The 288358-nt window shown below is 44.0% G+C and overlaps 3 protein-coding genes and 1 long non-coding RNA gene across 7 annotated transcripts in view; 2 read left to right on the top strand and 2 right to left on the bottom strand.

The window, feature by feature from the left end:
- The window catches only part of FBXO11 (F-box protein 11), an 83929-nt gene extending 23935 nt beyond the window's left edge, over positions 1–59994 (top strand). Inside the window, exons 2-23 of one of the 2 annotated variants that reach the window (XM_027072508.2) lie at positions 34780–34907; positions 35286–35367; positions 35789–35933; positions 37800–37929; positions 38640–38723; positions 38804–38936; positions 40485–40591; positions 40677–40788; positions 41106–41212; positions 41297–41434; positions 49229–49446; positions 50630–50715; positions 51573–51667; positions 52645–52767; positions 52856–52941; positions 53930–54006; positions 54097–54240; positions 56539–56649; positions 57318–57425; positions 57769–57877; positions 58490–58588; positions 58671–59994. In XM_027072508.2, coding sequence (XP_026928309.1) covers positions 34780–34907; positions 35286–35367; positions 35789–35933; positions 37800–37929; positions 38640–38723; positions 38804–38936; positions 40485–40591; positions 40677–40788; positions 41106–41212; positions 41297–41434; positions 49229–49446; positions 50630–50715; positions 51573–51667; positions 52645–52767; positions 52856–52941; positions 53930–54006; positions 54097–54240; positions 56539–56649; positions 57318–57425; positions 57769–57877; positions 58490–58588; positions 58671–58800 — 2552 coding nt within the window. In that variant the 3' untranslated portion in view covers positions 58801–59994. The remainder of the gene's footprint in view (positions 1–34779; positions 34908–35285; positions 35368–35788; positions 35934–37799; positions 37930–38639; positions 38724–38803; positions 38937–40484; positions 40592–40676; positions 40789–41105; positions 41213–41296; positions 41435–49228; positions 49447–50629; positions 50716–51572; positions 51668–52644; positions 52768–52855; positions 52942–53929; positions 54007–54096; positions 54241–56538; positions 56650–57317; positions 57426–57768; positions 57878–58489; positions 58589–58670) is intronic. The other variant, XM_053200566.1, reaches the window with a different exon arrangement.
- On the bottom strand, positions 59961–81285 carry MSH6 (mutS homolog 6). Of its 3 annotated transcripts, none has more exons than XM_027072506.2 (10): positions 80924–81283; positions 71135–71334; positions 68701–68870; positions 64901–67445; positions 62832–63100; positions 61625–61742; positions 61155–61244; positions 60546–60700; positions 60238–60437; positions 59961–60132 (listed from the first exon to the last, which is right to left on the bottom strand). In XM_027072506.2, the coding sequence occupies exons 1-10, from the start codon at positions 81175–81177 to the stop codon at positions 60051–60053; spliced, it is 4083 nt and encodes a 1360-aa protein (XP_026928307.1). In that variant the 5' UTR covers positions 81178–81283; the 3' UTR covers positions 59961–60050. The 3 variants fall into 3 exon arrangements, with proteins under 3 accessions (XP_026928307.1, XP_053056539.1, XP_053056540.1); XM_053200564.1 differs by lacking the exon at positions 80924–81283 and adding an exon at positions 79736–80079; XM_053200565.1 differs by lacking the exon at positions 59961–60132 and having other exon boundaries at positions 60260–60424; positions 80924–81285.
- Positions 81286–143535: 62250 nt separating this feature from the next.
- LOC128311192 (uncharacterized) lies at positions 143536–196019 on the bottom strand. The gene is made up of 3 exons (XR_008289302.1): positions 195951–196019; positions 147134–147186; positions 143536–143645 (listed from the first exon to the last, which is right to left on the bottom strand). It is a non-coding gene; the product is annotated as an uncharacterized LOC128311192 (long non-coding RNA).
- A 19148-nt stretch (positions 196020–215167) lies between these two features.
- Positions 215168–267599, top strand: KCNK12 (potassium two pore domain channel subfamily K member 12). Its single transcript, XM_027072509.2, has 2 exons — positions 215168–216199; positions 263683–267599. Exons 1-2 carry the CDS (start codon positions 215809–215811, stop codon positions 264582–264584), a joined length of 1293 nt encoding a protein of 430 aa, XP_026928310.1. The 5' UTR covers positions 215168–215808; the 3' UTR covers positions 264585–267599.
- The last annotated feature ends 20759 nt before the right edge of the window (positions 267600–288358 follow it).

Genomic DNA, 288358 nt, shown 5'->3' with positions numbered 1-288358 from the left:
GCAGCCTGAGTGAAGACACATGGCATCTGGCTTCCCCCAGAGCAAGTGATCCAAGAGTAACCAAACAGGAAGACATTGGTGCCTTTTATGACCTCTTCTTTGAGTGAAATTTCTATTCATTAGAGGCGAGTCACTAAGTCTAGCCAGTACTTAAGGGGAGGAGAATTAAGGCCTCACTCATGAAGGGAGAAGTATCAAAGGATTTGTGGACTTTCTAAAACTACACTGTATAATGCCAAATGTTAACAGAAGTATGGACTCTGCAGCCTTTCCAGAGCTCAACCTAGCAGTACTTAAGAATATGAACACCCTGTGGCCCAGTAATTTCCTTTCTGGATATGTATCTCAAGAGTTTCATAGGGGTTATGTACATGGGTGTTCACTGCAGTAGTATTTGTAGCATCAGAAGTTAGAGTCAACCAGGATGTCTCATATACTGGTTGGAGTGTAGATGGGTAAAATTTGTGAATGCACATTGTATTAGTTTCCTAGAGCTGCCATAACCAAGTATCACAAACTGTGTGGCTTAAACAACAGAAATTTATTCTCTTACAGTTGTGGAGGCTAGAAATCCAAAACCATTGTGTGAGCAGGGCCATGTTCCCTCTGAGACTTTGGATAGAATCATTCCTTGCCTATTCCTAGATCATGGTGGTGGCTATTAATCCTTGGATTGCAGCTATATCACTTCAATCTTTGGCGCAGTTGTCACATGGCATTCTCCCTGTGTCTCTTCTCATAGCGTTTTCTTCTTATAAGGGCATCAGTCATATTGGATTAAAGCCCACCCTAATGATCTCCTCTTAACTCGATTACATCTACAAAGATTATTTCCAAATAAGGTCACACAGGTAACAGTGGTTAGGACTTCAGCCTATCCTTAAGGGATATAATTCAATCCATATACATGTGGACTATTACTCAGAAATTAGGAGCAACTAATTAGATGTACACCTGCACATAGTATATAGCAGGAAATACAAGAAATAAAATGCTGGAGTAGTAAAAATAACATTTTTGTTTTATTTTAAGTTTATTTATTTTGAGAGAGCAAGCACATGTGCAAGCAGTGGAGGGGCAGAGGGAGAGAGAGAATCCCAAGCAGACTCTCTTCTACCACCACAGAGCCCGATGTGGGGCTGGATCCTATGACCATGAGATCATGACCTGAGCTAAAAGTGAGAGTTGGACGTTTAACAGACTGAGCCACCCGGGCACCCCAATAATAACATTCATATAAATGAAAAATCAATGTGTAGGAGAGTTCTCCAGAGAAACAAAACCAATAGGATGGAGATAATCTATCTGTATTTATATCTGTATATAATTAGGTTGAGAGATACTGAGAAAAAGGAACTGGCTCACATGATCATAGAGGCTGGGAAGTAAAAATCTGCAGTGTGGGCTGATAGGGTGTAGAGACCCAGGAAAGCTGATGGTGCAGATGAAGTCCAAAGACTGTGCTAGTGAATTTCTTCTTGCTTGGGGAAGCTTGCTTTCTTCTAATTAAACCTTCACCTGATTGAATGAGGCCCACCCGCATTATGGAGGGCATTCAGCTTACTCAGGAGTTTACCAGTTTAATGTTAATCTTGTCCAAAACACCCTCCAAGTTGACACATAAAATCAAATATCACAAGTCCACTCCATGTCAAACTGACACCCATAGACCTCTTCCTTAAACCATATTTAGAATACAAATAAAGACAATAACAAGGTCATACTTCTACCTAACATACAAATATCCTGTGTATAGCCAAAAACACCCTAAGCCTTTTCCCAGAGGAGGATGCAAAATCTGATGTTTAACTCTTCTCTTTGATATCCCGTAACTTAAATATTATGTTGTTTTTATGTGTGTTTTGTATATTATGATATAAATTCAGTATACCTTAAATGATGAGATAAGAAAGGGAAGAAAAACAAAAATATTTGTATATACAAACACACAGGCACACAAACATATTCATAATAAAATAAATACATGACAGTTACAGTCCTCTTTTCTGTCACATCACATGGTCATAGGTGGTATTCATAACTACTTTTGCCTACTACCTATTTTATATTACTTTTTCCTTCAGCAGTTAACTCAGCTGGTCATAGTTCTTTACTTGGTACAGTGACCCAAATCTTCCTTCCTGAAAGGTCTGAGCCGTTAGTAGTCTTGCCTGAATTGGGTTATAGTTTTCCATTGATTTTAATAACAGCATGATAACATGGAGAGATGTCCTTGGGGATCTCCTATACGCCAGATATACTCTCTTACCTCCATTGCAGAGTAGCAGTCCCATTTCCCCTTAGTCCCAACCATTCAAACAGCACAGTGACTTCCTGCTCTGACTGTTTATTCAGGGGCATGAGGTATCTAGAATGTCCAGGTGGCAGTTTTAACTTCCAGTTCAGTGAGATCATTGTTATGTCTCCTGATGGAAGCATTCCTTTCTTTGGAATTAAGACCTATACACCACTAGGAGGGCATAAGGTCATGGAGAGAAGAAACCAAAATTTTGCAGGTGGATCACTAGGAATAAATAGTGGTGCCACTTCTATTCCTACCCCTTGATTCCTGGATCTATGAATCCTGACTATGGGGGAAACATCACCATATATTGAATACTGATACACAGCCTCCTGGAGAGTCTTTCCCCATTCCTGCAAGGTGTTGCCAAAATGACAAAAAATCATTTCATTATTCTATCAAGCCAGTTGCTTCAGAATGCTAGGGCACATGATAAGAACATTGGATTCTGTGAGCATGGGTCCACTGCTGTAACTTGCATGAAGTTACTTCCCTTGATCAAAAGTGGCATCATATGCAATACCATGAACATGAGTAAGGCATTTGGTCAGTCTACGGTAGTTTTGGCAGAAGGTTTGCATTCAGGGAAGGCAAATCCATATCCAGGATAAGTTTCTATTACAGTAAGAACAAATGCTGCCCCTTTCATGATGAAAGCAGGTCGAATGTAATCAACCTGCTATCAGGCTGATCACACCAGGGAATGGTGCCCTTTAGGAGATTCCGTGTTGGTCTCTGCTGCTGGCAGATGGGTCACTTAGCAATGGCTGTAGCCAAGCTTGCCTTGGTGAGTTGAAGTCCATGTTGCTGAACCCATGCATAACCTTCCCCTCCACCCCAGCCACTTTGTTCATGAGCCCATTGGAGGGAACAGAGATGGCTGTTCCATTGGGAACAGAGATGGCTGAGAAGAGAGGCTGACTGGTATCCACAGAACAGGTCATCCTATCCACTTGATTATTCAGGTCCTCCTTGGTTGAGGTCACTCCTCCAGGGGCCTTGACATGAGACACATGATGTTTTCACCCATTCAGAAAGGTCTGTCCACATACTTCTTTCCCAGACTTCCCTGTCACCAGTTTTCCAGTTGTGTTCCTTCCAAGTCATCCCGTCTAGCCAAACCATCGACCACAGCCTGTGAATTGATATTTAATCACACGTCTGGCCATTTTTCCTTCCAAGCAAAAGGAACAACCTGGTGAACCGCTCAAAGGTCTGCCCACAAGGAGGATTCCCCTTACCTCCGTCTTTCAGGGATGCTCAGAAAGAAGCTGTAGTGCCGCAGCTGTCTGCTTTCAGGTGGTGCCTGCACGTCATGCAGAACCATCTGTGAGCTAAGCTTGAGTTCTTTCTCCGTCGTCTGATTGGAGGGAACTCCCCGTGAAGCTGTAGGTGCGGGCTGGGAGAGAGCCGATACTGTGGCAGGGGTAGCGACTGTGGGCATCTGGGCTGCCTCTTCATGGAACTTACTTGCGCCTTCAGGATGTGTTCGGGTCCCGTGTCATAATACCACCTCCATTTGATGATGGAATGCTGCAGTGTATGCCCATCTTTATGGCGTGGTGGGTCAGGTAACACCCAGGTCATGACCAGGAGCTCAGATCACATGGGAACTTGATTTCACCCATGGTTAAGTGTTAAGTCTCAGCGAGGGCCCAGTAGCAGGCCAAAAGCTGTTTCTTAAAAGGAGAGTAGTTATCTGCAGAGGATGACAGGGCTTCGCTCCAGATGCCTAAAGGCCTGTGCTGCGCTTGTCCTAAAGGAGCTTGCCAAAGTTTCCAAACGGCATCCTCATCTGCCCTCGACACTTTGTGCACCATTAGATCTTTTGGATCACAAAGCCTGTGTCAGAGCAGCTTACACAGCAGCTTGGACCTATTGCAGAGCCCTCTTCTGTTCTGAGCCCCACTCAAAATTAGCACCTTTTCGGATCACTGAGTAAATAGGCCAGAGTCACAGACCCAAATGATGAATAATGCAACAACTTATCATTCACCTTAGGAAGGATATCTCAACATGCCTCATACCACTGGACCCTTAGAAATTTCAAAGAAGTTAACGGTTCCTGAATTTTTGTCAGATTTATTTCACATCTCCTGCCGTGTAAACTGCACAGTAGGTCCAATCAAGGTGGTGATACCAGTGTGGTATCTTGTGAAAGGGAAAGGTGATCATGATCCCTCATCACACCATGTATATAAACTAACAGTTTATATACTGTTATAATAAAGATTAACATTAGATATTTTAGAATAGTTGTCTTTGTATAAACAAGAGAATGAAAATGGAAAATGAAATAACAAATTCAACAAGAATTTAAAATATGCAAATGGAATTGTTAAGTCTCCCAGAAAACTAGGATCAGAAGACCAAAAATATGGCATATGGGTAAGAAAAAGAGAAATAGTAGAAAAGAAAAGTAGAATGTTAGTCTGGGAGACCCAACTCTGAAATCGGAGGGGTTCCAGAAAAAGAAAATAGAGAGGAAGTAATTCAAACACATATTTCACGAAATTTTCTTCAAAATAAAAGGACATGAATTTTTAAATTAGAAGGGCCCATAACACATTCATGAGAGTGAATGACAAAAGGCCCTCATTGTGGTAGTACATGATGAAATTTCAGGACATCAGGGGATAAAGAGAAAAGCCTCAAAGCTTCTGGGAGAAAGAGGAGTCACATACCAGTGATCTGGAGTCAGAATATCCATGAACTTCTCAAAAACAAACCTGAAAGACACTTTAGCAATGTCTTCCCATTCGTGAGGAAAAACTTAGTTCTGCCTTTAGAGTTCATTACTTTTAAGCACACTGTCAATCAAGTGTATAGAAGAAGGTATAATAGTCTTAAAATCTGAGGAAATTATAAAGCCAAAAGTACAGACAAATGGACAAGTCTGACTACATAGTCACATTTCACACACTTAATAAAGATACAGAAAATAAGCCAATACAGTTGACAAGCTTGATTTTAAAAGATGTAGAACCCTGTATGCACACAAGCACATACATAAGTAGAACATATACACAATTTTCAAGTATACAAAATTTAAGTTAACAAAAGTTAATTTGTGTTGTCACAGGGGAAATTTTATCAGTTTCAGTCAGTGCCATTTAGAACATATTCTTGGACCTCAACTTAAATGAGAAATCAAGAATAATGAGTTTAAAAAAAACAATAATGAGTTTAAAAATTATATCTAAACAACTTTGGAGAACTAAGTATAGTACTTAATGAGATAAGAGAAAATATAGTAGACATTACAAAATACTAGAACTCTGACATAGACACTACATGTCAGAAGTTGGAGGTTGCAACTAATGTGAACAGACATTTGTGGTTTAAAAATATTGGTTTTTAAAAAGATTGAATATAAAGTAATTAAGTCTTCAACTCTTGGAATAGAAAGATAACAGAAGAATAAAACCAGAGACAAAAGGATAAAAATAAGTATAAAGGAGAAATTAATGAAATAAAAGACAAATAATTGGATCAATGTAAAGGCCAGTAGACAAACTACTATTAGGGGAAAAGATACAAATAAGTAATGCTAAGACAGAAAGAAATATAACCACAGATAGAACAAGAATTTTAAGAATCTTAAGGTAACTCCATGAATTCTTTGTCAGTAACTTTGAATCATAGATGATACAAACAATTTTTTGGAAAAATGTAATTTGCCAAAATTAACCTTAGAATAGATAACACTGATAAGTTAATCACCAGTAAATACTCAGAAAATAAGACAAATTTACACATACCAGCTTCCCAAAGGTACACCAAACCTCAAAATTTTATAGTTACGGAGAAGAGAAAAAGAAGAGTTCTCCATTGTACCAGACTAATCATTCAACAAGTATTTCTAGAGTGTTTAAACTATGTGCATTAGTGAAATAATACAAAAATATTTGATACCTAAAGTAAGCAAACAGTGCAAGAAGATATAACGTAATCTTATGAACAGGTATACAGAAATCTTAAAATATTAGCAAATTAAACCCAGCTTATATTAATGAAGGAAAACATCACAATCAAGTGGGGTTAATCCCAGAAATGCAAAGTTGTTTTAATACTAGAAAACCTCTTAATGTAACCTGTCACTTCCAACAAGTTAAAGGAGAAAAAAGTAGTCCCTGTACTCATTGAGCAGATATTTAGTATCCATCATAAACCAGGAGGTAGGCATTAATAGTTTAGCAGTGTACAAACCAGAGTCCTGTTTGCATGGAGCTTACAGTCTAGTGTAAGAAAAATTATAATGTTAGGTAATCTGATAAATGCTATGAAGAAACATAAATCAAGTAAAGGGAACAGAGTGATAAGTATTATTAATAAACATTTACATATTAAATATAAACCCTCAGTCTCCTGTTTTTTCCATCTCTTTTCTTTGTCAGCTTGCCATTTATGTTTCTCTGAACACTGTAAAATAATAAGATAATCAAATACTCCTATCCAGAAAATAAGATGACAACCACTAAAATTGGCCAGCAAGGTCTGTCTTGAAATAACTCAGTCATTATCAGTTGAAGTTTAAAAATTTGAGTCTAGGGGTAATAATACATATGTATGGAATATAAACATTTATAATATATAGCATACTTATATAATCTGTGTATTTATATAATTATATAATTGATAATAAAATGTATGGAATAAATATATATGGAAGTTGTGTTTCTTAGTAAAAACTTGAAATTCAGAGACTACTCATATATAGTTTTTTTTCTACATAGAATTTTTAATTTTCATAGAAGGAATAAAGGAAAAAACTGTTTTCCTAAGGTTATTAAGTATGGTAGCACAGTATCTTTAGCATAACACTAGAGATATGAAGAGCTGGGAGTTAAGTTTAATTTGAACACAGTGCTAAATGAAGCAAAAGTCATATAAATTGGGGCTCCTGGGTGTGTTAGTCGGTTGAGCGTCCAACTTCTACTCAGGTCATGATCTTGTGGTTTGTGAGTTCAAGCCCCACATCAGGCTCGCTGCTGTCAGGGAAGAGCGCACTTCAGATCCTCTGTCTTCCTCTCTCTGCCCCTCCCCAACTTGTGCTATCTCTCTGTCTTTCTCTCTCACTCAAAAATAAATATTAAAAAAAGTCATATAAATTAATTTCACATAGAAAGACCTGTTCCTAATCCCAGATAAACAGTCTCACAAATGCATCCCCATCAGTCATTATTAGGATGCACTGTGGAATATCTGTGGCTTTACAAAAAATGTTTATGTACTCCCAAAACAACCCAAAGTCATGGCTGTTTGTGTTCCATAGTAAGCACTGTATATGAAGGACAGTATTTATTTCAGAAAAATCTGAACTCTTTAATTGGATTTGGAAGATCTTCTTTGGATATAAGTTTGTTGGTTCTCTTTGTTTAATTCTTGCCAAAGAACTAAACTCTCAGGCCTTCACTTCATTAAAATAATACATTAGGAGCTTCTGCTAAAAGATGCTTATAGTAATTTTTATATTTGTGTATTTTAAGTAAGTTCAAAAGCAGAATTGTATAAGGTATTTTAGGTCTCTTTTGTCAGACTCTTAGTTTACTTCAAGATCCTTCCCTCTAGTAAAATAAGGGTTTATTTTTTCTAAGTTGCCTCTGAGACAACAGTCAAGAATTGGGCAGCTTCACAAAAGATGTGTGCACAAAAGGTCTTTGACTTTGCCTAGCCCAGAGGTTTCACATTTGCAGCCAGCAAACTGATCTGGCCAACAGAATGTTTTATTTGTTCTGCATAGTGCTCCTAAAAAATCACTTGGTTTCCAACATTTTTAAATGTGAAATTTCACATAATCTCAATTCCTGAGTTCGTTTAACATTTCAGATCATCTGATACCACTGGCTTGAATTTCTACATGGCTACAGTTGACCAGGGTTTAGCACTGGGTGAGGATTGCATGAACCATAAACTGTCCATTTCTCTGTATTCCCACCATTTCTTAATGTTTCACTTCACTCATTTTCTTCACCTGTGACTTACATAGGTATTTAAGTATGTGACCCTTGCTAACTTACTGGTTCATGTGGATAGCCTTTTTAAAATTTTTGTTATGGGGTTGGGCGGGGGGGGCTGATGGCTCAGTTGGTTGGGCATCCGACTTTGGCTCAGGTCATGATCTCACAGTTCACGAGTTCGAGCCCTGTGTCAGGCTCTGTGCAGACACCTCAGAGCCTGGAGCCTGCTTCAGATTCTTTGTCTCCCTCTCTCTCTGCCCCTTCCCTGCTCATGCTTTCTCTCTCTCTCTCTCTCTCTCAGAAATAAACTTTAAAAGAAATTTTTTTTGTTATGGGGCACCTGGGTGACCCAGTCAGTTATAAGCAACTGATTCTTCGACTCCTGTCATTATCTCAGGGATTGTGAGTTCAAGCCCATGTCAGTCTCTGTGCTAACGGCACAGACCCTGCTTGGGATTCTCTCTCTCCCTCTCTCTCTACCTCTCCCCCGCAATGTGTGCATTCTCTCTCAAATTAACTAAATAAACAAAAGAAAGATTGTTGCTTTTAATTATTATGGCATGGGAAACTAACACTGACTAGGATAAATTAAACGTTTTTAAAAGCCTCAATTTGGGCTAGCATTGCCATCTTTCTTTCCCTAAGCTGTAGTATGTCTTTAGGAGAATATACGGATATGCTTATCAATTCTTTATTCACTTACTCAAAGCATTTGATATGGATTCTCCTGGAGTCTGGTAGTTTCTGTAAGAAGAATGTTGTGACTTCATTGAGGTTTGTTAAGATCCTAATTTTGTTAAGTGATGATATGACTATTAGAAGTAATAATTTTTCAAATCTGTATCACTAAAAAACATTTATTTAACCTCGTTCTGTGTCATTAGGCTAGGCATTTAGTGTAGTTATTTATACTGCTTACTAAATATTTTTGGCTCTCCTCCATCTGGCATTTTCTGACCCCTCTGTCATTGGGCTATGTCAACAGTTCTGGCCAAAGAGTTGTGAATGGAAATGAGTGTGTAATTTCCAGGCCAGTCATTTAATTGCCAGTATGAGCTCTCTTTCCTTCTGCTGCTGCCACTAGCAGTGTTTCAGAGAGTGGCTGCTCCATAGTCTGAGTTCCAGAAGAGGATAATACGGAGCAGAGCTCTTCACCAACCAGTAATAGGTATAAAGTATGCAAGAAATAATTCTGTTATTTTAAGCTAGAAATTTTTGGAGTTGTTCATTACTGCAGTTTAACTTAGCATATCTGATGCTATATTGTAGCAGTGAAGAAAGAATTAACTTATTAATTAAAGCACTTAATTAAAGGTAGCTGTGCTAACCAAAATCTATAACCTGTAAGCTATTAGAAAATTGTTTTTAGTCTTTAGGGTAACTCTTTATTTATAAGTTGTGTCACCAAAGGCCTTAAGTCTTAGAAATTTCAACTTTGAGAGTACACATACAAGATACTAGCGATCGCTGTACATTTTGCAGAGTCAGCACTGTGTTAGGTGTGTAAAGTCTGAAGGTGATTAAGGCCTATCATGTTTAATCCTACTTGTTATCAAGGAGGTGTGTGTGTGTGTGTTTATTTTTTTTCTCAAGAATAGCATGGAGCTGAAAGTTTTTAAGCAAACTTTCAGGATAGATTATAGACTTTTGTGAGCTGACATAATTTTGTGATGGAATTTTAGAGCTGGAAGAACGCTTAGGTATCATGTAATACAACATTCTTATTTTATAGATGTTGAATGCTATAAAAGACTAAATGAAGAACATGTTCCAGTTACTTACTTTTACATTATTTTTAGGTCTTAAAATACCTTTTGAGAAATTCCAGCTAATCCCTTTGCCAGCTAATATTTTTCTTAGCACTCTTTGTTGACATTTGTATTCTTTTTGCTTACTCATTTTCCCTTCATTATATTTGATCCTCATAGTAATTCTAAGAGGTAGATAGTTTACTGCCATTTACAGTTCTGGAGACTGAGACTTAATTGAAGTGAAGTAATCTTCCCAAGATCATATGGCTAAGTAGCAGAGCTGGGATTTGAACAGGTTCTGTTGAATCTAATAATCCATGTTGTTTCCACTAATGTCTTAAATGTATTTAAGATTCTTATACAAATGTAGAGAATATTTTACTTTGTGTGACTATTAAAAATAGATTTGTCAGAGTGACAGGAAACCCAAGACAACAGTTGTCTAAAAAGATAGAAGTTTATTCCCCTCTCTTGTGATTAAAGTCTGGAGGTAAGCATGTAAGGTTAGTATGAAGGCTCTCCAGCATGACTTTATGGATCAATACTTACTTCTGTTTTGTTTACTCCACTATCCTTAAACACATGACTTCTGTTTTATGCTTCAAAATACCAGCTCGTGTTCCAGCATTCTATCTAGCAGGAAGCAGAAAGTGTAAAGAAGCACCCTTTTCCTTCCCTTTAGTACCTATTCCTGAAATTATATAGGACACTTCTAATATTCCATTGGCCAATACCAAGTCATATGGCCAACTCGTTTGTAAGGGAGGCTGAGAAATGTGGGCTGTGTTCTAGATGGTCATCTGCTCAGCTAAAAATCTAGGGTTTGTGACAGACATAGTTGACTAGATTTGAAGTAATAGCAGTTTCCCTCACAATGATGTAATCCGGTTTTGTTTCAAATTGTTTATTTATAGGTATTTATTGAGTACTTATGTACCAAACACTGTCATAAATATATATGATGGTAAACTGCATTAGTTCTTATGTTTATTTTTACAGGTTAGGAAAATTTTTTTCTAAATAGGTTAAAATAGTACCCAGATGTTTTCTTTGCACATATATAAGGAAAAAAAAACATATCCAGCTTTAGCTTTATATTTATGATCCAATAAAACGTGCTATATGTTTTCAAAGTGAGCCAGTACTTTTGAAAATTTTGTGCCACAACCCCAAAATACTGTATCTAATGAACACTGTGAAACTTTTGAAATAAAATTATAACTTTCACTTAGGTACTTTATAAATTAACATCTGTTTATAGACCCTTTATTTTGAACACTTTTCAAAAGTGAGACTCTTATGATCTGAATGTAGGTTTCACTTAAGTTTTCTGTAACTAGATTGTTTCAGAGCCATGTGAATGAGCTATTTAAGAATACTTATGGAAATTAGAGTATATTCTCATTTAATTCTGTTCCCTATTAGCCTTACAGCAGAACACCTATAAAATCAGCTAGTGATTATTCTTGACAAAAACATATAAATAGAATTATCATTTAATAATTAGTTTATTAGCTTTTTTTTGTACCAACACATCTGCGGCATTTTAAACTTGAAACAGTATCATATTGAGCTAGTTTAATGAGAGTGTTTTGGTTTTATTTTCTATATTGAAGTAGATTTGAAGTCAAGGGGAACATTGCATTTGAAGCTAATTTAAGTCTTTGTACTAATTGTTTTAGATTTATTGTAGTTATTAAACAGTATTGGTATGCCTAGTGCTATGATAATCACTGTTGAAGGAGGATCCAAAGAAAGAATTGTGCATGTGTGCATATTTTGAATTTGCAGTCACATTTTTATGGTTAAGAGTTTGCTCCCATAGATTAGGTTTGGATTCTTACTCTTCCCTTTTCTTCCCAGTTCTTGACATCACTCTGCTTTAATTGCTTCTGAATTTCTGATTATTACTTCTGTAGTCCTGTGGCTTTCAGCCCTGGTTGTATGTAATGAACAGTAGAGCTTTTTCAGAATTCAAAATGCTTTTGAATGTAGCTTAAATCTCACTCAAACTGGCTTAAACTGTAAGAAAATTTACCTCATATAGTAAGTTTTGTCTTAAGTTTTCCTCAAGGACCTAGGCTGGCTGCCTATCATAAAAAAATGCAACATCTATCCTTGTTTGTATCTACTAGGAAAAGAGAGAGGGACCTCTCCTATCCAGAAGCCAAAAAAGCAAACTACTTCTTGTGCCCCACTGGGCCAAATTGGCTTAGTCCTGTTCATCCTTGAAAAGTATGGAATTACCATAAATAGCCAGACTATGTATATGCAGTGGAATGGATATTATGAAGTAAAGCACAATGCCCATTTCATAGTAAGTGAATTGTGGATATATGTGTTTTTACAGGAGCTACAGCTGATTCAGTGTACCACTAATTTTGAGCACTACTACACTTCCCAGTTCAAAAAAAAAAAAAAAATAGGGAAGAAGAAAACGTAATTATTTTTCCTTTTTCCAATGGAACAAAGAATGGTTTTGATTTAACTTATTTGATTTCTGATGAAGAGGCTAAGTTTGGGTAGCGTTGGTTAAGGCTTCAGGATAAAGTAATTGTTAATTAAGGATTGGATTGGAAGATCTATATTCATAATTGTCATTTAAATTTATTAACCATGTGGAAATACAGCCAATTTCTAACGTGGTGGCTGTTGTTAGAGGTCCTTTGGCTGTGTACTATCTGGCAAATGAGTTTACCACTCAGAGTACAATGATAAAAAGTGTCTTAACTATTTGGAATAAAGCTGCCCAGCAATCTCATTTACCTTAACGCTGAGGCTAAAGCAATAAAGACTTTGAGCAGCATGACATAGTTCTAATACTCATGGTCCTTTATTCTCAGAAAAGTTTCCTAAGCTCCTTTTTAGTGCCTGTTTACCCTAACTATTAATTAAGATATGTCCAGCAAGCTATTATTTTAGATTATCCAAGAAAAGAGAAGTTTATAGTTAGTCTAATGGACAGCTTGGAAGAAGCGACAGCTGACAGCAAGAAAGGGAGAAAAAAAAAATCTGTAAACTGCAGGAGTAACACAAGAAACCCAGCAGTGTAGGACAATTTATTCTAGAATATAGCTTTATACTCATAAGTGGGTCCTCGGGGGGGGGGGGGGGTGGCGCCTGGATGGCTCAGTCAGTTAAGCGTTGACTTCAGCTCAGGTCATGATCTCAAAGTTTGTGAGTTCGAGCCCTGCGTCGGGCTCTGTGCTGACAGCTCAGAGCCTGGTGCCTGGTTCGGATTCTGTGTCTCCTTCTCTGTTTGCCCCTCCCCCACTTGTGCTCTGTCTCTCAAAAAATAAATAAATAATAAAAATAATAAAACAGCATGAATCTCCCCTCTACAATTCTATAATCAAGTGTTGCATTATTTTAAGGGTATTCTTCTAAAAACAAAATAAGGTAGGGGCACCTGGGTGGCTAGGTTGGTTAAGAGTCCGGCTCTTGAGGGGTGCCTGAGTGGCTCAGTCGGTTGAGCGTCTGACTTCAGCGCAGGTCATGATCTCACAGTTCGTGGGTTCAAGCCCCGTGTTGGGCTCTGTGCTGACAGCTTGGAACCTGGAGCCTGCTTTGGATTCTGTGTCTCTCTTTCTCTCTCTGCCCCTCCGCTGCTTGCACTCTGTCTCTCTCTCAAAAATAAATAAAACATTAAAAAAAAAAAAAGAGTCCGGCTCTTGATTTCAGCTCAGATCATGATCTTGTGTATGAGTTCGAGCACCGGATCGGGCTCTGCACTAGCACTGTGGAGCCTGCATGAGATTCTGTCTCTCTCCTCCTCTCTCTGCCCCTTGTGCACTCTCCCCCTCTCTAAATAAATAAACTTAAAAAAAAAAAAAAGATTAAGGTAATTTACTTGAGAAACATTTTCAATCAAGATTGATTAAAATTCTATTCTGAGGTGCCTAGATGGCTTAGTTGGTTAAGCATCTAACTTTGGCTCTGGTCATGATCTTACTGTTCACTAGTTCGTTCGATCCCTGCATTGGGCTCTGTGCTGAACGCTTGGAGCCTGGAGCCTGCTTGAGATTCTGTGTCTCTCTCTCTGCCCCTCCCCTGCTCATGCTCTGTCTCTTTCTCTCTCTCAAAAATAAATAAAAACATTTTTTAAAAATTAAAAAAATATTTCCTGGTGTTCGAAGGGTGTAAAACCCTCAGGTATCCTGAAAAAGTAACTATGAAAACATTTTCTTTGAGGGCTACAGATAAGAACGACATAGTAAAGCTTTAGCTATTTGTATACAAGAAATTGGACCAAAATCTTTCTTGAGATCTCATCCATTTGTGAATTTATGAAAATGTGCTGTTTTTCCTCTGTGTAAATCATCCAGAGGCTATTACTTTTGAATCTTGCCAAGTTTCCCCCCCTTCCCCTAACCCCAATCAGTGCAAATTAGTTTAATCCTAAACTAACCCAGACATCATCAGAATGAATCATTGATGTTGACACGAGTTGTTCCCCAAATCTCCAATTATTTTTATATTTTAATCTTTGAGCTCTGGATGATTTTGAGATGAGTGGATATATTTTGTTGTAGTATTCCTCCTTACACATCTTAGAATCAAGAAGGGGGGGGCGCCTGGGTGGCTCAGTCAGTTGAGGGTCCAACTTCGGCTCAGGTCATGATCTCACGGTCCGTGGGTTCGAGCCCTGCGTTGGGCTCTGTGCTGACAGCTCGGAGCCTGGAGCCTGTTTCACATTCTGTGTCTCCCTCTCTTTGACCCTTCCCCGTTCATGCTCTGTCTCTCTCTGTCTCAAAAATAAATAAATGTTAAAAAATAAATAAATAAATAAATAAGGGAAATACATTTCTGTAAAGGGTAGCTTTAAATAACCCATATTGCTAATAAATTCTGTTAGTGCCATTAATTGTTTACTCTGTAACTCCTTTGTAAGAAGTAAAACTTAGTAAAACCCAAAGTACTTCCAATTCAGGTTTTTGCATTAAGCAGTCTTGTGTTTTTCAAGAAGTATTCATGCTCTAGAACATTGTTATTGACATCAGTCTGTGGGATACCACATGAAAATCTGGATAATTTATAAATTTTAAAAAATATTTTTCAGTTCTAATATGAAAAGTTTTTTTCCTTTTATTTAATGATTTACATGACTCAAAGCATTAGTGAAAAAAAGTATTTTGGCGCCACCTGCTGTTTAATAGGATATTTCATCTACTCTGGTAAAACTTGAAGGTAGATTTGAGTATGTATATATTTTCTGTTTACTCCTGTAAAGCAGAAAAATAATGGAGTTATTTTTTAATCTGCTTGCGCTGCCTTGTGATTCCTATATTTCTGATGCTCAGACTGTTTCCTTGGTAATTTTGGAAATAAGCTTACTGAAAAATATTTCTGTACTCTTACCTCTGCCACTTTTGTATATTCATTCAGTGCCTCTGGGTTCCTGAAGACTTTTTCCTCTACCTTCCTTTGTCTTCCCATGAAAGCTTTGAGTAAGACAGACTCACTGGGCTTCTTACTTAACTTTTGCTTTCTTATGTCCTTTTCTGAAGACCTAGTTTTTCATCCTTCGTAGTCTTCCTGCATCTTATCCTCAAGCCGCACCTCTGTCTATTCTGTGAAATCGTCCCCTGTGATTCTGAGCTACATTTATTTTTACTGCTTTTCTATAGTTTCTTTTATATAAATACAGAAGTAGCATCTTATTTTATATTCATAGTCTCTAATTGTCAGACATGACCTAGTACTCTGGTATATTAAGAGGGAGAGAGTGAGTTTGTTCATTAGTTGTCATGTATGTCTCTTCTCTCCAAACAAGAGTCCTTTTCTCTGTTGACTGGGGCAATTTATATACTGATTTTGTAGTCCTTAGATAACAAATGTTTATGCACTTTTGGGTATAAAAACTTGAAAATCTGATGCCTTGATTTAAAAAACTGTGCAGGGGTACTTGGGTGATTCAGTTGGGTAAGCATCCGACCTCAGCTCAGGTCATGATCTCGCTGTCCCTGAGTTTGAGCCCTGCATTTGGCTCTGCTGACAAGTCAGAGCCTGGAGCCTGCTTCAGATCCTGTCTCCCTCTCTCTCTGCCCCCTCCACTGCTCACACTCTGTCTCTCTCCTCTCTCAAAAATAAATAAAACATTTAAAAAATTAATAAATAAAAAACTGTGTACATAGACTAAAGATAAATGAGTCCTAAGCAGTGAACTTTGAGTAAAGTTGATGAGTTTCTGTGCATAAGTAGCATGATGTCTGTTTTGGCTGATCAAATCTTATTCTGTTTCTCCATCAAATTTAAACATTGTTGATTTCTGCTGTGTTGATTTACTTACAGCATTCCTACCACTCACCTCAACCCAATAAAACTTTGAAACATGTATTTAAAGCTTAATTTTACATTTCCTCAACTAAGAATAATGTCTCTAGACTTCCTCTTTTGTAAGATGAGGATGGATACTCATAGTTCTTGCCTTTCACCACAAAGGTGGTTACAGCTGTACATTCTCATTATCAAGGTTAATAAATGTTTGCCATGTTGTTAGTGAAGTGTTTTTCAGTGATTTGTACATAAAATGACTTGAGGTTGAAAAATGAGTGTTTACTATGAATATGGAGATATTTTTCTCTGTAGCGCCAAGTATGTGCTAGTTTCTCTTTCTCTACTCCCTAATAGGCCACTCAAAAGAGATCATTCCTAACTATTCTGATGGATTCTTTTTTTTTACATTTCACCTGTTGCCTTTATCATGTTTTCAAGTTATTCCAAGCTTCTTACTATCTAACCTGTTAATTTCCCTATGAAATTTCTAGGAAATTTTCATTCCTGCAGCTCTTTGGAGTCCTCTTCTGATCTGTAGTTCCTTTGGGCCTGCTTCACAACCTTTATCTTGGAATTTCTTCCCTTTGTTGCTTTTCTGTGATAACTTGATTAATTTCTGGATCCCAGATCATCTTCTTTCTATATTTACTGCCTAGTTTTGTTGAACTATGTCATCAAGTAACTTCCTAAGGAAAGTTATATAGGAGACCAACTTTCTAAGTCTCAGCCTGTCTGGAAATTTCTTTATTCTCCCTTTATTCTTGTGTGGTGGTTTGATCAGACTTGACTTCCTTTTATTGATCAACAGTGAATGTCATTCCTTTCAGATTCACATACCATGATTGTCCTTTACTGTAATTGCATTTTTCAGAGTTCAAAGCTCATCTGAGGTTTTGAGAGGATTTGACAGCTCCCTCTTCAGTTGTAGCCTCTAACATGCTTTAGTAGGCAGTAGCTTCTTCTGCTTTGCTTCTGCAGTCAACACTCATTTATTTTTGTGTCTTCTAGAAATCCATTGAAATCTTTTGTGTACTGATGGCTTTATCCTGTTCTCTCTTTTGTAGCGGTTTGTATCTTTTTATTTCCTTACTAATAATGTAAGGAGCCTTGGGGATAAAATGAGTCTATCAATCCTGCCATTTTCCCCCAGGTTTTTTTATTTTTAAAAGTTTAGGGGCACCTGGGTGGCTCAGTTGGTTGGTTGAGTGTCTGACTTCGGTTCAGGTCATGATCTTGCGGTTTGTGAGTTCGAGCCCCGCGTCAGGCTCTGTGCTGACAGCTCAGAGCCTGGAGCCTGCTTTGGATTCTGTGTCTCCTTCTCTCTCTGCCCCTCCCCTGCTCATGCTCTGTCTCTCTGTCTCTCAGTAATAAACATTAAAAAAAAAAAAAAAGGTTAAAGTTGACCGGTACTAAGAAAGTAACTTGAACATTAGATCCCTATTGATATTATAGTGATTTTACTGTGGCAGAAAATTATTCCTGATTTCATGCTGTGTTTTCTAAATAATAGTAGTATGTATACATACAGCTTTCCATTGGATAATTGCAAAAACTTTATCAGAGAAGACTGACTGAATCACAATTTGGGTTTGTTTGTTTTTTCCTCTTTTTTACTACCATCACCTTAATCCAGGGTTTTCTGGTTTATTGCCAGTCTTTTTATTGTACCCTAGTTTCGTATATGCACATTGCTGCCTAAGCCACCTCTTAACAAAAGGTTTATTAAATGTTACAACTCTAATTGAAAATTTTCCTTTTTTTTTTTTTTTTTACCACACCATTTACCTTGGCTTTCAAAGACTTTTTGTGTGTGTGGCCCCATTGATTCTCAAAAATGTGACTCCTGACCCAGCAGAGGCAGCATCCCTTGGAACTTGTTGGCAGTATAAATCCTTACTCCCATTCTTCCCTTTCTGATTCAGAAACACCGAGGGTGGAGCTCAGCATTGTGTTTTAACAAGATCTCCACATGATTCTCATCTGTACTGAAGTTTGAAGACTGCTGATCTAAGTCCATCCCTCTCAGTTTGCAGGCAAAGAATTGAGGTATAGAGAGGTTAATTGGTTTGCCCAAAGTGATACAACTAGGTAGTTTTCTTTCTAATACTCTACATTTGATTTGACTTTTTATAAGTTGCAATTAGAAAGCAATACAAGAGGCACCTGGGTGGCTCCATTGGTTAAACATCTGACTTCAGCTCAGGTCCCAATATCACTGTTCATGAGTTCGAGCCCCGCATCGGGCTCTGTGCTGACAGTTCAGGGCCTGGAGACTGCTTCGGATTCTGTGTCTTCCTCTCTCTCTGGCCCTCCCCGATCCTACTCTGTCTCTCTCTTCCTCAAAAGTAAATAAACATTAAAAAAAAAAAAAAATTAGAAAGCAATCCAAAAATGGAAAAGTTGGGAAAGGCTTTATAGATAGAGAACACGGAACTTGACAGAACACTAAACTATATAACCTTATGTAAGTAGAGAGAAAAGAGACGGATATTGTAAGCAGAAAGAACACAGTGAATAAAGGCACATAGATGTAAGTACATATGTAAACATATCCTAGGAACAGAATAGTCTAAGTTGCACTAATACTAGCTCTGCTTCACAGGAGATGGAGATAATATATGTAAAATAATGATCACACTACCTGGCACATTGATAAAATGTTAACTGCACGTTATTAGTGCTGGTGGCTGGGTAGTGTCGATTATGTTGTTGATGTTGTTGTTTGGGAGGTGGTATGGAACAGAAGACTGTGTCTGAACCAAATCCCAGCCTTGCTGCTTACTAGCTGTTTGACTGGAAAGTTAATCTCTCTAAACCAACTATTTTTCAGCTTATATCTGTTATTATTAATAAGTTATCTTATTTGACACTGAATGACATAAAGCTAATGTCAAAAATCCTATCTTTCCTGAAAGGGTGAATTTTTGTCTTGAATTGAAAAAATTAACAAAAATGGCCAAGGAAAAATGGAAACTTTAATAAGAGCAGAGTAGTTAAATAAATTTAACAAGAGACTGTTGGAATAAATCATGGAACATTTATATTCTGTAGCCATTGATAGCCATGTTTCAGAAAAAATTTCATGACCTATAAACATACTTCATGTTCATGGTACAGTGAAAATTAAAAAGCAAGATATACAAAGCAGTATGTACAGTATTTCAATTATATCATTTGATAGGGAAAAAACTGGAATATTCTAAAGCATTAATGGGAATAAAATTCTGAGTGATGGGATTTTTCAGTAACTTTTTTCCCTTTTGTGTTTTTCTTTACATTTCCTAAGTGAACATATTTTTATAATAAAAAAAAAATGAGTGTAACAAATACTTCAATTGTGGCAGGATTGTTGGAATAATTTTATAGCCTCCCAGAATGATATTTTAAAGGGGATAATACTCATTTTTTTCTGTGGTCAGCCCATGGCATTTGTGGATTTCACATTATATTTTGTGCTATTTAAGAACTACTCTGAACACCCATCATAGGTAGTTTGTACTAGTAATTATTATTTCTACTTCAGCTTTTTTTTTTTTTGAAGACTGAATTGGATAATATTAAAAAGGCTTCTAACTGGAATATTTTGAGTGGACCTGGCTAACTTTCAGCATCCCATCTCATTTATGGATGTCTCTGCCAGGTACTGTGTTAAGTATTAATGTTTACAACATTTTATGAGGTAGGCACCATTATTTCCATTTTATGGATGCACTGAAAATCAGACAGAGTAAGGAATTTGTCCATGATTGTAGAGCTAGCGACTAAGCCAAGATTCTAAGCCAAATAAGTACCATTTTCCCAGTCTGTATTTTTAATCACTGTACTATACTGTATCCAAGTATTATTGATATTTATAATACAAAAAGATCTAAAGAGGTGCCCATTATGAAAATAAACGGTCTGACGTATATGTTTTGGTGTTTTTGTATAAAATGTTAACTTACTAACACTTAATAAAGACCTGAAATAGTATGATTTTTTTAAATCCTGTAAACATTTCCAAAAGAATATGTTTTATTTCATGATACTCTTCTGTATGATAAATACTCCTAGTAATAAGTATATCCAGTAATATTTATCAAGATTAACTTGTATGTATATATGTATTTTTACTTTTTTTAATGTTTTTATTTTCTTTTGGGAGAGAGAGAGAGACAGAGTGTGAGCAGGCGGGGGGCAGAGAGAGGGAGACACAGAATCTGACGCCAGCTCCTGGCTCTGAACTGTCAGCACAGAGCCTGATGCAGGGCTCGAACTCACAAACCGTGAGATCATGACCTGAGCCGAAGTCGGAATCTTGACCGAGTGAGCCACCCAGGTGCCCCAAGACTAATTTGTATTTAGATAGTACAGTGGTTAAGAGTATGGGGCTCTGGAGCTAGTCTGAGTTCAGATTCTGCCTCTGCTACTTAATATTGCATAAAACCTTGGGCAAAATGCTTAACCTTTCCTTTACTGGTTTCCTTCTCTGTAAACTAGGAATAAAATAATATGTTCCTCATAAGGGAGCCTAGGTGGCTCAGATGTTTAAGCGTCCAACTCTTGATTTCAGCTCAGGTCATGATCTCATGGTTCTGGGATCAAGCCTCCTGTCACGCTCTATGCTAAGAGCATGCGATCCCTGCTTGGGATTCACCTTCTCTCTTTCTCTGCCCCTCCTCCCCCATCTTGCTCGTGTGTGTGTGTGTGTGTGTGTGTGTGTGTGTGTGCGCGCGCGCGCGCGCGCGTGTGCACTCTCTTTCTCTCTCAAAATAAATAAACATTTAAAAAAGTAATATATGGAGTGTGTGAGTGGTTCAATTGATTGAATGTTTGACCCTTGATCTTGGTCAGGTCATGATCTCCTGGTTCGTGGGGTTGAGCCCCATGTTGGGGCTACTTGGGATAGCACAAGAGCCTCCTTGGGATTCTCTCTTTCCTTCTCTCTCTGCCTCTCCCCCATATGTACTCTCTATCTCTCTCTCAAAGTAAATAAATAAACTTAAATAATATGTTCCTCATAGAGTTGATACAGTGATTTAGTGACTTAGAACGGGGATACTGTGTTGTTTTTTTTTTTTTTAATTTTTTTAACGTTTCATTTATTTTTGAGACAGGGAGAGACAGAGCGTGAACAGGGGAGGGTCAGAGAGAGGGAGACACAGAATCTGAAATAGGCTCCAGGCTCTGAGCTGTCAGCACAGAGCCTGACGCAGGGCTCGAACTCACGGACCGCGAGATCATGACCTGAGCCGAAGTTGGCCGCCCAACTCACTGAGCCACCCAGGCGCCCCAGGGATACTGTGTTTTATTGCACATCACTTTATATTACAGATACTGCATTTTTTACAAATTGAAGGTTTCTGGCAACCCTGCATCAAGCAAGTCTATCAGTGCTATTTTTCTAACAGCATTTCGCTCTTTTTGTGTGTATGTGTCATGTTCTGATAATTCTTGCAGTATTTTGAACTTATTCATTATTTTGTGGTGGTCTGTGATCAGTGATTATGACTTCCTGAAAGCTCAGTTAATGGTTAGCATTTTTTAGCAATAAAACATTTTTTAACTTAAGTATGTATGTTATTTTTTTAGACATAATGCTATTGCACAACTAACAGACTACAATATAGTATAAACATAGCTGTTATATGCACTGTGAAACTAGAAATTTATTTGACTTGCTTTATTGTGGTAGTCACTTTATTGCAGTGGTCTGGAACCAAACCTGCAAATCTCTTGAGATATGCGTATATATGTATAAAATATCTGAAACAGTAGTGTTTGCCACATGTAAGTATTCAGTATTAGGTACACTAATAGTGGTAGTACTAGTAGCAGTAGTGGTACTGCTGTTACTACTATTAAAATAAACTTTTGAGGCATTCAAATTACATATATACATACATGCATACATATGCACATACATACATACATACATAAGATTGTACTTAGAGTCCATTGAGCTGAAACTTACTTTGCTTCCACTTACTAACTTTCTAACCTTCAGCATTTCCCTGAACTTTAATGTCAGTAAAACAGGCTGATAATATTCTTTCCTGTCAGGTAATCTCTTGATCTGTAAAACATTACTAGAAATCATATAGTTCTAGAAATTATGGTCTAACTTTAAAACTATGAAAGAAAGAGAACTGATGATGCTCTGCCTCCCCTCCCTTCCATGAGATCCATTTTCTTTCTTTCAGAAAAATGGTTTCTCAAGTGAGTTGACAACAAAGGTTAAGCATTTAATGCTTGTTAGGTTATAATAGTCTTACTCTTATTTCGATTTTCATACTTTACTCTCCTGGTCTTGGTATTCCTTCTCTATAAAACTAAAGTAATAAAAGGTATTTCTAAAAATTTCTAAATTTAATGTGAAAATAAAATTAGGGACAAGCTAAATTGTTTTCTTTTAAGCTGTGTGTATATGGTGATTAACATACTCTACTTCATATTTTCCTAACACCTTGTGTATGCCTTTAATATGGTGGTTATTATAGTGATTCAGTTGTTTGTATGTCTAGCTTCCTACTGAATCAAGCAGATCTTTATATTCATTGTGACTAACAAATAGTTGGAAATTAACAGGTTTTTAAAATTTGCTGACTTACATGAATCCTAGATTAGCCCATAATTAATGAGGTTTGTCTTAATTGCTGACTTGGTGCCATGGTCATTCTGATCTTAAATTAATGATTCACTTGATTCCCTGGTCATATCAGCTTCTACTTTAGATGTAATGTTGCTTTTGAATAATATCATTGTCTAAATCCACTTAAAGCTACTTAAAATTTATGAAAGTTGCTAACTTTAAAAAGATTCTTTTATTTTTCATCAAGCTAGCTAGAATTATGAACTCTTGTCAATTCTGGGACCCACAGATATTTTTTATATGTGGTATTGATAATTTTGACCTCAATAGATAACAATCCAGTGTACATTATATAGCTTTTTCTCAAGGATTGGATAGCACATTAGTATCAAGTATCTATATTATATCATAGTATGTAAATAAGGATAGCTAAATCTATGCTTTGTAACTCTGCTCCTACTATAGTATATTTGCAAAGTGATAAAATTCTCTCTTCAAATCACTCATTGAAACTTGAGTTTTGTTGAGAATCTCCACTTGTATGTCCCACAGTACCTCAAAACTCAAAACCCAAACCTGAACTCATCTTTTCCTCCCCATTCCATCCCTAGCTTGCCCACAAAGATCCCTGCCCTAGTACATGGCACCATCCATTGGATTGCCCAAATCAGTATTACTCCTGGCTGCATCCTCTTCTCTACCCGCCCCTCATATCCATTCACTCATTAAGTTTTATGAATTTACCTTGTGCATGTATCTCAAATCTATTCACTTCTTCCTTTTTTATTAACCATAGTTCAAGCCATGTTTATCTCTTCTCATTTGTATTTCTGCCATAGCATCCTAAACTGGTCTCCCACCACCATTACCATCCATTTCCAGTTGTTTTTACACTGTTTAAGTAATCTTCCTAAAATACAAATCAGAGCATGTTGCTTGCTGCTCTATTTAAAACCATTCAGTGGTGGGGCTCCTGGGTGGCTCAGTCGGTTAAGCATCTGACTGGCTCAGGTCATGATCTCATGGTTCATGAGTTTGAGCCTTGCCATCAAGCTTTGTGTTGACAGTGTGGAGTCTGCTTAGGTCGGTCTGTCTGTCTCTCTCTCAAAATAAATAAATAAACTTAAAAAAATATTCAGTAACAATCCTTGACCTTCAAGATAACATCTAAATTCTTTAAAGTGTTTATAGCACCCTTCATAATCCAGCCCCTACTACATGATACAGCCATATGGAGCAACTTGTAGTTCCTGGAGACCTGTGCTGGAGGTGAGCACCTTCAGGTCTTGACAAACACTATTCTTCCTGCTTGACTAATTCCCAATTGTCCTCAGTCTCATTTTGGAATTTTTTCAAGAAACCTTCACTGATACCCCAGTATCCTACTCCAACATCATCTAATATTGGATTAGATATTCTTGTATATTTCCATAGTACTTTCTGCTTATCCCTGTTAACAGCATGTGACATACTGTATTGTCATCACCTATTTAGTTGTCTGCGTCTCTCCTGAATTCCTGGAGGGCAGGTACAATATTGTTTTGGTTGCTGTGTTTCATTTCATTCTTTTTTTTTTTTTTTCCTTTTATGGTTTGCCAACAATGTTGGAGCTACTTTCTTCAGATGTATCTCTCTCTCTCTCTCTCTCAATTAAAATTTCATTTATTTTTTTGACTTATTTAGCCTGCAGACAAAAAGTTTATTTCTCCCACCATCCACCCTCTACCTCTAGCAACTGTCATTCTGTTGTCTGTATTTATGAACTTGGTGTTCAGGGCAGGGAGTTGGTTTTGTGTTTGGAGTTTTTTATTTTCTTTTAGATTCCACATGTAAGAGAGATCATATGGTAGTTGTCTTTTCTTCATCTGACTTACATCACTTAGCGTAATGCCTTCAGGATCCATCTGTGTTTCCACAAATGACAAGATTTCATCCTTTTTTATGACTGAATAATATTCTATTGTGTATATATACAATTTTTTCATCGATTCATCAATCAGTGGACACTTAGGTTGTTTCTGTATATTGGCCATTGTAAATAATGCTGCAGTGAATATGGGGTGGGAGGTGTATACATCTTTTCAAGTTAGTATTTTGTTTTCTTCAGGTAAATACCCAGAAGTGGATACCAAATGGATCATATGGTAGTTCTACTTTTAACTTTTTAAGGAAACTCTATACTTTTTTCTATAGTGGTTGTACCAGTTTACATTCCCACCAGAAGTGCGCAAGAGATCCTTTTGGGTTTTTTTTTTTTAAGTTTATTTATTTACTTTGAGAGAGTAAGCAAGTGTGAATGGGTGGGGAAGAGGCAGAGAGAGAATCCCAAGCAGGTTCTGCACTGACAGTGGTGCTTGAAGTCATGAACCCTTGACCTCATGACCTGAGCTGAAGTCAAGAGTCAGATGCTTAACCTCACTTGCTTAACTGACTGACACACCCAGGCACCCCAGAGATCCTTTTCTCTACATCGCCAACACTTGTTATTCTAGTCTTTTTGATAATAGCCATTCTAACACGTGTGAGGTGATATCCCTTTTGATTTGCATCCCCAATGATTATAAATGTTGACATCTTTTCATGTATCTGTTGGCCTTCTGTGGGTCTTTGGGAGAATGTCTATTCTAATTTACTGCCCATTTTTTAAATTGTATTGTTAGGGTTTCATTTTTGTTTTGCTGTTGAGTTGTAGGAATTCTCTATATATTTTGTATATTAGTTTATCAGATACATGATTTACAGATATTTTATTCCATTCAATAGGTTGTCTTTTCATTTTGTTGTTCCCTTTGCTGTGCAGAAGCTTTTTAGTTTTGAAGTAGTCCCATTTATTTATTTTTGCTTTTGTTGGTTTGCCTTGGGTGTCAAATTCAAAAAATCATTGCCAGGACCTGTGTCAAGGAGTTTATTGCCTATGTTATCTTCTAGGAATTTTACGGTTTGAAGTTTTTAATCCACTTTTGAGTTTATTTTTGTGTGTAGTGTAAGCTAGTAGTTCAGTTTCATTCTTTTGTATTTGGCTGTCCAGTGTTTCCAACATTGTTTATTGTGTCCTATCTGCATTGTATATTCTTGGCTCCTTTGTTGTAAATTAATTGACCTTATATGTGTGGGTGTATTTCTGGGCCCTCTATTCTGTTCCATTGATCTATGTGTCTTTTTATGCCAATGTAATACTGTTTTAATTACTATGTCTTTGTAATATATTTTGAAATCTGGGAGTGTGATGCCTCCAGCTTAGTTCTCCTCTTTCAAGATTGCTCTGGCTATTCAGGGTCTTTTATGGTTCCATACAAATTTTAGAATTGTTTGTTCTGTTTCTATGAAAAATACCATTGGGATTATGAAAGGGATTGTGTTGAATCTGTATATTGCTTTGAGTTAGTATGGACTTTTTAACAGTACTAATTTTTCCAATGCATGAGTACAGAATATCTTTCCATTTATTTGTTTCTTCAATTTCTTTCATTAATGTCTTCTAGTTTTTAGTATATAGGTCTTTTACCTCCTTAATTAAATTTATTCCTGGGTATTTTTTTGTTTTTGTGCATTTGTAAATGGGTTTTCTTTTTAATTTCTAATAGTTAATTCTTCATGTATGCAACAAATTTTTGTGTATTGACTTTGTATCCTGCAACTTTATTGAATTTATTCTAACAATTTCTTGATGTTTTTAGGGTCTTGTATATATACTATGTCACCTGTAAATAGTGACAGTTTTACTTCCTCCTTTCCAATTTGGATGCCTTTATTTGTCTTACCTGATTACTCTGGCTAGGATTTCCAATACTGTGTTGAATAAAGTGGCAAGAGTGAGCATATTGGTCTTGTTGTTCCTGGTTTTTAGAGGAAAAGCATTTAGCTTTTCACCATTGAGTATGTTAGCTGTGGGTTTATCTTATATGGCCTTTACTGAGGTATGTTCCCTATACCCACTTGGCTGAGAGTTTTTATCATAAATCGTTGTTGAATTTTGTCAGATGCCCTTTCTGCATCTATTGAGATGATCATATGATTTTTTTCTTTTATTTTGTTAACGTGGTGTATCACATTGACTGATGTGTAGCTGTTAGGCCTTCTTGCATCCCTGGAATAAATCCCACTTGATCATGGTGTCTGCTCCTTTTAATGTATTGTCGAATTCAGTTTGCTGATATTTCATTGAGGATTTTTATATTTATGTTCATCAGGGATATTGGCCAATAATTTTCTTGTGGCATCTTATCTGGTTTTGCTATCAAGATAATGTCTGCCTTGACTTTGGAAGAGTTTTGTCCTCTTCTATTTTTGAAAGAGGTTAGAAAAGTTGATATTAAATCTTTGAATGCTTGGTAGAACATAACAAGAACCCATCATAAAAGGAAGAAGACCCATCATATGCTGCCTTACAAGAGACTCATTTTCCAAAATAGATTATATGTTAGGCCACAAAAAAAGTCTTAATAAATTTAAGAGAATTGAAATCATATCAGGCATCTTTTCCAACCATAATGGTATGAAACTAGAAAATTAATTATATAAAGAAGACCAGAGAATTCACAAATTTGTGGAGATTAAATAGTATGCTACCGAACAACCAGTGGGTCAAAGAAGAAATCGAAAGAGAAATCAAAAAATACCTTGAGACAAAAAAAATGGAAATGTGACAGACAAATACGTGGCATGCAGCAGGAGCAGTTCAGAGCAAAGTTTGTGGCAATAAATGTCTATCTCAAGAAACAAGAAAGTCTGAGACAACTTTATATTTCAAGGAACTAGGAAGAGACAAAAAGCCCAAATTTAATACAAGGAAGAGAATAACAAAGATTAGAGCAGAAATTAATAGAGAGTCAAAAGACAATAGAGAAGATTAAGGAAACTAAGAATTGGTTCTTTGAAAAGATAACAAAATTGACAAACCTTTAGCTACACTCACCAAGACAAAAGGAAATAGGACACAAAATAAAAAATGAAAGAGGAAATATTACAACTGAGAGCACAGAAATACAAAAGATTGGGAGAGGTTTTTTTTGTTTGTTTTAGCATTGGAAGATTAGAATGAAGTTGTATGCCAACAAATTGGACAACCTAGAAGAAATGGATAAATTCCTAGAAATATACAACCTACCAAGACTGAATCATGATGAAGTAGGAAATTTGAACAGATGAATTACTAGTAGGGAGATTGACTCAGTAATCAAAAACCTCCCAGCAAACAAAAGCCCAGGACCAGACTGCTCCACTGGTAAATTCTACCAGACATTGAAAGAATTAATGGTTGCTCTGTCTCACCAGTAACTCATACGGTGCATGGCACATTCGTTCGTTCATTCTACATTTATTCAGCAAATATTTGTTGAACACACTTTATGTTCGGCAGTTTAGAATGAGTTGGTCTAAATTTTTTCTGTTGAAATGAAGCCTTGTTTGAGTTTTCAGTAAGTGTTGATAATATCAAAGAAGTGGCTTCTAAAGATTATTATTCAGTGGTCAAAGTGTAAATATTTTTTCTTTTACCAGTCTTAGATAATCCCTATAGTTCATGTTGTTTTGGAAATTCAGAAGTGTGTGTGTATGTGTGTAATTAATAACTGAATATGTGAATGGAATATGTAATAATGTCTTGAATAATTACATATTATGACTTTATTTCTGGACTCTCTACCTTAAAATATTTAAGAAAAATTTTTAAGTAAAATGCTTAAGTTTTAAGTAAAATATTTAAAAACATTTTAAATGAATTTTATCTTGATTTCAGTTTATTCAGTGGATTTTTTTAGTAGTTGGAAAAAGCTGTGGTAGTTCGCAACTGTGTTAGAAACAGTTGTCAAGTGTGGTTCTTTACAATGTGAGACTGGGAGCTGTTTCTAAACACACAGTTACTAGCACAGATTTGCTTAAGTTTCCAATCTGATCTGTGGCTATGGGTAAGTAACGTGGAATATGTATAATATTTGTGGGGGGTTGGAAACCACTGTAAATTAATTTCCATAAACTCTAACTTTAGGTTGGTGTATAACCTAGTGTATAGATTTTGAACCCCATCCAAGCACTAATACAGTTTTTTTGTAAACCTTTAAGATAGTTAAGTATGTAAAAATTAAGGTATTCTTCTAGTTTCAGAATGTATAGACTTAAGTCTCTTCTTTTGTTGGAATAAATCCTAATATAAATTTTCAATGTATTTAATATCAAAGATTTCAAAGATTATTTTTTAGCTAAAGAAAGAAATGTGCTTATTTTCCAGAAGGCTTTGCTTAAACCTTGGTTCCTATTCATAGTGAAGACTCTGGTATATTAATGTAGGGTTTACAGTAAAATCTAAAAATTATAAAATTAAATCTGTGTGTGTGTGTAAGCATCCCTTTAAATTGCACACTATTATCTTTTTGAGCACTGATAAGGTCTTAGTAAAATGTGTGGGTGTGTACACTATCCAATTTGGGTAGTCACTAGTCACATGTGACCGTTGAGCACTTGATATAAGGCATGTCTGAAAATAAATGTGGTAAAAATAAGTACTGATTTTCAAAGATTTGGTATGAAAAAAGAATGTAAAATATCTCAATTTTGTATTGGTTAAATGTTGAAATACATTTTAGATATCTGGTTAAATTATATTAGAATTAATTTCACTTTTTTTTTTCAAATACAGCTACTAGAATATGAAAAATTACATGTGTGGGGGTGCTTGGTTGGCTCAGTCAGAAGAGCACGTGACTCTTGATCTCAGGGTTGTGAGTTTGAGCCCCATGTTGGGTAAAAGAGATTACTAAAAAAATAAACTTTAAAAAAATTTACATATATGAATCACATTCTGTTTCTATTAGACCTCTCTGGTTGAGAACATTTCCTAACTGAAAATTATGTTTTCTGTAAATTATGGTTGAAATTGAGCATTTTTTGTATTGAGATTTTTTTTTTTTAGTTTTAGATTACAGCTTGGCATTTAAATATGGACATTCTAATACTAGGTGTAAAAGTGCAACTATAAAGTTAAAATTTTTTCAACAAAATATTATTTTGAGGGCTTGCTTTTAGACTTCGTTGTTGGAACAAAGCCATAAATAATATTTTATGATTTCTTGATTCTTGGATTGGAGCTAGTATGGCAGTTACCATTGATCGTTCACTTTATTCATTGTTTCATTTATTTATTTAACAAAATTTTTGTTTATTTGCTTCATATGTGCCAAATCTATCTTGGGAATACTTCATAATTTTAGGAGGGAACAAAAAATCATACATGTGCATGTATATAAGTTCATTGGAGTTGAAGGTAGAAAGACATGAAGCAGTTCCTGTCCAGATTTTTATTTTCTGTAAAGTAGTATCTAAGGTCATCATAGTTCACCACTAGGGATGGTTTTTGGGGAAAACTCCTTGAATTGAAGAGGTTCTCCATAGATGTGAATCAACATTTTTTTGAGTACCTACTGGACAACAAAGTAGATACTGAGAAAGAATATAAATGAGAGACCTGGCCATCAAAGCTTATATTTTTGTCAAGAAAATATGGAATATACCAAAAAAGTAAATAATAACATAAAGTAGCTATGATATTGCAAAGAATATATGGTACTTACACACTACTGCAGATAATTATACAGTACTACAGGAATTCAAAAAATGAAGAGAATACTAATGACTAGAGTTGTTTTGTTTTTTAATCTTTCTCCTTTGCTTCATATTGCAATAGTGGCCAAGTGATCTTTTCAGAATGACCCCTTTTTAAATACCTTTTAGAACAGTCAGTGGTAATTTATTATGAAAACTATATAGAAATTTAGCACAGATTCTTTACCTCAGCACAAATAAGAATCAATAACAGTTCTTTTAGAACTGAGCTTTGAGTGCTTTAGAACAAGACAGTGTTTACAGATAGGAAGTTGAGGTTACTATGGCATTACACAATTCAAATTATGTAGCTTTGTGTATCTGTTTGGTGTGAACTTCTGGGTGCAGCTGAGTTAACCAACACCTTTTCTTTCTGTTAGTACCTCTGAATTCCTTACTTTTTAGTCTTTAATATTTGCTGTGTTGATGGTGAGAAGGCAAGGATTCCAGGGCAGGATGGGTGAGTGAGTTAGGTATCTGTAATAATAAGATCTATAGATTTGAGGGGTTTTGTTTGTTTTTAGAGAGAAGGCATGAGTGGGAAAGAGGGGCAGAGGCGGGGAGAGAGGGAACCTCAAGCAGGCTCCACGCTTAGCCTGGAGCCCAATTCAGGGCTCAGTTCCCATGATCTTGGGATCATGACCTGAGCTGAAATCAGGAGTTGGACGCTCAACCATCTGAACCACCCAGGTGCCCCAAGATCTATCGATTTTAAACAGGAATAGGAGTGGGGTGAGAGAGAAGAAGGTTGTATAGGATGAAAAGTTTTAAGAATGTACTTTTTTGAGTGTTGTAGAAACTGATTGCTAGCAGCATTATAACCAGGGTGATAGAGATATTATCCCCACATGCATACCTACCACAAACATACAGAAATGTAACACAAAACAAGGACAGAAATGTAAATGCGTAGTTAAGCTCTAAAGAAGGAAAGAAGAAGCCAGAAATGAGAGAAGTCAAATCAAAGCAGTAAGTAGGAGTAGGTGCTACTGTATAAAATAGCACAGGGACTTTTTGGTTCTGGACTGTATGTCCTAAGGGATCTGGGTTGGAGTTTTAGTGCATATATGGGCATGGGAGATATGTGGTCTTAGGCATTTTCAAAATAGAGCTAGCACTAAAACCTAGGCATATGGCTTAGAACCTGAAACAACTTCCGTAATTGTACAAAAATCTAATTTTTTTTAATGTTTGTTTATCTTAGCCTGAGCGGGGGAGGAGTAGAGAGACAGGAAAACAGAGGATCTGAAGCAGGCTTCACACTGTCAGCAGTGAGCCCAGTGTGGGGCTCAAACCCATGAACTGTGAGATCATGATCTGAACCGAAGTCGGACACTCAACTGACTGAGCCACCCAGGAGCCCTGTCCTTGCTTTGTATTTTGTAATGACCGCATAATAGTCTATTGTATAGCTGTACCAAAGTTTATTTAACAGTTATTGATGAACATTTTGATTGTTATCCCGCAGTATCATAAACAACTGCAGTGAATATCTTGGTACATACTACTTTGCCCATATGTGTGAATATAGTTGCAGAATCAATTCGCAGAAATGGAATTCCTTATTAATAATAGCAATTGCCAAACTGCTCTCCTTAAAGCAATTAGGAATCTTTTTTCCCTCATGCTATCCTTTAATGATACTAGTATTTGATCACACTTTTTGATATTTGATAACTTGCCACGTAAAAAATCTCATTGTCAGGGCACCTGGGTGGCTCAATGGGTTAAGCATCCAGCTCTTGATTTCAGCTCATGTCATGATTTCATGGTTTGTGAGATGGAGCCCCATGATTCTTGGGATTCTCTCTCTCCCCCTCTCTCTGGCCATCCCCCTTGTGCGCTTGCACACGCGCTCTCTCTCTCTCTCTCTCTCTCTCTCTCTCTCTCGTGCATGCTCTCTCTTTCAAAATATATAAACATTTTTTTTAATCTCATTGTCATTTTTATTAGCATTTAAACTTAATTCTGTCTTGTCTATTCATGTCCTTGGCCTGATTTTCTATTGAATTGTTTCTTTTCCATATTGATTTGTAGGCATGCAGATAAAATAAGGAAATTACCCTTCTGTGACATGTATTGTAAAAATTTTTTTCCTAATAGGTTGCTTCTTGATTATGTTTGTGGTGTTAATTTTCCAAGCAGAATTTTAAAACTTTTTATATATTACTCAAATTGATTAGCTTTAAAAAAAATCAATATGTTTATTTGGGGGGAGGTGGGGAGAGAGAGAGAAAGAAAGAACAAGAACAAGTTGGGGAGGGGCAGAAAGAGAGAAGGAGACATAGAATCTGAAGCAGGCTCCAGGCTCTGAACTGACAAGCAGTGAGCCTAATACAGAGCTTGAACTCATGAAGGGTGGGGTCATAACCTGAGCTAAAGTTGGACGTTCAACTGATTGAGCCACTCAGGTGCCTCTATTAGCCTCTTTTTTTTTTTTTTTAAACAATTTGTACTTAAAAGTATAATACAAGGAAGGTTTTTTCCTTCTGAACCCCCACAAAAGTAAGTTGCCAGCCTGTTATCCTGCTACCTCCTAATACGTTAGGGTGTATGTTTCCTACAAACAAGGATATTCTCCTAAATCACTGTACTACAGCTATTAAAATCTGAAAGTTAACATTGACCCATTACTACCTTCTAATCTTTTAACTCCCATTCAAGTTTCACTAATTGTCATAATGGCAAATTTTTAGCAAAAGGATCCAGTTCAGAACCATGTTAGTTGCCATATCTCTTCCATATTCTTCAACCTGGAACAGTTCCTTAGACTTTGCTTGACTTTCATGACTTTGACAGTTTTGAAGATTATTCAAAACAAATTAGAACAAATTGAGCTTGTTTGAGGTTTCCTCAAATTAAATTTAGGATATATATCTTTATCATAGCAGTTGTGATCCTGTTGTATGCTATCAGGTGGCACACAGTTTCAGTTTGTCCTACTGATGATAGTCATGTTGATCACTTGATTAAGGCAGTGTCTGATGGGCATCTCTGCTATCGAGTTACTATTTTTCCCTTTCTACTTAATAAGTATTTGAGGGGAGGTACTCAAACGTGCCATTCCATATCAAACTTTAAAGTTAATTATTTATCTCTAGCAATATGAATTTATGGGTTGCTTTCTATTCATTGGATTATAATACTTTCACTGTCATTATGAATTTTGATGTTCCAACATAATTTTGCTAGTGAGTGATCATTTAAGCTGACCTCTGTGTCTTTTTGACACATCTTCATCATTCTTTGAGCATTTTCTTTTCTCTGCCACAAGATATTCCAGGCTTGTTTTAAAATTTCCAACGACCTAAAATCAGCCATTTCTCCAAGGAGCCCTTATCCTTTTTATAAAAAATGTTATCAGAAGCCAAGATCCAAATGTTAGTCATACTCATTGGTACTGGAGTGTCAACTGCTTTCTAGGTTCTGTCAGTGGACAGAGCTAGGAAATATATGCAGGTACATTTATCCACATCCAAACATTTACATATGTATTTATGTATTAGAAAACCATGAGTTCACATTGATAACCTCCAATTCCAGTCTTAACACCCAAGTTCTTATTCTAGTTTTCTTTTTATAATTTAACTCTCTTCTCTGACAGAAACCTGGCTTCCATTATTGTTTAATTATTTGATGAATCCCTCTGTTGTATGCAGCCAATCTTCCACTTCCACCATCCCTTTTCCTGTATGCCCTTCTCTCCTTGCTCTTGCTCTGACTCTCCATTTCAGGCCACCCCTTCTCCCACACAAGCTTCCTTACCCTGTTGAGCTCTAGCACCCTATGCCAGACCACCGTCTGCAAAATGTTGTTTTCATCCTACTTGATATGTGATACCCATCCTCCACTTAGCTGTCCCTCTGCATGGACACCCTCCTCATTCCACTTTGATTCTGACATCTCTTGCCACGCTACTCTTCTCACCCTACTTGGGCTATAATCATGTATTAGTAAGTCTTCCCATTCCTCATCAAGTGAACATGCTCCTCACCTTTTTTTTAAATGCCTTCCAGATTTTGTGTTCTACTTCTTCTCCGCTTTAACATTACAAAAAATAATTACCTTTGGTTTCTTTTAGTGATAGATTTTTTTGTACTTGAATACATGCTCTATTTTGGAATTTGTTTTGAAGTAAGAAATGAAGTAGAAGTCTAGCATTTCTTTCAGATATTTATCCATTTGGCTGGAATTTTATATAAAAGTTGTACCTACCCCTTCTCCCCCTATCAAATTTATGAAGCTTCTTAAAAGTATACTGCATCCATAGAGCTTTTTTTAAAAAATGGGTGTCATTTTTCATATTGCTTTTTTTTATAACAGATGATGATGTACCTGCAGATATGGTTGCTGAAGAATCAGGTCCTGGTGCACAAAATAGTCCATACCAACTTCGTAGAAAAACTCTGTTGCCAAAAAGAACAGCGTGTCCTACAAAGAGCAGTATGGAGGTAAATAAAAGTAACTCCTTTTCTTTTTGTAATGAAGGAATTGTTAAGAAATAAAACGGGAAATGTCACCATTTAAAAGAAATTTTTTTTAATGTGTATTTATTTTTGAGAGAGAGACAGCATGAGTGGGGGAGGGCCAGAGAGAGAGAGAGAGAGAGAGAGAGAGACAGAATCTGAAGGAGGCTGTAGGCTCCGAGCTGTCAGCACACAGCCTGACATGGGGCTCAAACTAAAACTGCGAGATCATGACCTGAGCCGAAGTCGGACGCTTAACCGACTGAGCCCCCCTGGTGCCCCTGAAATGTCACCGTTTTTTAGAAATAATGATTACGTATGGTAAAAATATTTGCTTAATTAGTTTTCCTTTTGTTTTTCAAGGGTGCCTCAACTTCAACTACAGAAAACTTTGGTCATCGTGCAAAACGTGCAAGAGTATCTGGAAAATCACAAGATCTATCTGGTATTTCCTTTGGGAAAACTAAGGGATAGAGTTAAATACTCTTTTTAATTTTGTTTGATAGCAAAAATTAAAATTTTATTAAATATAGATTAATGGCACATTTTGAATTGAAAAGGTGATACTATAGAATAAACATGAGAACCTGATCTCTTTTGACTGTAATTGTTGTATAAAAATACATTTTATGTGTTTAACCAGTTTCTGAAGTGGTACATAACAGCTAAAAGAAAGAATACTTAAGTTAGGACAGAAGAAGGTAAATGTGTATATTATCTATGAAAGTAAAATGCTTATAAAATGATTGTCATCAAACAATAAAAGCTATTCATTAGATAAAATGAAAATAATGCTCTTTACATAATGAGAAAGTTGTCACTACCGCAATAAATAGTTTAAATTCTGTTTGTTAATCTCTTTATAGCAGCACCTGCTGAACAGTATCTTCAGGAGAAACTGCCAGATGAAGTGGTTCTAAAAATCTTCTCTTACTTGCTGGAACAGGATCTTTGTAGAGCAGCTTGTGTGTGTAAACGCTTCAGTGAGCTTGCTAATGATCCAATTTTGTGGTAAGTGAAAATTTATTTCTTATTATCTTGAGATATATTATTTGCTGCCCTAAATGCTAAAGATGGTAGGGAAGTTGAAGTGTGAGGTGGTAGTTAAAATTAAACAGTTGGAACAACATTAGAATGCTTATAAATTCCATGTTATCTGTTTATCACAAATGTAGGTTGTTGGTCTAAGCGGTATTTATAAAACAAAAAATGAAGTAATTTCTGTGCTATTTATCAGTTAATAGCAACTGAGTGATTGTGGGAAATGTTGTTCATTTAAATTTAAGCTTTTTAGAAATAGAACTGTGTCTAATTTCAAATAGGTAATTTTTTAAGAAAAAGAAAACAGGTAATTCAATCTGATAGTTTAATGAGAGTGTAGATTTTGTTACATCACTTTTGGAAAACTGTTAACATCACTGAGTTTGACAGTTGTATTTATGAGCCTTAAAGTATGCAAGCCCTTTGACCAACGTAATTCACTTCTGGAAATTTTTTTTCCTTATGTACAAATTTTTCATAATGGCACAGTTAATAATAGGGAAAATTAGAAATCTAAATGTCTAGCAAGAAGAAATGGACTAATAATGTAACATCTACTTGGAGGATGATGATACAGGCAATTAATAGTGATTTTTACAAGAGTTGCTACTAACATGGTAAAATGCTATGTTCTAAAAAATTTTTTTAGAGAGCAGAATACAGAATTTTATATGCTATATAATCATAACTGTAATAAATGAAACTATCTGTAGATAAAAAGACTGCAAGAAAATACCAATTTTTACAGGAAGTGATTAAATAGTTACTATCAGTACATTTCAGAGATTTGTTGGCTCTTGATAATAACATGTAAAGATATACAAGAGTTAATTAGGTTCAGAGTATTTCACTGAAAGCCATCCTTTAATTATTTTTTTCAAAGTTTATTTATTTATTTTGAGAGAGCATGCACATGTGTGAGTGGAGGAGGGGCAGAGAGAGAGGAAGAGAGAGAATCCCAAGCAGGCCACACACTGTCAGCGTGGAGCCCAATGCCCGGCTTGATCTCACAAATGATGAGATCATGACCTGAGCCGAAACCAAGAGTTGGGTGCTTAACTGACTAAGCCACCCAGGCAACCTAAAAGCCATCCTTTTAAATAATAACCGTATGAGCCTTTTACAGTAAGGGTAACCTTTTTTCCCCTAAGCAAATTTTGAAGAATTGACACTTCTTATTTTGGGAGGTGTACTGTTTTTTATATGTAGTTACATATTGTTTTTTAATGTTTGTTTGTTTATTTATTTATTTTCTAAATTTTATTTATTTTTGAGACAGGAAGAGAGAGTATGAACAGGGGAGGGTCAGAGAGAGGGAGACACAGAATCCTTAGTAGGCTCCAGGTTTCTAAGCTGTCAGCACAGAGCCAGATGTGGGGCTCAAACTTGTGAACTGTGAAATCATGACCTGAGCTGAAGTCAGATGTTCAGCCAACTGAGCCACCCAGGTGTCCCTATATGTAGTTATATTATTTTAGCCAAAAACCATTTTACATTTAAAATTTTGGTTTTTTATATTCTTACATGTTTTAAAGCATCAGATAATTTTTCTAGTTTTTATTTTTTTTTTTTTTAATGTTTTTTTATTTATTTTTGAGACAGAGACAGAGCATGATTAGGGGAGGGGCAGAGAGAGAGGGAGACACAGAATCCGAAGCAGGCTCCAGGCTCTGAGCTGTCAGCACAGAGCCCAACGTGGGGCTCGAACTCACAGACTGTGAGATCATGACCTAAGCCAAAGTCGGTTGCTTAACCGACTGAGCCACCCAGGCGCCCCTTTCTAGTTGTTTTAAAGGACATTTTATGAAGAAATCTTTCATTCCTTTTCTCCTTCAGGAAACGATTATACATGGAAGTTTTCGAATATACTCGCCCTATGATGCATCCTGAACCTGGCAAATTCTACCAGATTAATCCAGAAGAATATGAACATCCAAATCCTTGGAAAGAGAGTTTCCAGCAGTTGGTATGAAGTATAAATGGAAAATACTGATTTATATTTGTAACTAAAAGTTTCTTTTTAAAAAATTTATTTAAACTTAAGAATAGGTTTTAAGGCAGTGAATATTTATCAGTCAACAAAATATTCAACAATTTTTTTAACTGCTGATGTATTTATTAATAATTTAAACAGTGGCAGTAAGCATCAGTAGCCCAAGAGCAGTTATACTTTATATGGATCTCTTTGAACTTTTTCTTAAATTATTAGTGTTCAGTAGTTGTTTTAAAGTTTCACATTTACCTTAATTTTCCTATGGTCTTTTATGAGTGGTTCTCAGGTGGGGATGGTTTTGCTCCACAGGAGACATTTGGCAATGTCTGGAGACCTTTTTGGTTGTCACACTGGAGAAGAGGATTCTACTGGTATCTAGTGGGTAGAGGCCAGGGATGCTGCTAAATATTTTAACAGTGATGCACAGGACAACCCCACAACAAAGAATTATCTGTCCCAAAATATCAGTAGTGCTGAGATTAGCAAATTTTGTCCTTTCTTACTGGATATTACTGAGTCATAAGCTGTTTCAGAATTTACATTGCACTATGCAACAGAAAATTCGAATAATTAAAACCTTTTTTATATTTAATAAAAAATATATAATACAAAATTAATTTAGAATATAATGTTTATATTAGTAATGTTTCTGGTTTTGTTTGGTTTGTTTTTTGACATTTTAGTATAAAGGTGCACATGTAAAGCCAGGATTTGCTGAACATTTCTACAGTAATCCTGCAAGATATAAAGGAAGAGAAAATATGTTGGTATGTTTGATTTGTATTTTTACAAGACTTAAGATGGTAATCTTTCAGTTCTGTACTGATGCTTTTGGGTTTTTTTGTAGTATTATGATACAATTGAAGATGCCCTTGGTGGGGTACAAGAAGCTCATTTTGATGGACTTATCTTTGTTCATTCTGGAATATACACTGATGAATGGATATATATTGAATCTCCAATCACCATGATTGGTGCAGGTATTTTGAGATGCATTGTCATTAAAAATTTAATATATTATTTACGTGATTTTTTTTTTTTTTTTAACACTAGTGACTTAAAATCCAGGGGAACCTTGGTAATACCTTAATGGTAAGAAAGAACAGGAATATTGCATATCACAGAAATGAAAACATGATAGTTCAGACATTATAGATGAATTTTTTTTTAAGATGTATATATTTCTTGATGTCTGTACTTTGTCCAACTGTCTTATTCATTAAAGAAAGAAAGATACTTGTTTTATCTTTTATTTGAAAATCAAGATGGTTAATGTTTTTATTGCTGTGTTTTTAATGAAACAGATATCCTTTATAAATTTTTTTTGTGCTATTGGTCAGGTTTCTAAGAATTAATGTAACAGTTGTTGAGCACTGATCAGTCATTTCAAGATTTCTTCTGCCTTTTTTAAGGACACTGTACCTGGACCATTTTAAGATAGCTAGCATTTATTACTTGTAACTGAAATTTTTATTTACTGCCCCTTGTGCTTCCCTGCTCCATTTCCATGATAGAGAATAGGGGGGGAAGGTATAATAAATTTTGCCTAGTGACTTGCAGTACTTTCCAAATCAAGGCCAGTTTGGAAATAAGTTTAAATTGGGAGGTTTCTCTCCTTCTCTACCTACTTATCATCCCCCTTCTTCTTTCTCCTCCTTAAGCTTCTTTTTCTGGTGCTGCCAGAGGTGATTTTATTTTCACAAGAAACCATTTTTTAATCTGTCATTGTATTTGATACTAAATACTATTAGTAGTTAAATATTATTAGGAGTATTGTTATATATGAATGAGTATAATAGTACTCAAATAATATCCACATTAAATATGATGGCCTGTAGAAAAGGCCAGTGAAACATAGTTACCTGATAAAATGAATATTCTTATATATTCAATACTAATGTTTTTTTAAAACTTCCCCCTCATATTATGCTAAGTGAAATAAATTAGACAAAGACAAATACCAAGTGATGTCACTTATATATGGAATCTAAAAAACAAAACAAATAACAGTACAAAGGAAATAGACTCATAAATACAGAGAACATATAGGTTGTTTATAGAGGGGAGGTAAGTGGACAGATAGATGAAAAAGGGGAAGGAAATTAAGAGGTACAAACTTCCTGTTATAAAATAAATGTCACAGGTTGAAAAGTATAGGATAGGAAACATAATCAGTAATATTATAATAATTTTGTGATGGTGACAGAGTAATTACACTTCCAAATGCTCATTACAGTGAGCATTTTGTAATGTATATAATTATCAAGTCACTGTATTGTACACCTGAAACTAGTATGTTAACTATACTTCAATTAAATTTTTTTATTAAAATTTTTCTTAAAAAATGAAAAAAAAATTCCTCCTCCAAAAAAAGTACCCAACTTAAAACAATAAAAAGGATTTTTTTATTATTAGTTTTATGGCAGAATATTTTTACTGATTAAAAAAATTTTTATTTCAATTTCATCTGATAAATCATGTGCTTTAAAAAAATAAAGGTAATGTGTTTTAAAATATCTTCTCCACAGCACCTGGAAAAGTAGCAGACAAAGTTATAATTGAAAACACTAGAGATTCAACCTTCGTCTTTATGGAAGGTTCTGAGGATGCTTATGTTGGATATATGACAATAAGGGTAAGGAATTTAAGATTTAGAATATGTATGTTGAAATCGTTTAAGGCAGTGGTTGTCTGTTTCAAGCAGAATTTCTCCTTTTCAGTTTAACCCTGATGACAAATCTGCTCAACACCATAATGCACACCACTGCTTAGAGATTACAGTAAATTGTAGCCCTATTATTGATCACTGTATCATCCGAAGTACATGTACAGGTTAGTGTTTCCATTATGTTTTATTATGAAATGAGTTACTGGGGTGCCAGGGTGGCTCAGTCAGTTGAGTGTCCCAACTCTTGATTTCGGCTCAAGTCATGATCCCAGGGCTGTGGGATCCAGCATTGGGCTCTTCACTGAGCATAGAGCCTGCCTTGGATATATATTCTCTCTCCCTCTCTCTCTCTCTCCCCCTCCCTCCCTCCCTTTTCCCCTCTCCCCTGCTCTTCCTCTATCTCTCTCCCTCTCTCTCTTAAAAAAAAAAAGTCACTGTATTGTTGTCCAGTAGATTTTTAAATAAATTTTTCTTCTTACAGTTGGCTCAGCAGTATGTGTTAGTGGCCAAGGAGCATGTCCCACTATCAAGCACTGTAACATCAGTGACTGTGAAAATGTTGGACTTTATATAACAGATCATGCACAGGTATTTTTTAATTTTGTGGGGTTTTTTCTTTTTTAAATTTTTTTTAAAGTTCTGCTAATGTCTATTTCTGATTAATTGTTGCAGGGAATATATGAGGATAATGAAATTTCCAATAATGCTTTAGCTGGGATTTGGGTTAAAAATCATGGAAACCCAATTATTAGACGGAATCATATCCATCATGGACGTGATGTTGGTGTGTTCACATTTGATCATGGCATGGTAAGAACATTTATTCTTAATAAAAAAAACCTGACTTCTTATCAGTTAAGCTATTTTTTTAAATATTTTTATTTTAGGGACACCTGTGGGGGCTCAGTCGATTGAGTGTCTTGACTCTTGAGTTCAGTGAAAGTCATGATCTTATAAGTCATGGGATCAAGCCCCACATCAGGCTCTATACTGACAGCATGGAGCCTGCTTGAGATTCTCTTCCTCTGTCTCTGCCCCTCCCTTGCTTGTACACACACACACACACACACATTCTCTCTCTCAAAATTTTAAAAAGAAATTTCAGCATCATATTTTAAAATCAATGTGCAGTAATCTGTAAATTCATGAATCTAATACTATGTGCATGTAGAGAAGATGGTGTCCTTAGGGAATTGATGAATCTTTGAGGGGAGTAAGATCTAATATAGTAGTTCTCAAATGTAAGTGTGCATAAAAATCACCCAGATATAATAAATAATATAAATGGGGATTAGGATATGCATTTTTAATAAGCACTATAAGTGAGTTGAATGCAGGTTGTTTTTAGACTACACTTGGAGAATTAATGGTTTCATCATTCCATTTTAGTGCTTTAAAATTTTTTTTAACTGGCAGAATTTTAATAAGAGATACAGTGATAATAAAATATCAGTTCTAAAACTGATGCAGCAGTTAATTAGTGTCTTGATGGATAATATTATATTTTAAATACTATTATGTCATTTTACACAGATTTTTAGAGGCACAACTTTTTGAGCTCTCTTAGACCACTAATTTAAAATAATGGTCTTTGGTGTCTATTCAGGTATGCTTTTCATTTAATGTCTAATTTTCATTGAGGCAATTTTTAAGTCCTAGTACAACATTGGCAACATTTTTTGTTAAGGAGTCTGAGATGGGAGAAGAGGTGATGATATGGTAGGCAAATCGGGTTACAGTGAAGTTGTATTGCTGTTGTATAGCATGAATCAAGCAACAGAGGAATGTTGGATTCACATATACAAATCATCAATTAGTGAAGGAAATTTTTTATTTTTATTGTTTGTTCCAAAGCCTTAATGTAGAACTGTTTTAAAACTGATCTAGACCAGGAGGGAGCACTCTTTTATGAAATTCTGATTAGATTTAAATGGTTTTAGACCATCCAGTGCATCATATTCCTGGGGTAACTGTAACCTGAGAAGAATAGTTCACTTAAAATGTAGGCTATAACTTGGGCCTTTAAATAAGAAAGCAGAGTGGGGGAAATAAAATAAATAAACAAGCAAACAAATAATAAAGAGTGGAGATGACCACTTGCCCCTCTCCAGCTGGAATAAAGAAATTGACATTTCACTGTAAATTGTACCTCTGTTTTCCAAAGAATAGGGAAATAGGAAGCATGGGAACTGGGGAGTCTGGGCAAAGGTATGGAGGATATCAAAACATAAGAATCTTGAAAATCTCCCCTTCTCCCCTGGCCTATATTGCCTATAGTTCCTAAATGGAACTCTCATTTTGTAATGGCACCACTATGCTAGTATTTCTCTGCTCGCGTTGCCTTTACACTTTGCCCCAGAGTTAACGTACAATTCTAGTATCACGTTTTTGCATTCCTCTGGTCTCATTGACAAGGGAGATTTGAGGTGCCAAGATAATTTTAATCTGAGTAAACTTCCTCATTTTTAAAAGACCTGTGGTGATGGTCACTTAACTAAAGTTCATCGTAATAATCTAGTCCTCATTGTACACCTATATTTGGGCTTACAAATTTTTTAACTTGTTTTTAAACAATTCTAGGCGATGCTACAGATAGATATTTTCATTAAGGATTGATGAAGAGATTTGTAACGTATTACACATTTGTAAGGGAAGGATGGAAATTAAAGCATAACATCTTTTGGTAGGATGTTCTTCCATTTCAGGTATTCTTTTGGCTTGTCTTCTTCATCGTCTTTGTGTTGACAGCCCATGATTGGTAGGATAACATCACTGTGAATAATCTTTCTAAAATTTGACTTTGTTATCTATAGAACTTCAAAGAACATTAGAATAAACATTTAAAACTAGTTTCTATACTGTCCACTTTCTTTAAATAGACATGACTTTAAATTCCTATACTCATAAGAATTAATCATAAAAGATTTTATACTCTTTTTATTTTAGAGAGTTGTTTTTGTAAAGATACTACATGCACTAGTATAAAGGATACCTCTAGGATTAAGTATGAACTCGTACAAAAAATGAGGGAATGAACACCTTACATTTCAACCTGTCACCATTCCGTCATTTATATTCTTATTTTTCTCTTGTAAAGATTTGTAACATTTGCATTCCTATAGTTATTGGTGTGTATTTATTCTATATTTGTTTACCTTTAGTCCTTTTATAACAGTTTGTCCATTGCTGAATTTTTTTGATTCATCCTTTGTATGGCTGGACTTTGTCATTTAGCCATTCATTATTTGTTTTTTGGGGTTTTTTTTAAGTTTATTTATTTATTTTTGAGAGAGAGAGACAGACACAGAATCCCAAGCATGCTCCACACTGCCAGTGCAGAGCCCAGTGCCGGGCTTGAACTCACAAATTGTGAGATCACTACCTGAGCCAAATCAAGAGTCAGATGCTTAACCAACTGAGCCACCCGCCACCCCTTTTATTTGTTTTTAAAAGAGGGGTTTACAAGTATTGTAGCCTGAATTCTTACCACTTGAGAACACCTACCCCATTACCTTTTAACTTGGCTAACTATACACAGTTTTGAGTGCACTTTTTTCCCCTCTGAATTTTATAGTCATTTTTATATTTCTAGCATCCAGTGTAGCTGGCAAGTCTGAGATCATTCTGGGTTTTTTTTGTTGTGGTTTTTTTTTTTTCTTTTTCTACTTCAGTATCCTTATGTAGGTTTTTGTTGATGTTGTGTTTTACTGGGTTTTTTTTTTTTTATTCCATGTGTTCCTTTCTTTAGAAACTTGGCTCTCTGTGTCCCTTACTATGTTTCTATAGTTCTTTTTTTCCTGTTTTGTTTCCAGTAGGGTTTTTAGCTCTAATTTTTAATGCATTTTGTTTTATGGAATTTTTCTAACGTACATAAAAGTAGAACAGTATAGTGAATGAATCTCCACATACCCGCTTTCCACTTCAACAGCTATCTCAATTCATGGCCAATTTTGTTTCATCTGTACTTAATCACTTTACTCTCTACTCTCTAGATTATTTTGAAGCAAATCTTGGACATCATCATATCATCTGTATACATTTCAGCACATATCTTCAAAAAATGAGGATTCTTTATTTTTCTTTCTTTCATATAACCATAGTACCAGTCTCATTCCTAAAAACAATTTTTCTGTCATTGTTCACAGTTCCCCAATTTTTTTAATATTAAATCCATTCCAGAGTATTGTTTTGTATAAAATGTAATTAGAATACCACAGCAATACCAAACTGCTATAAAATTTTTTGAGACATTTATTCTTAATTTATGAATTTGACACATGACAGGTGACAGAAATTTTGAAATTGCCCTCTCTCATTTTCCTTTACTTTGGATAATCTCCCTTAGATAGGAAGCATAATTTCATGCTTAGTGTGTTTCTTACTCACATTTACTTCTTGTGCCTGGGATATTTCTATGAAAATGATACGGAAATATCTCTTTCTTTTGCCATTAGATCTCATCACTGTAGTATTGGCTAGGCTCATTGGAACCTTCAGCTATTTGGGGAAAACTACCTTGCTAAAGGTAGAAGATAGCATTTGTTAGGTTTCAGCACCTACTCTTCCTTATCCAGATTTTGCAGTATTTGGCAAGTGTTCTGTAAATAGTAGTTTGCATTGCAGACATTTATTTCAATGAAGATAGCATGCTTTTTTTCCTCTATTTTTCATTCTTGTTTTCTTTGGAGAGTTTTAAGAGAAATTCTTGAATGCCTTTTACTTTGTCATATTTAATAAAGACTGTTGTATTTCCAAAAAATTTTAAATGAAAAAGTCTTTCGCCTTTTATTTTTATATCAGTGTTAAGTTTTTAACTTTATAGAAAGTTAATTTTCAAAAATTTATATTAATGTGTATGTCAAGGATTTAGAAACACTTGTGGTATCAAGTTAACAAGCCCTTATTTTATATATGGAAGAAGCTTGGGGTCCCTGGGTGGCTCAAGTCAGTTAAGCGTCCAGCTCTTGATTTCAGCTTGGGTCATGATTTCATGGTTCACATGTTCAAGCCTCGCATTGGGCTCTGCATTGACAGCATGGAGCCTGCTTGGAATTCTCTCTTCTCTCTCTGCCCCTACCCCCCTTTGTGCCATCTCTCTCAAAATAAATAAACTTAAAAATGTATATATGGAAGAAGCTCTTAGCAATCTGATATCTTTGAAATGATTTTTTGGGATTGTCCAACAAAACACCCTTGCTTTTGGAGTTTTGTACATATATGTTGGAGTTTTTGTGGTTTGCATCTTACAAGGCAAAGTAGAATTCTGTCTATATCCAACTTAACATTTCTGTATTATTAGGCTATTTTACACTAAAGGCGTCTCTTAAAACATGCATTCCATTAAAATGTATTTTAAAGCAGAATTACATTAACTGAACCCTTTAAGCCCATAAGAGATAGATTTCTTTGTAAAATTATTAAACTACAAGTCAGTCAATCATTGTTCTGTAATGAATGTAATCAAATGACGGTTGTAGCAATAGAGAGGCTTCTGGTTTTCAAAGCATGTAGTGGGGGGGTGGCTCCTGGAGCATGTGACTCTTGAGTGTAGGGTCGTGAGTTCAAGCCCCACATTAGGAGTAGAGTTTACTTAAAAAAAAAAAAAAGTATGAAAGAAAATAATGTTTTTTGCTGCTTTCTGTTCTTGAAAGCTATCCTCAAACAAAAAATACAGGTTACAAACACCGTCTTTGATAAAACCTAGGAGACATTTTAACCTTTAAATTGCAATGTTGTAAATGACTGCATGCCTATGACCAGGGCAGCCAGTCCAGTTTAGAGCAGATTATAAAACCTTATGTTCAGGAAGATAAATTGATAAATCTGATGTGAATATAAATATATTCAAGTGTTTAAAGAACTGATCACAGGTTTAGGATAGAATTATCACTAGAGACCTAAGCAAAGGAGAACAAGATAATTACTAACTTCAATAAAAAGTTGTATGGCAAAGAATACGTAGTTGTACTTTATGGCTCAGCTCTGAGTAGCACAGTAATCTTAACCAAAATTGTGATATAACTACATTGGAATGATACAGTGTGAATGTGTGTGATGGGAGATAGAAATAGAAAGAGCTAAATTGTTACCTTCTATAATAGGAAGTCAGTGGATAATCCCTAAAACTGCAAGCTGAAGATACAATACAAGTTGTTTTTTGGGTTTTTTTTTTAATGTTTATTTTGAGAGAGCGAGCGAGCACAAGTGGAAGGGGGCAGAGAGAAAGGGAGAGACAGAATCCCAAACATCTGTGCTGGTGGCGCGAAGCCTGCTTAGGATTCTGTCTCTCCCTCTCTCTCTGCCCCTCCCCTGCTTGTGTGCCCGCTTGCTCGCTCACTCACTCTCTCTCTCTCTCTCTCTCAATATAAATAAACTTTAAAAAAATAGATAAAAAGAAACAGCTAACGAATGGAAACGGGGGCCATTAGATCAGGGAAAATGAGGAGAGGAGGCTGCTGTTTGCCTTAATAAACTTGTGGATCTAGTTGACTATCTTAGGGGTGCCTGGGTGGCTTAGTGGGTTAAGTGTCCAACTCTTGGTTTCAGCTCAGGTCATTATCTCACAGTTTGTGAGTTCAGGCCCTACATCAGGCTCTGTGCTGATGGTGTGGAGCCCGCTTGGGATTCTCTCTCTGTCTCCCTCTCCTTTCTGTCCCTCTCCAACTCGTATGTGCTCGCACTCTCTCAAAGTAAGAAAATAAACTTAACAAAATAACAACAACAACAAATAAATTGCTTTAGTTGACTATCTTAACTATACAGAATCAAAACCTAAAGAAAACAGAAAGAACATCCCTGCATTTGAATCATGTTTAGTCAATACATAGCAAAATATACTTGCAGTACTGTATGTTTAGTATAGTCAGTAGATGACAGTGGGCTGTTACTGAAATCTTTATGGAAGCCCAATAAGCAGCACATTTCCTTGCCACATTCTGAACAAATTAAGAAATAAAGCCATGAGGTAGCAGGAGGGGGCTGAAATAGCATTTTATTAACCCTTAAAGAGCTAAGTTGGAGAATACAACCTAGAACAAGAACCACATGGATCTGGTTGTAATTGCACCCCAAAATTAAATAGGCTTACCCACTTAGTCCTAAGATTTGTTTGTGGAATAGTAGAAGGCATGCTCCCTCAGGGCAGCTCACTTCTGTGAGGAAAAGAGTGAAGCTGAATGAGCATACCCAGTTTATTCTTCCCTAAGTTTACCAATCAGAGAAGTCATTCAACTCCCAGCAGAAATAAACTAGGAGCCTAATTGAACTCCTTTCTCAATAATGAAAACATCAGAAATGTGGATTCATTCCAACCTAACATTAAGTCCATTTGGTCTGAACTCTTTAAATTTCTTGGTTTTTTCTTTGATGCTCAGTTTTGCCATAATAGTCTGTATATATATCCATTATACATCCATTTTTATTTGGTGTAAAATCAAAGAAGCTTTTCATATTTAAAGAAGTTATTTTTCAAAGTTACAGATAATTTGTACTTGTAGAAAATGAATCCAGAAACTACTTCTGAATGTTATTCTCAGAGGTGTGTCTTCTTAAAGAGTTAAATATATAGTAAACTATTCAGATTTACGTCCTGTTTTTAGCCTCTACTAGATTTTGCAAAAAGTTAATTAGTTCTTACTTGAGTGTTTAGTGTGTGTGAAGTCCTGTATAGCTGCACCAGAAATTAGTATATTCATTTCTATATAGGAGCTTATGATCAGTTAGAAATGGATATGGCCAATATGGAAGTAGTACAAAGCAGTACTTAGAGGTAGCATAAGAAAGTACTTAGTATTAAAGAGAATTTAAAGAATGGAGAACACCTTCAGTTTTTGAAGGGAGATAGACCAGGAGGTAAAGTGCCAGCTTAGGAATGTCTTATTTTTTTCTCTTAATTATTTACTCTTGATTGGATCTTAGAATTTAGGATATCAGTATTACAGTAACTTTGACTCTCATTACAAGTAAGTGAAGCATGTCCAAAAAATAAAAAAAAAAAAATAAGCATGTCTGTTACAGAAGATTTAAGAAATTAAGAGAAGCGTAAAGGATACAAAAAGTCATCATAATACTTCTCAGATAATCATGCCCTCATATTTTTGTTTTATTCTTCAAGTTTTTCTTGAAATAGAATTGAGATCATATTTAATATATACTATCTTAGATAGCATGTAGAGCATAAACATAAGTCTTCAGAAGGGTTTTATTGTCTCTGATTATGTCCTTAAGTCAACTTTTTAGAATTTGATTTCTTGGGGCATTTTTAACAAGGATTTATTTTATTTAATACGTAATAAGTCTTTGTTAAAGGATCTATATATTTATTGGGTAATGGTGTTTATTTGCATTTATTGAATAAATCTTTCCCTATTTTTTGTTCCTGGCTTTGAGTATACTCAGACCAATTAGAGAATTTGTAGTTCTGTTTTACTAAAATACTTAAATCTCTTCGTTTATCATTTGAAATTTAGTGTATATCTGTGTTTTATTCTTACTCAACATTTCTGATACTTAATTTAGAGGTATACATTAAAAACGTCAATTTTTTTAATGTCATTTCTTTTTGGAAGGTAGCCTTACCTACAGTTTAATTTCTGTGTTTTTCAGGGTTACTTTGAAAGTTGCAACATACACAGAAACAGAATAGCAGGCTTTGAAGTAAAAGCCTATGCTAACCCCACGGTGGTTCGATGTGAAATTCATCATGGGCAGACTGGAGGAATATATGTGCATGAGAAAGGAAGAGGACAATTCATAGAGAATAAAATCTATGCAAACAACTTTGCAGGTGTATGGATTACCTCAAATAGTGACCCAACAATAAGGTATTTATATGTAATTATGGATGGAAATTACTTTGTCACATTGTTTTGTGTTGTAAGAAAAGTCAGGATACTTAGCTTTAACTCTCAGTGTTTTTCCTAGACACCTGACTGCTGTAAAATAGATTTTCCTAGTAAATGTCTATGCATCTGAATGAGCATAACAATTGCTTTTATTTTAGGGTGTTCGTTTTTTAGTGATCTAAGCCATGCATTAATAATATTTTATGAACAATTGCAAATGCTGAGATTTTTATTTTAAATTTATCAAACTGCATTTATAAATGGGTACGTAGAGCCATGAACTTTCTCTTGGAACCTGAATGATCTTGTCTTCTCTTTTTGTCTTAGAGCAGGTAGCATAAATCAGGAAAGTAGCTATCTCAAAGATTCTTGGACAGAGTCCAAGAATAACAAAAAGTCAAAACTTTCCTTTAATAGTTCCTACCACTCCCTCTGGCCACAGTAAGGAAACAAACAGATACATTCTGAAAGGCATTGACTAAGACTGTAGAACAGAACTATTATAATTTGATCAGTGATAATTTATTTTTAATTGCCAAGTTTTATTTTCCACTGGCTTTATGAAAGTAGATTATGGGATTTCCATCTTGTTAATATTCAGCAAATGTTTCCAGATCAGCTAAAAAACAGTTCTTCTCATTGTGTTAGCTATTTTGAGGGGTGATTTTTAAGAATGTTATTTTGGGGGTGCCTGGGTGGCTTGGTCAGTTAATAAGCGTCCAACTTTTGATTTCGTCTCAGGTCATGATCTCAGGGTTCATGGGATCAAACCCCACATCAGCTCTGCACTGACAGAGCAGAGCCTGCTTGGGATTCTCTCCCTACACCCCCCCTTTCTCTCCCACCTCCCCCCCCCCCCCAACCCCTGCTCATGTGTACCCATGCTCTCTCAAAATAAATATTTTGGGGAAAAAAAGAATGTTATTTTGTCTCAAATACCAGGAGGCTCTTCTAAGCTTTAGGTCTTAGAAAGAACTGCAAGGGAATTTGAAATCATCTAATCTGAGTCCCTCATTTTACAGATTAGGAACTGAGGCCCTTAGAAGATAAATAATTTTTTAAGGTCACATGATTATGAGTGGCCTTACAATTTATTGTGTAAAACAAGTAAGCTTGTAGATGTTTGAATAGATGTTTATTTTTTATTATTTATTAATTATAGGGGAAATTCTATATTTAATGGAAATCAAGGGGGAGTTTACATCTTTGGTGATGGACGAGGCCTTATTGAAGGAAATGACATTTATGGTAAGCATGTGGTTTTGCTGTATACAGTCTTGGAGCTTGGCCTTTCTTGACATTAACACAGTGGACCACTTTGAAACCATCCAAACAGGATAATTGATCCAGTTTCTTTAAACTCTTAATAAAGATTATTTCTGATATCTATTTACTTAATAGACATTATTCACTTAACATTTACTGAGTACCCATTGTGTACCAATCACTATGCCAGATTATCAGTGATGAAAATATAAATATGACCTTAGTCTCAGAAGTATCTACAGTTTCCTTAGATTCACTTCATTAACTTTGGTACTAACTATAAAAGGAAAATACTCCTCATTAAAACTTTTTGAGATATTAACTCAGCAAACCATTATTAGGTGTCTGTATGCCAGACACTGATATGTTCCTGGGCTTTGTCTTTTGCTAATACTTAACATAAAGCTTACTTAGTTTCAGGCATTATTCTGAACACCTTACCTGAATTAAGTCATATAATATTCACATCAACCCTGTGAAGTAGACACTATTAAATATCCCCACTTACTGATCAGGAAACAAAGGTATGATGAGGTTAAGTATCTTACAGTCACACAGGAAGGTAGAATTCCTGGGATTCAAAATTTGGCAGCCTGATTTCTGAGTCTCTACTCTTAACCATTATACCCATACTGCCTACGGTTTTTCTTTTTATACTCCTGGTTCCCTTAGTTTTTTGTAATGTTCACGGACCACAAATATCTTTCTGAATATGACATATTCACAGCCTAATGCTTTTCCTAAAATTGTAAAAATGTTTAACTACTGTGTAATGCAAAACTCTTACTGTGTTGCACTAGGCTCCTTATGTTGACATTGTAACTTTTATTTTTAAATAGGCAATGCACTAGCAGGAATTCAGATTAGGACAAACAGTTGTCCAATTGTTCGACATAACAAAATTCATGATGGCCAGCATGGTGGGATTTATGTGGTAAGTTAATGAATATAGTTCTAGAATGCCATGCATTAAAACCAAGATAGAAGGGGTAGGCCACATTCAACTTGTAGAGTATGAATTTATTACTCTCTTTAATATTTATACAATAAGACTCTTGTTCTTTCTGCCAGTATATATGAATAACTTACTTTTATAGTGTGGGTAGTGTTCTGTAAAATTCAGTCAACTGACTGAATTTAGGCATAGAAGTATCTTCTTACTAATTTTTTAAAGTTTTATCTATTTAAGAAATCTCTGCCCGCCAGCGTGAGGTTCATGACCCTAAAAAAATCAAGAGTCGCACGCTCTTCTGAACGAGCCAGTCAGGTGCCCCTAGACTTGAATCTTTTTGAGTATTTTTTGAAAACCCATTTTCTCATTTGAATTTATGTTGAAACATAATTGAGCATCTTACAGAATTGTAAAAACATCTATTAGTCCTATGTTTTCTGTTACCATGGTGTCTGAAACTGTTACAACCGATTCAAGTGAGAAAATGCAGGAAGTTTTAGAAAGGTCCTTGTGTAATGCTAGGTGTGACTCTAATTTTTATTTTCAGTTCTAGAAATGTCCATATCTTAAATCTTCTCAAAAATTTTAGTAACCTAAGACCTTTTTTTGAATTATTTCATCAGTAATAAATTTGAAATAACTATTAACTTACTAAATGAAAGATAAGCTTTTTTGCTGAAGAAAATTGAATGCTACTACTCTTTCTGTAATAGATTTAAAAGTACAAAGCCGCATAACAGTATATAAACTTCTGGAGCTTAAATTCGTGTAGAGACTACATAAAAACAATGTAATCATTACCTCTTTAACCAGATTAAAAAATAAAAATTGAGATTTTTTTATGATAACTGTTTTTAAAGGGGGAATATAAACTATTTCTAGAAGATATATATGTATATATATATTGTAATGTTTCTAAAAGATATGTATTGTAATTTATTGTAATAAATTTCATTTAGCATGAGAAAGGACAAGGAGTAATAGAAGAGAATGAAGTTTATAGTAATACTCTGGCTGGGGTCTGGGTGACAACTGGCAGCACTCCAGTACTGAGAAGAAACAGGATACATAGTGGGAAGCAGGTAAAATTATTTTGGACTCTTATTTGGGAAACACATTATTTGGTAAACACTTTCTTGTCATTTGAAAAATAATTTTTTTAAATTTTAGGTTGGCGTTTATTTTTATGACAATGGACATGGAGTGCTAGAGGACAATGATATCTATAATCATATGTATTCAGGGGTTCAGATAAGGTAAACGTTTTCACATTTTGCTTTCGGGAAAAAGTTGGGTGGGAGTATGTGGGGCATGTAGAACTTTCCTTGTTATTTAATGCTCAATCTTTATTCCTCCATATATATATTCACTCTCTTATCACATGCTCAGCTTTGTCAGAATATAACTTCTCTTGAACGACCTGAAGATGGTAGCCAGTGGCACATATGCCTGCCATAAGTGCACATTTCCTCTGTTCTCCAGTGTAACGGTTGTAGTTGCCAGTGTACTCCATCATACTTGGAAAAGTGGAAGGCTGTATAAAAACACTGATGAGCTATCCCTGGCATGTTGTAGGCACTCGGTAGATGGGAGCTTCTTTTTTTATACTATTTCTGTAAAATTAATAGTTTTTTAAATCCCTCTTTCCTGTATTTTAACAGTTTTAAAAACTGTAATAGTACTTAAATTCAGCCCTTCATTTTATATATGAGGGGAGCATGCAGTAATAGTCGTTTAATCTAACTTCCCTCAGTTTAGTTTGTATATTATTAGGAGACTGTATAGTAGTAATATAATCTATAAGTAAGTGTATTCTATAGTAAATAGAATTAAGCAAAATTAAATCAGTGTCTTTACCAATAAATTTTCTCAGAGCATTTTGGAAGGATGCCATTGTTAATATTTATTCTTACTGTGATTAATATGAATTTTTCCACTGTTACCTCACATAACATGGATAAGAGAGTAAAGGCAATTTATTTTTTAACGTTTTTATTTATTTTTGAGACACACGCACACACACACACAATGTGAGTGGGGGAGGGGCAGAGAGAGGGGGACACACAGAATCCGAAGGAGGCTCCAGGCTCCAAGCTATCAGCACAGAGCCCAACACAAGGCTCAAACTCATGAACCACAAGATCAAGACCTGAGCCGAAGTCGAATGCTTTAACTGACTGAGCCACCCTGGTACCCTGGGAGTAGAAGCAATTTAAATGGCATTATTTTCTATTGTATCCATAGGACTGGAAGCAACCCCAAAATTAGACGTAACAAAATTTGGGGAGGACAGAATGGTGGAATTCTTGTTTATAATTCTGGTACGTTTAATCTTTCATCTTTTTCTCAATGCTAATTGCCTTTAAAATATACTTTTCCAAATAACATAACCTACATTTTTACACTTGTAGGTCTAGGCTGTATAGAAGACAATGAAATATTTGACAATGCAATGGCTGGAGTCTGGATTAAGACAGATAGTAATCCTACACTAAGAAGAAATAAAATCCATGATGGAAGAGATGGTGGCATCTGTATATTTAATGGGGGTCGAGGTATCGTTGTTAATTTTGCATTAGTAAAAAATCAAGTTTTTCATTATTCTTCTTCCATATCTTTAATGATTAGTGACATTACCAATTAATATGTTATAAATGAGTGAATCTCAAGTTTATTTATCAGGTCTTGAGATGGTTTAGGAGATTAGTGCCTAGAGGTAAAGGAGACAAATGTTAACGTAATTTTTCTTTTTTCTTTTGTAGCCATCTTGACTATGCCAGTTGTTAGGCTTTTTTAAGGTAGAATTTGTTTACATTCTCTCTCTGGACTTAGTATTTAGAATAGTTATAGGATTATAATAAACCTCAAAGTCCAGTTACATAACTAGATGAGAAATTAATTGGGTCTGTAAATAGATGAAAATGTCTGTAGTAAAGAAATATTGCTTTGTAACTGTTTACAACTGTGTTGGAGAATGGAATTAATGAAGCCCAGCGGGCATGCCTGGTTTTGTATACATAAAGGTCAGCTCATTTTGCATTGAGGCAAAAGTTCCACAGTCCCTGCCCCTTGCAAATGCATGTTGCTTATAGAGAGAGACTAGGGGAGAATGTCAAATGCAAATTTATCATCATTCCTGAAATGTCAGTAACCCAGCACTGTACATATCTTATACCGGATAGCTAGTTATTGCTACAACATACCAGTCAACAAAGTTTACTACTACAGCCAAGCAGTGATGATTCCATTAATGACAGAGACTCTGAAGGAGCTTAGAATTTAGTAATAAAGTAACATATCTGATAGGAGTATTTACAAGATATAACGAGGAAACACAATACAGTGGATGGTTTTATTTGTAAGGTGTTGAGAAAAGGTTCATGGAGTAAAATCACTCCTGAGCTGTGCCTTGAAAAATAAGTATTCACAGGTCAATGGGGTGGGGAGGTCATTCCAGGTGTAGAAAGCATACTTATTTCATTTTCATTTGTTCTGTTCATATTAACTGAATACTCATGTACTAACAACTGTGATACCGATGCTAAAGATACAATGCTAAATAAAAACAGTACTACATCCAGAAAGTTTATAGTCTAATGGCACATTAAAACAAAAGTCTCGAAGAAACAAAGTGGTTTAGTAAGGCAAAGAGGTACTGAAAGGTGAGCCTAGAAAAGAGGCAGAGCCCAAATCTTAAGAGACTTTGTACATGGAATTCAGACTGGATCTTAGCAAAAGCAAACTTACAGATAGGGACTTGAAGCAATTTAAGGTCAAGACTGAAATACCACAGATGGGTCAAATGTCTACAGAAATAAAAACCATGTTTCACGTCTTCAGGGAGCAGAGAAACACTAGTACACAACTAATAATTGTCTATACATAATTAGGTTTTATAGGAGTAATATAGCTTAATATTTTAGTGCTGTGTACTTTTACATATAGTAATTCATGTGATCCCCATTATAACCCTGTATGGTAGGTGCCATTATTCCTATTTTACAGATAAGGACATGGAGACAAAGAGTAGGTAAGTAATTTACCTACTCAGAGCTAGGAGGTGAAATCAGTGTTTGAAGACCAAAAGTCTAATAATTCCTCCGCTCACTATCGATCATTATGTTATGCTCCCAGAAGAGAGAATAATAAATTTGATGGAGAGAAACTAAAAATCTTCCAGAGGACGTGACATTAGGAAGAAAGAGAGTAGGACATTCTGGAATGAGGAAATAATACAAACCAAAGCATTAGAGATAAAAACGTATAGCATATTCAAAGCATAGGTAATGTAGGAAGACAGAATAGGTTGGGGAATATTTTGAAAGGCTTTAAATGGCAACTTAATTTTAAACTTTATTCTGAAAATACTTTTTAAGCAGAGAGGTATGTGATAAAGCTGTAGGTAACTGGGAAAAATAACAGCAAAAGAGACTGGAGTAAAAGAAATCGGTCAAATAATGATTATTATAGTAATGGCCAGAAATAATCAGGGCTTGAATGAAAACACTGAGGGTGCTGCAGAGGTTCCAGAAACATTTAAAAGGAATTAATTTTAATTCAGTATTTTAGTGAGAAAAACTATGTGCCAGCCACTGGGATGCAATGGTGAGTGAACTGCACATGGTTCCTGCTACCATGGGATTTCCAGTTATTTGTTAGTATGGTTACATGGCAATTTTCAGTTAAGTCTTATATTCCTTTGAATTACTAATAAACTTTATTTTCAGCTGAAAAGTTAGTCCTGTGAATTTTATACAATGCAATAAGAAACTAAAAGAATACTTAAATACCACCAAAACACCTAGTAAAACTTGTGTGCATTAGTCTTAATCTGAGGAAATATTTTATTATAGGTCTCCTTGAGGAAAATGACATTTTCAGGAATGCTCAAGCAGGTGTTCTCATCAGCACTAATAGTCATCCAGTCTTAAGGAAAAACAGAATATTTGATGGATTTGCTGCAGGTTTGTATTTTCTTTTGTTACCTGTAGCTTGTTTTCTATAAAGTGTTTGATTTTTAGTCTATTCTCTTTTGCTTAATAACTAAAGGTATAAATTGTATTACGAAAGTGGCTGAATGCCTATCAATTTATAATCGCTTATTAGAGTACCCAATCCAAGTTCTGCATTCTTCTACTCTAAGCCCAACTTTTAAGAAATGTCTCTCTTAATGTCCGGTAGTAATTATGAAACATTAATTGGGATAGAATGCAGGCTTGTACTACAGACAAATTCAAGCCCTCTGGCCTCACAAAGTATTACGCATATATTTCAACTTTTTGCCAATGAAGATGACAATTATTTTTATCCCAAATAACCATTCAGCTCCTTTTTTCTTCATGTGTATAACTAATGGCTACCTCACCATACTTCTGAGCGTTTACCCTCTTCTTAGTTTGCAAAGAAAGTAGTAAGTTATGAACCATCTGTAGCATTACTCACTTTGGCAAGGAGAGTGGACTAGTAACAGTGGAAAATAAGTGTTATTCTCAAGGACTCTAACATTTCATCTTATTCTTTAGATGTTGAGTTAATACACTTGTTAACTAGTTTTTATTTGCTGTAGTGCAGGTTTCTTTTAGGAAACTGTATAATGTGATGATGTATCTACTGTTTGTAAATTTTACTTCAGGTATTGAAATTACAAATCATGCAACTGCAACACTAGAAGGCAATCAGATTTTTAACAACCGGTTTGGAGGCTTATTTTTAGCATCTGGTGTTAATGTGACAATGAAAGGTATGTTGGAGTCTGCTCTGCCTATAAATATAGAAAATACGCCATGAAAAAATAATGGTATCAGAAGCCATTGGTATTTGACTGCTTTGTCAGTCTACCAAGGCCTATTTTCCTGTTTACCAAGACTGCAACTCACCTATTTTCTAAGTTTCAGGTTGTTCTAAACAGTTGGAATCTCTTACACAAGGAAAATCCTTTAAGGTGTTTTACTCAATTGGCTAGCCTTTAACTTTAAAGATCTTAAAAAGTGACTCTTCTTTAAAATAATTCTATTTTTATCTTAAGTCTTCTATATTTTGTCTTTGTCCTCTAGAATTTTACTTATTTTTTTCTTTTATTACAGACAACAAAATAATGAACAATCAAGATGCCATAGAAAAGGCTGTTAGTAGAGGCCAATGTTTATATAAAATATCAAGTTATACCAGCTATCCCATGCATGATTTCTACAGGTATATTTCTAAATTACTTGAGTCTTGCAAAGGGGGAGTTCATGGTTTTTCTTTTTCTGTGTGTGTGTGTGTTTTCTAAACTGGCAATACCTAACATTTTTAGATCTCTTTCTCTTAAGGCAGAGGAAATGGGGTATTTGCCAGTGGAAAGAAAATATAACTGTGAACTTTATATTTGTCCACATTGAGTTCTGTGGTCAGTCTACTTGAGGATTGTGTGTTGGGGACCATAAATATGAAAATATACTGCAGTAGCTATTCCTATCACTAGAAAGATGGAACACAATGCTTATATTGTTTGCCTAGGAGTTTCAAAGTAAAGCTGTCATTAAGTGTTCCATATACCCTAGTCACTGAGTGGTTTTTGACTCCCTTCTCCCCCAAGTTGATTCAATACAGACTTTGATAGGTTAAATTGCAAATCAATGGCTTTTCTTAGAGACACAGGAGATTCACTTATTACATTTAAGTCCTTTTGCAGAATTAATGTGGCATGGGGCCACAAAATGGTTTTGGTCCTCTTTTCTTGTAAACCAAAGGTCATAGGGTGAAATACCATGTTTTGAGGAAATCTCATGTTCAAGAAAAATAATGTAAGCTTTTGCTTTTTAGATGTCACACTTGTAACACCACAGATCGAAATGCCATATGTGTGAACTGCATTAAGAAGTGCCATCAGGGACATGATGTAGAATTTATTAGACATGATAGGTATGTAGCACACTTACTTGCTCTATTACCCACTTATTTTCCCCCTCACTTTCCTAATTTTTGGGTTTTCATTTTGCTTTAGGTTTTTCTGTGACTGTGGTGCTGGAACACTGTCTAATCCTTGTACATTAGCTGGTGAGCCTACACATGATACAGATACACTATATGACTCTGCTCCACCTATAGAATCTAATACATTGCAGCACAACTGAATTCCTTCCCTAAAGAAAAAGTCCTGCCATTCTAACATCATAACTTAAAACATTTTTTTTGGAAGAAGATTTAAAATATTTGCCCATGCTACAGGAAGAGACTGTATTAAAAATGGATACACGAGGTCAGTTGACACTATGAAGCTCAAGCTACCAAAAAGAAAGTGGCAATATATTGACTCAGGATCTCAAAGCTGGGTGTTTTAGCATTACTGTGTAAAGACTTTTGAAGGGACAGAAGTGAAGAAATAAGCTGCAATTTTGTACAGATACCAACTTCTGAAAAAAAGCTGGTGTTTTTACAACTAGCATTGAATGCAGTCCAATTTGCAGTAGTACTCTTCAATAGACAAGCAGCTTTGTTGCTGCCTTTATGGACATGGGTACCAATTGCTTTTGTAATATGGTAAAAATGTGAGCTAGCACTTCTGCGTTTCTTTTGATTTTTTTTAACATGTATTCAGATTGAGAAATATGATTTTAATGCTTTAATCTCATGTAGTTTGTTTTTAATTTCAAGCAAATCTTCTTGTACTTGAATGTGCCCTGTTTTGTTAGCACACCTAGACTTGCTGTAACTGTACTCATGTCCCAGTATGTACGTTCTTTCTATGAAAGAGAAAACACTAATCTTAAATTATATCCAGCAATGTTTCTGGTATCCTTTAAGAAAAGTTAAGACTATTATTTCCTTCCCTTCCCTGTGCAGCATTCAAAAATCACCCCTAGAAAAAGTGAGTGTTTTAATGAGACTTCCTAGGAAGGGATGCACTGTAAAACAAAAGTATTCTTGTAACTCAGTTTTGTGAAAGGTAAAAACTACTATGTTTTAAAGTACACTTTAGAAAGTCTCTTCAAAACAGTCCTGTATTTGAACTCTGTTCATAGTTTTTTTTTGAACAGTTTAGACAAACTGCTGGAAATTAAAAACAATTTCCTGCATTAAGCTGAGACAAGTATATATACAGCCCTATACAGTTTCATAGCTCCCCCTCCCCCATTTATGTGTATTGGTGACAGTGGGTATAAACAGCCTGAAAGTGTATGCATGTACCATAACATCTAGACTTAATATATTGTGGAGTATTCAATAACCATTATGTAGAAGGTAGATAAGAATTAAAAGGGTTTAATTTCCTAGAAAGAAAATGGAAAAATGGTCATTTTTAAAAAATAAAGTTTATTAGATCATAATGTTGTCTGAATTTACCACCTTTGTCAAAAAGTCAACTCAGAGCTTCCAATGTAGTCTATAATTCCTTAATCAAAGTCAGCAACTTAGGGACAGCTTCAGCATCTATAGTCGACCTTTCACTAGCCAGGCAAACTTCCCTTAAAATTAAAAAAAAAAAAAAAAATTGAGTTCACATCAACCATCCCCCTTTATGGTTTTAATAAGGTTGGCTGCATGGCAAAATTATATCCAAGTATAATTACCGAAATAATCGCAGTGATTGGGTCATCTTCTCAAATTCTCTTGCTTTTCTATGTCCCTTTTGAATAATCTCCTCTGGAAGATTAGCAAGCTTTGCTGCATTAAAGCCATAGCTTTTAGGACAAGCTCCCTTAATGAATTTATATAGGAAGGTAATAGTCTCCTGGCTGGGATCCTCACATTCATTTTCTACCATGCATGCCTAAAAAAGAAAAATATTTTATTACGTTATATTCATGTGCTAGTAATGGAAGTACCTGACTTGATTCCCTCAAAAATCTAACCTTTTGCATAAGCAATTTACACATACCATGTGTCCCAGGCGCACTGCAACGTTTTGAGAATAATCTTCCACTAATGAATGGTAATGGGTAGAAAACAATGTACGACACTTTATGTTCTCAGCAAGTTCTTTAACAACTGCATTTGCTATTGCTGTTCCATCAAATGTTGCAGTACCTCTTCCTATGAAAGTAAAATATGCATAAATTACATATCTGCCTAATACCCAAAAGGATCTACCTTACAATAGAAAAAAAAAAAAAGAACAGTAACATCAATTAGTGCATCCAAATAATAGGCCCTGTGTTTAGCTAAATAGGTCTGGTCTCATTTAGCAGCCCTTGGAGTGGGGTGCATTTCTTTAAAGCATACTGTTCAGGTACCAGTCATCTTCAGAAATGTCCTATTGGTTTCTCCTTAAATATCCATATTTTGATAGATTAATTACCAAAGGCTTGAGATCTCTTAATACTGAGAACTTTTTCACATTATCTCTTCAATCTCTTATCTCCAACTATGGTCTATGGCGCAAAGGTGAGTGCATTCTTTTAGAGAACTGTCAACCATCTTCAAGAAAAGTAATTCTTTGTACTCAAGTTTTAAAAATAGCCTTCAAATGGAAATTGTAATGTCTTACCTAATTCATCCACAAGCACCAGAGAATGTGCTGTTGCGTGTGTAAGGATACTGGCAGTTTCACTCAGTTCAACAAAAAATGTACTTTCACCTAAAACACACACATATGTGAAGGAGAGCTTTAGAATCCTAAAACAGTACATTCATCTTTAAGGTTCATATTCTTTGAATCCATGAGCTACCCAGGTTAAATCTTTTTACACAGATTACACATGCAATTCTTAAAACAATAGAATGATTTCAAATGTCTGAAAGCATTCCAGAAGAAAAACATCAAATTTAAATGACTCATATGCACGCAGATATATTTATCTGATATATCTGAAGGCAGATATATTTATCATTTAAAACATGGAAATGAATTGTCAAATTCATCAGATGTCTGATATATCTGAAGGCAGATATGTTTATCACTTAAAACACAGAATGAATTGTCAAATAATAAAGCCTTAGGTGGAAAAGAAAACTCACCTGACATTATTCTGTCTGAGGCACCAAGTCTAGTAAATACTCTATCAATAGGTGTGAGCCTGCATACTTCAGCAGGTATGTAACAACCCGTCTGGGCCATTACAGCTAACAGGCCAGCCTGTAAATGGAGGAAAAGGTCATTTCTAATTGGCATTAAAAACATAGATACATAGACAGATACAGATCTATATATATATCCAGAAGACAGCAATGCCAAGCTAATAAACATTATCTTTCATAAGAACAATTATGGTAGCAGTCAGGCACTCCTAAAAGGCAAAGCGAAGCCTAGAGAAGGTAAAAGGCTTAGGGCCTAACTGGCTTGAAAACCTCAGCCTGTGAGGTCTGAACCCACTACATCAGTGATTTTTAACCCTGGCTAGCTACACAGTAGAATCACCTGGGAGCTCTTTAAAATTGCTGATGCCTAGAAGCAATTCCAGACCAAATCAATCTGGGAGGATGGAACCCTCCTGCACTTTGTCAAGCTCACCCCATTTTCATTTTTTAAGATCACCTGGAGAGCTTGACAGAAATACAAAAAAATCAAAACCGATCAATTAGAACCGTACTGTCCCTTGCTAGTTAGGAAATTTGATGACCATAAGTATAAGATTATACAGGAGAGCAGGGGGTCAGCAAACATTTTCAGTTCAAGGGCCCAATGTCTCAGTGATATTTTTTTTCCTTTTTATAACCCTTTAAAAAATATAAATCATGGTTTAGCTCAGTGGCTGGCCAACCCCTTATGTATTTATTGTCTTCCCTAAAAGCAGTTTCCAACAGTTATTCGAGGTCATAAATTTTATTTGCTTTCCTATCTGAACAAGTCGGTCATGGTTTTTTATAAGGATTCCCACAAATGAGTTGAATTAAAGGACAAACCTGCAACATTTTCTTTCATTATGAATACACCTACCTTCAGAGGAAATGAATCCAGTCAAGTCAAAGTTTATAAAGACATAACTTGAAATCTCCCTTGCTTTTTTATTTTTCTAGCCTTTTTAAATATAGGCTTCCTATACATCAGACAGACATTTGATGAAGTGAATACAATTCTGTTTTATAATACATTTTTCCTTTGTTTCCTAGTATTCTAGTGACTGAACTCTGTTATTCATGTGCTATTTGGAAAAGGGCCTAAATATGTAATATATTCCTAAAGCGTACAAGTAACTTTGTTGTAAAACCTTAAAGGTCAGTTTACCTGTCTCATGAGTGTCGACTTGCCCCCCATATTAGGTCCAGTAACAAGCACACAATAAGCTTTGCCACTTTCCTCCTCCTCTTCCTCACAGCCTATTAGAATGTCATTAGGAATAAAGTCATCTCCAAAAAAAGTCTTCGTAATGCAGGGATGACGTGATCCTCTAAGGTCCAAGAAGGGGGGTGTGTCTTCTTCTGGAAACAGAATTACTGGACGACACATAGGGCCATCACCCCCTCGACTGTAGTTAGCCAGGCACAGTAAGACATCTGTTAAGGTAAAAGTGAGGCTTGATTTTTGAGGTCTGATAAACACAAAGACCCAACTAATTAATATAAAAAGCCTGCTGGGGATTCTGTGTCTCCCTCTCTGTCCCTTCCTCAGCTCACACCCTACCTTGTGTCTCTCAAAAGAATAAACGTTTAAAAAAAATTGTTTTTAAACAAAACACTTTCTCAGTGGAGGGTGGTATGTTCTACTTGCTTTTTAGACATAGTGTTTTTTCTTTTCTTTAAAAGGCACTCCAGAATACATAAAATGCTTTGTTAATGCATTCAATAACCTAAAATCAGTCATCAGCCTAAATGTTTTAGGGGTCTTCTATTATAGCATTTGTAATGAAAAGAGAACTCTCATTTTTGGCCCCAAATCCCACTTCTCGCCCAATCTCAAGAAGACTTAGTCCCCTAACATCCAGACCAGAGGAATGCCAGGGGAAGCTAAGAGATACAACTGGGAAATGCTATACTGACCTATTTTACTTGATCTAATACTGGCGCTAACACTTCTTAGAAGCAGAATGTTTTCACAATAGGCACAATGATATAAAACAATCTTTTTTTTTTCTTAAGTTCTTTTAAATGTTTATTTTTGAGAGAGACAGACAGAGGACAAGTGGGGTAGGGGCAGAAAAACAGAGGAAGACAGTTTCTAAAGCAGGCTCCAGGCTCTGAGCCATCAGCAGAGCCTGACACAGTGATCAAACCCATGAACCTAAGCCGAAGTCGATACTTAACCAACTGAGCCACCCAGGTGCCCCTAATATAAAACAACCAAGAATAAATTCACAATTTTGAACACCTGTGCCGAGGGATTTTTTTTTTTTTTTTTTTAATTACCCACTGAACTATTCAAAGCTGTATTGGTTTAAGGAATAAATGTGGCACAGGGGCGCCTGGGTGGCTCAGTTGGTTGAGCATCCGGCTCTTGATTTTGGCTCAGGTCGTGATCCCAGGATCGTGGGATCCAGTCCCTGAACGTGATGGGGCCTGCTTGGGATTCTCTCTCTCCATTGCCCCTCTCTACTGCTAGCATGCACTCTCTCTGTAAAATTTAAAAATAAAAAATGTGGAACAAAAAGGATGCCAATTCTTGACAGCCGTGTTCAGGTCAAAATAGTTCTGTTACAGATTTGGTTACTGTGTTTTTAAACCACAGGGAAAAAACCTAAACTGAAACACCAAGGGCTCCAAATAAGTTGGCCATGAAATTTATAGAAAAAGAATATTAAGCTTTTGAAAAGGTTACCAAATTACAAATCTATAAATCAGGGGCTCTGAGAAATCAACTGCAGGAAAGAAAGTGTGATAATTTGGGCTAAAAGAAAAAAGATCAAAATCTTGAAATATGCATGTAAAGAAAAGAGATGCACTGAAAATACAGAAAGGATGCAAAAGTTAAAATTAAGAAGTAATGGGCCAAGATTTTTTAAGCTTCTATTTTTTGTTAGACTAAATTAAAACAGTATCAAATACTAAAAAACTCCACTGTAAAGGAAATTTGATCTAAAACACATTGCCTCATTAAAAGTACTAAAAATATTTTATCTTTTGTTCAATTATTCAAGACTGAGTAAGGCCAAAAAGTGAACTTAAATTGCTATGGACAAACTAGTCATTTTGTCTAGTGAGGAGGCAAGCATACACACATCAAGACATATATACCTTGTTATCTATGTTCAGAGATACACCTCAGTGGCAACTCTCCAATGGATGTAAATCTTAATGTACAACTAGGACATAACGCATCACTAACCAAAGCTTTAGGAATAAACTTGTTCAAAGTCTTACCCAATACTGCGATGCACTCAACAGCAGACTGCCAGTCCTTGTAATTTTTATCAAAGTTATAGAAGAGTCGCCGCATGCAGTCTTTCAATGATACGTCTCTCCGCTCTTCAGCGTTTATCAGATTAGCCAACTTCTTCTCAATAGTTTTGGTCCAGTATCGTTTACAGCCCTTCTTGGTGGATTTCAACTCATATTCTTCTGGCAAATTACGAGTGATGAAATTCTCTGGAATTTCCAACTGGTAACGGTTCCTGCCAATCCCCCAGTAGACAATGGTCCTACAGCCAATTCGACTGCGCTGTTTCTCCAAGTATTCCAGGAGGCTCTGTTCATTTTCTCTTATGTCAGCAAGAGCTTGGTCATAATCAGGGTCAAATCCTGCTTTGGGAGTAATTAGTCCAGTCCTTCGAGCCTTTTCATGGTCAAAGGCTGTATCCCATCGGTTCAGTTCTATAGTCAAATCAGGAAAACGGCCCTCAGGATTTTTTGTCTGCAAAGTAATGACTTGCTTAAGGATTTTAGACTTAAAGTTGTCAGCAACTTCTTCCATAATCTCTATAATTTTACATATTACTTTGAATCCTTCTAGAGCAGAAAGAAAATCAATAATCTTTTTTTTGCTGTATGTAGTTTCTTCATACATTATAGCCCTGCTATCTGGGTGGTTCTGGCTCTTCAGGGGAGACCCAACATTATGAATTTTACTCAGCAGCCTCTCAAGGTCTGGAATCTTCTTTAGAAGGTCTGCAACATCAGAGATTTTGTCAGGCACAGCCATGAGGTCTTCTATAGCATCTAAGCGATCATTGATAGCATAAGGGCTACAGAGTGGGGCACAAAGCCACTGCTTTAGGAGCCGCTTACCAAAGGGAGTATGGCAAGTATCAATCTTTTCTAGCAGGGTCCCTTCAGTAGAACCATTTGTTCCATTCAGGAAAATCTCCAAGTTGCTTAATGTCACAGCATCTAGCACCATCCGTTGATTGGCTTTTGCAAAAACAGCACCAGGTCTTGTAGCACTAACCCTGTCAGAATCCAAGGGAATGTATTCTTCAAAATTAGCCATTGATAAAAGCTCTTGATCAATAAGGCATTTTTTGAGGTAGAAGACACAACCACCTAGAGCAGAGAGGGCCAATTCACTCTTCTCTCCTGGTGTTAACCCAAGAGAATCAGACTCTGAGGTCATACCTTTAAGCACCTGGGGTAACATCACCCCACTGTCCTCATTTAACTTTTCCTTAAAATATGCTTCTTCAAGGAGAGTTCTCAAAGTTTTGGCTGCATCCCAAAACTGGGAGCCTGGTATCAGACCTTCCTGAAGAGAGGAGGATAATGAACCCTTCAGAATCATCTTAGTTTCTGTTGAGAGATTTCCTTTCTCAAACAAGACTTGTACTGGAGGGTAGTGTGCCACTAGAGTCCTAAATCTAGAACAGTGGCGATCATCTGGAAACTGACCTATGAAAAACTTTCCCAGTGAGGTATCAACAAAGCATACTCCATACACTCGAGTGTGGCCAGAGGAATCCTCCTCTTTTTCTTTGAGGCTAAGAAGATACTTACTGTAGTTCTCAGAGGGGTCACCTTCCAGTACACTGTAGGTCTGTGTACCCTTGGTAATGACTCTACAGATCTCCCTCCTCACCACTCTGTCATACTTAGATATATGTGCCATCTTCCGGCATCGTGCCTCCATCATTTCCGGGGTCTCAGTCTGTTCCACTCGTGCTACTTTATAGCCCTTCTGAACCAGAGAATCAGAGTATCGGCCAAATGCAATTTCAGGGAAACCAGAATGAGCCCAGTTGCCTTTCATGAATACCAGCCCAAGTTCATTGACTCCAATAAGAGCATCCATGTGGTACAACTCATAAAACTTCCCCACCTTATAAAAAATAACAAGATCAAAGTTCTGAGACTTAATCTGCCACCACTTCCTCATCCCAGGAGTACAGGAATTAAGGAAATCCTCAGGCACATAGAGTGTGGATGCATCAAAATCGGGGTGATCAGGTCGCCTCCTGTGGAGATCTCGTCTCTTTTCCTCCTTAAGCCACTCTAAAGTTTCATGATACCAGAAAGTGGGGCGACTACTATCCTCACATCCTCCACCAGTGTGGGCTTGAGATTCAGAATTCTGAGGGGCAGAGAAAGCACTCAGAGTGCTCTTGGTTTCTGATGAAATGCCAGTTGATCGTTTGGTGGCCAAGGGCATTTCCTTCCTTGAACTTTTCCTTTTGAGAGCGCCATTTCCAGACACCATTTTCTTCCGTTTTGAAGCAACTTTGACAGGGCTGTCCAAGCCTTCACTGTCACTGTCCCCCACTCCACTGCTTATTTCATCACTGCTTCCTTCCTCCTTAGCATCTGGCTTGAATTCCACATCAGAGCCACCAACATCACTCTCAGAGTCTGATATGACCCTTCGTTTTTTTATCTGGCGGCTACTTCGCCTAGATCCTTGCACCTTAGGTGGCACTTCTTCTTCACTTTCAATTTCCTTATCTTCTTCACTCTTATCTGATGAGTAAGTTGCACCTACCTGGCAGGCAAGGAAAGAGTTTTTTAAATACAAAACAATCTGGAAAACTACAGTACTACTGTGAAGTATTTCTCAATACTTCCTATGTCAAGAGAAGAACCCATCTCCAAAAATGAGAAACTATTTTTTTCCTCAAAGAATATCAGTTTCAATAGTATCACATTACAGGATTAAGTGATTCTATCATGACAGTTCTATCTTCTATAATAGTGATGCAGCCCATTAGCATGACCGTACATCACAAATGCCCGTAAAGTGATGCCCCCAGGAACAGTCGGCTGTGGAAATAAACAACTTTAAATAACTCCATTATCTTTCTTCCAGGGTCACCTCTCCTCTTACAGATGGACATATTATGAAATTTGCCACTTTATAAATTCTTAAGTGTTAAGAAAGCAGTAAGCAATCTCTACTGGTTCTAGTCCTTGCCCTTCCACAAACCAGCTGTATCTTCTTGGGCACGGCACATTCACTTATCGTGGATCTCCCACATACGTGAAGTCACAGGAGGCTAAATGATTTCTGTATTACCATCCAGTTCTAAACCTTTGATGAATGTTATGATCCCTGCTCTCAACCTCAAACATAAGATTAAAAACACTTTTCCTCTCATTTCTCTTAAAATACCCATTAGATTAACTTGTTTATTCCCTATCTGTAATAGAATAAAACATAGAATCTCTTCAGCACACCGCTCACTAATTTCTTAAATTAGAGAATGACCATGTTTATTTTAAATGAACCAATTATTTCTTCCTTAACAGAATTTAATTCAGTCAAATAGTGACCACTAACATTTGAAACCCAGGTTGTATGTCAAGGTTATTTAACCTTTATTCTCATCCATACAAAATACAACAACAACAAAAAGGAATGAACACATAAAACCAGGCAATTAATTACCAGGGCTTGACCACACCCTCCTATAGAGGCTTACTACCAGATACCATGACCAATTTTGTCACCATGTCCTTACTGTCCTGAGCTCATTACTTGTTACCAAAAATGGTTCTACCTCTTACATGATGTGTCCTCCACCAGGCTTGAAGCTGTAAAACTTAAGCAAAATGACTGCTGAGATTCTAATCTAATTTAACCTACAGTCCTGAGGAAATACAGACGTATGTGTACAAATATTAAAGTGTATATATATGCAAACAACATATAAATAAGAGAACATCACTTTGCACATCCACCTCCTCCTTCCATCACTCTCCCAACAGAAGTAACAACTGACTGTTTAACAATGTCCCACCTCCATCTCTTCTTCTTCCTCTGGTTCTGAGGGCTCATCACACACTGCCAATTCAAGCCTCTCGATCTTGTCTTTATTCAAGGCTTCATCTGCACGTTGCATTGCTCTGAGTATTTCAGGCTTTGAACTATAAAAATGACCTCCTTTTTGTGCTTCTTTCGATTTTGAACCTAAAAAATTTACATTTAGATTTAATTTATATGTCTTAAGCAAATCTTATTCTTATAAATAGGACCTGTTGGTGGGGTAGTGGACTCAACCTACAACACCTGTCCTAATGAACAAGAATGATGAGAATCTAGTTTTTAATTTAATGACCCATTACTTCTGATTGATAATAGACCAGGAAAGCCTACAAGGAAGGAATTCTCAGGGAAAAAAATTACCAGTGAAACTTAAATTACCTATTTTACCTCCTTGAAGTTGCCTTAACTGTTGGGTCATCCAGGACCACTTCATCTCTCTTCTAATTTCTTGGGAAGTGGCCCTAAATAGATAAAGCCCACCTCCTCTTCAGGTGAGGCATGACATGTAAAAGGTGTTTGTGTTGAGACCCTTTTTTTATTACTTCAGGAAGGCCAAAACTACACCGTCAAATGGAGTTATGATACTAAGTTTATCCCTAAGTTAGATAGGATATATTAAAAACAAACCAAAAAACAAAACAAAACAAAAAATCCTCTACTGGTAAGGATACTAATATTTTGGAAGGGTACCCCAGTTCAGACTTTGAATGTTTTTTGTTTTAAAGTTAAACTGTCTTGTTTTCAAGCAAAACTCTTTCTTTACTCCTTGCATTTAAAGAGCTGTAATTTTAAATGACACTATCCACTGAGCAAAAGCTTAGATGCAGAAGATCACAAATCTAATGGCACAAACTAGGAATGTCTGTTTTCTTCTAACCAAATATAATTAGAAAACAAACCTGCATTTGTCTACATTTGAAAGCTCCAAACATGGCGTTATTTCCTTCTTTCTACTGAATACTAAAACTAATAGTACATGCTAAAGTGTCATGGAATTTGCAACTTAAATAAAGGTACAATTTTTCATTTTTCTATAGAGTTGCACCAACACTACGAAGTTAGGATAATCAAAATCCATTGGAGGGTGGCTCCTAACTTCCTCCAGTGCCTTGTTTGCAGCTGCACTCACCCCCCAGCTATCTAATGACATCATTCCCCGAAAAACCCTGATGCAAACTACTTTACAATCCTAAGACCAAAAAAAAAAAAGAAAAGAAAATTAAAAACCTACTTTTCCTCATCCACGCTATTGCAATGATTTAGAAATTTAAAGGGTCAAATGCAGTATGCAGAGGGTGCCTTTACAAAATAATGACAACGTAAATGCAAAATTTTTTGGTATTTTTAAAGTCATACTGCCAAAGCTTTGTTTAGAATCTCCAAATCAGTCCTAGGAAAAGATCTTATTTGTCATCTAGTTCAACTCTCTCACTTTATATATGAGTGAATAGTATCTGAGTTGCTTTGTTGGCCAAGATTATACAGCAAATTAGTGCAGGAGACCGCACCAAATTTCCAGATTCTCTTTCTGTCCTGCAGGTCAGATTTCTGTGCAGGCTGAACTTTCTTCAGTATGCTCTCCTTGCCCTGCAGGATGAGTGGTGCTAGGACCAAAAGGCATGATTCCCAGAGATTCCTGGGAAACTGACCCTTATTCTGACTCCAAAACACTTCAGTTCAACAACATCCTAGCCTGGAGAGTCTGGGGATAATAGATAAGGACTTATTCATCATCAAGTGTATGTACAAGCACTGAATCCTGAGAACATCATGTGCATGCACTATATAATTCAAGAAACTGAGAAGGTGCACCTGGCCCAAGTGAGGCCCCACAGGCGGGACTGCTGATGTCTAGGACCATAAAAAAGCTGGGCCTGGAAAAAGAAAGTTATGGTTCCAGAAATCTGATGTAAAACTCACCTCAGACGTAATCATAGGTGAGGATTTTGAAGGCCAGGTAAGCATGCATCTCCATCTGTCCTAGAGAATGACACTGATTTATATGCTACATATCCTGACTGCACTGCCTTTCTCTTGGACCCTTGAAGATGAGGACACTGTCAATTTACCTTTTTCATATCTGAATTTGGTATTTTGGTCCAAATGAGATCTAATCATGAAAACATTTTTCCTTTAAAGGCATGATATTGCCATAAGTCAACTAAAAAGACAGAAAAATTCCACTCCATGCAACAAACCTGCTGAAGACCAGCTACAGCATCTTATATTTTCCCCATCTATCTTATCCTTTTCCCATGCTGGAAGCATTTCCTGCCACTCCTGAAATTGTGTATTTTTACACTTAATTTCACTGTATAGGAGACAGAGACACTTGTGCTCACGTGCATGCGTGCCTGCTCTCTTGCACACTCACTCTCACAAACATTCTGCAGAGTGGACTCCCTTACCTGTATATGGCTTTAATAGCCTTCTGCTAACCCAGCCCCTTGTTGGGCTGTCATCAAAAAACTGTACATGAACTCGGATAGACTTCCCTTTCTCGCGGATGAATGTTCCATCAAAAGGGTGGTTATAAACCAGGCAAGGCCACCAGGGGTAACCCTCCATCTTGGCCCAAACCAAATCACCTGGTGAGAAGTCACAAGAACTGTTGCCAAAAGGAAATATATAACTTGGTTAATATTTGGTTAAGTTGCATTCAAGGCAATTACCTACAAATAAAAGCAATTCCAAGGAAGGTATCATTAACACTCCTATGAATTCTGGCGTTAATATTCAAGCATAAAAATCCTAGAATTAATGATTTTTAAAAACCAGATGTTCAAGTCATTTTAAAAACATAAGCAAATATCACAATGCTTATTATTTAACTATTAAGACAAACACAAATATAATGAATTCTGGTATTAAGGTGAGAAACTACTTCTCAGAATCATTCACAGTTTAAAAACTATAGCAGAATTCTGGTAGAATAACAATGTTAACAACAAGACTCATTGTACATGCTCTCCAAGTTATAATGCATCACATCAATGCCTGCATACCACAATATAGTATATACCAGGAACAGGACCTGACCCACAGTATTAATAAAATACCAAGCATACTATGTAATTTGCTAATGATATTAAATATTACCTCATTAGACTTTGCTTGGAATCAGTCTCCAGTCAAGCTCCTATGTATTCCACACATTCCAAAAGCTACCTAGCACACTACTATCCTTCACTCCTAAAAATCTAGTTTTATGGAAAATGTCAGTAAAGTGCCTAACATCCCTGAAGTATTGAGTACATATGCCTTTAGACTCGAAAACAGAAATTCAATCTTAACAAAATGATTTGGTCCTGAAGGTTTCCTGAGAAAGGGAAAGGAGGAGAGGGTAGGGAGAGAAAAATCTAGCTTAAAAGACTACAGCAGATGTACACCTGAAACTAACATAACACTGTATGTTAACTAATTAAAATATAAAAATAAAAATTAAAAGACTACAGCACAGTCCCTCAGTGATGAGGAAGCCACAACAGCTGATAAATTCTGCTCAAGTACTATATACCAAGATTTTCTAAACTTGCTTAAAGATTTCACTGAATAACTGCAAAAGTAAAATAAGTATGACAAACAGGGAACATTTTAGAGTAGCTTCCATTAGTCACCTGGGGCCACTGTATTCAGACCCAATAACGAAATTATTCCTTTTTTTCAAAAATGTGGATATGGAAACCCCTAGGCTAGACAATTAGAAGAGAAAAACAACAGCATGATTCAGCTGGGACTTTTCTCAAGGGCCTTTACAGTATGTGCATTCTTAAATCTAGAGCAACCTACACAAGCAAAGATCTATAAATATTGCCATCAAGCTCACCACATAGGTCATCTTTAGCAGGAAGCTGTGACTGTACAATTTCAAACAAACTTCTATTAAGTGCCTCCGGGCTACTAACATCCATTAACAGGAGACAAAGACCCTTACAGCTGTGCAGAATGGTTTGTTTACAAGCCTCCCTACTGTCAAGCAGTCTTTCCCTTGACTCCAGCCAGGTAGCCACTAACCACACAGCCTTTGTACCAAAGTACCTGGGACTACCCTAAAGCTGGACTTTTATTTCTGCTGCTAAAGGAAGGAAACATCTTTTGTCTTTGTAAAGACACTAACAGTTGTGAGTCTGAACCGTGGCAATAATTTTTACAAGATTAGCCAAAGAGCAAATACATGTTATTTCAATGAACATGTCTCCCCTCATGAAGCGTATTTCTGTATAGTCTTGAGACATCAGGCTTCAAATTGTGTTATCCAAGCAGATTTTTCTGAAAGGGGGACCAGTCGGGATACCTACCTGTCAAGCCTGGCTGCCCTTCTCAAAGACACTTAAATCCCTTAAAAGATGGAGACTCAGGTAAGGTTTTGGTGTGTTTGTAGCTAAGCCTAAACCCCATCATTGGCTAGTTTGAGGCAGTTCCTCCCCAAGTACTGAAGTTATTCAGTATACGTAGATGAGCCCTGAGCCTGACCATTATGGAGCGAGGTTTACAAAGTGTTCTTGGTTTGGAGTGCCTGGCTGGCTGTCAGTGGAACATGAAACTCTTGACCTCAAGGTTGTGAGTTCGAGCACCACATTGGGTATGGAGATTACTTAAAAAATAAAATCTTAAAAAAAAAAAAAGCGTTCTTGATTTGTGAAATTAAAGACAACTATTCTTCTTGCCTGTGTGTACAGAGTTATGCAGGATAAGGACTAAGGGCTGAACTGGACACCAGCTGTTTCATTACATCTGTATCTTATAAAAGTTACAAATTCTCGGGGCGCCTGGGTGGCTCAGTTGGTTAGGCAACTGACTTCGGCTCAGGTCATGATCTCACAGTTTGTGAGTTCGAGCCCCACGTCAGGCTCTGTGCTGACAGCTCAGAGGCTGGAGCCTACTTCAGATTCTGTGTCTCCCCCTCTCTCTACCCTGCTCACGTTCTGTCTCTCTCAATAATAAATAAATGTTAAAAAAAAAATTTATAAAAGTTACAAATTGTCAAGAATGGAGTTAGTGCATAACAGACTGACAAGAATGCACATCTTGGTAATACATTTTTTTAAGTTTATTTATTTTGTGACAGCACAAGCGGGGGGGGGGGGGAGGGCAAAGGGGGGGAGAGGGAGAGGGAGAGGGAGAGGGAGAGGGAGAGGGAGAGGGAGAGGGAGAGAATCCAGAGCAGGCTCCACGCTGTTAGCACAGAGCCCAACGTGGGGCTCCATCCCACAAACCATGAGATCATGACCTGAGCCTAAATCAAGAGTTGGACACTTAACCAACTGAGCCACCCAAGGTGCCCCATCTTGGTAGTACATTTGAAGTTCAAGGGAACAGGATGCCTCAAATCAGTGGAATTCTGTTTTGCCTGGTATAAGGCAACAGAGCACTTGCAGGAATCTGTTTTCTTATGGGATCCCAGAAAAACTGTCATGACTAGATCAAAATTCTTGAGCCAAAAATGACATGGCCACACCTGCCTCCTGAAAATTCCTTTCTATCCTCGAGTAACTCAAGTTTGAGACCCAAAGACATGAAAAAAAATTTTAGTTTTATACCTAAACTTAAGATGTAATAAAATATTACTGTTTTAACATGAATAAGTTCATTAGTTTTATCCCAAAGGAAATAACTTGAGCTAAGTAAGACTCAAGTTATTAACTGCCATTTATACAAATGTAGTGCAAATTGTAAAACAAACTGTACAGTGGTATTCAAAGGTCTCAAAAATAATTAGAAAAGATAAATTTCCAAAGCAACCAATTTAAAAATTCAATGTCTTGGGTACCTGGGTGGCTCAGTCAGTTAAGCATCCAACTCTTGATTTTGGCTCAGGTCATGATCTCACAGTTCGTAAGATTGAGCCCCATGTCAGGCTCTGTACTGATAGCAAGGAGCCTGCCTGGGATTCTCTCTCCCTCTGCCCCTCTCCTGCTCATCCACACTCTCTCAAAATAAATAAATTAACTTAAAAATTGTTAATATCTTTAAGTTTATCTTGAAAGGCAGACAGCCATACTTACTTACTGGAGGAAAAAAAGCGTAAAAAGCTAGTTTTGAAATAAATTCCTTATTTGTAAAGTTAAAATTAACTGTTCAAATTGTTTTTCAACATCACCATACCCTAAATATAACCTTATACTTAAAGAATCTTACACACAATCTAACTTTTCTGCTGTTAGGAATTGGCAGTAAACTATAAAATGCTAAGGCTAAAATGTTTAGTAATATGCACTGTTCCTCTACTAATGCTAAAAATGACATTTTAAAAACTCCAGCCCAGGAAACAGTGGTTTCCAGCCAAAAAGAGAATTAAGTGGGTAATAAAATACACTGTTGTATACTGTGTAATAAAACTAGGTATTTTAAACATTTCAATTAAAAATTTTCTTCACTTAATGCTAACAGAGTTCTTATTAAATCTATTAATTTTGTGGGTACACTCCAATTGTTTAAAGGTAATTTTAAAAATTTAATCTCAAAATAAGTAAATAAAAAATTTCTAGCAGTTGTGTAGTTTCCAAAGAATACCAAAATAAAAGGTATATTTTAATCCATGCAAATATTCAGGTTTTCCTACCAACACTAAATCCTGTCTTTTAAAATATGGAAATATAGGGGTGCCTGGGTGGCTCAGTCAGCTAAGCATCCGACTTCGGCTCAGGTCACGATCTCACAGTTTGTGAGTTCGAGTCCCACGCCATCACTAAGAGCCTGCTTCAGATTCTGTATCTCCCTCTCTCTCTCTGCCCCTCCCCCACTTGTGCTGTCTCTGTCTTTCAAAAATAAATAAATGTAAAAAAAAAATGTGGAGGGGGGGCTCCTGGGTGGCTCAGTCGGTAAGCGTCTGACTTCAGCTCAGATCATGATCTCACAGTTCTTGAGTTCAGGCCCCATGTCGGGCTCTGTGCTGACAGCTCAGAGCCTGGAGCCTGCTTCAGATTCTGTGTCTCCCTCTCTCTGCTCCAGCCCCACTCACACTCTGTCTCTTTCTCAAACATTAAAAACAATTTTTTTCTTAAGTTTTTTAAATATGGAAATGTAATGCAATCTTGAAATATGCTATAATTTGAATACCTGCCAGTTTTTCATACACTGGTTTTTATAGAAGCCTGATAACCCTATGAAAATCACATCCACCTATTTCACTGGCTCTACTTAAAACTTTGCCCAACAGTCATGTATTAACTGCATTTTAATATTTGGCTATGTTTTCTGACAATCTTAACATTTTTCCCTTTTCATATAACTGTATTAACAAGAATCTTTAGCCCTATGCAAATCAAATTTGAAAATATCTGGGCCAAAAAGTCACCTCACATCTAAATATTTTATTACAGGGGAACCTGAGTGGCTCAGTCGTCGGCTCAGGTCATGATCTCAGTCTGTGAGTTCGAGCCCCGCGTTGGGCTCTGTGCTGACAGCTCAGAGCCTGAAGCCTGTTTCAGATTCTGTGTCTCCCTCTCTCTCTGACCCTCCCCTGTTCATGCTCTCTCTCTCAAAAATAAATAAATGTTAAAAAAAATTTTAAACATTTTATTACAATGTAAAATACATTGGCTCTTCCTAAAGCCCAAGCTGAAATGCCAAAATATACTGGAATGATATCTTACAATATACTTATAAATAAGATCTAAATAGGGTGCATGGGTGGCTCAGTCGGTTGAGCTTCCGATTTCAGCTTAGGTCATGATCTCACAACTCATTAGTTCAAGCGCACCTGAGCTCTGTCTGTGCTGACAGCTCAGAGCCTGGAGCCTGCTTTACATTGTGTCTCCCTTTCTCTCTGCCCCTCCCCTGCTTGTGCTCTATCAAAAATAAACATTAAAAAAATTTTCTAATCCAATTATGACTTTATATGTTTTTAAAGTGTTAATATAAATGTTTTTAAATCTATTTAAGTAATCTCTACATCCAACATGGGACTCAAACTCACAACCCCAAGATCATGAGCTGCAGGCTCTTTCCACTAAGCCACCCAGGCACCCCAAAAATGTTAATATATCTTAAGTGTTTAATATTCTTGAGATTCTAAAGATAGTGTTAAAAAGAAAAAAAAAGGAAAAACCAGATAGCTCAGAAAAATAAATGTAAAAGCCTTCATACAACTAGGGTGCCAAGCTGTCTCAGTCTGTACAGCATGCAATTCTTGACCTCAGGGTCAGGAGTTGGAGCCCCATTTTGGGCATAGAGCTAATTATTAAAAAACAAAAAACAAAACTCATACAACTAAAACTGAGAAATGACTTAGTAAAGCTAAATATATATTGAACAGATCTTTAAAACTATGCTTTAAAAAAAAAATCACGTTTTTGCTTTCCTTTTGGTCCATAATTTTGTTGTCAATTACTGATTGTGCCCCCAAATTTATAATCAACTTTTTGAGCTATCTACTTAAAAAAAAATTCAGTAGGTACCAAAGCACTGCTAGAATCTGCTTCTATAAACAATATAAGATGTCAAACAAATATATGTGCATATAACACAAAAGCACTTTCAGACCAACTTCAGAAATCAGCTACCAGTGTTTGCACCTAACTCTCAGGGTGGACCATTAGAGCAGACTTCCTCTACCCTCAAATAACTAAATGCAGTACTGAGAAAAGAGAAGTAATCAGAGCAACTAATTCCAAGGCCCCTACAAGACCTACCCCACCAGTACACCTCTGCCCATATATACCTTTTCTTTCTCCTTCAGCTTGGGTTAACTGTTACCCATCACTTACGCACTAAGGATCTAAGGTGACCATATAAACTGTCATCCAAACTGGTGTCTACTATTTTCTAAACAGGATCAGAAAAGAAACCTAAAGGAAGTTTAAAAAAAACAAAAACAGGTTCTTTGTGGAGCAGCTTAAATCCATGCCTTAGAGCAGGGAGGGAGAAGGGTCATCAGAATGAATGTTTTCAAAAGTCCTGAGGTAATGTTAAAAAGTTGTAAAAGTCAGCTCACAAGAGGCTCCCACAGACCAAATTATGACAAGCTGAGCATCTTTAAATAGCCGTTTTAATTATATCAATTAAAACAAGTTAGGTCTGTGAAACTGAGTCCACAGGATACTTTTTAAAAGGGCTAGAATTCTTTCTCTTACAATAAGTAATATTATATTGATGTCATATTAGTTGGAAAAGTATACCGCTATCTACAAATACATTTAACTATGAAAATTCTTAGGAAAGGACTTACAACTAGTACAGACAAGGGTGCTTAAAGAAGATTTGCCAGGTCTGACCACTCCTCTGAATGCGGATGGGGCATACACTTCAAAGAGAGACAATTATCACTGAAATAAGATTGTAAAAAATAAACCAGCCAAGATTTGTAATAATAATTTTTAAAAGCCAGATTTAAAGCGCTCAAATTTTAAAAAGCCATATGTATTACAGCTCTCTCAATTATCTTAGTCAAAAATAAAGAAAAAGGGGGTTCATGACTGAACCCCTACACACCTCTCAAAGGCTCACTTCTCCTTTCCTTCAATCCACAATTTGCTAGACCTTCTTCCTGAACCAGCTTCCTAACACCCCCTTATTCCCACTATAGCCTAACTCCTGTCTGTCTGCTGGGTTTCACCCCGGAGAGATGAAAGCCTACCCTGTCATATATACTCTCTTCCCCTCACCAAAGCTCACAGAGCTCATACACTCTGCTCCTACTCTAAGAATTACTCTTTTGCTTGTTCTATATAAGGTTGTATCCTGGACCCATAATGCCTAATACTGTGCCTGGCAGGGCAGGTACATGGGCATTTGTTGAATGAAGGTCAAATCTATATACTGGAGTCTCTTTAGAAGCTTAGTATCAAATGCTGATCTTTCTTGAATACTCTGGGAACAGTCCCTTTAGCAGGTGGTCAAGTGTAAACAATGTCATGTTTTTACAAGTCTCCTGAATTCAGACCTCAAAAAAAAAAAAAAAAGGAGCATGTACTTTTCAATACATAAAACACAAACCACACAATAAATGCGTCCTTTTAGCATGGATGCAAGAATAGTCAACTCCTGTTCAAATAAACATTATAACACATCTTGCATTTCTTACAATGAATGATGAAAAATTTTATGAAAAACAATGTTATGGAAGATACACATGTTAGGGGAGGAAAAATGTTTTTCCTCTAGCCTTCTGAGTTCTTGGCTAAGACCCACAGTAATAAAAGATTAACGAAAGAAAACCAAACTGAGGTTTATTAACATGTACACCTCCTGCATACATTGGAGATACTGAGGGAAACAGTTAACTCCCAGAGATAGCTCCAAGTTACCACCTTAAATACCATCTGCAGCTAAAGACAAAAGAAAGATGGAGGAGGGGTGGGGAGAGGGACAGGTACCGAAGGGTACCAGGGAAAGAACACCCAACAAGGGTTGATTGTTATGCAGATTTAAGTCAGAACCATCTCCATTAGAAACGTTTTATCCACTTTTAGTTATCTTTCCTCTTCCTGGTTCAAAGCAGGAGACATCTTTACAAATGGAGGTTTCCCTTATAAATGTAAATTGATGAGTAAAGTACCCTTTTCAAGAACTGCTCTAGTGTCTAATGTTTCTCAAAAAGAAAGCTCAAGGGGCGCCAGGGTGGCTCATCAGTTGGGCTCTTGACTTCGGCTCAGGTCGTGATCGGGCTCAGCGCAGCTTAGGACTGACTCCCGCTGCCCCTTCCCCGCTCGAACACTCTCTCTTTCTCTCAATATAAATAAACTTAAAAAGAAAAAAGAACTTTGACAATAAATTTCATATATTGAAAAAAAAAAAAAAGAGCCCCAAATAATCTCTAAGCCAGAGGCATACCCTACTACTCTTCACACAACTACATAAACTCACTGCCTGAAAGGGTCGCTTAAAGGAAGGTAACGCTATAATTACACTTAGACTTCACAATCTGTAGGACACCTAAAACTAAAGACATTTGGATTACTCAGAACCACTAACACTTCAATCTTGAATGAGTTGGTTTTTTTTTTCTTAAACTCTATTTCTTCATCCTTTCAAACGGCTAGCATTACATTTTGTGCCTAATACAATACCTGGGATACAGCAAATACGAGCTTTTCAAAATGTCGCCGCTTCTCCGACAAAAGGCCAACCAAGCCGTGGAACAGCACCGAACTGCTCGGAGAGCTAGGACACCTCCCGGCCGGATTCCCCACAATCGTGGCGGTATATCCCTGTCCAGGGCCAGCTCAAGGCCTTTCCAATCTCACTCTCAACTGCGAAAAAATTACAGTGCCCCCTCCTCCCATGGAATCGTCAACAAAAGAGACACTGTATAACATCTTTTTCAACTCCACACGACACTTCCACGTGTGTCAAAATTAACACGGCTTCTAAATTCTTCATTTGTTGGTGCTTGTTCGGCCTACCTATGGGATGACCCAGCCGGATCCCAGCACTTTCTGCTCCCCGCCCCCACCTGCCCCGCCCCACCCCGCCCTGCAATTCTCCTTCCGACCAATCGGACCCCTCGGTCTGCGACGTGATACACCCCCGACGCACACAGCTCGTGGCCCACCCCCACTCCCACCTCCCCAACAGCCCACACAAGCAGGCCGAGGGCCCATCGCCCCCACAGTCTAGGCGTCCAAGGCTCAAATCAAGCATCAAAGTGTGTTCCCCGAACGTCTAATGGCCCCCAGTTCACTATCCCAGCTCTGAAGGAGGAACCTCCTCCTCGAATCCCAGTCACTGCCGCGCCCCCACAGCCTCTGGGCTGCAAGCGTTCATCCTCCCCGCAGACATTCCTCTTTCCCGCCACCCCTCCCCCGCCGCAGGCAAACACCACCCCCTCCCCCGCCCTGGGTGCGCACCCCGCAAGGAGCGTGCAAAGCTCCCTTCTCTTCCCGCCCCACCCCCAACGCTCCCATTTCCCCTTTCTTCTCGCTACCCCAACCAGTTTGCACTCCATCTCTACCGCGGCCTCCCACCTGGCGGAACGCATCTCTTCCTCCGAAGTCTGCACGTCTCCTCCCCCCCACCCTTTCTTCCTGCAGCCAATTTCCTGCTGCCCTGTTTACAATCTACGCCCCCTAACGCCAAGGCTACGAACTCAACCCCTGCACTGTTTCAAGCCAAGTATACAGCCCCACCTCCTCCGAGCCCAAGGCCTGGCTACGCACCCCGCAATCCTCCAAAGCAAGCCTCCCTTCCCCAGGCTCCCTGCGCCCCGCCGCTGTGCCCCCGCCCTCGGCACCCCCCCCCCCCACACACCGCGCTACCTGGGGGGGACAGCGTGCGCGGCCGACTTCCGCAGCCCTCCATTGATGTTCCTCGCCTCGGGTGGCGACGCAGAGCCCGCTAGGGGCCCAGGCTCGGCCTCGCTCCAGGCCGCATCCCCGCCGGGAGAAGCGGAGGCCCGGGTAGCAGCGGCGGCACCACCGCCTTCACCTGAGGCCCTGACCGAGGCCTTGTTAGCATTATTCAGCGCTGGAGACTTGGGGAAGAAGCTGTACAGCGTGCTCTGTCGCGACATAGCGACGGCCGACAAGGCCCAACCGCTCAGTCGGACCCAGCGCCTAGAAGCTCGGAATTAACCGCGCGGCGACTGCTGGCGGGAAATCTGGGGGGAGGTGCGCTGCGCAGGAGGAACACTGGCCCCAGCGGCCAATCGACAGGCGCTGGGGCGGGCGCAAGAGGCGTAGCGGCCCGTGCGCGACCTGCCCCGCCCCCTCGGGGCGCCAGGCGACGTGAGGAGGGGAGGGGCTGGCAGGCCGCGCAGGGCCCCCGCACCCCAGGGCAAGAATGGCAACAGGCCTGCTGCGCTCCCTCCGTGGCTGGTCGAGGCAGGAACGCTCGGGCCGGTAGCCGGCGGCAGCCTCGGAGCCGCCGCTTCGGAAAAGCCAGCCCTCTGTGGAAGGGCGGTGGCGGGACCGTGAGCTGGGGAAGAGCACGCACCGCGTGGGCATTAGTGGCCGGGGTGCAGAGGGCTAACCCAAGGGCCGGGGAAAGCGGCCCTTGCGGAGAAACACCTTCCCGCGCCTGCCTGAAAAATTCCGTGGTTAGAGCGCTTCCGCCAGGAACTCGAGGGAAAAAAGAATTCAGTCTGCAGTGAATCAAGCCCCCTGTTTATCCTGAATTCTCAGAGTGTTGCAGTTAGTAGGCACTTGATACACTGCTAAGTGGCAGGCACTTTGTTGTTTTTTTTTTATTTTGTTTAATGTTTATTTATTTTTGAGACAGAGCATGAACAGGGGAGGGGCAGAGAGAGAGAGACAGAATCTGAAGCAGGCTCCAGGCTCTGAGCTGTCAGCACAGAGCCCAACGCTGGGCTCGAACCCACTAACCGTGAAATCATGACCTGAGCTGAAGTCGGATGCTTAATGGACTGAGCCACCCAGACGCCAGGGCACTTTATATGTTTATGAAAACCTGCCGGCTACACAGAGCTTTCCAATTTGTTTACATAGACTAGTTGAATCTGCCCAATAACTGATGGAAGTACCTCAGGTCCACAACTCCTTATCTGAACCTTTTGGACCAAGTGTGTCTCAAAATGCAAGGTTTTTCAGATTTGGAAAGTGATGTGGAAAGGTTCAAAGTTCAGAGCGAATTTTTGAGAAATCTTTGGTGTAAAATGGTGGCTTTATTAACGCACAGGGACAGGACCCGTGGGCAGAAAGAGCTGCACTGGGGTTGTGAGGAGCAATTGATTATATACCTTCAAACTGGGAAGGGGTTAGAGATAGCTTAAGTCTCTAAGGAAGTTTGGAAACAAGGTTTGGGGCGGGGGGGGGGGGGGGGGTAGCTGTTGTAAGGAGGTCATTTATTACTGTCTAGTAAAACCTTAGTAATGAGACCCTTCAGAGGTGTATCAGTGGGCCATATGCTTGGAGGATGATTGCTAACATATATCGTGGGGGTTAGAGATAAAAGAAGTTTCCAAAGGAATATTTATATGTTAAAGGAGACCTACAGGATCCTGGAGGTCAGAATAATGTGAAGCTAAGATTGCTTTTTGCCCTTAGCAAATATTAACATGGAGGCAGTTGAGTTCCTAGAGGAAGGTATTCTGCCTGTCTCAAGGACTTGTCAATGGGCTAGAAGTTGTAAGGAAATTTAATTTTTTCTTTTGTCTTTGTTCTCCACATCAAAAAGATGATAGGGTGTGACTGAAGTTCCCATTCTCCAAAGCCAAAAAAGAAATAGGAAGACTGACACTTCTTTGGCCTTAATCCCAAATTGTGAATAAGTAACTAAAATCCAGAATCCTGGAAACCAATCCCAATCAGCAACAGCTGTGCTTTGGTAAAAACCTTTATAGTACCAGTTCTCTGCTTTATTCAGGAAGGCTGTGCTCTACCACAAGTTTTCCTTTGCTAGACAAAAAGTAAAACCAACATTGTTTCAAATATATTTGAGAGGTGCTTTCCTCCCTCTGTGGGTATATGTGATACCCCCAGAGATTCTGGGGCAACACCCTGAAATCAATATTAATGCAGTAAAACCTGTTCAATTCACAGTAACTGGGATAATTATAGACCATCAATAGCCTCAAGTAAACTCAGGTCAAAATTTGCTACCACTTGAGTTTGCCACAAAACTTGTTTTTCAGAGATATTTACATTTCAGAGTTGTAGGCAAGGGATTGTTGACCTGTATTATATCTCCACACTATGGCTGTAAAGACTGAGGTACACATGGTGCAAGTAAGGTGCCTAAAATCAAACAGCTAGAAGTGATGGAGTAGGGATTTTAATCCTGGAGAGATGTTTCTGGGGTCTTGTGTTGTTGTTATTATTTTTTCAGTGTTTATTGTTTATTTCTTTTTGAGAGACAGAGAGCAAGTGCGTGCGCGCACTAGGAGAAGAGGGGCAGAGAGAGAGAGAGACAGAGGATCCCAAGAGGGCTCTGTACTCAAAGCAGAGAGCCCAATATGGGACTCCAACTCACAAACTGTGAGATCATGACCTGAGCCAAAGGACGCTTAACCAACTGAGCCACACAGGAGCCCCTGGCGTCTTGTATTATTAACAGAAATGTTATACTGCCTTCAATTTAACATAATTTCATTTCACTTAATCCTCACAACAAACTTGGATTAGATTGAATTGTATGAAATTGCCAATACTGAATTCTTTTTAGGAATGAATCAGTTATGGGACTGAGGTTAAGTGCCACTGCTTTTGGATAGATCAAGAGCTAGGCTCCATCTCAGCCTACCAGCCTGGTAACTGAGTAATTTTACTTCATTGAACTTGTTTCTTCATTGTTATTGAGAACAATCCTAACTTGGGGCCAAATTTTGGAGGCTACAGTCAGATGTCTCCCACATCTAACTTTTCATTAAGAGTCTAAAAAGTAAGAAGTCACACCACACATCTTAGAATTCTCAAACACACAATTTTTTCGTAGGTGAGATCACCCAACCATCTCCAGAAGGCACATAATGTTAAATGAAGAACACCCAAATAAGAGCAGACAGAACAAGCTACTTAATCAGTGCTTGCTACAGCAAGAGACTCAGCTACCATCACGGGCAGAGATTCAAGGGCAAGCTAAGGAGTAGGAAAGCTTCACAGTGAGCAAAGAGAAGGCTTCAGATGTGCTCTGATTAGAAGTAGTTGGCCTGGGGAAACTAGACATGGGCTAACTAGAAGTAGAGCATCCTTTGTGGTTGATTTGGGAAGGATACTTAGCCTTCTGTGATCAGTCCTGAGTTGGAAGAGGGAACAACAACAACAAAATAGAGAACCTGACCAGTCATTCACCAAGTCCTGACAGTTCTGGGCCAACTGCTGCAGAAATCTTTGGTTGCTGCAGAGGTTGTGGTTTGGCTTCAATCTACAGCAACTAGCTCAAGAAGTCAACCATATTTGCAGCAACCAGTCCAGGGAGCCAAACAGCATCCCTGATAGCCTTTGAATCTCTGCAACATGCAAATGGTGGTGGCTGTGACTCCCTTGCTGTAGCAAACTGAATAAATAGCCTTTGCTCGTTCTCATTTGGGTGGTCCTAACTATTTCCACATGTCTGACAAGAGTCTTCCAGGCCAAGGGCACAGCTCCTCAGTGAAGAGCAAACAACCAGAGATTGGGTGTAGCGAGGAGGCCTGAATTGCGAGAGAAGAGTAAGCTGGGAGGAGCAGCAGGACAGGAGGTCAAAGAAGAAAGGCTAGGGTGGATTATCTGTGCCCTTATGGGACTTTTGACATTGACTCAGAGTGAGCTGGGGAATCATTGCAGATTTTGAGCAGAAAAGTGACCTGATGTGACACAGACTGCAATGTTGATAATAGAGTGCAGTGTAAAAAACAGTAACCTAACTCAGCTCTCTTGTTCTTGACAGAAGAAAGTATGGAAATAGGGAGAGTGCAGTCTGCATAAAGTCTAGGAAAAAAAAGAGCCAGAAGAGCAAGAGAAATTAGTGGTATTTATATCTGAAAGTCTGGATGTATTTACTCATGTATTACTCATCAGTGGGGGAGGGTGAAATATCCCCCAAAACTTCATCATGTGTGCTCTGCACCTGTGCTCCCTAAGCTTATGCAACATCTCCTCCAACTGAATTCTTGCTTTGTGCCAGGCTACTGATGTTGGCACAAGGGATACAGTCATGGGCCAGAAGGGCATGTCCAGAGGAGGTAGAGACTACTGAGAAAACAAGCCCAGTCCCAGTGTTCCTATCACTTTTGATAGGGATTAGGCTACCACCATGGTTCCCAAACTGGGCAGCAATGCATCCCAGAGAATAAGAGAAAATTCATAGGGGCACCAGGGGTATTTTAAATTTTCAAGGGAAACTCAGCAACATCTGTTGGACACCAAGCAAAACTACTACAGGTAGTTTACAGTTTCAATATTAAATCATGTTACATTGCTTTTGACAATATTATTGGGGAGGAAAAACAACATGTTCTCTACCCTCTTAGGTTCACTTCTTGGAAGTCTGTAAATTTAACTGACAAAATGCAGATCAGCAAGAGAAAAGAGGTGAAATATTTTTGCATGCAGTGCAAATACATGTGGGAGTACTCAGTGATAAGTAACTCACAGGAGTGGTTAGAATTTCGGGCTTATATGTCTAGTTTAGTGGGGGTAGGAGAGAGGAGGAAGAAAAGGCTCCTATAAGGAAGAACAAATCAGGGTTTTTTTTGTTTTTTTGGGTTTTTTTAGAAAAGACAAATTGGGGGTGCCTGGCTGGGTCAGTCAGTAGAACATGTGACTCTTGACCTCAGGGTTGTAAGTTCGAGCCCCACATTGGATGTAGAGACTACTTAAAAATAAAATCTTAAAAAAAAAAAAAAAAAAAAAAGGAAAGAGACCCCTGGGTGGCTCATTCGGTTAAACATCCTATTCTTGACCTTGGCTCAGGTCATGGTCTCACAGTTCATGGGATAGAGCCCCCAGTTGGACTCTGCACTGGAAGCTCAGAGGCTGCTTGGAGTTCTCTCTCTCCTCTCTCTCTGCCCCTCCCTCACTCTCACACACTCTCTCTCTTTCAAAAAAAAAAAAAAAAAGAGGAAAGACAAATGGGTTTTTACAAAAACAAACAGAAGATGAGAAAGTTTGTGATAATTGTTTATGCAGGTATGAGTGTTCGTTTTCATGGCCAGGAAACTCCCCAGGAGAAGAGATTTATGACAGCTTCATTTCTCAGAACTTGCTGCTTTTAGTCAGATAAAGGAAACTCCAAGAAGACTTCTTTTGGCATCTGTTACATCTCAAATGTCTTCAGCTTAAAACACTTAAGCTGACACCTGGATGGCTCAGTTGGTTGAGCAACCAGCTCTTTATTTTGGCTTGGGTCTTGATCTCACAGTTTGTGAGTTGGAGCCCCGTGTTGGGCTCTGGGCTAACAGCACGAAGTCTGCTTGGGATTCTCTGTCTCTCTGCCTCTCCCCTGCTCTCTTTCAAAATAAATAAATAAACTTAAAATATTTATACAGATTCTTGGGTTTTGAATGGATCCCCACACATCATATCTTTGTGAAACTGAGTTTTTGGTGTTTTCTGTGATAAAAAGCAACTACCATGTGTTATAAAGAGAAGCAACAGGCCCAAAATGGCATAACTTGGGCCAGGACAAGTCACCAAACCAGGGCTTATTACCTAACCTAATTGCAGTTTCAACCTTCTTCAGAAATTAAGTTTCAACCTATCAATAAAGAATTTTCTTATTTTGTTAAGTATTATTTTTATTTAATCTCTACACCCAGCTGGGGCTCAAACTCATGACCCTGAAACCATGAGTCACACACGCCTCAGACAGGGCCAGCCAGGTGCCTCAGAGTTTTCTAATAAGCATCAATGAGGTAATCTGTCACATGGGCCCTCTCTATCCCCTCCCCAACCCCACACCCCAAAGAAATAAGAGATAATATGCACAATAAGACCCACTGCCCTTCCCCCTAAGGAAAAGCGGTCTTGCCTGAAGCAATCCTTTCTTTCGCTTGTAACTTTCTTGTCCCACCCTCCTTTCTACAAACACCTTCTCTTCTGTACAGTTCCTCAGAGCACCCCTCACCCTGCCAGACCAGGTGCTGCCCATTTCAGGAATCATTTAATAAAGCCAATTAGATCTTCAAATGTATTTGGTTGAATTTTTTTTTTAATTTTTAAAAATTTTATTTTATTTTTCAGTAAACTCTACGTGCTCAACATGGGACTTGAACTCACAACCTGAGATCAAGAATCACGTGCTTTACCGGCCAAGCCAGTCAGGTGTCCCTGAACTTTGTTTTTTTTTAACACATGAGAAAAATGAATGTAGAGTAAGGGTGATGGTGTCCAAATCTGATCCCAAAGTTGGAAAAGTGTGCAGTGCCCAACTAGCACACATTCCATTACTAGGTGCAGGTTATTTAAGAATGAAATACAATTTTTTTCTTTTAATATAGATGTTTATATATATTTTTATATAATATATATTACATATATATTTTTATATAATATATATATATATATTTTACTCTACCCTCTTAGGTTTATTTATTTTTTTAATATATGATTTATTTTCAAATAGTGATGGCATTGTTAGGACCTAAATGTTTATTAAGGTGTATGGACATAAAACTTAATACACAGAATTGTTAAGTATTTCTTTTGGACTGGGGGGGTGTGGGGGGGGGGGGAGAGGGTTGGTGAAGAAAGTACTGAGATACTAAGAGCACCAGAGGTTTAGGACCTAGTGGTTCAGGGCTCTGTACTCAAACTCTGCACTCAAGCTCTGTACTTAAACTTGATGTTTCAAATTCCAACTAAGCCACTTACTAACTGCATGACTTTGTTGGGCAAGACATTTAATCTCTCTCTGTGCCTTAGTTTCTTCACCTATTAAATGGGAATGATGATAAGGGGACCTACTTCGTGGGGTGTGATAAGGATGGAGTAATAAGACACTGTAAGGCCCTCAACCCAGTGCCTGCCACACCATAAGCACCAGAGAAATGAGACAGTCATATACAGAAAGCTCTTAGGATTTTCCAGAAGAATGCGATGCTCTGTGTGCTCTCTGCCTATCCAAGGAGCAGGCTGACTCAACAATTCTTGCCTTTGTCTTGGGCTTTAGGAGATAAAGTCAAGTCCTAGCCCAATCACCCCATGGTCACCAGAAACTTGCCTATCGTCTGAAAAAGTCAGGGTTTTTTGGTCAGTGGCAAGGAAGGAGAGTCCATAGCACAACAGGAACCACGAGGCATCTCATCCAACAAAGAAGAACCTACAGTTGTTATGGGGGAGGGTGGAGGTTAGAAATGTACCTGAGGGGCGCCTGAGTGGCTCAGTCAGTTAAGCGTCCGACTTCGGCTCAGGTCATGATCTCACGGTTTATGAGTTCAAGCCCCACGTTGGGCTCTGGGCTGACAGCTCAGAGCCTGGAGCCTGCTTCAGATTCTGTGTCTCCCTCTGTCTGCCCCTCCGTTGCTTGCACTCTGTCTCTCGCATTGTCTCAAAAAATAAATAAACATTAAAAAAAATTTAAAGATTAAAGAAGTGTACCTGAACCCATGTTTGGATGGGTTCAAAGCAAAGTCGAAATCTAGACTGCAAAATGAACCCAAGGCCGCATTTCCTTGGAAACTACTAAATTCAGATAGATGTAGAATGGTGTGCCCCCAAATCCTTTATCTAATGCTGTTCACCTGGGTTGTAAATTGAAGTTGCTTCTCTGTGTCAGAGTGCATCAAATACTCCAGGCAAGAGTGGAATGTTTCATTCCTGCTGATACAATTTCAAAGAGCAAAGTTTCTGCTGGTCTTTGCATGTAGAGATTGGAGATCTCTCGACAAGTATAAGTAAGCACCAGTCTTCATGGCCCTGTACAGCTAGGGCTTAGCCTTGACAGAAAGTGTTTCTTCTTTAACTTTGTAGCTGGCTTTGTCTTTGCTGTCCCTGCCCCATGAATGGCAGGGCACATTTTTAACTTCTCATTCCTTGCTAATTTTTACTTTCTCAGTCCCCAGAAATAAGGAGGGCAGGAACTTTGTGGCAGCCAGATAGAAGGAGACAGGAGCTGTAGCCTGCCTTTCAGGCAGGAAGGGGACAGAAGTCAAAGGCACCTGTGTACTCCTCAAAGTGCCCAAGGTGTGCTAGAGGCACTGAGGCACTGAGCCTAGGCTCTGTCGCTCAATGCCTCCACCACAGGGAGAGAGAGCTGCAACCTCGGTGTGTTTCCCCTTCACCCCCCACCCCCCACCGCCCCTAGCATGCTTCTCAGACCAGGAACAGCATCGGGAGGAGGGCTGGTTCAGGTCTTTCCCTGGCTGCCAGAACCATCTGGGTGGACAGGTTTTCTAATAACTAGAGAGGCCCTTTCATGTTTCAGATGGTCTCAGCCTCTGATCTCCAAAGTCTGGCCTCAGTGTCCCTTCCAAGCATCCTCTGCCTCCACTGCTCCCTGTTTGATCCTGGGGACCCCACATACAAGTTGTGGCAGTTTGAGTGTGAGAATGTGTGAGTAAATTACTTGCACTTGAGCCTTGGTCTTCTAATCTGATCAGTGGGGATTGGACTAATCCTTACCTCATAGGATTATTGGGAAAATAGAATGAGGTTAAGTAAAGGCACATAATGTGTGCCCTGTAAATACCAGTCCCTTCCCTCCCACATGCTGTCTCAGCCCCTGCAATGCTCTTGCCCACTTCCCTTCACAGATTCCAATCCACAAAGCCTTTGCCAGCTCAACTGAATTCACCACCCTCCCCTGAACATACTGTCCCCAGACCAAGACACCAAGGTGGAAGACACCAAGCAGTGGTTTGAGAGCTGTGGCCCCAACTGCTGTGGCATGCATGTGACCCTTGTGACATGCCTCACATTGTCATTTGCCATTTTACGGTGAGCCACAGAATGATGGAACTGGATGAGACCTGTGGGGACCCACTCAAACCCCCAAAGTTCATATAAAGATTATTTTAGGCTGAAGACATTTGAAATTCAACAGATACAGGGGGAAAAAATGCCTTCCCGGAGTTTATCTAACTAAAATGAGAGCTGCCATAAATTCCCTCTTTGGTGTGGTTCAGCTCCCAGGAGACAGACCTAGAGCAAACATGCCCTCAATCCCCTCCCCAGGGAAGCTCTATGGTTCCAAGACAGAAAGACTATTCGCCTTTGCATAAACAAACATGATTACAAACTTTCTTATCTCATGTCTGTTCTTCTAAAAGCCCATTTGTCTTTCCTAAAGAGATTTATTTGCTCTTCCCAGGAGAGCCTTTTCTCCCCCTCCGTTTTTCCTAGTAAATTAGATACATAAGCCCCAAATTCTAACCACCCCTTTGAGTTACTCACTGAGCACTCCCACTTGTGTGTGTGTGTGTGTGTGTGTGTGTATGTGTATGTGACACATGCAGAAATAAACTGTTCTCTTGCTAGTCTGTCTTTTGTCAGTTTAATTGTAGTCTCTATTCACTTAACAGGAGATGATTGAGGGAAAGTTTTCCCTCCTGACAAAGAGTCTCTCCTTGACCAAATTTAGACAGGCTCCGCTGAACTCCCTTCTCAACCAGGCTCTGACTTTCAGACTTCCTGTTCATCTCTGCATTGTCCACTTTGAGCAAGACTCCTGCTGAGTCAGTTTAGTGAAAATCCCCCACTGTTGGTCTGACACCCTGAATATCTTTTCACTCTGGCCTACCTTCAGCCTACAATCCTGCTAGGTCAGCTTAACAAAGAATTGCCCTATTGTGGAGGCCACTTCCAAGTAAACAGGCTTGGGCAATGAACTGTAGAAAAGCCCCATCAAAGGATCCACCTCAAAATATCCATAGGCCCTAACTGACCAATGGGGCTACTTAGAGTTAGACACAGTTACCAAAAAAGGGAAAATTCCATACGTTGCAATACCTCCTCACCTGCCCTCCTTAAAAGCAGCCCCCTCCCACTGTCTCCTGGCAGACAGCCTCTCCTCTGCTGTCCTGCCCACTGCTCCCTTGGGTATTCAATAAACTTCTATCTCCTTTGTTCTGCCTCAGGTGAATTCTTTCACCTCCTGCACCACCGGCTGCCACCAATCATTGCCCACATTTGGGGGCCCCCATCTGATCAAGAGACCCCCTCCCACTTATTTTTAAAATGTCTATTTATTTTTGAGAGACAGAGAGAGAGAGTGGGGGAGGGGCAGAGAGAGAGGGAGACACAGAATCCAAAGCAGGCTCCAGACTCTGAGCTGAGAGCAGAGAGCCCGATGCGGGGCTCAAACTCACCAGCTATGAGACCATGACCTGAGCCGAAGTCAGACACTTAACTAACTGAGCCACCCAGGCACCCCAAGGAACACCCCATTTAGACACCATACCTACCTCTTGATAATTTTCTATCCACTGACCATCCCTTGGTCCTTGGCAGTAAATTCCCACTTTTCCTTACTGTATTCAGAACTGAGCATGATGTCTCTTCCCTACTACAAAACCCTACTGTACTAGCTCTTCTTGAATAAAGTCACCTTACCACCTTTAATAAGTGTCATGAATGATTATTTCTTTAACATCCCCTCCCCCCACCCAAAGCCCTTATCATCTGAGCCACCCCCTCATTGTATATAAGGAGAAACTTGAGAAGTGAAGCAACTAAGCAAGGGAGTGAGTGAGAGTTTGGATTCTGGGGCCCAGACTTACCCCTAACCAGCCATGTGACCTCAGAGAGGTTACCTGTCTGTGTTTAAAACAAGAAGCATATCTATAACGTGGGCAAATAAAAATACCCCTCTTATTGGGTTGTTGTGAGAATCAAGGGAGTTAAAACTGTCCAGCGGGGTAAGCACCATATAATAGTTTTTTCTTTTAAGGTGCTTGCTTGAAGACACTCAGTTAATGATGAGAACTGAAATGAACACACTTTCCCTTCCCCATGTTAAACAATGCTAGGACCAAACAAAAATAATCCAGCTGCTTGCTCCAGGAAATACCTGCTACTAAAAGATAAGATTGTAAACTAAGTAATTGACTTCTCAAGACTACTGATGGAGATAGGCCAGGTCCAAGGACCCAGAGAGGGGGTCCCACAGGACTAGCCAAGAGGGTCCCTGGCTTCTTGAAAGATGGAAGTCAGATGGCAGCCAGCAGGAGGTCGAAGCAGAGTCTACTGAAGAGAGAGAGAGAGAGAGAGAGAGAGAGAGAGAGAGAGAGCACTTCCTCGAGATTCAGAATGGAAAAGAGCATGAGTCTCATCTTTCCTTGGGAGTCTGGGGTTTTTTATTAGCGATTGTAGCACATATTGTGCACATCTCCTCTCAGGCAACCAGGAACTGGTCAGAACAAGGACAGGGGCCAGGTGTCCTTCGTAAGCCATTCATTCCCTGAAGTCAGGGGTCTTGGCATCAAGGTGTTTGGTACCAATGGTCTTGGAGAATGTTCATGACCACCCCACCTGGTTATTCCCTAGATGCTGTCTATGGTGCTGGAAGACTGAAGACTCCAAAGATGGCATCATCTCTTGGTCCCTTACAAGGAGGACATATGCTATTCACATTACAAGGCACGTATAGAGTGGGGTGGAGGTTCAGGTCCTAGCAGGAATGGAAGCCAGAAAAGGAGCAAAGGAAAAAAAAAAGGCTTTTTAATTCCCTTTAATCCCTTCAGTTTCCCTGTCTCACCAAGACTTGTTCGCCAACTCTCTCAAGACCCTTGCCTTTAGGACCCACCAATCCTTTAAGTCATTAATTCTGCCTCACCCAACCACTTTCCTCCCTTGTAAGACCCAGCGTCACAAGACTTCTTTCTGGAGTTCTAAAGCCATATACCCCACTGCCTGGTTGTCTCAGGGACATCTCACACTTAACATATTCAAAGCTGAGCTCTTGTTCCCTCCTCCCAGCCTGTCCTCTGTCTCTCTCCATCTTAGTAAGCAGCACCTGTCTGAGCACCCAGTTGTCAAGCCAGAAAGCTGGATCCCTCCCCTCTCTCACTGTCCACATCCAAAGCCCCAGCAACTTCTGCCAGCTCCACCTCCAAATATAGCACAAAACTGTCCTCTCCCTTCTCTCCACTACTGGTGCCATCCTCCTGACTGGTCTCCCTGGTTATCACCCTAACATTCATCCATGCCCCCTGTGACAGCCAGGGTGACTTTTTTCTTGAGTGATCTTTTATTTTTTTATTTTATTTAAAGTTTACTTCTTTATTTTTGAGAGAGGGAGAGGAAGAGAGAGAGCACAAGCAGGGGAGGAGCAGAGAGAGAAAGGGAGAGAAAATCCAAAGCAGGCTCCACACTGTCAGCACAGAGCCCGATGCAGGGCTTGAACTTACAAACCAAAAAGTGAGACATGTAACCGACTGAGCCACCCGGTCACCCTTGTGACCTTTTAAAAGCACAAATCATGTCTGGCTGGACCCCTTCCCCAACACACACACACACACACACACACACACACACACACACACACACACACAAATCTCCAGCATCCTCAGCACTTACTGCTTGGCCCTTATCTGGGTCCTTTCATGATGGACTTTCTTTTTGTCATAGATGCTGCTGTTCCCCAATCAGACTGGAGGTGCCAGAGAACCAGGGCCCAGCAATAGGAAGGGCACACTGTCTGCTAATGTCATGACCAGCCACTTCCAGGCCATCCCTCCTGTGGCCATTTTGGTGCCTGATGCATGACATCTCTGCCTTCAGTCCTCCCTGCATGCTGCTGCTTCTCCCTACATTGCCTGCCTTCCTCCACTTGGTCATCCTTCCTTCTTTTTTTTTTAATATAATTTTTAAAAAATGTTTGTTTGTTTGTTTGTTTGTTTGTTTAGAGAATCCCAAGCAGTCTCCATGTTGTCAGGACAGAGTCCAACTTGGGTCTCGATCCCATGACCCTGACATCACAACCCTGGCCTCATGACCCAAGCCGAAATCAAGAGCTGATGCTTAACTGACTGAGCCCCCCAGGTGCCCCTCATCCTTCCTTGTTCTTCAGGGAGCTGCCCTGATGCTCCAGGCAGGGCTGGGTGGCACTCTGAGCTCCCACCATAGCCTACTGACCTGTCATGGTCTCTTTCTCCCGATAGGCTGTGAAGGCCCAGAGGGTCTGTTTCCAACTGTGTGCCTGGGACACTCTCAGCGCTGCCTATATGTTTGGTGATGGAAATGAGAGGCTAGCTTTGGCACTCTGGTACCCTAGCAAGACACACAGCTTAACAAAGGACTGTTTGCAGGGCACCTGGGTGGCTCAGTCAGTTAAGCATCAACTTTGGCTTACGTTGGGATCTCATGGTTCTTGAGTTCGGGCCCCGTATTAGGTTCTTTGCTGTCAGCACAGAGCCTGCTTCAAATCCTGTCTCTCTGCCCCTCCTCTCTCTGCCCCTCCTCACCCCTCTCTCAAAAATAAATAAACGTTAAAAAAAAGTGCTGAGGTAGGCAGTGGTAAGTGAAGGGACCAGGAGATGCCACCTCAAAATATGTCACTTTGGCATTAGGATTATTTTGAGCTGAAGATAGTTGAGAATCAACAGATCTGAGAAGAGTTTTCTGCCCTTGCCTTAATCCACCTAAAAGCAGAGCATATATTTCTCTAGCAAAGTGTCCCCCTCTCCTGGATCAGGAAGAGGAGAGTAACTCGTATCATCAGAGACAGAATCAGCACCAAGATGAATCTGCATAAACAAAACTTACTGAAATAATTGGTATCTTCTAATAGTTTCTCCCATATATTTCCTAGTCACTTCCCTAAAAGTTATCATCCCTTCAAGCCCAAACCCTCTTTCCTTACTTAAAATAGTATATTAAGTCCCTGAGTCCAACCTCTTCTTTAAATTTCACTTCTTTTCTGTGAGTGGCCAGTGCATGCAAATATTAATAAAAATTTTGTGCCTTTTCTCCTGTTATTCTGCCTTTTGTTACTTTAATTTGCAGACCCTCAGGTACTTAACCTAAGAAAGGTTTTCCCTCAAGCCACTACCCCCTAGGCCTAAAAGGGCAAGGAAAAGAGCCCTTACCAGAACTAGGGGGAAACCTGCAGCTATAAGAAAGAGTGTCCATAAAGCTGTGGCCTCAGGTAGAGGAACACAGCCATTGCCAACCCTCAGGCCAGTGGTGGGGAGGGTGGGGGGAACTCTCTTGCCCCTCTATCTCTTGCTAGTGACCCTCCCCTCCTGGCTGACCCAAATCTGAAGCCAGAGGGCAAAGGGAGCCTGGTGAAGCAGTCGGCCTGCAGGCACAGAGTAGGGTGGAGGTGGGTGTAAAATAAATACTGAGGGAAGAAGGAGGATAAGCCCTACAGGCATGTGAGTGTGGGCCCTCTAAAGTTCTGTAGGGCCCTGTGCTGCATGTAGAGAACACAATGAGTCCTGACCAAGCTGCCAGTGACACCTTCAGGGCCAAACACACAAAGAGTATGAAAAGTCAGCTGGGTCCCTGGGAAGACACCCTCACTACCACCCCAAGATATTCTGGCCTCCGCAATTCTCAGAAGAAAGGGGCCATTAGGTGGGCTTCCTTAGGGCCTGGGGTGGAAGCCATTCTGTGTCCTGTGGGACCGTTTTTGGGACCTGTGGGACAGGTTTGTCTCCTCAACAGCCCTGAGAAAGCAGGCCCCACGGGAACCATGTTTGTGACCTTCAGAACATGACATATGCCGCCACAGAGTAGGACACAGTGAAAATCCAAAGAAGAAATGAGTCTCCAAGGAGGATTTATGGACCCTGCACAGCACAGACCAGATGTACTAAAAAGCAGATTTACACGAAGGTAACTCCTAGAACTCCATCCTGGAAACAGACTCCCTGAGGCTGGTTTTAATAATGCGCTCGACTCGGGTGCTGCCGTCAGTTAGGGTTTGACACACGTTGGAGTGGGCTGGCAGGAGGTGCCAAGGGACCCCATAGGTGGCAAGGAGGAGGGGGCAGGATTTCAGTAGTTCCTACTCTGGTGCCCGAAGATTTAGGAGCTCCAGGATCTGCTGTTTGCAGGTGAGCCGCCTGGGGGTGATAGTGGGGCCGGCCCAGCGCAGGGAGCGGACCTCCAGTCTCGCCGAAGAGATAGAAAACCCTCGCAGATGGCTCCGAGCCTGGTGCGCCCTGCTTCCCCACAGTCGCCGGGTGCACTCTGCTCTCGGTAGAGGTCAGAACCCAGAATAGATGTCCATCTCTAAAGGCGCGGGCACCACCGCTGGGGCTGAGCAGCTGGGGCTGCGGGACGCTGCGCGGCCACCAGGGGTCACTCCTCGCCAGGCGCTCAAACTGGAGACCTTGTGCCGACTGTTACCCTACCTCCTCCCCGACAGCCGCTCCCTGAGCTCCCGAGCCTGACCCCCATCCCCCAATTCAGCACCAGCACCCCACACCCTTTGCCTTGGGTAGGGTAACCAGGTAAGATACTGAACACCTGAAAAACTTCGAGTTTCAGATAAACAACAAATACTTTTTGAATTAAGTACACAATCGTTTTTTGCTAAATCTGGCAACCTAGTTTGGAGTCAAACCCTTGAATTCAGATACAAACCTCATCATTCACTGAGTGACAGGAGCAACTCTGGCTCTTCACTTTTCTGAGCCTCAGTTTCCTTATGTTTAAAATGGGCAATGATACTGATTCATGGAGTAAGGTGAAGTCTACTGTTTCAGCTAAGGGGTCAGCACACCTTAGCCCGTTTTCATTTCGCAAAAGCTATTGATTCTTGACTTTAGAGATGTAATGTCTTCTAGCTAAAAGCTGACCAGTAACGGGAGACTTGCAAGAGACCAAAGACAGCAGGAGGGGCAAGGCAGGGGCAGGAGGCTGAACTGGATGCCCAGGGTGAGAACTGAAATCATCCACACCCACCAGGTTTACAGTGCACATTAACAGGACTTTCCTCTTCCACTATTAACTGACTTTACTATTACAGGAAATTCTTGCTAAAGATCATAAAAGTTGCAAATATTTTTATTGTTCATTCCAGGAACTTCCTGGAAGACTCCTTTAAATTTAAACCCCCCCTACCCTTGTGACTTGGCCATGCATGGAGACATTTTTGGTTTTCACTACTGTAAAGGGAAGGACTATTAGCATCTAGTGAATATAGGCTGGGGATTCTGTTAATATCCTATGATGCACAGGATAGCCACAGAGAATTATTTAGCCCAAAATGTCAAAAGTACCAAGGTTAAGAAACTGATTTAGGGGTGCCTGGGTGGCTCAGCTAGTTAAGCATCCAACTTGGGCTCACCGTTTGTGAGTTCCAGTCAACACTTCTGGTTGTCTGTTGTCAGGCTCTCTGTCCTCAGCATGGGGCCCACTTCAGATCCTCTGCCCTCCACTCTCTCTCTGCTCCTCCTCCACTCTCACGTGCAAGCACATGTGCTCTCTCTTTCTCTCTCCCTCAAAAATAAACATTAAAAAAAAAAGTTAAGAAACTCTGGTTAAATGAACATCAAGCTGTTCAACTCTTCAATAGGGAATATCAAAAGACAGTTTACTACCCAAGACTCTTCAAAATCTTTGCCTCCAAACACTTGCCTTTCTGTGTCCATAAATCCTAAACTCCTATAACATGACCCTCACCTGGTTCTAATCAAGTCCATGCACCGAAATATCCACCTTATTTTTTTTAAGTTTATTTATTTTGAGAGAGAGAGAGAGAGAGAGCATGAGCTGGGGAGGTGCAGAGAGAGAGAAGGAGAGAGAGAATCTCAAGCAGAGCCTGTCGCAGGACTTGATCTCACCAACTCGAGATCACAACCTGAGCCGACATGAAGAGGTGGATGCTTAACTGGCTGAGCCATCTAGGTGCCCCCAACATATCCACTTTAAACCAGTGTTGGCCCTTCCTCCTCTAGATGCTCTAAGACTCTGGTGAGGTAGTGTTCTGCCTTGTCATGTTGAGAACAGACTTAACTTTGACCATTTTGATGGTCATTTCAAGGAGCAGGTGTCCTATAGGCACCCCCCCCACCCCCCGCATCACGTGGTTGGAAGTTCTGCTCAGGTGTCTCCATTCCTGCATGGGAGGATGAGGAGGGTGGGGATCCAGCCCCGATATCTGGGGACAAGCCCAATGCCCTCTTGCCCTCGAATGGGCACCCTCCATCATCACAGCCTCCCTCAGGTTGCCCACGTGTTCAGACTGTGCAGACCCACCAAGATGCCAAGTGACATGCAGAAGACCTGGGTTCTTTCTCTCTCTGACTCTCCAGCTAACCCTGTGGGAGATCCCTGGCAAGGCTTTCTGGGCCCGCGTCTTCAGATGAGGGTTGCTGCACTGATGAGATACAATCTGCAGGGCACTCTGAAGGTGACAGAGGCAAGGAATGGCCCCCACCCTTTACCAAGTGAGTTCCAATTCCCAGGCCTGGCCCATTTAAAAATAATCAAAAGAGAAAAGGAAGGAAGACATAAAAAAGAAGAAGTGCCCACCGTCAGCAACAGAAGCACCCAGTTCCCAAGACCTGTTAACATTTGGTGTGTTCCCTTGTAGCCTTTTACTCATGCCTATAACCTATGATCATACCGGTGTACAATGTCACCTTATCTTTCCCACAAAGGGCATGTATAAGGAAACCAAGATCGAAGTCAGCAAATGCCTCAAAGTTACTAAATTGAAACCTAAGGACAACCAATCACAAACAGCCAACTAGCTTTCAGTTATAACCAATCAATAATTTCCTTACTTGACTTCTGCCTTTTCTCTACAAAGTCTCTCCCTGAGTTCCCATCCATGGAGCCTCCAACCCCTTCCAGTTTTGTGCTTCCAGACTCCAATAGATTTTTGATCAGATAAACTCTTAAAAATTTTAAATATGCCTCAGTTTATCTTTTAACAGGGTCAATGGCTTCCAAATATTGCATCAAGCAGATATAACCTAGTGTTTACTTAAGAATTCTCCTATGACTGGATACTGCTTTCTGTTTTTCACTATTATAAATAATATTGCAGTGAACATCTTTAAGCATGAGGCCCCCTTTCCCCTTCCTCCAGTTATTGGTGTTTGATCAAGTCCACCAGCAAATAGTTTGCTTCTTGAGCACAGTGAGTAACTCATTTATATAGCCTTTTTACCCCAGTACTTAGTCAAGAGCTTGGTACAGAGCACGTATTCAAAACTCGTTGATTGACATCGCTCCTCATCAGGGAAATACAAATCAAAACCACACTCAGATATCACCTCACACCAGTCAGAGTGGCCAAAATGAACAAATCAGGAGACTATAGATGCTGGAGAGGATGTGGAGAAACGGGAACCCTCTTGCACTGTTGGTGGGAATGCAAACTGGTGCAGCCACTCTGGAAAACAGTGTGGAGGTTCCTCAAAAAATTAAAAATAGACCTACCCTATGACCCAGCAGTAGCACTGCTAGGAATTTACCCAAGGGATACAGGAGTACTGATGCATAGGGGCACTTGTACCCCAATGTTTATAGCAGCACTCTCAACAATAGCCAAATTGTGGAAAAAGCCTAAATGTCCATCAACTGATGAATGGATAAAGAAATTGTGGTTTATATACACAATGGAGTACTACGTGGCAATGAGAAAGAATGAAATATGGCCCTTTGTAGCAACGTGGATGGAACTGGAGAGTGTGATGCTAAGTGAAATAAGCCATACAGAGAAAGACAGATACCATATGGTTTCACTCTTATGTGGATCCTGAGAAACTTAACAGAAACCCATGGGGGAGGGGAAGAAAAAAAAAAGAGAGGTTAGAGTGAGAGAGAGCCAAAGCATAAGAGACTCTTAAAAACTGAGAACAAACTGAGGGTTGATGGGGGGTGGGAGGGAGGGGAGGGTAGGTGATGGGCATTGAAGAGGGCATCTTCTGGAATGAGCACTGGATGCTGTATGGAAACCAATTTGACAATAAATTTCATATATTAAAAATATAAATAAATAAATAAATAAATAAACAAACAAACAAACAAACAAAAAACAAAACTTGTTGATTGAGTGGTGCCAGGGTGGCTTAGTCGGTGGAGCATCTGACTCTTAATTTCTGCTCAGGTCACCATCTCTTGGTTCACAAGTTCAAGCCCCACATCAGGCTCTCCTCTGTCAGCATGGAGTCTGCTTCGGATCCTCTGTCCCCCCCTTTCTCTGTCCCTCCCCCATTTGTGCTCTCTCTCTCTTTCTGTCTCTCTCAAAAATAAACACTAAGAAATAAAACTTGTTGATTGGGTGGTGATGATGAGGCTGTCCTGTAGGTCTCCACCTTCCTGGTCCTTGTGTGACTTTTGCCTCCATTTGGCTGCCACAAGCCATATGACCCCTTTTCATGAGGCTTTGGTTTGACTCACATAACCTCCCCCAATTGTCTTATCCTTTATCCAGATCACTGAAGCTTAATTCTGGCTGGACCCTGAAGTCTTCTGGGGAGTTTAAGGAAAGAAGGCTCTGATTTGTCTCCAGAGAGTCTGATATAATTGCTCTGGGGGTGGGGTCCAGGTAGGGTACTTTTTAAAAAGCTCAGTAAGTGATTATAAGAGCAACCACAATTGAGAACTCTTGAATTAAATGGCCCTTGAGGTCCCTTCCAGCTTTCATGGTTTGTGAGCTTTGGCTGGGTCAAGTCAATGGAGTAGAGACTCTATCATATTGCTCTAGGAAAATAGAGTATATTAATAATTATTTCTAGGCATATACAGTTAAGTTGTGGGATCTCAAGAGAAAAAATTCATAATCCTTCTCCATCCTCTGGAAATATCTTGGCTCTCCAACATCCCTTCCAATTCATGGCTCTTCAAAGACTGCAGGCTAACCCAGCCTCTGATGATGTCCATTTCACAGATAGAGAAGTTGAGAATAGGAATGGTCCTGAATGATGTGGAGAAGAAAGGCAAAAGAAATTTAGAAAAAAAAATTAAACTTCCTTGCAACTTACAGCCCACTGACAAATACTTGAGACAGGCAGAGTGACCTTCCTCAAAGACCTTTGCTGCCTCAATGTTAATACTTTGCTAGAAGCAATAGGCAGCCATAGCTTGACATTAGCCTCATCTCCAGGATCCTGTAAAAATCCCTTTAGAAAATTCTTTTATCTCTACCCCTCAATGATATATGTTAGCAATCATCCTCCAAGCATATATGGCCCACTGAGATACATCTGAAGGGTCTCATGACTGAGATTTTACTAGACAGTAGTAAGTGACATTTTCCTAACAGCAACTAGCTCCTCAAGGTCCTGGAAACCTTGCTTCCAAAATTTAGAGACTTATGCTGTCCCTAACCCCCTCCCAACTTAAAAGTATATGATCAGTCACTCTTCACAACCCCAGTGCAGCTCTTTCTGCTCACGGGTCCTGTCCCTGTACTTTAATAAAACCACCTTTTTACACCTTAAGACATCTCAAGAATTCTTTCTTGACTGTTTGCTCCTGAATCCTAATACTGTACATCATGGAAGATGTCAGGAGTCCAGCTGCTGGTGGAATCTGTAGGAGGGAGTCGTGTGTGTGTGTGTGTGTGTGTGTGTGTGTGTGTGTGTGTGTGTGTGTTTATTTTGAGAGAGACAGAGCGTGAGCTGGGGAGGGGCAGAGAGAGAGGGAGAGAGAGAATCCTAAGCAGGCTCCATGTGGTCAGCGGGCATGATGTGTGGCTACAACTGACGAAACTGCGAGATCATGACCTGAACCAAAACCAAAAGTCAAACAGCAAATGAGGTTTTCTAACAGTTCATTCTCTGATCCAGTAGTGAAATATTGCCTGGATGCATGTGAATCACCTTCAGGGGAGTGTGAGACAACCTGGAAGAGATTAAAGTGATTTCCCCAGAGAATCCCATGACTTAATGATAGCTCAATAAGGAATGAAGAAAAGAGAACACTGCCATATAGGAGAAAGTAATTATTTCCTCCTGTTCTTAAGCAGATACAGGGCACTGTAGAGGCAGAGCAGCTAGGAATACAGCCTGCAGGATGATAGAAAATTACTGTGGGCTTCCGGTCTGGGGCTTCTTCCTGATCCGCCGAGTTTCTGAGCAAGTGAGAGAAGAGGGGGCAGCACCCCTGTGGCTGGGGTCCAGACTTGTTCGTCCCCAGTTCAGGATGAAATGCAAACTTCCTCTCTGCCTAAATGGCCCTATATTCTTTCTTAAATGACCCTGGGAACAGAAGACTGAAATGAAGTACATCATCTGGACCATCAATTCTCTTTTCTTACATTAAAACATTAGCTGAGGGGCACCTGGGTGGCTCTTGATTTCGGCTCAGGTCAAGATCTCATGGTGCCTGAGATCGAGCCCCATGCCAGGCTCTGTGCTGAGCGTGGAGCCTGCTTAGGATTCTCTCCCTCTCCTCTCTCTCTCTCTCTCTCTCTCTCTCTCTCTCTCTGCTCCTCTCCCACTCACACATGTTCTCTCTCTCTCCCTCTCTCAAAGTAAATAAGTAAACTTAAAAAAAAAACATTAGCCAAAGTTTCAAAATTTTTAGCTGTAACAGACTCAACTGCCTCATATTTAATCTCAGATGTGGTTTCATATACGACCACCTTTGAGAAGTGAGGTGTTTGCTTCCTGTTTCATAAAGGAAATGAAATGGGCTAAATGAGAATTACTTCTCTGATGGAAATAGAATGCTACTTGCTCATTGCAAAGATCATTTTTATGTCTTCTAAATAGCGGGGAATGCTAGCTGAAACTAAACCCATAGATGTCTCAGCAGTTTTATTTGCTCACTCTATTTTGGGCTCCATTATTGAAGCAATCTCTGTTGGCAGACATGGTTTTACCAATAATTTTTTGAAGCAGTTAAATTTTTTTCTTCTCCTTAATGCAATAGAACTGAATGCATCCCTCTCTCAGGATAATCTGGAGCAGGGTGATGGTGGGTGGGCAAGAGGGAGATAGTGATCTTTCAAACGGATTTTGTATTGATTCAAAATCTATAAAAGAGGGGTGCCTGGGTGGCTTAGTCAGTTGGTTGTCTCTTAGTTTCAGCTCAGGTGGTGATCTTGCAAGTCGTGTGTTCAAGCCCCTAGTCGGGCTCCATGATGACAGTGTGGAGCCTGGTTGGGATTCTCTCTCTCTCCCCTTCTCTGTGTCCCTCCCCTGCTCATGCTCACTGTCTTTCAAAATAAATAAATAAACATTTTTAAAAAATGTATAAAAGATTCACTGGTTACTTCTCACCCACCGGTTTCTAAAAGGTTTGGGACTTGAGGAACACAGAAAGCTTTCCTAATGGCCCTGCTGTCTTTCCTGTAATCCCACTGGTATCCTCTCTGACTAAGGAACTGTATCTCACAGTGTGCAGAACTATATCCTGAGGACTTATTAAGGATCTGGGCTAGTGTGGGTGATTTTGAGGAGTATTCAAAGAAGCAGGGTTTTGTTCTGAATGAGGCAGTGTCAGAAAATGGAGGTAAATTCTATCATATCTCTGATCTAGAAGACAGGAGGACAGTGGAGACTAAGGCTGTAATTGGTAAAGCACAGAAACCACTTGTGTTAGACAAATTGGAGAGATGTTTGGTCATTCTTGTGGTTTGGCCAATGTCCGGTCTGTGTTCTGACACGATTATGGGATGAACGGTTTTGTTTGTGGTCATGCTCTGTCTCGGCTCACAGAGTGGTCTTGTCTGATGTTGATGTTCTGTGAGACCTTTTATGTTCAACAATGGAATACCACAACCTACCTCTGGGTGCCAGATCAGCTGCTGGCTCTCAGGGCCTGCTTTTCCCTTATTGTACTGTCATTAATAATGGGATATTGAAAGTATTCAGGTTAATTTCTCAGTTTAGAGAACCTAAGAGATGGGGCCTAAAACAGGTAAGCATTGGCAAGCCCATGCACTTAATCCATAGGAGGGTAATTGAGACATTAGGGAAGGGTGCAAACAGCCCATGTGCCTTAAATGGCCCCAGTCATGACGTCATAGTATAACCACTGGTGGACATGACTGTGGTTTTGAATTATCAAAGGAAGGTTGATTACTTAAAAAAACAAAAACAAAAAAACAATATTAGGGGAGCCTGGGTGGCTCAGTTGGTTGAGCGTCTGACTTCAGCCTAGGTCATGATCTCATTGTTCCCAAGTTCTAGCCCCGCGTGGGGCTCTGTGCTGACAGCTCAGAGCCTGGAGCCTATTTTGGATTCTGTGTGTCTCCCTCTCTCTTTGCCCCTCCCTAACTTATGCTCTGTCTGTCTCTCTCTCAAAAATAAATAAAACATTAAAAAAATTAAAAAAAATATTAAATCTTGGGGCACCTAGGTGCTCAGTTGGTTAAGCATCTGACTCTTGATCTTGGACCAGGTCATGATCTCACATGAGTTCACACCCCGTGTCAAGCTCTGTGCTGGCAATGTGGGGCCTGCTTGGGGTTCTCTCTCTCCCTCTGTCTTCCCCTTCCCTGCTTGTATTCTCTCTCTCAAAATAAATAAATAAACAAACTTCTTAAAACATTAAAAAAAAAAATAAATCTCTACACCCAACGTGGGGCTCAAACTCACAGCCTCAAGATCAAGAGTTGCATGTTTTTCTGACTGAGCCAGCCAGGTGCTCCACGGCTGAGTTCTTTTCAAGATGGTAGTGATAAAGCAATCCATTTTAGAACTATGATTGTAAAAATTATTAAAATATTTAGGAGAAAATTACTCAGCATTGGAATAGATATAGCCCCCCAGCTTTGAGCCTTCCATTCTAGTGGGAAAGGTCTGAAAACCCTCTAGGGGAGCCCTCGTGGATCAGGGACACTGGGACTTTATTTGCACACCACTCCTGATCCTATGAGGGAAGTGGTTCCCACTGTTGAGGAGCCTCTGATGGATCCAGGTGATCAAGCCCCTGCCTGTGGGGATATGACAGGCCAATGGAAAGGCACAGGCCTCGCTTGCTTGTTGTGGGGTCCATAACTGTGGCTCAGCCTTCAGCCTCGATGGTGTGGGACACAGAAGGTGCAGCTCAGCTCGGCCTTTCACTACTGGCCAAATGATACAGCTCACAAAGCCGATTTCTATAAAATCTGAGGGAACAGCCTAGGTGAAGCCACAAAGAATAGCTAGCTGTACATTAAACCTCCATCACTGGCAATGTGATAAGCTGGCTATTAAATGGCTTAAAAACTGGAGACATGTCCTGGAAAGAAAAATCCGCAGTTCAGTGATTGTGGAACGTAGAGTGTGAGAGAAGCAGAAAAACAGAGGTAAGTAAAGCTAGTACAAATAATAGCTTCCTATGTTCCAGGTACTATTCTGTTTTCCACACGTTATTACAGTTTTCACAACAATCCCATGAAATATGTATTACCATTTTCTTCATTTTACAGCAGACATTGAGGCACAGGGAGGTCAAGAAACTTTCCCATGTTCTAGTGAGATTTGGAGCTAGGATTTGAGTATGAGCCATCAGGTTTCAGAGTCTTGCTCTAACCGTCTTCCTTACACTAGAACCACCTCTTGATAAATCATGAGCAGTGCTGTGGATTCTGATCAGGCAGAACCTGTAAGTCTATGGGTTCTTTAAGACAAAAGTGGAGTCTGCAAGCAGATGCGAAGATTTTTGTGAAAAAGCAAAAGAACCAGAATAGTCCAAGCAATTTTGAACAAGAACAATGTTGGAAAGTCCACACCACCTGATTTCCACCTTTCCCATAAGCTATAGTAGTCAAGACAGTGTGGCATCAGAAAAAGGAGAGACAGATCAGTGGAACAGAAGAGAGAGTCCAGGAAGAGATCCACATACATAGGGTCACTTGATTTTCGACAAAGATGTAATTCAATGGAGAAAGTGTAGGCTTTTCAAGGAATAGTGCTGTAACAATTAGATATCCGTACGAAAAAAGTGAACCTCAATCCATACTGTGTACCCTATAAAAAATGAGCTTGAAAAGATCATAGACATAAATATTAAACTTCTAGGAGGAAGCATTGCAGCCTTGGGTTACACTGAGATTTCTGAGATGTGATGTGAAAAGCATAATCTATAAAGGAAAAAATTAAGAACCTAGACTTTATCAAAATTAAGATTTTCTTTTATTCAAGAGATACTGTTTAAAAAGTGAAAAGACAAGCCACAAACTGGAAGAGAGTGTTTGCAAAATGTACGTCTGATAAAGGAATCCAGAATATACAAAGAACTCACAAAACTCAATGAAAAAACAACCTTTTAAAAGTGGGTATAAGGGGCGCCTGGGTGGCTCAGTTGGTTAAGTGTCTGACTTCAGCTCATGTCATGATCTCACAGTTCATGGGTTCAAGCCCTGCATCGGGCTCTGTGCTGACACGTCAGAACCTGGAGCCTGCTTCAGATTCTGTGCCTCCCTCTCTCTCTTTGCCCTCCCCTGTTAGCACTCTGTCTCTCTCTCTCTCAAAAATAAATAAACATTAAATTTTTTAAAAAATATTAGAAGTGGCTATTGAACAGACGCTTCCCCCAAACCAATATATGGATGGCAAAAAATCACATGCAAAAATGTTCAACATTATTAGTCATTGGCGACATGCAAATTTAAACCACACTGAGATCCGCCACACCTATTAGAATGGCTAAAATTAAAAACCCAACGAACCCAAGTTTCAGTGAGGATACAAAGCAACTAGCATGCTTGTACATTGCTGATAGGAATGCAAAATGATACAACCTTTTCAGAAAAAGTTTGGCAGTTTTGTATAAAGTTGAACATTTACCATACAACCGAGAAAACACATGCCCAACTTTTTACCCAAGAGAAATGAAATTCTGTGTATAGCAGTTGTATTCATAATTGCCCAAAACTAGAAATCCAAATGCCCTTCAGGTAGAGCATAAATAAATAAAAGGTGATGTATCCATACAACACAATGCTATTGGCAATGAAAAGGAATGAACTCTTGATGTATGGAAAAGCATGGATGAATCTTAATTGCCTTATGCTAAGTGAAAGAAGCCAGACTCAAGGGGACATACTGTATGTTTCCATTTATATGGCATTTGGGAAAAGGCAAAACTATAGGGACAGAAAACAGATCAACAGTTGCCAGGGACTGGGTTGGGGATAAAGGCTGACCACAAAGGGACACAGGGAATTTTTTTTGTGGCTGAAGGAACAGTCTTATTTTTTGACTGTGACGAATGACTGTAGTCAAAGCTCACAATACTAAACAGTATAAAGGGTGAATTTTACTGTATGTAAATTATATCTTAAATTTTTAAAAAGGAAGAAGAAAAGGAGGTTGCAACAGCTTGTGGGTATAGGGGAGCAAAATTTGCAACTCCAAAATGTGTCTTTTTGGCATACAAATTATTTTGGGCTGATTATTTTTAAGAAACAGAAGACTTAAGTTTTTCTTTTTGCCTGTCCCCCACCTGCCTCAAAGAATATAGATGGAGGACCTGCTCCAGGAAGGGAGCCATCACATAGATACTACAGTATATGAACTAGGGTGGTAGACAGGGAGGAACCTAGCAGTCTCTTTGTTACAGTTCCTCTCCGTGTCCCAACATTTCTGGATGGCACAGCAAACATTCGGTTACCAAATGCTTATTTTTTTTCACCTTCTGTGAATTGTCTTCCTTCCCTTTGGAAGTCTGACACCGACCCCCACCCCCTTCTTAGCTCTGGATGGCAGATAAGCCTCACTTGCCTGACTGCCTGTGGGCCTTGTATCCTTAGGGAGCCCTGGTATATATGTAATTAAATTTGATTTTTTTTCCTGTTAATCTCTCTCATGTCAATTTACTTTTTAGACCAGCCAAAAGAATCTTGAAGGGTGGAGGGAATTTTTATTCCCCAATGTGGGGTATGTACCCAGAGTTGTAAATTCTACAGGGGATCTTTCAAGAATATGGCTGGCATTCTTAGAAGCTCCATCCAGGCCAAACAAACCTTCCAAGTTCCAGACCCTTTGCTGTCTGCCAATTGGTAGCTTGTGTTAAAAAATTTTTTTAAGTTTATTTATTTATTTTGAGAGAGAGAGAGGGCAAGAGAGAATCCCAAGCAGGCTCTGCACTGTCAGCACAGAGTCTGATGCAGGTCTCCAACTCACAAACCATGAGATCATGACCTGAGTCGAAATCAAGAGTCTGAAACTTAATCAACTGAGACACCCAGGCACCCTGCCAACTGGTAGCTTGAAACCTGAGGGTGGTTTGACTCCCCCAAGGCTCTGGTCCACATGGGGAAAGTGCTAAGAGCAACAGAATACAAGATTGAGTCCGGCTCACAGAGCAGGCAGCCAGGCCAGCTGATCCTCCTGTCTCCCAGCATTTTTCCAACCCATTCTTCTGGTTCCTTTGGGTGACACCTTTTTCCAAGTGGCCTGAGGAACTGCCAATCATGATGATATTTATCAATCCCACTCTCACCCCAGGAACAGATGCATGAGCCACAGTGATATAGCCTTCTACTACTTTCTGCAGTCCACCGTGATTCATTCAGGAAGGGCACATGACCCAGGCAAGGCCAAACAGCATCTTACTGGAGACTGCTAGATAGATGTTGGCAGAGAGAATTTCTCTCTTCATGGAGGTTGCAAAATTGGAGATGTTTGGAACCAAGACTACTCGTGGTCCCTTTGCCTGCAGATGGGAATCAACAGAGCAGAGAGATGAGGCCAAGGCCCTGATAACATGCTCTAAGCCCTTGGATCCAGTCATGCAGGAAGCAAGAACCACCCCTGATTTCCCAGTTACTGAACCATTAAATCCTCTTTCCTCTTGACTACTTTCTCTCTACCTGAGAGTCTTCACTGACACACAGATAAATACTGCCCTGTGGTCATGCACTTTTGAGAGTTCTGTTCAAATGAGTTCAGCCAACAGTAACAGACACCTTCTTTGTGCCAGACACTGGGGACACAGGGCCCACGAAGACACGGTTCTTGCCCTGGAGGAACTCAGTTTCAGGTAGGAGACAGATAGGTCAGCATATGGTAGGGGTCAGATAAGGTTAACTAATATGAGAAGCTATTAAAACCCAGAAGCCCAGCACTTACCCCAGCCTGGGGCTTCACTAGGGTGTCTTGGAGATGACTGTCAAGTTGAGTGTTTAAGCATCACCCAGGTGGAAAGGGCAGAGGAAGGGTCTTTTGAGCAGAGGCATGAGCAGAGACCTGGGAGGGTGGAGCAGCATGATGTATGCAGAGAAACACAAACCTTTGGGTTTTCCTAGAGGAGTGTCCAGCAAAACTCTCTGTGTTGATGGAAATGTTCTATCTCTGTGCTATCCATTATGTAAGCTCTAGCTATTAAGCCCTTGAAATGTGGATAGTGCAACTGGGAAGCTAAATTTTTAATTTTATTTCAGTTTAATTAAAATTTAAAGAGCTGCATGCAGCGTGTGGCTCCCACACCAGACAGCACAGTGGCTCTAGGCAGTGATGTCAGGCAGGAGTGGAAAAGACAAAGCCGGCCACTACAGCTCAGTGAAGGGTCATGGATGCCACCTTAAGGGTTTGGACTTTAACCTGTAGGCGATGGGAAGTCTTTGGAGGGTTGCAAACTGAAAAGCGACTTGGGTCATGCCACTGGACCAGGGGCTGGGGTGGAGCAGAGGAAGACTGGGGTTAGAAGGGCATAGCTGTAGCTTGAGGGAGAAGTTATGAGGATCTGAAACATGGCAAATGCAAATGGGCTGGTGAGGAGGGCACTGATTCTGGGGGTTTTAGAAAATAGAATTGGCAGGACCACTGGTCTCTTGGTTTTAAAGGGTAGAACTGCATCTCCTTCTTGGGAAGGTTTACACGAAAGATGGATTCTTGGGTGGTAGGCCTTGGACAGGGCACTGCCCCCAGGCAGAGCGACTGGAGGTTGGGGGAGGATCCTGCAGCAGCGCTGGATTCCCAGTTTCCTCTTCCCTGCAAGGCAGGCTCTGTCAAGGTCAAAGATGCAGGTTGAAGAGACATCTTGCCTGGCTGTTGTTTCTTCTTAACTAGAAGGATCATGGCAGCTTCAAAAACTACTGAGTCAGATTGTAAATATTGACACCAATTTCCACAGCACCAATTACAGGAGTGGGAAGACTCCCAAAAAGACAGAGAGGCAGTTTAAAGCCTTTGGTAATTAAAATAACACCTGAATAATGCAGTAAAGTCAATGTATCATTGAGAATCAGAGACTGCCCGCTCATGGGGCCTCCTCGGGTAGAGGGGGTGGGGAGCAGTCTTCCTTTAGCTTCAAGACAGGACTATCGTCTAGACATAGGGTGGGAATGGGGACCCTAAGCCTGGGATTTTTTTTTCTTTAAGTAATTAAAGAGATTATCCTCTTTCTGAGATATGCTGTCAAGATTGTGTCTATCCCTGTTTTCCCATGACTTGTTTCTTCGCTCATCAAGTATTTATTGAGCAACTGCTACGTGACGTGCCCAACCCTCTTATAGAAGCTGAGATGATTGGGACTAATACCACGGACCTTGCCTTGAAGGAGCTCTGAGTTTCATGGGACAATCATAATACAGTGAATAACCTTCCCTGAGATCCACTATGTCTCGGGCACTCTGCTGGGTTCATTATTTACATGAACTTAATCTTTCTAAAACCCTGAGGTATGAATTGTCATGATCCCAATGTATAGATGAGGAACTAAGACAGAGAGGCCTTGAGTAACGTACCCAAGAATCCAGAATGCACTCACTTAAACACTTAACCTTAAATCCTGGAATAGCAAACTTCCTCTGTTGAGAGACTGAACATACAAATGGACAATGGCCAGGTCACATATAAACATAGGACTCTGATCCATAATCTGAGCATCCAGCCCAGGAAACCAACCCAGATCTGCAGTAACCAGCCCAGGAAGCCAGCTTGCTCTCTAGAGGTCAGAGGACCACCTCTAGCAACCAGAAAAGGAAGCCAAATAATAACCCTGGTAACTACTGCCCCAGAACAGGCAGGATTTGATTAATAACTAACAGCTTCCCTGCTTCTGACTTAAGACTCACCAGGAGAAGCCTAATACGGGCCCCTAACTAGCTTCGTTGGTTGTCCTGCTTCTAGTAGCTCATCTTCAGCCTCCTGTGCCAATGGCCCCCAATCTGAGTACATTGAAGCCTTCCCTTTTCCACCATAAACCTTCTCACTGCCCTGCCTGCCTTTGTGCTGCCAGCCACAAGTGATGGCGGCTGGCTGCCTGGTTCATTTCCGCACTGTAAAGGGCCGACTAGAAAGTATTTTCGGTTTTCTGGGCTATACAGTCCTTGCACCAACTACTCAATTCTGCTGTTAGTGTGCAAAAGCAGCCACAGATAGTATGAATAGGTGTGGCTGTGTTCCACAAAACCTTTATTTACAAGAACAACTTCTGAGTTGGATTCAGTCCATAGGCCTTAGTTTGCTGAATCTGGTTTTAACATAGGCTGCTCCTTTGGTAAGAAGGTCACTGTAAGTAGGGCACCTCAGTGGCTCAGTCCGTTAAGCATTCAACTCCTGATTTCAGCTCAGGTCATGATCTTGAGGTCGTGGGATTGAGCCCTGTGTCCGGATCTGCACTGACAGCACAGAACCTGCTGGGGATTCTCACTCTCCCTCTCTCTCTGCCCCTCCCTCACTCTCCCTTTCTCTCTCAATCAAAATAAATAAATAAACATTTTTAAAAAGTGTCACTACAACCTCTAGGCTTCCAGAAAAAGTACTGACACTTTTCTTTTCTAAAGCACTTTCCCATTTAATTAATTATTTTAAGTAGAGTCCAAGCCCAATGTGAGGCTTGAACTCACAAGCCTGAGATCAAGAGTTGCATGCTCTACTGACTGAGCCAGTCAGGCGCCCCTAAAGCACTATCCTATCTAAAAAGTTTTTTTTTTAATGTTTATTTATTTTTGAGACAGAGAGAGACAGAGCATGAACGGGGGAGGGGCAGAGAGAGAGAGGGAGACACAGAATCTGAAGCAAGCTCCAGGCTCTGAGCTGTTAGCAAAGAGCCCAACGCAGGGCTGTGAGATCATGACCTGGGCCAAAGTCAGAAGCTCAACCCACAGAGCCACCCAGGCACCCCAGCACTATCCTATCTAAAATGTGCTCTGAGGAGCGCCTGGGTGGCTCAGTCTGTTGAGCTTCCACTTCGGCTCAGGTCATGATCTTGCAGTTTGTGAGTTGGAGCCCCGCATCAGTCTCTGTGCTGACAGCTCAGAGCCTGGAGCCTGCTTCAGATTCTTTGTCGCCCTCTCTCTCTGCCCCTCCCCCACTTGTGTGCGCGATCTCTCTCTCTCTTTTTCTCTCAAAAACAAATAAATATTAAAATTTAAAAAAATAATAAAATCAAATGTGCTCTGGGACCCACAACAAGCAATTCTCAGGAGGCCAGCTGGGTATCCTACAATTCATCTCAATTCTGACACTGTTTATCTAGAGACAGCTTCAGATTCCACAGGCTGAGGATTTGGTCCCACAAGACCACCCCACACTGTACTGCCTACACTTCAGATGCCAGTTGCAAGTTCAGGTTGTCACCTGTGCTTCTGATCCACTGGCTGTAGGTTGGAGATTCTGATGAGCCCTCCTTGGACTTGAGACACCAGTCACAAACCCAGGTTGTTACCTGCACTTCTGATATACCAGAGGTTCCCCAAACTCCCTGCTCAGCATCCAGCCTTGATTAATTTCCTAGTCAGGTACACAGAACTTAGAGAAACACTTCACTCACTACATTACCAGTTTATTATGAAAAAAACTCAAGAACAGCCAGATGGAAAAGAAGAAAAGGGAGTGGGGCTTCCCTGCTATCTCAATGGGCCACTCTCCCCAAATCCCCACAGGTTCACCAACCCAGAAGCTCTCCAAACCCCAAACTATTGAGATTTTTATGGAAACTTCATTACATAGGCATAATCAATCATCAACTCCATTTTCAGCCCCTCCTCTTCTGAAGAGAATTGCAGTTGGGGTTGAGGCTAGAAATTCCAAGTTTCTAATCATGGCTTGGTGTTTCCATTCAGGAGCCCACCTTGCATCACCTCATTAAAACAAAATTCACTCCTGCCACCCAGGAAATTATAAGGGTTTCAGGAGCTCTGTGTCAGGAACCGGGGGCAGAGACTAATATATGTTTTCTATTATTTCACACCATCTATTAGTTAATTTGGTCCTGCCAGATTATGAGCTCTCTGATGTTAAAGACTGTGTTTTATTCTTTTTTCTGTTCTCTGCAGGGTGTACCTTGCACCATACTGGGCATACAGATTCTCAACAGATGTTTGTTAAAATGAGTTGATTTAAGGGGCACCTGGGTGGCTCAGTTGGTTGAGCGTCCAACTTCGGCTCAGGTCATGATCTTGCGGTCTGTTAGTTCAAGCCCCGTGTCAGGCTCTGTGCTGGCATCTCAGGGCCTGGAGTCTGCTTCGGATTCTGTGTCTCCCTCTCTCTCTGTCCCTCCCCTGCTCATGCTCTGTCTCTCACTGTCTCAAAAATAAATAAAAATATTTTAAAAAAAATGAGTTGATTTAAATCAACACAATGATTTGGTAATGCTGGGAGTTTAGCAGTTGTTATTCCCATTGTACAGAAGATAAAACAGAGGCACAGAGAGTTAGGTGACTGTTTATCTAGAGGTTTTTGCAGAGCAAGAATTTGGACCCTATCTTTGAGTCACTGTGCTGCTGGGGCAGGACAGACCACTCCCTTACTGGGCTCATTCAAGAGCCCCACAGGGGCAAGCTGATCTTCCTTTGTCCTATTTGGTTGAATTCTGTGATCTTATAATTGTCTAAACATTGAACATACATCCCTTCATCCTGCCCCATCCTTTTATCTGAAGTGAAACCTGGAAGCAATGAGTCATTCATAGAAGCCAAGATGTCTAGGCAATGGAGTGGATCCCTCTAAGCCTCAGAGAGCTTACAGGGTTTATATCTTCCTGCAGTGCAGTGTCTGGTGTCCATCTTCTCCATCAGAGAACCCCAAGCCTGAGGAGAATTTAGCCCTTTGTACTAAAACAAGGGCCTTGGCTACAGACCCCAGTGGCTGGGCTTTCTGGCAACTCCAGATGCCCTTGTGACACCCGAACAGATGTGGGGAATGGCTAACGACCTGGACTTCTTGGAGGTGGTTATTGTTTTGTTTTTTCTTAAATAGATGTTTTTGTCTCTCCCTCAACAGTTAGGTTGTCATCTGTCACTCCGTAAGCCGAAGGAAGGCTCCTGTCTGAAGTAACATTCCTCTCCCCTTGTAATTTGCTATCTCTTTCCTCCTTTGGGTTTGGAAACCTGTTAACCAAACTTGGTTAAAACCTGGCAAGGGAGTGAACTTTTCCTATGCCAACTTAGGTCCAGTAGTCAGGGGCCTGCAGGTTAACTGACAACAGGAGATTAACAAGATTAACAGGAGAGAAGAAAACTATTCACATGCATGTGGAAGCATTCAGATGAGCAGGCTCCCTGAACAGCCGGAAACAGGGGTTTATATACCAACTTAACAGGGGAAAGGGCGTCTATGGAATGAACAAACGGGCCTTTTTTAGGGAAAACAAATGGACTTTTAGGGAAACAAATGGAAGGTAGGACAGTTTGCAATAGTGTTTCTTTATGCAATTTCTCATCCAGTGACTGGTCTTCCTGGGGGGAGGAGTTTTATGGCAACTTCACTCTCCAAAGGTTCTGTCTTTAGGTCAGATAAGGGAAGCTCAAAAAAGGCTTCTTTCTGCATTGGCTGCATCTCAAATGTCTTCAGTTTAAAATAATCTCCACCCCAACTCTGTGGAGCCAAGTGAGTCCCCACAAAGGGAAAATGAGCTGTAAGTGAGGATGAAAGAAATGCATGAGCTTCAGTGACATTTTGGTGACACTTCAGAGTCATTAAGAAAACTTTTGGGGTGCCTGCATGGTTCAGTCTGTTAGGCATCCAATTCTTGATTTTAGCTCAGGTCATGGTATCATGATTCGTGAGTTCAAGCCCCACATCAGGCTCTACACTGGCAGCACAGAGCCTGCTTGGCATTCTCTCTCTCTCCCTCTCTCTCTCTCTCTGCCCCCTCCCTTGTTTGCAGTCTCTCTAAATAAATAAATAAATAAATAAATAAATAAATAAATAAATAAATAAATAAAAGAGAGAGAATATCTTATAAAAAAAGTTTTGATGCTTAGCTGTGCCCTGGTTGCCAAGTAGCTGAGTAATAGATAGGGTGTCTGTACAGAGACCATTTCCAGAGGCCAATCCTTTGTGTCCAGTTGTTTAGAACTGGAACAGGTCTCCCATGAGCTCCAAGACGTACTTGAGAGATTGGCAGTGCGGTGACCTCTGAGGAGTCCTGGGAGGGTCAAGTCCTAAAATTACACCATTAGGGCTTCATTCCTTAGGCTGACGTTTCCTCTGTCCTCTAGGCAGTAACAGGTGAGTGTTCTCACTCTCAAAATGCTAAGGCTAAAAGGACACAAAATGAGAAAGATAAAAAGTGTATACAAGGGTATCTGGGCAAAATAAGCCTCCCTCCTGTCTCTATGCCGCATCCCTGTCCCAGGAGGGACTAGTTTCTAGTTTCTAAGTGCATATGCGTTTTTATTTTTACACAAATGATGAAACACCACACACATTGTTCTGCACCTTATTTCCATTTTCATTTCAAACAATACACATTTGAAACCAGTTCATATCAGTACTTAAAATTTTTTCTTGTTCTTGTTATGGATACAAGGGTATTTCATTGCACAGAAGTGCCATTATTTATTTACCCAGCCTCCTGCTGATGTTGTTCCTCTTATGGCTGCAAATGGCATTAAAATGACTAGCCTGGCACAGAGGTTGTTGCACACATGTATAAAACACACCAGTAAGAATGGATTCGAAGAAGTGAAATTGCTGGCGAAAGGCCATGAGAACTTTTTCTGTTGAAAAATTGAGTGTCAAGTATGCTGCTGAGGTGGGCAGATGAGAACGCTGTTTGAATACAGCCTCATGAGAATTTATCTTCTGCTAGGTGAAAGCAACCTACACAAACTTCCCTTTACAAGACAGTTTGGATTACCACACAATAGGCTTTCAGAAAAACTGTGGAATCATTGAAAGGAACAGTGCCAGAAGAATCTTAAGTGCTCTGTCTGTAAGGAAAAGAGGAGTGGATTAGTAACCTTCAGCCCCAGATCCAGCCTGACCACAAGCTCCAGCCCCCAAAGCTCTCACTTGTTCCACCTGTGCCTCCAGCCTTTCATTTTTTAAAATTAATTAATTAATTAATTTTTAAATATTAATTTATTTTTGAGAGTGAGAGAGACAGAGCATGAGTGGGGGAGGGCAGAGAGAGAGATGCAGAATCTGAAGCAGGCTCCAGGCTCTGAGCTGTCAGCACAGAGCCCGATGTGGGGCTGGAACTCACGGACCACAAGATCATGACCTGAGCTGAAGTTGGACACTTAACCAATGGAGCCACCCAGGTGGCTCCCAGTTTTTAAAATATTTATTTATTTTTTTAATATTTTAAAAAATATTTTAAAAATATATTTTAAAAAATATTTATTTATTTAAGTAATCTCTGCACCCAATGTGGGGCTTGAACTCATGACTCTGAGGTCAGGAGTTGCATGTTCCTCCAACTAAGCCAGCCAGGCACTCCGGGCCTCTCATTTCCTCCATCTTCTCCTCTTCTGGTTTCACTTCCCTCCCCTCCCAATAAGCCCCTACTTGTCAACCACTATTTCAACTACCTGTCAATGCCTTCAACTCTAATCACTTTTTCCTTCCCTGGTACCTGTTCTAAACAACCCAAACTTTGTACCCTCTCCCTGTCCCTTCTTCCAGGTTATAGAGCAATGCAGGAAAAACCTCAGGCTTGGGGAGACCACAGATCTGAGGTCGTCAGGCCCACCTGGGTCCAAGGCATGGCCTGACAACCCTTCCCCCTGTTTCTCTCCAGCTCCTTCTTCATTGCCCTCCTTCTCATGTCTCTTGTCTGCTGCGCAGGCCATGCTTACTCCTCCACCTGGGCTCAGGGTCTTCCTCCTTCTCATTTTCCCCGGGTTCCCTTTCCTGTATATCTTCAACTATTTCCTCTTGGCTTATTCTTTCTTCACAGTTTACAAACCTTGCACCTAGTAGGTACTCAATATATCTTGATGAAATCAGATTTATTCAGGTATAATTCATGAATGACAGGCACATTTAATACTTTCATATAATATGCTCTATTGTCCCTAGCTTCTTTCACTCAACATACTGTTTATGAGATTGTAACCATGCTGTTTCATGTATTAACATTTTGTTCCTTTTTTATTTTATTTTATTTTTTAAATATTTTCCTCTTATTTATTTATTTTTGAGAGAGAGAGAGAGCAGAGGAGGGTCAGAGAGAGAGGGAGACAGAGAACCCCAACTTTGCCCCTCCCACACTTGCACTGTGTCTCTGTCTCTCAATAATAAATAAACGTTAAAAAAACTTAACAACAAAAAAGGACTTGGATGCTTAACTGACTGAGCCACACAGGCACCCCTTAAATGTTTATTTTTGAGACACACAGAGAGACAGAGAGAGAGAGGGAGAGAGAGGGGGAGAGAGTGCACAAGTGTGCGCATGTACAAGTGGGGGAGGGGCAAAGAGAGAGAGTTGAGGATCCCAAGTGGGCTCTGCACTGACAGCAGAGAGCCTGATGCGGGGCTCAAACTCATGAACTGTGATATCATGACCTGAATGAAGTTGGGCGCTTAACCAAGTGAGCCGCCCAGGTGCCCCCATTTTGTTCCTTTTTTTAAAAAACTATTTTTTAAAATTGAAGTACACACAATGTCACATTAGTCTCAGGTGCATTTTGTTCCTTTTTAATGTTGAGTAGTATTCTATTATATGGATATACCATAATCTGTTTATACATTGATCTGTTAAAGGACAGCTGGGTTATTTCCAGGTTTTGGCTCATAGGAGCATGGTAGCTGTGAACATTTGGCCACAAATCTTTTTATGGGTAAATAGTTTCATTTATCTTCAAGAAATTCCTAGGAGTGGATTTCTGGATCACAGAGTAGGAGTATATTTAAGGTTATAAGAAACTGCCAAGCTGTTTTCCACATCTATATCATTTTACATTCCCATGAACAGTTATGAAAAATTACAGTTGCTCCACATCTTTGCTAACACTTGTTATTGTCAGTCTTCTAAGTTTTAGTTATTCTATTGGCTGTGAAATGGTATATGTCATTGTGGTTTTAGCTTGTCTTTCTCTGATGACTAAGTACTATATATCTTTTCACGTGCTTATTGGCCACCTGTATATCTTTCCTTGTGAAGTGCCTGTTCAAGTCTTTTCATTATTTCTCATTGTGTTTCTTTTTTCTTTTTTTAAGTAGGCCTAGGCTCCACAGCCAGTGCAGAGCCCAATGTGGGGCTTGAACATGACACTGAAATCAAGACCTGATCTGAGAGCCAGAATTGGACACTTAACCGACTGAGCCACCCAGGCATCCCATTTTACTGTGTTTCTTTAAATTGATTATGAATTCTTTATATAATCTGGATACAAGTCTTTCATCAGAATATGAGTTACAAATACACAGTAGGATATAGACATAACCTGGTCCATGGCTTGTTTTTTCAACTTCTTAATGATATCTTTTGATGAACAGAAGTTTTAATTGTGATGAGATCCAATTTATCAATCTTTATGGTTACTGCTGAGTCCTGCCTAAGAAATTTTTGTGTAGCCCAAGAGTATTAAGATTTTCTTGTATTCTTTCCTCTAGACACTTTGAATTTTAAGCTTTTCCCTATAGGCTCATAAACTGTCTAAAATTAATTTTTATGTCTGATGATAAGTTACTTTCCCCCATATGTTTAAAAATCAATTATCTGCTTCCCATTTTGAAGTTGAATTCTATTTTTTTAAGTTTATTTACTTAGTTTGAGAGAGAGAGAGCGAGAGAGACAGCACAAGTGGGGGAGGGGCAGAGAGAGATGTGAGAGAGAGAATCCCAAGCAGGCTTTGCACTGCCAGCACAGAGCCTGATGTTGGGCTCAGACTCCAAAGCCTTGAGATGACGACCTGAGCTGAAACCAAGAGTCAGATGCTTAACCAACTGAGCCACCCAGGTGCCTCTCTATTTGGCTTTTTAAAAATAGTTTTCATTTCAGGGGCTCATGGCTGGCTCAGTCAGTAGAGAATACGACTCTTGATCTCAGGGTTGTAAGTTCAAGTTCCACATTGAATGTAGAGATTACTTAAAATCTTAAAAAAAATAGTTTCTATTTTTCCATTTCTCTGCTAAAATTCTCCATTTGTTTATTCATTATATTTGTCTATTTATTTACATCCTTGAACATATTCATAAAAGCTGTTTTAAAGTCGTCGGCTGTGGGGCACATGGGTGGCTCAATCAGTTAAGCATCTGACTTTGGCTCAGGTCATGATCTTAGAGCTCTTGGGTTCAAGCCAGCATTGGGCTCTGTGCTGACAGCTCAGAGCCTGGAGCTTGTGTCAGATTCTGTGTCTCCCTCTCTCTCTGCCCCTCCCTCCCCCGCTCATGCTCTGTCTCTCTCTCTCAAAAATGAATAAACGTTAAAAAAATTTTTAAAGTCATTGGCTGCTATGCTAATTACTAATTTATTGCCTCTTAGTGCTAAATCAAACTTTCATGAGCTGTGCTATGATAATCAACAAGACCCTTTAAGTATTTCTCTTTTGCAATAACTACAATGTTCATTTTTGTCAGTAGAGGAAGCTGAAGGGACTTAGTAGGAAAGAGCTTCTCCCAGTTGCACTGCTTCTGTGTTTGTTTATTTGTTATTGCTGCATGACTGCCAGCTTCATGTCCAAAGCACATAGTCCCTCAACAAACTTGCAGGCCTGGCTCCCGTCCACCAGCTATGTCACTATAGTACTCCTGATGTCAACAACATGAATACCAAGCCTTAGGCTTCCCTGTCAGCAAGTGGGTTCCCTACATCCTGACTTCCTCTGTGTACCCATCTACTAGCCTTGGCCTACCTGTATCCCAGGTGGTTGCTTCCCATGGCCCTCCTGACACGGACATCATACAATCCAGGTTTCACACTGCCCTGATGCTAAGTTGATCCCCAATGCCTGGATTCCCTCTGCACTCCTACCCACAAGCTCTGGCCCACCTGAGCCCTAGAGGCAAGTATTTTCTACTTTCCTATCCACTGTAGACCAGATCTGACCTGGGCAGTCCAGAGAACTTCTCCATCCTTCGATGGATTGAAATTAGATCTGAATTTTGCTCTTGGGAAGGGATCTCCGTCTTAAGTTGTTTCTTCCTTAGTCCTTTTTCCTCAGAACTAGGTTGTTCCTTAGAGTACCTCCCCTTTACCTGTATAGTTTCTTTACTATTTAAGTTAATAATTCTTTACATTAAACATTCTCTGTTGTAATTATTGGTTTCTGTCTCCTGATCAGACCCTTGACTGGTACATCTGCTAATTTAATCATCTCTGTCACCTGGAGGTCTAGTTCTTTGGACTGATTTGCCTCTGAATTATGGTTCACATTTCCTTCTTTGAGCATGTAGTAATTTTTGTTGTATGCTGAACGGCATATATGGGAGACCAGGATGATGAAGCACTTGGAATTCATGTCATATCAAAGCATTGGGAGAAGTAGAGATGTTTGTTCTAAAGAAGATGCAGGTGGGTTGCAATGGCTATCTTTTCATATTGGAGGGCAGCTGCTGCAGAGGATAGAACTAAGGTCAACGAAAGGGAAGGAAAGCAGCGTAAGTATCAGCATAGATACTAGGAAGAATTTTCTGTGCATCAGAACTTTTGCCTGAAGATTTGGTGCTGGTGGTGAAGTAGAGGCTGGGTCACTGTTTACTGAGGATTTGTGTATCCCTTTGGGTAGAGGAGAGGTTGCAGTGCACCTCCTCAGAGTTTTCTGGCAAAAGCATAGGCTTTGTAGTCAGTCAGATTTGAGCTGGGTTCCAATTTTTTTACCTACCAGCAAGTCACTTATCTGTGCCTCAGTTTCCTCATCTATAAACAAAGGTGATACTACCTATCTCTAAGGGTTGTTGTAAGGATTAAAAAAGAAAGCCCTAGCCTTCCTTGTCCTGACTGTAACCAGCACCCTGATGCTCCTACAAATATCTACAACTCTGGGTCAGTTATGTCTTTGGGGCCTTCAACAACCTTTCACCTGATGAAGTTAGTTACCTGTTCCATCCCCTTCCTGACTTCTCCAAATGTCACTGCCTGCCCAACTTCTTTGATGTCATAGAGAAAAATAAAAGACAAAATTTTCTCGACTTAAGCTCTTACTTACTCAACCCCTTCAATTTCATAGGTACATCCTTCTATGGCCTCCGACTTCCCAGACCTCCTCCTTCTATACCCCCAGAATGTGCTTTGTGTACCTATTTGTGGTTGTATTTATGTTGTTTTAATCTTTTAAACTATTTTAAAATCAATATATGTGACATAGATTGAATGTTTGTGTCCCCTCCCCCACAAATTCATATGTTGAAATCCTAACCCCCAAGGTGATGGTATTAAGTGGTGAGGCCTTTGAGAGATGGTTAAGCCAAAGGGTGGAGGCCACATGAATGGAATTCATGCCTTACAAAAGAGACCCCAGAGAGCTCTCTTGTCCCTTTTGCCATGTGAGGTCACAGCAAGAGGACAGTCATCTATAAACAAGGAAGCAGACTCACACCAAATCTGTCTTGACCTTGGACTTCCCAACCTCTAGAACAGTGAGAAATACATTTCTATTGTGTATAAGCTACCCAGCTTATGGAATTCTATTACAGCAGCCCAAATATGTTTACGATTGAAACATTAAGGAAATGAAAAAGGGTACAAGTAGGAAGTTTATAGTTCTCTTCCCTCACTGGTCCAGTGCCACCCGGGAGAGAGCCATTTTAATTTTCTTGCATTATGTTTCCAAGAAATATATGCACAGGCAAGTATGTGCACACATATGCACATGTCACATAGGTGTCTTTTTGGTTTTCGTGTAATGGGACCTTGCTCTCCAGACTGTTGCATCCAGTGCTTTTTACACTTCATGTGTCTTGTACATCTTTGCAGATCAGTAAGGAAGGCCTCATTCTTTTCAACAGCTGCTTAGTGTTCCCCCATGTAGATGCACCAAGGGTTATTACTTCAGTCCCCTCTTGCTGGACATGTAGTTTGGTGTGGTGTGTTGTCTTTCACCACGGGGCTAAGTTATATTTTAAGTGTCCAGGACTGTGTTTTCAACCTAACTGGGGAGGACAGGGGCTGCATTTCATTTTTGGGTGTATATCCAGCAACTCGCTCTGCCCTTGGCATGTTGTAAAAGCAATTGAACTGAATTCTATTCCATAGGATTGTTCCTGCCAAAGGTCTGGCCCAAGACCCTTCCCCGGGGCGTGCCACCAGCAAAGAGGAGTCTCCCGAAATTTGATATATTACTTAATCCTCATCTGGTTCAGTTGGCAGGTTTACACCCTCAGAAGCAGCCTCCTACCGCTGATTTCCCTGGATCCTCTAGGTCACCATGGAAATGTGGTCTCAGAAAACCCCTCTTCCGGGGGCCCTGGCCCCTCCCTGTCCCCACAGTCATCTGTTCCCTAGTCCCTCCCTTAGGGAACCAGTGCTCGGTGGACACTCAGGTATCACCCTGTCCTCTTAACAGTTGGTCCTGCTCCTCCCAGCATCACCTCCCGGGAGGAGGCGGCAGTTCATTTTCCCCTGAATTCAAGCCCCTGGCACAGATAAACCCCTGGGAAGCATATACTGAAGCTTCCCAGGCCTTTCTCTGCATGAATATTTAACACTTCTGCAGTAAACTAGATTGTTAAGGCAAGGAAGAGGAGTTGTCTATGCCACACTGCTACATGCTGGCAAGGATCTGGGGTGTGAAGGTGGTGGTGAGGATGGGCCTCTCATCCCTTCCAATCCAATGCAGAAATTATGTCCCTCACCCGAGCACCCAACCTTCCCCAGCAGTTTGAGTGGGTGGCTGCCGTCACCAGGCCAGCAGTGTTCCTACTCACTGGTCCACCTTTATGGCACTCCAAAAGGTCACCTTGGATTTCTGCCTTGTCATTTTAGTCCCTGCTTCTGCTTCTATCCCCATCATGAATACAAGCGCCCACCTCCGAGGTCCTGTCATCCAGCCACCTTTTACAGAAGAGGGAATGAGACCCACGGAGATGAAGGAACTGCTCAAGGTCACACCTGGAGAGCAGGTGTGAACACACACTCAGGGATCCAGACTCACAGCAATGGGCCTTGTCGACTCCACTGACCTCAGGCAGAAAGGGTCTGTCAAGCTGCTGCTGCTGGTTTACTCTCCCTTCCCTGAGTCCAGGATGATGGAAACAGCTAAAACTTACATAAAACTTCCAGTATGCCAGGTCCTGCTGGAAGCGCTTTACATATATTCATTTATTTTATAACTCAACACCCTATGAATTATATTGCATATTTTACAGATGAAAAAAACTGAGGCCCAGACAGGTTAGGTTATATGCCTAAGGTCACACAGTGACAGAGCTGAGATTCAAGCCCAGGCTATATAGCTTCAAAGTCTAAGTCCTTAACTTCTGCACCATCTCTTCCCTCCCCCCCCCCCCCACTGGAAATAACAAACTCTGGTAGGCTCTATTTTAAGAGTGTATATGCAATATTTCATTTAATCCTCATCACAGTGCTATGAAGAAGAAAATACTCTTACTGAACCCATTTTATAAGCCTCTCGAGGGCTTAGAGAAGTCAGGTAAATTGGTGAAGGTCACTTAGCTGGTAGAGTCAGGAGTGAAGGAAATCAAAATATGCCACCCCCAAATATGCCACTTTGGCATAAGGATTATTTTGAGCTGAAGGCAATTAAGAAACAACAGATGCAGAAAAAACAAAAAAGCTGTCTGCCCTCCCCCTATCTGGCTGAAAGCAGGATATTAATTTCCATTTGTAAAAGTGTCTCCCTCTTCTATACAAGGAAGAGGAGGACAACTCCTAGACTCTTAATCACCAGGGACAACTCTAGAATCTTATCAGCCCAAGGCATCACGAGCAATCTACAGGGGTCCCTGGGTGGCTCACTTGGTTGAGTGTCCAACTTTGGCCCAGGTCATGATCTCACGGTTCGTGAGTTTGAGCCCCGCATTGGGCTCTGTGCTGACAGCTCAGAGCCTGGAGACTGCTTCAGATTCTGTGTCTCCCTCTCTCTCTCTGTCCCTTCCCTGCTTGTGCTCTCTCTCTTTCAAAAATAAATAAGTAAACTTAAAAAAAAAAAAAAGGAATCTACATAACAAATTTTACTAAAATAACTCTTAATAACTCTGATCTTCTTTGGGCTTCCTCCCATATATTTACCTTCCTACAGTTTGTCACCCCTAAAAGCTAATCCCCTTCTTTTTTTTGCTATGTCACTTCTCTACAAATTTATAATTAACATGCTAAATAAGCCCCAAGTTCCAACCGTTGGAACATTCTACATGAATTAATAAACTCTGTTTTTTTTTCTGGTTAATTTTTGTCAGTTTGATTTCTAGGGCTTCAGCCATGGAACCTAGGAGGATAGAGAAAAAGATTTCCTCTCCCCATAAGACTAAACTCAAATCTGTCAACAGCAAGGCTAGACCTCATACTGTCTCATAAAAGATGCTCAACAAATGAAGAATGAATGAATGGCCCTGTATTAGTCTACTCAGGCCCTCACAATCTAATGACTTAATATAAATTAATTTTTTCACAGTTCTGGGGGCTGGGAAGTCCAAGGTCAATGTACTGGCTGATTTAGTTCCTGTGAGAGCTCTCTTTCTAGCTTGCAGAAGGCAGCCACCTTGCTGTGTCCTCACATGGGGCAGACAGAGTACTCTGGTATTTCTTCCTCATCTTACAAGAACACCAGCTCTATTGGATTAGGGTCCATCCTTACGACCTCATTGAACCTTAATTACTTTGTAAAGGCTTTATTTGGAAAGAGGACACAATTCAGTACCTAGTAGGCCCTTTTCCTTTCCTCTGGGGAAAAAGTAACAATGATAAAATAACAAGAATACTCAAGGTCAACCTATGGGCATTGAGAATGGTTGTTGGGTCCTTCCCTTGGCTGGTCATGGGAAACCACCCAAATGGAGAAAAACACCAGTTTCTATGAGTGTTGATGGTGCTGTGATTTCTGGACATAGTGAGGCCTTGGCCATGGCCACAATAGGCTTTTGAGTGAGGGGAAACACAGAAGGAAGACGGGTTGCCAGCGAAAATGAAATGATCATGGACTAATAATGTGAGAATGATTATGCTATTGTGTCCCATCTGTCTTCACACTTTTCACATCAGAAGATCTACTTTTCCAAGTGGGGAACATGTCTCAGTCCTGAGATAGTCACCTGCACAATCAGTGAGTGTGGTGCCCAAATCCTGCCAGAATCTAGTGTCTTTGCTCTTTGCACACAGGGCATGCTTTAGGGAGGCTGAGATTCTCTGAAGTAGGTGTATTACTAAAACTAGTCTTATGATTATGGAATCATAATTTCCTTTCTACTTTTACCTAAAATCATACATGGGTCCTGCCAGGGGAGAAAACTGGCTACATAAGGCAGTCAGAAACATTTGCACAATAACAATCTTTTTATTTTATTAAAAAAATTTTTTTTGAGAGAGAGAGTGTGAGTGGAGGGGAGGGAGAGAGGGAGAGAGGGAGAGAGGAGAGAGAGAGAGAGAGAGAGAGAGAGAGAGAGAGAGAGAATCCCAAGCAGGCTCCAAGCTCAGTGCATAGCCCAACACAGGGCTCAATTCCACGACCCTGGGATCATGATCTGATCTGAAATCAAGAGTCAGGATGCTCAACTGACTGAGCCACCCAGGTGCCCCTATAACCAATCTTTTAAAAAGGCACATATATTTTTAAAAAGTAATTCCTGAAGAAATAATAATTATTTGTAACATTTCCTGCAGAGCAGCCACGGTTTGCTGGAACAACTTCCAGATCCAGAGGAAGCAATAATGGATAAAACCACCAGAAGAGAGTGGATACTTCCCATCCCTAATCCCAGAGCATAGGACTATTATTCCCAGTCACTTAGAACTCATTTCCTGGGGAGCCCAGGTGACTTAGTCAATTAATCATCAGACTCTTGATTTTGGCTCAGGTCATGACCTCATGGTCATGAGATCAAGCCCCACGTAAGGCTCCATGCTGAGTGTGGAACCTGCTTAAGACTGTCTCTCTCCTTCTCTCTCTGCCCCTCCCCCTGTTTGCATGCACATGCTCTTAAATAAATAAATAAATTGTTGATATTAAAAAAAATAAAAGAACCCACTTTCTGGCTCACTTGTGGGAACTCCCAGTATTCAGAAACCCACAGGTGAATCATAGCTGATGGTTTGAAGAGGTAGGGATGGGCTTCAGACATAGAACAAAAGCTAGGGCCAAATAGAGGCTGCAAACATGCATAACACCTTCATTGAACCAGGAAGAAGGAAGGGAGGAAGCTAGGAAAGTGAACCAGGAAGTGGAGCTGGACGCCCTAAGAATTTTTAGTCTACCCTGGGGTGATGAGTAACTAACTCAAAGGCGGTGGTCAGAACTTGGACTTCTACAACATCTTAACAAAAGAACAATAAATTTGTAGTGACGTGGCAAGACAAAGGACTTTGAGCTTCTAGGGGTGACAAATTTGGGGAAGGTAAATACATGGGGGAACTAATGGGACATAAGGGCTAGTTAGTAAAATTTATCATGTCAGTTCCTCTGGTGCCATCTCTAAACTGATAAGGGTCTAGAGTTATCTTGGTGATAAACATCTGTTCTTCCTGGAAGAGAGGGGAGGGGGACAACTTTACAAATTTATGTCCTACTTTTAGGCAAAAAGCAGGAGGACTGAGAGTTTTTCTTGTATCTGCTTCTTCTCAATTTCCTTCAGCTCAAAATAATCCTTGGGTCAAAGTGGCATATTTGGGGGTGGCATATTCTATTATCTTTCAGTAGCAATATTGGGACAAACTTTCAGGTCTCCTGATTCCCCAGTCCTATACTGTGGCCCTGTATTGTTGATTTCTGGGGGCACAAATGGAGTAACGACTATATGTGGAAAAGAGGTTCCATCCCATGAATGAGGACCAGAAGAGAGGACCTGCCATTCAGAAGCAAACTCTTTCCAGAACGCAGGGAGGGATGGCAGCCCAGGGAGCTGTCATTTCTCAGCAACCATGTGGCAAGGTACATGATATAATAGGTCACACTGTCCCATAGAATACACTACAAGCTGTGTATGATTAAAAATTTTGTAGTACACACATTTTAAAAAGTAAAAAGATATGAGGAAGGTTTTTTTTAAGTTTATTTATTTTTTATTTTGAGAGAGAGAGAGAATATGCACACAAGGAGGGGAGGGGCACAGAGAGAGAGGGAGAGATAAAGAGAGAATCTCAAGCAGGCTCCGCACTGCCAGGGCAGAGCCTGATGCAGGACTCAAACTCACAAACCGTGAGATCATGACCCAAGCTGAAGTTAGATGCTTAACTGACTGAGCCAACCAGACTCAGTTGGTTAAGGGTCTGCCTGTTGATTTTGGCTCAGGTCATGATCCAGGGTTATGGGATATAGCCCCATGATTGAGATTCTCTTTCTCTCCCCTTCGGCCCCTCTCCCTTGCTCATGCATGCTCGCTCTCTCTCTCTAAAATTAAAAAAAAGAGGGGGAATTGGAAAGAGTGAAGTCTTTAGAGTGGCTAAGAGAAATAATGTTTGCAAAAGTTTGCTAATTTAGATACAAAACTGGTTAACATCCATACATTCAGCCAGCATGGTTCTAAACGGAAAGATAGTAATAATCCCTTTTCCTTAGTTCCAAGTTTTGGAATATTTTTCTGAACATGTCTTTGGTCATCGAAAGAATTTGTTTGTTTCTTTTTTGTTATTTTTTATATTAAAATTTTACTGATCTACTCCAAAACTTTGGAACTGCTGGCTGTGGGAAATCTGTGCTTTGTTGTTGTTGTTTTGGGTTTTTTTTACACAAGTGCCAATTTAAGAAAAATTAAAATGCTGGGGCTCCTGGGTGGCTCAGTAAGTTAAGCATCCTACTCTTGGTTTCGGCTCAGATCATGATCTCACGGTTCCTGAGATCAAGCCCTGGGCAGGCTCTTCAATGACAGCACAGAGCCTGCTTGGAATTCTCTCTCTCTCTCTCTCTCTCTCTCTCTCTCTCTCTCTCTCTCTCCCTGCATGCACTTACTCTCTCTCTAAATAAATGAATAAATAAACTTAAAAAAATTAAATGTTTACAGAGGCATTTTCCACTCATTCAATACAAAAATAGCTTTACTATATCCCTTGGAAACAATGTAAGTTCTTATAACTCTGATAACCTACATTTTGGGATAGAGAGAAATGAATGAGAAAATGAGGCTGCTTTGAGCAGCTGAGCCTTTTCAAGAAGCACCTTTCTAATCTTCATCTTGAATTGTGATTTCCAGCTTAAGTTTGTTCTCAGGCTGCTCAAACTGGCTTGGACCCCCATTTAAGGGATTTAATGGCAAAATCCTACAGGAATAGGACCCCCGAAGCTGGTGATGGGATAAGGTTTGGGGAGCAAGCAGGGAGAGGGTCCAGAAAGGAAGGTGGGGTTTGGGACACTATAATTCTGCAGAGGCCCAGACCAACAGTCCAAGACTGCTCAATTGAGATCCTTAAGAGGGCAGGAGACAAGTTTCCTGAACCAGAAGTATGGAGCTTTCAAAGCAGCCAATTGGGCTTAGATAATTGAAAAGGAAAGAATTTCATTTAAGGACCTAGTCTTTCCTAGATAACTGAGGGTAGGGCAGAAAAAGTCCTAAGAGACATTTCTCTGCCTCCAAGTCATTATGGCTCTGATTGGGTGGTGTGCTAATGGCATAGTCTGCTGGATCAGTGTTTTAACCCTCCTAGATGGCACATCTGCAGGTACATGTGGCCTTCTGAAGATGATGCTTCCAGCCATAAGAGTAGCCCATAGTGCAATTTCAGACACTACATCAGGGCAGAGGTACTGGTATTGCTGGGTAACATGATGGTGGACTCTTACTGTTCCTCTGCTGCCCAGTATAGTAGCTGGTCCCCACATGTCCCTACTGAGCACTTGAAATGTGGCTAGTCCAAGTTGAGATAGGCTTCACATGTAAAATACACATCAAATTTCAAAGACTTACTAGACAAAAAAAATATGTATATATCTCTTCAGTAATTTTTAATGTTTATCTATTTATTTATTTTTAATTTTAATCATGTTTATTTATTTTTTTAAATTTACATCCAAGTTAGCATATAGTGCAACAAGGATTTCAGGAGTAGATTCCTTAGTGCCCCTTACCCATTTAGCACATCCCCCCTCCCACAACCCCTCCAACAACCCTCAGTTTGTTCTCCATATTTATGAGTCTCTTCTGTTTTGTCCCCCTCCCTGTTTTTATATTATTTTTGTTTCCCTTCCCTTATGTTCATCTGTTTTGTATCTTAAGTCCTCATATGAGTGAAGTCATATGATTTTTGTTTTTTTCTGACTAATTTTGCTTAGCATAATAGCCTCCAGTTCCATCCACGTAGTGCAAATGGCAAGATTTCAATCTTTTTGATTGCCAAGTAATACTCCATTGTATGTATATACCACATCTTCTTTATCCATTCATCCATCGATGGACATTTGGGCTCTTTCCATACTTTGGCTATTGTTGATTGTGCTGCTATAAACATGGGGGTGCATGTGTCCCTTCGAAACAGCACACCTGTATCCCTTGGATAAATGCCTAGTAGTGCAATTGCTGGGTCATAGGATATTTCTATTTTTAGTTTTTTGAGACACCTCAATAGTGTTTTCCAGAGTGGCTGCACCAGCTTGCTTTCCCAAGGAAGACTCAAAGTTTTGAAGCTGGATGTTAAATACCTTTGGGGTAATTGCCTCATCAGTGTTCCCCTTCTCCATAGGCAGATCTAAGTCTGCCTCATCACTGACCTGTGGGCTCCAGCTCGACTTCTTCCAAGAACTTGACTTAGCCTTACCTCCCTGGGCAGGGCAACTCACACTGCCCGCCATTCAGAATAGTGCTCATCAGTTGAAACACATGTCCTCTTTCCTCTCTTCAACACACATAGTTCTTCTGTGGCTTATCACAAACTACCTTTTATTGCATTTTTCAGGGGCTAGCTTTCTAGTGGCCTGTTCCAGAGTCTGTCCATCTCTTCTCCTTCCCAGCACCAAGGCCTTGTCTGGAGAGGGCTTCACACAAAAGAACCTCTAATTTATTATTTTTTTTAAATAAATTTTTAAAGTTTATTTATTTTGAGAGAGACAGAGAGAGAATGAGCTAGGGAAGGGCAGAGAGAGGGAAAGAGAGAATCATAAGCAGTCTACACAGAGTCAGCACATAGCCCAATGTGGGGCTTAAATCCCAGAAACCATGAGATCATGACCTGAGCTGAAACCAAGAGTCAGACGCTTAACCAACTCAGCCACCCAGGTGCCCCAAGAAACTCTAATTCCTTTTATAGAATTTCTGGAGCAGGGAGGCAGAAAAACTTTGTGAGGTGCCCAGTGCCTTCAAACTACATACAGGAGATTGCCAGCCTAGAGCTCGCACAGGACTGCCTGTGATCCAGATTTGTCCTAGAAAGAGAACCAGCCTATGGACATGAGCTTCCCACCACAGAAGGAAGGTTTCCAGGTGATCACCCAGCTTGTGCCTGTTCCTTGGTGTTGCTCCCACTCACAGTCAATGGTAAGTCAAAGTCACATACTAGGTGAGGTCATTGAGGAACAGAAAGACTATGTAGAAACAAAGAGGGGAGAGCAGGCAAAAGGCTCCCTAGGAGGTGGCAGGGAAAGCCTTGTTCCTAACCTCCCCAGTCCAGGCCACAGCGGGGCCTTCCCACTGGTTGTTTTCTAGTCCCAGGATGCCTGTGAGATTGACAGACTCACACACTCACCACTCAGAGTGGGTATCCATCACATGAGACCAAACATGTCTAATATACCTTGCCTGTCTAGAGCGAAGCTATCAGTGTCTATAAAAGCTTCCCTAACCATTCCAAATACACAGACCTAAGATAACAAATGTTTGAGGCAGCAAGCATGGCAGATTCTGGTCCAGAACCATTCCATGCCTATTTGCAGCCCTGGCTGCTCCTGAAGAAGAGACTGCACCTGGAATATTCTGAACAGGATGGAGAGGGAGTAAATGACAGACAGAGGCAACACTCCAAAGATGGTCATGGAGTGAAGAGAGCCTTCTGCTTTGAGACTGCATAAAATCAAGTGCAGTTTTTAAGAGATGCTGAACTCAGGGCTATGGTGAATAGAGATTGTCCTTGGATGTACAATTTCAGACTCTTGAAACTGATACGATCTGTTCTATGAGTGGAGGCTCAAATACAATCACCTCTCTTTGATCTTATAGGGGAGTGAAATTTCCCACCCCTGAATGTGTCTCTTTGGCATGTGGAATATTTTAGGCTGATTATATTTTTAAGTTTATTTATTTATTTTGAGAGAGAGAGTGTGTGCAAGCAGAGGAAGGGCAGAGAGAGAGGGAGAAATAGAATTCCAACCAGGCTCTGCTCTGTCAGCCACATAATCCCCATAATTCATTTAAGGTGCTGTGTGTATCAATAGTTTGTTCCTTTTTCTCACAGAGTATTATTCCATGATGTGGATACACCAGTTTATTTAACCATTCACATCTTAAAGGTCAACTAAATTCTTTACAGTTTTTGGCTACTGCAAATAAAGCTGCTATAAAAATAGTACAGAGTTTTTTGTGAACATAAGTTTCCATTTGTTTGAGATAAATGCCCAAGAGTGCAAATGTTGGATTGTATGGTTATTGCATATTTAATTTTATAAGAAACTGCCAAACTGTTCTTCCAGAGTGATGATACCGTTTTACACTCCCACGAACAACATATCAGTGATCTGTTTTCCCTTCATTTTCTCCAGTATTTGCTATTTTTTTATATTGGCTAGTCTGATAGGTGAGCCTGTGGCTTTAAGTTGCACATCCCTACTGACTAACGATAGTGAACTTCTTTTCATGTGTGTATTTCCACTCCCTTGGTGAAATGTCCCTTCGTGCCTTTTGCTCATTTCTTAACTGTATTGTGTATTTTTTTTAAAACTGAGTTTTTACATGTTCTAGATACTACTCCTTTGTTGGACACATGATTTGCAAGTATTTTCTCTCCGTAATTTGTCTTTTCATCCTAACAAGGTCTTTCACCGAGAAAACCTTTTTCATTTTGATGAGGTCTAATGTATCAATTTTTTCTTCTATGAAACATGCTTTGAGTGTCAAGTCTAAGAATACTGCCTGGCCCTAGATTCAAGTTATATAATTTTACTCTTTTTTTTTTTTAAGAGAAAGAGTACAAGTATGGAAGAAGGGTAGAGGGAGAGAAAGAGAGAATGACAAGCAGGCGCCACACTCAGCACAGAGCCTGATGCAGGGCTTGATCCCATGACCCTGGGATCATGACCTGAGCTGAAATCAAAAGTCGGATGCTCAACTGACTGAGCCACCCAGGCGTCTCTATAGTTTTACTTCTTAAACTGAAGTCCTTGACCCTGTGGAGGCCAAGGACAGACTGCCCCAAAATGTACCACTTAGGCATATTGGTTATTTTAAATTAAAGTTACTTAAGAAACAGCCAGCATGAGAAGAATGCTCTGGCCCCCATCCCACCTGGTCTCCAGAAAGCAGAAACAAAATCTCCCATGTGAAAGATACCCTCCCTGTACCAGGAGTGGAGAGACGTCCTTACCATGAGACAGGAAGAATTCAGAGCCAAGAAGGCCACGCAAACAAACCCACTTACTTTTTACTAATTTACTATCCCAGCACAAATTCTGTTTGAAATTCCTTACTAATTGAAGCTCCTGAACATAAGTTTTCTTTGTCCTGTCAGTTCCTCACAGACATGTTTCTTTGCCTAAAATGTGTAAAAGCTGTCTGCCTTGCTCATTTCTATAGATCTCAAATTTATTATTGGGCCTCTGTGCCCAGGTAATTAGACTGTTTGTTTGTTTTTTTTTTTTCCTGTTAATCTGACTCATGTCAATTTAATTACTAGACCTGCTAGAAAATTCTTGAAGGGTAGAGGAAAATTTTTCCTCTCTGCCAATCCATTTTGAATTAAAAACTTGTCTCCCAAGTCTCGATGTTAACACTATTAAACTGGAAGTCCCCTTCTAGTGCCTGTACTCTGTGACCTAATTCTTTGTCCAGGAAATAAGAACCCTGTTACCTCAGCACCAGCTCCTCTCCTGCTTCACTCAGGTAGCCCTGCTGGTGGCAAATGGTGTGCCTATGTGCTCCTAAGGCTGCGTCCTCTAGTATATTTGGATCCCCCAATACCCAGCTGATGTAAAGATCTAGTGAATGACAGACATGGGAGGGGAACACTGCTCAGGAGAACAGGGCTTTAAAGGACCAGGGGTAGTGAATGGGGGCCTGGCCTCTGGTAGGCATTTTATAATTCAGCATTTACAGTGAGATCACCTCAGTTCTCAAGTTACTCCTTCCAGGTCCCCCTGTGTGTGTGTGTGTGTGTGTGTGTGTGTGTGTGTGATATTCTAGTTTCCTGAGCCAAGAGGAGCAATGCAAACCAGGAAAGAGCCAGCAATATATTCCATAGATACTAAACTAATGAATGAGCAGAGAGGAAGGGGAGCCAAGAAGGGGCTTTCCTGGGTTTCTGGCACCAAATCACCACCAATGGTCCCCGCACTTTTTTTTTTTCTGGATTTCCTGTGCTATGCACGGAATTGTGTCCCCCTCCAAACTCATATGCTTAAGCCCTAACCCCCAATGTGACTGTATTTGGAGACAGGGCCTTTCAGAGATGATTAAGATTAAGTAAGTTTGGGGCTCTGATCTGATAGAGCTGGTGGTCTTAGAAGAGGAAGAGAGATCACTTCTTGCCCACACACTGAGGAAAAGCTGTGTGAGGACACAGCAAGTAGGTAGCTGTCTGAAGCCAGGAAGAGAGCTCTCACAGGAATGGAACTGGCTAACCCCTTGGTCTAGGACTTCCGGCCCCCAGAACTGGGAGAAAACAAATTCCTGTTCTTGAAGCCACCCGATCCATGGTATTTTATAATGGCAGCCCTAGCTGACTCAGACAGATTTTGGTACAACAGAGTGGGGTGCTGCTGTAACAAATATCTAAAAATGTGGAAGCAGCTTTGGAACAAGGGAATGAGTTTTGAGATGCATGTGAGAAAACCTAGATTGTTGTGAAGGGACTATTGGTAGCAATATGTTAAAAGCCTGTGCCTGGCCGGCTCTCTGTGAGCGGCTGCCTGCCTTGGCCACAGCTCTCAGAGCTGCCTGAACACAGGACACAGGCTGCCAGCGGACCTGGCCAATGCATTAACCCATGATCTCCTGTGCGTATGGGTGGTGTCAGGATAGAAGGGCTGGGAAGCCTTTCTTGGAAGTAGACATTCCCAATGCCCCCACCCCCGACACCCTTGCAACACAGTCCCCACTTACATCCACCCCACGGTTCCCGAACCTCACTCTCGTACTTCATGGTTTTTATGGCTGCGTTCTACCTTCCATGTAACTATTAAGTACATTTATTTTAATCAATTCCACTTTTCCCACTTGAAAATAGGTTTTTCTTAAAAGTGAACCTTATGTCCTTAGCACTGCCGTAAAATGGAACACATGATTCTTATAAGGAAGGAAACTCTACAAATATAAATGCATTTCATTCTTTCAAAGTTTATTTATGGGAAAGTGTTAACTAACCCTGCTGTGTTCATCATTTTCCAATATGTTAGTGTATCAAATCATTATGTTAAGCTTATACAATGTTATATATCAATTATGTTTCAATAAAGTGGGGAAAAAAGAAAGTTTGACTTACACTTTATATACACATAAGTGTGTATGAAAGCGTGTGCATATATGTATGTGTGTGTATAGTTTACTCTGGCCAAGCAGCGTAGTAGGTGCTGGGAATCTGAATGAGACAAGTCCCCCTCAGGACATATGGGTGCTCACTGCACTGTTCTTATTTCCTTTTAAATTTCTACTCTTATTACCTTACTAGAGTACTAAGAGAATGTTGAAAAGATAACACATATATTTTTTCATCAAGACATATATATATATATATATATATATATATATATGCTTTATATATATACACTATATACATATATATATATATATATATATATATTAAACAAATATCTTGGATATCAAGATGTCAAGGGAACGTTTGGGATTACAACACATTCGGACAATTCGTAAATACATAGCTGATTATACCCCAAAATTGATGGATCTTATGGGCCTGGAATTAAGTATCTTAGGGGTTTGCCTGTCCTTGGCCCTTTTTGTTTGATATTTGTCATTTTTCAGCCAGGTTTGTGGAGGTGTAAAGTGGGGGGTACAAACAGGGAGAGCCTTACATGATGAAGCCACCTGTGAAGGGAGAACCAGGGTATGTGGTGGCTGGAAAGTGTCACTGTAGCCAGGCTGGCCTGTTTTCGGGGTTCCCTTCCTGGTATGTTTCTGGTTAGGTGGGCCACGAGGGACATTTTACCTGAGACGTGGTGGGTGAAATAAATCAGTAGTCCTGTTGCTCTTACTATAGGAAGGTCATTTTGGGGGCACCAGTTGTGGTTGTCACTCCCTGCTGGCTACCTGTTGTCTGTGATGGCTCACACTAATGACCAGAGACAGGCTGAAAATGGTTTTAGCTGAGCTCTCCATCGCTACGCTGGGTCTGTTCCACCCGAGGCTCACCTGCCTTGCTTTTCCTTGGATTCAGTGAGCTATCCCAGCATCCTTCTTTTTCTCCCCCCTTTTAGCTAGCCAGAGTTCCTTCCTTTTGTCCATCCTCAGAAGAAATTTAGCTAATGACCCCTCTCTCGAGCATGACCAACTCATCCTGGTTTGTCTGGGACTTTCCCATCAGGAGAAGACGTCCTGCTTGTCCCGTCGCGCCACGTCCCCTTGCGGGAACTTGGGCTCCAGCCGAGAATGCCACCACACTACCTCCTGTGAGGAAGGTGTTGTCATCCCCTTCTCACAGATGGAGAAAACAGGGCCTAGGTGATCTCTGAGAACCTTGAGGCCTGTCACCTCTCATGCAAAGAGTCACATTTTGGACAGATCACAGTGGTTGTAGGAGTAGCACTTGTACAAGCAGGACCTGTAGGGGTCACTACAAGATACTGACAGGGTTCAGAACGTGCTACCCCAAAATAAGGCAACTTGGCATATTGAATATTTTCAGCTGATGGGATCTGAGAAAATGGCAGGTGCAGGAAATCATTCCAACCTTCCTCCACCCTTCTTCCCCGAAGCAGCTCAGAAGACCCTCATGTGAGAGATGCCCTCCTCATTCCTGGAGGAAAGGAGCACCCTTGCGTCTAAGACAGAGGGACACCCAGAAGACTCCTAACAAACAGGCCTTGCTAAGTTTCTCCCGGTTCTTAACCTAAGCTCAAACTCCCCCCTTTGTCCTGTCCTGTCTTTCCATGACTTTCCACTCTTGATCAAGCCTAGCTCAGAAACACTGAGGTTAAAACACTTTGTTTCCTGAGGAAGGCTCTCCTGTCACATAAAACTTACATCAAATAAATACATTAAATAAATTTATTTCCATTAAATAAGTGTAAATTTCTTTATTTAAACAAAAGTGTTTAAGGAGGAACCTTCCTGCCTTCTCAGGCTGCTTCCTCCCTCTCTCGTCCTCCCCAACCTCCAGGTTCATGTGACTAAATAAGCTGGTCCTGCCTCTGGACCTCTCTACTTGCTGTTCCTTCTACCTGCAATTCTCTTCCCCTGGGATCCCAAGGCTTGCTCTTTGTCTTCCCTCAGGTCTCTCCTCAAAGTCACTTTATTGGAAGGCCTTCTCTGACCACCGCATTTGAAATACCCGCTCCTCCCCTTTTCTTTACTCTGACTCGCTTTCTTCACTCATACTTAATGCCATATGGTATTTTCTTGCATACTGGTGTTGGGCCTGGGTCCCTGGTCCAGCCTCCTCATTCCCTTCTGGGGTCCCCTGTGTCATCTTATCTCAGTCAGTGTATCCCAGGCCACAGAGCTATTTGAAGAAAACTGATCATCAAAAGGAAAAGGGTCAGAATCTTTATCCTTTGCTTCTCGAGATGCTTCTGCAATGGTTTGCTTATAATCTGTTATCCAAACTGGCCACGAGTGGAAGGAGGGCACTGTTCGTATACCATCAGTACAGTGGGCACAGACCCAGAAGTATAGCCACCCTACCCAGACTTCCCATGCAAATATGCTCACTCCTACCCACCAGCAGCCAAGCGAGAGCTTCTAAGCACAGGGGTAGAGTGAACGCTTGACTGGCAAAATAAAATGCATTGGCTTATACCGTTGGCCCAGAACAGGGAGTAATGGAGGTCTGCAGGGGGTGACTGGAGGGCCTCCCACTACCACACTGACTACAGAGCACTGAGCAATAGGTGGCTTTCTAGCTAAAAGGAAGAAGTAATTTTAATGTCCTCACCAGATAGAGCTAAATCAAATTGACCTCTGAAGCTAAAATGTAAAATAAATTATTTGCTATATCAGAGTAGAGATATACAAAGTTTTATGGAGATAAAATAGCTCCCTGGTTCCCAAAATACCCTAATTGAAAGAATCAACCGGCCTAAAGAAGGAATCCACAGATCAGAAGGGCTAACTGTGATGAGGGAACCACCAAAGCAATCAGTTTTCTGCAGGTGTATCCCTGGAGCGGAGGCCTGCAGACTTTGAGCCTCAGAAGAATCACCTGGAGACTTAGTTAAACCTGCAGCTACCTGAGTCCGGTGCCAGAGATGGTGAATTCTTAGGTCTGGAGTGGTGCCCAGAAATTCATGGTTGTAACAGACACACCTCCGGGTGACTGTGGTCCCAGAATGGCCTTGTGACATAGTAGATTTATTTATAATGGGCTATCTGCTGATTCCAGCCATTATTATCATGGGCCACTGTCCACCTAATCAGAGTTCAGTGCTCACTAAGTAACCTCTGGTAACCTCCTAGCTTTCCTTGTGCTGGACCTATCCATCAGTCTTTGTGGGCTTGGCTCCTGTGAGATGTTTTGTAGAAACCAATCACCTCTGGGTACAAAAGCAATGAATTTCTGAGCCTGGGAAATGAAGCACCAAAGGGGATAGGATGCCCTCACAAAGGTCTTGCCACCCATTACCCTATCCGTGGGCTCTGTTGGAATTGTAGGCCTTCTTCAATTTGCCACTCTTAAAGCTTCCTGGAGGAAAACCTCAATGCTGTTAGATAAGATATTGGCCAGTCAGACTCACAGTTAGGGAGGAAAAACTTTTCCTCTACCCTCTTATGTTCAGTAATTGAGGACTTGTAAATTAAACTGACAAAAGACAGATTAGCAAGAGAAAAGGAAGCTTTTTATTCACTTACCTATATTAGGGAGTTCACAGAAAAATGTGACTCATGAAACTGGTTAGAATCTGAGGCTTGTATACCACTTTATAAAGGTATGGGGAGGGGCGGGGGGCACATTGCTGGGGAACAAGTGACTTTTAGGGGCCCTTAGGAGAATGAATGGGAGAATTGATAGTTTTAGAACAATGTCTGTTTAGATGATTTCTTCCCCCAGTGCTGACTTGTGCTGGCTTCTTGTCTTTAGTGATAAAAGTCAATCTTCTCTGCGATGAAGCTCCTGGAGAGGGGATTTATGACAGTTGAAATCTTTTGGGAGACTGCTTTTAGGAAGCTAAAGGAAGTTCAAAAAAAGCTCCTTCCTGCAGCTGTTAATTCTCAAATGTCTTCGGCTCAAAATAATCCTCATGCCACTGTGGTGAAGGGTAACAGAATTTGCGGCCCTAAAATATGCCGCTTTGGTATATTGATGATTTTGAGTTGTAGGCACTTGAAAACCAGCAAAGACCAGGAGAGGCTTTCTCTGAACTGTCCTTATCTGCTTAACGACAGATCCTCTAGAAGGAACTCACTTGTCATAGATCTCCTCTGGGTTTCACCAACTGGGGACAGATTGTCTCCTCACAGGAGAGGAGACTAAAACTCCACACCACACCCAGACAACCTCTGTCACAGACTATCATACCCCCCAGTAACTCTTGTGGTGTGTGTGTGGAGCATTCATCTTCCCTAAAAATCATTTACTCTCCCTTGTGGGGCCTGTTTCCCTGTCTCCCCTTCCCAATTTGGATGGCATTTAATCCTGAATTCTAAAGCCACCATTTTGAGTTACCCATTTTTTCCTGGGTATCTCCCATGTACACATGAGGTATACATGTTAATAATTTCTGTTTGTTTTTCTCTTACTAATCTTTTATTACAGGGGTCTTAGCCAAGAACTCAGAAGGGCAGAGGGAAAAGTATTTTTCTTCCCCTACACTGGCATATCCTGGACACTTTCATCATCAAGCTGAGTCTGGTGCTGGGCCTGGAGCAGAGGAATAGGGATGAGCTGGCACAGAGGGAGGAGACTACCTCCCCTCAACCCTACAGGAGCCCTGGGGTCCAGTGGGGAAGGCACTGTCTCCATGTTGAGGGAGAGCTCCTGGCCAGGCTCCAGAGCCAGCCATAAGTCAATCTCTTAGGAAGTGATGGTTGGCGGTGGGGGGGGGGGGTGTCTAAAATAAAGGCGGAGAATATTATATGTAATAAACACACAGCATCAGCCACCATTGTTTGAGTACTTACTATATGTGAGAGACCTTAAATGCTCTATGTGATTTTTGTTTGATTTTCATAACACTGTTTCTCAGGTAAGGAATTGAGGCTCTGAGAGGTTGAGTAATGTGCCCAAGGTCACACAGCAAGTAAGGGAGGGGCGGACACTTGAAACCCAAGCATCCTTACTCCCTCTCACTTGAAGGAGAAAATTCAGAGCCTCCTTTGTTCCTCTTTCTATAAAAACAACCTTTTGGGTAACCTGAAGATGTAAGGAGAATTGTAAAACAGAGCTAAGATGTTCCACATCTTTTTGGATTTAATTTGTCATAAAATTAGCTTCCTCAAGAAACCTGAGCTCCTATCAGAGCCTCCAGTCACATGCACATCCACTTTTCCTACTGTCAGTACGTCTGGGAATATGAAGAACTTGCAGGAATTTCTAGGAATGCAAGGTCCCAGGTCAGGACTCACCTAAGGCACCACAGATGGTTGGAGGATCTGAGGACACCCCAAGTGAGGGCCCAAAACACCTGCTCAAAGGCGTGCAGTCTGAAACGCTTTCCTTAGAGGCAAGGCATGGGTTCTCAGGTAGAGCCCAGGAAAGAGTTGGGTGGAGGGGGTATGCATTCCTGGGCTATTTACAATATTTCAGAAAGCCCAAGTGAAAGCTTAAAATTTCCCCAAGATGAGGCTCTACGGCTTAGTAAAGCCCCAGTTCCTTCCTTTTCAGCTGGAATGACATCATCTGTGTGACAATCTTGCTCATCTCCTACTCACCAGGAGCATGGACTGGTATCTACAATGACTCCTGGGTAATCAAACTTGGAAGCATATCAATTCATAGAAAAAAAGTCCAGTTTGCCTTCTGGAGGCATCCTCGGTGGAAGAAAGGCTGGGAATAACACTCATCACAGGAACCTGCAGATCCTGGGTAGACGGCGGCACTTCCCATTTTCAACTTCCTGACTTCCTCTCGGTCTGCCATCCACACCTCCCCAGTGAACAGAAGCAGCACCCAGGTGCCCTCGGCCAGTGTCCAAGGCACATTCAATGACCTCAAGTAAAAGCTTTTTCTTTTCCCAGTGATACCCCTACAAAGCTTCCATGCATGGCTGACATAGTGAAGTTCACATGAAAATAACAACACTTCTGTTTCACACTTCCAGGTGCAGAGAATCGTTAGCAGTTGGCCTCAGGCACGCTAAGATGTTCTCTGGACTCTGAGGCTGGGTGTTCTAGTAGCCTACTAGGGTCCTGCATCTCAGATAACTGACATCAGGGAGATTTCTGGGAAGCAGCAAGGAGAAGAAGGCACGAGGGCCCCTCAGGCAGTTCTACCACATATCTAGCTTGGCTCAGCGCTGGATGGTCTTGTGCTTGGCTCCTGGCTCCTCTGGCACAGAGCAAAAAGGAAGAGTCTGGGAGAAGGCTCAGAGGGAGAATGGGGTTGTTCAACAAGTGAGAGCCCAGCTGGCCAAGCCAGAGCAGATGCTAAGGGAGGAGATGACCAGCTCAGTGCATCTGGTCTGGGAGTTGGACTTTAGGAATGACAAGAACACATTTAGAGAACCAGGAGTGGCAGGTTAGGACTTCTGCTTTGACCACTTTATGGAATGACCCCTGCCTGCCTGTCTGTCTGCGTGGCTATCGGGAGTGGTATTTAATAAGGTCTAGGGGTACAAAGGGGCTCCAAAGGTGAAGCCAGGCTTATTCCCCTATGAATAAGGAAAGGAGGTTTAAGCTGCCACCTGATACATGTAAGTTACACAGAGGTACCAGGGGCCATTCAACATAGTGCCGATCTCTTGCCTTAGAGGCACCAGCCACCGTCTCAGTGGTGATCAAAGCCTTCTACAGCTCTGGCCAGCTCCTTGTCCCCTTACTTCCTAGCCAGGCTACTTCTTGTCCTGCCTCAGGCTAGAATGCTCACCAGCTTGGCTTCTGATTCTCTAAATCCTACCCACCTGGAGGCCAAGTTTATGGACCCCTTCTAAGATGATCTTGAGAGCAGACACTTGGTGGCATGTCCTATCAGTTCAGATTAGGCTGAGAGCAGCAGCAGCAGCAGCAGCAGCAGGGAACCAACCAGAAATGTATTTCCCTCCCATTCAAGAAGCCTGGAGGTGGCAGTCCAGGCCTGACTGAACACTCCAGGAGCCAGGGGCTCAGGGTTCTTCTGGCTCTGCCATCTACCATCTCAGGTGTGGACTACAGTGGTTTTTAAGTTCCAGGCAGGACAGGAAGAAGGGGTGAAGAGTACGTGTGGCTGTCCTTTAAAGCTAGGAGCTGCCCTAACTCTTCTGTCCACATCCCATTGGCCAGAACTTGGTCACGTGGCTAAGTGTGGTCTCCACTCTGACTAACCCTGTGGTCAGCCAAAATCAGGGCTCTGCCACCTGAGAAAAAGGGAAAGTGGATATTGGGAACAACAATTCAGGCAGACACCCAGTTTGTCTGGAGGTGGTTCCTTCTCCCACAAGACTCAGGAAGGATGTCAGCTCTAGAGCCCATTGGCTCCCCCATCTCGAGTGCATCACCCCACTGCTCTTTCCAGATCCCTTATATCCAGAATGAGACCCTCCCATCATCTCTACTGCCACTACCCTGCTCCAAACTACTGCCAACTTTCTACCACAAACACATGAAAAGATGCCCAACATCATTAGTCATCCAGGAAGTAAAAATTAAAATCACAATGAGATACTACTATACACCCACTTGAATGGCTAAATTAAAAAGACTGATAAAACCAAGCATTGATAAGAATGTGCAACAAGCACCCTCATTCACTGCTGGTGGGAATACAAAATGTGCAGCAGCTTTGGAAACTGGTTTGGTGGTTTCTCTTAAGTTAAGCACACACTTATCAACTCTGTTGTAGCAACCTGTCTCCCTGCCTCCACCCTTGGGGACTATAGACAATTTTTTTTTTAATGTATTCATTTTAAGAGAGAGAGAGAGAGAGAGAGAGACAGAGCATGAATGGGGGAGGGGCAAAGAGAGAGGGAGACACAGAATCTGAAGCAGGCTCCAGGCTCTGAGCTGTGAGCACAGAGCTCAATGTCGGACTCGAACTCACAGACGGTGAGATCATGACCTGAGCCGAAATCAGACACTTAACTGACTGAACCATCCAGGTGCCCCTCTATAGACTATTCTTAATACAGAGTGATCCCTTAGAGCCAACATCTGAGCACATGGCTCCTCTGCCCCTAACCTTTCACTGGCGTCACTTGAAGAGAAAATGGCTGCTCAGACTCCTGTGTCATTTGCCCCTTCCCCTCCCCTCTGCAACCTGTCACTTCCCAACCTCCCCACCACATCGTTCTTCCAGCAACAAAGGTAACTGCCAGGGAACTGAGTAGAGGTCCGCAGATGCTTACCTGTACTGCTGCCCAGAGTAACTGATTTTAAAAAGGACACTCCCCCCATCACAACCCCTGTCCAAGAAAGAGTCTACCCTCCAACTGTGTTTCTCAGAAACTCCATGCACACTCCTGGCTCAGATCTTTCCATCTCTGTTCCCCTTTCCCAGAAGGCCTCCTCCAGATATCCTTAGGGCTTACTCCCTTTGACTGACCTTGACTGAAGCCCAGTCATCCAGCTTAAAATCTCAATCCCTTCCTTATATCGCCCCAAGCTCTGCCTAATTTCCCTAGTGGGCACTCCTTGCTTTCTAATTCTCTGTGGCTTATTTATTGTCTCTCTCCCCACCAGGGTGGCAGGAATTTTTATCTGTTGCCTTCACTGCTATGTCCCCAGGCACACTGGGGAAGTCTCACTGAATGAATTGAGGAGGCCTCCAGGGCTCAATGGATGGCTCATCTCCTCCCTGATGCACCCCCTACACTCCAGTTTCTGGAAGCCCTCCTGCCTCTTCCAAGCCTCAGGTGCTGGTTTTCCCTGCATTATTCCCATGCATCCTTTCTTCCTCCCACACTTACACATGAGCTCCTTTAGGGCAGGGGCCCTGGCATGCTGTGGGTGGTCAGTACGTGCTCAATTCAGGTTTTGTGGGAGGGAATGCTGTACCTTATGACAGATGGACAGCTGGCCTCCATTTCACACCTTGGATGCATTTGCTGAGAAAATCCCTGGATACAGGACAGTGACATCAATCAGTCATTTCGCAGGAAGAGGTTCTTAAGTAAAAGAGAAATTGAAAAGGAAAAGCCAGTTAGGACCAGGGAGATCGCTGCCCTGTTGTGCCCACTTCTCCCTTAGCTGAAGTGGCTTTTGACTGGAGTGGCCTCTCTGAGTTGGAGCAGAAACTGATGGAAGGCTGTTTTTTTCTTACTTTGCAAAGGGTGCTGGCTGTTCATCAGAACAGTGGGAACAGTGAGAGTTCAGCCTTTGGCTCTGCGTTTATATAAAAGTAGCCTTGGGGATGAATGTGCGACAATTATCCTGACCAGAGTCCTTTCCCGGAAGGACAAGCCCAAGATGAGTGGTTAATGCTGAATCCTGAGGAAATCATCTCCATACCGTGCTATTTCCAGCTCAAGACCATCTGCAAATGGGGCCTGTGCTTTCAAAATGGAAAAAAAATGAGAGAGTGGGCTCTTTTTTGAGGGGGTGGGGGGGAATGCTTTTTAAAGCAGTTAACCTGAAGAGGGGACACTTTGGGGTGGAAAGAAAAAAAATTGCATGTTCCAGTTTAGCATTCTGTTACTTACCAGCTATGTGACACGTGCAAGCCACATGGCTTCCGTAAGGCTCGATTTCCTCATTCATAAATGGAGGCAATGATTTCTGTTCTACCTCCTGGGACAACCGTGTCGATGAAATTAGATTGTATAGAGGACAGTACACAGAGAAAGTATAGAGCCCTCTACAAATGTTGGATGTAGTGTGACCTAGCATAGCCACACTGTACCCCTCCACCCTCTAGGAACCCCAGCCTGGTTGGGGAGAGGACACAGGACAACATACAGACTAAGTGTGAACAGGGGCCACCCTGTCCCTTGAAGCTCCTTCTTGTGATGGCTTTGAACCCCCACTCCACAGCTGCCCCTGCCTAGCATTTCTTTATATTCTTGTGGGGAGGGGCAGAGTTTACAATCTCACTGCAGTAGGGGGGGATTAGGAGACCATATGGCCCAGTGGTTAAGAAGAGGGGCTCTGGATTCAGATGGCCCAGGTTGAAGTGCTAATTCACCAGCTGTGTGATCTTGGACAAGGGAAGTAACAGCTCTGTGCCTCGGTTTCCTCATCTGTAAAATGCGGATAACGGCATATACCTCACTGGATTATTGTTAGGACTGATGAAAATTCTTTGCTTGACCAAACTTCAGCAGGGCCCTGAATCCTGAATCTTCTCATTGGCCCACCTGTGTACTTCCTTATAAAATCCATTTTTAGCAAGATCCCTGCTAATTCAGTTTAACCAGAACCCCTCACCTCAGTATCTCCTCACCCTCAGCATCTGATCAAATTCCTTGTCCTCTCCCATCCTTGTCTCCTGGGAGGTCAGTTTAGCCAGCACCCCCGTCACCCCCAATGTTTCTTCTCATCCACCACCTCCCTCCTGCTCACCAGCTACAAATTCCCACTTGCCCAGGCCATATTCTGAATTGAGCATAGGTCTGTATCCAAATCTCTTCTCCCCTATTGCAGTAGTCCCAAATAAAATCTGTTTTTACTACTTCCATGACTGCCCAGCTCTGATGTTCCTGTGGCAGGATTAAGTGACGTTATGGGCAAAGTGCTCTAAGCTCCCCTGAATAGCAGTTCAGTCTATAGGCCATCTCTCCATCCCATAGGTGCCGGCCCTACCCTGTGTCAACCACAGAACTCAACTCCTCTCCTTGGCTTATTTTCAACCAAATGAAGGCAAAAATGAAAGTGAAACGGCCATTTCAGTCTTAGCAAAGGTCACTGAAATACTGAAAGAGGTGGAGGAAATTTATACAAACAAAAACTTAGAATTTAGGCGGCCTGTGTTTCAAAGTCCCAATTGTGTACCTGCCAGCTTGGCTCCTGCTATGTCCTTGGGTCTCCTTCCTTCCTTTTGTTGAGCAAAAGGCCTGTCTTGTAAAAGTTATTCTGCCCTCACTTCCTTCAGTTGTGCCCCTTCAGGTCCTGACCAGGGCCTAGCTGCTCACAGCCAAATGGTCCCTAACAGTGTTTTCCTGAACAAAGACAGTTCCCTCCCTTTTCCCATATAAAGTAATACATTCACAGATTCCAGGAATTAGGACATCTTTGGGGGCCATTAATCAGCCTACCCCTTCCTAGAAACAACCTCAAACCAATTTCTTGCCCTCAAACATCCCGACAACTAATTTTGGGGTCAGTGTGTATGTGTGGACCCCACTTTGCAGTTGTGAGGCTGTGAGATGCCAGGCGACTTATTTGAGCATCTCTTCAAACCCTGAGAACCCATCAGGAGAAATGGGTTGGGCATGGCCCAAAGGAGATCATATCCTATCTGCTAATCCAGGGGCCAGATGGTAACGTGCAAGGTCAGGGATCACCTCTCTTCCTGAGGTATCTTCCCTACTCCCACTGCTCAGTTCTGCTCTATGGATGACCTATTTTGCTGTGTGATCTTGGGCAAATTAATAAACTTCATAAGTCTGTTGCTGCTTCTGAAAAATAGAGCCCAGAACACATCATCTCTTGGGAGCCCCTTCAGAAGCTCTAGGATTTAGGATCCTCACACTGTCCGGTCCAGGCTGATGCCAGATAGGAAGAGGACCCTGAAGGCAAGAGCAGAGGCTGCCAGTCTGAACTGGTCTGACCTGGGCTGCATCTGGTTTCAGAGCTCAAGACAGGCCAGCCTTAAAAGTGCCAGGAACCAGGAAACCCAGGCTCTAGCCTCAGGTCTACTTATACCTCTGTGACCTCACAAAAGTTACGTTTTACACTGCAGAGTCTCACCCCCACCCCCTGCCCCAAGTATAATGGAGGAACAAAGAATATCTTCCTCATCTATCTCCTAGGAATGTCCTGAAGATAAAATGATATGAAGTTGGAAAAAGCATAAGCCCGGCTATCAAAGACAAAAACCAGACAAGTAAGGACATTCATTTTATTCAGCCTACTGCAATAAAAGCAGACACCCGATGAGATTAGATTGTCTCAGGAGTTTGAGTTGGACTTTTACAGGGAAGAACACGCAAGGTGCAGGTAAGGTGACTGCAATCAGGAGAAGTTTCCACTGAACAGGTAATTTTATCTGTGTGCCGTGTGTAGCTAGTTTCAGGGGGACAAACAGGTTTTTTTTTAATGTTTAATTTATTTATTTCTGAGAAAGATAGAGGGGGAGCATAAGTGGGGAAAGAACAGAGAGAGAGGGAGACACAGAATCCAAAACAGGCTTCAGGCTCTGAGCTGTCAGCACAGAGCCCAACGCGGGGCTCAAACCCACCCACCAGGAGATCATGACCAGAGCTGAAGTTGGACACTTAACCAACTGAGCCACAGGCAGCCCACCAAGGTGACAAACAGTTTGGATCTTAACTAATCATCCATGAGACAAAGAGCTGGGAAATTGGCTGGGGAAAAGGGAAAAGGTCTGTGTTTGACTTTGGTTTGGGCTGCAAGGTACATCGGGTCTTTCTCTGTGTCTCCCTCTTAGGCAGGCTGCACCCACCTGTAACCCCTAGAAGCAGTTGATTTCACTCACCTGGAAGTCAGTCTCAGCATCCAAAGAATCATCAGTCTGGCATTGAAACATATCTGAAAAACAATGTAAGTTTTTACTATGGTCATCCGATAAGACACCAAAGGCAGCTTATAACCATAGCACAAAAAACAAATTGATGGGTATTTCTACCACGGCTTGGTTACCCCAAAGTTGCTTGCCTCCTTTACACCTTCTCAAAACCCAAATTGCAGGGCTCCCCCTGCTCACTTCCTGCCCTTTTCTATATAAACCAATTCAGCCACCAGCCACCCTTAAATATCAATTTCCCTTTCACTCTACAACAATTTATACCACAAAAGCCCAGAAACCTAGGCTGAATATGAACCTAAGTCTGTCTTCTTTTAGCTTTCTGTCCATTTCCCACCCTTCTTCCCACCTTCCTGCCATCCTTCACACTTCTCCTGTGGGGTATGCTGCCCTGGCTCCACATGGGGATGCCCACTGGGACCCCCTAGGTCCTCCTCGAGGGTCCCTGGTAATTCATCTGAGGCTCAGGCTGCCCTTCCTGATATGCAGCCCATACTGGGAGAGGGTTCCGTTCCCACGGTCATCCAGTAGGGATTTCTGTCACTGTCAAGGGTCTAGCTTTCCCCATTAGACTGCACACACTCCCAGGACAGTTTTGGTGTTTCATTTACCTTTGAATCCCATCCCCACCCCCAAAGCCTGGTACCCCATTTGCTCTTACAGACTTGGTGACAAAAGAAAAGTTAGGGCTGATTGAAAAGCAAAGCTCTTATTTTATAGGGAAACTGAGACACAGAAGAGTTCAACAATGTGTTAGTAGTCACACAGCCCATGAGAGCAAGTGTCCCACCTCCTGGGGGTTGTGATTCCTCCTGAGCCTCCTCCCTGCCCTCCCTTCCTCCCTCTTCTCCCCCCTCCCAGTTTTAGGGGAGGGATATGGCTCCCCTTCAGATGACTTTGGCTGAGACCCAGCGAGGCCCGGCTTCCCTAGCCCTTCTGGGGACCTGGGGGCTGAACCCTGGGGCACCCCAGTCTATGGGACTCCAGCAGCAGGTGGATAGAACTCCAGGCCTCATGGCCTGTGGAGACCCACTTCCACGCTAGGCTTGCTGTGTCTTTGACTTTCCCGCAGCTGGTAGTGATGAGGGAAACAAAGGCAAGGAAAACGTAGTTTAAGTTAAATTCCCTTACAGCCTGCAGCCTATTGATAGATGTCAGAGACCCGCAGCATGCAACATTCCCCAAGACATTTATGGCTGCCTTCATGCCTTAATGTTCACACTTCCTTAAAAACTAAAAGCAACCATATCTTGACAGCAGTTAAATCTTCAGGGTCCCTGCTTTTAGCATCCAGAAATCTCTAGGAAACCAACTTTATCTCTATCCCTCCTCCCTCCACAAACTTAAAAGTATATAATGAGTCACTCCTCACAACCCCAGTGCAGCTCTTTCAGCCCACGGGTCCTGTCCCCATGCTTTAATAAAACCACCTTTTTGTTCCAAAGACGTCTTGAGAATTCTTTTTAAATTTTTTTTTAAATTTTTTTTTTTATTTTTGAGAGAGGGAGACAGAGCACAAGTGGGGGAGGGGCAGAGAGAGATGGAGACACAAAATCCAAAGCAGGCTCCAGGCTCTGAGCTGTCAGCACAGATCCTGATGCAGGGCTTGAACTCACGGACCGCGGGACCATGACCTGAGCGGAAGTCGGACGCTCAACCGGCTGAGCCACCGAGGCGCCCCTCAAGAATTCTTTCTTAGCCATTTGCTCACACCCCACTTCAAATGCCATCAGTAGGAGCCACTGCAATGCCCCCACAGTTACAAAGGGCACTTTTTCCTGAGATCTGTGCTCCCGGCCAGCAATGGTCTTCATGCACGTTGCCCCCAGCAATGGGCTTAAGGCACCCAGGTGCCAAGAAGGAAAGTTTCCTGGCCTGGAACTTGTCCCCAGCTACTCAACCCCCACTGAGGAGGGGACTGAGTGAGGAGATTCTGCTGGGAAAAGGGGAGCCTGGGCCTCCTAACCCAAGGGGGCCCCCGAGAGCTTCTCTGATTCAGGCCGCTGAGGGCAAGAATATATCACAAGTTGAGGCGGGCTGTTGTCCATGAGGCAGGAACCCAGATTGGCAGTGGGCCAGGAAACCTCTCCAAGGTGAACACATAACTGATCAGATTAATTTCTTCTGGCTGCTGCAACAAATTACCACAAACTTGGAAGCTTAAAACATAAATATATTGTCTCACTGAAAGCCTGAAGTCCAAAACCAAGGTGTGTTTGGGCTCGGCTCCCTCTGAAGGCTCTCAGGGAGGAAGGCTCAAGAGGGCTACCTAGACTGCAGGCATGCTAGAGGTGTGAAGTCACACCTCGGCCTCCAGCTGGCCCTGAACCTCTAGCTCTGAGGCACTTGGGCATCAGTCCTGTCCCGGAGCCTCCAAGAAAGAGGGTCTCAACCCCATTGTGAGGCTTGTAGAACATTAATGGTCGTTCTGTAATAAAAGAGCTCCATGATTAAATGCTTGGACATACTGGATTAAATAAAGCTAACAGGAATTTGCAGACCATTCACCTGCTCCAGGGTCTCAGCATTCTCTAAGAGGGCACCGAGTACTCCTCCTCCAGCTACCAGAGCCCTGCCGGGAGCCCTAGGTGAGCTGGTGCTCCCAGGGGAGCCAATCCAGGGCCTAGTCACAAAGCCACGCCTTGCCTTTTGCTTTGGTTACTTCCTTGGTCCTGCCTGGAATTGAGTGATATCCATCCTGAAAATTACAGCCTGCCTCAGGTGTGCTGGGGTGGGAGTTTCAAGGCCAGAGCCTTAAAGGGAAACCAGGCCCCTTGGGGGAGGGGGTGTCATGACTACCGCAGTGGCCACAGAGGCCCGAGGGAACGAATGGTGGAACTCAAGCTGCCTGAGGCCGACTACTCAGCCTGCCAGTGGCCCCACTTGCGGGGTCTCCTTCACTGTACCCCTCCCCCAGCCCTCAGGTATCAGACCTGTTTGTCCCTTTTGCTAAGGTCAGGTCTTCTCTAGCAGCTGAAACTGGGGGTCCCTGGGCCAGCCACAAAATTGTGCCTCCTGGCTCTGGCCTCCCCTCTACACATCTTCCCTCCTTCGTGGCTTTTTCCTCCTGATGCCCCTGGCACTCAGCGCCTCTGGGGAGGTCCTGCTGTAAGGAGCCACACTTCAGCCACATGGCACATTTCCCGGAGGTGTTTGCTTGTTTAAACTTAGCTGTGGCCTGAGGGGTTTGAGGAGAAGCTGGAAGAGAGGAGGTTTGTTGGTGCTGTGGAAACTCCTCGCTTGCAGTCTCTGCTGTGGCTTTCCTCAGCCCACCTGTATGTGGGGCTCACTGACCACCTCCAGTTCAATGAGTCTCTGGTACCAAGCATCAGTATTTTATGAAAGCTCCCCAAGTGATTCGAATGCACTCCCTCTGCGTAAACCACTGCTCTGAAGCCTGGCTCCTTCAAGCGCAGCCCCCAGGTGCTGGTTAGAAAAGCAGACTCTCAGCCAGCCCCTGCCTGCTGAATCAAAGTCTGCATTTCAACCAGGTCCCCTTGGTTCCAAGTACCCTCCATCCCACCACCTGTGCCAGCATCCTGCTGAGGTGGCAGGGATGCGGGACCACGCAAGACCTACTCTCCACTCTGCCCCTGACCTACGGAGTCACTCTGGGCAACTCACTGCCCCTCTCTCTGCGCCTCGGTTTCCTTGTCTGTAAGACGCACAGCTTGGACAGTGACCCCTGCCACCACCTCTTACTGAGGGCTACAATGTGCAACCACAGCCGGGCGCCTCTGTGCTCTGCTGCAAAGACTCTTCATTGTGCAGTGGAGCACAGGCGTGCAGTGCCCCCACTGTCCACACACAGCGGACTCCCCACTCCGGAGCTCAGCTGCCCAGTGACCACACCCCTCTCTCAGCAGTCATCCCCAGGCTACATCTCCCTGTCTCTAACATTCTATTTTTCTTTGCTTCCCAGCAAATATCTTCCAAAGGACAAACAGCATTATTCTCATGGTTAAAAGAAGCTATTATGGCAGCTTAAGGGGTGTGGGTTTCAGATGGAGTGGGGATGTGCTCCAGGCCTACCATCAGCACCACTGGGAAGGATGGAGAAGATGGGTATCTGCCAATAATCCCCTAATGGTGTGCTGATCCCAAGCAGTAACCTACATTGTCAGAGAGCTCTGCAAAGAGCTCGATATAAAGATCCTAGGAGCCCTGATTCGGGTAAAGACCCCACCCTAACACCTCAACAAGTGGGATATGCTTATAGTAACCCCAATCCCAAGACTGTTGTGTGCAGCCATGATAGTTGCCTTCCTGCTGCCTCTACATCTGACCCCCCTCCTTGAGATTGTGGGTCCCCCTCCATAACTCTTTATGGGAGCAGGCTGGCTTCCCATTCTAGAAACTGAAAAGGCACCAATTTTCTTCCACCTCCCTTGTGGTCAGGGTGTGGACAGTGACCCAGGTTTCTCACATTAGGCATTGGGGCAGGAAGGGACATTTATTCTCAGGCAAGTGACTTCTAAGAGCAGACACAGAGGCCACCCTATTGGGCCCACCACAGTGCCTGCGGTAGGCAATGGGGTGACAGTTTGTAGCAACAGGTCACCTCAGCCTCTGCTGTCCTGTGTTCAGCCTGGGCAGTGGCCATGCTGCCTGTGGTGGCATCTAGTGTCTGGAGCCGTGGGGTCCTCACCTCCTCATTCCCCGGGGATGGATTTGAGCTCCTGGCTACTTTGTCTTCTACTAGCTCCCACCTGATTTCTGAGCTTGCTGCTTCAAATTTAAGGCAGTTCTGTGAGCCCTCCCACCCCAAAAAATTTTTCACTCATTTCTTTTTCTGTTTAAATCTGCTCTTACTAAGGATCTGACTGAATCACATATTAACTGAGAAAGCCCCAGGAAAATGTTTGTTAGTTGTCTGCATTCAAGGCCTCCAGGCACAAAACCCTCACAGACACCCCACCGCCACCCCTAGCCTGGCCCTGGGGGGGCTCCCACAGCAACCTCCCCTGCCCCTTAGAGTCTGCTGAGCCGGACCCCACAGATCTGCCCACAGTCTGCACTGCCCGGGCAGACCAGGTAAGACAGAATGAAATAGGTTCCTCAACCTTATTTCTCTTTCAGAGAGCCAAGGACATAAAATTGGAAATAAATACACCAGCCAGAAGGTGAAATGGGGTCCATTCTGTTTCATGGCCACTGTAATTACTAATAAATAGGATGCGAGTGCTGTTGGGGCCTGGCTTGCATGGAGCTCCGGAACACGTTTTCCTGTCTTCTGCAAATCTAGGAAAGAGGGAACGACAAGGGCTCTAGTACCCAATGTCCCAGTGAAGGGGAGTGGCTTGCCAAGGCCACACAGAGCAGAGCTGGAGTTTGGCTGCAGCCCCCCAGCCCCAACCCACCCTGAGGGACCTGCACACAGACTGTGCATGGAGGTGAGGCTTCAGCTCGAGCCAGGTTTAATGGCAACATAAAAATTATATGGTCTTGAATCACACTCGAGTTAATGTGCTGCATCCATAAATACCCCCATCAAGGTGGGTTCACACTTCCACCTGCATACCTCTCACCATTTTACAATAAACCAGCCAGGTCTTTGGAGACTGCGCCATTTGGTCCAGAGCCTGAGTGCCCTCCAGAGGGTTTATGGCAGGAGGAAGGGGAGCCCGGCCTCGCTACTTCTAGCAATATTAGGATTATTCCTACTCACATGTGACCCGATGCCCACCCAAGGTTATTCATTGTGGACTTGTTTATGGTATCAGGGAACCTAGTCAACAACCCATGTGTCCATCAACAGGGCATGGTGCTTCCACACTGTGGATACTTCCTCCGCTTAAAAAATATATGAGCAGGCTCTCTATGACAGATATGGAAAGATCCCCAAAATATATCATGAGGTGAAAACAGCAAGTTACAAAACTAGGTATAGTAGCTACCATTTGTGCAGAAAAGAGAAAGAGCAGATCTATGACTATATATGTATCTCCTGAGAATACTTCAGACTGAAACACCAGTGGCTTCTAGAGAGGTGGACAGGGTGGTTGGGAGACAGGAGTGGGAGGGAGAATTTTCACAGAACTTCCTTTTGTTCCTTTTGAATCTGAAACTATGACAATGTATCACCTATTCAAAAAGGAATAAATTCATGTGATAGTTCTGTTGTTGCATATGATGTTTTCAAAAATAAAAATAAGAACTGAAAGAAATGGATTTCAGATGGTTGGGTTTCAGCCGTCAGTGAGGGGGAGACTGAGAGAACTGGAGACCCTCCCACATCCAGAAGTGGTGGTCTTGTTTGTGAGAGGGAGAGAGAGAAGGTGGGTCATTCCCAGAGCCCCCTTCCAGGGTGGGCCAGAGCCACCTGTGGGGCACTCCACCCATCTCCGCCCTGGCCCCAGGAGGACAAAGGACCCCAACAGCCTTCAGGATGAAGGAGGTGGTACAGGAGTCCCTCCTGCTGGGATGACAGGGCAGGTGTGACTCTCCTTTTGCACAACCACACGGGCATGGCCGCTGCCCCTCAGGAACAGGATCACCAGGGAGGCATCTTGTCAGAAGGTCTACCTGCAGGATCACCGCGCCCAGTGTCCCACCATGAGGGCTACATCCTCTCTGGTTAAGGTGTTGTGCCGTCCCAAACTCCACTTCCAACATATCCACCTCTTGGCTGTTGATCAAGGAGCATTTGGAGCATTCTGAATGCTGTCCCTAACAGCAGTTTACCAAGCCTTTTCACTCAGACAGGAGGAGCCCGAGTGACATGATAGCCTCTACAGTGGGTTGAATAATGCCCCCCCCCACCCCCGGCCAAAGATTTGTCCACCAGGAACCTCAGAATGTGATTTTGAAAAGGGGTCTCTAAAGGGATAATTAAGGTCAGGATCTCACAAGGAGATCATCCTGGATTAGGGTGGGCCCTAAATCCAATGACAGGTGCCCTTCCTTGTAAGAGAAGAGGTAGAGAGATGGAGAAAGCCACCTGAGGACGCAGGTAGAGAGTAAGACATCTACAAACCAAGGGTTGCCAGGGATTGCCGGAGCCACTGGAACCTAGAGGCAAGCATGGACTGGATCTCTCTCAGAGCCGCTGGAAGGCGTCAATCCTACTGACACCTTAATTTTCCTTCTGACAGTCGCACAGTCTCCCAGAATTACGAGAATATAGAATTCTGTTGTTGTAAGCCAGTTTGTGGGATTTTGTTATGGCGGCCCTAGGAAACTGAGACAGCCTTTGAGCTCTGTTGGGGAAGAGGAGGGGGCTTGGGGCACTGAGGGTCACCTCAAGGACTTTGCAAATTAAGTGCTGGCCCCACTGCAGTGGGACCCTGGGAAGGAGGAACAGCGTGGCCTGTTTGAAGACAAACATCCAGGGAGGCTGGGTCCCCTTCTGCTCTGGGACGACTAGTTCACAGTTCCCTGGGGCAGGAGCATCCCCCGCAGTGGGTGTTTTTCTCTAATGGGGAAGGTGTGCCTGTCCTGTCGCTAGGAAACGGGGAGCTGGGCCTGTGGGCTCCCAGCCTGGAGCGAAGGCAGATGGTGACAAGATTAAATAGTGCCTTTCATTTCAACATAGGAAATGTTTTCAATTCTCCTCTCTTCGTGTCTCTAAAAAAAGGCAAGTGGCGGAAACGTCCCGCTGGAAATTTATTAACAAAAGCCCAGGCAGCCCAAAAAAGCATACTTTTTTCTTTTCACATGTCTTTCCAACCAGCCTGCAGGCACTTTGAGAGTGGGAGCACGGCCCTGGCCCTATCTCAGTGACCTGCCAGGCACCTCCCTGAGCCTCACTCAGTCATCACCAGCACTTGACAAGGGGTTCTACTGCTATCCCATTTCGTAGATGGGGAGACCAAGGCCTACAGAAGGGAAGTAACCAGGTGGTAAGTTGGGAAGCTGGGACTTAGTACACAACAGTGCTGTTGTTCATTAGATGCCCCTTGGTGGTGGTGAGGCTTGTCAAAGTCCTTGGAAATGGGAAGAAGAACTCGAATACAGAATCTCATTGATACTGACATAATGAGACAAAACAGCTCTGCTTTCTCTGCCAATGAATTTGGGGCAAGGAGCTACGTGGACCAGGAGAGGTCAAGACCCTGCAGGTCTGTGTGCTGGCTGAGTCAGCCTCTCCTCCTTTGTACCTCTGGGGTATAACTTCGGGGTCTGCAAAACCCAGTCTCTCAGGCCAGACCACAGCAGTAGTGGCCACGGGTGGCCAGGGCAAGTGCTCCCCCAGCGCAGTCTCCTGATTGCTGTGTGCCTGTAGTGATCAGAACAGGAGGGGGCGATCTCAGGCTCCCCAGGACGCATGGAGCCAAGAGCCCAGATTGCAGCTGGGTAACTGCGGGGCATGGACAAAGAGAGGGGAAGAGAGAAGTGTTGGATTTTATTTTATTTTTTTAATGTTGTTTGTTTTAGTGTTTATTTTTGAGAGAGAGTGAGAGCACGAGCAGGGGAGGGGCAGAGAGAGTGGGGGACAGAGGATCTGAAGCAGGCTCTTCGCTGACAGCAGGGAGCCCGATATGGGGCTTGAACTCATGAACCATGAGATCACGGCCTGACCAGAAGTTGTATGCTCAACCAACTGAGCCACGCTGGGCGCCCTGAGGTGTTGGATTTTAGATCCATGAGGGATGAAATGGGGTAGAGGGATGCGGAGCTGGGCAGATATGTCCCCAAATATCCTCTAGTCTCTTCTCAGCCTTAGCTCCCTCTGTCCTAAAATAAACACTGCTCACCAAGTGAGTTGTTCCTACAATAGTAATCCCTTCAGTGTCTACACCTTCTCTCCTGTCAGAGTACTTTCCTATCCATCAAATCCCATGATGTTCAACCCAGTGCTGGGGGATAGGTGGGACAGATGCTAACCCATACACCCTCATTCTGTGCATGGAGAAAGTGAGATGCAGACCCATCTCTTTACCTCATCCTATATCTTCCTTTCCTCTATAATAATACTCAAAACTCTGCCTCCTTTCCAGTCCTATTACCAAGATCTTATTTTAGGTTCTCACCATGCCAAGGCTCAGGACTCTACCTTCAGACTCTCCCCAGCCCAAGCCATTTTACATGCTACCTCTAAATTATGCTTCCTAAAGTTGTGCTTTCATCATAATCAGACACCTTAACACTCACCTCGTTCCTTATTGACAACCCACCAAAACAACATCACTGCCTGGCTTCTAAGGTCCTCTTTAATTAGATATCACCCAATTACATTGTCTTACTACCTCTACCTCAAACCACAAGCACTCTCTGCTCCATCCAGATCACTCTCCTCTCTTACTAATAAATTCATGATGTCCATTTCCTGCCTCAGTGCCTTTGCTTATGCTATGCTCACACCTAGCCTGCCTTCCCTTAATTCATGGACAATTCCCCAGTGGCTAGTCATTCTTCAGGCTACAGACTGAATCAACCACTTTCATTAGCCAGAGATTGTTCCCTTCTCTGAATTCATGCTCACGCACAGGGCATTACACTTCAGCACTTGGTATTCAGCCTTAACAAAGGCCCACAACGATCCTCATCTCTTGGTATTCATGCCCCTGTGCACTCAACCTCAGTAGGTAGAGCTGCCCTGTATAACCAATAGGAGGTGGCAGAAATGACATAGTGTGAATCCCAAGGCTCATAAAAGACATTGTGATTTCGGGTTTGTGCTCTCTTAGACCACCTGCTCTGGAAGAATTTAGCCACCATGTCAGGGTCAGAAGGACACTTAGGCAGTCCTATGAAAAGGTCCATGTGGTGAAGAACTGGGGCTACTAAACAACAACCAGTACTAATGGCAGGCATGTGAGAGAGCCATCTTGCAAATGAATCTTCCTGCCCCAGTCAAGCCCTCAAATGACTATAGGCTTGGCCTTGAGAGAGACCCAGAGGCAGACCCCGCAGCTAAAGTCTTTCCAAATACTGACCTGCTAAAATGGTGTGAGATTATAAATGTTTGCCTTAAGCTGCTAAATATGGGGGTAATTTTTATTTAGTAGTAGATAACTATACAAATGTCTTCATCAAGAGATAGTTTCCTAAATCTACTAAAATCCAGGGACTATGATTTTTTTTCCTCTTCCTTACATTTCCCATGACTCCTGCCACAAAGATGGACATTTTTTAAATTCAGTTTATTTATTTTGAGAGAGGGAGAAAGAGAGAGAGAGTGTTCAAGCAAGCAGGGGAGGGGCAGAGAGAATCCCAAGCAGGCTCAGTGCTGTCAGCACAGAGCCCAGTGCAGGGCTCAAACTCATGAACCATGAGATCATGACCTGAGCCAAAATCAAGAGTCAGATGCTTAACCGACTGAGCCACCCAGCTGCCCCAAGATGGACACTTTAGAACAAGCATACCATGTTCTTGCTTGTTCATTCATTTAACAAATATTTTTTGAGTATCAATGTGCTGGGCACTATGTCTACCAAAAGAGACAAAATAGATCAGGTCTCTGCCTAGAAGAGCTTATGATCCAATGATTAAATAATCACAAGAATATATAATTACCATGTACATGCTATGAGCACAAAATAAAGGTAAAAGAGACAAGGGACTTCATTTACATTGGGGGTGGGGTGTGGTCAAGAAAGGCTTCTCTGTGGGGGTACCTGGGTGGCTCAGTCCATTAAGCATCCCGCTTCAGCTCAGGTCATGATCTGGTAGTTCGTGAGTTCAAGTTCTGCATCAGGCTCTGTGCTGACAGCTCAGAGCCTAGAGCCTACTTCGGATTCGATGTCTCCTTCTCTCTCTGCCCCTCCCCTGCTTGCTTACTCTCTCTTTCCCTCTCTCTCTCTCTCTCTCTCTCTCTCTCTCTCTCTCTCTCTCTCTCTCTCAAAAAGAAATAAACATTAAAAATAATTAAAAATAAAAAAGAAAGGCTTCTCTGTGGAAGTGATAAAGGATAAGTAGCAATCACTCAGGCAATGGGAAAGGAGGTCGGCAAAGGCATTCCAGGTGTGTGAGTGTCCTTGGGGCTGACAGACTTCGGCAGGAAGCAGAGTGAGCCAGGGGGACACTGGCTTGGGAAAGTTACTGGAGAGGCTTTAAGCAGGGGATCCATGTCCCTGTCAGGAAGCTAAGAGGATAATGCTTATCCTCTTATAATGATTGTAATGATCATTATACATTTTACATTGTATACATTATACATTGTATATCATTGTACAATGATGTACAATTCTCATTGTTATGATGTGGTCAGTGGCTCCTGCCATCATACTTGGTGGGAGAGGACAGTGGCTTGGGTTGAGATAGTAGCAGGGGAAATAAAGACAACTGCACAGTAGCAAGAGGTATTTTGGAAGCAGAATAGACAGGAATTGGAGGTGGATAGAACAGGGGGAAAGAGGGAGGTATCAAGACTTACTGGTTGATCAGTTGTAGGTACAGAATCCTTCAGCAGACATTCCACAGAGGCCACCTGAGCCAGGCCCTTTCCTACCTGGAGTGAAATGGGACCCCTTCCTCTGACCCATGACCCCACATTCACTTCCCAGCAGCTCTCATGAGGCCCAATCAGCCCTGTTAGCATCTGCCCAGTGGCTCTGCCAGATTTTTGTGCCACCCGACACAGGCAGGGAATAATATTCATTTTTGTCCTTGGTGGTATGGCCAGGGCCTGGCCCAGCATCTGGTGCAGAATAGGTGCTCGATCATATTAGATGAATGAATGTACACCAAATAAATGAATAAATGGGTGCATATCAGCCTTTCCACGCCTCCCCCCCTCCACCATGTCTGTCCCTTTGATCTTGCCCTAGATATTGAATCCAGCCCCAAGGAGCTCCTGTTAGGGCTTGAGCGCTACATACTGGCCTGGTGCAGGTGGGAGAATTCAGGAGCCAGAAAGGGCATAAACCCCAGTCTGTTGGTCCTACTTGATGCCCCTTCCAGCCCTAGACCTCTTGCCTGGGTCCTGGCTCTGGCCCCATTCCTCTGCCACAGCACCTGAGAGGTCCTGCATCATATCCTGAGACCTGCTTCTCACTGACTCTGCACAGCTCTCTGCCAAACAGAACCAGTGTCTATAGAGCTCCGGTTCTTATACCTGACTATGTATCAGAAACACCTGGGAGCCTGTTACAAGTACAGCTTCTCGGGGCCCTCTCCCAGATAATCTGGTCTAGTAGGTCTCAAGGGCCCAAACTGCATGTCTAACAAGCGTTCCACACGTTGTAAGTGGCTCCTGGAGGACATTGTGAGAGGCACTGCTGTAGAGCGTTAGGGTCCAGGTCGTGCCCGGATCGTCCTGGGCCAAGCTAAGTGTCCTCACAAACTAGGCAGCAGGTTGAGTGGGAATCAGGCCTTGCCCAGAGGTCAGGGTCTCATGGCCATTAGAAAACACATCTGCCTGGACCAGGCCCTGGGCGTGCTGACATTAGGGGACATATCTCACTTCATATCAAATATTAAAATGCAACTATACCCCATGTTAAATATATCTCTTTGCTCTAGCAAATTTGAAAGGGCTTTTATACATTTTAACTCTTTAAAAAAATTTTTAAGTTTATTTATTTATTTTGAGAGAGAGAAACAGAGAACAAGGAGGGGAAGAGAGAGAGAGGGAGGCAGAGAATCCCAAGAAGACTCCATGCTGTCAGCACAGAGCCTGATGCGGGGCTCAATCTCACAAACCATGAGGTGGTGACCTGAGCTGAAATCAAGAGTCAGATGCTTAACTGACTGAGCCACCCAGGCACCCTTACATTTTAGCTTTTTAAAAACTAAATATATGATATAAAATATATAATAATATAACCACATATTTATTAGACATTTATATAATAGTGGAGTTCAATTGTAGGTGCCCACTGACATTTTCTGGGCATTTAATTAACATTTACTAATTTCAATTTAGAAATTTCTGTCTCTTGGAGCCATACATTTTATTTTTAATTACTTAATTAATTTATTTAGAGAGAGAGCATGATCAGGGGAGAGGGGCGGAGGGGGAGAGAGAGAAAGAATCTCAAGCAGGCTCTATACTCCGCACCAAGCCTGATGCAGAGCTGCAGGGCTCCAGGGCTCAATCCCATGACCTTGGGATCATGACCTGAGCTGAAATCAAGACTCTGATGCTCAACTGGCCGAGTCACCCAGATGCCCTAGGAGCCATACATTTTAAATTCAGGTTTCAAGTATTTTTCTACAGGCCCTTAAAAAACCAGCAGACCCAGAGCACAGTGCCCATAAAAAGGCACTATGCCACCTAAGGCAAAGCCACTGGGGCTAGGAGGGAGGCATCTGGGTTAGTGCAAGGTGTGGGGAGCCTCCACGTTGCCACATAAGCCCTCAGGTGTCATCTTGACACTGCTGGAGAGGTGAGCAAGGTAGTGCTGGGCGCAGTGTGGCAGATGTCCACCTGCCATGGGCGCTAAATATAGCCCATACACAAAGCCCTCACTGCCCGGGAACCTGCAGAGTCGGCTTAATTGGCTAGAATTGCCGCAGAGAGAAGCTCAAAACGAATCGAAAACAGGCTTTGCCCCATAATTCTAGGATGCCGAGGTTCACAATTAGACAGTGGATTTCTCCTGCCAGCAACAAATATTGCCAGCTTCAGTCACTGATAAATCCTTCAACTTGATCATCCCCTGGTGTCGAGCTCAGACCTGGTGTAGGTGTCTGGGGAATACTTACTTTCCACAGTGACCCAACAGAGTAGGATGTTTTCCCTCCAGGGTTCTGTTCCCTAGTGGTATAGACTAAATGTTTGTGTCCCCCTAAAATTCATACGCTGAAGCCCTTACTCTCAGTTAGTTGGAGGTGAGGACGCTAGGGAAGGCAGTCAGGAGGTAGTTGTCATCACCTGTCCATGCACATCAACACTGGCTGAGATTGTCAGCGACTCGGAAGAAAATCCTGGGTCAATAGTGGGGTATTCTTTTAAGAAATGCTACATCATCAAACTTACACTTGTGAAGATACAGAGGACAGTACTTGTTGGAAAACAAGGACACCAATGGTCAGAATCAAAATAGGAATATGAAGACATTTTAGAACTACCCTAGCCAATTTTACTTATCTTTTCTTTCTTATGTATGTCCAAGTGTAAGATATGATGAACTTCTATGTCTACATAAGTCTAAAAGTGCTCTCTCAGTAAGCATAAATTTTAAATTTTAAGCACTTTGTTATGGTTTAATTGGTAGTTATTGGTTACACTTCTTTCTCGTTGGTACATGAAATTGTAGTGGATCTTACGATCAATGGCATCTTGATTGTAATTGTAAATGAAATTGTAAATGAAAAATAGGTATTATAAAGCAACAATAATTAAAACATTGCACTACTAGAGCATAACAGATTCACTCACTCATTCATTCATTCAGTAAGTCAGTCAACAAGTATTTATGATGGATTTAGTATATGCCAGGCACTCTTTTTTTTATCTTACTTTATTTTTAAAAATTTATTGTCAAGTTAGCTGACATACGTTGTAGTCTTGGCTTCAGGAGTAGATTCCCGTGATTTATCACTTACATACAACACCCAGTGCTGATCCCAACAAATGCCCTCCTCAATGCCCATCACCTATTTTTCCCACCCCTCAACCCTCCACCCCCATCAACCCTCTGTTTGTTCTCTGTATTTAAGAGTCTCTTATAGTTTGCCTCCCTTTCTGTTTGTATCTTATTTTTCCTTCCCTTCCCCTATGGTCTTCTGTTACGTTTCGCAAATTCCACATATGAGTGAAATCATAGGATATCTATCTTTCTCTGACTTATTTCACTTCACATAATACTCTCCAGTTCCATCCACATTGTTGCAAATGGCAAGATTTCATTCTTTTTCATTGACAAGTAGCATATATATATACCACATCTTCTTTATCTGTTCATCAGCTGATGGACATTTGGGCTCTTTCCATACTTTGGGTATTGTTGATAGTGCTGCTATAAACATTGGGGTGCATGTGCCCCTTTGAATCAGCACTCCTGTATCCTTTGGATAAATACCTAGTAGTGCAATTGCTGGGTCATAGAGTAATTCTATTTTCAATTTTTTGAGGAAACACCACACTGTTTTCCAGAGTTTTGCCAGGTACTCTTTTAGATGCAGAAGAATGTAAGTAAAGGAAAATAACAAGTCCCTGCCCTCATGGGGACTTACATGCTAGCAAGAATAGGTATATAATAAACACATAAATACCATTTATACTGTTTATAAAAAATACTGTTTGTAACATTTCAGGGTTGGTAAGAACAGGGTAAAAGGATAGAAGGTAAGGGTGCAGGATAGGGTTTCTATTTTATATATAATTTTCAGGGAAGACCTTTCAAGAAGGTGGCATTATGAGTGGAGACCTGAAGGAGGTGAAGGAGCGAGCCATGTGTAAAACTGGGGGAAGGGCCTTGTAAGTAAAGGAAAGAGCATGTGCTAAGGCCATGAGGCAGAAGTCCTCTTGGCATATTCAGGGAACAGAAGGAAGACCAGTGTGACTGGAACTCAGCAATCAAGTGGGTACATGGGAGGGGATAAAGGTCTGAGGGGAGGCACAGCTCAAGCAGGCTTTGGGGACCTTTGTGGGACTTTGAGAGCCACTGGAGTGCTTTGAGCAGAGGAGGACATGAACCGACTAAGATTTTTAAATCTAAGGGAAGTGGAATCAGGGCCGCTATAGAAAGACCAATTAGGTAGCTACTGCCATAGTCTAAGTAAGAGTCAGGGGGGCAGGAATGAAGGTGGTGGGAGCTGTTTGGATTCTGGGTGTATCTGAGGGCAGAGCTGACAGGACTTGATAGAGTGAATGTGGAGAAGAGAGGAGTCAAGACTTGAATATTTTTGAGTTAAGCCATGGAATGAACAGAGCTGCTATTTCTGGAGGAACTTTGTGGGGGAAGCAGGTATCTAAGTGGAGACTCAGAGGACAGGAGTTTAGAGATGAGGGAGAGATCTGGGCCGGAGAAGTAATTACTACATACCATCCAGGCACATAGGGTCTTTGCAGTGAAGCTGGAGAGACCCGCCTGAGAGAGAGAGAGAGAGAGAGAAGGGAAAGGTACCAGGATGGAGCAGGTGGTGGGTGCCTTGAGACACAGGAGGGAGGGGAGGAGAGCCTGGATCCAGCCATCTGAGGCTGAGAAGGAGTGGCCAGAGACACGGGTGAGAACCAGAGGAGATGGGACTCTCCAGCCATGTCTCTAGAGAGTACCTGTGGCAGATCATGGACAAGAGCAGAAATTCCTGAAATAGACCCCAATACATAGAAGAATTCAGTGTTCAGTAAAGGCAGCATGTTGAAACAATGGGGAAAAAGGAATTGATTTCACGGGATCAAGCCCTGCGTCAGGCTTGGGATTCTCTCTCTCTCTCTCTCCCCCACCCCCTGCCCCTCCTCTACTAGTGCATGTGTGTGCAAGTGTGTCTCTCAAATAAAAAAAAAAATTTTAATAAAATAAAGTTTACAAAAAATAAATAAATAAAGCAAAAAAGAGTGATAAATGTGCCTACATAATAATAAAAACTATCTGAGTGACAAAAACCATCTCCAAAAAGTCCAAAGACAAATGACAAATTAAGAAAAATATTTATGGGGTGTGTGAGTGGCTCAGTCAGTTAAGCATCTGACTTCTGTTCAGGTCATGATCTTATGGTTTGTGGGCTTAAACCCCGCGTCGGGCTCTGTGCTGACAGCTTAGAGCCTGGAGCCTGCTTCGGATTCTGTGTCTCCCTCTCTCTGTCTGCCCACCCCTGTTCACACTCTCTCTATCTCTCTCAAAAATAAATAAACATTTTAAAAAAATAAAAATATTTACTATTCATTTTGGCTTAATTTCTCTCATCTCTAAATCAATAATGATAACAATAATAAAAGAACAATAAGCAATAAAAACATGGGGGGAAAAAATAAAAATAAAAACATGGATAAAGATTGTGCACTGACCATTCAAGGAAAGGAAAATGCAACTGGCTTCTAAGTCTTTCTGAAAGACATTCAGACTCACTCACAATAAGAGAAATGCAAATTAAAATTACATAAGAGAATAGTTTTCACCACTTGAATTATTTTTAAAAATTAAAATTTGATAAGATACTGTATTAAGGAGGATACAGGCCTCCCACTGTCTCTAAGCAGGGAGTATATATAAATTGGTAACAGTGCTATGGAGAGCAATATGGGCAACATTCATTAAAATTATGAATGCCCAGGCCTTTTTAAAAAAAATATTTATTTATTTTTGGGAAAGAGAGAGCTGGGGAGGGGCAGAGAGAGAGGGAGAGAGACAGAGAATCCCAAGCAGGCTCCTCGCTGTCAGCACAGAGCCTGACACGGGGCTCAGTCTCACGAACTGTGAGATCATGACCTGAGCCGAAACTAAGAGTCGGATGCTCAACCAACTGAACCATCCAGGCTCCACCATATGCTTAGGGCTTGTGACACAGCATCTCTTCTTTTAGGAAAATGCCTGCCATGGAGGAAATGATGCACGTATAGGGTTATTTGTGTATGACTGATTTTGCTTTTAAGGCATTTATTTTGAAAAGTCTCACACTTGAAGTAAAATTGCAAGTATGGTTCAAGGAACACTTTTTCCCCTGAATTATCTGAGAGTGAATTGCTGACTTCATGACTCCCGCTAGGTAAATACCTTAGTATTTCTCTCAAATAATTCTCCTTCACAAAAACATTCTTCTTCATAACCACAACAGAGCCGTCAAAATTAGGAAGTTAACAATTAAGGAAAAAGAGAATACTAGAATAAACACTGTGGTGATTGGGATTAGAAGTATCGGTGTGAACGCGTGATTTCCCATATACAGAGAGATAGAAATAAGCGTGGACACAAACAGATGTGCGTGTTCTCTAGCTCTGTCCCCTAAGGTCTTCTGGAAGCAGTGACATCCCACTGGCAATGAGCACATCTAGGGACTGGAACTGGCTTCTGGATACCATTTCCCATACTACCTCCAAGGAATGAGTGCTCCTTAGAGAAACAGCTTATTCCAGCATGGGACAAGACAAGTACAGGATGAACACAGAACCTTGAAGACGGTGATAATGTTTTGAAGCTATTAACTTTTTGTTCATTTGTCCGGTAGCAGTAATGTTGCTATATCGAAAACATTAATGCCGTTTACCATGAGTTTAGCATTCACTACGTGTAAGGCACTTTCAGACATTGTTTTGATTAATCCTTACAATAACTTTGAGAAGTAGATTATCTTACTTTGTATGTGAGGGAAACTAAGGCTTATCAGTAACTTGAACTAGTGTCCTTGAACCCTGCTTGGAGTCCACAAGGGTCTCACACTGACCTCCTTTTTTGGCCATGCCCTCCGTTCTCAGGGGGGCCCAGCAGCCGTGACTCTGTGCCCTGGCCTTCCTTGGTTGACCAGGAATCTGATGCTGGAACCAAGCAGGTCAAACAGCATGTGGAGGGACATGCAGATGTGAGACTTGAAACTAAAGAATGAGAAACACCAAGATGGGGGATTGCTGAGGCTGAGACAGGTTACGGGCAGCACTTGGGAGCAAGGGCCCTGACTGCTGCTGCTGTCAGTCCTGCGTGTGATCCTTACTGCAAATTTTCCTTTTGTGCTTGAGCTAGCCCGAATCCTTTCTACTGCTGGCAACCAAAACAGCCTTAATTAATAAGCAAGAATCACATATGGTAGAGGTGGGATTTGAACGTCAGACTCCAAAGTCTGGTTCATTTACTCTATTCTGCACCATCACTCCTGGGAACCTTTTAGTCATGCTGACAGATATTCATATCCATGGCTATTCTAACAAGACTTTTAATGGGATCATTCCAGGTCCCAATCCATTGGGCCATCCTGCTGGAAGACCATGCAGAGAGGGCAAGCCCCTAAGGTGACACAGAGAGGCCCAGCCCTCCTGGTGTCCCAGCTGGGATGTTCCTGCCAAGATGCCAGACATGTGAGTGTAGGCATGGTGACATTGTGAAAGTTTCAGCCCCAGCAGCTGTCTGACTGCAGCCACTTGAGAGAGCCCCAGGCAAGACCAGCAGAGGCATGGCCTAGCTAAGCCCCTCGTACTTCTCAGAATTGTGAGAAATAAGAAGATGGTGGTTGTTTTCAGCATCTAGGTTTGTAGGTAGTTTGTTATGCCGAGCAGATAAACAAAATAGATGGCTTCTTTGGGAAAGGGGCACATAGATGAAAATCAAAGACTGAGTGGAAGTCAGGGGGTAGAGGGGACCCTTGGAGGAGGCAAGCCAACGCAGAGGGACCAGGAAAGAGCTGCCAGAGGCCAGTGTGGCACAAATGCACAGTGATGAGGATAGTGGTAGCAGTGGAGGTGAGAGCGGGAGGCCCTGCAGGTGCCAGAAGGAGCCTGGACTATATTCTAACTGAAATGGACACCACTGAAGGGTTTGAGCAGGGGGCGACCTGATTAGACATGGGGCTTCCAATGTCTCTGTGGCTGTTATGTGGGATGGGTCAGAGGCAGGGAAGACCAGCTGGAGAAGAGTGGAATAGTGCCTGCCAGAGGCTTGAATGGGGGTTGTGGGCTTCAAGGTGAGGGAAGTAGAGGAGCTCAATGCATATTTTGGAAGGAGAATAAACAGAGCTTGGTAATGGGTTGGATGTGGGGTATGAATGAGAAAGAGGTGCCAAAAATGATTCCCAGGTTCCTGACTTGATGACTGGGTGGAGGCTGGTGCCATTTACTGAGATGGGAAAAACTGTGGGAAGACAAGATTTGGTGTGGGGAGGATCGAGAGCTCACTTTTGCACATATTACATTGGTGATGTCAAAGAGACATCAAGTGGAGATGTGAGCCGGCAGCTGAACGTACAAGTTTACATTTTAGAAAACTGATCTGGGCTAGAGATAAACATTTGGGAGTCACCTGCTCAAAGATGACATTTAAAACCATGAGAAGCAGTAATTTTGCCCAGAGAGGGAGGTGAGAGAGAAAAGGCTTCCAGGGACACTTAACATGAGACGCCTGCAGAGAAGGACACCCTGGCAAATAACCTGGCTTAACCAGTCAGAACTTCCCTTGAGAGCACAGGAAGCAAGTTCAAGATGTTTCCATGTAATAGCTGTTTGGATATTTGAAGACAGGGCAGTGCCTCCCTGAGTACACTCCTCTGGATTACACCTTCCACTCCTCCTGTGTCTTTTTCCCCATAAGGCATCATTTAGAGTCCTTTGCCGTATGGGCCTTTCTCTTCTCAAAGTTCCTATAACTGAGTGTAACTGTCCAGGTGAGACTGACCAGCCAGGTGAGACTAGCTAAGCAGCATGACAGATACGAAACAAGTAGTGACATGAGGACAGCTGAGGACAGATGAGCCACTCATGGTTGTTCCTGAGAGATTTTTCATCACTTTTCCCATCCGTGGAAAAGGGCTTAAGATCTCAGAGAAAGCCCCATAAACAACTGAATGAGCTCAGGCACTCCGTTACTGCCTGACAGCCTTGCTGGCAGAGAACTAGATTGTTTCTCGGGGCAAAAAAAAAAAAAAAAAAAGTGTAGAACTTCTAACAAGATGTGAGTGTCAGAGGCTGCTTGCCTGCTTTATGGGGACAGCTCAAGATAGATTGCACGGGAAAAGTTGAAACCTATAAATATAGAGCAGAAAAAGTTCTCCATCTTTTGTTCATATACTCCACATCTTCACTGCTGAGACACCAAGGCCCAAATAAATACGTGAGCTATGCGGCTGTTTCCATCCAGGCCTTGGCTGGGATAAGAGGCCTGCATTCTCCATCAGTACTATTCTGATTCACCATATGACTTTTCAGCTTTGGTTCACTATACGTTGTGCCCAGAAATCTAAAGAGCAGTAAACACACATGTGAGCACATGTGCCCCGCCCCCCGCCAACTGTGCAGGTACGTACGCACACACACACACACACACACACACACAACACCATGCACCATACCACACTCAACACACACTTCATACATGTGGAGTTTGAAACCTGTGTTCAGTATTATTTTGGCAAGAAAGTGTTCTTCATTTCTTCCCTTTCCTTTCTCCCTTCTGGGCTAGCCAATGTGGATGACATCTTTTGCAGTGACAGACTTGGTCAGAATAACAATGTGGAGGTTCACCTGGAGAGGCCATCAGTGTTATTGAGAATAGCGCTGGGGCACAAAATCAGACACTCGGATCAATGGAACAGAATAGAGAACCCAGATATGGACCCACAAACATATGGCCAACTAATCTTTGACAATGCAGGAGAGAATATCCAATGGAATAAAGACAGTCTCTTCAGCAAATGGTGCTGCGAAAACTAGAGAGTGACGTGTAGAAAAATGAACCTGGACTACTTTCTTACACCATACACAAAAATAAACCCAAAACTCACAATTAAACATAAGACAGGAAGCCATCAAAATCCTAGAGGAGAAAACAGGCAAAAACCTCTTTGACCTTGGCCACAGCAACTTCTTACTCAACACGTCTCTGGAGGCAAGGGAAACAAAAGCAAAAATGAACTATTGGGACCTCATCAAAATAAAAACTTCTGCATGGTGAAGGAAACAATCAGCAAAACTAAAAGGTAACCAACAGAATGGGAGAAGACATATGCAAATGACATATCAGACAAAGGGTTAGTATCCAAAATCTATACAGAACTTATCAAACTCAACACCCAAAAACCAAATAATCCAGTGAAGAAATGGGCAAAAGACATGAATAGACACTTCTCCAAAGAAGACATCCAGATGGCCAACCAACATATGAAAACATGCACAACATCACTCATCATCAGGAAAATACAAATCAAAACCACAATGAGATACCACCTCACACCTGTCAGAATGGCTAACATTAACAACTCAGGCAACAACAGATGTTGGCGAGGATGTGGAAAAAGAAGATCTCTTTTGCACTGCTGGTGGGAATGCAGACTGGTGCAGCCACTCTGGAAAACACTATGGAGGTTCCTCAAAAAATTAAAAATAGAAATACCCTACGACCCAGCAACTGCACTACTAGGTATTTATCCAAGGGATACAGGTATGCTGTTTTGAAAGGGCACATGCATCCCAATGTTTATAGCAGCACTATCAACAGTAGCGAAAGTATGGAGAGAGCCCAAATGTCCATTGATGGATGAATGGATAAAGAAGATGTGGTGTATATATACAATGGAGTATTACTCAGCAATCAAAAAGAATGAAATCTTGCCATTTGCAACTACATGGATGGAACTGGAGGCTATTATGCTAAGCGAAATTAGTCAGAGAAAGACAAATATCATATCACTTCCCTCATATGAGGACTTAGAACAGATGAACATAAGGGAAGGGAAGCAAAAATAATATAAAAACAGGGAGGGGGACAAGAGACTCTTAAATACAGAGAACAGAGGGTTGCTGTAGGGGGGTCTTGGGGGGGTGGGCTAAATGGGTAAGGCGCATTAAGGATGACACTTGTTGGGATGAGCACTGGGTATTATACATAGGGGATGAATCACTGGAATCTCTCCTGAAATCCTTGTTGCACTATATGCTAACTAACTTGGATGTAATTTAAAAAAAAAATTATTAAAAAAAAAGAGAGAGACAGAAATAGGGTTGGTTTGCCTTATAGATGCTCCAGTCTGAAGAGGGAGGGAGACTAGAGAGAGGAGGGGCCCCATGTGATTGATTATTTGGGTGTTTTTATTTTATTTCATTACTTTTTAAAGTTGTATTTATTTAAGTAATCTCTATACCCAAAGTGGGGCTCAAACTCACGACTCCGAGGTCAAGAGTCACATGCTCCTCCAAGTGAGCCACGAGATATCCCTGGCTGGGTGTTTTAAAGAAAGGCTTGGCCATTCCTCTGGCTCTAGGCAGGGAGTATGTGAGGATAATCATTCTAGATCTGTGTTTCTCCAAGTGTGATCCCCCCACCCAGCTGCAAAAGCACCACCTGGAAACTTGTGAGAAATGCAAATTCTCAGGCCCCACCCCGGACCTCCTGAATCAGCCTCAGGGGGTGGAGCCCAGCCATCTGTTTAACAAGCCCTGCAGGGGATTCTGATTCACTGTGAGCTGGAGAAACTCTGCTCTTTGAGTATGACTTTCTTTCCAGTAATGAACTATACCTTCATGCTCTGTTAAGTATTATGTGCATGTAATTTTACATTTGGAAAATGTGGAAGAAGCTTTATTTTTGTAACACAAACTCCAGAATATTTGGGAGGGGAGGCACGGAGGGAGACAACGGCACACTAGAATCCCAAAGGTAGAGTTTTGTGCTCACCAAAGTGAGGCAAGGGCTAATAAAGGTGGTGAAGCCCTGATTTAGAGAAAAGGAAAATAGTCTTTCTGAGGCAGGCCCTAGAGACCTTGGTCGGGGAGTCCATGCAGCAGGAGAGTGGGAGAATGCCAGGTGCTCATCCCTGACTGCCAAGATCAGGACTGGAGCAGGCTTTTCTTAGGTGAGGTTCTGTTATTACCCAGCAGACCTTGGGGCCAGTAGTGTGCATGTGTACTGACTTGTGTGTGTACACTGGGGGTGGGACACATCTCTCTCACACACCCCAGCCCTCACCAGCCACCGGCATCTATCTGGCTCTCAGCCCTGGAGCAGTCTGGTCTGCAATATATCAGAGACCCTAGAATGCAAAAGGCGGTGATTTCTCATTTCCAGGGACTCTCCGGGTGGTTCCTGAGCTGCTTCCTCACTAGCAGTGGCTCCCACCCCAGAGATTCTGATTCCATTGGCTTGGAGTGAGGCTGAGAAATTTGCATTTTAAACAAGCCCCTCCCCACCGAGTAATTCTGATGCAGGAGCTTTGTGGACTGCACCTAGGATATTAACAGATTATTTTATTTGGGGTGATGGTGCTTGGGGAAGGCAGGGGTGATGCCGAGGGTCTGAGAATCCAGTGTGAACCAGTTATTCAGTATCAATGGGGCAGAAGGATGGCCAAGTAAGAAGTATCACCGCTGGACACAGAGGTATTCATTTGGGCAGTAAAATGTCAGGCTGGTAGTTGATCCGAGAGTTGCCTAGTCTGTCTGGTTACCAGAGGCATGCTACCTGTTCTTTCTGGAAGGGACGCATCACAAGGCCACAGTTCCCTGAGTTCAGAACGAAGCTTGGGACAGTCTGTAGAATGAATGTCTACCCAAGGTCAGAGAGACACGTAGCAGCATCGATTTTATAGATAGTTCATTATAAAGCTGATTCGATGAGTTCTGTCGAGCCTCTCCCAAAACCCACAGCCCTTTCTAAGACAGCCTCCTGTGATGACTGAAATGTTCTGTATCTGCACTGCCTAATGGCCTAAAGGCAGCCGCCAGCCACATGTGGCCATGGAGAACTCGAGATGAGGCTAGTGTGGCTGAGGAACTGATATTTAAACTTTACTTCATTTAAATGTATTTAAATGTAGCTTTAGTGATCTCACATGGCTGTGACCATTGCTTCAGATAGCTGACCCCAGCGAGAATCTCACATTGCCTGCCACATCGCAGTGCTGGCATGGAGGGAGCTCACCAAGGGGTGAGCCAAGGGGGAAATGGCTCCTCTTTGCCGTCCCAGGGAATTCTAGGTGCTTTGTAAGCCAGAGGCTGTGGAGGCAAAGCATCCTGTCTCCCTCCAGCTCTTCTCTGCTCTGCAATAAGGTCTCTGAATTATTTCACAGCAGCTGCCCCTGTTCTAGGGCTGTCAGCCTTGCCTGGTTCAAGGTCAAGGGGCCCATCCCAGGCTGGGATACAAGCTCTGCTCTTTAGTTCTGGAAAGCACGTGCAGGGGCAAACGGGGGGGAGAAGCATTCTCACGTTTCTTGCTTTGAACACCGATGAACCTCATGACTGCTTCCTCATGCTGGTCTCCCCATTTCCCACTTAAAGATAAAAAGGGAGATCGAACACAAAATGAAACAGAGCTATTCTGGACGATGACATTTTTAAAAGGCAAGTGCATAGACACTAAACATCCAGCTGTGGGAAAAAATATGAACCCTCAGCTAGCCAAACAGGGCTGCCCCAAATGGTCAGGCAGAATCTCTGGGAATAAAAATCCCTCACACAGGCAGAAAATGGCTTCAATTACTTTAGACGATTCGGCACATCTCTGCCAGGGTTGGCAAAAGACTTTCATCTTCAGCTTCCACCCAGGCTGACTCTGGCAAAGGCAGAAGCCTGCAGCACTGGGCCCCAAGCTCCAGATCTGCCTGAGGCCAGGGCAGAGAGCAGGGGGTAGGCACTGACCTAGGTGAGGGATGGGGGCTAGGCTGGGTGGGGTGAGGTTGTGACCTAGGAGGTCACAGAACACAGAGCCAAGAACAAAAGAGGCCAGTAAGTCTAGCACTCAATAACAGGAAGATCTAGAAGGGTAGGAGCTGACCCAATAGTGACTCTGGCCTCTGGCTCCCTTGCAAGTGGGTCCCAGAGGTAAGAAAGGGCTGTGGCTGTTCTCAGCTGGAGTGATCCTGGCCCCTGGGGCAGGACATGGTGTCTGGCAATGCCACTCAGCAACAGCTAGCTTTTCAGTTGCTCTGAGAACTGCCCACACTTTCGGTGGGGGGGGGGGGGGGTGGTATGGATATTCTCCTTAGAATATCAGAGAAGTCCTCCTGTCTCTGGGCAGAAGACCTCCTAGAAGGGCCAGGGGTCCCATACGAGGAGGCCTTGGGGAGAAGCAGGCTGCTGAGAACACAGTGAAAAGTCATTCCTCCCTCCCAATGTCACAAACCAGCCCCACCATCTAGAAGAGACAACAGTCCCATGGGGCAGCTCCAAAGGTAAGGGTACTCTGGTTACTGCAGCCCAGGACAGTGGTCGGTGGTTGGGTGGCTGTAGTCCTTAAGGTCAGGTGTAGAGCTTCTGATGGTTTAAGGATAAAGAGCAGCAGAAGACCTACGAACAGAGGTCAGTTAGTCATATAGCTTTGCAAAGGTTGATGATGAGGGATGACAAAGATCTCAAGCTCAAGGCTCTAGCAAGAGGCAAAGCCTGACATTTGGAATCTCCAGAGCCTGCCTCCTCCTCCCTCCTTCTAGAGAGGCTGGGTTCTGGCAGGTCAGCGTCTCAGGGTGTGACTCATGTCTCCCTGCCTGGGATGCTGGCAGCCACCCCCCCGCCCTCGCAGGCCTGCTTGAGACAGGACTGCTCATTCCTTTTATTTATTCCCTGTTCTTCAACCACCTCTCCTCACCCCAACCCATGACTAATGTGCTCCCACCACCCCAGGGCATGCCGGGAGGGCATCACCACCACTGCAATTATCTGGATCATTTAGCCCCCAAAATGTCTCTCCAGCCCCCAGCATCAACTTTGTTCTGCAATTATCCATATAACTCCAGCAATTCAGATGTGTGGTCTACTCAGTGAGAATGAATCTTCAGCCATTGGTTTCCACTGGTTGTGAAGGTTAGCTCCAGGCTGGCCGAGAATTCCTTCATGTTAGCCATTTCACCGTGGGGCTCTATTCAGACCCTCAGTGTTGGTAAAAGATTATTTTAAGCAAAAGATCTTTGAGATTCAACAGATGCAGATAAAAGCCTTCTCAGAGCTTCTCTTAACTGACTAAAAGCAGAAACTTCTGAGAAATGAGGACTGCATAAATTCCCTCTTTGGTGTTGGTCTCCTCCTGGGAGACAGATCAAGAGCAAACATGCCATCAGTTCCCTCCCTGGGGGGAAGTTCTACTGGCTCTTAAGACAGAGAGATCACTCACATCTGCATAAACAAACATCATCACACTTTCTTATTTCCCGTTTGTTCTAAAAACCCATTTGTCTTTCCTAAAGACAAACCCATCGTCTTTCCTATTAAGTTCGGTATATAAGGCCCAAATTCTAACCACCCTTTGGAGTTACTCATCACTGAGCACTGCCTCACATGTGCATCAGTTTAATACGCAGTATGTAGTCACTGAACCTAAGAGGGTAGAGGAAAAGTTTTTCCTTCGCTACATTACCATCCTCTCAAACCTCAGAAACATGTTCATTTTAGAGCTAACGGGATCTTGGAAATGAAGTCATCCAGTGTAGACAAAAGAAGCACCAGTATCTTTTAAAACAAAGACATGTCCAGACCATGCCCCAGAGATGTTCACCAGTATGTCTAGCACTAGACGTGTGTATTTGTTAAAGAGCACCCTTGTCCTCCTAATCAGCAGCTCCTGTCCCTGTCCACCCCTGCCACCTGGCCCAGAGGGAGGAACACTTTGCCCAGGGCTCAAGATGATTAGCAGAAGGGCCAGGATTGGATGCACCTACAGACCTGTGCCACCTCTCCCCTCTCCTATACACAGAAGAGACTAACTCCCTGGACAGGCATTCAAGGCTCCCTGAGTCTGTCCACCACCCTCCAGCCTGCCATTGTCCCCGGGCTCTTCTTTTAGCCTTTGGTCGCACAGTTACTATAGCCTGACATGCACTTGTCACTCCTCATATGTCTCTCTCTAGGAAGTGTCTCAGTTGGGCCTACCCGCCACCCCCACCGCCCCAGGGCTGGTTCCCAACCCAATTCACAGTGAGCCCTTCCTCCACCAAACCCTCCCTGCCTGCCTGACAGCACATTGATGTGGGCTTTGGGATGTAATAGGCTGTGAATTTGTCTTTTTGTTTTAGAAGCTCCAGAAGGGCAGGGTGTCTTCTAAGTCTTCAGGAGGGTCTTACACGTAAATAAATGCGAGGAACATGAGTTGACAGGACACCAGCTTTCCTTCCTGGACTTGTGCTCAGAGAAAGCACCCTCCACCTTCAAACATTTGCTTTTGGAACTTCCAAGCCTGGGCTCCTTTACGGATTAAATGCTGACATTTTCCATTTGTGTAAATGCTCACGACAAGACTGAAACCCTGCCTGCTCTCCCATCAACCCAATAGGACTAGGTAAGTGCTGGGGACTGGGGGCAGTCCCTGCAGCCCAGGCTGACAAGGGCATGGAGGAAGCATTAAGAAGTAGTAAAAAAAAAAAAAAAAAAGGAATGACAGTGTGAATGGACAGAACAGGAAACATCCAAGTTGTGATTAAAAAAAATTCAAGAATCCAATTAGGAGCCCAGCTCCTTCCTTCTGCCAGTTTCATCTGCAAGGACACAGTTGGCTGGAGACAGGTGGGGCCGCCAAGTGTGGACACCTGGGAGGGCGGATATTGGCCTGTGGGCCCCTGCTGTCTCCCACACGCTCAAAAGGGCACTGCCAGCCCAGTGCGGCTGCCCGGCTGGAAGGCAGGCCTCACCATCTGCCCACCCCTGAGGGCGCGGGCATCTTCCTGCTGGTGGCAAAGGGGGTTTCAGCCCAGAAATCAGCCCTGCGAGGTCTCTGTCCCCAGAAGTGCCCCTCCAGGAGAGTGGGTAAGGAGGCCTGGGATCTGTAGCTGATGCTGGCAACTCAGGGGTGAGGCAGGCAGCTCCCTGCAGAGACCTATAATCCAAAGCAAAGCAGCCGTGACCAGTGCAGGGCAGCCCCAGGTATACATGGATGGAGACTAGCTGCACGTTCACACCTGCCTCTTTTCCACTCTTCTTGCTGCTACAGCTGCCACAATTTCCTTCTCCTTAAAAACCTGCCCTTTGCCTCCAATATCAGATTCCCTTCCTTCTCCCCTGCTTGATCTCCCTGGCATTTTTCTGGCTCCCCCCACACACTTATATGTTCCCTCCTTGCACTGAATTTCTTCCAGTCCCCTACACAATCATTTCTGGGGCTCAGTTCCTTTGCTCTTACTGTTCCCTCTACCAGCAGCTCCCTTTCTCGGACACCTGGAGCACTTCTATGCATGCCTCAAGACCCAGCTTAAATGTTACTTCCTTAGTAAAGCCCTTCCTGACACCACTGTATACTCTTGCTGTACAGTGTAATAACAGTCTTGCCGTTATTATGGTACCTACTGCATTGTTTGGTAACTCTGCTTACATGCATGTCTTGTTCCCTCTCGCCTCTAAATATTGAGGTCCTTGAAGACAGCGACTGGTTCTGTAAATCCATTATGTGGCACGATGTCTAATACGTCCAACTTGTCAATAAATATTTGTTGAATGTATGAATCCAAACTTTGTCTTCCTTCTGCTATGCCCTGCTTCATAACCCTCAATGGGGCCCTCTAACCTGGAGACTAAATTCTTGGCAGTTTGCATTCTTGTACCCACACTTTCTGTACACAGCATGGGAAAATTATCCCCACATTTGGCATTGTGGAGAACTTAAAAAATACAAAAGAAAGTATCTCCACCCAGAGTTCTGAAGAGTGAGGCAAGAGTCCAGATGAAACTCTGAGGAAGACAGTGGGTGCCACTGGGACTTTCCAGATGAAGTGAGTGTTGTGTCCAGTGGGGAGGGATCCAAGACAGTCTCCTGGGACACCAGGTCACATTTGAGTCAGCCCCAAAGAACAGATTTCAACAGTTAGACATGAGACTGAGAGACATGAGGGCACGAGGAAAAGGCATTCCTGTTCGCAGAGGCAAACGTGTTTAGGGTGTGGGGCGCCTAGGTGGCTCAGTCGGTTAAGTGTCAGACTTTGGCTCAGGTCATGATCTCACAGTTCGTGAGTTCATGCCCCGTATTGGGCTCTGCACTGATGGTGTGGAGCCTGCTTGGGATTCTCTCTCTTCCTCTCTCTCTGCCCCTCCCCTGCTCGTGATCTCTCTCTCTCTCTCTCTCTCTCTCTCTTTCTCTTTCTCTCTCTCTCAAAATAAATAAATAAACTTTTTTAAAAAAGTGTTCAGGATGTGTTTAAAGGGTGTTTGGTTGAAGTAAAGCCCACGTGGGGGGAACAGCAGAAAGTGGAGGTTGACAGGACTTGTCCAAAGATCTGCCCAGGACCAGGATGTGGCTCTCATCAGCAGCATGGGCTCCAGAAAGACTCATTCAGAGCTGGGTGGCACGGGGTCTCTGAGGACCTATGTTGGGGACAGGTCTTACCAACACTCCAGCTGTCACTGCCCCAGCAGTGGGTGACAGAAGGGAGCAACGTGGGCCCATGAGGAGAACAGAGAATGTTTCAGTTTCCTCACCTCTCTGACATTTCCTAAATCCCATACCTAATAGTGGCTTGGTCTAAGGGGAGCATCTCACTCTGCCAGCTTCCAGCAAGTTAACCCACAGAACCTCTCCTGCCCCCTCTCCCTTCAGTGGATGGGGACCTGTGGACCTCTCAACCGCAGGACAGGCAAATGTTTCTTGGGCACCACCTACTTGGAAGGTACCAGGTAAAGCAAAACAGGAGATACCAAGGACGGAGGACACAGACCTCTAGTTTAACTGCACACAATATAAAACACCCACAAAGCCAGGCCGGGGAGTGGCATCAAGTGAAAACAGGAAGCAACTGGCCTCCACTTTTTTAGAGTGACCATATAAATTATTGTCCAAACTGGGCAAGGAAAAGGAAAAACTATTAGTTAATATGCTAGAATATAGGCACGAACAAGGCTGCCCAGGCAAGCCAGCACAGTGGTCAACCATCCACATCACTCTTAGGTTTCCAAAATGTCCACATCCAGACCTATCCCTGGCCCTGAGCTCCGGAGCCCTAGTCAGTTGCCTGCTGGGCATCTACGTTTGGACATCCTGTAGGCTACTGGACAGCAATATGTCAAAACTGAAGTCAGCATCTCCCTTTTCCTCACCCCTTGCCACTGGCTCTTCCTCCCATGTGCCCCATCTTGGAAAACAGCACTGGTGCTCACTCACATGTTCCAAGCCAGACCCTGGGAGTCATCCTGGATCTCTCCCCCTTACCATACGAGACAGTCACTTCAAGAGCCATTGCCTCTACCTCTTTGTGTCCCTTCACCTGCTCAAGACTCCTTGCCCTTGAAATACTGGCTTTCCTGCCATTACAGTCGTTCATTCACTTACTGAAAACAGTGTCAGATGCTGGGGGTTAGAAATACGTACAACAGGGGCACCTGGGGGGCTCAGTCGGTTAAGTGTAAGACTTTGGCTCAGGTCATGATCTCACAGTTCATGATTTCGAGCCCCGCATCAGGCTCTGTGCTGACAGCTCAGAGCCTGGAGCCTGCTTCAGATTCTGTGTCTCCCTCTCTCTCTGAACCGCCCCAACTCGTGCTCTGTCTCTCTCCCTCTCTCTCAAAAAGAAATAAATGTTAAAAAAAAAAGCATTAAAAAAATACATACAAAAACATACAGAGATAAATAAAGCAAATGCGGCAAAAACACGACCAGTCCCTCCACCTATGTGAGAGGACTTTGGGTGTTGATTGTACCATTCCTGCAACTTTTCTCTGGGTCTTAAGTTTTCAAAATAGAACACTAGGTATTAAAAAAAAAAAAAAGAATAGAATGTGGGCCTGAATAGAAATTCATTCACACGTAAGTTTATGGTGACCTGATTTGAGAGAAACCAGTATGCACTGAACATCAGGGCCATGGTTTGCTGTTACAGTTCCACATTTACCAGTAAATTTATTGTGTTTGAATTTAAACAAACATGTATTTAATTTGAGGGAAATATTAGAAAGAAAAAAAAAAAAACCTCGGATAAGTGGATAAAAGAAAACGAAATCACCCTGAATCTCACCACCCAGTGATAACAATTATAATTATTTCAGAATATGCCTTCCTGGTAATTTTTACATGTAGATATATTTTAAAATGCAAAATGGGTTATGCTACACATGGTTCTTTTACTCCACAATATATTATAAACGCCTTTCCATATTGATGAACACACTGGAATTTTAATAGCTGTGCTGCCTTCCATGGACTAGGTGCCCCATAATTTATGTAACCCCGTGATCCTTCCCTTCACATGCAAACACAAGCCTTAACTCTCTGATTCTGGCACCTTGAATGACTCTAACCCAAAGAGGGGAATGAAAGTCAATGCAGGCCCTTTGTTTGGGAGATGACACGTTGCTATTTGGACTTCAGTGGAAAAAATGAATAGTGACAGGTTAGAATTAACTGGGAAAAGCACCTCATCTCAAACGCTGTGAGCATTTCAATAGGTAGGGTTCAATCTGCTTGGCAGTTCTGCCCGAGGAGGCCAGCAGAACTTCAGGCCACGCCTGGGCCGCCAGCAAGATTGAGAGGAGCTAAAAATAGATCCAGAACTAAGCATCGAGACTTTTCTGAATTCATAGGCATAAAGGCTGCCCCAGAAGGACTTACTGCTCCAACATTTTCCATCCATAGCACATCACGGTACCTAAAATTCTTAAGAGTTGTGGTTTTTCTAAAAGGCTCTTGTCAGAAAGTAGGCAGCTGTCCTGAGAGGAGGGCAGAGAGAGACCCCCGTCGGGATAGAGCCGACAGAATCGGGGTTTTGGAGTCAACAGCCTGGGGTTTGCTTATGTTCTGGCTCTGCCCCTCACTAGCTGTGTGACCTTGAGTCAAGTCCTCAACCTCTCTAAGCAGCTATGTCCTCATCTGTAACAAGGAGATAAAGGCCACATCAAAGAGCTGTTCTGACGGTAAACTGGACTGGTGCCTGGAACAGCATTTGAGAGGTAAACAAAATGAAGCTTATTGTTATCACCAAAGACTTGAATTTGTTTCTCAGACTGTTCAGGTGTGGTGTTAGGAGAGCTGAGTTTTTTCTGGGTTGGTGGAAAGCATGAGAGAAGTACAGCAGAGCCCCCAGGCATGATCCAGAGCAAAGGTCTGCACATTCAGGACTAGCCAGGGCACTTAGGGCAGGCTAGAGATGCACTGGCATAGTATGGGACGCCTCCATCACTGCCGTGCTCTCCGCATTCATACATTTAACATTCAGAGAGTCGAGCATTCTTCAGTTGACTCTGAAGATTCGTGACCTGAAATAATTTCTGTTTTGCTGAGACATCATTTGAATCCCATTAACTCAGTGAGAAAACATGTTTTGTAGATTTCCCAGGAGTGGGCCCTAATGAGGATTTGCAGCAGACATATCGAAAGCCAGGTCTACTGACCACCAACCTGTGACCCCAGGCCATTATAATCTCTGCCCTAGATCCCAGTGGGGATCATCGCTCAAGGCCCCCTTGCCCTGATTATGACCAGACCCCACCTCCGGCCTTCTGGGAGTGGAGCGGTGAGTGGGACAAACTGGAGGGTAACCGATGAGTCTCGGGGCCATACTGGCACCGTTGACAGTCTGTCCCATCCAGGAGCAAAAAGCTTCTCTTCCACCAGAGCCAGCACCATCGAGCCCACCCTCCCTGGGTGGCGAGGGGACTGGTGAAAGGCCACCGTGTGACATGACCAAATGGAAGGTTTCTTTAAGTAATTTGTAGCTAATAATAAGAAAATTGAAGCTTGGGAATTATTTTCTTTTTATTGAGCCTCCTGAGGGTTATATCTCTTCTGGTCACTTTATCTCGATTACCTCCGGCTAAGATTTGGGGATTGGTAGGGAGTGGACAATGTTAACGTGACTCAGATGGGTACTCCAGAGTGAAGTGTTTCTCCTCTTAGTTTCTTGGAGCTGCCATAACAAAGTACACAGCCTGAGTGGCTGAAAACAAGAAAAGTGTGTTGTCTCACGGTTCTGGAAGCCAGAAGTCTGAATGAAATCAGGGTGTTGACACAGGCATGCTCTTCCTGAAACTTACAGGGTAGAACCCTGTCTTGTATCTTCCAGCTTCTGGTATTTGCCAGTGATCCTTGGGGTTTCTTGACTTGCAGATGCAATCCAACCTCTGCATGCATCATCGCATGCTATCTTCTGAGTGACTCTGTCCTCTTCTTACAAAGACATTAGTTGTACTGGACAAGGGGCCCAGCCTATGCCAGTATTACCTCATCTGAGCTAACTACTTCTGCAATGACCCCATTTCCAGGTAAGATAAGATCATGTTCTGAGGTTCTGGGAGCTAAAACTTCAACATCTCATTTTTGGGGGACACGGTGGGATCCATAATAGCTTCTAAACCCATTTTGAGATGAGCATTCTCTCTTCAGTGCTTGATCTCAGATCAGAGCAACATCAAACACCCTCTCCAGGGGAAGAACTCCCAGGAGAGCCATGTCTGAGGATGCACCAGAGATGGGGGTGGAAGACAGACCCAGAGAGATGGATGTATACAGGCACGTTGGCCTCCCTTTCGGCCCATCGTCATGACTCAAGTCTTTATAGGGCCATGCAGTGACACTCCATGTGCTGGGGCACTGAAGTCCTGGCCCTGCCTCCTGGGCATTTACAGTCCCTATAGAACAGGGGGTGAAGAATCAGAGAACAGAAAGAAGTCCCTTTTCCCCACCATCCCCTCAATGTCCTGGTTCAGGTCCAGGATATGTGGCCAGAGAGATTGCTCGAAGGGGATTGAGCCCCAGCTAGCTGCCTCATCCTGGGACCTCCGGCCACTGGTGCTGGCCCTGCCAGGGAAGACAGAGGTTCCACTGCCGCTGACCTGCCAGAGAAGAGGCAGGCAGGGACTTCCTGATCCAATTGCTCAGGTACACTCGAAAGGGAAAAGTGATGACCAAGCCCTTTGCACATTTCTTAATCCATTTTAAAGTCCTTAACAAAACAAACCTGAGGGCCTGAATAAATTGGCTACCAGATGCTGGCCACGGATCAAGCTGGTTGGAACGTGGGGGGAGTGAGAGAGAGGACAGGGTCAGTGACCAGGGTGACCAAACAGCCTGTCCCCACACCCAGTGCCAGGCAGTTTCTTAACGAGGTCCCTCTGCTGGCAGGCTTGGAACCTGGAGCCCCTGGGACCCCTGAGCATGCAGGGAGGCGGGGAGGGGTCTCCCTCCACCCTCAGCACTTGGTCTCCCTGCCCTGAAGCAGCACTGGGAGAAAGGCTGTCAGCAAATCCTCCCTGGTACCTCCTGAGGTGGAGCCAGATGAGCATCTGAGTCTGGCCCCATTCCCTCACCTGTCAAGAGGAGGCCATCCTTGAAATCACCACCGCCCAGCCCCCAGGAGGACGGTCACCTCTGAGGCCAGATGGCGGCCACTGGCAGGGCCTGCTGGGAGCAGAAGTGAAGAGGGCCTTGGCCAAGCCCTCCCACTCATGAGCTGTTCCGTCATGACAGATGTCTGAGGGGTCTGGGAGGAAATGGGCTGCTCCCTCGTGGCAGAGACAACCTGCCGCAGCTTTTCCTCTGTCATCTCCCAGTTCAGTGATGTCTTCTCGAATAGCCTCGGAGGTGAATTTTCTTTCTCTGTGGGCACCTTCCCCCATAACTGACCCAGCAGTGGTCAGTCCTGTCTGGCTTTTTTATTTTTATTTTTTTTTAAGATTTTATTTTGTAAAAAGTAATCTCCACACCCAACATGGGGCTTGAATTCACAACCCTGAGATCAAGAGTCACATGGTCTACCGACTGGGCCTGCCAAAGTGCCCCAGGCCTGATTAGCTTTGTGTCTCCCTCCTTGGCCCCTGGTCTGCCTGTGAGACACCCAAGTGGAGGTGCCTGAGATTGAGTCTGCAGCTCAGAGGGAAGGCACAGCTGTGGATCTGAACACCAGCGTTTGGGGATAGGATTTATAGACCAAGAGGAGGGTTTGGCCTCAGACAAAAACAGGACGGCTCCTCTTCGGGGACAGGAGTGAGGGGCAGGTGGGCACTGGTGGCATTGGTGATGGGTCAGTGAAGAGTTCCCTCTGATGGGTGGTGCTCTCCAGGAAGGATGTGGCATTTAGGAAAGGGGTGGGGGTGGGAGGGGGAATGTGGCTGTGATCCCCAGGAGAAGGCGGAACACTGTGAGGGCAGGCAGAAAAGGGATTCCCTAGGATAGAAGGGGATACAAGGATTGCCTGAGGGTATTGAGTACATATTTGAGATTTGGGGTCATAAACCTAAAGAGGCAGCACAGGCAGGATGCATGAAGGACCTCTGTGGGGGCGGGGCAGGGGGGTAACTAGGGCTCAAGGGGGAGACAAGGAAGTGAAGGGTATTTGTAACCAAGGAATGACAAGATGGACCTTGGACTCCATGTGGGGAGATGGTGGGGTCAGTATGATGTGACCCTGTGCCCCGGGACCTGTTGGTGACACTTCCTGGAATGAGGGTGGACAGTCCGCCCCACCCAGGAGCAACAAGCAGCTCCTCCACCAGAGCGAGCATCGTCGAGCCCACCCTTTCTGGGTGGCGAGGGGACTGGCAAAAGGCCACCGTATGACGTGACCAAATGGAAGGTTTTTATAAGTAATTTGTAGCTAATAATAAAAAATTGAGGCTTGGGAATTATTTTCTTTTTATTGAGCCTGCTGAGGGTTATCTCTTCAGGTAACTTCATCTTGCTTACTTCTGGCTAAGCTTTTGTGGATTGGCAGGGACACACTAGAGTTTCAGCGTTCCAGATACTGGAAAAAATCTGGAGCACAGCCTTTTATGCAGAGCCCATAGTGAGCAACAGTTCTGGGGCTGTCGTGTGTGGATGGGAATGCTTCAGGGGTCTCTGTGCCCCATAAACAGGCTCACATTTCTATTCTGGCTGCAGAGCTTTTGTGGCTCGTGGCATCGGGGCCATACAGATTCACATTCAGAGGTTGTCTGGGGGCCCTTGTCCATCTACCACCATCCCCTTCCATCTTCCAAAGCAGGAGTTCCAGCCTGGTGCAGCTGCCCAGCCATACACTATTCCCCAGCATCCCTGCAGTTGTATGTAGCCATGGGACTAGGTTGGAGTCACTTAGTGGAGAGGTGCCACTTCCAGGCTGGTGTCCCAAGGCAACCATGCTGTCTCTACAATCTCTTTCCTGTTTCCACCAACAGGTGCACAGAGGGACCTGCAACCTGGCTTTAGCCAAGAGCAAAGCCAAAAGGATGGTAAAGAAACAATGTAGGAAGAACCTGGCCCCTCACTGACTCAGGGCAGCAAAGCTACGTGCCACCTGAGGATACTCACCTTGGGCTGTGGCTTAGGTGGGCCTATGTGGAGCAGACTCTGTCCTGGAGTTCTACTGGGGGACACTCTCAAGGTCAGCACCTGCAAGTTTCAGGGCAGAAGCTGAACTGCAGTGACATCAGATGAGAGGAGGCTGCAGCTGATCCAGTGGGGAGCCCTGGAGCTAGGATGGCCCTTCAGCGTTGTCCTACATTGAGACAAGGGGGTGGGACTGCTGTAGTCCATATCAAGGAGTTCTCCTTGAATGCAGGCTGCCCCCACCAAAGGGTGTAACTTGGGTCAGGTGGATCCCTTTGGCCAAGGACAATTCCCAGAGAGGGACTCAGCTATGAGCCCTCAGCAACCAATGCCCCTACTGGCATTTGGGCAAATGGTGTCTCAGTCCTGAAGGGGGGGGGGGGTGCCTAAGGGAGAAACTTCTTTTATTCATTTGTTTATGAGAGAGAGAGAGAGAGAGAGAGAGAGAGAGAGCGCACACAGGGGAGGGGCAGGGGGAGAGAATCCCATCCAAGCACAACATAGAGCCCAACACAGGACTCAGTCCCACGACCCCAGGATCATGACCTAAGCCAAAATCAAAAGTCAGATGCAATTTAACCAACTGAGCCACCCAGGTTCCCCTACTAGGGGAGAAACTTGTATGTTCTCTAAGCTCTTGATTGATTGTTGGGTCTCTTTATCACAGCAGCCTCTCCTCAGCCCCCCTAATAAAGCTCTCTGCTGGTTTACAGGTGTATATCCTGTCCTGAGCCAGAGAGAAACTCCCTGAGACACATACTAGGTCACTGGTTTGCAGAATGTGGTCCTCAAACCGGCAGCATCAGCATCACCTGGGAAACTGTTTTAATTGTAAATTTCATATCTCGCCCCAGACCTACTAAGTCAGAAACTCTGCATATGGGGCCCAGCAATCTGTGTTTCAACAGGCCCTCTGATGCACACTGAAGATTGAGAACCACTGCTCTGGGTTTTCTTTCTTCTAGACTCACAGCACCAACCACTATGCAGAGCACACACTGGCCTGGAGGGTGATTTGCAACAGCCTCTCCTTGAAATCCCGGGGCTGTGTATTAAGATGCTCACAGCCTGATGTTTCACCTGCTGTCTGGGTCCCCACTCTTTCCCTCTGACACTATCCACAGCCTCCTCTCCTCTGCCCTGAAGAAGCAGTGTGGAGCAGAGGGATCCTTACAACTTTGGGGCCAGGCTGATGTGGCTTGCAATGCCAGCTGTGTTGACCACTGGCTGACTGACCTTAGACAAATTACTTACTGGGCCTCAATGTCCTCATTATACAATGGGGTGAAACCCACTCTACATAGATACTGTGAGACCAAGACGAGAAAACTTACCTTAGTGTGTATCGCTGCCTGGGACCCCAGATTCCATGACTGTTACCCCTGTTTTTCACTGTCACCCAGGGCCCACATTCTTTGCTCCAATACAGATTTCTGAGACTAGGTCTAGAACTCATTCACATGGGAGGCTAAATTACCAGTAACTAAAGGATAGTGATCCTTCCAGGGGAATTTACATTTTAGCTGCAGCCCAAGGATCAGATTACAACAATTTTTTTTTTTTAAGTTGGTGTGGAGGAGAGGCTAGGCCTCCTTTCCAGCTTCTGGAAGCACCCTGCATGCACATGGTGCTCTCATGTCTGGATTCCTGGTAACCCTTCCCCAACAGCCTTTGACCTTGAGGAGCCTCCATTCTTTTTTTTTTTTTTTTAATGTTTACTTATTTTTGAAGAGACAGAGAGACAGAGCATGACCAGGGAGGAGCAGAGAAGGAGACACAGAATCCAAAACAGGCTCCAGGCTCTGAGCTGTCAGTATAGAGCCCGATGTGGGGCTCGAACTCACAAGCTGTGAGATCATGACCTGAGCTGAAGTTAGATGCTCAACCGACTGAGCCACCAAGGCATCCCTTGGAGCCTCCATTCTAATAAGTGCCACTTTATTATTTTTTTTAAAGTTGTATTTATTGAAGCAATGTCTATACCCAATGTGGAGCTCGAACTCACAACCCTGAGATCAAGAGTTGCACACTTCTTTGACTGAGCCATCCAGGTGCCCCAGTAAGTGGCCCTTTATAGATTTAGCTATGCACACCAGCTGGCTTCAAGTGGTGATGTCCGCATTCATCAGATGAACTCTGAGTGCCCCACCTGGATCAGAGCAGAAATCCCCTTAGACCTGCGTCTTCCATCTGAAAGTTGAAAATCATCCCCAAGATCCACAAGACACTTTGTGGCCCAGATCTCAGGGTTCTCCAAGGTCAGCCTGACTCCAAGATGGAAAGTAAGGAATTTCAGGGAAACCAAAGAGACCTCTTACTCCTAAGAATCATCATTGACCTGCTAGTCGAGGGCTGATAGTTCTTAATTCCAGAGCCAATGCCTTCCATTCTACAGTGGGAGAGTAGAAACCCAAAGGGGAAGGACCGAGTGGCTTCCATTTCATCAAAGATGAAGTGACTGACATCAGGCCTTTCCTGAGAGCTCATCCTGATAGCTGGGAGCCCCAGGCAGCTGAAAAGGGAGGGTACGCAGATCAAACCAGCCACAAATCTGAGCTCACTGATCACACCTCATCATCCAGTATGAGGCTGGCATTTCATCCCAACTCTTGCTTTTCTCTGAGATCTTCATTCATTCTATAAGCTTTCTGCATTCCATGTCAGTGACCAGTAACAGGAGGAACTAATTCCTCTCACCTTATGTACATGCAGTTCACCCTCAACAGCGCTGCCCTGAGCTGCTACGTGCCTGACAGGTTCAGAGATGCATCAAGGGAGCCAGGCCTTACAGTGTCTGTCTCCAGAGCAGTCCTGTGGAAGTAGGCATCACTCAGTTCTGTTTTGGAATGTCCTTCAGAGATTTTGTGCAATGCCCCAGACAGGGAACCTGGAACCTTATGCTGAGTCAGTGCCAGTTATGACCGTCTATGTTTGGACAGAGAGTTTGGGACTCACTGAGCTCTTTCCCATGCATTTCACCTCCATCCAGTGAGGAAAGGAAGGCAGGCTTAGATGGGGAAGCAGGCTCAGAGAGGCGAAGGGATTTGCCCAAGTTACACAGCTAGTAAGTAAGGGGTGAGGTGGGGCTTATTCCCAGGACTTCTGTCTCCAGATCTGGTGCATTCCCCATTGCCGAGGGAACCATCCTAGCAGCAAAGCCCAGAGCACGCCTGCTCACTCCCGTGGCATCCACCAAGAGGGAGAGAAAGGAGGGAGGTCTGGGCTGAATACGACTGTACAATCCAGTAGAAGAGTCTGCTGCATTTCCCCATTGCTGGTCATCCTTCTTCAGTGCTTCCCAGACACATGCATTGGGGTTTTGCAATGGCTCTCCCTTATAGTTGTTCATTGTGGGATTGTTTCCCTTGTGGGATTGTTTCCCTTATGGTTTGGGATTGTTCATTACTTTTCCAAGGAGACAGAGGCCTGGGATTGGGTGAGTGATTTCTCCAGAGAAGGCACTTTGCATATTAAGACTTTTCTCCACTGAAGCCTCCAAGATGGATCCAGAGGCAAGAGTCTTGATTTACTAGAGAAATAGAATCTAGCCATGGGGGCTCCAGTCCCAGGCATGAGACATTAGAGTGGCAGAAGCTCATGGTCTCCAGAGACACCACTGAATGTTTATGTATGGTTCTATGAGCACCACTGCCCTGCCACAGTCCTTCTGGAAGGGGGTGTGGGGCGTGGCTCGCCTGTTACACCATCAAGCACAAGTGGCACAGCTGACCCTATGTGTTCCTGCCTCTAATGGGCCTCCAATCTCTTCAGGCCAGGCTGGTCATAGTTACATCGGGGAAACTGAGGCTGCTTGGCAGACTCTTCTTCCCATGACATCAGAGCTGGAGTCAGGCTGACTCCTTCAGAGCAGAGCAGAGCTTTACAGAGCAGAGGATATGGCTGCTCTAGCTGGGGATGACATCTCACAAGCTCCCCGCTTCCCTAGGACCCCTCAGGGAATACTCTCATCCTTTATTTGGAGCGTTCTGAGAGCCACACTGGGATGGTGAGAGAGGGTCTAAGCACCTGTGAAGTTTGGGCAGTAAGAGAAAAACTTGTACACGTAGTATGCAAAACCTTATCTTCTAGTGGAAAAATCTATTCCATGACACCATCCTAACAAACATATTGAACAGCCTCCCTGGTGTCAGCAGGCAAGGAGTACATTCTATGGCTCTTTCATGCCTTCCTTCCATGAACATGTTCACTTAGTAGAAAAATATGTATATATATCTTTCTTACTGTTTTCTCAGAGAAGCTAGTTCACATATCCAAAACACTACAGTCTTCATGGCCCAACAAATATATTTAAATACATGTTGGTAGTTATAAATCAAAACCTTATTTAAACACATCTTCAGTAGATAAAGACGTCTTCATTTTGCATGCATATATGTTCATGTGCAAAAACCAGTTGGTCGATGTCCAGTCTATGCTGGATCAAAACAAGTCATGGGTGAGTAACAGCATGATTTAGGAGAGGGCCACTGGTCCATCTCTTCAGTGGTCAGAGATCATAAGGATTTGAGAGATGGACATGCCAGGTCAGGTCAGTTCTTGGTTACAAATGAGCCTCTGGCTGATCTTGGGTTCACATTTTCTGTCACTTAATATTCGCTAAAAAACCGAGATGTCTGTGATCACATGAGGTAAAGGGACAGGGATATAATTCACCTTGACTTCTGATCAGCCAGTATTCTTTTTTATTATCCTCTAGCAGACCTGTTGGTGCATCTCCCAGAGTCTCCAGGCCTGCCCGTGAGTGTTTCTATGCACCTTTTGCCCAACTTCCATGTGCCTTTATTTTGAACACCCCACACCAGAAACTGTCTTAGAAATATAGTCCTTTGGTCCCTCCTTTCCCCAGCTGCAAGCACCTGGGAGTTCATGCCCCCAGGGGTAGCCCATAGCCAATGATAGACCAGCATGGAAGCGAGGCAGATGATTGTTCCCAGAAGGGCCATGGCAACATCTCCTGTCGCACATGTTCTTCCAGAACTTGGTTGCTGCCCCATCAGCAGGTGGGGTCTACCTCCCACCCTTTGCTGGACCACAACACAGAATGTGGTAAAAAGGAGGCTCTAGGATTTATGAGGCTGTGAAAGGCAATACTGCTTCCACCAGCCTCTCTCTGTCTCTCTCTCCCTCTGGACAGTTAGCCATGGAACTCAGCCGCCATTTGTGAGGAGGCCCAGACCACATGGGGAAGGTATGGGTGAGTCTGCTGGTCTTGGCCTTAGCTGCAGCTGGGATGAATGGCCAAGCCTTCCAGCTACTCCAGCTGACATTGAGTGGAAAAGTGGTGAGCTGTCCCCACCAACCCCTGCCCAAATTGAAGACTCGTGAGGAAAAAAAAAAGGAGTGTATCATTGTTTTCAGCCACTATGTTTGGAGATATGCAGCCACAGATACCAGATAGAGATTGAGGTACCCAGAAGTGGGTGCTATGGTAAAGCCCACGATGTGGAGCTTTGGGAGTGGGTGGCAGATGAGGCCAGAAGGACCTTGGGGAAAGGGCTTCAAAGAGGTTGGATGGCCCTGGCGGCTCACAGCAGTACTCCGGTTCCACATGCTCTTCCAGAAGCAAGCCCCTGCCCACGAACAAGCTTTATTTCCCCTGTCTCCTGAAACATTCTGCCATTCTGCCTGGTAGAGGAGAGCATTAATACTGTCCTTGCTTATGCTAAGCCACTGTGTGGGAGGCGCAGGGTGAATCTGTCAGTTGCTCTTTTTTTTTTTCTTTTTTAGAGAGAGAGTGCTCATGTGAACAGTGGAGAGGGGTGGAGGAAGAGAGAGGGAATCTTAAGCAGACTACACAATCATGATCAGTGCAGAGCTTGACATGGGGCTCCATCCCACAACCCTGGGATCATGACCTGAGCCGAAATCAAGCAGTTGGACGCTCAACTGACTGAGCCACCCAAGGGCCCCATCAGTCACTCTGAACAAACACTTAAGCCATAAAAACATGGACGCATTACCATTCTCTTGCTGGGCTGAGGTTACTCAGAGAACACAGTTTTGGGTGGAACTTGAGATCTGCAGCTACAGACAACTAAGGAGACTTTTTTATTGACAATGTGGATAATTTGAACCCAATTACGTAGTAGCTCTGCTTAAACTTTGTGATTCCCAGTCCACACCCTCCAAACCAAGTGGTCTCACAGCCTGTGCCCTGGACTGCACCTCTCCTGCTCATCACATTTGGTCTGAGTTTGCAAACCGCCACCCCTCCCCACCCCCCAGTCCTTCCTCACTGTGTTAGAGCTCCTCTATTGACTGCTTAATGCTATTCTGAATTCTTTTCTTGTACTTCCAATCTGCCTGGGCCACACCTCTTGCATATATTTAAATCCAATTGGATTCTGAGCATCCTTCCTGTCTTTGTCTGGCTCCCACTGAGGCCATCTCAATGATAGAAGGCACAAAGATGATCCTTGGAGCATCATTTATAACAGCCTAACAATTGGAAACAGATGAAATGTCCAGTAAAGAAACTGTTGCATCTCAGTTAGGTCACACACAGGGTAAGTCAGCAAGGGGGTGGGAAGCACACCAGCAGCTTATCCAGGCCTAGGGAAGCCTAAGGGATAGCTGGGGCATGGGATATCTCCAGACAAATGCGACACTTGGGACTGGGTGGTGGACAGAGGAGCTATGACCCACACAGCTCCTTAAATCAGTGCTGACCCCACACAGCAAAGTCTGACAGCTGCCAGGGAGAAGTGAACAGCAGTGGGCAGGGCAAACCTAGGTCTGCTTCTTGCACATGTACTTGCGGGTTTTTGGAGGCACATGAGGCCAACCTCATGCCCTTGCCCAGAACTTGAGGTGCAGAAACCCAGCAGCTAGAACACATCTGCAATCTGGGTCTCCCTCACAGGGAATGGCTGGATAAACTCATTCATACTGAGGCTCAGGAATGTCTATGTTGGAAGGGCTTGGGGAGAGCAATCTGGTTAGAAGGAGAAAGGTAGCAGACATGGGTGGAAGCTGTGTCAGCATATCGAGTGCAGTGTTTTTATTTATAAATGGAGATTATAGTTCACCACCCTCTCTGACATTCTTGCAACTACCTCTATAGAGACCAGGAGCATAAAGACAACCCTGCTTTATTTACCAAAAAGACCCTGAAATGGTAGCGTTTGAGCACCAGAGGTAGGGAAAAAAAATTGGACCTGATGGGGGAGGTCCCTCTAGAGCAGAAAATCACACTCAAATCTCTCACAAGAGAATATTTTCTCTGGCGAAGTGAGCAGACAGGTTGGCAAGAGTGGCTAGGCATTGCTTTCCAGGTGGAGAAAGCCGAAAGAGAAGACCACATCGGGGCAGGCAGTGCTGTCTGGAAGTCCCAAGGGTTTTGTCACCTGATCCTCCTGTTGCTGAGTTGGCAGAAGACCACGGTCACTGAATTCTAGATGTGGTATCAATATCGGTGCCAGCCCCAGGCTGAGAACTAACCAGCCTTTGCATGTATGGGTGATACTCTTTCCTTGGAAGTGGAGGAATTGAAAGAGAGTAGGAAGACAAGTCAAGCTGCTAGGGAGGGCTGCTTCCAGCTGCTTGCACAGGGAGAGCCCCAGGCCAGGCTGGGCACAAGTAAGTGTGAGCCCCACACAGCAGGCATGTGAGAAGGGACTCAGGCTGAGATGCTGATGGCTTGACCTGGAGAACGTTGAGCAGGGACACAGCCGGAGCAGTGGAGGCAGCCCCAAGCTCTGCCTGCAGAGGAGGCCACATGCCTTGCCAGCTGTAGGCAATGCCACCAGCTCTGGTGTGCACCCACACCACCCAGCCCCGTGTCAGGCGCTGTGTGTTTTTGGGTGGGAGTAGGGTCTGGAAGAAGAGCAAGAGGGGCCTCTCTGAAATAGAGTAAATGCAAGGCTCTGGGCCGGACTCAAAGCATGAGGGCAGGGGGTGGGGTGCATTTCCCTGGCCATTAGGTATCATAAAACCTAGGTTCCGTTTAGGGCTCATTCGTTTTGATACAGCCATCTGACACATGAGTTTAAGGTACGGCACAGATAATATATCTAAAATGGCAGCATTACAATGAAAGAGCCCAGGGAAGAGAGGCTGGACATGGAAGGCCACATGTCGTATTGATTCCACTTTTACGTAATGTTCAGAATAGGCAAATCCACAGAAACAGAAAGGGGCTGGGGCGGGGGGGGAGGAGGTAACAGAGAGTGACTACTTAATGGGCGAAGGATTTCCTTGTGGAGTGATGAAATGTTTTGGAATGAGATAGGGATTTTGGGTGCACAACACTGGGATCATACTGGATGCCACTGAATTGTTCACTTTGAAATAGTAACTTTTATGTTATGTATATTTTACCACAGTTTATTTTATTTTATTTTTATTTTTTTACTACAAAGTGCTAAAAATGGAAGGGCTCACTTGTTTTTCTTGTGTGACCTTGAAGGGAACAGCCTCTCGAGCTTTAGTCCCCTTCCTCTGTACCATGAGGCTCTCAGCCCTGTTTGTCCTCCAGGAGTGGGTGTGGGAAGGGCACAGGTGTGGGCTCAAATCCACCACAATGCCCACTTGCTGTGGGACTTGGAAAGTTACTTAGGCTTCCTGAATCTCCATGTCATTATCTATAATTAGGGCTATTGGGAGCCCAGACTTTTGATGTTTAAATTAGAAACATTTTTTACAAGGAAACAAATGTTTATAAACCAAACAAAAAATATGAAGTGTGTCTGTGTGTGTGTGTGTGTGTGTGTGTGTGTGTGGCATAGATACCAGAGCTCTCATTAAGTGGGAACTCTTACTAATTATTGTCAGTTAATAATAAATTATTTTATTTTATTTTTCTTAAGTTTACTTATTTATTTTGAGAGAGAGAGCACGTGCATGCATGCACAAGTTGGGGAGGGGAAGAGAGAGAGGGAGAGAAAGATTCCCAAGCAGGCTCTGCACTGTCAGTGTGGAGTGTGACATGGGGCTCGAACTCACAAAACCATGAGATCATGACCCGAGCTGAAACTAAGAGTCGGACACTTAACCGATTGAGCCACCCAGGTGCCCCAATAATAAATTATTTTAAATAGAACTAATGAAGTTGAAATCAAGTTGTAAATAAAACCCATTAAATCTAAGGAACAGAGGATGGCTGGGTGGGCTAGAATTGTTAGCAACATTTCACAGAAACACGGGATTTGAACTGATCTTTAAGGAGCTGAGATCTGAGCAGGTAAGTGTGGGGAAGAGCAGGACAGGGCACGCATGAGCAAAGGCTTTGGGATTGGGAGCATGCTGGGGCCAGTGAGAATATTGGCCTGGCTGGAATAGAGTGTTGGGGGCATGTGGGGAAGGAGCAGATGTTGGGTTTCCTTGAATACCAGACCATGGAATTTGAACTTTATCCTGAGGATACTGGGGAGTCCCTGATGGTTCTTGATCAGGAGAGCAATTTGATGAATATAATAATATATAAAGATAAATCTAGCCCACCCCAAGCAGAAATTACCTGGAGGTGAGAGTCTAGAGGCATCCAGCCTGGCATCTACAGCTTTAACCCAGCATGAGGGGATAGGGCACAGGTAAGCGGAACTGACCAATCTTAGAAACACCCCATGGATGAATCCACACAAGTCCTTCTGGGCTCCAGACTCACCCTACCTTACGCTACTTCTTGGCTTTTGGCATCGATAGCACCGATCTGGCTATTTCTCATCTGTGGGTGTTTTCCTGGAAAAACTTAGAGTAGTGTCCAAGAAAATGATTCAAGGGACATATGCAGATCTGAGATGATGAGTCTATGTCAGGTAGGATGTTCACAAAGCTGAGTACAAGGAAGGAGCTGGCTTTCTGCAAGACAGGCTCAGCCCTGCTTCTGTGGATTTCGGTTCCAGGCTTGGGTTGGGCATGAAACACCACAGCACTTGGGCTGATCTTGGAGATCTATAGGATGGCAGCCAGAAAGGCTCACCAACCCCCAAGCGGCAGTCACAGGATGCTTTCTGGTAGGGAAAGTGGGCAGTGGCTGATACTACATGTTCATCACCACCTCCATATCCCCATCAAGTAGTCCCAGGCAGGGCAGGGGTCCTTGCTCTATCAGTCAGCCAGAATAACTATTGTTACAGACTTAGAGCTCACCTAGTAGGCAATCATCCTACGCTAAGACATGTGGGAGCACAGATACTTCTGCAGAGACCTGGACGCTGAAAGCTATGCAACTGCTGAGAGCAATCAAAGATCTAAACAGATGGAGAGATATGCTCTGCTCATGGCTCATAAGACTCAATATTGTTAAGATGTCAATTCTTCCCAAATTGTTCATTAGAGTCAGTGAAATCCCAATAAAAATCCTTGGAGGTTCTTTTGTAGAAACTGACAAACTGAGTCTAAAATTTACATGGACTAATTAAAACAGCTTTGAGAAAGAACAAAGCTGGAGGAACACTGCCTGACTTCAAGTTTATCATAAAGTTAGTCAAGATGGGTGGTATTGGCATGAAGATAGACAAATAGATCAATGGCACAGAACAGAAAGTCCAGAAATAGACCCACACATATATGCACAAGTGATTTTCAACAAAGGTGCAAAGGCAATGCAGAGGAGAAAGAATAGTCTTTTCAACAAATAGCACTTGGATCCACTGGAGATCCAAATGTAAAACTTCAATTCATACCTCTCACCATATAAAAAAAGTGGCCTCACAATGAATCACAGACTCCAATGTAAAGCCTCCAAGTATAAAGCTTATAGAAGAAAGCAGAAGGAAAACTTTGTGGCCTTGAGTTAGGCAAGGTTTTCTTAGCTAGGACACCAAAAGCATGATACAGAAAAGAAAGAAATTGATGAATTGGACTTCATCACAATTAAGAATTTCTGCTGTTCGAGAATACTGCTACAATAATGAAAAGATAAGCTACATATTAGGTGAAAATATTTGCAAATCATATATCTGATAAAAGACTCATATCTAGCATATAAAATGAACTCTCAAAACTCAATAATAAGAAAACAAGCAACAATTTTTTTTAACGGCAAAGATTTGAACAGACACTTCTCCAAAGAAGACACAGAGGGCAGATAAACACATGAAAAGATGCTCAGCATCACTGGTCATTGAGAAATGCAGATTAAAGTCATGATGAGATACACCATTATACACTGATAATAGCTAAAAGTAAGAAGACTGACCATGCCAAGTGGGGGAAAGGATGTGGAACAACTGGAACTTTCATTCACTGCTGGTGGAGGTATAAATGGTACAATAACTTTAGAACACAGTTTGTTAATTTCTTTTTTAATGTTTATTTCCTTATTTTGAGACAGAGAGTGCACGTGCATGTGCACAGAGGAGCAGCAGGGGAAAGAAAGACAGAGACAGAGGCAGAGACAGATTAAGCAGGTTCCATGCCCAGCATGGAGCCCAACACAGGGCTCAATCCCATAACCCTAGGATCATGACCTGAGCCAAAATCAAGAGTCAGACGCTCAACTGACTGGGCCACCCCATTGTTCCATAGTTTGTTAGTTTCGTATAAGTTAAACATACATCTACCATATGATCCAACCATTGCACTCTTGGGTATTTATTCAAGAAACCAAAGCATATGTCCATTCAAAGACATGTACACAAATGTTCATAGAAGCTTTATTTGTAGCAATTTCAAACTAGAAACACTCCAAATGTCCATTAACAGGGAATGGATAAACAAACTGTCGTGCATACATGTAATGAACCACTACTCAGCAATAAAAAGGAACGAACTACCAATAAAAGCAACAATATAGACAAGCCTCAAAATAGTTATGTCAAGTGAAAGCAGCCACACGAAAAAAAGCACATACTGTTTCGTTCCAGAAAATGCAACTGATCTGTACTTTGATCAGTGGTTGCCTGGGGATGGGCACAAAAGGAGGGGCAGGAGTGGGAATCACAAAGAGGCACAAGGAAACTTATGGGGATGATGTTCACCATCTTGCAGTGACATTTTCACAGACACACATGTTAGAATTCATGAAATTGTACACTCTATGTGCAGTTTGTTATTTGTAAATTAGACTTTGATAAACCTTCCGGGGAAAACACAAACCTGCAAATTCTCTGCATTCCATTCAGAGTAAAAGCTAAAGTTCTTACCATGGTGAAGCTGCATGGTTGACTGACCTCCATTCATAGTGCTGTTTCCTTAGCTTCCAGAACTGTGCCTGGAACACAAAATGAGCTAAATAAGTATTTGTTGAATGGTTGCCTGGAAGGTCCATGATTAATCTAAGTTGTTTGATAATTGTCATCAAGAATAAGTTGGGGGTCCTCAAATGATTAAACTTTGAGTTATATGACCCAGCAATTTTACACCTAGGTATGTTCCCAAGAGAAATGAAAATATGTGTCCATGCAAAAAATTATTCATAACAGCCAAAAGGTAGAAATAACCCAAATTTCCAACAGCTACTGAATTAATAAACAAAATGCAGCATATTCATACAATGGAATATTCTTTGGCCATGAAAGGGAACTGCACACTACAAGATGGACCTTGGAAACACTGCATTAAGTGAAAGAAGCCAGCCGCAAAAGAGCACATATTATATGATTCCATTTATATGAAAAGTCAATCTATAGAGAGAGAAAGGAGAGTTGCTTCTGGGGTGTTGATAGGGAGATGGGAGTGATAGCTAAAGGGTACAGGGTTTCCTTTGGGGGTGATGCAAATGTTCAAAAGTTGTAGTGGTGTTTGTATATATCTGTGAATATACTAACAACCACTGGATCATACATTTAAATGGGTAAGTTGTAGGCTGTGTAGATTATAGCTCAATAAACCTGTCTAAACATAAAGAACACAGTGGTGTATCAGGGGAAGACACAGCTATTGCTCAGAGTTTGAGTAGAGAGTGGTAATCCCTTGTTACTGTCAGTTCACCAGCATGGTTAGGACCCTATCAAGTGCCCCCTGAGAATGGACGTAGCCCAATGTATCCAGCAATAAAGAGGCTAAGGGCCCAGAGAGGGCACTGGATTTGCTCAGGTCACCTTGATGATGAGCCCTGAACAAAGATAGGGCTCTTTCTCTTGGGATAAGCAAATGAAAACATGTCGCTCTCAGCCCTACAGCTCATGGCTGGGCTCTCTCTGCTGCCTTGAGCTGGACTGAGCGACATGACGTCCCCCAATTTCCTCACAATGATAATACCTTCTATTTATACCCAACACCTCTCCTCCCAGGAGAGCACTGTGTTTTCCCAACATTGATTCACCAAGCCAGCTGCACTGAATTGAATTAAAATTCACAGCAGCTACTCACAACAAGCCTACCCCTGTCCCCTTCCTGTCCACTCCTTCATGCACTGCTGTGATGCTCATAGTAAAAGAGGCAAGTCAAGAACATCAGTCTTCTATACCCCTGCCCCACTCGAGGGAACTCTCCACTGATCCTGCTCCAGACCAGGGGTGGGAGGTGGGGGTTGTGTCACCCCAGGGCCCTTCTGTCGTGGGAAAAATCTAATGTGAGAGAGATGGGTCTTCAAGCATAACATTCCCCTTTCCATAAACATTTAAATCATCAAAACCCAAAAGTGAGAACTGCTAATGATGGGAATTCAGGCACAAAAGAGAACTATATTGAGGAAATTTTTCTAATTCTTAAAGTTATACCACATAGGCTGCTGTCTATTTTGCCTCAGCAAAAGGACAATACAGGCTCCTAATCACCATGGTCAGAGGGTTCTCCCCTGGGTAGAGCCTCCTGGCTCACTGGAGAAATGAGAAGGAAGGGGTTCATGGGCTCTACTAGCCCTTTGCCCTTAGTGCAGATCCAACTGGCCATGGTCAGTCCAGAGCCCTGGCCTGAGGGACAGAGAGCAGGGAGGGGTCCAGGAAGGAGCCTGCATTGGTCTGACAGGAATGATGGATGGATGTCCCATATGCATCGCCACCACATACACAGTCTTAGCCTCTCTGTGCCTCTATCCTGCTCTGCTGCCTGGCGCAGTCCCCAGGGATCAGAAGGAGAAGGATAATGCTGTGCTGAGGGCAGGGGTCTCCTACATGCATGCCCACTCCTGGCATTGTCATCCACAGTCAATCAATCCATCAAGAGTGAGTCCCTTTCATTCGGTGACTAGACACTGTGTGTGCCTGCCTGGGCCGCCTTCTATGGGGAAACCACATCCCCTATCCTGCAAGGGCAGATGCGGAGGGTTGGTTAGGTGAAAACCCAAGAGCGTCTCTCCAGGCAGGATGGGGCCATGGGCACAAAATCCTATGGGGCTGCAGTCCTAATCAATAGCTTTTCCCACAGAGCCTGGGATCTCAGGATGGGGAAGTGTTTAGGGGTCTAAGGACTAAATTAGTCCTCCCCATATCCCCACCCATCCCTCATCTGTCTCCTGCATCCCTTTGTCAACACCAATAGTACTGAAAGAGCAGGAGCTCCAGTGTCCATCTTTTCCACCATGGCTTTGCCCATCCCCCTCCACCCTTCATTACCAAGGCCTCTTGGTGGTACCAGTAGTCTTGGTAACATCTGCTCCTTGAGAGGACACCAAGGGATGGGGCAATGGAGCCCTAGGGATCACATAAAACCCATCTTTCAATAAGGCAGTTTACTGGCCCTTTGAAAATCAGGGGTCTGTGACATGAATAGAGCATTCCCAAACCATACATGCCTCTCCTCCCATAGACAGGGTGTCCAAGCACTGGCTTCTATCATTCATATTCCAAAGACCAGTTCAAAAGCATTAGATTTTCTATCTTTTTTTTAAGCTTACTTATTTATTTTGAGAGAAAGAGAGAGCATGCATCCACAAGCAGGGGAGGGGCAGAGAGAGAGGGAGAGAGAGAGAGAGAGAGAATCCCAAGAGGGCTCTGCGCTGACAGTGCAGAAGCGGGATTCAAACCCACAAACCATGAGTTCACAACTTGAGCTGAAATCGAGTTGGATTGCCTAACTGAGTTAATGAGGTGCCCCAAGCATCAGATTTTATGGAAACTTAAAAATATTTAGATGCTGAAAATCATTATGAAACTGCAATTAGAAAGTTGTCATTTATATCTATCGGATTTATAAGATTTGGGTAATAATAATAATAATAATAATAATAATAATAGAAACCATACATCTTACTCTGTTATAGTGCTTTTGTTGTGCCAAATACACTTACTATGTTTTAAAACAGAGTGAATGTTTGATTAGAATAACAGAATATTAGAGAGAGGCATTCTGAGGTGGATACTTAGTATGTGAAGGCTAGGCTCCATGATAGCCATTTGCATGTGTATAAAAGACAGATACACAGATAGGCACCCCTATTGCTGCTCAGCCCTCCAAGGTCGCTGGGAATGGGCATGTGGGGGCATCTAGCAATGCTGCTATTGATGCAGATGAACTTGACAGCTGTGAGCTGAGCATTTAAACAGGGAGCCACCTCCCCAGGCAGCCCCCAGAAGTTCCAGCATCACTAGGTGCCTGTTGTGGGGAGCACCTCTCATCATCTATCTGCTGGGTAGCTGCTGTTTGGAGAGTCGCAGCTGCAAGAAGGTGCTGGTGCTAATAGTGAATGGCCTCAGTAGCCAGCTCTCACCTTTCACGCACAATGGCCAGCCAGAACCAGCATGCACACACCAAGAGTGGGGACGAGGGGCCAGAGCAGGTGGTCTGGATTGTTGCTGTGCCTCTGGCCAGCTACAAAATCCCAACTTTTATGAAGATTCAGAGAAGGAAACTTTGGGAGCAAGGTGGGGTGATAGGCACCCAGCCCCAAAATGGTCAGTGTGATCATCGGCCCCTCTCATTTGACACTTGAGAAACTGAGGTCCAGAGAGAGGAAGGGACTAACTTAAGGTCACATGATGGGTAGATGGCAGATAAGACCCCAAGTGTCCTGGCCATGGCTCAACTCTCTCCATAGTCAACTGGGTTGGCATTCCCACACCTGATGATGGATGGCCCCAGAGGTCTGGGTCTATGGAGAAACAGACTATTCTACAGCCTCGACCCTAGTTGAAATTCAGTAGGGCTAAATTAGCCTGCCACCTCTCAGCACCACTCTGGGGGAGGCTGCCCAGGAGGAAAGTATGCATAGACAGACTAAGAGAAATTGCCCAAAAGAGCCTCTCCCAGCAGCTAAAGAGGCTGTTCTGGTACATGGCTCCTCAGGGGTGTTAGGGGCAATGGGATGTGGCTCCTCAGCAGTGATCATTCCTGGGTGTCAGACCATCAGAGTCACCAGCCCCGCAACAATTCCAGACCAGTGAGGACCATTCTCCAGGAGGCCCTGGGAACAGTAAAGGGGACAGCCTTGGCATCTCAGCTCTCCTAGAGTCATACGGGACAATAAAAAAGGGAATTTTATTCAGCTTCTGTGGAAAAAGAATCTGACAATTCCTCAGAAAGGTAGACATAGAATGAATGTATGACCCAGCAATTCCACTCCTAGGCACACAACCCAAAGAGTTGCAAACAGGTATTCAAATAAATAATTGAACAAGTCCATGGATGTTCATAGTGGCACTACTCACAATAGCAAAAAGTGGAAACAACCCAAGTGTGCATCAACAGGTGAACAGATAAACAGAATGTGGTATATCCATACCACAGTACACTATTCAGCCTTAACAATACAATGAAGTACTGACATATACTAGTGTCAATGAACCCAAAAAGCATTATGCTAAGTAAAAGAAACCAGTCACAAAAGTCACAAGTAGTATGAGTCCATTTATATGGAATATCCAGAACAGGAAAATCCATAGAAACACAAAGTAAATTGGTGGTGGCCCCCTTAGCAGGCTTGGCCACATGCTGGCTTCTGGACCCTCTATTCAGACATTATCCCTAGAGCTAGTCATTCCCATCAAAAGTCCCAGGTGTAAGTCTCATTTGCCTGAGCCACCCCCATGGCAGATGGACAGAGTGCACTGCTTGGCCAGGCTGGGTCTCACCATCCCCGTGGTGGGGATGGGGTAGGGTGGGGGTGAACTGCATAGGACCTTCCCCACCCAAACCAGAGGACTGGATGGGCAGAAACAACAATGTCCACTCCAGGACAACGAAAGGCGTGACTTCTCATGCCCTTCTCTTTCTTTCTCCTCCTCTCCTCCTGCTGACACACAGCATGAAGGGAGTAATTTCTGTGTAAGCGGACCTGATTGTAGGTCTTGGGTTCCTTGGTACAGTCCTAATTTTTAGTTGTCTGTCCCGATAGCACATTTGGATGAGACCATGTGTACTAATTCCAGATTTAAAAACATGGTTGGCATCCCTCACAGCCCCACTGACTATGTGGAGCTTTCGCTAATCACCTCTTTGACCACTGAACATCTTTGCTCTACCAGGAATGAGCTGACCCTCTGGAGTTTTATGTCAATGGTAAATAGTAGATTTGGTTCCAGGAGGATAGAGCTAGTGAGAGAGACAAAACAAGAATACCTTTTCCCCTTGCCTCTTCCCTCCCTGGGGGCTGCCATTTTTCTCACACAGCATCCAAGTACTCCTCTTATGGACCTCATTCTGCGATCTGTGGCCTACCCCAGGATCTTCCTTCCCCACTCTCTCTGTGCACACAGGACCCCTAGCGCCTCCACTGGTGATGATTGACCAAGGAATATATCCAAGAGAAAGCATTCATTCCAGGAGGTTTCCATCCTCTGAAGTGGGGAATGACCTACCCCAGGGACCCTACCCCTGTCCCCACTCAGATCCTGTGCCTGGATGAAGGAATACTGCAGGCACTGGGCTCCTCCAGAAGCAAGGAGGTGGGAGTAGGGCAGAGGGAGGGAGAATGTGGGTACCAGGCCCTTTGTCTGGGCCTGAGTCAGGCAAGCATCCAACTTATACTCAGAATCTGCTGAGTCTCTACAATGCTCTTTTTAAAGAATTAGTGCTGACCCCCATGTCAGGGAACTAAGGAAGCCACTGCCTACTTACTTGAAAATTTAATTAACCATCTCTGTCTAGCTCCTTGCCTAAGAAACAGGACACTTCTCTCTAGAGGACAAGGGAGATGATTTGCAGTCTTTTTGAAATGTGGAAGGAATCCAGTGTGCTGGAGAAAAGGACAGGAGGCTAATGAAGAATATAGTTCTGGAGTGTGCTCCATAGGGTGGAGAGGCAGGGAGCTAGAAAACAAGGCTGACCTCTCCACCTTCACTCTGCTCAGCCCACCTAGCTTCACTATGCTCCCTGCTAGCTCCTAACCCCTTAACCAGCCTACCTGGCCAGTTCACAAACATTCTAAAACAGTACTCTCTGAAGAAAAAAAAAAAAAAGCCTGTGTAATAGAAAGCCTTTTGCAATCACAAATTAACCTTCTGTGGGATCCCTACTAAATGAAGAATTACCTCTGTGAACTGTGTTCTCCATCATGAATGTTTTAGCCAAAACTCTAAGTTTGCACTGATTGCCTGTCCCATGAACCACACAGTTCTGTGGACTCTATTTTTGGATGGACTCTGGAACGAGGCTGCCTGAGTTCAAGTTCTAGCTCTGCCATTTGCTAGCTGTGTAACCTTGGGCAAATTGCTAACCTCTATGGCTCAATTTTCTTATCTATAAGATAGGGAATAGTAATACCTACCTTATCGTGTTGTTATGAGGACTGAAAGTATTAATATATCTAAAGCATTTAGAATAATGCTTGTAACATAGAGCCATGAAAATGTTAACTTATAACAAATTACTACTGAAAAGAGGTGGAGAATGGATTTGAATAGGAACCAGCAGTATCCTTTAGAAGCCAAACCCAAACATTTACTGATATTTTAATGGAGAAGGGAAAGGTGAAGAAAAAAAACAAGAAAGAGGGAAGAGGGGGAGCCTAAAAAATTCAGGAAGACCTGCCAATGTGAAATTCAGCTTAAATTGAATTGGGAGGGCACTATATAAGCAAATGAAATTCTCTCCATTGATAGGTAGGTAGGTAGGTAGGTAGGTAGGTAGGTAGAGCAAGTCAGCCAATAGGGCATGCTGAGTCTACAGAGCATATGACTCTTGATCTTGGGTTTGTGACTTCGAGCCCCATGTTGGGTGTAGAGATTACTTTGAAAAAGAAAAAGAAAAAAAATGATTAATGACAGCAATTCTCTATGGATAATGGGATGGAATGTGTGGTGTTTTTTTTTTTTTTTTTGCTTTATTTAATTTTTCAATTATCCTATGTTAATCACACATTACTTATACAGTTTCTAAAAACTTATGTCAAAATCCACTTGGGACAATACATGGATGGTCTTACCTATAGAACAAAAAAATCTGGGTCAGTTTTTAAAATAAAATTTTAAGATTTAAAATTTAAAAATTAAGAAGTGATTTGGCATTGGAAAAGAGGGCTTGTGAAGATGTTTAGATAAGGACCCCACAGATTTCAGGATGGACAAGAGAATTAGGAGGCAAGGAGTTGTCCCCAGTGGCCTCATGGCAACCCCTCACTCTAGGATTCTGAACTTTATTTCCAAGCTCCTTGTAAACAGATAGGCATCAGTGGCTTCATTAATCCTTGAGCATCATGCTACATAAAGATGACAGCACACTCTTCACAAAGACAGATATGGAAACAGGTACACAGGGAGGTTTTAACACGGGAGCCTGTTACTCTATACCCAATATGTTTTTCATTTGTCCCTTGTTTCCTCTGCAGATACAGCTGATCCACCACCACCACCCCTGCCCCACGCCACCTCAGTGTGGTGGTGTATATGGGGAACCCAAAAGTTTGTCATAAAATTAACTTCATTAATCCATCTGAGTTGGATATCTGACACTCACCCTGGAAAGAAAACACCCTGAGGTTTCACAGGGTCAGTTATTACACGCACTCAAGGTGTATTAAAAGGCTAACAGGTCAGCCAATGAAGTCATGGATTATAAAAGACAGAGGATCTTTCCTTTATGCTTGCCACAAATGCTCTTTCCTGCTTCCACACTAGTACTCAGGTCAACTTTCCTGGCTGGGATGTTCCCTTTGTTTCAGTCCATCTGACCTCTACCCACATTCTGCCTGCTACCCAAAGCTTCTTCTGACTCCTGCAGTCCTCACCACAGGCTCCTTTTTCTGATCTGTGATTAGCACCACACAGCTCCTAACTGTATCTGCTGTGTCATAGTCCTTACTGCTTCATATACATGTATCTTGACTCCTGAGCCAGGCCTTAAGCTCTTGCAGGGAAAGCAGAGCTCAGCACATGTGTGAGCATGCATACATACACTTCACACCACATCATTTCACATCACATCACATTGTTTTTTACCTGATAGGTTCTCAGTAAATATCTATTCATTATTTGGGAATATACCAGGAGGCAGCTAAACAATCATAGACATTCTTAACAAGTTCACTTAGGAGTCTTATGTACCAATTACATATTGTCTATAAGAGACTCACTTAAGATCCAAAGACACAAATAGATTGAAAGTAAAAGGATGGAAAAAGACATTCCATGTAAACAGCAACCAAAAGAGAGTTGGAGTGGCTATACTCCAGAAAAAATGGATTTTAAAGAAAAAATTATTATAATAGACCAAAAAAGGACATTACATATTGATAAAAAGGTAAATCCATCAAGAAGCTAAAATAGTTATAAACATACATGCACCAAACAACAGAGCCTCAAAATATATGAAGTAAACACTGACAGATTTTAAGAGAGAGATGAGTTTTATGGTAATAGCTGAAGACTTAAATACCCACTTGTAATAATGAATAGAAAATTTAGACAGAAGATCAGTAAGAAAATAGAGGCTTATTCAGTCTAAAAAGAACTCCCTCCTCCAAATGCTAACTGGAAAGAAAAGGAACAATATCACCCCTGTTATTGCAAGGACCTCTGTACCATTTGTGGCATTGCTTATCTATCACTGCTCAGACACACTTTACCATGACTTGGCCACCAAATCTGCTCTCTTCTCAGGTCATAAGTCCAGGCTTAACCAACTCTCGCCTTCAAATCCCACAGAGTGCCAGGGAGATGTGCCTAGGGAGGATCTGGCATCAGTTATATCCTCCGCTACCAAAGCATTTAGACACTTGTCCAAGCCTAGCTTCCAGTCCAGCTCCTCATCCTCAGAATAACTGTATTTCAAAGGGTCCTTTTCCAAGCTTCTGGGCTGTGGTTAGACACTGCCCACTACCCTTCCTCAACAAGCCTCTTTGACCTCAAATTCAGGGAAGACAAATCAGATATCTTTTGCTTCCATACCAGAAAGTCCTGGGTGAAATTGGTTCACTCCTCAGTCACCAGCTCTCTAAAACACAGGATGGGAGGAGGCAGTGACTGGCTGGCTCAGTCGGAGCATGGGACTCTTAATCTTGGGGTTGGGGGTTCAAGCCCCATATTGGATGTAGAGATGACTTTTAAAAATAAAATATTTTTTAAAAAAGATTTTATTTTTTGGGTGTCTGGGTGGCTCAGTTGGTTGAGTGTCCAACTTCCGCTCAGGTCATGATCTTGCAGTTCTTGGGTTTGGGTCCTGCACCAGGCTCTGTGCTGACAGCTCAGAGTCTGGAGCCTGCTTCGGATTCTGTGTCTCCCTCTGTCTCTGCCTCTTCCGCACTCTCACTCTGTCTCTCTCTTTCTCAAAAATAAATAAACACTCAAAAAGTTTTTTAAAGATTTTATTTTTAAGTCATCTCCGCACCCAATGTCAGGCTTGAACTCACAACCCTGTGCTCAGGAGTTGCATGCTCCACTGACTGTGGCAGCCAGGTGCCTCCCCCCAAATAAAATCTTAAAAAAAATTTTAAATATGGTGTGAGGAAATTTTTGCCAAATCATATAAAACATAAAAGGTCTTCTTTTTCCCTAACTCCAGGACAATTAAGGGAGGAGGATTTCTGTAATTGCATATCTCAAGTGGTCCTATACAGGATAGAGATGATCAGCTTCTCCAGATTGTAATCCTGTGAATATATATAAATATATATTATATATATGTTATATATATAATATATAATTTATATCTTGCTACACAACTAATTGCCAGTGAGCAATAAATAATAGAAGAGTTCTGAGATCAGGAAGATCAAAGAGATTTGCAGGCACCCAGGACATACTGAATTTGCTACTTGGAATACAGAATTTTTTATGAGAATTTTACCAACACAGATTAATTGTTAAGAGAAAATATTTTCTGGGGCAAACTCCTATTCAAGTTTAAATTCATAATCAACTTTCTCTTTAGAAGGAAGATGGCTGGGCTCACCGTGTCCTGCTGATCACTTAGATTCCACCCACACCTGCCTAAATAACCCAGAAAACCACCAGAAGACTAGCAGAACGGATTCTCCGGAACCAGGCATAGACAAGAGGCCCATGGAAGAGGGGCCCTTCCCGAAACGGATCACCAAAGGAAAAGCGAGCTGAGCCTGCCCCTCCCGCCCCTGTGCACCTTGCTGATCCACCCCAGCTAATACACCAGATCCCCAGCACCACAAGCCTGGCACTGTGCAAGTAGCCCAGACTGGTCACGCCACCCCACTCCACAATGAAATCCGCCCCTAGGAGAGGGGAAGAGAAGGTACACACCAGTCTGACTGTGGCCCCAGCAGTGGACTGGGGGCAGACATCAGGTCTGACTGCGGCCCCGCCCACCAACGCAAGTTATTCAAGACAGCACAGAGGAAGTGCCCTGCAGTTCCACACTACTCCAGGGACTATCCAAAATGATGAAATGGAAGAATTCCCCTCAAAAGAATCTCCAGGAAATAACAACAAACGAACTGATCAAAAAGGATTTAAACAATATAACAGAAAGCGAATTTAGAATAATAGTCATAAAATTAATCACTGGGCTTGAAAACAGTATAGAGAATCTATTGCTACAGAGATCAAGGGACTAAGGAACAGCCAAGAGGAGATAAAAAATGCTATAAATGAGCTGCAAAATAAAATGGAGACAACCACAGCTCGGATTGAAGAGGCAGAGGAGAGAATAAGTGAACTAGAAGATAAAATTATGGAAAAAGAGGAAGCTGAGGAAAAAAGAGATAAAAAAAATCCAGGAGTATGAGGGGAAAATTAGAGAACTAAGTGATGCACTAAAGAGAAATAATCTATGCATAACTGGTATTCTAGAGGAGGAAGAGAGAGGGAAAGGTGCTGAAGGTGTACTTCAAGAAATAATAGCTGAGAACTTCCCTGATCTGGGGAAGGAAAAAGACATTGAAATCCAAGAGGCACAGAGAACTCCCTTCAGACGTAACTTGAATCGATCTTCTGCATGACATATCATAGTGAAACTGGCAAAATACAGGGATAAAGAGAAAATTCTGAAAGCAGCTAGGGATAAACGTGCTCTAAGATATAAAGGGAGACTGATAAGACTCGTGACGGATCTCTCTACTGAAACTTGGCAGGCCAGAAAGGAATGGCAGGAAATCTTCAATGTGATGAACAGAAAAAATATGCACCCGAGAATCCTTTATCCAGCAAATCTGTCATTTAGAATAGAAGGAGAGATAAAGGTCTTCCCAAACAAAAACTGAAGGAATTCGTCACCACTAAACCAGCCCTACAAGAGATCCTAAGGGGGATCCTGTGAGACAAAGTACCAGAGACATTGCTGCAAGCATGAAACCTACGGACATCACAATGACTCTAAACCCATGTCTTTCTATAATAACACTGAAAGTAAATGGACTAAATGGGCCAACCAAAAGACACATGGTATCAGAATGGATAAAAAAACAAGACCCATCTATTTGCTGTCTACAAGAGACTCATTTTAGACTTAAGGACACCTTCAGATTGAAAGTGAGGGGATGGAGAACTATTTATCATGCTACTGGAAGTCAAAAGAGAGTTGGAGTAGCCATACTTATACCAGACAAACTAGACTTTAAATTAAAGGCTGTAACAAGAGATGAAGAAGGGCATCATATAATAATTACAGGGTCTATCCATCAGGAAGAGCTAACAATTATAAATGTCTATGTGCCAAATACGGGAGCCCCCAAATATATAAAACAATTACTCACAAACATAAGCAACCTTATTGACAAGAATGTGGTAATTGCAGGGACTTTAACACCCCACTTACAGAAATGGGTAGATCATCTAGACACACGGTCAATAAAGAAACAAGGGCCTGAATGATACATTGGATCAGATGGACTTGACAGATATATTTAGAACTCTGCATCCCAAAGCAACAGAATATACTTTCTTCTCAAGTGCACATGGAACATTCTCCAAGATAGATCACATACTGGGTCACAAAACAGCCCTTCATAAGTATACAAGAATTGAGATCATACCATGCATACTTTCAGACCACAATGCTATGAAGCTTGAAATCAACCACAGGAAAAAGTCTGGAAAACCTCCAAAAGCATGGAGGTTAAAGAACACCCTACTAAAGAATGAATGGGTCAACCAGGCAATTAGAGAAGAAATTAAAAAATATATGGAAACAAATGATAATGAAAATACAACAATCCAAACGCTTTGAGAGGCAGCAAAGGCAGTCCTGAGAGGAAAATACATCACAATCCAGGCCTATCTCAAGAAACAAGAAAAATCCCAAATACAAAATCTAACAGAACATTTAAAGGAAATAGAAGCAGAACAGCAAAGACACCCTAAACCCAGCAGAAGAAGAGAAATAATAAAGATCAGAGCAGAAATAAACAATATAGAATCTAAAAAAACTGTAGAGCAGATCAACGAAACCAAGAGTTGGTTTTTTGAAAAAATAAACAAAATTGATAAACCTCTACCCAGGCTTCTCAAAAAGAAAAGGGAGATGACCCAAATAGATAAAATCATGAATGAAAACGGAATTATTACAACCAATCCCTCAGAAATACAAGCAATTATCAGGGAATACTATGAAAAACTGTATGCCAACAAACTGGACAACCTGGAAGAAATAGACAAATTCCTAAACACCCACACACTTCCAAAACTCAATCAGGAGGAAATAGAAAGCTTGAATAGACCCATAACCAGTGAAGAAATTGAATCAGTTATCAAAAATCTCCCAACAAATAAGAGTCCAGGACCAGATGGCTTCCCAGGGGAGTTCTACCAGACGTTTAAAGCAGAGATAATACCTATCTTTCTCAAGCTATTCCAAAAAATAGAAAGGGAAGGAAAACTTCCAGACTCATTCTATGAAGCCAGTATTACTTTTATTCCCAAACCAGACAGAGACCCAGTAAAAAAACAGAACTACAGGCCAATATCCCTGATGAATATGGATGCAAAAATTCTCAATAAGATACTAGCAAATTGAATTCAACAGCATATAAAAAGAATTATTCACCATGATCAAGTGGGATTCATTCCTGGGATGCAGGGCTGGTTCAACATTTGCAAATCAATTAACATGATATATCACGTTAATAAAAGAAAAGATAAGAACCATATGATCCTGTCAATCGATGCAGAAAAAGCATTTAACAAAATTCAGCATCCTTTCTTAATAAAAACCCTTGGAAAGTCGGGATAGAAGGAACATACTTAAACATCATAAAAGCCATTTATGAAAAGCCCACAGCTAACATCATCCTCAATGGAGAAAAACTGAGAGCTTTTTCCCTGAGATCAGGAACACGACAGGGATGTCCACTCTCACCGCTGTTGTTTAACATAGTGTTGAAAGTTCTAGCATCAGCCATCAGACAACAAAAGGAAATCAAAGGCATCAAAATTGGCAAAGATGAAGTTAAGCTTTCACTTTTTGCAGATGACATGATATTATACATGGAAAATCCGATAGACTCCACCAAAAGTCTGCTAGAACTGATACATGAATTCAGCAAAGTTGCAGGATACAAAATCAATGTACAGAAATCAGTTGCATTCTTATACACTAATAATGAAGCAACAGAAAGACAAAGAAAGAAACTGATCCCATTCACAATTGCACCAAGAAGCATAAAATACCTAGGAATAAATTTAACCAAAGATGTAAAAGATCTGTATGCTGAAAACTATAGAAAGCTTATGAAGGTAATTGAAGAAGATATAAAGAAATGGGAAGACATTCCCTGCTCATGGATTGGAAGAAAAATATTGCCAAAATGTCAATACTACCCAAAGCTATCTACACATTCAATGCAATCCCAATCAAAATTGCACCAGCATTCTTCTCGAAACTAGAACAAGTAATCCTAAAATTCATATGGAACCACAAAAGGCCCCAAATAGCCAAAGTAATTTTGAAGAAGAAGACCAAAGCAGGAGGCATCACAATCCCAGACTTTAGCCTCTACTACAAAGCTGTCATCATCAAGACAGCATGGTATTGGCACAAAAACAGACACACAGACCAATGGAATAGAATAGAAACCCCAGAACTAGACCCACAAACGTATGGCCAACTCATCTTTGACAAAGCAGGAAAGAATATGCAATGGAAGAAAGACAGTCTCTTTAACAAATGGTGCTGGGAGAACTAGACAGCAACATGCAGAAGATTGAAACTAGACCACTTTCTCACACCATTCACAAAAATAAACTCAAAATGGATAAAGGACCTGAATGTGAGACAGGAAACCATCAAAACCCTAGAGGAGAAAGCAGGAAAAGACCTCTCTGACCTCAGCCGTAGCAATTTCTTACTTGATACATCCCCAAAGGCAAGGGAATTAAAAGCAAAAATGAACTACTGGGACCTTATGAAGATAAAAAGCTTCTGCACAGCAAAGGAAACAACCAACAAAACTAAAAGGCAACCAATGGAATGGGAAAAGATATTTGCAAATGACATATCGGACAAAGGGCTAGTATCCAAAATCTATAAAGAGCTCACCAAACTCCACACCCGAAAAACAAATAACCCAGTGAAGAAATGGGCAGAAAACATGAATAGACACTTCTCTAAAGAAGACATCTGGATGGCCAATAGGCACACGAAAAGATGCTCAACGTCGCTCCTCATCAGGGAAATACAAATCAAAACCACACTCAGATATCACCTCATGCCAGTCAGAGTGGCCAAAATGAACAAATCAGGAGACTACAGATGCTGGAGAGGATGTGGAGAAATGGGAACCCTCTTGCACTGTTGGTGGGAATGCAAACTGGTGCAGCCACTCTGGAAAACAGTGTGGAGTTTCCTCAAAAAATTAAAAATAGACCTACCCTATGACCCAGTAGTAGCACTGCTAGGAATTTACCCAAGGGATACAGGAGTACTGATGCATAGGGGCACTTGTACCCCAATGTTGATAGCAGCACTCTCAATGGTAGCCAAATTATGGAAAGAGCCTAAATGTCCATCAACTGATGAATGGATAAAGAAATTGTGGTTTATATACACAATGGAGTACTACGTGGCAATGAGAAAGAATGAAATATGGCCCTTTGTAGCAATGTGGATGAACTGGAGAGTGTGATACTAAGTGAAATAATCCATACAGAGAGAGACAGATACCCTATGGTTTCACTCTTATGTTGATCCTGAGAAACTTAACAGGAACCCATGGGGGAGGGGAAGAGAAAAAAAAAAAGAGAGAGGTTAGAGTGGGGGAGAGCCAAAGCATAAGAGACTCTTAAAAACTGAGAACAAACTGAGGGTTGATGGGGGGTGGGAGGGAGGGGAAGGTGGGTGATGGGTATTGAAGAGGGCATCTTTTGGGATGAGCACTGGGGTTGTATGGAAACCAATTTGACAATAAATTTCATATATTTAAAAAATAAAATAAAATAAAAATAAAAAATTACTTGAAAAATTAAAAAAAAATTTCTCTTTAGCACAGCTAAACTTTTCCCAATTTTTCCTATTTTTTTTATTTTAAAGAAATCATGTTCCTTGGGATCAGTTCTTTCCTATTTCCATTTTTTCAATAAAAATTTGGTCAACTAGTTGTAGGTGTATTTTTAATAGCTTTATTGAGATGTAATTCACATAGTATACAATCCACCCATTTAAAATATACAATTTGATGCTTTTTAGTATATTCTCATAACTGTGTAATCATCACCACAATTTTAGAATATTTTTATAACCCTCAAGGAAACTCCTATACTCATTAGCAGTAACTCCTATTCCTCCTCAATTCCTTGGCTTTAAGCAACCACTAAGTTATTTCTATCTTTATGGATTCTCCTATTCTGGACATTTCTTATAAATGAGATCATACAATGCATCATCTTTTGTGACTGGCATCTTAATACTTAATACTTTCAAGATCCATTCACGTTGTAGCATGTGTTCAGTACTTCATTCCTTTTTATGCTTGAATATGTCATTGTATGGATATATCCCATTGTACTTATCCATTCATAAGTTGATGGACACTTATGAACTTGATGGGTTGTTTCCACTTTTTGGCTATTATTGATGATACTGCTATGAACATTCACTGACAAGCTTTTGTGTGGATATATCTTTTCACTGATCTTGGATATATACATAGAGTAGAGCTGCCAATTGGGTGCAGTTGACCTTTCCCAATTTTCCTGGTTTACATTCCTGTCATTGTGTTTTCTTTTACAAATGGCAGCAATAGAGAAAAAGAGAAGACCTGTGCCCATTCAGATGTCTTATTTGAAGTTCTCAAGGGCATAGCAGAATCAAATAATCTTAGGATTGAAATGATGGCATCAAAGTGATTGGGTCAAAATATCCCACAAAGGAAAATTTTTCTGGAAAAAAGTTCTAACCTGAGCTGAGCTGTATATTTGAAGAGCTGGAGAGGAGGAGAAAGAAGATGGCACTCTGGCAGGGGCCATAGCATTAACAAAGGCCTGATGACTGGGCTGAGTATGGAGCACTTGGGGGATAAGCAAGATGTAGTAGAAAGAGAGCCTGGAATGATTTGCTGGGAATCATATCATCAAGGGTTTGAATAGCAGGGTTTTAATATCTTTGGGGGACCATGGAAGACTGTGGTCTAGGGACATTAGTCAAGTGATCAGATCAAATGGCACGGGCACAGCAATGACTGGCAGATGCAGGCAAGATGGAGCTAAAAAGGGAGACATCTCAGATAGCAAGTCTTCATCCCTAGGAGGCTCTTGCAGTAATTCAGGGCCAAGGTGAAGGCTTTGAGGATAGCCAGCTGGAAATCAGTGGCTTAAATATTGATTCAGTGGGCAAAGTGGCATTCATCATGGGGCTGGTCCCTCAAAGGACCCGTGCCTATGTGCAGGGAACTCATCATTTTCCTATTATATAAATTGATTAGATCATTCAGAGCTGAGACTGATGCCAGGGGTTTGCTGCTAATCAAGCTAGAATAACAAGCTGGAGGACAAGGCAGGCCCTTTGCCAACTGGGCAAGGAGCTGGTCCAGAGGCACAGAACACTGCAGCAAAGCACTCTGTCCCTGCCCTGGGATTCTGGGCAAAGAAAGGCCCTGAGGTCTGGCAATGCCCTTCAGCTGCCTCTAGAGGCTTCTAGGGCCGACTCCTGGAATGATACTTCTCAGGGCGTCTGTCAGATACTTCGGTCAAGTGGAACCCAGCCCTGAAGGCCTATGGCTGGGCTGTCCCCCCTGCCTTCAGGAATTTGTAGAGATGGGAGTATCATAGGGAAGACAGAACAAGTTGGGGCAACACCAGTGGAGAGCCCAAGGGAGGCAAAGCCTTGGAAAAAGAGTAATTGAAGGGCATTTTGCAAATAAAGCAATAGTCTGCGAAGGCAATAATCCGTGTTTGCTTAAGTCTCCCACTATGAGATTCTCCCCTTCACGCAAAGATTCCCCTGCCCCTTTCTAATAAGATCATCGCAAAACATGACACGTGCCACCCACAGCCAGAAAGCCTAATTCTGACTATGGTGATGGATCCTCTTCTCATCTGTCCCTCCCTAACACGGAGGGGAGTGCAGTTGGCTCCATCTACAAACTGGAACAGCATTTCTAGGAAGATCCAAGTCTCCAAAGTGCCTGGTTTAAGCAAATCAACATCCCAAGTCAGATGCCTTTTAGCTTTCTGCCAGCTTTCCTGCTCCCCACCCACCTCCAGTCTCCATGTGGGGGCATGGGGTCAGAGGTACTTGGTTTCTAAGCAGGGGAATGCTCAGTGAGTGGACTGAGGCTCCTTCAGGAACCACTTTGAGCACCCGGACCCTGAGGGGTCGGACGATGCTGCCACCACTTTTGGTCGACCTTAGCTCAGTGTTTTCTACTGTGGAAGCCAGATAGCTTGGGAAATGGGGTGGGGAAACAGTTCTGCATTTTGCCCCAGTTCACCCACCTAGGGTATTTAAATACAGTTACCATCATTGTTTTTATTTTCTGTATCTGCGTGGATTCATCATCGTCATCGGAAGGGGGCAGAGAAGGGGCTGGCTGCCTGAATAAGGTGGTGTTTCGTCCGTACCGAAGGTGTTCCTCACCACAGAACTTTGTGAGCCAGGCCAAACCCGGACTGTGTTCGCGGAGAAGCTCCCGCGGTAGCGCGGAGCACCTGCTGTTTCCCGGGCGCGGCGGGACCAGGGGACGACGATTCCCCGCCCCCGCCACACTCAAAAGCACACCCTTTCCCCGCCCCCCACGCCGGCCTCCTGAGAGCCCTCTAGTGAGCTTCCTCTACCCTTCTACCCACCCCACCGCAGCCAGGTTCCTATCCAGACTCCCCGATCCTGGGCTAGAGGGGTAAGGGGGCTGGGTGGCAAAAGAAGACCCAGCAGCAAGGTGGGTTTGGACGCCTCCTCCTCCTCCGGTGGCACCTCGATCCCCTGACTCCTCCCCTGTCTCTGTTCCGCAGCGTCCTCGCCCTGTCAGCACTCTGCTTCAGCAACTGTACCTGCCGCTGACTGGGGGAACACAGGAGAAGGAGAAAGGGAAACAGGGTTTGGGGAGCACCGCGCAGCAGGATGACGGGCCTCGCCCCGCGCTGCGGGCCCCGGCAGCCCTAGAGCCGCCCGCCCCCCGGCTGCCGCACCGATGCGCTGTCCGCGGTGCTGACGCCGGCCGCCTGCTATGTTGGGAAGGGGAGGAGACTCCCTCACTCCCGGGTCTCCAAGAGCCGAGTGACCCCACCCCCATTCCTTCCCAGGCGGGATCATTTCTGCAAAGGAACCCTCTGAGACCTAGCGCTGCGGAAGGATCCAGGAAGAAGAGGGAACTTAAACTTCGGTTGCAGCCCAAGAACCGGGTGTCGGGGGATTCGCGTTGTGTGGCCCCCAACGCCCTGCGACCTCAGGGCACCACCAAGTTGAGCAAAGTTTGGCGGCAGCTTGGAGATAAGAAAGGGATTCCGAAGCCGAAGCTCAGGGAGGGGACGGACGGGGTTCCCCGACAGGGTGGTAGCCAGCACCGCAGTCCGGACACCTGCTTCGGTGCCCCGCATTTAATGCCGCCGGAACGACTGGGAGGCGTCGCAGCAGCCCAACTCCCCACCCCTTCCCTCCCATCCTTATCTCCCCCCCCCCCCCCCCGCCTTCAACACCCCGCCCCGGGCGCCGGTGACTCCGCCTCTCCGTGCCGGGCGGCTCTCCGGCTGGAGCTGGAAAGGGAGCGCTTCCCGGGACTCGGCTCGGTTCTGAGGCTCCGAAGCCGACGCCGCCGGCTCAGGCCCGGGGGTGGGAGCTGGACTGCCGGTGCAGCCTGAGCCTGGGAGCCGCCAAGCAGGGAACGCCTCATGGGACGACCCCAGGGGCTCTCTTCGTGCCCTGCTGCGGCGTCCCAGTCTTAGGCTCCCGGGTTCCTCAGCCCGCCCCGCCCGCAGCCCGCGGCCTGTCTGGAGAAGAGTATGAGGCCCGGGGCCCCGCGGACGCCGGCCACAGGGCGGCAGGGGCCTAGCTTCAGACCCCCGCGCCCGAGGGTGGCTGGTGAGGAGCCGCGGGAGCCGGCGAGGCGTCGGGGCGCGGAGAGGAGCGTCCCAGCCCGGGAACCTCAAGGGCCGCGGGACCCGTGTGCGGCCTGAGTGCCAAGGAGGAGGCGGAGGCGAGGCGCCCCGCCGTCCGGGCTCTGGGAGAAGCGGCAAGGGGCTCCGCGGCGGCCCCCGACCCCTGGCCACCATCCTCACGCTTCTGCTCCCGCGGGGGGGATGTCGCGGCCCGGGCCCCGAGCGCCGCCCCGGCCCTGGGGCTGAGCTCCGGACCATGTCCTCCCGCAGCCCCCGGCCCCCGCCCCGCCGCTGCCGCCGCCGCCTGCCGCGCCCCTCCTGCTGCTGCTGCTGCTGCCGACGCTCGCACCTCAACGAGGACACGGGTCGCTTCGTGCTGCTGGCGGCGCTCATCGGCCTCTACCTGGTGGCGGGCGCCACAGTCTTCTCGGCGCTCGAGAGCCCGGGCGAGGCGGAGGCGCGGGCGCGCTGGGGCGCCACGCTGCGCAACTTCAGCGCGGCGCACGGCGTGGCGGAGCCAGAGCTGCGCGCCTTCCTCCGGCACTACGAGGCCGCGCTGGCTGCCGGCGTCCGAGCAGACGCGCTGCGCCCGCGCTGGGACTTCCCTGGCGCCTTCTACTTCGTGGGCACAGTGGTATCCACCATAGGTGAGCAGCGCGCCCCGCGCGCGTCTTTCCTCTCCGCGCCTTTCACCTGCCACCCTTTCTACCGCTCGGCGGCTGGTCCGCGTCCCTCGGCTTCCCCCTTCCCTTCTAATGCCCCACTGCCTAGTTTCGTCTTGCCCTCACCCCTCCGCCGGTCCCCCTCCCCCTGACCCTTCTCTTTCTTAACTGGCTTTCGGCGCGGTAAGTGGCCTGGGAGACCCATCTCTGGCGCTCACCCAGCGTTGACTCGCCAGGCAGTACGGCCCAATGGGGAGAACCCTCACCCAGCCACTGGGCTGACCCGCGGCCGCCCGCGCGCTCTAGCGCTTCCCAGCTCCGTAACTTGACCTCTGTGCGCCTCAGTTTTCTCCTCTAAAAGGACTTGTGAGAATAAGCGTCTAGGGCCTTCTATTTCCTTCTATTTCTCACGCCCCCTGGGTCTGTTTCCTCATGCAGATGATTTGGGAAGCCCCCTTTCCCTCCACTCACCACGTTTTTATCTTTTTTTTTTTTATCTCTCTTTTCTTTCTTCTTTTCCACATGTTTTTCTTCAGCATCCTCTAGCCCTTTACCCTGGGGAGAACGAACACTTTCCTTGATCTCCTTCCCACCCGCTACTCCTACAGTCTACACCTCCCCCTCCACCAAAGAAAAGCTCTGAGGCCAGGATTTCAGCGCTCTTATTCCGCCCGCCTTCCCACTTGGATTTTCTCCCCCTTCTCCTTCCACCCGCTTCCCAGCTTCTCCTCCAATTTCTTGACCTCTCTCGTTACCTTGCCATCTTTTCCAACCAATAGTGGCACCAAGGGGTAACCGGATGGGGTGGGGAGGGGGCAGTTTCTCCATACTTTTTATCATTCCTTCTTATGTTTGGTATAAACAGTTCACGGTTTCAGAACCACACAAAATATGATGTGTAAATACTCTTTCAAGCCCCCCACTTCTACTTTCACACCCCCACCCCCATCCCACCAGCCTCTCCTGTAGAGATCTTGGAGCCACTGGCTGCTCAGCACTACACCCCTTCCTTCTTTTTTCTTCTCCTGTCACCCACTTTCCCCATCCCCCCTTTCTGAGGATGCTGGGTGTCATGTGAAACAGACCTCCTCCTCAGTTACTACAGAGTGCAGAATAAATACAGGATTGCCACTTCGGTGAGATTTTGTGTGTGTGTGCTGTCCGATCCTGCTTTGAGCTCCAGGGTGGGAGAGGGCATTTGGCTGGCCATATCACTAGTCACCCCAAGGCACTATCTCCTGGTGGTAGTTTTGGAGGAGAGAGCTGGTTTCACTGGGTTGAGAAGTGAGGGATTGCATAGACACAACTTCCATGGGTAGGCTCTGGGCTGGTTTTGTATGCCAGCTCAGAGGTGGGCATAGACCAACTGGCCAGTGTAAGCCATCACAGATGGCTGCTGGGAGGCAGAGAAAGACTTCATCCATGTGCAGGATATGAGCAGCTTAGAGATGTCTCTCTGAGTGTATATGTATAGTCTACGAAAGGGCTTCCTTTCCTTCAATGATTTTTCATGTGTCATGCTTCATCTGATTATTTTAAATAGAAATGGCAAATATGGCCCAAGCCCAAAGCACACACAAATTTGGTAAAAATACCTTTTAAAAGCTATATCATGTTGTTATGGTGATTGAAGATATAAAATGACCCCCCTCAAAAAAATCCCCTTGTAAGAGCTGCATCAAGTTGCTATAGCAACTAGAGTTTTTTTTTTTAAGTGCTTTAAAAGTACTAAGGATGCTTAGTCCTAGAGGATGACATCATGCACTCATAGCTCATTACTGATTTGTGCTCTTCCTCTTGGAAACACACCCTTTTGCTTTCTTCCACCTAGAGGCATACCTGTGCACATATTGGATGGCCGCAGCATTTCTCTCCCGGTTACATGCTCTGGCTTCAGCTTCCTAATGGAACGTACACGCTAAAGGGAGAGGTGTTAGCAGTGTCCTCTTCCCCTACAGGGAGTGAGTCCATCCAGATGGGGCCCCATGCCAGTGACCTGTTGGTCTCTGTGCCTCTCGGATGAGCACCCATCAATTTCTTCATGCACTGCCCAGCCACAGCTTCTAAAGCTTCTCTCAGTCCTTGCACGAAATCAAGTCTGTGTGTTGGCAAATTGTTCCAAGCCCCAGCCTTTAAGCTACTGGCAGGAGTGGCTGTTCTTTAGTCAAGCAGAAAGGAACTATGTTCTCTTTCTTGATTTGTGTTTTCAGATGTAGGCAAGCAGTGTAGGAGGGCTACAGTGAAGCATGTGGCTGTGTTACGAATGACCCAGCACATTGTTTCCAAAATTTGCTGCACGGAGACATTCATCTCTCAGGGGAGCTACACTCAGGGACAGGAACTAGCCTGTGGACAACTTAGCATTGAACTAGACCTTTGCAGGGATGCCAAGACAGCTACACGAGTAGCAGGATCCACATGCTGCCATGGCCTGGAGCACTGGTTCAAACTGGTCACTTCTGTCAGATAAGTTCTGCTGAATCCCAAAGTAGCATGGTTGTCATTTTAGCCTTCTCTTGCAAAATATACTTAGATGGGATGTAAGTAAAGGTCTACATACATCAGTTTCTCTTCTGCTTACATCATTTCTTTCCCTTAAATGCCCTGAGTCTTCAGAGACAATTATTATTAGTATTGGTGCTTTTGTGGATTTAGCAGCTCAGGAAGCCACAGCTTGGTCCAAAATGGGCAGTCAGGATTCTCTGCCTGCCACTCATCCAGTGAAGAGGAAAATTAGCATGCACTCCGTTTTCTCTGATCAGTGGATATCATGGTATAGATGGTCCATGCAACGGTGGGCATTCCTCTTTGGTGGTGCATGGACCCTGCTAAACGATTCATCTAGATGTTCGTATGGACAAATCTTCCTTTATTTATTCTATAAATATTGATGTATTGTGTATGTCAGGCCCGGTGCTACGTTTTGAAAAGTTAAAGTTTATTCTATAAGACACAGGTTAAAGCATATTCCACAGGAGATGGATCATAGTATTTATGGGCAACATATCCTGGCTATTTTCACTAAAGATGATTAGAACAAGGGGGAGACCTTTAGTCCAGTCCCGTGTGGTGCAAAGTTCTAAGGGAATTGTCTCAGGTCACAGTTAATTATATGTTCAACTGGATCGAGAATCCATGTTGTGCAGTGTTTGGTCTACCAGTTTCATGCATATAAGTGGCGGACACCTTCTTGTTTGAGACTGAAGTATTTAATAATGGGTGTGTGGGGGATGGTCTGACATCAGGGCAGGGCTGGGCAGGAGAACTGGTCTGTTGGTCAGGCCAAGAACTGATTAAGTCCAGAGAACACTTGAAGGATCAAACATATGTTAGAGGTCAGACAGATGAGAAGCATCTGGCAGGTCTAAGACAGCTGGGAAGGCAAGAGCCAATACCAAGAAGGTCAGAGACAGGTACTAACAAGTAGGAGACCTTCTGGTGTTTATCAGAATGGTACAGAGATGGAAACCACTTGCTTTCTGCCTTCTTTTGCCCCAGTGTGTGTGTGTGTGTGTGTGTGTGTGTGTGTGTGTGTGTGTGTACGCACGCACACACACACACACACACACACACATAGGGAAAGGGAAGAAGGGGCAGGGATGGGCCTTCAGCTAGAGGGAGACACACATGTGGCTGTATTTAGGGTTAGATGGAACACCATGATAACATGGAATATTTGTCTGGACATTTGGCTTGAACAGGGCCCCATACCAGAGCTAGGTAGTTTGCAGTGGTATAGACACATGTGTGCCCACATGGTACAGATCCAGTGGGAAAATTTGCCAGTGATTGTTCAGCAGTAGTTGAGGCTGTATAGGAAGTCAGCCTGAAGAGCTCAAGCAAAATACAAATCCACTTTGTGGTCTAAATTATTCATATTGGTTGCTTACACTGAACTGAAACCCTGAGTAGTATTATTTCTTTCATTTATGCGATGTGACATATTCCTAAGGGGTTGAAATCAAGTTTGTTTTAATGTGAATGCATTCATTTATTCATTCCTCCATTTAACAAAATCCAAGACAAGTCTAGCTCATCGTAGATCCATGTGTGGCCTTTGGCAGATCATTATCTGCATCTCCTGTGATTACATGAACTCCTCCAGGTAAAGATGGCGGCTTGTGTTCTGTTCACACTAAACAATATTCTTGGAGGCAGTGCTCTAGCTCAAAGATATTCAAGCAATCCAAAGGGTATTAATCCATCGTTTCACATCCTAAAGGATGTTTTACTGGTTTACTTTGAAAAGATTAAAAGGAAACTCTCTACTGGGGTTTTAATTATGCAACTGCTGTCAGATTTACACATAGGGAAGAACATATTTAAAAGTCTTTCTCAAATGGCAGCTTGATATAAACAGAAATATTTTTGCTTCCTTTTATTAGGTTTGCTGGCAGCGTATTTGAGCTATAAAGTTAAAACCACGCCGCTCTAGACGGGATGGTGTAGGTATAAGAGAGTTGTCACTGTTGACACTGCATAATTTATCTTGCTACTTTCAGAATTAGGCACACTTAATTATTCAGCCGCGAGATTAGTAACAAGTCCTAACTTTTTTCCTCTTTTTTTCACATGGATTTTTAAAACTGTTTTCACTTCAAAGGAAACTAAGACATTATAAGACCGAAATGTCACCGCCACATTTACATTCGGTTTTCTTCTAACATGTATGTAATCCAACTGGAGGTGGTTCTGATCCCAGGAGGCAAATAACATTACCCAGAAGGAATGGAGCCCCTTTCCTCACTTATTTCCCCCATCAACTATTTTTTATTGAAAGATGGTGGTATGACAGCTTTGAAGGACCTTTAAGGAAACGCATTCTCATCCACACCCATCCGCAGCATCCAGCCCTGACCCCAGCACATGGTGGACACTCGATCATTACTTATTCAGTGAACAAGAGAGCAAATCACTCATAATACAACTGTAGTTCTCTGGCACACCTTTCATAGGGAAAAGAAAGAGAACTGATCTGTGCTAAGCTGCTTCCCTTTTGTTAACATTTTATCATCAGTGTTGTTTCTAGGTTTCCACATAGCCTTCACATGCTAATTTTAGTGGGTGCATAATATTCCATCTGGTTGATGTTCTATAATTTACTACCCCTATTGCTGGGAAGCCGGGTGGTTCCCTGTTTGGGGCTATTTTGAGTAATGCCACAGTGATCATCTTTATGCAGATGGCCTTTTCCTCCTGTAATATCTCCTTGGGTTGAATTCTCAGTGGTGAAATTGCTGAGTCAGTGGATACTGCTGTCTTCGTGGCTTCTGTGGCCAGCCCCTTCCAAGTGAGGGACTGTCTGGTCTCCCCCAAGCTAAGCCTATACCTCTCCATGGCCTGACAGAGACCAGTTATCCAGCTGCTTGTTCCATGGAAACAGGCCACAGACTGCCACTTAGTTTTCTCCAGGATTGCATTCAGTCCCTGGGGCTGAGCCGCCCCTTGAACAAGCCTGTGGCTTCAGCATTTTTAGCCTCCATTGCTTTAATGAGAATTGCTTCCTTTGGGAAGTTCCGGGTGAATGAAGAATGGCAGGAAAGAGGAACAGATGGGAATAGCTGCCAGGCCATCAAAGACTGAGAGAGAGGGGTACCTGGAGCCTCTTCCCTCCTGTCCCCTGCACTCCTGGGGACCGTCTCCCACCACTCCTGGGCCGAGCCAGCTGAAGGAGAGCATTCTTCCCCTCAGCCCTGACTGGGCCACAGCCTGGAATGGCCCAAATTGTGCCACAGGAGCAAAGATCTACCCCTCAGGGATCCCAGCTAGACACTACCATAAAAGTCTCCCAAGCATTTAGACCATTTTGCCAACAAAAGCCAACAAGCCTCCCATTATAGAAAACAGACAGTAGCAAAGCTGCTCTGATTGGAGCCCTGCCCGTCAGGCCTACTCTTGGATGCCATGCTCTCCCCAAAAGCTTCTCCGAGGACCCCCTAGAGCTCCTCCAAGACCCGCCTGAAGAGGGCTAATTTAGCCTTGTTCATTTCACGTAAGGTTCAGAGAGGGGGAGAGGTTCCCAAGGTCACACAGCGGGTCAGGGGAACATTTAGCTGTACCTCAGGGAGAAAAGGGAAGAGCTTATAGAAAGGAGAATAGGACATCTCAGGAGCAGCCAAGTCAGTCAGGTGCCTTCGAGGTGTCCTCCAGGGAGAAGCTCCTACTCCATCTGAAGGTGGTCTGTGTTTGAAGGTGGGGTGTGGTGCCCCCAGCCCTGTCATCTACAATGGGACTCTCCTTGCCCCTGTATGGCCGCCTCAGATTCAGAGGAGCTGAGAGACAGAGCAAAAAGCCACTGTGTTCCTGTGGTCACTCCTAGCCCGGGTCTTCCCCAGTCTTCTGACCCTCCCCTGGCTCCTGTCTAGTTCCACTCCCTTCCCCAGGGCCCAGGGCTGGGACAGGGGATGCCAGCCAGCAGACCGGAATGTGTGTGGGCTGAGGTGGGCACACTGGGCAGTCTCAAGCTCTGACTGCACTCAGGGGCAGGGGCGGGATATCTGTGTAGGGAAGAGTCGGGAGGTGGAGGGGCTTGAGGCTATGAGGACATAGGACTTTCCATGGGATTGAGAAGAGCCTTTCACAGTAGTAGGGGAGGTGCCAGGAGAGAGCAGAGAGAGAATCAAAACCCCCACGCCCTCAGCCCAAGCCAGCCCTTGGCTGCCACCCTTGCTGTGAGGCTCTGCCCCAGGGAGTTTTGTCCTGAATCTGCCATTCCCAGGCCCGCCTCCAATCTAGCTGTTCCTCACGGCACTCTAGGCTGCCTCTGCTAGCCATCAGTGGTGATGGGGGAGGATGCTCTGGATCCTGTCTGTGAGTGTCACCCCTTCCTTGGGCTTGGCAACCCCAGCTCAGGACTAAGCTCCCAGCTCAGTAGCAGTCAGCGGTGACTGGTGTACCTGTGTCCTTGAAGGATCGAGCTGTGGGGGACCTGCTCTGCTTCCCCTAGATCCCAGAGGACTCACCCCCAGGTGAGCCCAGGATGGAGATGCCAGAATTTTATAATTTCAGGTTTTACTGTGTCTGGATACAGTATTGTTGTGCTCACAGTAATACATAGTGCAGGGCAGGAAGGCAGAGTAGCACAGAGCAGTGCTTCTCAAACTATAAAGTACATGTGAATCTCTGGTTCTTGTCAACACGCAGGTGTCTGCCCAGTAGGTCTGGGGGAACCTGAGACTCTGCATTCCTCACGGGCTTTCAGTGACATCCATATCACTGGTCCCCAGGCTGCACCTCTACTAACCAGGGTGTAGAGAAGCAGCAGTGAATCAGGGGCTGGCAGCTGAGACCCACCTCTGCCACTCACTGGCCCTGTGGCTTTGGACAGGACACATCACCTCCCACTACCTCAGTTTCTCCATTCCTAAAAGGAGGGAGTCCCTGCAGTCCCTGGGGTCCCTTCCAGCTCTGACATTCTCACATCTAGGAAGGTGATTTGCTCCCATTCTCCCAGTGCAGTATAATGTGGACTAAACACAACAGCTATGCAGCCTGCCGGCTTGACTTCCGGTCCCCATTCTGCCACTTACAATCCATGGGCTCCTGGTGCGTAGATATACCTCTCCTCACCTGTGTTTCCTCTAGAAAGTGAGGATAACGATGGCTCCTGCCCCATGGAGTTACTTTAAGGACTGAGGGAGCTAGTCCGTGTGTGCAGTGCCTGGCAAGCCCTCAGGAACCATCAGCTGCCCAGAAGTGGCCCCATTGGCAAGTTGCCTCACTGCACAGGAGGGAAACTGAGGCAGTACTCACCCCCTGCAGCTCACCCACACACACCACCCTGGGCACAACCCTCTGGGTCCCAGCCACACCTGCAGCGTGGCATCTGCTGCCCTCTCATTGGCCACTGCCTCTGGGGTGTGTTGCTGTCCTGCACTGTTACATAACTGGCCTGGAAGGGTGCTTTTTAAAATGCATTTTATTTGGTTCCTCAACTAGAACGTCTTACTAATTCTTCACATGTGTGTGCTCTGGTAATCTTTTTAAAGAACCTATTTAGGGAATAATTGAATGGATGATTGAGTGGTGGGTTAGACCAGTGTCTCCTGGTGCTTCTCTGTTCTCCACTCTCAGAATGGAGCCCTGGTGGGCCAACTGCTGCCCGAACCCCTGGTTTCCCAGGTAGGCTAGGGCCTCTTGGCAGTGCTCGGGCTTAGGGGGAGGTGATGGAGCTGAGAGCAGCAGAGGCAGAGGTGGCTGAAGTCAGGCCCTGCCATGCTTCTCTGAGATGGGACTGCAGGGGGAGGCCACTGGAGGACAGCACTGCAGTGAGTAGCCACCCTATGGGCGGGAGCCAGGGTGTCGCTCCAGGTCCTCTTTACCCTGGGGCTACCTCAGTGCCCCTGATGGGCAGAGAAGCATTCCCAGTCAGAGGCCTCCTAGGGCAGGACAGGGGAGGCTGCAGGGGCTGCCAGCGTCTCCCCTCTCCAGACTCTACTGTGCCAGCACCCAGGGCCTCTGTTCTGGGGAGCAGGAGCGAGAGCTGAAGCCTTATCACTCTCGCTGGTGGTCTCCCCTTCATGTCATGCTTGCCGGTTTACCATGCTTTCACCGGAAAACATGTTTACTCAGGAACCTTTCAAAAACCCAAGGACAGCAAAGAGGAAGCTATTATCCCATTTCACAGATGAAGAAATAGGCTCAGGGAGGTTAAGCGACTTGCTTGGGGGTCACACAGCAAGTGTGTCATTGGCAGGATAGAAGATTCAGGACTCTTGACCACCCAGCATCCTCTCTGCTGCCCCTGAGCCCCTCATTACCACCGACAGGGAAGGATCACAGCCCGGTCTTCAGTCTGCTGGGAGGTGGGGGTGGAGGAGGAGAACATGAGGAGGTATCAGCAAGGGCTCAAGCACAATTTAAGGACTTGGATTTGGCTCTGCTGTGCTCCTCGCAAACCCAATGGTTTCAATGAACTGAGGGCTGCTTGCTTTCCATCGTTTACAACTGCTCCTCTCTGGGAGGGAGACTTCCGGGCAGATGAGAGAAGGTAGATAAGCATAGTGCTTTGTGCAGAGCTCACCAGAACTCTGGGAGCCTGTGTGGAAGGGAACTTTGTCCCAAGCTCCTGCTCAGAGAGGGGACCCCATGACTTGAGGGCCCTCAGCCTTGCACTTGGGCTAGCAGCAGTGGACACGGAGAGGTGAGGACAGAAAACCGAATAAGGACCAGAAAGAAGGTCCACACACCAGCCGGGAAAGTCTGGGGATGCAGCCAGCTCAGTTCCCAAGGGCCAGCTGGTTTATGAAAGGCTCTGCTCAAGGTCTTATCCTGGAGGCAAACGTGCCCAGATGTTAGGGGAGCACATGAAACCAAGGACCTGCCAATGCACCCCCCTCCTTAGCCACTCTTAACTTCTGGCCATCCCTCCCCTACTCCCCACCCCACTACACCCCAACCCTTCCCACTCACCCCCATCCCCAAACTATAGGTACTTTGAGCCTCCAGGCCATGGCTTTTGTTGTTCTCTTGACCTGCAATGCTCTTCCCTTTCTCTCCATTTTCTACCCAGTGAACTTGGTACTCAAAGCCCAACTCAAATGGGGCCACTAGAGCGAGACCTTCTATGAAGTCCCTCTTACTGGCCCCAGACTTGTGGCAACTATTTGTCTCTATGGCAGTTTCCCTGGAAATAATGCAAGCTATATCAAAACTGTCACAGGACCCAGCACATAGGTGTCAGAAATTATTCTCCCTTTCTCTTCTTCCAGGCTAGGAGCTCTGTCTTAGTGGGGCTTGTCACTGCTACAGTTAACAATAATAGGCATGCACTGAATGACTACTATAAAGTGGGCACTGTATCTGGAGACGGATGGAGATAATTAAAGCAAAGAGACCATTTCTGTAAATCATGAAGCATAATGCTTGGCACAAAATAGGTGATTAATCAACATTTGTTGAATGGATGGAATGAATGAATGAGTGTTAGTAACTGACAACCTTGGACTACTGGACATAGTAATAAAAACATTTTTCTTAAATGCAAAAAGCTGGGCCCAGGCTGGGCTCCAGGAATCTCCCCCCTCCTCCCTCTCCCTCCCCACTCTGGAGCCAGAGGCACTGGCTATTCCCTGGCCTCTCCGCTGGGCCATTGGTTTAACGATCTCTCAGCGGCTGGCAGGTGTGCAGCAAGCAGCCAGCTCACTCTAGCGGGGCTTCCCCTGGCTGACAGTGCTGTCTCTGTGGCTGAGTCACCTTGGTCCTTTCCTCCCCTGCCTGGGGCCCTACACGATGCTTAGCATGAAACCACACCAGACGATTCTGAGACTCAGCCCCTGTTGCCCCAGGAGTGGTAGCAAAAGTTCAGTCCTAAACGAAGGAGCCAGACTTCTGGTCCCAGCTCTCTCACCGACCCTGATTCCCCATATGGCCTGGCCTTGGCCACAGCCCCTGGTCCCCAGCCCTAAGGAGACCCTGTTAAATTCTAGCCCTCAGCCTAGCAGTGCTACCTTCTCCTTTTCCTGCCCAGGACACACCCCTTGGGAACCGGATATTGGTTCACAAATTGGACAGAAGTTTTCCCAGTAACTAAACACAATTGCACAAACTGGGAAAAACCATGCCCACCCACACAATCCAGCACCATCACAATGCCTCCAAAAATACTTGGGGAGCTTTTATTGGAATTGGGTGTCCCAGCTTTCTGGAAAGTTACAGTTGAGATAAACACAAACCCCAAATCGCACTGTGTGTGACTTCTTCCTAATCCTTTCCAAATGGCCACCATCTCATTCCCTGCTGCCAAGTGTTCTGAATTCGGAGCTCCTCACACCAGGGCCTGCCAGAAATGCTGCAGAGACAGCCTGGGCCGAGAGGGAAAGGAACACATAAAACTCTGCCCATGTTGGGCTGGTTGGCCTTTCTTAGGAGGGCAGGGTGCATTTTGGAGACCATGCAGTTTTTGATGCCCAGATTCTATGTTTAAATGGAAGGTGAGGAAGGAAAGGTGGCAGGTGAGCCAGTGCTGGGGGAGGTCTGGAAGCCCCAGGCAGCAGGCAGGGAAGAGAACCCTGCCTTTGTCAGCGCCAATGACGAGGAAGCGCAGGGCCCTATCCTGCCAGTGCCCAGTCCTGCCAGCACCCGTGTCTTCCGATCTCTGCTGTGCCTCCCATTGGCCAGCACAGGGCTTGGCACATGGGAGGGGCTCCAGGAATATCTGTGGGATGAATGGCTGTGTGCAAGATTCTCAAGTCTACCTAGGCACCAGTTTAAGAAAAAGTAAAATATGAAAATCAGATGACGATTCGCCTTGTAAAAAGAAAGCTTCAGTTTGCAGAGGGCTTTACCCCAGGGCTTCTAGAAGTAGACCCAGGCACTTCATTGTATTTAGAGTGAGGTGCAGCATGCAGCCAGTATGTCAGGAACCCAGCAGCTGCATTAAGTCCCTTTTCCTGCCATTACCACCTACACACGAGCCTCAAATTCCTGAAGCAGCACAGTCCTTGATGGCGAGGGACCGTGGTCAAACTAGTGAGCACACATCTGGCCCAGTGAGCATCTCAGAAGCAGGTGTGCCAAGAGCTGAAGTGCGTAGTGTGCCCTGTACCCACAGGGCAGCAGACTGGATTTCATGCCTGCCGTGCAGAAAGCGCCTTACAAAGCTCCCTGACACACACCGTTCAGCAGGCGGGTGGCTGTTCACGTCTCTGTTGTCAGACTGAGAAAATCTGCATCACCAGGAGACAACGTGAGGGTGACACAGTGGTCAGGGAGAGAGCGAGGGCTCTGGTCTGGGGTTTGAATTTCAGCTCTGCTGTTCACTAGCCAGTCACCAGGGCACGTCTCCTGCTCGCTCACTGAGGAGGTCTTGATCACTGCCTTCCTCTGCACCCCTCTCCCGTCTTCTGAGTGTGACCCATCGAAACCCAGGGCGCATGGCCCTCGGCCATCTCGTCTATAGAGATGCTCTTCTCTGTCCCACCCCACTCTACCTCTGTCTTTGCTATGACCAAGAACTGCACTACCTTCAAAGCTTTTGACTCCAAACATCTCTTCCTCTGACCACCTCCTTCTGTCATTCCAGCTCTCCTCCTCTATTGTCCCAGAACAATGATCCTGGGACCTCAGGACCTGCAGTGTCCTATTTCCTTAATTTTTTTTTAACATTTTATTTTTGAGAGACAGAGCATGAGTGGGGGAGGGGCAGAGAGATAGAGGGAGACACAGAATCAGAAGCAGGCTCCAGGCTCTGAGCTGTCAGCACAGAGCCTGACACAGGGCTCGAACTCACGAACTGCGAGATCATGACCTGAGCTGAAGTTGGACGCTTAACCAACTGAGCCACCCAGGCATCCCCTTTAATTTTTTTTTTAATGTTTATTTATTTTTGAAGGAGAGAGAGACAAAGTGTGAGTGGGGGAGGGGCAGAGAGAGAGGAAGACACAGAATACAAAGGAGGCTCCAGGCTCTGAGCTGTCAGCACAGATCCCGACACGGGGCTTGAACCCACAAACTGCGAGATCACAACCTGAGCTGAAGTTGGACACTCAATCAACTGAGCTTCCCAGGTGCCACCCCCCCCCCCCGCCCCTTACTTCTTTTCCAATCCAGTTTAGATTTATTCCTTCTGCAAGGACCCTTAACTTCCTTTCCCTGCTCTCCATGTGCTGTGCCCCTGTCTCCACTTGGCCACCATCAAAATGCCAGCTTTCCACCTATTCCTCACCTGCACCCAAGCAGCTGAATGTGGCTGGAGAAAACAGTGCCATCATGCTGGCCGATCTAACCTTCTGTCAGTGGCCCTGGGTACCAGGCCGGCCCTCCTACCACCTTCCTACGATGTCAGCTCACCGCTTATGTCCCTTCTTCCCACCTCCAGCCTCTCACACCCCTCACTCTGCTCACACTTCACTGAGAAAATAAAAGCCACCAGAGACTCTCTTATCCTCACAATGCCAAATCCATGCATCACATGGAACCGTTTGCCCTGTTATGACAGCACATGAATTGTCCACTTTTAAATGCCTGTTTCACTAGGTTCCATCCCCTCCAACTTGCTCAAAGATTCTGTTCCTACAATTCCCACTCCCATGCATTTGTCAAAGTGTCCTCGATTAGTAGGCAAACATGCTGCATTTTCTCCCTTTTTTTTTAACGTTTATTTATGTATTTTGAGAGACAGAGAGGGTGAGCAGGGGAGGGGCAGAGAGAGAGAGGGAGAGAAGGAGAATCCCAAGCAGGATTCTACACTGTCAGCACAGAGCCCGACGTGGGGCTCCAACTCATGAACCGTGAGATCATGACCTGAGCTGAAATCAAGAGTTGGACACTTAACTGCCTGAGCCACCCAGGCGCCCCTCTCCCTTCTTAGTAGACAACCCCCTTGACCCCTGCACTGTCCTCCAGCTACCTCATTTTTCTGCTCCCCTTCACAGGAAAACTTCTCAAAAGTGTAGCCAACCTCTCTCTTCCTCCCTTTCCTTCTCTTCTGGGTCCACATCAATCAAGAGGTTATCCCGCCTTTCCAGAGTCTGTACTTGCAAGATCCCCAGCAGCCTCCTTCTGCAAACCCAGTGATGGCTTCCCTGTTCTCAGCTTACTCAGCATCTTAGCAATAGTAGACATGGCTGACCACCCTCCTTCTTGAAATCCTCTTTTCTCTTGGCTTCTGGGACACCATGCTCTCCTTTAGCTTCACTGGCTGCCTTCCTCAGTTTCCTCTGCTGGATCCCCTCCTCTGGCTGGCCTTTCAGTGTTGGAGAGCCCCATGTTCAGTCCTCAGACCCCTCTCTCTGCTCTCTCTTCAGATAATCGCATTTCACCTGTAGGGGAGGAAAAATCTTTTTTCTCTACCCTCTTATATTCAGTTCCTGGGACCCTGCAAATTAAACTGGCAAAAGCCAGGTTAACAGGAGAAAGGGCTTATTATGTATGTATATGGAGGCCTTTTAAGGAAAGAATTGATACCCAAAGAAGCAGTTAGGCCAGGGTTTGATATACCAGCTTAATAAAGAGCTATAAATTGTGAAGCTGTAAATTATGAAGACAAAGAAAAAAGGGTTTAAGCTTCTAGGAGTGATAAATTGTAGGAAAGGGAAACTTAAACTTAAGTGTTATTTTAGTAAGGTTTGTAATGCAGATTCAATCTCCTGCAGCATCAGTGTGATGTGAGTGTCTCTGGTGATTAAGAGCTCTTTTCTTTCTGGTGCGGTTGAGGGAAGGGAAGACACCTTCACCAAGGAAAATTTATACCCTACATTTAGGCAGATAGGAGAAGGGTAGAGAGCTTTTCCTGTATCTGCTGTTTCTCTATTGCCATCAGCTCAAAATAATCCTCTGCCAAAGTTGCCTATTTTGGGTCTGCATACTCTCATCCCCTTGCATCCCATGCCCTTAAATCCTATCTATATGCTGATGACTTCCAGAAGAAATGCCCCAATCTTCCACACTAAGCTTCAAGACCACAGGTCCAAGTGCCTACTTAACATCTCCACATGGATGTCTAATTTGGTATGAAAACTTAAAAAGACCAAAAACAGAACTCTTAATTCTTGCCCCGTCTCCATCTTCCTTATCTGAATGTCACCAACATAAGGAGCTGTCCTGATTCCTCTTTCTCCCTAACTTCCCATATCCAATCCATCATCAAATCCTGTTAGTTCAGGCTGCAGAATATATGCTGATTCCATCTCCTTGTCCCCATACCTATCACTACTGATCCACTCTGACCACCATCACTACCATCTGTTGCTGGGGCAACGAAAGCAGTCTCCTAACCAACCCTTAGCTTCCTCTCTGCATCTTGACAACCTGTTCTCTACACAGCAAAGAGATCTTTCAAGGTATAAATTAGATCAAGTACTTGTCCAGTGTTCCACTTGAAACCTTTCAATGACTTTCCCTTGCAAGAAATCTGATTCCTTACTGTGACCTGCAAGGCCCTGTGGGTTCTGGCCCTCCTTCTCTCAGCCTCACTGGCATTCCTCTCCCCTTTGCTCATGTCACTATGCCCAAACTGGACTTATCAGACCTCAGGGTACTTGCACCTGCTGCTCCTGCTCCTTAGAGCAGGCTCCCTGAGTCTTAGCATGGCTGACTTCTCAACCACATTCAAGTCCCCATGATGAAAGCTAAAATGTCATCCCTTGAGGAGCCTTCCCTGACCACCCTGACTACCCCTACTCACCCCCGACCACTATCCGTCGCACTTCCTTATCTTATTTTTTAACTTTTTAAATGTTTATTTGAGACAGAGCAAGCAGTAGGGGAGGGGTGGAGAGAGGGGGAGAGAAAGAATCCCAAGCAGGCTCTGTCTGTGCTGACAGCATAGACAGAGCCCAATGTGGGGCTCAAACTCACAAACCTTGAAATTATGACCTGAGCCGAAATCAAGAGTCAGATGCTTAACCAACTGAGCCACCCAGGTGCCCCTTCCCTGTCTTATTAGAGCATGAACCACTTTCATAAATCATTGGGTTTGTGTATTTGTTTACTTGTTTGCTTGTTTGTTCCTGACCACCAGCCACTCCCTGCTCCTTGAGAGGAGGGTTCTCCTCTCTCTCACCCACAGTTATGCACCTGTTGCCAAGCATCTGGTATTTGTTGAACAGATGAATCAACTTCCATAGCTTCAGTTTTAACATCTATAAAATGGGAGTATAATAATGCCTCTCTCTCTGGTTGTTGGGAGGATTCTGTGAGGTAATGAATGTAGTACCTAGTCTGGTCCTGGCATTTAATAAGCACTCTAATAGAGCTAGTGTTTGTATTAATAAATAACTTGGCTGAGGTCACACAGTGAGTGGCAGAGCTGGACCGTGAGCTGAGGTTTCTGACCTCAGAGCCTTTGCTCACTCCACAGTGTCTGATGCTACTTCTCAGGCTGCAGGGTAGGGAGGCCTGGAGGAATAGCGTGTGACATCAGGACCAGCCTAGCCTTGGCATGTTAAGGAACAGTGACCTGATTTTGTAGGTTTAGATAATATCAGAGGGCCTTGAAAAGCTGGGCAGAAATGTTTAGACTTGGCGTGGGGAGCAATAAGGAGCCATTATGTGTTCTTGAGCAGGAGTGCAGTGTGATGATGAATGTTTTAGAGAAGGATTCTGACTGATTAGTCACTAGATAGCATGTCATTAAATCAGGCAATCTAGTCTGAATTGTCATTCTCTAGACTGCCTGGAAACAACCAGATAATTGTGAAGTACCTTGTTTTGGCTGTTCACCTCGAACACTTAAATCAGCCCACTACCAGCTGTCCCCTTCACTTTATGGGGAGCTTACATGTCTATATGGGTGGTAAATCCTTGAGGAGTAGGTACTTAGTTTGTATATTTAGCTCTGAACTGCAGTGTGATTCCAAACTCATTCAAAAGGATTGCCAATGTGTATTGTTTCTTCATGAGCTCTAAGTGGCTCATGATCTATGATAGTTATAATTTTATTTTATAGCTACTGGTACACACACATTGAACAAAGAGCTAGCAGAATTTGGCACATTAGACTTAATAGCTATATACAAATCTTTCCCACAATAATGTCTGCCTTGTAGGCATGCAGGGAAGACCCTCACATAATAGGCCAAGGGTCAATAAATGTTTGTTCATTTGTTTATATGTCATTCCAGGATGCTGAATATCTGTGTGCAGAGTGAATTGGGTGGAAGGGGCTAGGGATAGGGGCTGACAATCCTGAGGCCTTTGGAAAGGAACAGAAGAGAAGCTGAGAGAGAGAGATGTTTTCAGGAATGATATGGCAGGATCTAGTGATTGGCACTCAACATGACCCAACACAATCTCCACTAATCTTGGATTTTCTTGTTCTCTGTTCTTCCCATCCCTGTCATCAAGGCCACACATGAAGATCCAGGGAAGGGGGCTGAAAGTGATCTCTACAATACATCTAGAGCTGCTTGTGTATGTGTCTAGTAGTGGAGGGAAGGCAGTTAAGGATGCTCCAGCCACAAAGAAAGTGGGGAGTGAAGTCAGGCTGAGGCTGGAGGAGAAAGCCCGTCCTCCAAATCTGGGCTCAGCAGGGCAGCCCTCACCTCCCTGCTCAGAGATTGCAGAGGGCAGTCTCCTGTGCCCTGTGCTGAGAAAGGCACTAGGGAAGGGCGACAAGACTGCAACAGAGGTTGGTGTGTAGCAGTGACCTAAATTCATGGCGTTTTTGTTTCTAGGATCACCTTCATCTTCAAATAAATGTCTGATTTATTTTTTTCTAAATGTTTTTCTATAAAAATTCCTCTTCTTTTACAGCTGTTTGTGGCTGAAGGGCACCCCAGCTGCAGACTTGGAGCTGAGTACTCTGATTAATTCTATCCCAGTTCCTGACCCTGCCCCACTACCCAGGGCTGAGAAGGGAGGAAGGGGATGTTTCAGACCCTGCAGGGAGAGACCCAACTTTTCCGTGTAATATGATCAAGTGAGACACCATCTGCAAAGCCCTGGTCTTTTCCTCTTGTAATGTTTCCAGGGTTTCCCACCCCAAAATGGTGCCACTGTACTAAAATACCTGTCATTTAGAGCTCCTCCCAGCCCCTTTGAGGGAACCAAAATGTCTTTATGCATCGAGGAGTCAGGAACTGGAGAGTTCCAGAAAAACATGAGGTACGGATGCAGTGTGTATATGTGTATGAGTGATTGATTTCACATTCCTCATACAGCAGTGAACAGGTCGACAAAATCCCTACTGTATAGAACTAGCATTCTAGTTGGGGAAGACAGTCAATAAACAAGTAAGTGTCAGATGGTGATAAATGCTACAAAAAGAAAAAAAAGCAAGGTAAGAGACTAAAGAGTGTTGGAAATGGGGGTGCTATTTTTGATTGGGTGTTCTAAAAGGGTCTCTGATGATATGACCCTTGAGGAAAGACATTGAGTGAAGCAAGAGAGTGAGCTGTGAGGCTACCTGGAGGAAGATTATTCCAGCCATGGTTCTTAAGTACAAGTTGCATGCAGGAGTAGCAATGAGGCCAATGTGACTGGAATAGTGTTTGGAAGAGGGTCAGGTGGGAGAGTGTTAGAATGTGAAGTCAGAACAATAACCAAGGATTAGACCCATGCAGGGTGTATGGACCACAGCAAGGCCTTTGGACTTTACTGAGTGAAATGCAGAGCCAGTGGAGGTACTGAGAAGAGGAGTGAGATAAGCTTTGATTTTAAGATCACTCTACTGTTCAAGAAGAAAACTTTAGGGGAAGTTTAGAAGCAAGTATAGAAGCATGGAAACCAGTTAGGAGGTTTTTGAAATATTCCAGATGAGAGATGATGGTGACTTAGACCAGGTTTTAATGGCAGAGCCAGGGAGAAGTGATTAGGTCTTCCAGAATAGTGTTCAGAAAAGCTTTATTCACTGGGTATAGAAATCTAGGCTGAAGGGTTATTTGTTTCCTTCAGCCTTTTAAATATTATTTCCTTTTTTTTTTTTTTTTAAGAAGAGAGCATGAACAGGGGAGAGGGGCAGAAGGAGGGAGAGAATCTTAAGCAGACTCCATGCAGCACAGAGCCTGATGTGGGGCTCAATCCCAAGACCCTGGGCTCACGACCTGAGCTTAAATCAAGAGTTGGGCACTTAAATAACTGAGACAAGATTATTTCCTGGCTTGCATAGTCTCTGACAAGAAGTCTGTGATTTTTATCTTTGTTTATATGTAAGTAATGTGACTTTTATTCTTTGGCTGCTTTTAAGATTTCCCCTTCATCCCTGATTCTCAGCAATTTGATTTTGAAGTGCCTTGGCATAGTTCTCCTTGTGTTTATCCTACTTGGGTCTTAGTTGAACTTCCTGGATCCGTGTGTTTATAAATTTTACCAACTTTGGAAAATTTTTGACCATTATTTTTTCAAATATTCTTTTTGTCACCCCAGCGTCTTTTTTTGGGACTCCAATTACACATAAGTTAGACCACCTGATACTGTCTCACAGGTAACAGAGGCTAATTGCTTTCTTTTATGTTTTACAGACTTTTTCCTCCCTTCACTGTGCTTCATTTTGGATGGTGTCTATTGCTATATCTTCCGGTTTGATCTTTTTTCTTTCTTTTCTGCAGTGTCTAATCTGTTAAACTTATCCAGTAAAATTTCCTTTTCAGATATTTTATCTCTAGAAGTTCTGCTTAGTTCTTTTTTATTTTTTCCATTTCTCTCATTATGTTTATCTTTTTCTTAAACGCTTGAACATATTTAACATATTTCTAACAGCTGTTTAAATGTCTTTGTTAGTTCCCTAATCTCTAGCATTTTTGGATCTTTTTCTACTGATTTTTCTCTTGTTTGTGGATTCCTGCTTCTTTGCATGTCTGATAATTTTTTTATTAGAGACATTGTGAATTTTACATTTTTGATGCCTGATTATGCTGTACTCCTTTAAAAAGGGTTGGACTTTGTTCTAACAGACAGTTGAGTTACTTATAGATGCATTTGATCTTTTCCAGGCTTGTTTTTAAACTTTTTTAAAGGTAGAAATAAAGGAGCCTTTTCTCTGTGGCTAGTTTAGCCACACTCTTAAGGTAGAGCCATTCTGTGGTCTCTACTGAATGTGTTATGTATTCACTAAAACCTTTGCATCCCGGCAAGTGGGAACTCTGGTGATTCCTGGTTCTAGAAGAGCTCTAGAAACCGTTTGGTTTACACATCTCTGGCAATTGTTTTTTCCTGGAAGTTATTTTTTTGTTGGTCTTAAGAAATTTCGTCTTACATCTGCACAGATTGTTATTCAGCCAAAGACCAAAGGAAGCCCCTTTGCTCTTTCTCTTGGTAATTCCTTCTTTTCCCACACACTACCCTGCAAGTGCTGCCTTTGCTGTAGCTGCCTTGTCCTCCTTGAACTCAAGTCTCTGTCTCCTCAATTCACTAAGAGTGCTGGACTCTGTTTGGATCCCCATTTCCTCTATTGCTGTCTGAAAATTGTCTCCAAGCAGAAAGCCAGGACAATCAAAGGTCTCACTTTGTTTGTTTCCCTTCTCTCAGGGATCATAGTCCTGTACTACCTGTTTTCTAGTGTTTGAAAATAATTATTTCATACATTTTGTCAGTTTCCTAGTTGTTTATGGTAAGAGGGATGTCTGGATAGAGCTTCTCCTTCATGGCCTAAAGCAAAAGTCTGTGGTTCAATTATGGAGATGTTTCAAAGGTAGAATGGTAGGATTTGCTAATGGATCAGATATAGGGTGTGAGAGAAAGAAAATAAAGGCTCTAAGACTCTAAGGACTCCAAGACTTTTGACCTTAGCAACTGAAAGGATGGATTTGCCATTTACTGAGATAAGGAAGGTTGTAGTTGAATCAAGGAGGGGAGTTGCTGTGATGGAGATGAGAATCAAGGGCTAAGTTATGAAGATATTAACTTTGAGATGTCTGCTAGACGTCAGGTTGGATGTCAGTTAGGCAGTTGTATTTGCAAGTCTAGAACTCAAGAAAAAGCTCAGGGCTGAGATACAAATTTTTATAGGCCAATGGTTCTTAACCCTGGCTACAGTGGCATTAAAAACACTTAGGAAACTTAAAAAGAAAAAAAAAGTCAATGTTCAGACTTGACCTTAAGCCAATTCAGTCAGAATCTCTGGGGATTGGACCTAGGATTAATACTTTTTAAAGTTTTCCAGATGATTCTAATGTGCAGGCAGGGGTAAGAACCACTCTGTATGTGTCACTTGATGCCCTGCCAAAGATCGGCTAGGGCAGTTGTTCTCAGCCCTGGTTGCATATTAAAATTACCTAGGGAGCTTTTTATTTTATTTTATTTCATTTTTAGTTTATTCATTTATTTATTGTGAGAGAGACAGAGTGCAAGCAGGGTAGAGGCAGAGAGAGAGAATCCCAAGCAGGCTCCTTCATGTCAGCACAGAGCTTGAACCCATGAAACCATGAAATCATGACCTGAGCCGAAACCAAGAGTCGGATGCCCACCTGACTGAGCCACCCAGGTGACCCACCTGGGAGCTTTTTAAAGTCTTAATGTCCAACCACCACCCTACCCCGCACCATCCGATTGCATCATTTTCACTGGGGGTAGGGCATAGGAATGAGTATATTGTTAAAGTCCTTAGTAACTCCAGTGTATAGTCAAGGTTGGAAGCCCTGAGTCCCAGGGAGTGATCGTGGCACCCAGAAGTGATCTGAAGACTGAGTCTTAGTGGTCCAAAAACTGAAGGGGTGGCTAAGCTAGGAGAACCGACAGAAGGAGGGCACAGTTTTCTGCAAATGTCTGGATTGTGACTGTCCATTCTCATTTTAGAATTAAAAATAGAGGGGCGCCTGGGTGGCTCAGTCGGTTAAGCGTCTGACTTCGGCTCAGGTCATGATCTCACAGTTCGTAAGTTCGAGCCCCACGTCGGGCTCTGTGCTGACAGCTCAGAGCCTGGAGCCTGCTTCACATTCTGTGTCTCCCTCTCTCTCTGCCCCTTCCCTGCTCATGCTCTGTCTCTGTCTCAAAAATAAATAAACATTAAAAAAAAAATTAAAAAAAAGAATTAAAAATAGAAAATCTGCATAGGTGGGGCTTGCAGACTCAGGTTTCTCTTTAGATGAACAGGTGAGCCATTTATCTTTGCGATGTTTCCCACACCCACGCCTGTCCAGGGTTCCTTGGGACACTTCATCTCCTTCCCCTCCTCAGCCACACCCACCTTCACCAGTCACCACTCCTTGACCTGCTGCCACCTTCCAGGAGTACGTTGAGATTCCTCATCCACTGGACATCTCCCTCCCCATCCTCAGTGTTGTTCCTGCTTTAAGCCTTTCTGTCCCTTTTCTGTCATTTTAGCTGGTCTTGGGGTGGGGGTGGGGGAGCAATCCAGGTGATTAGATGATTATCTTAGAAACCAGAAGTCTCCAAACCTTTTTTAGAGGTGAGGATCACTTGGGGCACCTGGCTGGCTCAGTTGGTGCAGCGTGGGACTCTTGATCTCAGTGTCTTGAGTTCAAGCCCCACATTGGGCATAGAGTTTACTTAATTTAAAAAAAAAAAAAAATATATATATATATATATACACACACACACACACACATATGTATATATGTGTATATATATACACACACACACATATGTAAATACTTTTACATAATATTTTTATTTATTCAGAATATTTTTACAGAACCCACATGATAGAAGTATTTTATATAGAACCTATATGATAAAAGTGACCTATACTTTCAGTATTCATTAATTAATAGGGAAAATACATATTGACACACAAAGTCCTCTGAATTCAATACCACTTTTAAATGCATTCGTGGTTTTACATTTACATATATTTGGAAACTCCTAGCACAAGCATATAGGAGAAAGTTATTATGGCTGAGAACAATGCTCAGTGAACAAACAGATTCAGACGCCTTTGCAACAAATGCAGAGTTGTGGGAATCTGAGCCAGATAACTGAGACCCACAGCTCTAGGCTCTGAAAGCCCTTGGGAGTTTCCAACCGGGGAGGGGCTGTTCCTCTGTCCACCTTTGATGCCTGCTCCCTTTCCAGCTTTTCCCTGTGCATAGTGGTCTCTTTCTCTGGGAATTTAATGTGGGTGGGCTCCTCCCCAAGAGAGCATTTAGATAATGCCAGCTGGCCTCCTGAACAAATTATTTACCCAAAGAAAACAAAGGAAGCTGAATGAAATTCAGTCTGGGAGTTTTATTCTACCACCTTCCTCTTCTCTGTTGGTCCTCATCTCCTATCTTTAGAAATTCTGTTCTTTGTTCTCTAACTGCACAAATGGCCAACGTTTCCAAGCCCTATGCTAAGCGTTTTACATACTTTATTTCGTGTAATCCTCATCAGGTTCTGTGGAAATAGGTGTAATTCATATCCTCAGGTGAGAAAACTGTAAGAAAGAGGAGTTAAAGGGCTTTCTCAGATCAAAGAGCCAGCAAGTGACAGAAAGGAGACTCTGGCCCAGGCCCCTACCTCCTCAGCCATTCCACCTGCCCCCTCCCTGCGGCCAGGCTGCTGCTGCCTGAATGATGAGGAATTTAGAGACATTAAAGATACTTAGTAAATGACTGAATGGAGGGAAGATGAGGACCTGTATCCAGGTCTCCCAAAGGGTCCCTCCTCTGGCGGCAGCCTCCAGCTTCCAGAAACTGACCCCGGCCTCTCCAATCCTATGTGTAAGCAAACACTCCCCTTGCTGCTCCTTCGGCTCTAGTCAAACACCTGATCCCGCTCGGCTCTTTATTACCACATCACGTCTGCCCAGAAAGCCCTCTCCCGTCCTCCCCCACTTCATTTCTCCAGAACCCACACAGCACTCAAGGGCGTCTTCCACGGCAGGGCCCACCCTGCTAATTCAGCCTCCACGGACCCTCCTTCTTCGTTTCACTTCTGCCAGTGATTATCTGACCACACACGTGTGTGACTTCCCTCCCCACCAGAGGCTAGACCCTGCCTTTAAAATAGAATGACACAGTTTTTAATCCATTAAAATAATATATGCTCGTTATTGAACATTTCAAAAAGAGAAGAGCACATAGAAGTGAAAGAAGAACCTTCCCAATATTTCTACCGCGGAAATAGAACTACGCCGGGGATTTGCCTTTGAGTCTTTCTTCTGTAGAAAAATTGTAGGCCTGATATTATTGATATATAATGTAAAAATAAACTTTGTAAAAGCATCCCTGTTGTTGGATGCATAGTATTCTTTGGAGAGGATGTGCTGTGGCTTTTCAGAAGCACGAATGCCGCCCCCACAGGACCTAGGCCAGGGGACCCCCGCCCCCCCTGGGAGGGCCCTGGTGAAGACCATGTGAGTGAGTAATCAGGTTGTCTGGGGGGTGGAAAAAGGGTGGGTTATGTTTGGTGCGTGGTATGTGTTAGCTACAGGGGGGCCACTTAGGAGGCTGGAAAATTACAGAGTGCTCATGCTGAGCCCACGTCTGCCAACAAAGGGCATTTAAAACAAATCCCATGAAATTATAGCTTTGCAATCTATGAGTTACTCAGACACGAAAGTACACGGGACTGATGTGTTTTAGTGGGAACCCTGGGAACAATGGTGCTAGCCCTCTCTAGGGCCTGGAAAAGTGCCTTGTGAAGGAGAAAGGCTTTTCCAGATGCTGTTCGCAGCCCATAATCCCCGTCATTCAGAGGTAGCAAGGCCTAGGCCCAGCGCACAGAGGCCAGGGCCTCCCCAGGCTATGAAGTCTTACAGAAGAGCAGGCTGAAACTATACAAAGATCTAGAGATACGATGAGAAGCCCATTGGCCTAGCTTTAGCCCCTGATTCCAAGTGTATGCTGAGGGGGGATAGGGCAGTGAACTGGAGTGTTGGCATGTCTGTGTGGCTGTCATCTGGATGGAGGTCTGTCTTTACTCTCCTCTGAGACAGTGGAATCAGTCCAAAAGAAAGAGAAGTGAAACTGGTGGCAGTGTTTCCAGAATCTTTCTTGGACTTTCACTGCCACCAAGAGCTGAGAGAAGGTGGGCCCTGGGGACTTGGCACCACATCTGGGGATCACCTGCTCCCAGAAACAGTGATGGGCGTCCTCCTGGCTCCTTGGTGGAAAGAGCCCCTGCCCTCCTCCCGTCAGTGACAGAAGGAGCTATGAGAATCGAATCTGGGTGGATGACATCTCACTTTGTGACACAGAGAGGAAAGAGAGACTGTATAGATGGTGCACATTCTTTCATAGACCTTCAGGATCATAGCGGCAGGGAAAAGGAGGGAGTGACCCAGCCCCAAGTCCTAGCTCATGGGCCCGGCCCCAGAGGGCTAGCCCGCAGGCAGTGTCCGGGGCCACGTAACCGTGTTGATCCCCACTCTGCCTTTCCTCCCAAAGAGTCACAGAGCACATGCGAGGGCGGGGTGGGGGGCAAGACACCCCACTGCCTTCCGGAGTGTCTGTTCAGACAGGGGCAGGAGCACCAAGAGGGACAGCCGAGCTTCTGAAGAGTTTCTGCCCTCAAACCCTGGGACAGTGTCATCACAGACCCGAAAGGGTAGGGTCAGCCACAGTGGGGTCACTGACCTGAATTCTGACACCGCCTGCACCACTTCCTTGCCTTAGACCAAACCTGTCTTGACCTCAGATTGTGCATCTGAAAACGGGGACGTCCCACCCACCTCCCATGGTTGGGAGGAAACATATATAAACTATATGTGAAAATGGCCTTTACAACCATAAAACCCCACAGAAACCTAGTGAGGAGAGTGACCCAGAGAAGTGGTCAGAGCTAAACAATGTAGTTGTCATCTGTGCTCGTGGTGGTGGCCGTGGTTGTGACAGGGCCTGTGACACAGCGCTCTGGCAGCTCCCTTTCTCACGGTTACATTGGCACACCTGCTCAAGTGAATTAAAGTTCCCACCTCAAACAATTCCTTTAAAGAGAACACGTACATGTCGCTGTGCAGACTGACCCGCGTTCTCTGTCCACCCCTGAGTATAAAGTGCCCTCCAGCCAGCACTGGAAACCTGTAAGCTTCTCTGTGTCTTTGCTCCCTCGTTGCCATGGCATGCACCGGCTCCCCGCACACTTGAGTTCTCTGCAGGCGGCAGAGGCCTGGGCACCCTGCCTGGCCCGGGTACTCTCATCCCACTCCTCTCGGATCTGGGGACTCAGGGTCACAGTGCGGAAGTGATTTCTCTGATAAATAAGAACCTATGCATTATGAGCACTTTCAACAATAGCCAAATTATGGACAGAGCCTAAGTGTCCATCAACTGACGAATGGATAAAGAAGATGTGGTTTATATGTACAATGGAATACTACTTGGCAATGAGAAAGAATGAAATCCTGCCATTTGCAGCAACATGGGTGGAAGTGGAGGGTATTACGCTAAGTGAAATAAGTCAGTCAGGGAAGGACAGATATCATATGTTTTCACTCATATGTGGATCTTGAGAAATTTAACAGAAGACCATGGGGGGAAGGAGGGGGAAAATAGTTACAAACAGAGAGGGAGGGAGGCAAACCATAAGAAACTCTTAAACACAGAGAAAAAACTGAAGGTTGATGGGGGGGTGGGGGAGAGGGGAAAGTGGGTGATGGGAACTGAGGAGGGCACTTGTTGAGATGAGCACTGGGTGTTGTATGTAAGTGATGAATCACAGGAATCTACCCCCAAAACCAAGAGCACACTGTATACACTGTATGTTAGCCAATTTGACAATAAATTATATTAAAAAAAAAAGAAATTATCAATTTTAAACGTGTACTCCCTACTTAGCAAACAATAAACATCAGTACTTAGGGGAAATAAATAAATAAAAGATGAGCAGTTGAGCAATGGTGAAAAAAAAAAAAAAAAGAATCTATGCATTATGGCCAGGGTCCTGCTGAAACCTGTCATCGGCTCCCAGAAGCCCAAGCCAGCTTCGAGACTGCTGAACAACCCTGGAGTGGCTGGGACCTGCTCCCAGGAGATGCCCTCTCAGAGCCCCCATGAAGGGGACCAAAAAGGGAGGACAGGTGGCAGGAGCACTTTACAGTTTATGAAGCTGTAAGTCCAGACTAATCTTTAAATTTTTTTTAAATTTATTTTTTGGGAGAGAGAGAAAGTGAGTGGGGGAAAGGGGCAGAGGGAGAGAGGGAGAGAGAATCCCAAGCTGGATCTCATGACTGTGAGATCATGACCTGAGCCGAAATCAAGAGTCAGACACTCAACCAACTGAGCTACCCAGGCACCCCTAGACTAATTTTTTTTTAAACCAAAACCCCTTCTTACTGTTTGTTGAGCACCTGTTATCATGTTGAATCTGAGTGAGACTAGGATGGAGACTGGTTGGCAAAGGCCAGTCCTTGGGCCATGCACACCCCAGACAGTGTGTGAGAAGCAGTCAGCATCTGTGTAATCTGCCTGGGCTCCAGAAGGCCAGACTTCGGCCCCTGAGCCCAAGCCCAGCTTCTGGCATGAGAGAGAGCCTGGAGGGACGTGGCACATGAGAACCATGGGGCCTGATGGTGTGGGCCCGGCTGGACAAACCCAGTAGGCCTGACGGGAGCAGCTGGCTCCTTGGCTGCCCTCAGCTCGCCCGGGAGGTTATTGCTCTGGGTATAAACAGTCCCCTGCAGCTAGCAGGATAAATATAAACACAGCCTCCTGATCAGGGCTCAGAAACTGAGCTGTGCATCTGAGCTCCCTGCTGCCACCGCTGCTGCAAAAACCCAGGATAAGCAAGGGTGCGGCGATGCTGGGCTTCCGCAGCCTAGCTCACAGGCTGGGTCGGTCAGCTTGGACCACCAGCACCAAGTGCCATGGACTGGGTGGCTTATTTTCTCATGGTTCTGGAGGCCAGAAGTCCAAGATCAAGGTGTCCATAGGGCTTGTTCCTTTGAGGCCTCTCTCCTTGATATGCAGGTGGCTGTCTTCTCTGTGTGTATTCACATGGTCTTGCCTCAGTTTGTGTCTGCATCCTAATGTCCTCTTCTTACAAGGACCCCAGTCCTGGGGGAGCCTGGGTGGCTTAGCTGGTTGAGTGTCCAACTTTGGCTCAGGTCATGATCTTGAGGTTTGTGAGTGAGAGCCCCACATTGGGCTCTCTGCTGACTGTGTGGAGCCCACTTCAGATACTCTGTTCCCCTCTCTCTCTGCGCCTCCCATGCTGGCACTCTGTCTCTCTCTCTCTCAAACATAAATAATTTAAAAAAAAAAAGACCCCAGTCCTATTTAGGACCTACTTATGTGGTCTCATCTTACTTTAAACTGCCTTGTTAAAGCCTCTATAAACAAATACAGTCATTTTAGGACTTCAACATAAGAATTTGCGGGAACAAGAGATCAACGAGGTCATCCCCCTGCCTTCAGACTGAAACATGTCAGAGCCTTCCTTGGTGAAGGAGAGTTGGTCTGCATTTTAAAAACCACCTTAGAGAAAGAGATTCCATACATTTGGTGGGGTCACTGTGACTTAAGATTTTTAGAAATTGCTGATGCTTATTATATACGACTAAAAGCCGGCTTCTTTCCACAGAGTGTGAACAAACTTAGTGATAAAACTAGACTAAACTGAAGGGTAAGCTCTAAGAGAGCAGGGCTGTGCCCTAGCACGGTGCTTGAACAGAGCAAGTGCTCAGCAGGTCTTGTGGACAGGAGGAAGCGGACGAGGGAAGGAGGGAGGGGCAAAAGGAGCTAAAAAAAATAGTTGCAAATCGATGAGGGTTGTCCCAAGTGTAGGACACAGTCCTACAGCCATCGGTCACTGCATCGGCTCTGAACTTCCCCTGAGCAGACACACTGGGTGCTTAGCATTCAAGAAAAGGAAGCAAGTACATGCAAGTGCCCCTGGGAAACCGATACTTCGGATCTTAAATTCGAGAAGCAAATCTCACGGATCTTTAATAAGGGACATGGGCAATATTTTTACCTTGGTTCTGCAGAAAACACAGACATGGCCTTCCTAAAGGCAGGAGGTAAAACATTAAATCATTCCTGAAGGCATGTCTGTGAGGAGCGAGGGTTATATGGTTTGCGGTTGCTGTTTTCTGATGATGTGACTCAACACAGAGATGGCATTTGGAGATCCCACGAGAGGGGGCTTACTGCTTAGAGTCCCTGGACTCTTGTTCAGGCCTCTAATGGGCTGAGCCTGTGTCTTCCCAGACACTAAGCCCCTTGACACAGCAAACACGGCTCCTGGCTGGCACACAGTAGGCACTTCATAATGTTACAGAAGCACATGTGAGGGGGTGGTATAGTCTGAAATGTTCATGTCCCCCCAAAATCCATGTTGAGACCTAACCCCTAAGATGATGGTATTAAGTGGTGGGGCCCTTGAGAGATGACTAGGTTATGAGGGTGGAGCCTTATAAAAAAGATCCCAGGGAGATCCCTCACCCCTTCTCTCACGTAAACACAGAGAAAAGGTGCCATCTGTGAACGAGGAAGAGGGCTCTCAACAGACGTTGAATCTGCTGGCACTTTAATCCTAGAGTTTCCAGTCTCCAGATCCGTGAGGAATAAATTTCTGTTGTTTATGAGCCACCCCATGTACAGTATTGTGTTACAGCAGCATGAACGGGCTAAGACAGGGAGTGAATGCCTAAAAGCAAGAGCTGACACTTGAAATTTTAGGACCCTTTGTAGGTATTTCCTCCAGGACAGAGGTCCGCCCAGCCAGGCCTTCTCCCTCTCTGCCCTTGCAGGGTGTGTAACCTTAATAATGAACACTTGACTGAGGTTCACCCTGCCAGGCACTCTGCTGGTCCAAGAGCCACCCTGCAAGGTACCACTGTCTCCATTTGATAGATGAAGACACGAGACGTGGCAAATAGCTCTGAGTGAGTGTGGGGATAGCTACAACCTGAACCTCTGACTCCAGGGCCTGGGATATTAACCACAGTCTTCTGATACTTGGGCAAGTTATTCACCCTCCCCACCTATTCTGTTCAGACTGCCATAACTAATATACCCTACACTGAGTGGCTTAAACCGTATTTATTCCTCACAGCTCCGGAGGCTGGGAAGTCCAAGATCAAGGTGCTGACAGATGCGGTGTCTGACAAATGCCCCTTCCTGGTTCGTGGGCGACACCTTTTCTCTGTGTCCTCATATGACAGAAGGGATGAGGGGATCTGGTCTTTATAAGGGCACTGACCCCATTTGTGAGAGCTTCTCCTTCATGACCTAATCATCACCTCTCAAAGGCCCCACCTCCTAATACCATCACCTGAGCAGGGGGGTGGGGGGGCGGGATTTCAACATATGAATTTGGGGTGGGGTGGGGGGAGACACACAAACATTAAGACCTTAATACTCCCTGAGGTAAAGTAAGTGAAGCACCCATCTTGGCCCCGAGCCTTGCTGGGTGGGGATGTCCTAGACTTCCTTCGTAAGGGCTTCAAAGACAGGTTCCCCACTTGCATCCATTCCTCCTCTTTCAAGACCTCTGCACCCCCTGCAGCCTGGCATCCATAAAGCCCCAGCCCCTCCTTTCATGTCTAGAGCCAGCTTCTCCCAGTTGCCAAATCCCAGGGAAACTGTCAGGTTTCTATCTGACTAGATCCTTCTAGAAGTCTCCAACCCCTTTCTGCCTCATTTCTGCTTCTCAAATCCTTTGTCTGCTCTAGCTTCGGTGACTTTATTCTCTCCTGCTTTTGCGTCTTCCCCCTTTCTTTAGTCTCCTTCTGGCTACTGCCCTGTTCGGGGCCACCCCCACCTGTTTGGCGCCACAGTCTCTGAACTGGACTCCTCGATCCTGGCCCTTCAGGCTGCCCTCCACATGCCAGCCAGAGAAACTGGCTTTTTAAAATTATTTTTATTACCATCGTGTAAAAATTTTAATAGCTAAATACTGATTGAGAGCACATGAACACTACATACAAAATACAAACTGACACGCCCTCCAATATCTCCCTGGTTATAAATGAAAGAATCTAGGTTTGAGAGGTAGGAGGTACAAACTCTGGCTCAGACTCGAGGAAGTCAGATGTCGTGGAATTCACATCACTTCCCATAGACTTATTTCCTGGTCTGTAAAATGGGGATGATGGTGCCATTCTCCTTCCCGGGTGGTAGCAGTGGCTACATGTGATAGGGCATAAACATTTGCTCTGTACACCGAAGAGCTGATGGTGGTTCTCATAATCTTAATTCCTTCTAGAATGGCATGTGATCCTTCTGATCGAGAACAAAGGTAGCAATCAGTTATATTCAGTATCTCTGCTGCCCCTTGAAATCTACTTGAATAGTTGTATTTCTTCCTCTTTAAGACCACTAGTTTATTTGTTTATCCTTCATGCTAAAATCAAATGAGAGTGGGAGGTTTTCGGACACTCTCGGACATCTGCGTGAGTTCAACTTTTCCCCGAGAGGGTCCTTGAGAGATTTGCTGACTAATCTCTCTGTCCAGTATTTTCTTTTTCTTTTTTTTTTTTTTTTTTTTTCCCTGCTCTCTACTCCCATCTCCAGCTCCCCTGCCTCAGGGCCTTTGCTCTGGCTGCTGACTGGCCTGGAACACTCTTACCCCAGATACCTCCTTCCAATCCTTCATCAAATGTTACTCCTTAATGAGACCTGCCCTGACTCACCCCACTTCATACTGCAGTGTGCCTCCTCCCAGCCCACAGCTGGGCCAGCTCTATTTTTTTCTTTTCTCCATAGCACTTACTACTTGCTAACACAGTTTACTTGCATATTATGTTTGTACTTTATTATCCATCTCTCATGCTGAAATATAATCCTCGTGGGGGCAGGGAGCTTTGTTTGAATTACTGATGAATCCCAAAGGGCCTAGCACAACACCTGGCACACAGTAGGCCCTCAATAAGTATTTGTTGAGCACATGAAAGCCTCCTTCACTGGCTCCTCTTCTGTCCTTTATTATTTATTTATTTATTTATTTATTTATTTATTTATTTATTTATTTATTTATTTATTGAAAGCACAAGTAGGGGAGAGGGACAGAGGAGAGAGAATCTTTTTTTTTCTTTTAATGTTTATTTATTTTTGAGAGAGACAGAGCACGATCAGGGGAGGGGTAGAGAGAGAGGGAGACACAGAATCCGAAGCAGGCTTTGGGCCCTGAGCTGTCAGCCCAGAGCCCAATGGGGGCTCAAACTCATGAACTGTGAAATCATGACCTGAGCCGAAGTCCAAATGAGCCACCCAGGCACCCAGGAGGGAGGGAGAGAGGGAGAAAGGGGGAGAGAGGAGGAGAGAGGGAAAGAGAGGGAGGGGGAGGGAGGGAGGGAGGGAGAGGGGGAGAGGGGGAGAAGGAGAGGGGGAGAGGGAGAGAGGGGGAGAGGGAGAGAGGGGGAGAGGCAGTCAGAGAAAGACAGAGAGAGAATGAATCAATCTTAAGCAGGCTCCATGCTCAGCCCAGAGCCCAATGCAGGACTTAATCCCATGACCCTAGGATCATGACCTGAGCTGAAATCAAGATGTAAGGGTTCAACTGACTGAGCCACCCAGGCACCCTTCTTCTGCTCTTTAAATACTGGGGTTCCTCAGAGGCCCTCATTCTCATACAGCACACTCTCCCCGAGAAACCTTACCCACATGACCCCTGAGTCCATCTCCCAATCTCCACCTGCTTGCCTAAGGCATGTTTACTACTTAGCCAGTGGTACCATCTGTGGGACGCCCCCCAGGCCCCTTCTCTTATTTCCTGGCTTCTTGTGACATCTCCCATGCTGTGCTTTTCATCTGGTATCAGGGTCATTCTTTTGAGAACAGGGGCCTTATTTTACTCATTTTTATTTATAGATTTTATTTTTTATTTTTTTAGTAATCTCTATGCCCAATGTGGGGCTTGAACTCATGACCCTGAGATCAAGTCACATGCTGTATTGAGTGAGCCAGCCAGGCACCCCTATGTCTAAATTTTTTAAACGCTGTTGGGGGGAAGTTATGATTTCAAAAGTAGTAACTATCCCCTTTGTACCACAGGGAATGTGAGATATTTATAAAAGCATACAGAAGAAAATTAAAATAAAAATCGCCCATATTTCTACAACCTAGAGGTATGTTCCACTCACAGAACTAAATACATGTGCGTACACACACACGCACATGCATATACACATATTTTTTAAGTACATTGGAAGACTTAGAAGGAATTTCCTTATTTTTTTTAATGTTTCAAGATTTTATTTAAATTCTAGTTAACAGAAGGAATTTCTTTAAAAAAAAATGAATGGCTTCCAATAAAATGCTATTATGGAATGCTGAGTGCAGAACCATTTTGAGAAAGACAAAAACGGCCCCAGAAAGCCAGGAACTGGCCTGTGCTCACATCTAGGCTGGGTTGTTCTCACATTCAACATAAGCAATTCTGCAGGACACCCGCATCACACGAGGCCTCTTTATGACTACAACGGAGTAAGATAAAACCAAGACCTATAATCACGCCCAGACACAGAGCAAATAAGAACATCACCCAAGCCACGAACATGACCAAACACCCCCCCTCTGGTTACTATGAGTGACTTCTACTTCTTTACCAATCACAGCTATGGTTTTGCTCCATGACTCCCACCTTCTAAGTAAGAAGTATGTTTTTAATGTTTACTTATTTTTGAGAGAGAAAGAGAGGGACAGAGAGAGAGGGAGAGAGAATCCCAAGCAGGCTCCAAGCTGTCAGTGCAGAGCCTGTCATGGGGCTCAGTCTCACAAACCATGAGATCATGACCTGAGCTGAAATCAAGAGTTGGACACTAAACCAACTGAGCCACCCAGGCATCCCTATGTAAGAAGTATTAAAATGCCCAATCCTAGAATGATCCCTGCTACCTGAGCAAAGCCTTGCTTCCTTGAGCCCTCCCCCAGATCACCTAATACAAGCTCAAATCCTAAGTAAGTCCTTTCTGATACCCACTGGCTAAGAAGCTCCACGGCTCTCCAGGATGTACATCTCCCTTGTTGCAGTGAACTTAATTTTGTTCATCTAAAGATGTGTTCCTGGTGGCCTTTGGCAGCAGGGCACAGACAATACGGTGTATCACAGTATTCCCTCCCCTGTCCCATGCCTGGCATATAGCAGGTCTCAAAAACATGTTAGGTGAATTAACTCAAATGAAGGTGGAAACCATGTTTCTGGGACAGTCCTTGCTGGTGACCACTGGACACACTGCCAGTTCTGTTGGGAATTTAGCAGCTGCTCCCTGAGCACCTGCATTGTAGAGGGAGAGAGGAAATGTAAGACATGGCCTGGGTCCTCATTGACAAGGCGACCCAGAAAAGCACAAAGAGGTAAAGAATACTCTGGGACATGGTCAGTAGTACAGGGGCCACCACAGCAGCACAGAACTAAATACCCGATGAGCTAAAGGTGCTGCCAGGTGGTGAATGGACTTCAGATAAGTGTAAAGAAAAGGAAATAAGCCGTTACAGACCTTGCAAGGTGGGGAAGGACAGGTGCAGAGGCATGGCACGGGGGCGGGGTGGGGGAGTGTTCATGGCACATCTCCTAGACACTAGGTTCTGTTCAGGCTGCAGCTTTGACCATCTTGCTTGCCTCGTATCCACCAATGTGCGACACAGAGCAGGCTTTCAGTAAATTCCTGGTGAATGAGTGTGTGTGTGTGTATGCATAAGGCAGTGAGGGTACCCGAGGGCCTGAGGAAGAAGGTTCAAAGAGGGGAGATGATGCTAGAAAAGTGGGTCAGGGCCTGAGTGCCAGACTAAGACATTCCAGATCCTTCTGTCAACTGGGAGCTCAGTGTGGCTTGAGCAGGATAGTCCATCTAGGACAGTGTGCAGAAGGAGGGTCCCAAGTCATCAAGGCCTCTCTATGAATGGGGTGCCAAAAGCAAGGTGAGGAGAAATGTAGGATTTAGAGTCAGGCAGACCTGAGTTGGAATCCCAGTTAGGCCATTTTCTGTGACCCTGGACAAGGTCCTTCACGGTGCCGAGCCCCAGCCTCCATCTCCTGTCACTTAGCATCTGACACACACTCATGGCACAGACCCTTGGCAGGGGTTTTGGTCACAGTTCGCCGTCACGGTATGATCATTTGCATGTTTTAGAGCAAAATCAGTGCATTCTCTGAACCAAAGAGGAGTCGGGCCTCAAGAGGGTGAATGGAAAGAATCATGGGTGTGGGTTTGGGACCTGTGTGCTGGTGTTCTTTCATTCATTACTTGACTTCTCTGGGCCTTGGTTTCCTCACCTGAATAAGGACCAGAAGCACTTGCTCCAGGAATTTCTCCGGGGTACATCTTGGAAAGCACCAGCAGAGTGCCGGGCATGGGCTAGGGCTCCATACCAGTCCCTCCATCCCTCACCTCCCGTGAGCCGGTGGTCACCCACCCTTCCCCGTAGGCGGCTGAGAGCACAATGTGCAGTAGGAGCTGCCCTGCCCCATTTGGAGGAGATGGCACCCCTGATCCCTTGGCCTCAGTCCTGGGGCCACAGGTCCAATCCCTCCTGACACAGCCAGGCCCTAACAGAGGCCCCTGTGCCAAGCGAGGCACCATGACAGCCCCTCTAGCTTGTTTGCCAGCCCACAGGGCAGGGGGCATGTCAGCGGGCACCGGGGCAGACACAGGGGCCTGTGGGGACCCCAAGAGCGTTTCCCCAGGTCCGGCACTCAACACTGGGCTTGTCTGTCTCTAGCACTCTCTGGAGCAGCCCATAGCCCTCCTTCTGTGAGGAGAGGTGCGGGGGCGGGGGGGGGGGGGAGCCACGTGCTGGGACAGCCCCTCACACAGACCAGGGCCTTGAAGAGCACCCCTGTGCACAAAGAGCCTCGGAATCCAGCTTCCCAGGCACTTGGCCCCCTTCCCTGCATCTGTCCTCCTTCAAATGTGCCTTGCAGCTCCATGGGCAGGGGTGAAGGATGGGAAGCTGCGCTTCTCCAGGCGCACGAAAATGGAATTGGCTGAGAGGCGGGGGAACTGTCAGTGGGAGAGCACGATTCTGCCTTACAGGAACCACCATGGGCTTTAAAACCTCTGCTCCTCTATGGTACAGGATTTGAGGTGACAGGAGATTCAGGTGATGATGTAGTGACACTTCCAAGCAGGGTTGACACACCTGCTTTCTCCCCACAACCATGTCTGCCTGAAAGGTGAGCTCTCAAGCTCCTCACCACAGCCCCGTGCGGGGGAAACCCCCGCTTCCCCCCTCCTCCCCCCCCCCCACCTCCCCTGAGGTCCAGGAGCAAGGCCAGGGTGGCCTCTGGCTTCCCCCATCTCGCTGCGCCCTCTCCAGGCTCCTGTTGGCCAGGCCTCTGTCCCATCCGAGACCGCTCCTCACTCCCCCTGGCCTTGGATCCAGCCTTCTCCCACAACCCTGGGCTGAGGCTAGGGCTCTGCTCTTTGGGGAGGGTGGGGGGCAGAAGGGGCAGTGATCTCATCCCCCAAAAGGATTAGTCATGAGAGAGGCAGGGACAGATCTGGGGGGCAGGACGCAGGATGGGCTCCATGTAAATGACTCATCTTCCCGCCAGCTCCACGGGGCCTGGGTTTGACAGCTGCTCCCGGGGAGAGGTTGTTAAGCAGGAGCTACCCGGAGGCAGGAGTAGTTAACCAGCTTTTAATAACTCATTTTGCTGAATGATTTCTGGTGAGGAGAGAAAAACCTTAATCCCACAGAAGCAGCACAGAGTGGGAGGAGGTTCAAGTCAGCCCGGCTGGCTGGGAACACCCATGGCCAAGGTTCAAAACTGGTTCTCGGGGTCACTTGCCCATTGCTCACAGTTTACCAAAACTTTTCTAACGTTAAACATCACTGGCCTGCAGCGCTCAGCCTTCTTTTCCCAGCCCCCAGCCGTCTAAGCCACCCCCAACTGCTCTCCTGTTCTCATCAAGAATCATCCCAGAGGCCCCCACAGAACAACCCAAAAGCAAACAGGAGAATGAGGAGGGGCCCACATTCTCCAGGTGCTTTGCTGGCGGTGCCTCTTTGTCCTGAGTCATGGGGCGTCCGGTATGAGCTCAGCCCCATGCTCAGCTGTGGAAAGAAGGGGACCAGGAGCTGCTGTCCTCGAGAAACTGTCCATCTGGTTTGCAATTGAGAGAAATCCACAAGTGCCAACAAATACAGCAGCCCACGGTCTTGGCTTTTCCGTAACGGTCCCGTTTTCTAGGATCCTGCCATGCGAATTTGGGGGATTGGAGAAGGCAGTGCCTCCCTCTAGCTGGGCCTCCCACCGTGCACAAGGCCAGAGCCTGAAGCGAGTCCAGAGGGTGCTGTCACTCACCTGAAACTGCCCAGCAAACTGAGGCCCAGGGAGGTAAAAGCAGGCAGTGGTAGAGTCGGTCTTAGGTGTGTAGATGGGGAGCTCTTTCTTGCCGCTGAAACTTCTGGTCACGGCTCGCCCCTGGCTTCCACGTTTCACCCGATGCACCTGAGCTGTGATGGAAGAGCCGTGCCTCTCCCGTGCTGTTTGTCAATTAAGCTCGCTGCTTTGTGAACACTCAGCATGTCCCAGGTGCTGCGGGAGGCGTGTGGGAACCACCTCCTCACAGTAACCTTCCGAGGTAGGCAGTCAGCAGGCCATTTTTAGAGGGAGAAGTAACCTGTCCGTGTTGCCGCGTTCACAAGTGAGGCATGCGCCTGACGCCACAGCCTCTGCTCCCAGTCTCTGCTGTCGGCTCTCCAAGAAAGGTGACGTTGGCCCTTCCCAAGCCTGCAGGAATGGAGACATTCTGTAGCGTGAAGCTTCCGGAGTTTGTAAGTTTGTACAAAGGCAGGGCATGTTGCCAGATGTCAGGCTCAGATGCTGGAGAAGCTTCTGGAGGTGCCCCTGGAGGTGTTTCTAGAGGCCTCATTCCCACAGTGTTCCCGTAGTTCAGCCTGAGAACAAGGTGGATGGGAAGTTCTCCCACATCGTCCCCTTCCTTCCACACGGTCACCTGATCCATAGGCGAGCGTTACTGGATACTGTGGGCCAGGCTGAGCCCCTCGCACACCCGGCCCGGTGCCCGGCACCCTCCCAGTGGACATGCTTTTCTCAGACCCAGGCCTCAGCTTCCTCCCTCTCCAAACTCCACTCCCTCCCCAAAACACACACCCTTCTGGACTGAACACAAATACACCTTCCTCCATAAGTCTTTCCCAGACCCTCCACGGGGAGGACCTCAGCCCCAGTACTGACCTACGCTGGTCCGGGCGCATCTGGGTACTGGGGACAGTTTTAAGTTTCCCCAGTGATTCTCTTGCATAGCCAGAGTGAAGAGCCACTGTTCGAGCCAAAAGCAACCGACCTCCCTTTCTTCCGAACTCCCCTGCGTTTGACTCTCTCCTTTATCACATCGCAAGCTCTTTCCGTGGAGGAGGTTCACCTCCTGGCTCTGCCGCTTGTTCTGTGATCTGGGCAAGTTATTTAACCTCGGTGTCTTTATCTACTAAGTGTGACCGCATTTACTAATCTCACAAATGGAGATGATAACAATTCCCACTGTGGTTCATCACATCTAAGATGATAAATGCACCATCGATTAGAAATGCACCATTATTGTGTACCGTTAAGAATTTAAAATGTTGCCAAATAAACCATGCCAGGTCATTGACTGTAGGAAGCATCCTGATTTCAAGAATGTTAAAATTCAAGGGAAAAAAAGCTGTGACTTAGAGTGAATGAAAGCCAGTGCCTCATGGAGTCGTGAGGATGAAATGCATGGATATACATGAAGTCTTGGCACAGTGCCTGGAAATAGTGAGGGCTCAATACATGTCAGCTATTATTATCCCCCTCCACGTTTTTATTCCTCACTGAATGCTTTAGTGACTTTCCCCCACCATTCTCTCAGCCCCAGCTCTCCCAAAATATTCGGGGCTTACCCAGGCTGGTTAGTTGTCCCCCAAGCCCCCCTGCCACAGCCCGAGGGTCCAGGGCTGAGGCTCATGTCCCAGGGAAATCTTTCTGGCCTGATGCCTTCTCAAGTGTCCAACCTTCCTCCAGGAAGAAGCTCCCTCCTTCTCCCTGAGAGTCCGTGTCTTGGCACGGGCCACAGAGCAACCCAATAGCATTCCACCTTCCACCCCCCAGCCCACCCACTACTCCCTGCTTACCTGGTGGGGGGGGCGGCGGGGAGGGACACAGGAAGGCCTGGCTGCTAACGTAGCCTTGGGCAAGACCCAGCCTCCTTGATATTAAAGTGAGGCTGTTCAGAGGCACCTGGGTGGCTCAGTCAGTTAAGCATCCAACTTCGGCTCAGGTCATGATCTCACGGTTTGTGAGTTCGAGTCCCGCGTCAGGCTCTGTGCTGACAGCTCGTATCCCGGAGCCTGCTTTGGATTCTATGTCTCCTTCTCTCTCTGCCCCTCCGCTGCTTGTGCTCTGTCTCTCAAAAATAAATAAATGTTAAAAAAAAAATTTTTTTAAAGTGAGGCTGTTCATCCTTCTACCAGCCAGTGAGGAAGGATCAAATGAGATGGCTTCCCAGGGGATTGTGCCAAGCAGACAAGCGGAGCCCTGGTTAGGGTCACCAGATTGAGCACATAAAAATACAGGACGCCTAGTTATATTTGAATTTCAGATAAATAATGAATCTTTTTTTTTTTTTTTTTAGTGTAAATGTGCCCCATGCAATGTTTGGGACATACTTACACCAAAAAATGATTCGTTATTTATCTGAAATTCATGTTTAACTGGGAGTTCTGGCTTTTTAAAATATTTAATTATGAGAGGGAGAGAGCAAGCACACACACACAAACACACTGCGGAGGGTCAGAGAGAGAAGGAGACAATCTCAAGCAGGCTCCATGCTGTCAGTGCAGAGCCTGGTGCTGCACTTGAACTCCTGAACCATGAGATCACGACCTGAACTGAAATCAAGAATTGGACACTTAACTGACTGAGTCACCCAGGAGCCCCGACAGTTCTGTATTTTATCTGGCAATGCTAATGAGTCTCCTTGCCCATCCCTGCCCACTGACCCCACATCTCAGCTTTCCTACTGTCTCTGGTATTTAACTCTCACCCTTGAGAGATTCTTGAAATTTTTACTTTCAGTCATTCAGTCAACAAATAACTATCAGTGCCTACTTTACATGAGGTTCCTTTGTCCACTGTAGAGCACAGAAAGATTCATAATAATAAATATTTAGGGCTTATTAATGTGCTAGGCACTAAATATTCTGCATATATTTAACTCAAAACAAAAAGTTATTGAGGGAGTTATATTATCTCCATTTTACAGATGAGGAAATTGAGGCTCAGAGAGGTTAATTGGTGGAACTAGATTCAAACCTGAGCAACCTAGTTCCAAATAGCCAATTACGATGTGGTCCCACCTGCCAGGGATTCCCTGTCTCATTGTGGAGACAGGCCCCAAAAGGTAATTCATGCTGTAAGTCATCTGTGCTCACTACTCAGGATTCTCTGACCAGCTGCAGCGGCATCACTGGATGCCAGGTTACAAATGCAGAATCAGGAACCCCGCCCCAGAATTCAACAAGATCCCCAGGCGGGTCCTAGGCAAACTAGTTTGAGAATCCCTGCTCCAAACCAGCAGAGGGAGAGTCTATTTATTCACTCGACAAGCTGAGCTCCAGCACGTTCTGCATCCCAGGGGCTATTCCAGGCACCGCATTGTCACGGTGACTGTTGAAAATGTGGGTACTCCTCAAGCGCTTTTAAAAATGTCTTATCCTCAATTCTTCCTGAGGGTAGAGTGCAGCATTTCCCAAAGATTATTCTTTGAAACACTCAAGTCACCTGAGGTGATTAAATACAGTCTATGGTCCAGTTAGTGTGGGGAACACTGGAGAGTGCCAGCACAGCCTACTCGGATTCATAAGTCACATTAACATAAGTGCTCTGAAAAGTCCTACCATAAATAAACATGTTGCCCTTACATTCACCTTTTTTTTTTTTTTTAATTTTAGGAATTCTCCTCTCCCCACCGCCATTAAGCATGTTTTATCATCTTAAGGAGCATGTTTTTTTTAATGTTTACTTATTTTTGAGAGAGACAGAGCATGAGCAGGGGAGGGGCAGAGAGAGAGGGAGACAGAGGATCCCAGCAGGCTCCGCACTGTCAGCGCAGAGCCGGATGCAGGGCTCAAACTCACCAACTGTGAGATCACGACCTGATCCGAAGTCGGAGGCTTAACCGACGGAGCCACCCAGGCTCACCTTGAGGAGCATACTTTGGCATAGTGTATTACAGTTTACAAAGAGAGTTCACATTGTGGGGGGGCGGGGGGGGTTTACGTTGTACAGATGAAATTGAGGCTTAGAGAAGTTAGTGGTAGCAATTTGCTTCACGCTTGGCTGATAGAGGCCACAACAGAGGTCATAACTTCCAGTTCAACTCTGGTTCTATTTCCTGGACACTGAGCTGCTCACCCAGGCCCTCAAACCATCACACCAGTTGGAGTATGTTTGGTGGCATGTAATGGAAGGTGTAAGCAGGCAAAAGGGTTTATGGGCTCAAGCAATGGGAAGGCTGGAAGTAGGTGGCGCAGCATGGCCAGTTTGATTTGACAGCTCACTGGGGCCATGAAGGCCCCATTTCTTTCTGGCTGCCTCCACTCAGCCTCCTGCAGTGTCAGCTTCATCTAAGGTTGGCCCCACCTCATGGCCACAGATGGCTGCCGACTACTCCTGGGGCCAGGGCAGCTCTAGAGTGAGAAATCTTTTAACCCGGGAACTATCAGAGAAACTCTTCTTTGAGCTGATTCACTTGAATGAAGTCACGTGTCCACTCCTACACCAATCTCTGTAGCCATAAAAGTGTCCTGCACTGATTGGTTTAGGCTTATCCATCCTTGAGCCAGTCATGGTAAGGGACTGGTAATCTCGATTGGCCTAGACTAACAGAGCCCACCCCTGATGCTTGGTCAGTTCTTCCAGTGGCCTGGCTGCCTCCTATAGGAGTTGGAGGTGGGAGGTGTTGTTAAGGAGACAGCCACAATATCCACAAGTGTTTTAGGCTGCTTGAAATTTAAATCAACAGAGCACCACAGTATACCCTTTAAATATCTTACAATTTTATGTATTAATTATACCTCAGTAAGCCAATTTTTTAAAGGAATTTAAATCAAAATATTTGAAATTGGGCAGATTCCAACCAGTAGGACATACAGGGCTACCTTATCACATTTTTTTCTAAAGAAAGGGCTTTAGCCCGCCTGCATCAGAATCATCTGAAAACATTTGCTAAAATGTAGATTCCTGGGCCCTTTTCATGACGCACTAAATAAACTTCTGGAGTGGGAATCTGCATTTTGTTAGCACCACATTCTAACTGAGCTAACCAGCCTCTGCTTTGGAATCTGCCCTTTAATCATTTTAATCATACATCTCAGTTGCTTGGATCAGCCCTGATTTATGGCTTTCCTGGTGTAATGATGATCAGTGCCCCTTTTACTCTCAAAAGTATACTGGATTGGACTATATCTTATATCTCCCCTGCTCTAAGTTGACACTGTAGAGCCAGCAGAAAATGTACTCCAGGTAAAGAGCGAAGACTCCCCAGCCTTCTGCCACAATGGAAAGGGCTTCAGAGTCAGCTCAGCCACTTACAAACGGAAACTCAGCCGGTACCTTCACCTCCCTTAGCTCGTGTCCTTATTAAAGCTGATGATGCCTCCCTCCCAGGGTGGTTGGGGGATCGGATGAGAGGACAAGTGTCCAGTGTCCAGCACGGACACTGCCAGCCAGGGGTACCCGATACAGATCAGTACGGGCCTCTCCATCTCAATTCCAGCCTCTTTGAGCTGAACTCCAGAGGCCCCGTCACCAGAGCCCCAATTGCAAAGGCGGCACCAGACAGGCTGTGGGAACGAGCTTCACAGTTTTTGTCAAAGTGGCATAATAAAGCCCCCAAGTGTCTGCTCTTTGCAAACGGGGATGGCAGATCAATTGTGGCATAAACAAAACAGCAGGCTTGGTGTGAACCTGGGGACAGATTATGCCTCTGCAGGGTGTGATTGGGGGAAGGAGGGGACTCTCAGGGTGCCTGGGGTTGCCTTTTTCTGGCTGAGGCTTTAAGGCCCCTCTCTGGAGCCAGCCTGGCTCCCCACAGATTGCCAGAGCTTGAGGGACTGCTACTCCACTCTGGGAAGCAGCACCAGGCACATACCCCACAGCCCTGACCCCAAGGCCTCAGTGCCCCCAGAGCTCTGAGCCTATCGGTGTCAATGGGGAAGGACAGTAAACTGCCACCTATCTCTTGGGCAGAGCAGACAGACAGTGTTGTGTGTAGAAAAGCAAAAGGAGGTGTCGTGGGCACAGAGCCAGACCTCAGGAATAGGGCTGGTGGGAGGGTGCTTGCATTGGGTGCTCTCTGTGCTGACAGAGAAACTCCTGACCTGCCTGTCCCCTTCCTTCTGGGCCGACAGTGCCACAGCCAGTCAAGCATTTGGCATCACTTTGGGCCTGTGGTCATGGCCATGACGAGACCCCAGAGCAAGTTCTGGCTCAGACTCTGTGGGGGCATCGGAGAAAAGCTTTGCCCTGGCCCAGGGGTGAGCCTGCAGAGCAGAGGAGTAGGTGAGTGCTAACCTCTAAGAAGGCAGCCCAGATACTCTGAGGGCAGGGATCGCATCTGTCTGGTTTTCCAACATACCCCGAGCCTAGCACGAAGTCGGCCAAGCTGTGTTTCTGAAGGAGTGAATGGGTGGATGTCCGTCTTCCTGTGGCGTATCTAGTGCTGTGGCCTTATGGGGGCCCTAGGATAAGGCCATAACCCTCTGGGGAGGGAGAATGGTCAGTGGGAAACATGTCACATTCTCAGCCCCGTCATGAAGGGAAGAGACAAATCCTCAACAGGGAACCCAGACTCTGGAGGGGGGCCAGGAATCCAGACATGGGGGAGTTTGGAGGAATCTGAGGCTGCTCCTGGTGGCCTGGCCTTTGACTCAGGGGGGGTAGGTCAGCTACGGGCAGTCCTGTGAGGACCCCAAGGGGCAGATGAGCCACCAGCCAGACTGTTAGCCAAAAGTACAGGCCCCCCTGTATGGCATGCCTCCTGCTGTCCCTAACCAAGCCCTGGGACATCTGGTTCTAAAGCCTTGCTTGTCTTAGCTGTGCCACAGGAGGGGTGATGCATCCACCTCAGTGGGAACGTTAAAGGAGGAGCCGTGGCCCCTCTCCCCGGCAATGGTCCAGGGAAAGAGAGCCACAGGGGACAGAGGACTCTTAGGGACACGAGTCATGACTCAGGGTCAGCCAGCCTCCCCAGAGGAAAGTGCTCTCTTGGCTGCCAGCCTTGGAGGACTGAAATGAGCTGTTACAGTTGGAAAGGAGTCCCTGCAGTGCTCTCAGAAGGCAGTTTGGGGTTGGTGGAAAGAACATGAGTTAGACAGCAAAAGACCTGGGTTTCAGGCACAGCTTCCCCACTCTGTGCTGTGAGGCCTTGACAACTACCTAACCCCTTGGTGAGTGGGGTGTCCCTCCCCCACAGCTGTGGCCAAGATGGAGCAAGGCGAGAAAGGACTGTGGGCTCGAGCTGGGGGCTTTGCTGCAGCAAGTGAATCCAGGTGGAACCAGTTTATCCAATGGCCTGACACAGAAGTGACCTTGTCTTCATCTGCTGTTAAGGAACTTCCCTTCGGATCCCTTCAGGTCTTGGGCAGATGCTAGAGTTTTCCAATCAGCCGTTTGTTTGTTTGTTTGTTTGTTTTTTGTTTTGTTTTTTTTAAGTACCATTAGTCTTAAAATTGAAACTCATTCTCAGATATCCAGTCCCATCTAAATCCAATATAAATCCAGTCTTCAAGTTCACTTCTAATCAAAGATCAGCTTCTCCCTCCAGCTCCAGGTCTGGCCCTCAGCTCAGGGGCCTGTGGGGGGAGGGCAGTCTGTTGGCTCGGTCTGACATCATTGGTGCCACTATAATCCTTTCTTACCTATTGCCCACTGTTAGAACAGACATACCCTTTCATGGGGCCTATCTATGGGTCTTTGGAGACCACCCACAGGGCCCACTGTTCTGCACCATTCCCTCAGTGGGGGCACCCTCTCCATCCTACCTCCTGGGAGTGCCTCCAATGCTGTCCCAGCACCCCATCTCCTAGCCTCTTATTGCTAGAGGCCCCTCCACCCAGCAGCAACCCTCTTGGGCAGAATGTCTTCAGACCTGGCTGCTTTCTGCACATCCACTTGATCCTGTCACTCTCACACAGCCTTGATGCAACAAGCATCTGAAGTGCAGACTGCTCCTCTCTTCCCACCTCTGTCTGTGTGGCCCACTCCAGTCAGCCTCTCACCCAGAGAACTCTCCAGCACAGCTTCAGACTCTAGGAGATACCTCTGACTCTCCCAGAACTCTCACTATACTCCATCCAGGGGCCCTGGATGGGCCTGCCTAGTTCTGCAGGTCAGCTAGCCTCTGGGAAGCGAGCTGCCAGCTCCCCTCTAGCTGCAGGCAAGGTGCTCTTGACTGCACCCCCATCACTTGGCCTGGGGGTAGGTGGAGGATGCCACAGCACCTCCTACTATGACAACCACTCTGCTACTTCATGACCATCTCCCGTTATCCCAGCCTTTCCATGTAGCCCAGGGCTGGGGGGTGCTAGTCACCAGACCCATTTTGATCTAGTAATTCTGCATAAATGCATCTAGAACTTCTCTTTCCAATAGGGGATAATGTGCCACGTGTCACTCTTAGCTTTGAGATTTCAGCTAAAAATCCTAAAGATTAGGAAAATCCCATTCAGTATTCTCTTAGGCAAATTAATTTTCCAGGCTCAGGACTTTCCATTTCTTCAGGAATCTAGCAAAGTGATCCCCTATTAGAGGTGCTGTTTTTCCTCAATGTGTAGAAGCAGTGTCAGGTAGAATGGTCTAAGACCAGGCTAGAAGCCAGGACATGTGTAAGGCATGTGTTCCCAACAAGCTATAGATCATGTCACTTCTGCCCCTGCTCCCTCACTTATACAGCGAGAGATCAAAATTAAGGTCCCTTACAGTTAACAATCTAGCAGGTTTAAAAATTTTTTTTAATGTTTATTTATTTTTGAGAGAGAGAGAGCCAGAGACAGAGCACGAGCGGGAGAGGGGCAGAGGGAGATGGAGACACAGAATCTGAAGCAGGCTTCAGGCTCTGAGCTGTCAGCACAGAGCCCGATGTGGGGCTTGAACTCAAGCTGTGAGATCATGACCTGAGCCAAAGTCGGAAACTCAACTGACAGAGCCACCCAGGTGCCCCATAGCAGTTTTTAAAAAAGTTTTTCTTATCATAAGAGTACCAACAAAAGTCACAAGGCACATGGTTAGACAATTATACAACACCCATGTAACCACTACCCAGATTAACATTTCTGGCACCCCAGAGGCCCTGTGTCCCCTCCCGTTTATTACCCCCTGCCATCCCCAGAGGAAACCCCAATTGTGACTTTTATTGAAATCACTTCCTTGATTTTCCTTATAATTTTACCAACCAAGAATGCGTCCGTAAAAAAATTACTATAGTTTGGTTTTGCCTGGTTTTGAATTTGAATTTTTTATAAATGGAATAATACAGAATGCATTCTGTGTTCAGCTTCTTTTTTGTGAGATTCATTCATATTATTACAAGTAGCTGTGGTTCATGCTTTCTCATTGCTGTAGAGTATTTCCTTGTAGGAACAGACTGACTTAGTTGTGGACAATTGGGTTATCGATCCAGGACTTTATATAAATGTGCACATGCAAACAAGCGTGCACACACACACACACGCACACACAAAAATACAAATACTCTCACTCCACATATAACCATATAGATTCAAAGCTGATTTCTTTATGAATTCAAGAACTTGGATTTGGCTTTGAAGTGTGGAAAAATCCGTTAAATTGCTTACACTGCTAATATGTTGTTGTTGTTTTTTTCACTCTCTTGTGGCCCAAATCTGAATCTAAGGATATAATCCATCTTCCTCAACATGGGTATTGTCATAGCTTTTCTCCTAAATTAAGTTATTAAGCATAAGATGAAGATCGTGGTCAGGCAATTGAGATTTCCTCCAGGGAATCTCAAGAATGATTAGCATAGAGGCTAAGGAATTACTGGAAAAAAATCTTTTACCTCTGGCTTTTTTAAGGAAATAGTAAACCAAGTGAGACACAAGTCTTCAGCACCCAGTTCCCAGGGCTGGCTTCACCCCACTAGCAGCACACAGGCAGCCCCTCTGACGTGGCACCTAAATTTAACAGGGATGCCCCTGAACTTTTGCTGCAGAGGTGGGAAAGGTGCCATGGTGCTGTTTGGACAGATGATCTATTTCCAGCTCAGACTCCGAGCGGCAGTGAATATTTGTGCAGAGATTAAACCCCCTTCCGAAACCAGAGTGGGTTATGGGTCCCACAGAGAGCCCACAGCCAGCTGAGCACGCAGGTGGGAGGGGAGAGCTGCCCGGGATGGCAAGGGCAGAGCACACTGGTGGGAAGCCAAGCCTTTGGCAGAAATCAAATGATAAAGAATCTCCCTTAAAGCCTGTGCTTTGAACAAGTGGACACGTTAAGGCTTAATTATGAACTAAAAGCAATAAATAGCTGCCCAGGCACAGAACAGGCCTCCCAGGACAAAAGTGACCCCAGACACATGGCAGCATAGGACCCCGCTGGGCCACCACCTTTGCCTTGGCCACAAGTCTGAGCAAGGGTGATGGTGGTCCTTGGATGAGAAAGACACCCAATGACACCCCATGGTAGAGCCAGCTCACTCCCTGAATGTTGTGGACTCATTCTCAAGCTTTTTGTCAGTTTCATAAACCCCCTTTTCAGAGACCATCACACATAGCCACCTGGACTGAACACACTGTACCTGGTCCCTAGTAATCCCAGATCAAATGAAGCCTTTATGGAATTGTGTCCTAAGGAGGCCCATGTGTGCCATTGGTTACATTAAAAAAAAAAAAAAACATTGAGGGGTGGGAGAGCAGGTGACATCTCTTTGTAGGCTTTGTAGGTATCTCAATGGTTTGCACCCATACAGTGGTTTCATTTCATGAGTCTTTATGGGTCCTTCCTAGTAACCATCCTGCCCACCCATCTTGATCCACAGACCCCAAGACGAGGAGCCACATCTCTGCCATCAGTTTAGGCGTTGCCCCAATCAGGAACCACGCCGCCAAGGGCGAGAAATGTCTAAGTACTGTTTCCCCTCCCCCGAGTGATGCCACTCGGTAGGAGCCGCGTCAACACCTATGTACGCCCGGCTCCCCCGCCCAGTGGGCACCACCTGCCCAGCCAGGACCTCGCTGACCCTTGCCCTGTCTCCACAGGTTTTGGCATGACCACCCCCGCGACGGTAGGCGGGAAGGCCTTCCTCATCGCCTACGGGCTGTTCGGCTGCGCCGGAACCATCCTGTTCTTCAACCTCTTCCTGGAGCGCATCATCTCTCTGCTGGCCTTCATCATGCGCGCCTGCAGGGAGCGCCAGTTGCGCCGCAGCGGCCTGCTGCCCGCCACCTTCCGCCGCGGCTCGGCGCTCTCGGAGGCCGACTGCCTGGCGGGCTGGAAGCCCTCGGTGTACCACGTGCTGCTGATCCTGGGCCTGTTCGCCGTGCTGCTGTCGTGCTGCGCCTCTGCCATGTACACCAGCGTGGAGGGCTGGGACTACGTGGACTCGCTCTACTTCTGCTTCGTCACCTTCAGCACCATCGGCTTCGGGGACTTGGTGAGCAGCCAGCACGCCGCCTACCGGAACCAGGGGCTCTACCGCCTGGGCAACTTCCTCTTCATCCTGCTCGGCGTGTGCTGCATCTACTCGCTCTTCAACGTCATCTCCATCCTCATCAAGCAGGTGCTCAACTGGATGCTGCGCAAGCTGAGCTGCCGCTGCTGCGCGCGCTGCTGCCCGGCGCCCGGCGCGCCCCTGGCCCGGCGCAACGCCATCACCCCGGGCTCCCGGCTGCGCCGCCGCCTGGCCGCGCTCGGCGCCGACCCCGCGGCCCGCGACAGCGACGCCGAGGGCCGCCGCCTGTCGGGCGAGCTCATCTCCATGCGCGACCTCACGGCCTCCAACAAGGTGTCGCTGGCGCTGCTGCAGAAGCAGCTGTCCGAGACGGCCAACGGCTACCCGCGCAGCGTGTGCGTCAACACGCGCCAGAACGGCTTCTCGGGCGGCGTAGGCGCGCTGGGCATCATGAACAACCGGCTGGCCGAGACCAGCGCCTCGAGGTAGACCGCCCGGCCGCGCCACGGACCCTCGGCGGGCTGGCGTGCCGCCGGCCGTGGTTTGCTTTCCTTCTCTCAGACGCTGGCGCTTTCTTAATCTTTATCCAATAAAATCAAACCAAAAAAAAAATTTTTTTTTTAAAGAAATACTATTTGGCCAGGCCTGATGTTATCCAGGGCAGGTTTTGGGGGAGCCTGTTTTCCTCGTGGGTCCCCTCGTGAAGAACGGTGGCCCCCAGCAGATTCTCCTCCAGGGTGAGAGAAAGTGGCACCTCAGACCCCCACCAGGTGCGTACCGCAGCCAGGAGAGGGCCATCCCTGGGTTTTGCGGACTGGCACTGAACCCCGTCCCCATGCACATAAGCAGCCGGCAACCCCAAAGCATATGGTGCAACTTCTCCTGGCTCTGAATTACCTCCGCAGCATTTAGAATCCTGGCCCAGCCTAGCAGCTTCCTTCTGGTCGTCAGAAGTGATGTAGTCACAGTTTTGACAGGTGGGGGTGGGGAGAGCCATATGTTGCCTACCGATGTATATAAATAGAACAGCCGCTACACACGGAGAATGGTGTAGTATTATGCAATGAGATGAAACATAGCACCAACTTGCGGACTGTGGCATTTCCCCGAGATTTAGAAATTGGGATGGTAAGGGGCTCAGCTGGCCTTTCTCAGCCTGGAGTTAGTGCACTTAGCACACAGGGCAGCTACTTCCAATGCCGAAAACCCAGAGTGGACGGCAGGGCAGGGAGCAGGGGAGCACTAGAGCTGTAGGAGCCCTGCTTTGCTTCAGCCAGCTGATCTTCGAGGCTCCAGGCACATCTCAGAACCCCCCAACCCTCCTTTCTCTCACCAGCGCTGTCCTTGGGAATGCTTTTCATTACTAACCAGGAATGTCTGAGTCTTCTCAGACGAGATCTTGCTTTGTTGGTGTGGATTTTGTTTCTTAACTCCCGTTGAGCAGTTCGTTTTTCCCCTTTTAGAGAACCTGAGGGTGCAGAGTGCAGTCCCCAGAACCCCTTTCTCCTCCTCTCTGAGTCAGGGCTCTGCAGGACCGGGCTCTGCCTCACCAGAAAGCAACCATGATGCAAATGTTAGAGAACCTGGCTCCAGAGCCCATAATGTTTGGTGGACAGATCCCATTCTAAACCCTGTTTGGCCCCCACTGACAATCAAGTGGATTTTTCTCCACGCACAGTCTGTATTGGAGGTGGAGGAAGGCAGGAGGTAGGGAGCTGATGGAATGGGTGGATGGAAGCGGTTTTAGAGTTAAAGTTTTGCTTGGGATGATCCTTAAGCTGAGGGACGCCCTCTTCTGCATAGAGGTCACTGAACTGAAGGAAGGTCAGATGCTGCCTTCATCGAAAGGCTGGGGGTCTTGGACTATAAATGAATAATGCTCTTTCAGCCCATTTTCCTCATCTGAAAAGAAGGTCCCAAGGACAAATGCAACAGAAACAATGTGACACACCAATATATACAGCTTCTGATAGGAAGTCTTACTTCTAAGACTCCTAAAGCACCAGGACACCTCACACTGTCTGCCTGAGAGGCATGGAAAGCCGTGAAATCTGCACCCCCTGGCCTCCAAGGAAGCATATGTGCCTGGAACACACACACACACACACACACACACACACACACACACACACACACACACACACAGCATTAAGAGTCATGCTTGAATGTCAGCCTCCCCTTTCTCCTTCCCGTTCATGACAAGAAGGGGAAAATGCATTGGGATCTGAATGATTCTCTAGCTACTTCGGGTAGCTAATTTCTAACTCAGATTAGGATTGGGACTTAAACACAGCTCCTAATCTGAGGGTAAACCAGTGACAAAGAGCAGCCAGGAGAGAGGACAGTCTTGCTAGATCCTGAAGGGTAGGCTTCCAGAGAGGATTCGCCATGACTGTCACTCAGGTCCGCTGGTGAGCACCCCACCCCTGCCCCACCTGAGCCGTGGCTTTAGTCCCACTGCAGTGACTGCACACTCAGAGGCACAAGTGCTCTAGGTCAAGGCCCTCTCACAGGATCTAGAAGTAAAGTGTCATGTTTATCCCTCCAAATGAAGGAAAGCTGAAAAGGCATCCAATTAGAGGTGTCACCCAGGCAACGAGCAATAACTTGGGGATCTGAAGCATACAGAGGGGGTGAGAGATCCCCATGATAGAGGCATCTAGATCATGAGGACTTAATAACAGGCAAAACAGAAGCCAACCCAGAGGAAGTGAGCCCCAGCAACGGCACAGGAAGCTTAAGACCTAGCTATCGAGGTTCTTTGAGCTAGACAGGCCAAAGACGTGTCCAAGCCATCCCCCTGACCAGTGCTCAGGACTGCACAGAACCATGTCTCTGCAGGAGGAGCAGGACCTGCCTACAGAGAAGAAGAACTCAAGACCTTCCTTGGCAGTCTTCTCTGTCAGGAGTGCTTCCTAAAGTCTATCCTAAATTGCTCATGCTGCAGCCTTAGCTGTTTTCACTTCTTCTCCTATGTTCTGCCTTTGGAAGGAGACCATTGTAAGCAGCTTGAGCAAGCTGCTGAAGGAGCCTTAAGCATGGCTTATGGGGGCCGGGAAGAGAGCCTCCCCTCTCACCAACCTCCCAGAGAAACACCAGCCTCCAGCATACTAAGGTAGCTCAGGATCCAGGGGCATGCTCATATTTTTGCCCATGTTCCCCTAGTCCCCCACCCAAATTCAGTATGTCATTGTCCTTCACTTCAGGCCAGAGGGCTCAGTGCTCCAAATGCCAGGGGCTGCTTCTCTGGAAAAGCTGGGCTCCCAAAATTAGGGGGATTGATGGAGCCTAGACCCATACCTACAGACTTATGTGGCATCCTGCTTGAGGGTGAGCCCTGAGAACCAGGACCGGGGTCCTACCATCATTTCAGGAATAGTGACACTGATAGGGACCCCTTTCTTTGGTGCAGGTTCTTCTGAACCTCAGGCCCCATAATAAAGGGCTCCCCATTTGCTTAGATACTGTGGCCCATCCCACCATGCAGGACTCTCCAGTTTGACCCAAAGTCACCTTAGGCCCCTACTCACCCCTCCCAGGCTGGGGCTTATGGGGCCCTAAGCAGCCCTTGACACCCACTGTGGCCACACAGAGGCCAGGATCTTAGTGAGCAGCTGGGACTTCTCAGAGATGAGCAGGCAAATAAAGAAGCCACCCTTGATGTCCTTGCTTGCTAATAAGGCCAGGTGGTCAGGCTCTTCTGTCCTTTGATTGAAGCCAGAGCCTCTGGGCCTGGAGAAGGAGTCAGAAGGCTCAGGTAGTGTCATGCCCTCAGTTTGTGGAAAATGCCAGTCAGTCCTGGGCATTTGTCCAGGAGCTTCACACATCACAGCATCATGTGCACCTACATGCACTCATACACCAGCCTTACAAAGAGCTACTAGCCCCTTCCCCCAAGGAAAAATCCCAGTCTAGATCACGTTGAGAAGAAAGATTCCCCATTTTTAACTCCCTGGAGATCTACTAGGGCCTGGAAAATTCCTCTCCTCCTTGGGGGAGTTTCACGTACACTTTGCATGAATTTGAATCTGTGTTTTACATAGAAGCCAGCGTCCAAACCCAAGCCAAACCCTGGAAAATAGCTGCTAAATTTACAGCAGGGCTCCTCCATCCCTGTGGCCTCCTAGCAAATGCCCTCTTCCTGTGTGCTTTGGGGGTGAGGGTGGCTGAGCCCTCACAGCCGAAGGAGAAGCTTCTGGGGAGCTGAGGCATATGGAAGTCCACAGAGGTGGAGACCGCAGGAGCTGTGGGCCAGGTGGTTCCGTCTTACTGTAATTTCTTACATTCTTAACAAAAAGCACAATTCCACACACACACTGTCTGGAAAGCACATCCAGACAGACTGCTTAGGGCCTTTCTGAGTCCAGAAGAGGCGCTGGGGCTTCTCTGTCGCAGGGGTTGTTGTACAGCGAGCTCATCGCGGTGCCGGTGCCACTGAAGGCTGCACACTCTGTGGGGGTTAGGCGGGGAGAGGGGAGGCGGGGGGAAGGGCTGCTGGAACCATTCCCGACCCAGGGCAGGCTCCTCAGCATGGACTCGGGGCCTGGACTCTTGCCCCTGGGGCAGGCCTAGCACTTTCAGGCACCTCGTTAAGCTCTGAGAAGCGATGAGATTTCTGTACTAACCTGGCCCAAGACCCTCTTCCCCTCTCTTTCAGCCTCTTCCTCCTCTCTCCCCTCCCTAGGGAAGCTCCACCTTGCTTTACAAATCATTTTCTATGCTACTGTGTTCTCTCAGGAGGGGGTTAGAGCATGCGGGGTGAGCCTGCAGGGTTTCTTAAACAATACATTTATTTTTCTGAGCAGTAACTCCAAGACAGGAGTTGAAGGGTGTTTAAATTAACGATGAATAAAATGCAGCCTGCCACCTCTTTGAGCTGTTTGCGGTCTGTCTGTCAGAGTCTCCTGCCTCCCCACCTCCCTGATCACACCTCTTCTCAGGGGGCCCCAGGAGACCTGTTTCTTGGATGCAGGCCCTAGCAGCAGCTCCCTGGGGAAGTTACTCAGCAAAACAACAGTGACATCCATCTGGAGGGTGGGGGGCACCAAAGGATCTCGCAGGCAACTGGGCTGAATTGGGCCAGTGTCCAAGGGCCAGGTCTGGAAGGAAGACAGGCACAGAAGACATTGGCCTCATTGTGGCAGGGGCTTTCAACCCTTGTGGTGCGCCAGATTCTCCAAAGAACACTTGAGAAGATACTGATACCCAGGACCCACCCCACCTCTGCCCCCCACCCTCATCCCCTCACTCCCAAGATTTGTTCAGGAACGCTGAACGGCAGCTTCCAGTTTTGGAAGCTGCCCAGGTGCTCCTAATGGACATCCAGGGCCTTGAACCCACACTCTAAACACAGAGCACTCTCGTCACGGTGTGGAAAGTGCACTCACTTGGAAGCTAGGAAGTCTGAATTCTCGTTCTGCCTCAGGCAGTCACTGTGCTGGCTCAGATCCTCAGTCTCCCCATCTCTAAAATGGTTAGATAATGATATTGTGCCCCCCCCCCCCACACACACACCTCTCAGGAGTCTTCTAAAAACTCAATGAGAGGTTGAGAACTCTGAAAAGTATAAGCTCACCATAAACACAAGGTGTCACCCTGAGAGGGACCAGGCAGTCCCCACTGCTTCTGCAGTGCCAGCTGGGGAAGGAGGTCCCATCTAGATGATTGCTTCTGGCCTCTGCAAACCTTGCCTTTTTGGCACCACCTTAATCAGCATATTAGTGCAAAGTCCACAGCCTCATGGAGGTCATCTTTTTCCCTCAGGGTGCCTTCCCTAGAGATGAGAAGTAGTTGACAGGTCCCTCAAGGATGGGTCCCGTCCCCCTCAATCTACAAAATCACTCTCTCCCCCTACCCCAAAAGTTTCACAGACTGTAGTGTGACACAGTGTACTATTTTCTATTCTGTTTTGTTTTAATGCTGGTCAAAGCTATTACATTGATTTCCTGATGAATCACACTCAGCAGTTTGAAAAAACACTGGCCTACAGTGTTTCTGGAATGAAAGCTTCCTATCACCCTGCTTCCAGCTGAGACCCATTAGCTAACTGTGGTAGTGGAGGAGCCCAGCAAGCCTCCTTTCTCTCTGGACCCCATGCCCCAGCTGCATAATCTGCTCAGGCAGGTGATTTAGCTGCACAAAGGAGTCCTTGCCTTCCTTCCAAGTTGGAGGCCTATGATTCCTCTGACGTTTTAGACCCCCAGGCAGCCATGCCCAATGGACTGCCAACCCTCTCCCTTCTGTGGTAGGTTACCCTTCAGTTCGCCTAAGAAGAAAAGGAGCTTACATTTATCAAGCCAGGCCCTTGCATATTTATCTCACTATCCCCTACCTCCCCTAGGAATTTGGTATTTCCCCCCATTTTGTCCTGGGTCAGAGAGTTAAGTGACTTGTCTAGTTTAGGGCCAGCCCCCCGCCTCGTCATATTAGGGGCTGGAGAGACAAGGGTGAAAAGGATAGCACAGCCCTCACCATCCGGGAGACCAGGCCCCGCAGTATGGCAGGATGGGAGCCACACATCCACGGGGCAGTCCGGGCTGTGGGAGTGCCCAGGGGGAAGCAGCCAGCTCTTCATCCAGGTGGAGAAGGCCCCCAGAGGCAGGGTGTCCAAGGTGAGCATGCTGATGAGGGACAGAAGTGAGCCAGGCAGGGGGAGTGGCAAGTGAGGGACCAGGGAGGGGAAGTGGGTGGGAACCAGGGAGGGGAAGTGATCTCTTGGCTGGAAGAACTGGAGTGTGGGCAAAGCAAATTACTCCCTGGCCCCTTCCTACTCCATTTTCAAGGAAACGGTCAGTGGAATCACTTAACCAGAGGCTATGAATGCTCCCTTCTGCCCTGTTGCTGCCTCTCTGGCTGCCTGCCAGCAGACCTCTTGCTCTCACTGAGGCTCCTCTTCCACATCAGCAAAGTGAGGGCTGGCCCTTGGGCTCTGTCACTGCGGCTCAGGAGAGGAGGGGAGGGGGGAGAAATGCAAGTGTCCATGAGAATTCCTTCAAGAACCATACTTAGCAAACATCTGCCAAGTGGCTAACCCAACATGGACAATTTATGCCAGCTCTTTCTCCATGGGCTGTGCTAAGCAGGACTGGCCATCTGGATGCAGGATGGAAGGAAATGTGCCCACTGAAGGCTGGCCAGCTTCCTGCCGAAAGCTGCAGCTTCCACACACATTCCCAACCCTGTGAGAACCTCTGTGAGCTTCAGGTCACCGTTTCCATGTGTCTCTGCTTCCTCCAGGACAAATATAGGACCATTCTCTAGAGTTTTGCTGTTCAAGGCAGTGCCCACTAGCCACACACAGCTATTTAAATTTAAATGAATTTAAAATTAAATTTTAATTAAATTACAAATTCAGCTCTTCAGTTGCAGGAGCCACATTTCAAGTGTTCAATACTCACATGTGGCTAACAGCTACCACATTGGACGGCACAGCTAAAAACTATTTCTGTCACTGCAGCAAGGGCTATTACAAAGGATGGCTCTAGGTAGCTCTGGGTCAGAGAGCTTGAACTCCAGGGCCACCCTGGGATGGGGGGTGGTATTTATCAAAATCTCAGTGGTCAATTAGGAGCACCTGAGTAGCTCAGTAGGTTGAGCGTCTGACTTTGGCTCAGGTCATGATCTCATGGTTCATGAGTTCGAGCCCCGCGCCAGGCTCTGGGCTGACAGCTCAGAGCCTGAAGCCCGCTTCAGATTCTGTGTCTCCCTCTGTCTGCCCCTCCAGTGCTTGCACTTGGTCTCTCGCGTTGTCTCAAAAATGAATAAACATTAAAAAAAATTTTTTTTAAATCTCGGCGGCCAATTAACACCCAAGTTTATAGACCTTTGCTACCTATACTCCATCATCTCTGTTTCTCCAGATCCAGAATGTTCTTAAAGTCCTTCTGCTCATAATCAGGTCACAATCCTACTAAGTTTCACTCAGTAAGCACATACCCACAGTTTGAGTGCTGCCTGAAGGGGAGGGTTTAGGGGTGTTGAGAAGGCCCATCAAAGTAGATTTTGGAGCCTTTCCTTTTGTCTGCCCAGAATGCTCTCCTGTCCCTTTCTTCTGGGACCGATATCCCTGTCCTTCCTTTTGAAAAACCTGCCCCACCTCCCTGTGGTCTAGCGGACTTATCAATCATAGGGTGCCTCCTGTGTTAATTAGGAATGTGTTTGGCTGCAATTAACAGAAAATCCAACAGAGAGGAACAAAGAGACAGAAATAGGGTTTTATTTGATGTTTGCCAGAGGTCTGGGAGCAGGTGCCATAGTAAGGCAGTAAGGCCAGCTCGCCTTCTCTCCCGCTCACCATCTTCAGCATGTTGGCTTTAGTCCTCATGCTGATCACCTCAGGTGCCGGAGGCAGCCACACCTCCAAGTTTCATGTCTATGTTACCACCAGCAGGCAGTAGGAAGGGCGACTTCCTGGTAAGTGGCTTGCCCAGGCCTTCCTGGGGAGTTTCTGCTGGCATCTCATTGACCAGAAGAGTGTCACATGTTCACCATCACCTACAAGGGAGGCCAGGAGCCAGAACAATCCTCTTTATAGGAGCATGGCAAGGGTGAGAGCCTTTGGATGGTAAGGAGTGAGACCACCTACATACTGGACCTGGCATCCTCCCTCTAGGCTGGATCACCCATGGTTCCACATCCTCACTGGTATAAGGGAGGGCACAACGCCGCAGGCCAGGGGAGCACCCCACTGGCTTTACAAGGATCGGGTGTGATGGAGTGGCCCTTTCTTCTTTTAAATTACAAGCTAGGCCTGGTGCACCAGTCAAGGCAAAGTTAATGCAGTAGAATGCAGTCCACCTGGTTTAAGCATAACACATTTATTATAGGTGGTAAACTCTGACCTGGCCACCTAGGTCACTGACACTGACTCAGTGATGCTGCAGGGCACTGCTGCCATAGCCCCCAGGCAGGGTCTTATGTGCTTGGGAGAGACACTTGGGCACCAGAATCCTAAGACGGGCACCACAAGCAGCCAGGAGGCCCTGTCCAACCCTCCGTGCTTACACAACTGACAGACCCAGTCAGCATCACTAGGAGACTTTGCTTTCCTGCTGTGGGACACAGAGAGAATTTGCAATCTTTTAAAAAAAGACCTACTCCATTTCCCCTCCCCAAACTTCATCTGAACAGCCCTCCCAGACCCTTTCCTCGATCAGGTTTTCTGCTTGGCTGTAAAACTTATTCATTCTATTTTTAGTCTCCGATGGGCTTTACTTTGTATTTACCCTGGGCTAGCAAACAGCCTGTACATCACTGGGAAAGCCAAAAAGGCTCTCAAGACAGACACACCCAGAGAGCCAGGGCACTAAGGGGGTTGCTACATCTCCTATGATCGGGGAAGCAGCTGTTTTCATAAAGGCCACCATGATGAAGAAGCCACTCCAGAAAAATCAGACAGACCCCCTTGCCAGCAGCAAACAGCAGAGGCCCAGGCTCTACCTCCAATCTGCCTTTCAAATCTTGTCCAAATGCATCTAACATGCAGAATCCACATCTCATCCGATTGGTAGCTGCAAGAGAGTCTGGGGAATATAGCTTTCAGCTTTCTAGGCTCTGCAGTATAGGACAGCCCTCTAGAAGGAGGGTGGGATAGGTGCTGAGTGCCAGTCTACTGCATCCTGCCTGCAGGGGTGGTCAGGAGGTAATTGTCCTCCCTCTCTGCAGGAAGAGAGCGGAAAATCACTATGCAAAGGGAAGAAGAGGCAGCCCAGCTGCGCTCCCCAACGCTGGTGCCTACAGTTCTTCCTCCAAATCTGGGAGCCTTCTCAGCTTTCTTCCCATGAGGGTGAGCCAATAATTTTCCCCTTCGTCTACGGGCTGAATTAGGTTATCCTGCAACTGAAAAAATGTGAGCTAACATTGTCCCTACACCTAAGCTAACTCCTTCCTTGCTCTTGGACAACTGGAATGCCATCTGTAGCAATAGCAACTTTCATGGGAAAGTTCAGTCTTGGAATGCAGACATCTCCGGGACAGGGAGTACAATGACATATTCACACTAAAGTGTAAATGACCAGTAGCAGAGCCTCTTCCAAGACCAGGTTCTGATGGAGCAGGAGAGGAAAGCCTTGGCTCCTGGCAGATGGAGAAGGGAATCCTACAAATCAGATAAAGGCCACAGTAAAGGCCATTTGAGAACATCATGGAGCCACCTTGCTGACTTTGGGCTTCAGAGGACTGAAGCTGAATGTATGCCCCAACTAACACTCCTTCCCTTAGAAAACAAAGTTCTGGAAGTACCTGGGTGGCTAAGTTGGTTAAGCATCTCTCTTTTTTTTTAATGTTTATTTATTTTTGAGAGAGAGACAGAGTGTGAGCTTGGGGGGGAGGGGGCAGAGAGAGAGGGAGACACAGAATCTAGGGCAGGCTGATAGCTCAGAGCCTGACGCAAGACTCCAACTCACAAACCGTGGTGAGATCATGACCTGAGCCGATGTCGGATGCTTAACCGACTGAGCCACCCAGGTGTCCCCAAGCATCCGACTCTTGATTTTGGCTCAGGTCATGATCTCATGGTTGTGAGTTTGAGCTCCGCGTTGTTGTGCTGATAGCACGAAGCCTGCCTGGGTTTCTCTCTCTTCCTCTCCTTCTGCCCCTCCTCTGCATGCTCTGTCGAGAGAGAGAGAGAGAGAGAGAGAGAGAGAGAGAGAGAGAGAGAGAGAGAGGCAAATTTCCAGCCATTCCTCGTTACATTTCTAACAATGCTATCTCCAGTGTTGACTTAATGTTTCTGTGACAGGGTCTCTGCCAGCCCAGCTTCTAATACTATTAACCAAATGCTCCAAGTGCAAGAGTCTCTCAGTCAGTCTCCTTCTTCCATGTTCCACCTTCTCTAGATTCTCTCCAGAGCCTCCAGAGCCTGGGGCAAGAGGGCTGTAGGGAGATTTCTACTGGCTAGAGAGCATCTCTGTTCCAGAAATTGGGAACATCTGCCCCTCCACAGCCCACTTCTCACCTCATCTCACCCTCCCCAGTAAGAGATTTCTCTTGCCATTGGTTAAAAGTCAAAATAATAAAACGGGGAGGATTTTATTATTATGGCAATTTTATTCATCCTAAACAAGCTAACAGGAATAATGCAAAAGCACTGGAGGCGGAATCAAGCATTCTGGCCCGGAGACATCTTAGGGAGCAGCTTTTTCCTGGGTGTCACAGCCCTGCAACCCCTGCCCCTGACAGCATCAAAGCCCCACTGCTCCCACAGCCTCAGCGCAGTGAGCACCCCATCCTCTCTGCACCACACCTGCGGGGCCTGTGTGCGGGCTCCAGGCTGGGCTCACATCAGGCTGTTCCACTGTCAGTGATACAAGAGCTTCACTCCTGCTGTGCAAACCAGATCCCAGTGCCCCCTTAAAAGGCAGTGGTGACATAAGCCACCTGGTCACAGAAGGAGCAAGCAGAGCATCACTGGCATCTCATTCCCCACTCCAGCTCACCCACTGCACACCCGGGAAGCCAGTGACACAAGGAAGGGGGAGCCACAAGAACCGCGCCCGAACTGCAGAGGCTGCACTGGCCACCCTTAGCCACGGTTTGGCTTGCCCTCCTGCGTTGCAGATCAGGAGGCTGGCTGGAGAAGGGAAGTGACTTCCCAGGCCTCCTGGTTGTATTCTAGGCTTCTCAGCCTAGAATAGAAGCAGAGCTGCCTCTGAGATGAGATTTCAGGACATCTCTCCCTCGTTCACCACTTAAAGAAAAATAACACTGCCCACCAGCTTCTTAGAGCTGAGCATCAGTAAGACCACATGCTCTAGGGCCTTTGAAAGAAACACGGGGCTCAGGTCCCCTTTCGTTGGGGGTCCTTGAGACCACCCTCAGGTTCAATGAAGGGTTCACAGTTGTGGCTTATTACAGAGAAAGGGTATAGATTCAAGTCAGCAAAGGAAAGAAGAGAGAGCAGAATCCTGGAGAAACCAACTGCAAGCACCCAGTGGTCCTCCCCAGTGGGATTACATGGAGGGCATGTATTCTCCCAGTAATGATGTGAGACATGTAAAGTCTTGCCAGCAAGGGAAGCTCCCCTGAGCTTTAATGTCTAGGGTTTTTATTGGGGGTGGGGGGTCAGCCCCACAGCCATGGAGCACCCGCATAACTGACCGTAGCTACTCACAATTCAGCCCCTCCAGAGATCAAACTGATACGGCATTGGCCAGGGCCCCAGGTGAACAGACAGGTGTTGACCATGAATCATGTTGCAAGCGTATACTATCTGTCATAACACAAGGGCTCAGGTGTACAAGGACACTTCTATAAGGCAAGATCTTCCAGGGGCTCAGACGTTATTTCCCAGGAGCAGGTCAAGGGCCAGTTCTTCGGTATGTGTATGGTGCAAGCACCCCAGGCCTGCTGGTTGACCCTCTCCTGCACATGCCTGTGCTCAGGCCCGGTTCTTCACTGATAGGCAGCCTCTGCCTCTCTGGGTCATGCCAGCAGAGGCCAGTGGCCAAAGTGGGCAAGGAGAACAGTGGAACATAGCTGCCCTTGGCTCCCTGCCTCCCCAGCAGAATCAGCCCAGACCCCAGCCCCAAAGACTCTTTCTCCTGAACAGGGACCTCAGGGGCTGATGCGTTCTCCTTGGTGGCCATTCAGTTGTCCCCCTGTGTCTGTCAGTGGTGACCTTCGCTACCCTGTGGAAGCCTATGTCTTATCCCTTCTACCTGCTGATGCCCTGCAGTGAGTGGGGGGCCAACACATGTCTCACCCATGACTACTGTTGACACCCCTCTACTGTATCACTTTCACACACATCTCATTTTCTACTCTTTTGGGGGTTGGGGGTTCTCTCCCAAACAATGTTATAGTTCCTAAGACTATTTTCAAAAGGGGTCTGGCTGACTCTTTTTCCTATAGCCCTGTTGCTCAAGAAGCCAGGGACAAGCAGGGTCAAAGGGCACCCATAGGGCCCTACCTAGAACCCTAACCAAAAGCGCCTCTCCCCCTAGCATCACAAGGTCCAGGACAAGGGCCTCCAGTCTTTTCAACCTCATGGGGACTTTCTTCTCTACCTCATCAACTCCCTGATGGAGGGGAGGGGGCAATCTCTTCATCCACCTGGGACATGTGTTCCAGGAGCCAATCACCCACTCCAAAGGCCACAAGGCCACCCTGTACAATATGCGCCAATACAGCCTGGGCCTACCAGAGCTGTCAGGTAAGCAAACGAGTCCCCCCAGGGATGCAATAAAGCGGCATTATAACAACCCCAAAAGATGACATACATGAAAAAATAATGTGTACTATTAAAGGCCTTATGAATAAAAATGATTAGTCTTCTTTGACTGACAAACTTTTTTCTCCACAATATGATCTTGAAGCATAAATAACCAGGGAGAAAGGAGATACTGTGGTTTCCACTTAGACTCGCTTGCCAGTAAATGACTGATAACAGAAGCCTTGCAGAGGGTGGTTTATGGCAAAGCTTAAGGAAGAAATAGTAGGCCTCCCTGGTACCTCAAGGAAGGGGGTGGGAAGAGGGGCTTATGGGGAGTTCACAAAAGCGGAGTAGCTTCATGGTTTGTCAGAAGCTCAGAAGCCCCACCTCAAAGAGGACAGAGCAATGAGGGCAACTGAACAAGGGGTGGGCCTGCTGAGGGAAGTCCTGCCCCTCACCACACAAGACAGGGCATCTGTGAGGGACAGGCCCACTCAGTTTGGTGGGGATAGGTTTTGGAACCAGGATGCTTCCTCAGGGCAGACCACCATCAGGCAGGGAAGTTACACAGAGGATTCAATCTCCAGAACAAAACCCACAGTGTAGGCTCCCAAACCCTGCTGCCTGTTGGCTCCCAGCCCTGTCTTCTTTGATAATAACATCAGCAGAGCCAGGGCTGGCCAACACTGTTCCGGGGCAGCCCCCGGCTCCTGGAATGAAGCCTCCTCTCTCTCCTCCTCTGAGGCTGCCATTCAGGTGACATTTGCTCTTAGCTTTTACACTCCGCAGTAGGCACTGAGAAGGGTACAGTCTGCTGCCTAGCGGGGAAGGCAGGGCTGGGGGACACAGAAGGGGAGAAGGCCATCTGTCCCAGCATACAGCATTGTAGGACAGGTATGCTGAGGATATGGCCACACCTGTCCTGACTCCTCTGAAACCAAAGAGGGGAGCAGTCTTCTGGGGCTGACACTTGAGTCACCCAGGCCCTGGGGAGGCCAGCTGCTCCCTCAGCCCCCACAGCAGACCCTCAGTCAGGCCCAAATCCACTCCACATTAATCTGCATTCACATAATTTCAGGGTCAGCGTACTGACTAAACAACACCGTAAAAGTCAACTTTTGGTGCCTGCTTGGTGCTGGATTGAGTTTTACAGTGTGGTGGGTTTTCCATTCAGACTGGTCTAGATGAGGGTCCCATTAAGCAAATTCTGGAACCCTCTGAACATCAAACACCTTGAAACGAGAAAACAAACCCATCTAACTGCATTGATGGAAGGAATTGGAATGGTTATAAAGTGCCAAATGCAGTATCTAGCAAGGACAGAGACATACAATGGATATCAGTTCCCCTTCTCCATCCCCTCCTCAATCCACAAGTTCTACTTTTCCTATAGGAAAGGAGCCACCCATCCTTCCATCCATCCACCCACCATGTATTTATATTACATCATATATTGAGCACCTTCCACATACAAACCACTGCAAGTTGCCACAGAAGTAAATATAGGGATGTACCATCTAAAGGCAAAAATTAAACATTAAGGCCAGACGTAAATAACTTGGCAGAAAGGGAAGAGTGTCATGAGGGAGGTACAGAAAAAGTGCTGGGAGATGAAACATTCCCAGGCCTCTCTTCAAGCTCCAATAGGAAGCAATTGGCAGGATTACATATTGTTTAATAAAACACTTCTTTCTCTAATGGAGACCACCAGGACAGGTTTTTTTCCCCCTTTTTTTCCCTTCCCAAGGAAGAAGCCTCGAATTCTAATTATCCTAACCTAAGCAATGGCTTTGTCTTGCTTTTCATTTTACTCTTTTCATCTCTTAGTTGCTCCACTGAGGACAATGTACACAGCCCAGATTCCTTCCAAGATCTTAATTGAACCCTCCATGAGGGATTCTGAAACCAGCAAAATGAGCTAAATGAGAAGGTGATCGATATGTTAAAGACAGCTGCCTCAGGCCTGATGGTCCCTCCGCAGCAGGGCGCAAGTGAGTGGGTGGCTCAGCATCAGCAGCCAACCTCCACCCCCTTAGACACCTCTCCCCACAAAGGGAGTCTGGCCCATACCTAAGTCCTCAACCCCAGGAAGAATTAGAGAGAAAGTATCTTGCTATAAAAGTGCCCAATAAACAGCCTGGAGATGCATTTCTCAAACATGAAAGAGGAAAATGTGACACATTTTGTTGCCACAGTGAGAAAGAAGGACCCATCAGCATGATAAATCAAACACTCAGAAATCTCAGCAGACCACTACTCACCCTGCAGGTGGAATCTGAGTGCAAGATCTCTACAAAGTCGCTGAGGAGCCAACATGGCCGCCAACCCTGCCAGCCAAGCACGTTTGGGCAAAGTCCCCCAGCTCTCAAATCTCTGTGTCCTGCTTGGTGCAGGGGGAGTGCAGCAGCTGGTTTCATTCTGACAGTGCTCTTCGGTGAGCACTCGGGGGCAGGAGGTATGGGGGGAAGCCATCCTTCCATCACTCAGCTCAGTGACCTCTAGCAAGTAACTTCCCTTTTCAGAGCCTCCATTTCTGCATCCGTATCAATTATAGGCTTGTGTGCAGAGTGCATGGCACAGACTGGGTGCTCATTGGCTTTAGTTCCTTTCCTCTAGACCTTTGTTGTCCATGCTCAGTTCCCCTCAGCCTAGGTCAGGGTCTCCCTGGGTCCCCCAGCTAAGGCCTTGAGTAACACCTCTGATGCCTTAGGCTGATTTCCACTTGGAAACCAACACAGGCTCAGTAGCTTTTGGCTTCTAGAAAGTGATTTCCTCAAACCCTTCCTCATTTCACTACACCACCAGCCAGAAATTCACACTCCCATTCAGCATTCCTTTACAAGATTTCAGAATCATTTTTCCAGCTCTGGCCTTTGTGAGTTCAGGGATTTTAGCTCTTTGTGTCTCGACACAAGACACTTTTTTTTTTCCCCCATTAGAGGCCATCATTGCTCATACAGGTCCTTTGTGGGAATGAGAAGGAGGCGGCCCTCCGAGCAGACAAAGCCTGGGCCAGGGCACAGTGCAGCCAAGGCTGGCATACATCCCACTCAGCCACCAGCTGGCCGCCCTGAAGCAAGGCACAGAGCACAGCAGAGCCCTGCTCCTGTTCCTTCCATTTCCTCCTTCTCCTCCTGCTCCTCCTCTTCCCCGTCACTGCCACCACCGCCACCACCACCAGTCAGCAGCAGCTGATTGTTACTGAGGGCTTGAGACCAGCAGACACTGCTCAGTTTTTCTCCTGCCATATCTCTTCAAATCCTTGCCTCCTGTAAGGAAGTGTATGGACATGCTGTTCTCAGCCCAGCACCCCTTCTTCACTCCTTTGGGTCAACATGCTCCCCATTTCCTCTAGGGAACATGTCCTCCCCAAGGCAGGGAAAGGGGTGAAGCTAGACAGCAGGAGCCAGCCCAGGCAAAGCTGAGAGCAGGAAGCAGCTAGGCTGGACACAAAGGGAAGACTGAATTGTGTGTGGTAAGGAGAACTGGCCTGAGACATTCAAAGTGGTGAAAGTGCTCCAGGAACTCGGTCCTTCGGCTGCCTGGATGAGTAGGGAGCATTTGGGACCAGAACAGCAGAGATACGGAAGCTCCACAAGAGGAACCAGAGAGGGTAAAAGCTACATGTGGAGTGGAAGCAACTCAGCTTCAGGCCAAGGAGGCTGGGACTTTTCTTACTTGGCCATTGGGCTGCCAGGGCCCAGGTGGGATATACAAGAGGACATCTTAAAGCTAATAAGAAGCTGAGTCCCCAGGGCTCCCAGGAGGTGGTTCCCTCTCTGAGCTGTCACCTGGGACCTCACCAAGTGTGACTGCAGAACCTGGGCAGGAGTCATCATGGGACTAGCTCTGGGGGGCACTGTGATGCCCCTATAAGCTCACCAAATGTTCCCACCCATGTAGATGGAATTGCCCTCTAATCCCTGAGAGACTTGGAGGGAGGGCTGCCTGGGAAACCATGAGGCCAGCTGAGGACAAATAGGAGTCTACTTCATGTAAGAAGGAACCAAGAGACAGGCACGGATTGATTTCAAGCAGTCTAAAAGACAGTGTCCTCAAGAAAGCCACAAATATCTACTGAGAAAAGTCAGAAGAAAAAAGAAACGGCCTCAAAAAAAAAACAAAAAACAAAAAACAAAAAACAAAACCAAACCTATGAGGTGACCCTGGGCCTGGGCTTCTGGGCTTCTCTGTCAGCAAGATTCTGGGAAGGCAGGAATTTGGCCAATGACTGTGTAAATCCCAAACCGGCCATTCTTCCCCTGGAATTTGCTCTCCCGTTAGGTGTCCTTGAAGCACGATTTCTTCCCCAAGGGGAGGACGGTATTTACAGCACTGCCCTTTAGAAATATGACACAACTCCTAGAAAAAAGAAACTGTTCTTTCTTCCAGCTCATTTATGTTCTGGCTCCTCAGTTCTCTACACCAAGCGAAAAACTGGTGAGGGTGTGTGGGAGAGAAAAGGATCATCTTAATAAGTATTATCGTCTTCCAAAAGTCTATAAACAAGGTATAAGAACAGTAATTACCACTTAAACCTGGTGCTCAAAAATCAGTCCAGGTGCATTATTTCCAGCTAACTTAATCAATCCCAAGATGAGGGGAGGAGAGAAACAATTTCTGAATACGTAAAAATGTATTATCCATTTCTGTCTTCTTAGTGACCCCGTGGGATGAGGCTTTGCCTTGAATTCAGTGTTTGATGGAGTTCTGTGGTGGGAGGCGCCGCCTAAGGGTCAGGAGGCCCACCATCCAGGAAGCTCTGCCACCAACCAGCCATGAGACCCGGGGCCCATCACCCCAACTCTGCATGCTGGCTTCAACACTCTACCAGTCTGTTCTGTGCAGGGTCATTTTGTTCCAGCCAAGCCGATGTCCAAGTCCTCCACAACCCTTCATGACAGCCCAGAGGGTGAGGTATATACACTGGGGCACACCAGAGTCCAGGCTCAAAGGTGTCAATAATAATCCAGGTCCCCCCAGAGTTCCTACTCCGTGCATAGGTGTTTCCTAAAAACGTACTCTATGCCTACTGTGTTCAGAACTGGGGTCAAGACAGACAAAGTCCTGAGTTTGTAGGTTAGTTGGATTCAGTGGAAACAGGATTACGGAACAGAGTGGAGTCCAAAGAAGTTATTACATGGGAAACAGAAGGAAAGAACTGAAGCCAAATGATGCTTTGAGAGGAAATAAATATTAAAGGTGGGGCTACGAAGATGGTGGGCAGAAGCAGAAACATAAACACCAAATTAAAAATCCCTTGCCATGCCCAAAATGCACTTTACAGAATGAATTTTGCTCAATTGCCCTTTGGGGGGGGGGGGGGGGCAAACAGCTAAAAGACAGCATTTCCCAGCCCCCTCAGCATGGGCATGTGACTCAGTTCCAGCCGAGAAGATGCTAGTGAAAGCAATGCGTACAAATTCCATGTTTCCTTAAAGCTAGGAAGAACATCCTTACAAGCTCTTCCTTCCTGCTGCTTGAAATGTGGGTGCAATGGCTGGAGCCCTGGTCGTATCTTGGGCCATGAGGGGACCTTGAGAAGAGAAGCTGCACACGGCGGAGAAACAAGCTCAAGGGATCCAGGGTCCCTGATGTCTGCAGAGCCACCTACATTTACCTAGACTTCCTACCTCTGAATTTCTTTTACATGAAAGAAAGTTTTTAAAACTTTATAGTTTTAAAAACTACATAGTTTTTAAAAAAGAAATTGGGGGCGCCTGGGTGGCGCAGTCGGTTAAGCGTCCGACTTCAGCCAGGTCACGATCTCGCGGTCCGTGAGTTCGAGCCCCGCGTCGGGCTCTGGGCTGATGGCTCAAGAGCCTAGAGCCTGTTTCCGATTCTGTGTCTCCCTCTCTCTCTGCCCCTCCCCCGTTCATGCTCTGTCTCTCTCTGTCCCAAAAATAAATAAACGTTGAAAAAAATAAAATAAAATAAAATAAAATAAAATGAAATTGTATTATCATGAGGTTCATAATAGAAAACTGCAGTCCCTTTCTCAGTACTGCCCTGTTCATTGTCCAGAGGTAGCCACTCTCAGCTCCTGGAATCTGGTGGCATTTGTCTCCACATTTTATAATAACATGCTTACACTGCTACTTCTTTATTTTGCAACTTTAGACATTATCTTACAGAAAGAGTGGCGGATTTATGCTCTTAAAATACATGGGGTTTTTTTTATACTATTTTTCTTAAATTGCTTGTTTATTATAACTGAATAAAATTCATAGTTGAAGTGGGCATTACTCTATCATATTTACTTTTTTAAAATTGAGTCTTGATATCTCCAGAGTTCATAATCCAAGCCGCCTTGCTTCTTTTTCTTTGTTGCTATTATTAATTGAACCCCATACTCCTCCACTATACTCAGACTCAGCAGGTCCACCCTTCCAGGGATTCCTGTCGCCCAGCTGATTGGTGTCTGGATTTGCTTCAAGCTACTATTTTTCCTTATTTTTTTAATGTTTTTTTAAATTTATTTTTGAGAAAGAGAGAGAGGCAGACATAGAATTCAAAGCAGGCTTCTTGCTGTCAGCAGAGCCCGACGTGGGGCTCAAACACATGAACTGTCAGATCATGACCTGAGGGGAAGTCAGACGCTTAACCAACTGAGCGACCACGCACCCCTCAAGCTACTATTTTTCAATCATGAAGGTTACTTAAGTCAGAGCCAATTCCAAAGGTTACAGCCTGCTTTATCTCCTCACCCCCCACTCGCCCCAAAGCCTGGACTTAAGCTCATGGAGACTTGGAGGTGCTGTTTTGATCCAGACACCTCGCCTTTCCTTTCACAGGTAACCAGACATCCTCCCCCATCCTACCTGCTTAGAATTCACTGGGTCTTTTTTCTTCGTGTCTGATTCTAGTAAAAGGACCTCCAGAAGAGTTTCAGGGAAAAACATCATCAATGAATATTTCTACTCGACATACTTGGATGTTAAGATCACAGCTAGTCATAGAAAATAAAGCAGCCACATGTGCCACTGCTGATGAGAGAATGGCCAGCTAGATTAGAAGCGTGGTGCTTAGAGAGAGAAGGACGAGGACAAGGACCACCTCAGGGTAGCTATTTGGATGCCAGCATAGACGAGCTGCAACAGAGGCTTGAGTCCTTTTTTAGCAGGTATGCAAAAATAATTTCATATCATCAGAAAATACTAGACCGCCCTAGAGGACACAAACTGGTGACCCTTGGACAAAGTCAGACCTACACACATATTCTCTTGGCCAGCAGTGTTTCTAAAGTTTTGAATGCTTTCACATTGGACGTTCACCATCACCGGGCTACCCTCCATACCCTGCACCTGCCTGGCCCTGGTGTGGCCATTTGACTCTAACAATGCAACCCCTTAAAACACAGAAGGCGGGGGGGGGGGGGGGGAGGGTGGGAATCCAAGGTGGGGCGGTTTCAAGTCACGCAGCTAAGTGGTGAAGCAGGGACTAAGCAACCCAAACAGCCTTCCTGATATACCACACTGCTGCTCACTGTAACTCAGCCACATGTCCTGGCCTGTGCAGGCTTAGTCATCAGTTTACTCACTAGGAACATATTTAGAGCACAGCGATTGAGAGAACCTCCAGGGTTATTCCCCATAGGCGGGATAAAACATTCCTGGCTCAAGAAGGAACATACATAACCTCCAAGTCAAGTGATCAGAACATTTGAGGGCACCAGCTTCAGTGTCCTGCTATAAACACTGCTGACTTTTCATTTCATCCTCCCATTTTGCAAGCTTCTGGCTGATCATCTCTTTTCATTTAAACAATCTTTTGTCCAGAGTACAATGCAATCACTTGATTAGATGTCAGTATTTGGTGACGGGTAAACTTCTGAAAGAATGTAGCTTCTTAGCTTCTCGGCATCCTTTGGGTTAATAAGCCCCTGAGAGTCACCTTGTAGTAGCCAGAAACCAGGTGGGCAGCAGGGCCTCGGTGCTTGGACACCTCTTGCTGTGTCTGAAGCAGCCCAGAGAGAAGCCTTCCACAGGAATGTCAGCTTCCACAACAGAATTAGAAATACCTAACATCTGCACCACACCTCCCTCTATTTTCCTTAACTCCTATTCCATTGCCTACACCACTCATTTTGACACTAAATAATATTTAGAAAGATTAAATTTATCACATGTGTGCCTTTCAGATTCCTAACTATATTTTAAGGCTCTAAATGGAAAGGGGGGAAAGTACAGATTTTGGAGACACGTGTACTCCTGGGGTGCAAATCCCGGCTCTGCCACTTACTGGCTGTGTGACCGAGACAAGTCACCATACCTCCGAGCCTAGGTGTCCTCTGTTGAGCGCAGACTGAAGTGTTGACCTTTAAGAGCTTTGAGAGGAACCCAGCACAGTACCTTGTCCTTTTCAGATACTCATCAAGTATTCAATGTGGCCAAATTGTTCATCCATGTTGTAATACTAAGGATTCAATGTGTAAGGTCACTTTCATGATTGATTTGGCTGAGCCACACAATGTTTAACAATAAAATATCCCATGAAAATTGATACTAAATAGGAAGTCCTGATCATTATGTGAAGAGAGGATGGATAAAATACATCTCACTGGTTGGACAGTGCATATTAAATTTTCAGATCAGCGGCTGAACTGAAAATAGTTGCACTGTCTTAGATTTAACTATGCTTAATTTGGTCTTAAACTACTTCCATTCAAGACTATTTGTAAAATCAAACTAACTGCTAGTTACGTGTCACCAAAATTCTAGGAAATAAACACACTAGTAATAGCATGATAATACAGGTTAATTGCTATGGTTACATTTACTGGTTGGTTCTGAACACCAAGGAATTCACTGCCATTGTTCTTTCTTTAGAACTAATTAAGTGTCCACTAACAGAATATTCCTTCCTTCTAAATTTAACCATTTAAAGGAGTTTATAGTTTCTCTTTACCTCTTTGAGGTGAACCAAAGGAAACAGCAGGTCTTCTATTCACCAAGTCTAGAAATAAGATCAGGATGGTCCAGTGAAGGCTGTCCAACATCTCATATTGTTCATGCCACTGCTGAATTTCCCACATAGCTGGATGAAAGATGTGTGTGGGCACTTCTGTTGGACAAACCACAAGCCAAAGCAAAAATATGCTAACATACATTGAATTTGGACCATGTTCTGAATGTTGTCTGACACCATGAAACACTGCTTCCAGGGACGCGGGGAAGCTGTTGTGTCAAAGGCAAGGCGAGGGCTCCCCATTTCCCTCTTCAGAGAAAGGGAGGCATCGCTACCAGCAATGTGACGTTTTCTACAAGGGACTACTTTCTCCGTGACACCCAAGCAAGAGAATTATCACTGACATCTGAAGGCAAAATGGGTAAATTCTGAAGCAGAATTAAGAGAAAGCAGCAGCTCTATCAAGGAAAAGTGGAGTGGGGAGAACATCAGGCAGAAAACTATTATTTTAATTTGGGCTCCACTTCCAGTTTTAGCCTAAAACTATACGTACCATTCTGGGCATTTTCATCCCCGTCCCCAGCCACACCCTATCCCCTTAACCCAAACACACCCGCCTAGGAAGGCAATGATACATTTCCTTACAAAATCTTCTTTACTCATTTCTTCTTCTTCATAAGCTGATTAGCAGTGTTTAATTTATTTCAGATCAGGAACTGGTTTTTCTTCTGACTGTTCGGCGCACCATTTTGATCAACAGAATGTAGCTAACGAGCTTAAAAGAGCCACTCAATACTGAATCAGCAGCTCATACCATATGCTGTGGGTAAAAACATACTTCCCAAAAAAGCTAAATGCAGAAAGACCAAGGATAGAAGATGCATTTAATACTTAAGGAGTCTAACAGGATGTGCTTAGTATGTGGAACATTGAGATTTTAAGGGGAAAAAGTTATTCTTTAAATAAATCTATCCTAAAACATCTTTCTTCTGTTCTGTTACAATTTTTACCCTCAAAACAGTATTTTAGGGAAAGAAATCAAATTAATTACAAAAACAATGCATCTTGGATGGATTCTTAGTGCTAACTTTTAAAAAATGCAAAAATCATGGATTTTCTCAGAAACGTGGTTATGTGGCCAACAGATTTCATTTGGTAACAGTATGGCTGAGTTCTAAATCTTGGAAAATATATATTTGGCTTTACTCTGGTATTATCCAAGTTCATGTCTGAGGGAGGAAAAACCAAACCACATTACAATTAAAAATTTTAAGTGCAACTCTCTTTTGCTTTACATCCACCATTCCAAAAGGAAGGGGACTCTAATTGAACGCCTGGTTGCTTCATTAGCATATTCATGTAATAAGCTCAGCTTAAGTCTGAAATATCTTAAAGGGCTCTATTATGTGTTTTTCATTTTCAAAAACATCTTACAACTAAACACTAAATCTCTTTTAGAGAAATGAAAGCAGCCTGATTTATCGGAGTTCAATAGACTCCGTTTTCGTAGCATCAACACCCCCCCTCCCTCCATTTCTTGTAGGGCTAACAACTAAAACCATGGGCTGATTTCCATTTTATGCATGTTTCTGTGTAGCAACCTAAAAACACTTTCAGGGCTAACTAGGGGGTGAAATATTTCACTGGAATTTTAAAATTGCTTTTGAATTATATAAAAGTCTTCCATTTGGAAATGACTAAATGCTTTTGTCACCAATAAAAATTTCCACGTTTAAATTTTTCCTCTAAGTTCACCTTCTTTCTAAGCTTCTGGGATCCAGAAAAAAAAAACAAAACTGATAGAACTCATTCTAAACTATCGATGATGAAAAAGAGCATGGTAAATTAAAATGAGCATTTTAAAGGGCCCACTGGCCTTAAATTTTCATTTGTTCTCACACCAAACATAATGGCAGTTTAACAAGAATTCTAAAGCAAGCACCTGTATAACCACCACCCAGGTGACAGAACGGCATAGCACTCTGGAAGCCCTACAGGAGCTGTCTTCCCATCGGCACCTGGGTCTCCAGAGACAACTACTCTCCTGACTTACATATTCAATGTTCTCAGCCTCTATGAATAGACAGTGTTTTACCTATTTTTCACCTTCATATGAATGGGGAAAAACTATTATTCCTTATCTCTCATTATTTTGCTTACTGTTAAGATTGCGTCCGTGTTATTTTGTATAGCTGTAGAGCTCATT

Source organism: Acinonyx jubatus, chromosome A3 (assembly GCF_027475565.1).
Source record: "Acinonyx jubatus isolate Ajub_Pintada_27869175 chromosome A3, VMU_Ajub_asm_v1.0, whole genome shotgun sequence".
NCBI classification, from domain to species: Eukaryota; Metazoa; Chordata; class Mammalia; order Carnivora; family Felidae; genus Acinonyx; species Acinonyx jubatus.
The sequence above is the reverse complement of the archived record's forward strand: the minus strand, read 5'-3'. Positions and strand labels throughout refer to the sequence as shown.

Bases quoted from the DNA above. Each gene is read 5' to 3' on its own strand.
- MSH6 (XM_027072506.2), bottom strand. From the start codon at position 81,177: ATGTCGCGACAGAGCACGCTGTACAGCTTCTTCCCCAAGTCTCCAGCG. The intron at 71,335-80,923 runs GTAGCGCGGTGT...TTTTGGCAACAG, and splicing joins GCGCACGCTGTCCCCCCCAG to TTCTTGTGACTTCTCACCAG. The intron at 60,133-60,237 runs GTAATTATACTT...TTTAATTTTAAG, and splicing joins CAATCACTGCGATTATTTCG to GGAAGTTTGCCTGGCTAGTG.
- KCNK12 (XM_027072509.2), top strand. From the start codon at position 215,809: ATGTCCTCCCGCAGCCCCCGGCCCCCGCCCCGCCGCTGCCGCCGCCGC. The intron at 216,200-263,682 runs GTGAGCAGCGCG...CTGTCTCCACAG, and splicing joins CACAGTGGTATCCACCATAG to GTTTTGGCATGACCACCCCC.